At 36.4% G+C, this 259,797-nt stretch overlaps 13 protein-coding genes and 1 non-coding gene across 19 annotated transcripts; 7 read left to right on the forward strand and 7 right to left on the reverse strand.

Annotated features, from left to right (window-relative positions):
* Positions 1-2,473: 2,473 nt before the first annotated feature.
* On the forward strand, positions 2,474-14,889 carry LOC120627077 (carbonic anhydrase 4-like). The gene is made up of 8 exons (XM_039894921.1): positions 2,474-2,540; positions 3,052-3,174; positions 3,256-3,449; positions 8,414-8,528; positions 9,377-9,549; positions 10,801-10,913; positions 13,361-13,463; positions 14,692-14,889. Exons 1-8 carry the CDS (start codon positions 2,474-2,476, stop codon positions 14,887-14,889), a joined length of 1,086 nt encoding a protein of 361 aa, XP_039750855.1.
* A 7,645-nt stretch (positions 14,890-22,534) lies between these two features.
* LOC120627126 (FAST kinase domain-containing protein 4) lies at positions 22,535-35,462 on the reverse strand. Its single transcript, XM_039894981.1, has 11 exons — positions 35,385-35,462; positions 35,005-35,173; positions 33,272-33,459; positions 32,548-32,775; positions 31,505-31,677; positions 30,224-30,449; positions 28,656-28,806; positions 26,429-26,659; positions 25,667-25,733; positions 24,422-24,527; positions 22,535-23,654 (listed from the first exon to the last, which is right to left on the reverse strand). The coding sequence occupies exons 2-11, from the start codon at positions 35,171-35,173 to the stop codon at positions 23,547-23,549; spliced, it is 1,647 nt and encodes a 548-aa protein (XP_039750915.1). The 5' UTR covers positions 35,385-35,462; the 3' UTR covers positions 22,535-23,546.
* A 425-nt stretch (positions 35,463-35,887) lies between these two features.
* LOC120626782 (adenomatous polyposis coli protein) lies at positions 35,888-119,355 on the forward strand. Of its 3 annotated transcripts, XM_039894526.1 has the most exons (15): positions 35,888-35,992; positions 37,136-37,202; positions 38,587-38,672; positions 99,855-101,258; positions 101,346-103,305; positions 103,767-103,962; positions 104,562-104,689; positions 106,010-106,131; positions 107,920-108,020; positions 109,465-109,511; positions 110,290-110,402; positions 111,472-111,537; positions 111,690-111,769; positions 111,842-111,936; positions 112,073-119,355. In XM_039894526.1, exons 4-15 carry the CDS (start codon positions 99,870-99,872, stop codon positions 116,299-116,301), a joined length of 8,526 nt encoding a protein of 2,841 aa, XP_039750460.1. In that variant the 5' UTR covers positions 35,888-35,992; positions 37,136-37,202; positions 38,587-38,672; positions 99,855-99,869; the 3' UTR covers positions 116,302-119,355. The 3 variants fall into 3 exon arrangements, with proteins under 3 accessions (XP_039750460.1, XP_039750458.1, XP_039750459.1); XM_039894524.1 differs by lacking the exons at positions 35,888-35,992; positions 37,136-37,202; positions 38,587-38,672 and adding exons at positions 58,773-58,916; positions 95,547-95,919; XM_039894525.1 differs by lacking the exons at positions 35,888-35,992; positions 37,136-37,202; positions 38,587-38,672 and adding exons at positions 58,773-58,916; positions 95,547-95,919 and having other exon boundaries at positions 111,845-111,936.
* A 4,901-nt stretch (positions 119,356-124,256) lies between these two features.
* Positions 124,257-127,691, forward strand: LOC120626727. 2 transcript variants are annotated; one of them, XM_039894385.1, is made up of 3 exons: positions 124,257-124,823; positions 124,912-124,980; positions 125,219-127,691. In XM_039894385.1, the coding sequence occupies exons 1-3, from the start codon at positions 124,772-124,774 to the stop codon at positions 127,195-127,197; spliced, it is 2,100 nt and encodes a 699-aa protein (XP_039750319.1). In that variant the 5' UTR covers positions 124,257-124,771; the 3' UTR covers positions 127,198-127,691. The 2 variants fall into 2 exon arrangements, with proteins under 2 accessions (XP_039750319.1, XP_039750320.1); XM_039894386.1 differs by lacking the exon at positions 124,912-124,980.
* A 1,260-nt stretch (positions 127,692-128,951) lies between these two features.
* LOC120626726 (oocyte zinc finger protein XlCOF6-like) lies at positions 128,952-143,701 on the reverse strand. Its single transcript, XM_039894384.1, has 7 exons — positions 143,582-143,701; positions 141,857-142,324; positions 141,424-141,519; positions 140,239-140,715; positions 139,512-139,721; positions 137,657-138,501; positions 128,952-136,913 (listed from the first exon to the last, which is right to left on the reverse strand). The coding sequence occupies exons 2-7, from the start codon at positions 142,189-142,191 to the stop codon at positions 136,567-136,569; spliced, it is 2,310 nt and encodes a 769-aa protein (XP_039750318.1). The 5' UTR covers positions 142,192-142,324; positions 143,582-143,701; the 3' UTR covers positions 128,952-136,566.
* On the forward strand, positions 143,415-164,249 carry LOC120626730 (UPF0565 protein C2orf69 homolog). Of its 3 annotated transcripts, XM_039894387.1 has the most exons (11): positions 143,415-143,535; positions 144,091-144,352; positions 148,376-148,541; positions 150,744-150,871; positions 153,591-153,695; positions 155,063-155,171; positions 157,043-157,122; positions 158,564-158,719; positions 159,927-160,033; positions 161,486-161,598; positions 163,707-164,249. In XM_039894387.1, exons 3-11 carry the CDS (start codon positions 148,401-148,403, stop codon positions 163,839-163,841), a joined length of 1,074 nt encoding a protein of 357 aa, XP_039750321.1. In that variant the 5' UTR covers positions 143,415-143,535; positions 144,091-144,352; positions 148,376-148,400; the 3' UTR covers positions 163,842-164,249. The 3 variants fall into 3 exon arrangements, with proteins under 3 accessions (XP_039750321.1, XP_039750322.1, XP_039750323.1); XM_039894388.1 differs by lacking the exon at positions 153,591-153,695; XM_039894389.1 differs by lacking the exons at positions 143,415-143,535; positions 144,091-144,352; positions 148,376-148,541 and adding an exon at positions 150,448-150,471.
* LOC120626731 (TWiK family of potassium channels protein 7) lies at positions 144,583-146,109 on the forward strand. Its single transcript, XM_039894390.1, has one exon. The coding sequence runs from the start codon at positions 144,735-144,737 to the stop codon at positions 145,803-145,805; it is 1,071 nt and encodes a 356-aa protein (XP_039750324.1). The 5' UTR covers positions 144,583-144,734; the 3' UTR covers positions 145,806-146,109.
* A 4,227-nt stretch (positions 164,250-168,476) lies between the features above and the next one.
* LOC120626801 (FK506-binding protein 59) lies at positions 168,477-180,633 on the reverse strand. The gene is made up of 7 exons (XM_039894552.1): positions 180,313-180,633; positions 177,698-177,840; positions 175,473-175,593; positions 174,111-174,503; positions 173,335-173,606; positions 172,541-172,651; positions 168,477-170,378 (listed from the first exon to the last, which is right to left on the reverse strand). Exons 1-7 carry the CDS (start codon positions 180,512-180,514, stop codon positions 170,202-170,204), a joined length of 1,419 nt encoding a protein of 472 aa, XP_039750486.1. The 5' UTR covers positions 180,515-180,633; the 3' UTR covers positions 168,477-170,201.
* Positions 180,634-182,394: 1,761 nt separating this feature from the next.
* LOC120626974 (glucosidase 2 subunit beta) lies at positions 182,395-185,648 on the reverse strand. Its single transcript, XM_039894792.1, has one exon. It carries the CDS (start codon positions 185,621-185,623, stop codon positions 185,054-185,056), a length of 570 nt encoding a protein of 189 aa, XP_039750726.1. The 5' UTR covers positions 185,624-185,648; the 3' UTR covers positions 182,395-185,053.
* Positions 185,649-186,010: 362 nt separating this feature from the next.
* Positions 186,011-203,567, forward strand: LOC120627003 (BTB/POZ domain-containing protein 17). The gene is made up of 13 exons (XM_039894840.1): positions 186,011-186,251; positions 187,324-187,464; positions 188,019-188,198; positions 189,863-189,982; positions 192,289-192,422; positions 193,608-193,724; positions 194,986-195,098; positions 196,125-196,399; positions 196,914-197,030; positions 198,651-198,739; positions 200,101-200,238; positions 202,399-202,477; positions 203,000-203,567. Exons 1-13 carry the CDS (start codon positions 186,171-186,173, stop codon positions 203,063-203,065), a joined length of 1,650 nt encoding a protein of 549 aa, XP_039750774.1. The 5' UTR covers positions 186,011-186,170; the 3' UTR covers positions 203,066-203,567.
* Positions 203,568-214,650: 11,083 nt separating this feature from the next.
* Positions 214,651-229,608, reverse strand: LOC120626712. Its single transcript, XM_039894345.1, has 7 exons — positions 229,534-229,608; positions 228,936-229,109; positions 220,034-220,236; positions 219,360-219,513; positions 216,696-216,964; positions 216,028-216,240; positions 214,651-215,112 (listed from the first exon to the last, which is right to left on the reverse strand). The coding sequence occupies exons 1-7, from the start codon at positions 229,583-229,585 to the stop codon at positions 215,059-215,061; spliced, it is 1,119 nt and encodes a 372-aa protein (XP_039750279.1). The 5' UTR covers positions 229,586-229,608; the 3' UTR covers positions 214,651-215,058.
* Positions 229,609-229,852: 244 nt separating this feature from the next.
* On the reverse strand, positions 229,853-241,394 carry LOC120626834 (organic cation/carnitine transporter 7-like). The gene is made up of 10 exons (XM_039894601.1): positions 241,325-241,394; positions 240,088-240,249; positions 238,237-238,399; positions 237,483-237,604; positions 236,417-236,661; positions 235,203-235,357; positions 234,268-234,385; positions 231,836-232,125; positions 231,139-231,266; positions 229,853-230,132 (listed from the first exon to the last, which is right to left on the reverse strand). The coding sequence occupies exons 1-10, from the start codon at positions 241,392-241,394 to the stop codon at positions 230,053-230,055; spliced, it is 1,533 nt and encodes a 510-aa protein (XP_039750535.1). The 3' UTR covers positions 229,853-230,052.
* A 2,360-nt stretch (positions 241,395-243,754) lies between these two features.
* On the reverse strand, positions 243,755-255,934 carry LOC120626863 (synaptic vesicle 2-related protein-like). The gene is made up of 10 exons (XM_039894645.1): positions 255,817-255,934; positions 252,482-252,643; positions 251,579-251,741; positions 250,788-250,909; positions 249,973-250,217; positions 248,681-248,838; positions 246,462-246,594; positions 245,078-245,376; positions 244,299-244,426; positions 243,755-243,842 (listed from the first exon to the last, which is right to left on the reverse strand). The coding sequence occupies exons 1-10, from the start codon at positions 255,881-255,883 to the stop codon at positions 243,778-243,780; spliced, it is 1,542 nt and encodes a 513-aa protein (XP_039750579.1). The 5' UTR covers positions 255,884-255,934; the 3' UTR covers positions 243,755-243,777.
* A 2,891-nt stretch (positions 255,935-258,825) lies between these two features.
* LOC120627174 lies at positions 258,826-258,944 on the forward strand. Its single transcript, XR_005658898.1, has one exon. It is a non-coding gene; the product is annotated as a 5S ribosomal RNA (ribosomal RNA).
* The last annotated feature ends 853 nt before the right edge of the window (positions 258,945-259,797 follow it).

The raw sequence follows: 259,797 nt of genomic DNA on the forward strand, positions 1-259,797 counted from the left end.
GTTTTGGATTAGAAACATTTAATAATGCCATGATCTGCCGATAAATTCTGTAAGGAGATAAGAGATAACTTAAAACCTTGTTATTTTTTTCTAAATAAAGTTATTTAATTTAATACCACTATGTCTAGGTCAGAGACTAAGGAATAGATAAATGGCGCATTTTATTCTGTACAAGGCTAATAAGAGAGGGACGGTAGTCGGTACTCTACAACGATGGGATGTCGCTGCTAATAACAATTTTTTTTTTTGAAGTTATACTTTTTTTGGGGCGATGGACAAAAATTATGAGAGTAAATTTTTACGATGCGCGCGCGCACACCCACACCTGAATTCTACATCGTAAAGTTAGTTCTAGGTGGCTTGAAAATCGGTAACTATGTTCAAGTTGTATATTCTAGTATTTTTATATTTAGAACACGTGTTTCGTAACAGTACAAACAGTGTGAATAAATAAATATTATTACGTTAATAAAACGTTAATTTTTTATTTAAATTAAATATTTTTGATTAATTTTTAATTTTTATCATCAATCACTACTGCATTTTAGTTATTTTTTTTCCATACGTCAAAGAAGTATAACTTCTAACACAGCATAAGTACACTTACTCTTTTTTTTTTATTCCACACAAGTTAGCCCTTGACTGTAATCTTCACCTGGTGGTAAGTTATGATGCATTCTAAGATGGTAGCGAATCGAACCCCGGCCCTCCTACTGAAATTCACAGCTATCACCGTTGAGTCAGGGCGGTCGTCGAAAACCAACCTATAAAATAAACAATCCTATGATATAAAAAAAATCTCCTGAATGGTATTAGATTTAATTCTTTTGGAAAAAAACTTTTTTATTATTATTATTGCTGTTAAAAGTTTGTTTGTATGTCTGCAACTACCAGTCCGGGTGAAATATGACGTGCCACCTACGGAGTTGGAGTTCCAGTGCGATGCTGCGTGAAAACCGTTTGGGTTTAATCTAACTACCATTCCGCTAACAGGATTAGCCAGTTACCACCCTAGACTGCAAAACTATAAGTTACCACCAGGTGCGGTTGCAATACCTCAAGAGCGATACCTCTGCCTGTTTTCTTCTAAGCCTAGACAACAGAAAACTTATCTATACTTATAATAAAACTGTAATTGGAAGATTTCTGTACATTTAATATATTTTGAAAATTTTAACCGGGGGATGCTTCATAATCGATACTGAGTCCAAAACTGATTTTTATTTAATTTTTGTCAGTCTGTCTGTCTGTCCGGGCATCACGTAAAAACTACTGAAGGGATTAAATTTGGCATAGTGGTAGCTGGTATTCCGGGTCAACATATAGGATACTATTTATCCCGATAAACAATAAGTTTCCTTTGGGAAACGGGATGAAAATTTTTATCAATTTTACTTCATAGCTCCGTTAAATGTGAACCGATTTTAATAATTATTTTTTTATTTGAAAGTGTATACTACCAAGCATGTACTGTCTAATTTTAATGGAGATCTGATGAATATTGTCGGAGATAAAGGACATAACTCTTCACAGATAACAGCAAGTTGCACGGCATATAGGACAGCGATCGCACATGCGTACCATCCTGCTAATATTATAAATGCGAAGGAAATAAAATAATGTAAATATTAAGCTTGAACCTATCGCTTAGAAGTATCGCGGCGACGACGGGTCACGAATAACATAGTTTGGAAATAAAACTAGACTTGGTAGCGCTGCAATTAAGTTTCTAGGTTTCTTTTAATTTATTAAAACGATTTGGTGTAGACGAAGTTGCGCGGGTCAGCTAGTCAATTATAAATTTGGAAATTGGTCCTGTCAGGAATCGAACCCGTCACCATTGTACTGCGCCAGAGAGTTCCATTTTCCGGCTTGATTCACCTGAATTATGAGCTAAAGTAGGTCATGTTTTTCGTTTCTCATAATATGACTAAAAATACTTTAAATACAGCCTTGATACGTTGAAGAACAAAAGAAAATCGCCATTAAGTTAATCTTAGTTACTTTTTAATGATACACTTAGGTATTCAGGTTTAGATAAACAAGCATTCTGTATTTAGGTCATAGTAAGTATACAAGGCCACCATGAACTCGTAACCTGAATAACTTAATAAATATACGTATTAAAAATATATAGTTGAAATGCTTCAAATAGTAAACTGTCCTTACGAAAATGGTATGAGTGTCTACCTACATAATTAATTATTCTTATTTAATGACGTTTTTAATTAGATAATGATTAATTAAAATAAGTAGGTACCTGCTGCCTACAGTGTATTTTCCTTCCATCGTCTTTGAGCTCAGCCCAATCAATTCCCACAGCTGGACACAGGTCTCCCCTATGATATATTCTGATATTATCATAATTGACGGATCAAGCAGATGACCTACCTGACGGTAGGTGGAATAACATCGCCTATGAACACTTCACAGGGCTGTGCTGCCAGCATCATCACCCTCAAAATCGAGGAAGATGTGTGATGGATTCAATATCTTAAAACTAAATGATCCTAACAGTGCCTTCACCCAAACCAAACCAAGTAAATCAAAATCCACAAAAACAGTTATGTATAGCGATGAGAATGTATGTATTTTGGATTTATATATTGGATGTATATTGAATTAATATAGTGTACTATATACTATGCGAATATTGGAGTAAAAATGAAAGCAGTATAGGTGCCATGCTTCGTGCAACAGTGTTACAGGCAGGGGCCACAAATAATTTCTTTTTTCGTGGACGAAGGTAAATAAAAATAAAATGGTAGCTTGTAGATCAGCTGATGACGTTCTGGTTTATCTGACTCACCGGTGGGCGGAGGCAATAGATAGAAAAGGAGAGGCTCTAGCAGTTAGCTTGGCCATCGCAAAAGCCATCGATCGGGTATGACATAAGGCACTTGTGCAGCATTTAAGTCACAGTCGACGGTTTTTGCTCTAACCCTAAGCCCATTAATGCTGGCGTTCCGCAGGGTTTAGTGTTATCGCCCACACTGTTTATTTTGCATATCAATGACATGCTCGACAATAATGGCTTCCATTGTTATGCAGATGATAGCACGGGTGATGCTCTCTATAAAGGGCCTGCACAGCTCTCTCCTTCTCAGCTGGTGGAGTGCAGAAGTAAGCTTGTGTCTGAAATTGAGCGTCTCTTGGACGAGGCGTCCGAATGGGGTGCACAAAACATTGTTCAGTTTAACCCCAACAAGACCCAAGTCTGCGCGTTTACAGCTTAAAAAACCGCGTTCTCCGCAGCACCTCAGTTCCAGAACACTCTCCTCACTATTTCTAATAGCATTGGGATCCTCGGTGTCAACATCTCAAACGAAGTCCAATTCCGCGCTCACTTGGAAGGTAAAGTTAAACTAGCTTTCAAAAAGCTTGGTGTGCTCAACAGAGCAAAACGTTACTTTGCGTCAAAGCATAGACTCCAGCTCTATAAAGCGCAAGTAAGACCTTTTTACCAACTCCTTCCACTTGATCGGATACAAAAGCGGGCTGTTCGACTTGTTGACAATCCCAAATTGACTTGCAGTTTGGAGTCCCTGGGGCACCGAAGAGATGTTAGCTCCCTTTGTGTGTTCTATCGACTCTATAATAGAGAGTGTTCTGTAGAGTTGTTTGCATTGATACCTCCTTCCCTGTTCTAGGACCGCACCTCTCGTCGTAGAAAAAAAATCCACCCTCATCATCTGGATGCCTGGTATTCTTCTACTATTCGAAATATCAGACCATTTCTACAGCGCACTTGCAAATTATTAAACAATCTCCCATCTGGTGTGTAATCTCCCAAAAGAACACATTCTAGGGTTATTCTAGGGGCGGATAAACAAATTCCTTAAAAACCGGCAACGCATCAGTGGCTCCTCTGGTGCTGCAGATGTTTATGGGCGGTGGTGATCACTTAACATCAGGTGACCTACTTGCTCGTTTGCCAGCAATTAATATAAAAAAAAAAAAAATGAGCAGAGAATTTCACAGGTCATGCATTGAACACATCCTGCAAAATGATGCCATGTGTCCATCCACCTGAGGCGTAGGTGTTAAGCCTCCTGTCCCTGTAATTCCGCCGGCAACCACGCCCTTCAGGGCGGAACACAGCATTGCGACAATGCTGCTTAGCGGCAGAAATAAGAACTCTACTACTACTACTACTACTACTACATCACTGTGCGCCATGCAATCGGACTTTAATAGCACCACCTTTTCCCTGTCATGTCAGATTCAATATTTGCTCTGGTCCGGCGTGGACGGACACATCAAGAAGGCTCGTATCATATCATATCATAATCAGGAGATGGTTTGTTTATAGTATAGGATGGGGAACCCTTTACAGCTTTATTAATTATTTTACTACAAGTCTACAAAAGAAATATGTCCAGTAGTGAACTATCGGTTGATATTATGAAGCTTCCGAAGCCAAACTCAGAAATCATGTATTTCAGCTTCAGTGCCTTTGCCACAATGCCTTCTGATCTCCTATTACAAGTAACTTACTGCAAATATAGTAGCACCAATATTTTTTTAAGTTGAGTAACGTTAGAAAATGGATAGGCGACCAACTTCAGAGAATTTGGCATTTGTTGGTCTTAGCTCATATCTCTAACAACCAATAGCAATGGTTCTTAGTTGTCTCGTATGCAGAAAGTTAACCAAGAAAACAATTTTATGCTAGCATTCAAGCTCTCATAAAATATGTGGCATAAGTACATGAGGTGTGCTTCAGATGCCCTGAACAGTTCTGTCCCCGATTTTTAATAATATTCACGATATCATCTTCACCGCAATTTAGAAACAGTTTCCAGCAGTGGCTGCAGTGATGATGCTGGTTCAGCCTTTCTATTAAAAACAAAAAATAGACAGAATCGGTTTAGATCCAAAAAGTTATGACTTATTGAGTAAAACCAACAAAAGTCATCCCCTAAACCAAAGAAACCCTGCTGTTTTTCTTGGATATGAAATAACCTTACCCAGAGTATCAGCAACATAAGTAACTATACTAAATTGTCTTTAAATCCGTTCAGTAGTTTTCACGGATATTTTTTTTTTATTATATTCGGTTTTGGATTATTCACCGGTATTCAAGTAAGATGCAGGAATCTTCCAGCAATAGCTATAGGTAGATTCTGTCTATTTATGTCCATTTCCTATATTCAATCTATCCGTAATCTATAGTTTTATTACTTAGCAACGTTGTTATAGTCCAAAAATATAGATACAATTTCTAAAACAACTTATTAACAGATTACAAACAGATTGTATAAAGGAAATGACCGTAAAAGAACCAAAAGAATTACGTCAAGACACGTACGGTCACCGGGATAACCGGGATAACGTACTTTCATTTTAAATCAAACAAGGTGACGCTACTATTCGATGTTATCAAAATACATACCGGATAACTTAATCTAGGAAACAACGTAGTAGCCTAGCACTCAGAAACAAATCTAGGTTCATCAGCACATCCTCGATCTAGATTCTAATTGCGCAGCGAGTGAGGGCCCGTGATAACCTCCATTATCTTGTTGCATGCCAGGACGTTGGTGTCTTTATCTTCATTTTCACATCTGTATCTATATAACTCGCACAAATTCAAAATTCAAAGTTATTTATTTCAAGTAGGCACTTTTGAAATGTCAAGTTTATAGTGGCTCCCACCGGTTCGGAAGGCAGATTCTACTGAGAAGAGCCGGCAAAAAACAACAACATCATTTTACAGTTTCACAATCTTTAGAATTTTTCTATCTTGATAGAGATGAGAGCGGAGCGTCCAGCTTCCAAGCAGCCTTGTCGTCAAGGATTCCATAAATCGTGTAGTAACCACTATTAATTAAATATATACATATTTATTTTATTTATCGTTTTTACTTAGGTAAAGGTAGATCTAATATTATCTTCGGTATCATGTTATAAAAGGCATATACCCATTCCTACAAAGGATTTCTGTACTTTTCTCAGACGATATGCAGACATCCATAATTTATGTCCGTTTCTATTTCATTATTTATATCGACTTTTAGTTTATAATTACTAATGTTAAACAAAACATAGTAGCAGTAAACATTAAGTTTATATTCATAATATTAACCCATTACCGGCCCACTACAGGGCACGGGGCTCCTCCCACAATAAGAAAGGGGGCCCTAGTCCACCACGCTGGCCCAGTGCGGATTGGTGGACTTCACACACTTTTGAGAACATTATGGAGAACTCTCAGGTATGCAGGTTTTCTCACGATGTTTCCCTTCACCGCTGAAACAAGTGATATTCTAATTGCTAAAAACGCACATAACTTAGAAAACGTAGAGGTGCGTGCTGGGATTCGAACTCCGCCCCCCGAAAGTGAAGTCGAGCTCCTGCGCTATCACCGCTCCTAACAATGAATAATTGTTGACAATTATTCAAAGTCAATTATAAATTACACCAGACAGATTTGTCTGGACGTCTGTTGACGTATTCCTAGTAATCTCCTTAATAACTTATTTTAAAATTATGACGGTGCATAATCAATACATATTTAGAAATTCAATTTATGTACATAAAAATATATCAAATTTTAAAAAGAAAGTGGACTGTAACAATATTTATATTAGAAGTAAAAATAAACTCGTAGTGCAGTTTACTAGGCTGCATAAAATTAGTAACTTATTGAAGGGTAATTGTATATCTTTTTATAACAAATTACCAGATGAAATCCTTGAGATGTCTCTCAATAAGTTCAAAGTTAATATAAAACGTAAGCTTATAGAAAAATCCTATTATAATATTAATTATTACATTTATGATAAAAAAGCTTGGGTATGAATTGCTCTAACTTCATAGCTGAACATTAACTAGACCGTGAGATGGTGATAACAAGAAGAAAAAAATAGCTAAGTTTGTTGTGGGCTCTTCTTAGACCAGGGCGCGTTTGAAACCCTACTAGCTTTAGTTTTGAGGTATCGAATGCAGTTATCACCATCACTAACATGTTAAATGTATGAACGCTTCATAAGTGCCTGTAATAAGGTCTACATGAATAAAATATTTTTGAATTTGAATTATTTAGGCATAGCTTTTTTTCCTCGTTAGTGCAAACAAACATAAACAACTAAAAGATAAATTAAAATTTAAACAAATTTATATTTAACTCAAATTTAAATTTAACGTCGTTTTTTCTTAAAAACTTTTTTAAAAGCAAAAGATTGCACAAAGACGACTTTCATAGTTCTCAAAAACGTCTCAGCAGGCAATCAGTTTAAGTGCATCTCTTGAGAGCTCAGCCAAGCTTTAGCAGAGCCTCTTGATGTCTAGGTCAAGAGCAAGGCCAGGGTCGGAACTTTGCATCGTTAAAAGCTTTCTTTGACTAAATTATTCTCATACGACTGCAAAAGTTTTAACCCGTTAGGGGTATGTCAATTCGTCCGGGAGTTATACAACGGGTTCTCTGGGCGTCTAGCAAAGCCAACAAGAGGAAAATGCCGTGGTGGTTTTTGGTTTGGGTATACCCCCTTAGAGGGAGGGAGGGAGTCGAACGTAAGATTTTGCTGTTTTGTCCATAGAGCTAAAGCATGATAGAAGCGGCAATAGAGATTTAATGTTTTATTTATACAGCAATCTACATTAATTCTATTAAAATATAAATTTCCACGTACAAGCACTTGTTATAATTTCCACATACATCATATTAAATGTTTTGTTGGTTCGCAGATTTTGCAACTTCGGTCCAGTTCTACGGTCCAATTTGGTACTATGACGGTACGTTGGGAAGAATGGTACGGTTAACGGTATGAACCTTCTTGGCGTAGTGGGAGGTCTTGTTAGTGGGAGGTCCCGGATTTAAACGAATTATGCATTTTTATTTTTTTTTTATTTTATGTAATTTAGTATATTGCACTGCATGTTTATACTTATCTACTTGTATTGCAATGTTCAAATTATTGCAGTCACATTTTTTCTCTGATTTAGAAAGAAAACACTTGCTAGACTATTTATTTGTGATTTGTTGCACTTACTTAATATAGTATATCATTATACTTATATAAGGTACCTAATATTGAAGTATTAGTATAAATAGAAACATGCCTTTTTGTTTGTTTGTATTAAGATGAACACACGTGGCCGGAAGGTTGTGCAAGGAAGGGGGTAACAGACAATAAAATAAATAAATAAATATACTACGACAATACACACATCACCATCTAGCCCCAAAGTAAGCGTAGCTTGTGTTATGTGTACTAAGATAGCTGTTAAATATCTTTATGAATATAATACATATAAATACTTATAATATACAGATAAATACCCAGACACTGAAAAACAATCATGTTCATCACACAAACATTTTCCAGTTGTGGGAATCGAACCCACGGCCTTGGACTCAGAAAGCAGGGTCGCTGCCCACTGCTCCAATCGGCCGTCAATTAACATTAACATTCAGACTGCCGAGGTGATCAGGGACTTTGAACGGCAGTTCCTCAAAAATGGCAGCCTTAATTTCGCTGGCTACGATGATGTGCTGATGACCGGGATCAATAATGGACATACTAGTAACCACCCAATTCCATACATTCCATATAACCCATGGAATTTTATTCAATTAGAATAATAATTTATGTTATTTTTTTCCTCAGCCACTTAATTTCATACTGGGGTCTGATTTATGCAAGTTATATTTGCATTGCATAAAAAGCACATAACTTAGATAAGTTAGAGGTGTCCGGGATTTGAACTCGACCCCCCGAAAGTGAAGGGGAAATCCTTATCACTATATGATTAGGCTATGACCTCTCCCAAGCATATTTTTTACTACAAGTTAGCCCTGCAATCTGACCTGGTGCTATGAAGATGCAGTATATGGTACCGTGCTAACCTGTAAGGGAGTATGGTAGTCATACCCCTAATTGGTTTCTATGCGACATCGAACCGGAACACTAAATCGCTTAGTGGCATCGTCTTTATCGGTAGGGTGATAACTAGCCACAGCCAAAGCCTCTAACTTGCTGCTGAAAACCAGTGCTGCGCTTTTTTGTATGCAGCGATACTGAGCCAACACTTTTGTCACATTTTTTTTTATTCTTTAAAATTTATGTAACATTTTACACAAATGTGTGACAATAAAGACGATTTTTCTTTCTTCCTTTCTTTCTAACAATAAGTATATTGCAGGCAACCGTGACAAAAAAAACAATGGTGCATCCTCATTATATCAAATGTAGGATGTTTACTGCTTAAAAGCAGTGATAGCCTAGTGATTGCGGCTCCGGCTTTACTTTCGGGGGTCCGAGTTCGAATCCCAGCAAGCCCCACTTACTTTTCTAAGTTATGTGCGTTTTAAGCAATTAAAATATCACTTGCTTCGACGGTTAACAATGCCGAGAAATACCTGAGGCGACAGTACTTTCCCGGAAGAGCTCTGTCACACAAAGCTCCAATATTAACTACTATATATTTCGATTCAACCGCAGATACCCCATGGAAATTCACTTTGTGCACGTGCGCTCCGACCTTGAAGTGTTTGAAGCCCTACAGCGGAAGGACGGCTTGGCTATTGTCGCAGTATTCTGCAATGTAAGTTTTCTATATAATGTAACCTAGAGGGAGATAAATGGAGGGCTGTAGTGTCTCTTTGGATAAGAACTATGTCTTTAGAAATGATTAATTATAATAAATTGATAGTAAAAATGGAAGATGCAAAAAATTCGTTCGGTACTAACAGCTCATCTTAACAACCTTAGGTGTCAACCTGGGTCTCTTCCCAGAATAAATAAATAATAATAAATATACCACGAAAATAATCGCAATCTAGCCCCAAAGTAAGCATAGCGAGGGTTCCCGATTTCTTTGCCATTCTCAGAACAAGAACGGAAGACTTAGACTCACCATCCTTTGCACTTTAAATGAGGACTTTAAAAATCCGTTTGTCAAGTATTGGTCTTGCGTGCACCGGTGCGAGAATAATAATATTAGGTTTTAAGATAATTCTTTTTTTTTTTTACATCTGTATTAGCTTTATTTATTATTATTGTTATTATTGTACTATAAAACAAATCTATTCTATGGGACTATTGCCTGAAAATAAAGAATTATTATTATTATCATATTATAGCTTGTAATATGGGTACTAACTAGTAACTACTAAGAAACATGATAAATATAAATAAACTAGCTGTACCCTGCCACGCTTCGCTGTGTTATGTTCATTTTTATGGAATGGTTGAGAAATGAGAAACAAAACAAAGAATACATTACATAATATGTCAGCGAGTGTTTCTCTCGCTTTCGGCAGATGGCGCGGTCACTGGTACATCGATCGTTAAAAAAAACTGTAGTTTCGCGGTCGCGGATATGTGGACTGATGCAAAAAATAAATAAAAACAATCCTTGATGCGGATTATATATCAAGCTAAAATTTCAGCTTGTGTTATGGGTACTAAGATGCCTGACGAATATTTTTATGAATAATATACATAAATACACAGAAAAACACATTTATTTTCATCACACAAATATATACCAGTTGGGAACTCTGGGTTCCATAAATGGAACATGTAAAATTGAACATGAACTGGTAAAATTGTGTACAATTTCCTTTTAATGAATTATCTAATTACTTCGTGATAGTTTGGCTTTCTTTTGACGAAGATTAACAACTTTTATTTTGCATCTTTTCTGTACGTTTATGTGGTAAAATAAAAGTGTATTCAATCATTCATTCATACTTATATTATGTAGTCTAGTATATTGCACTGCAATCAGTACTTAATGCATAAATTTGTAATGAATGCAATGCTACATGCAATTTGATTGAACATTTAACAGGTCCAGGCAGAACAGAGCGACCATGAAAGGGGGGCCTTTGAAGAGCTCATACAGTACATCCCCCAGCTGATGAGTAATCGAGACAGAGTCAGTGGGATGCTAATGGACTTAAGGTGAGTTCAAAATTCTATGGAGATGAATGAATGAATTAATGAATTAATGAATATACTTTTATTGTACACCAAAGAAAAAAAGTAGTTACAGAGATATAAATACAGAGCAAGAAAGTACAATTTGGTGGCCTTATCGCTACATTGCGATTTCTTCCAGGCAACCAAAGGCTAAAGAGATATACTCTCTCTCGTTTTTACATCTGTGCTCGTTTGCAATGTCAGCGATAAGTATGGTCTATTTTTATTAACCCCCAACGCGAACAGAGAATGTGTAAGTTTAACGTGTCTGTACTGTGTATTTGTCTGTGGTATCCTAGCTTCTAAAAAGATGAACCGATTTCCGTTTAATTTTTTTGTGTCATAGATAAGAATGTAGTTTCAATTCTCATCCCGAGAGTCATGTTTCATGAAAATCTGTTCAGCCATCTTTTCTAGATGATTAGGGGATCTGACTAACTTCCTTAGAGTTTATTTTTTGTGTCGATTGAACTTGTCGAATGCAAACAAGATTTTTGTTACTTTTTTTAGAGTAGTTTATTTTTAAATTGTTAAGAAAAAAATCCGGAAATTTCTTTTTATTAAGTTTGTTTTTATTTATTTTATTGCACTTGATTTTTTACTTTAAAAAAAAATATCTACGACGTAGCAAAAGAGCAAAGTACCTATTGATACTTAATGATAAAATTATAATCTACCAGTAGTACAAATCCTTTGTTGTGTGAACGCATGGTATAGGTATATTCCATACCTCCATACTAATCTATTCTTAATATGACAAAAAATATAAATTACGCTCTATCGACTTCGTTTTTGGCATAGAATTATTTGAAAGGACTGTGAGACCGAAAACAAACGGTTCCCACGGGACCCTATAAAAACCGTAATTAGTAGGCTGCTTGTAAAATAAAAAATTATATTTGAATGTATTTAGAAAATGGTAGATCGTAACGATTATATTTTTTCCTGATAATATACGTATAGTTACATAGCCCGCCGCCGGATTTTCTATGTCACTACAATTCTACAATCATCTAAGTATTTAATTAGAAACAAAAGAATGAACGCTTTAAATACTTTATTGTACACTAAGATACTCATACAATATTAACAAAATGACAAGTGTATAACCGAACTCCAAACACAAAAAAAAACCGTCAAATCTATTCTGGAAAATGTACTCTTTCTTGCTGGATAAAGCATCTATCTGTGAAAGTCCCTTCCATTGTATGCTAATATTATAAAGAAGAAAGACTTTTTTTTTGTTTGTACCCAATAGGCACCGAAAGTACTGCACTGATTTTAACCGTTTCGTCGCCAAAAGAACGCCAAACTATCACGAAGTAACATTGGTCATTATTCATTTCGTACCGGACATTTAATTTAAATTTTTCGCCAGTTAAAAAATGTATGTACACCTACGAAAAAAGAGTTAATTTACACTAAATTTAAAAAATTCTTTTTAAAAACTACATTCGATTATCTTTAATATGTTAGTGTTTAAACACAAAAACAAACACTGAAGAAGTCGCAGGAAATCGCTAGTTATAGCTATTTAGTATAAGCTATTACAAGCACCGTCAGTGGTTATCTTAATATTGAATAAATATAGGTTTATTTATTATTATGTTTGTTTACTTTGTTATTATTATTAAATTCTTTATTGCACACAGAAGACAAAATACAAAGAGAAACACAATGGATAAAATAAAAAATAAAATAAAAACTAGTTTAGGGGTGGAAAGGCGGTCTTTTTGATAAAGCGATATTTCCCAGACAATCTGTTGCGAAAGTTATACCTAAGGTACGGGTTGGTGCGGGAATCAAAATTTATAGCTTCAAATTCTTCCCAATTCTTCTTCTTTGTCATTACACTCTTGACAGAGTGGTCGTGGTCTCCATGAAGCATCTTTGAGGTCAGATGTCACACGCCCCACGAGCATCCACCACTTTTCTCGGCTGGCCGAAACCAAATTACATATTGCTAATCTAATATTTACTACACATATAATAATTATTATGATATATAATAATAATATAATAATAATTATTATTATATATTTTCTCCCACCACAAAAAACAACCATTAACTTAACCATGCACCTTGGAATTAGACAAATCTTATTTGAAGTTAAACTCTTCGTTTTTAGTTCATTGGCTTATCATTCAATTAATCGCTTCAATTCATAGCAAATAAGTGGAAGTTGAGTAATTCATTAAAAATTACTCAACTTCCAGCTATTATGGCCCACGTATATTAACAACCTAATTTCAGAAGACAATAAAGGCCAATAGAAAAGATTGCCGCACGTCCGAAGCGGTGACATCACAGAATAATGCCCGTTGTCAATAAACCTATTGAACACCTAAATCGGAAGCTTAATGATTCAGATTATTATGTAGATACAGAATCATCCTCAAGTACCTACCCACAGATTATAATTTTGCAGGAAGTTGATGAGTCCGGAAAAGGGCTCACTCACGTCGCCGGAGTGCAACGAGGTGGTCGTGTGGATCATATTCTACAAACCTATTTTCAAATGTTGTGAACGCGTCACCTTGTCGCCGCGAACGAGACAGAGCACTTGAAGTTCAACAAAACATTTGTTACAGTTAACTTTATTGCCGTTGTGAAAAACAGAAATTTATGACTCCCTGAGCGTGCGAATACGACCGCTGGCAGCCGTCGTTTGGCGACAAGTGTTTTTTTTTATTAGGGATAGGCAAGCGCTTGACGATAATCATGCCCGTTAGAAAGCAATGATGAGGTGGAAGTTGGATCACGCTTGCCTGGAAAAAGCCTATTCACTCTAGCCTTGAAGATATTCAAATTATACGTGGCAGGAAACCACAGTTGCCGTGAGGGCGTTCCACATCAAAATTCAAAATTCATTTATTTCAAGTAGGCCTAATACAAGCACTTTTCAATCGTCAAGTCTGTGCGTGTGTAGTGACTCTATTACCGGTTCGGAACGCAGATTCTACCCAGAAGAAGCCGGCAAGAAACTCAGCAGTTGCTCTTTTCCAACATTCCAACATTCCAACAATCATCCTAGCGATACGTATCAGAAACGTGGATAAAAAACGTTATGTGCGTGTTGATGGAATATCAACCACATAAGGATGACATCGCTTACGGTGTCTCCGCTTACTATACGGCAATACTGTTCTGTGGTAGTGTTTGTATACTGAAAGATTAAAAGATTTCTATGCTCTCACCGCTTAAGAAACGGCCATTAACTACTAGCGACTGCATATCGTCTTCGAAAGGTACAGAAGTAATATATGGGGTTTTTATAACTTGATTCCCAAGGTAATATTAGACCCCCGACACAAAAAATAAACTCTAAAAACGAACAGAAACTGATCCCTAAAATATTGTCATATTTAAAGTCATGGTTAAGTACCTAACCAAATACTTTCAATGTCGATCTTCAAACGGCTGAACAGATTTTCAAGATACATGGCTATAACATGGGAACACTCGGTATAAAATTATCTATGACGCAAAAACTAAACGAATATCGGTCCAAGCGTCCAAGCCAACAGAGAGCCACGTAAAACTTATAACACCCCTCTGTTTTTGCGTCGGGGGTTAAAAAGAGACACTGCTGAGTTTCGTACTGGCTTCTTCTCGGTAGAATCTGGCTTCCAAACCGGTGGTAGTCACTACAAACATACAGACTTGACGTTTCAAAAGTGCCTACTTGAAATAAATAACATTTTGAATTTGGAATTGTGCCAATCATTACGCTGTTAATGATGTCATACTGTTTGTCAGTACCGCATGTTCGGCAAGGTGGGCATAGGAAAGCACAACTTCAGACGCCTTCAGCTGCTGAGCCACACCCAGGTATTCCAGTCGCCGGATGCACTTCTCACCACGCCGCGCGCCATTGTCGTCATCGTTGACGCGTTCAGCCTTGTCACGGCGTTCTTAAGGAATATCACCAGGTCAGCATTACAGGGGCATATTTGAATGTATATGATTTGAGTGTTTATGCATGTATACGCAAATACCGTTTCCACCAATTCGCACTGGGCCAGCGTGGTGGGCTACGGCCTTAACCCCTACTCGCACCTGCACCCCATCCCAGCTCGCACCTCTAACTTTTACGCAATTACAATATTACTAGCTTCAAAGCGACAAAGCCGCCAAATTGTATACATTGTTGTTATACTTTTCTTTTTTTTATGTACTTTTTGTGGTTTGTAATAAAGGTATATTCATTAATCATGCATCTGTTTCACGTAGGTTCTCAATGAAGTACGAAAAAACATTTTCTACCAAAGTTAACAAACGGCAACGTTCACTACTGCATGGTGTAGCACTTCGATATAAAATGCCAATTCTCCTGCGGATGTGCGCCGAACGCGGCGTCCTTCGGTACCGCAGCGGCGCCTTTGACAAAATGCAGCACAGGCCAAGACGGCACAGCATAACGGCGACCGTTTCTAAGCGAATGGATTTTAGTTTTTTAAGATTTTCAGTCCTTTGGTTAATAATGGAGGTGATTCGTTAGTCCGTTTTTTCCAAAGGTTTATAAGTAAGGAAGATTGTAAATAAAAAAGTTTTTATTCACTGCCTCTTTTATTAACGTAATTATTTTAACAACCATTACAATACACACACACTTTACATTTACACATAAAGTTAACATAAGTTAAAACATAGGAATTTCGTATTTTACAGGAAAGCAATAGAGACGATTTTCGCAAGAACATAATATAAGACGTGTTTTAAACGTGGTTATAATGTAGCACTGCTGAGCTAATGAATAAGGCGGCTTTTTGACATATTACTAAAACTTATTTTTAGATTTTTTTTATTCCTTTAAAAGTTAGCCTCTGACTTTAATCTCACCTGGTGGTAAGTGATGATGCAGTCTAAGATGGTAGCGGGCTAATCTGTTTGGGGTATGGCTCCCTTATCGATTTCTACGCTTAAACGCTTTGCAACACGTCTTTGCCGATAGTTAGCCACGGCCAAAGACAGAGAAAATTCCGAATTGCTAAAGAGCCCCGCAGCGGATCGAACTCATGACCTCCCTACATAAGACCTCAGCGGTAAGCACTGCGCTAGGTGGGTCGTAAAAGACTTACGTTAAGTCTAGGCATTTGAAAGTATAACTTTTACCTCATAGAAATTACGATTGATTTTCAACAGTTTTAGTTGTAGTATAGTGCTGGTGAAAATAGAAGTATTTATATTCTCGTTGAAAATCGGTTTAATTTCATAGTGTCGGTACACCTGCAGGAGAATTTGTTATTTAATTTGGTTTTTTCTTTTTGTATATTTTTATTTGTTTTTCCTTATTCTTATGGTTATTTTAATAAATACGAATATACATTATTAAAGGAAAATTTAAATGCAAAATATGAGTAGATAAACGAAAGTAAGTATACCTGGCATAACATCTGTTCGACGTTAGTCAAGTATCAAGTACGAAAAAACATTTCCTGACAAAGTCAACAAACAGAACAGTCACTGCCGCACGATATAAAATTCCAAATTCTCCTGTGGGTGAACGTCGGGGTCCTTTGCCAGCGCAGCGGCGCCTTTTACAAAATGCGGAAGGGGACGACACGGCACGAAGCCAACCGTTTATAAACGAATGGACTATACCACCCAACGCTGTCGGTTTTAAACACAGTCAAATAAACGTCTCATTTAAAAATGCTACAAATATATTAAGTTTTTTTACACATTGGGAAAGATATTGGATAAGCTATAGATATCAAATTTTTATAATAACAAAGAAGAAGATGAAAATTAATAGTTTCCGAAAGGAAATACAAAATTGTCCCTAAAACTATAAACATGACAGCCCTTTATCGTGATAATAAATATTTCAAGTTTTCTGAATAATACTACTGTATGACATTCAAAAAAAATTGATATAAATTAACATGGAAGCATAATGTTTTTTCCATTTTTACCAGTTAAACTCTAAAAGCCGAGTTGAGGAATTACGTTTCAGTATTAAAATTAATTAAAACGAATGTTTATGTCTGTATGATTTTGTAATTACAGCGGATCGCTGTGGTCCGACAATCGTTTTGTGGAGCAGTGTCGAACTATCGATTTTGTCGGATGTGAGTTGGTGATAATAAAAACAGCCTAGCCAAACTAGTAGTTTGTTGTGGGCTTCTTCTTAGACCAGGGCGCGTTTGGAACCCTCGTAGCTTAAGTTTTAAGTTGGCGAATTTCGTTATCGCCATCAACTCACTTCTATGTCATATTTTACATGTAATGTAGGCATCAAAAGTGCCATCTATGTGCCTATTTGTATAGAGAAATATTTGACTTTGTCTCTGACACGCTTCTGTAGTGCTTCAGCAATGTTCGCCATGGCGAAAAAAGTTACGCAACAATTGAATTGATTGCAGATAGTATGAATGGTTCTGAACTGTGAAAACTCGTGCAAAGGACGATACTTTTAGTAATAAAATACTAAAGTAGCTTTTTATACTTTTTAATACAATTTATTTAATGGCTCTTTGTTGTCTCATAAATAAATTAATAATAAGTTAAGATAAGAATGACTAAAGTTGATATAGACTAAATCTTGCATGTGATAAAAGCGACAATGGCACCGGCCCAGATAAGAGTGTGGTATTGGAAAGGGTTACCCCCTTAGTCAAAAGGAAACAATAGATTTCATAATAACGAATTACCTTGGCTCGACAACTCGTGATTAATAATTTAAAAAAAAAAGTCAAATTAAAAATTCTATTCTTTTAAGTAGGCCTTATTTCGAATGTCGAATAGGTCAATAGTCAAAGTCGAATTGAGAACAGCTCCTCTTTTTTTAGGTTGGTAGAAAATAACTGTACAAAGTCAAAAAAATACGCAGTGACAACCAGCTGTGTCTACATATAACACCTAATCGTTCATGGATTACTATAGCATGAAAAAACGTATGGTAATGGTACCCCCATTTCCAACATTAAACTCTATAATTATCTTCTAAACATTTAAGTCATACGATGCAAGAGGTAGTACCATTAATTAACTATAGTGAAACAGAATTACATACAGAAGCCGTGTATTCGACTAATATTGAAGGATCCAAAACCACTCCACTTTAGTATTGTTTCTCGAACAGGCGGTTAGTCACTTCATAGCATTTAGCACTTGACAGTAATTATTTTACCCCTAATGTTCTAAACGTTTACCATAAAATGGGAAAATGGGTAAAAGTTTGCGACTTGCAACATTCCGCGTGTGCTAAAGTGGGACGTGTGCGGGGCGTTTTCACTGTTCTTGGACACAACGCACTGCATGCAATAATAGCTGAATGAGGGTTCCGTATGTTCTTATTTCTCTGTCTTATTACATAGTTAACTGAAATTCGAAGTTATTTTCTGTAAACTTCCTTAAGGTAATGAATATATACCCACCATCCAAAATACGTTCCTAATTATCATAAAAAAATATTTATTGATTTTTATAATTATGTACAAAATTACATTGGCATATTTTATCTTCAAACAATATGGTAGATAACTGTCAGTTGTCAAAGTGTCCGTGCATAACTGTCATCCACGGATTGCAAGCTAATTTTCTAAAGTTTGGTAATAAGAAAACCTATGTGTGATGTTTGTTTTTAACGTCCGAAGAAGCACAAAAACTGACAATATTTTATTTAAAGTAATAAGATATTGTTTTTTATTAAATTTTGTACAATACTAGACAACTACGCCAGCGTCTAACCCAGGTGTACATCGCAAACAAATTCAATAAAAATGGTTTTTTAAATACCGTAGCAAACTTTTATATTCCAGGAATATTAAGTAAAAGCGTATTCTAAAGTAATTACCTACCAAAAAAATATTAACTAAAACATGACGATTGGTTCAGTTTATACAAATGGGCAGTCGAAACTACCGACGTAAGTGAAAACTATATACAATGTATTAGTATATAAAGCGGATAGCTTTGGCCTGCTTTCCAGGGGAACCGAGTTCAATCCCCGATACGCACCTCTAACTTTTAAGAGTTACCAAGTGCGATTTTAAATTTAAGTTATTTAAATAACACTTGCTTTAACAGTGGAGAACACATCTTGAGGAAACCTGCACGCCTGAGAGTTTCCATAATATTCCCAAGAGCGTGGGAAGTCTACTAATCCGCACTTAGCAAGGCCCTAGTGTAGACCACGGCCTGAAACCCTTCTCATTCTGAGACCTGTGTGCTATAAGTAGGCCAGTAATTATTACCATTAAAGAATAGATTTATGAAATGTGGATAATGTAGTGCTATCTTACTTGCACAATATTCTCACGACCATACATTGTGCGAAAGTGATAGCTCGACATCGGCCGTTTTTGATAAATCTATTCTGTAATTTAACCATATATATGTAAACATATATAACCATATATATGTAACCACATATGTAAACATATATATGGTTGTTTATTTATTTATTAAGAGCACTAACAAAATGTATATTACACGTTTTTAAATTTAGCACACGCAAAAAAACATGGACTGATATGCACGTCAATTACAAGTCAAGTTACGACGACAGACGCCATTAATGTTTAGGCACGTAACAAAACACAACAACAAAGATCAACGAATTGGATTTATTAATTATTGTATCTTCTTCGATGTTTTAAAGCCTCAATAAAAGATTCTGAAACAGTTAGCTTATTGCCGACATAAAAACACCCAATGTCATAATATAGTATTTTGAATTACAACAAAACTACACAGAGGATCATTTTGTGTGTACTAACCCTTTATACTGTACATGTGTACTCACTATTCGCCCTTTTCCTGCTAAGTTGGTACTCTATACCTGTCTGTCACATGTGAGAGCACCAACTTTATATTGGGTATGTTGGCTGTACTGTCATAGTGTTTTGTGAACTCCTGCGTTAACGGTCGAAAACGTTTTGCTTCTCGGAAAAAGATAGTTTCATAAAAGGTTTTCTGATATCGTTAAAGTTCATAGTGCAAGAAATTCACATAAATAAAGCAACATGAGTGAGTGGCTGTTGTTTGAACGAGATCCTCGCGGAGTGAAATGAAGTCGCTTATCGTCATCTAGTGAGAGCAGCGGGGAGTCAGATTCCGAGTCACAACGAGAAAGATCGTGTCCGCCTAACAAGAGGACAAGAAAAGTCGTAACAACTCGGATCCCTGAATTGACTTGATTGATTGAATGATGTCATTCTCGTGCGTGCCCGGCTGAACGCCCCGCGCCCAATTGAAAAGTACATTATTCAAATCCCCGACATTATTCTCCGATACTTTTATTGTTTTATTAACAAAAAAATTGCAATTCAAGTGTTGATATTTTAAATCTTATTTATATATTTCTTGTGTGCGTGTGTATGACACATGATTTTTTGGTATGCGTTTGGGTAGCACCCTGAATGGTTTAGATTCACAAATCAGCCCGATAGATGGCGCTGGGGTCCACTAGTATATTAATAAATTCTTAATTTTATTTTTCGAATTCTATAGAAAATGAAAATGAAATGGGACCTTCCAACATTTAAGTACATATCCCAGGGAATTTTAATAATTGCACTACAAAAAATGTACAAATACTACTAGAGTAAATAATTCTTTCATTAATAATTAATACTTAGTTTATTTGTACATACTCTGGATGATATTAGGTTACTGGCTATTATAGCAGTATAGTATACAGTAAGTCAACTGTGCCAGAATCTTTTCGAGGTTTCATATTACAGAGGTAGATGAAATCTGGTGTGCAACTGTTGATAATCTTTACTTATTATAAAATAAAGTCCACCACCGCATCTATCTGCCTGTCTGGGCGCGAAAACTGAAAAACTATCAAACGGTTTCTCATACGGTTCAATAATGGACAGGGTGACTCTTCCGGAAGGTTTCAGTGTATAATATACCACGGTTTTCTGTAAATTGGCTGAAACAGAACGATGATCGAAAGATGGCGGGAAAGATCATACCGACTTGGGAGTTTTACTGGCGTGCGCTACGAAAACTATTGATGATACATAAAATTTATGCTAGATGTTTAAAGTAATCATCATTACCTACAAAAAGGGTAAAGTCACTTTTCAGTCAACAGCGTTTTGTTATAATTTGTCAATCAAAACACAGATGCAATCGAAAGATGGCGATATTCCCACATGATATTAATCCTATTTAAGATATTTATTATTAAATAGTTTTACAATTAAGATTGATTATGTACCTGTAAATTCCTTTTTTAATTATTCAAATTCGACCTTTCAGAAGTTACAATGGCTATAAGAATGGTAAAAGAAAGAAAAATGCCGCTTTCCAATAAACCACCGCCCGCCGCTTCAGAATTTGCTATACGAAGTTGTTACTGCAATAGAGTTCTAAGGGAGATTTTTAGCAAACTAACGTATATGTTTAAGTGGGGGTTTCCGGATAGAGTGGCGCTGCAAGGCTTCTAGGTATTTTTTTAAAAATTATTACTCATGCGAAGTTGTGTTTGAGTGGGTACCTATAGTCCGTAGTTTGAAAATAAAATTGGACCCGGTAGACAGTGACATGCCCGAGTTCCTTAACAGGGATCACAAGATAGAAAAATGAATGTTAAAATGTAAATTGTGGATGTTGGAAAAGAGCAACTGCTGAGTTTCTTGCCGGCTTCTTCTCGGTAGAATCTGCCTTCCGAACCGGTGGAGTCACTACACACAGACCGATTTAAAGTTTCAAAAGTGCTTATATTATGCCTACTTGAAATAAATGAATTTTGAATTTTGAATTTTTGAATTAGAGTATGAATTCACCAGGTCAATTGTATAAATAGGGCAAAAATTCTCCTCCTTCTATACGAGTTGTATATACATTTTAGGGTAGGCAGTGCTTTTGTGCGTGTTTGAAGTGCACGCCACTGCCGGTAGAGCCGGTAATAATCGATTTGGTGCAGACGAAATTCGCGGGCCAGCTAATTAGGTATTCAAACACTCATGTGATAACATTATCACACTCGTGTTGTAATACCTCTTATAACACAACAGTTGCATAAACAACTATAAACAACGTTGCTTTAAATATGTAAAAAAATTAATACTGCGCCCGATACGGGATGAAGAGGTAGTGTAGTTAGTTCTGCTATTACGCTCAATGCTATTGGCGTGTTCATTACGCGTAAGCGTTCCCCAAAAGGAGGGGGTGATACGTGAGGAATTCCTAAAACGTGCGGGCGTTACGCAATTTACGGCGGGCGTCTTTGACTTCAAGTTACGGGTAAACCGCAACGCATAAAAGCCCAATTAAAAAAAATAATTTTAGGACAGACCCCTGTTGCGATTTGTTGTTTTTTTTTTTATTAATATAAATAAATATACTACGACAAAAAACACATCGCCATCTAGCCCCGAAGTAAGCGTAGCTTATGTCATGGGTACTAAGGTGACTGATGAATATTTTTATGAATAATATACATAAATACTTATAACTTACATATAAACACACAGACACTGTCGTGGAATCGAACCCACGGCCTTGAAAGCAGGGTCGGTGCGCCAATCCAACCAATAGAAAAAAATTAAATTTGTCGGCCATATTTAATCTCTTTCTCTTTATTATTATATATGTTACAAATATAGTAGACTCAAGTCTCTAGGGCTCTTTTAGAGTCGAAAATTCTGTTATGCTTTTTATTCTGTAAAGTGCGCTTGCTGTATAAGTATAGACGAATCTGAGTTTTAAAACCAGTTGCATAAATTCCGTTTTACTGTGGCGTTATCGAGTCTAAACTGACCTTGGAATAGGAAGGGTACTGTTTGGGGAACGCTTTAACACGATCACTCATATCACAAATGGACCTAATGTAAGTCGTTTTAGAGTTGCAAATTCTGTAATCCCGACTTTTATTTTGTCAAATACGCTTCTTTAAGGAGTGCGGACAAATCTGAGCTTTAAAACAAGTTACTTAGATTCCATTTCGCTCTGACCTAACCAAGTAAACCTACCATCGATTAGGAAAGGTACTGTTTTAAGGCAGCTTTAACATAATCACTCTTATCACAAATGGACCTGATGTAACTCGGTTTATGCCCGTTCTCACTAACGACGAACAAGACAATGCCTAAATAAGTAACGCCTAATCTAAGTAGATTCCTAGGCAACTATCAACCTTTCACCAATAAATATCACATAAGAGTTAATGAAACGGTTTTTTTTTATAGACATCTCTAAATCATAGGCATACGATTTAGGCGATGCCTAGGTTAGTGAAAACGGGCATTAGGGCCGCGATACTGTAATCTTATTTTAATTGTGACAAGTGCGCTTGCTGTGGAAGTGTGGACGAATCTGTGCTTTAAAACAAGGTGCATTAATTCCATTTTACATTGGCATTACCAACCTTAGATAAGGAAGGGTACTGTTCATCGCGGATGTATGCGAAAGCGTTCCCGTGGCCCAGCCACCACGCGACTGGTTGGAATAACGTGGGGTTTTAGTCGGTACGAGTCCGACATAATCAAGGATTACCCCACGAGAAAAATAAACGGTACTGTTCGGGGAAAGCTTCGACATCATATCTCATATCACCAAACGTCCGACTGCATCAAAATCATATCTCGCATCACCAATTGTCTCATTGCACTACTATTTTTACAACTGAACATCTAAACCGCTCCTCTGGTTCACTGCTTCAGCAACTCTTGGAGCCGTTTCTCAATATACTGCACTCGTGTCACTAACTTGTCCTTGGGGTTGAACTCCGTGTAGGGGATCTCTAATACTTTGAAGCCCTGGAAATAAAATTTAGTTCTTTTCAAGGTCATGTTACAATAGTTTTTGTACTAACTATGGGCCTCATAAGAAGGCTCAGAGTCACTCAGCGGGCGATGGAGAGAGCTATGCTAGGAGTATCTGTAGGTGATCAAATCAAAAATGAGGAGATCCATAGAAGTATCGTGTCGTATCGTGACCGTGAAACTCGCTACAAAAGACCTTTGTCCAGCAGTGGACGTCGATTGGTTGACATCATGATGAATAATAATAAATCTTTTGACAACTAAAATTTGATAAGAGTGCCCAATATTTTAGTTATAAGAACCGTCACAGAAACAATGATTCGTGATTTTAATGTGGCATTCAATTTAGTTGTAGTTCTAAAAAAAATTAAAGTATTCAGCATCGCTAAGCCTTTGTCCTCTATCTTCAACCACATTCATCAGATCTACAATCGATCTATTCAAAGTTGGGGCAAAATTAAACACATATTCCAACCTCTATAGTACAAAAATAATTATTTAAATCGGTTATAATTTGTCGGAGTTATGGTGTTAAATCGTCAAACACTCATCCCCTCTCCCAAAGGAACCGAGCTTAATGTCGGGATAAAAAGTATCCTATATTACTTCTAACACTTCCAAGAATATGTGTACAAAGTTTCATGAGGATCGGTTAAGTAGTTTTTGCGTGAAAGCGTAACAAACAAACTTACATTGACATTTATAATATTAGTAGGGTAGATTATTTATTGATCGAAGAATACTAGTAAAAAATTGGTTACCTTAAGTCGTAATAGCCTGCTGTACAGTTTGTTTACACCTAAAGGTAGAGGCACCTTCCTGGCCAGGTCGTGATAGTCCAGGCCTAATACTGCTATCCTGTGTACACTGCAGATACAAACATTGGGTCAGTATCATCATAATCGTCATCACAGGCCGTGTGCGCGGTGACATGCGATATGATGTTGTTAGTGTTATCTTCTCTGAATGAGAAATGCTTAGGACATAGTTTGACGGCCGACTGGCGCAGTGGGCAGCGACCCTGCTTACTGAGTCCAAGGCCGTGGGTTCGATTCCCACAGCTGGAAAATGTTTCTGCGATGATCATGAATGTTTTTCAGTGTCTGGGTGTTTATATGTATATTATAAGTATTTATTCATAAAAAAAAAATATTCATCAGTTATCTTAGTACCCATAACACAAGCTACGCTTACTTTGGGACTAGATGGCGATGTGTGTATTGTCGTAGTAAATTTATTTATTTATTATTTATTTATTTATAGTCCACCACGCTGGCCAAGTGCGGATCGGAAGTTTACACCCCTTCGAGAACGTCATAAACAACTCTCAGGCATGCAGCTTTCCTCACGATGCTTTCCTTCACAGTTAAAGCAAGTGATATTTATTTGCTTAAATTTGAAACGCACATAACTCCGAAAATATAGAGGGGCGTGCCGGGTTCGTACCCGGACCTGCCTTTGAAGACCACAACGCTCGCCACTGCGCCGGGGAGGTTGTCAAAATTATCAAATTCAAATTCAAATTCAAAAATGTTATATTCATTTAGACAGACACTTATTAGGCGTGCATTAATACGTTGCATTAATATAAATATTTTAAATATATCTGATCACCTCCGGTCTAGTCTGGTGGGAGGCTCTTCGGCCGTGTCTAGTTACCACCCCACTGACAAAGAGTGCCGCCAAGCGATTTAGCGTTCCGCTGCCATGTCGCGTAAAAACTGATTAGGGGATGGCTTTTACAACTCCCCCCTAGCAAGTTAGCTACCTTGGCACTAGCTATTAGGTGAGATTGCGGTCAAGGGTTAACTTGTAGTGAAATGAAAAATATGTATATATTCGTGAAGAACTTTACTTTTACAATTTTTTCCCGAGTCAAAAACTTTAAGAAAAATAACGTTAAAAAGTTGCCATAAAAAATTACGCAGTGACAACCAGAAATTCAGGTGTGTTTTCATTTTAGGTCAAAGCAATATTAACTTTTTTGAATTCACAAAAAAACTTACTCTTTTCTGCTGGCCGCTTTTTCTAAAGGCACTGGGTGACATTTTGAATCAACCGCGAATTCAGCATCTGCGACATACAGAAAAAGGAGGGTATCTTAAAACAGATGGATTTTAACCGTTTAGGGTTTAATATAACTGCCAGCTTGACAGGTTATGTCTACTTTATAAAAAGTTCAATATTGCGGACAAACATTGTGTACCCGTTGAACTATATTTAAGAAATGTTGGTTAACCACGAAAATCTTAGTTTAAAATCTTTAATACATTGTGGTTCACTGTCGGAATTCCGGATATCAATCGAAATAATTTTTTTTAGTAAAGTATAACAACTTAATTTATTTTTATTATAAACTTCATATGCATGAAATGTTTTTTATCAGTGTCCTATTTGAACTTTGACTATTTATTTATTTTATGCTTATATTTAATGATATTATTTCGTTCATTTAATTTATTTTTAAATTAGTTGGTTAATGTTAGCTTTTTATAGGAACATAAAATATAACACACACATCTTTCAAATTGTTTTGATGGCCTGAATGAAATCTTATACATTGACTACACTGAATATACTTTTTCCTTGTTTGCGTAGTTGTAAGCTAGTTTAACACTATTTATTTGCATGCGGTGTTTACCTATGAGTAGCTGAACATCTATTTTAATTCTGTCTGTCCCCTAACAGGTTACCCCGTTACCATCTTCGTCCAAGGAACGAGTAGTTAGCACCGCCTAGAAGTCAGGGAAAATTTTATTAGTACTCACCATATATAAATCCCATGCCAGACTGGCAATCTCTTCTCAAAAACGTCTCGGCGGAAACTAAACTCTTAAACGTGTCCATAATACTCTGCACATAGAGTGCTTTTTCCTTTGTATACACGATAGGCACGCCCACTGATATGTCCTCGGCCAACCGTGGCGATGTTGATGGGAATTTGAGTCCAACGTACGCGTCGATTGTCATCAGTTTTCGTCGAGCCGGGATTGGTATTTCTGCAAGTAAATTTGAAATAAGTATTCTTCAATATTCAAAATATACTCCTTTTGAAGAGTTATTAAATTAAAAAATACGTAGGATTAAGAACGCACAGAAACCGTATACACGACTTATATTGAAGCATCAAAAACCACTCCACCTACCATTCAAATACCATTAAATACCATTTAGCAGTTGACAGGAATATAGCTCGACTTAGAACTCGGGTCAGAGCTCGACTTCGCATTTGGGGGCCGAGTCCGAGTTCCAGCACGCACCTCTAACTTTTCCAAGTTCTGTGCGTTTTATGTCACTAAAATATCACTTGCTTCAACGGTGAAGGAAAACATCGTGAGGAAAACTGCACGCCTGAGAGATCCCCATAATGTTATCAAAGGTGTGGACTCCACCAATCCGCACTGAGCCAGCGTGGTGGACTACGGCCTCAACCCCTTCTCATTGTGGGAGGAGACCAGTGCCCTTTAGTGTGGCCGATAATAGGTTGATAATAAAGATGATGATTTTTTCTGAATTAAACTGAAGTTTTGCTTGCAGGATGTTTAGACTACTATTAGAAGTTGCGCACTTTGCGTAGATGTAGATAATTTCGTCGTTTTTTTGCGGGTGGCTAATTTAGGGGAAGTTCATCACTCAACAAATCGCAGGCCTGCAGGGCTAGCACAGCAGGGCTAGCACGGGCAGGTGATAAAAATTATATCCCCCGATTATAGCCCCTGACAAGGTATATAATGAACGTGTCAACTTGCTAAAGCACGGGAACATGGAATAGGAGAAGTTAACTCCCGTTTATTATTACACATATTTTATTTGGATATTATTTCCACTTGTGCACCAATGCTCTGAGAGTTGATAAAGCTGCACGGCTAGCATGGACAGGCAGTGGCGTGCATTTCATACATGCACAAAAGCACTCCATACCCAAATTATTTTATATAGCTCGTATTGGAGGGGAATATTTCTATTTTACGCTATATATCTGCTTTATGCATACCCTGGCCGAAGACCCTGTGCACGCCACTGTGGACAGGGGACTATTATATCCCCGGGGGAAGGATACAAAATTATCTTCTCCCACAGCTTTATCAACTCTCAGAGCACTGGTGCACAAGTGGAAATAATATCCAAATAAAATATGTGTAATAATAAATGGGAGTTAACTTCTCCTATTCCATGTTCCCGTGCTTTAGCAAGTTGACACGTTCATTATAAACCTTGTCAGGGGATATAATCGGGGGATATAATTTTTATCACCTGCCCGTGCTAGCCCCGCTGCGGGAGGAGATACCTTTTTATCCTTTCCCCGAAGGGATAATTGTCCCGCCCATGCTAGCCGTGCTGAGAAGGCAGTTTGCCGTGCCCTATGCAACTTTCTGGAGGATTCGCGATAAGGCTGCCGAAGTTTTTAAGTAGGAACGTCCGGGGAAGTACTAAGACCATGTTTATTTCTGCCGGTCCAGCATTATTGCACTGTTGTGTTCCGGCCTGAAGGGCGTGGCTGCTGGTATAACAAGCAATGAGGCGTAACACCTACGCCTACGTTTGATGGACACAGGGCGACAAGTTTCAAGTCGTGTTACTTGCATGCCCGCCGAAGTGTTGCCCTATTTATAGGCGATGGTTTCACACTTACGATCAGGTGGGCCATTAGCTCTATTAGTTATTAAAAAAAAAAAAGAAAGAAGAAAAAAATTGGGACCAATCCAATTGGGTAATCTAGGGTTATTCAAGGGGCGGATAAACAAATTCCTTAAAAGCCGGCAAAGCATCGGTGGCTCCTCTGGTGCTGCAGATGTTTATGGGCGGCGGTGATCACTTATCATCAGGTGACCCACTTGCTCGTTTGCCCGCTATTAATATAAAAAAAAAAAAAAAAAGATTACGTCAAGGGCTAAAACGACATGAAATCACAATCGTAACAATTCGTTTCGCCATTTTCTGCTATGCGAAATTTCCTGTATAGTCTTTGCGCCCTTAGTTATACGGAACTCTTACCACCAGCAGAGAGCAGTTTGTCAATGAATTCTGGCTTCAGCGTTGAAGTAAGGTGGTGATTCTCCACTTTGTCCAGAATGAGTAAGGCGAACACCAGGTCGAGCCAAGAAGATGCTTTGACCATCTCCTCCTCTTTTAGTGATAGGGCTGTCTGGAACGGAGAGTAAGAGAAACTAAGTTTTTGCTGTGTAGTTTTGGGCATTGTTATTTAAAAGGTGGAACTTACAACTACGAATCACGAAGTCTTGGGATTCCCGGGTCGGAGCTAGAATTGTGAGGTATTGGGCTATTCTTTTGATTATTTTATAATATATGAATGTCTGGGACCCGCGGCTTACTCCTGGAAGCGCATATTAAGCCGGCTCGAAGGTTAACATCGCCACTTTTCTAACCCTGGGCCGGTGCTCACAATTTCCTGATTTTATTCCAATTTTTTGCACGTTCGCACGCGGTCAATGAAATCGTAAAACAACAAACGCCCATGCGTTCTTCCCGTTAAAGGCCGTGTTATAAGCGCTATACCGAACAAGAGCGGTCAATCAACCCAGTCAACGCTCACAATAATTAAACGCTTATGGATTCGTTTCTCTGGTGATACCGCTTGCGCAATTAGACGTTATTAGCGACCTTTTTAAAACAGAACCGCGATAAATAATTACTCAACAACCACACACTTCTTACACATATTGTAAGAAGTGACGGCAATAGAGAATAGATTCTTCTATAATGCTAACTTCTGTTAGCCCCCGTTTTTATAGCAGGTATATTATTTGGATATTATTTCCACCTGTGCGCCGCCAATGGCGAGGCGATGGTCTCAAACTTGGATCATCTAATACTTCCAAGCACTTTATCAGCAGTGGCGTGCATAGAGGGTATGCACAGGGTATGCAGATGATATAAAATGAAGAATATCTCCAGTACGAGTTAAAAATACTTAAGGGTAGTATCCTAAAGTTTTTTACAACTCGTACTGGAGATTTTCTTCAATTTATATCATCTGCATACTGCCTGAGCATACCGTCTATGCACGCCGCTGTTTATCAGCAAATATGGAATGCCTTGCTTAAAGATGCAGTATCACTGAATCAGTTTAAGAATAGACTGGACAAATATCAATGAGACCAAAAGCACAAGAAATGATATAGACGCATCAGCGAAAGCTGCTTAGTCTATTAAAAAATAATTATAAAGCTACTTTTTTTCCTTTCCCCGGGGAGCAAAATGTCTCTGCCCATTCTAGCCGTGCTGAGAGCGAAACCTGCTTTTATCCAACAATAGGTTGTTGGAGTACCTACCTCAAATTCAAATATTTATTTATTCATATAGGCACATATATGGCACTTTTGATGCGCAAGTTACATGTTTAATATGATATAAAAGTGAGTTGATGGCAATAACCATATTCGTGAACTTAAAAGCTACGAGGGTTCAAAACGCAACGGGTATAAAAAGAAGCCCACAACAAACTTAGCCGGTTTTTTTTTTGCTATCACCATCTCACATTGTCATTTAAGAAGCAACTTTATCGTTAACGTGGTCCTTAATACTATAATAGAACTTTGAACCTCGATCAGCGAGTCCGAGTGCACGGGCAGGTAGTCCACCGTGGCGAGCGTGACCACGGCCGAGGCCACGTCCCCCGGGCGGCACGCGTGGCGGCGCGCCTGCGTCCACTCGGCCAGCGCAGACAGCGCCGCCTCGTGCCGGTACTTCAGCAGGCCCAGCGACACCAGCACCGAGCTCACCACCGCGGGCTTGTCAGCGTTCGACGGCAGGCTCTCGATCACATCGCTGACAAGTAGTATTGCTTTTCGGATCACCATCATCATGATATCACCATTTTATTACTTTATATGTACACCACATGATGAAAAAAAATAAAAGCAGAATACAAAAGGCGGCCTTATCGCTTAGTAGCGATCTCTGCCAGGCAACCTTAGAATTAAGAAAAAAAAGTAGGGAACAAATTGCAGGTGGTACCAAATATAAAAAAATACTTACGAATAACTAAATATTAATGTATACGAGTAAGATAATATACACAAATGCATCTAACATAATATAATAAATATTTTAAAAAAATAAACCTAATTATTCACCAAAAAATACTACTACTTGCTAAACACTACGCTAACGGACGGTGTCAAAAAAAAAAAGTCAAAAATATATTTATTCAAGTAGGCCCGTAGGTGGCACTTTTGATGCGTACATAAGAATTACACGGTAGTGAGATGATGGCGATAACCACATTCGTAAACTTAAAACTAAAGCTACGAGGGTTCCAAACGCGTCCTTGTCTAAGAAGAAGCCATTTAGGGGTCCACCATACAAGCCACCTAAGGAGTTCCGTCGAGCGCTTATTGGACGATATTGCACGCTTCATAAGCGAAGCGTTGAGGTGGCTATTACTGTCAGTTTACGCACACTGAATGATTCTCCATATTAAAATGTCACTTTTTTATTTTTTGTTGCTTTTATAAGAGATAAATGTTGAGAAAAAACACTATTTTTAACACTCATCATATTTTTAAATCTCTTTTTATTATTTAAACTAATAAAATATTGTTTAAAAAGTTCTGTCTTTGACGTCCGTGTGTCTGTATGTGCAGTTCCCGTATCTGTGGTCACGATAACGAGCGAAATACTTCATTTATCGAGTTGGTGTTTTTTTATAGGCTTCATTATTTTGAGGAATAGAAGCCTATTACTTTTCACGGTATAATTAGATATAGTTTAATTATTATTTACAAATAATCTCAACTTTATTGTAATGAATGAGATTATGAGGCGTGCACTTTTGGATTTTCCAACTATTTAAAAAAAAATCCTTAAATTATATCACATACCTGCATATCCTATCCAGTAGGACGGGATCGGGAAAGTTCAGAGCGGCCATTGAGAACAACAAATCGGCTGACCTCTTAAGGTCGATAGGTTCTGACTGCTTCGTTATATTGTATGATAGAGCTCGTAGCAAGGGCGTGCTTCGACGGCCTTTCAATTGCAGAGCTTTCATTACCTGATCAATTAAATTAAGCCATAAATCATTACGTGACAATATACAACGTGTTAATGTAAACCGAAATAATAGGATTTAGAGGTACATTATTTACTGTCTCTGAGACTTATCTGTGAAAACAAAACGCTAATAGTTTTTGAGTAAACCATTGCCATAGTTTGTAATTAAAGAAATGAGGTTTTATCATCAATAGGGTTGTCACAAGTAAACACTTAGAATGTTTTGAATTCGTTTATATGTGTTCCGAAACCGGTCTGCGGGGCGGCCCGCGAGCGCAACTTACGTGGCCGGCCCTAGCATTCACGCATCGGCGGTCTCAGTACATTTAGTACTAAATAAATGTCCTAGTTAACCAGCAATCAGTTTAATTTCATTACATAATCTTTAATACAGTACATCATTACATAATCCTTATGCACCATACAGTATTTCGTTATACCGTTACACGTTGTATAAATATATAAGTCATAACAATGAATTTTACGTGATACTACACAGACTACATACATACAGAGTACATGTGGTACTTAGTGAAAACCACAAGCAATTGATTTGTTTTAACCTTTTTGAAAATAATTATTATGATGCCGTATACGAACCGATAAGGGTTACGGGTTTAATTTGATTCCGTATACGAACTGATAAGTTGTACGGGTTTAATTTGATTCCGTATACGAACTGATAAGGGGTACGGGTTTAATTTGATTCCGTATACGAACTTATAAGGGGTACGGGTTTAATTTTAGACTGCATTATCCTTTACCAGCAAATAAGATTGCAGTCAAGTGCTAACTTGAAGTGGAACAAAAAAAGAATTTTCATTACATATGCAAATAGATGCAACTTTTTCTTCAATTGACTTCAATTTACCTTAATCATCTGTGGTAATGACAGATTAGCAATCAGCCTCGCAGCTTCATCATCGCCAGTAATACCGAGTACTGTGCTCAAATCCTCTGCCATAGTTAAAGAGGTCATAGCTTGAGAGGCTGATGACCTGCCCAAGATTCGACAGAGCTTGAGGAAACGAGGGTCCTTCTCAAAGTCTGATAGCTTTACTTTGTTACTGCTAAACCATTCCGATAGTACTGATACCATCTGTGACAAAAAAATATTGTTTAGATTCTTTGCATCATGCTAGTGTCCACTCCACTAGGATGGCCAGCAATGTTTTTTACTGATTTGTTGGTTATTGCATTTAATAGTTTTCGAGAAACATCAAATACCATTTTCCATTGGGGAAATCACATTTTAAACACCTATAATTTTTTTTTATCATCATCTTATGAAACCTATGCTATTTAATATTTATTGCAGAGTTGTTATTAATTGATATGTATTTTATATTTTCTTCATGCTATAAATGGTAAAAAGTTATTTCTATCTCATATTCTTTGAAACCTATGCTAAGTAATATAAATTGCAGAGTGTTATTATTTTATATTTTGACACAGATTTTGGTATTATATCTAGACTACAACTCCGGCGAAAGCGTTTAAACTTGTGTGTAAAAATCAGATTCGATCTCAATGATACCTGATGAAAGCCATGGGATGGGAAATAAACCCATGAATTAAAAAATTCTAAAACATACCTTTAGTGCGTGCCTCCTAGACACAACAGGGTTCTCAGCAACAAGTAACAGACTGTTAACATCAGTTGCATTACCTATTACGCTGTCAAGTTGTTGAGTACGGTTTGGTTTTAATGACTTTACACTTGGTTTTTTCTTGTTTTCGTCTTCTGGAGCATTGAGAGATGCAAATGCTGCTGCAACTAGACCTGTAGACATTTAAATTATGTAGCTTTGTGTAAAAATTATCTATACTAATATTATGAAAAGTTAAATTTTTATGTTTGTTAATTTGTTTATGGTAAATTTGAACACTAGAATCTTAAACCTGAATAGGTAACGTCTAAGACTATTAACATCATCATCACATAACCCTTTACTGACTCACTGCAGAGCACGGGTCTCCTCTTACAATGAGAAAGGGTTAAGGCTGTAGTCCACCACGCTGGCCCAATGCAGATTGGTAGACTCCACACACCTTTGAGAATATTGTGGAACATCTCATCTAATCACAACTCTCAGGCATGCAGGTTTCGGCAGATGTTATCCTTTACCGTTGAAGCAAGTGATTTTATTTATTGAATTACTTAAAAAAGTTAGAGGTGCATGCTGGAAATCAAACTCGACCCCCCCCCCCCCCCCACCCAGTTAACCTGCATCTGCCAAAATATCACCACAATATCAAAATATCAATATCTTTAAAACCGCAATATCACAATTAAAAGACACTAGTTTGACTAAGATAATTATAATTAGCTCATCATTCTCAACCTATTACCAGCCCACTGTGAGCAGTGGTCTCCCTTAAGCAAACACTGACAAAGGAATAGGCAACTCTGCATTTAGAATTTCACTACCAATTTTGATGATGATTAATTATTAGTTATTATTATTAACTACGCAAAAAAGGCTATGTAAGGTATGCAACACAGCATGTTGAGCTTCACTAGAAAGGATAGAAAGATGTGCAAAGACTTAAGAGTAATCACAAGGCTTGAAGATGCTGTCACCCAAGTAACGTGAGAAATGGACCAAAGCTTTGACTGAATAGGAAATTAGGGATGTCTCAAAAAGAAAACAGAGTTGACAAAGAAAGCATTGGAGTGCAAGATATAAGTGATAATAATATAAATTTAAACATTGTACATACTATGTATCAGCAATAAAGGCTTGATTTATTAATTTATTGTTAACATATATGATATGATAAATAATTAAATGTCTAAATTTTATCCTGTTATATTATCAAAACTTCTTTCATGCGATTCTTCTATTAATGGAAAGCAGGAGATCACTTCCAGAGGATAAAACCCCTCTGCAAATTTTTTTTACTAATTTATAGTAATTTTATTTATGCAATATAGACTTTATTTATCTACCATTCTTTAATTTGGGCTAAATAAATAGTGTGATAAGTTTTCCAGAAATTTTTTTTTACTAATTTATAGTATTTTTATTTAAGCAATATAGACTTTATTCTACCATACTTTAATTTGGGCTAAATAAATAGTGTGATAAGTTTTCCAGCATAGTATTAGGAGAAGACAATAATCCCAGCCCAGATCCTAAAAAGAGCAGAAAATATTCTATGTCCAAACAACTGGATATGATTTAGAAAGTTCCTATTTACAATATCATCCTTTATAAAGTATTAATATTACATAACAAATATTTGTCACAACAATAAATATATTTATAATCAATCTATTTGAAGGTTACCTACATTTGATAGCTAATGTATTTAGTAAACTTACTTGAAGTTTCTTTACTGGCCGATGCCGGTGGCTGTACATTTTTATCAGATATATTTGTAGGTGAGTCAGTTTTGTCTGCTTTAAACATTGTTACTCCAGGAGCCGAGTATTTCCTCACAGTATTTCGTGATCCTAACCTCCAAACAACCAACCCACTAAACTTCAACATCTACAATGAAAATAAAAATGTTTATCATTTGCTACACTAGGTTACATATTAAAATTATTAAATACAATGATTTCGTTAAAAATTAAAAACCAAAATATCTTAAAAACATGTAAAGTAAGTCTTCTTACATCACGCATCGATTTATTGTTTATAGAATTAAATAAAAATAAATTACTGGCTTTAAGAAAATTATTGTTAAATCTAAAAATACCTTGTTTGTTAAATATGGGAAATCTTAGTAAATAAATATGTTTTAGAGCATTTACAATTTTTAAAAATTAAAAATTAGACTTGATACACTTGACAACACATGTCAAAATATCTGACAAACGAACGCGATAACAGCTGTCGTATGATAATGTCAAGTTTCAATATAGCATTATTAAAACGAATGAAGAATGCATTTTCAAATTATCTCAAATATTACATTACGATCAAAACTATTATTAGTAACTTAGCGTAGTAAAATATCTTACTACGATACTTTTATATAGATCATATATAAGTATTAAATATATGGAGTAATTGTTATTCACATATATATTTTTATATTGATATATCTAATTGTTCAATATTCGATTTATTAAATAATTTCGTAGTAAATAATTTCTAGTTATTTAGAAATGTCTTTCAATGCGTTTACCAAAGGTGTCGATTTTCTACTGTGGACACCGACGATGTCACAAAACCTATTTTGTATCTGTCTTCTTTAAAGAAATTGCAAGCGGCCGAGAGTGTGATATTTGTTGTGATTTTTCAAATTATTCAAATGAATTGTTAAAGGAAGGGTTTAATCGATATAATTTAATCATTATAATGGTAAGCGCTTAAATATTTTAAGGTAAATATATCTCCCAATGTAACATAGCCGTCGAAATGACGAGTCATAACATCTTGATGCTCCTAAATTTTTAACGAAGTTTTTACGAAATTGCCTTTGTTGTTTAGATAGTTTTTCTATAAATTACGATACGAATAATGTTTAAACATAAAAATAAACGTAGACACAAGCCATATAAATGGTAGTTTAATTCAATTTACATTTCATACTACTTGCCTCTATAATATTATTACTAAACTACCTGCAGCTGATTCACAAATCAATGGTGCATACGGATATTATCAATGAATCCCTTGCCCTATAATAAGATGAATTTTTATACGACCACAAACGTTCAGTCATGTAAGAAAAAATAAGCCAAATATATGGTACTCCCAATTTGTGTATTGTGTGGTCAGTAGTGGTCTCTATCAGACGAAAGCACTGAGATCATCACTTTAATTCCTTGATGATCAATCTGTGGCATGCATATGTTTTTGATCAAGCTAGGCATAAAGCAGGAAGATGCCAAGAAATGGAAAAGTCCTGCCCCTAAATGAGTTATATAAAAAAATTAATCATGTTTTTTAACAATATCAACTTATTGAGAATTCAGTCCAATAGGATTTAAGTATTGACATTAGTTACTATTTTAATTATGCAAACAAGTAAATATCATTTAATTTTAATTCTTCAGAAAGAAAATTGCTGATTACCATCTTAAGGATTGTAATAGCAAAACCGGGGAGTTGGGGTGAGTGTAAAAGCTCTCTATGAGAAAAGCCCCCGGGCTACATGACATGGGGGGAAGGTTGGACATCAACCCAATAATAGCCCACTGCTTGGTACAGGATTTTCATGGAAAATAAGAATCATTAGGTTATTCTATAAGTAAATAGTGTTATCTTTGTTATTTATCAACACACCCAAGGAGTATACAAGCACTATGTCAGACCATGTTGCTGCCTCTCTATGGTATCACCTTTGGTCCCTACTGAAAATCAGCATTGCAGTATTCCTTGTCAGGTACCTACTGCCATGTGCAGTACATGATAACACAGAGCTAAGGTGGTGACCCATTGTCCTGAACCACACAACATACTTTTGAATTGTTGTGTTTAAACTCAATTTATGTTCCACAGGCGGGGGCAAATGGCGTTGGTGCGACTCATTGAGCGCGCCTGCTCCACGCCCCCTCCCAAGGTCAAGGTAAGTGGTTTACAAACTTCCATTGAAATTGTTATCATTATTATCAATTACTGATCCACCACAGGGTATAGGTCTTGAAAAGGGTGTAGGCAGCAGTGAACCAACCTAGCTAAATGCAGATTGTTGTACTTCAAATGCCTTGGAGTACAAGAATTCAGGCCTCCAGGGTTTGTTACAATGTTTTCTTTCACTGATAAAGCAAGTGATGTTTTAAAACGCACTAAGTGAAGAGAAGTGCATGCTGAGGATCGAAGTTGATCAGTCTAGCTGTAACTGGACTGTGTATTATTCTTTTAAATAAAAAATACAAAATTGATGAATGGATGCATTTGTTTTATTCTTTTTTTTTATATATTTATTTAAGGGACTTTTATAGCTTACCTATATGTCGGCCCCATTGTGACACATAATATGAATCCTAAATACACATAGATCTTAAACTACAACAGTCTGAGAGAATCACCAACAAATCTATAAAGTGTCATTGCAGTTTGTAGAGTTAAAAATGCAGATATCCACCACAATTGCAGGCTAACCACACTGAGTTTTGGGAGCAGCTGTTGCTGGATTTGCATATTAATTAATTAAAAACTCCAGTGGAATTGAGTCTCCAGGACGTGGTTACAATTCAACATTCTATTTTAGATAATTGGTGGCCTATAGCATATTAGGAAGCTAAAGTCACGCCCAAATAACTTCCATTTTAAGTATAGCAATGTAACTAGTAATGTCAACCAGTAACTCTAAGGAATTAATGAAAATACATATAAATGGTGTTTTGACAATTTGGAAATTTATAATTTCTGAATTTTCCCTGTTCTGGTCTGGTTTGAGCCTTCGGTAGTGGCTAGTTACCACCCTACCGACAAAGATGAGCTAAGCTATTTAGCGTTCCGGTACGATGTTGCGTAGAAACCGATTCAGGGTATGGGTTTAATATAACTGCTATACCCCCAAACAGGTTAACCCGTTACCATTTTACAATGCATCCTCTCTTACCAGCTGGTGAGATTGCAGTCAAGGGCTAACTTGTAGTTAATAAAAAAAAGTGTGGTTGGTTTGTTTGTTAGTACTTATTACGAAAATTAAGCTTGATTTGCCATACTCTGCAAGAAGCGGGAGAATCTGTATGGGGTAATTTATAATTTCTTCAATCCTTATACTCCACATCAAAACAGATCCTCGGCAATGTACCCTCTACGCACGTTTCGCTCCGAAACCAATGGCAATGAATTAGTTGAAATTTAATAGTGTAACATGCCTATGTACTTTCTTGGTCTTGGATAAACCTAAAATTATCAAAGGTGATTTACAGCAACCTTCGTATTAGGCTTATTTAAATAAACGAAGCTTAAATCCGAATAATCTTGAGTATTCTCTACAGATCGTCATAATCTACCTGTTCCAAGTTCTGCAAACAAATCTACTTGGCGGAGTGCTCATGGATTTCCAACAGGCCTGCACCGAAATGTAAGTAAATATTTTTAGACACCGAACTTGATTTTGCTTTAAGATAGTTTTTGTCTCCAAAGACGTGAATTAAAGATATTAAACTAACATTTTTGTGGTTAATCAACATTTCTTAAATATAGTTCAACGGGTACATACCACGATAATATTTTTGGATTTGTTTGGACTCTCCCGTCTCGCCGTGACCACGATCCATGCAACTGGGTGGAAATATCGACAAATAAATAAATAATAAATATTTATGAAGACGTGAATTATTAAAAAAAGAACATTGGCAACTACACAGTAGGCGTTTAGTGCTTTTGTCAGGAGGCTTCCGCCGTGGTCACCGCCAAAGACGTGCTGCCATTTAATATGGGTTTTATATAATAGCGTTATACCCTAATATGCATTAGTGTGCACAGAAATTTGGACCCGAGTAAGCATATGGCATAAAATGTCAAAATTCTCCTGTGTTGCCAGTTATATGAAAATATTAGGTTAGGCAGCACTTAAGACGTCCGGGATGGTTACAACGGGTTCCCCAGGTGTCTTAACAAAGCCAACAAGAGGCGCATGCAGTGATGGTTAGTTTGGGTATACCCCCTTTAGAAGGGGGAGTCCCCGGGGGAGGTAGCAAAAAAGCTTTTCCACCACGCCGAAAAAAAAAGGGTAGGCAACGCTTTGGTGTTAGCTTACTTCTATCTTAGTCTGCAGCATCGCAACCAGGTGAGATTGCAGTCAAAGGGTAACTAAAAATAGATAAAAAGGTAGTTGAATAAAAAGTACTAGTTTGTGCTACAAGGACACAAAGCAATCCTTGTCTTGAATAAAATAAGAAAAATGGAGCATTTTTTTGGATGGTTTAGTATCAGATTTATTGATGTAGGTATTGACTATGAAGCTTTGCGTCCTTTACTTTAAGCGAGCGAAGCCGTAAATATAAGATTTTTATTTATTTTACTATAAGTTAGCTATAAAATGAATCGTGTATAATATATCGTTACAATGGGATGAATGCATTAACGCTTTGCGTACTATCTGCCAAATGCCGACATTCAAGGTATATAGACATATCACATCAAGAATTTAAAAAATTAAAACTTATTAATTTATTTCAAAAGTAATATAAGCACTTTTGAAACGTCAAGTCTGTCGGTTTGTAGTGACTCCTGACCGACAAAATGCCGGCAAGAAACTCAGCAGTTGCTCTTTTCCAACATCAACAATTTACATTTTTCATTTCAACATTTATTTTTCTATCTTGTGATAGATAAATAACTATGTAGGCTACCTATAGCCATTAGCGTATTTGTTAGGGATCAATATATATCAATATTTATACATGTAATATACGCATAAACACCCAGACACTGAAAAATGAATGTTTTCCGTCACACAAACATTTTTCAGTTGTGCGAATCGAATCCACGGCCTTGGACTCAGAAAGCAGGGGTCGCTTCGAACTGAGCCAATCGGCAGTCAACAAATTTACTTCCTGCGAGTTGCGAACTTATACCCTTTTTCGGGACGAGGGTTCGGTTCGCCATTAGTTCGGGATGAGAATAAAGTGTTATCGGGGTGCATAGCGATTCGAGTGGGATTTGATACACGTTTGATAATTTGCTAAGCGCGTTTTAGATGTGGGTAGGACCGGGAGGGTGGTGCTTATCACTCACTTTGAGTTTTCCCTCTATTTTAAATTTCCGAGGCAAAAAAGTACCTGCTTTGTGGTTTTTTTTTACAAGTAGTTAATAATTGACGGACCAAGGAGATACGTATCTATCGTAAACTAAAACAATTTAATTTTTGCGGTTCACCTTTTTCTCTGAGTTATAGACTTAGAAGTTATCACGGCAATATCTCAGTACAAAGTTGTAAGAATGGAGATTTTTAAAAGAGAGTATACCTACCAATTAGTAAAAAAAAATTACACTATCTTTTTCATATGACATGTTCAAGACCCTAAAACAGTTTTTGTCGGATATTAAAACACTATTTAAGCATTTTGGATGGATACAAAAAAAACATTATTTAGGTTAGTAGGTAGCTCTTCATTATTTATCACCAATTATTGTAATAATTTTCTATAGGGTAGAGACACTTAAAACTAAAAGACTTCACGTTTTTACATGAAGTAGAACTACCTAAAAGAAAAATTCAAAGTACTCAGCAGATGAAATTCCTATTCTCCGTACTTTGGCAGGTGGACACATCCCCTTTCGGCAGATAAAATATACCTAACTTTTTTCCCCGGCCTATGCTAGTCGTGCTGGTGGTAAGTGATGATACAGTCCAAGATGGAAGCAGGCTAACCTGTTAGGGGTATGGCAGTTATCAAATCAGCATCGTGCTGACTGGGTTTTTGGCGGTCTTGCCGCTTGTAACTAGCCACGACCAAAGCAGAAAGACGAAATCGTCCTTGCTGGGCTCGAACCCACTTCTTCTTGTTAGTCTATACCGCTCAAAATTCAGCATTTACGGCAGCGGGTCGTCTAAAAAAGTTGTTAAGGAAAAGCAAAGTCAAAATCTGTTTAGGAAGATGAATCACTATGGCATCCCTTATTCGAGTTAAAATCGGTTAATCTATTGGATAGAAGAAGGCTTTCCTTTGCGGAAATTTGCGGAATAAAATCATAATATATCGGTTAATCTGTTAACGCATAAAAATAAGCCTCCTATTTTAAAGAAATACATAATAGTTCGCTGATACTGATTATTAGTTGTAGAAGGGATTTGACATTGAAATAGTAAACGTTGCAATAATATGCGTATTATGTTATTACAACTCAGTCATTTTTAATGAAAAATTAACACTTCATTTTTAAAAGGTAAGAACCAGTCCGCCGTGGGAGTTTAGGTGCTGATAAGCCGAGATGTTTTTATAAGTGTAGACGCGTTGGTTACGGTTTTAATTTGTGATATGAAAACAAGGCAATTAATTACCTGGGATCAATTTAGCTTAAGCAGCTTTACGTTAAGCAGATAGACGTATTTATCTCGTAGCGATATTATCTTGCTCTAGTTTAAAAACGATTGCTTCCCATGTCTTCGCTCTTATGTATAGCCGATTCGAAAGTTTCGAACGTTAATTCTTTCTTTTAATAAGCACGCTAAAATTTAAATTCTGCAACATATACAATTTATTTTAGGTTGTATAATTGTATATGTAGATAGGCTAGTATTGTTCGTAGGTGGTAAATATAGTTATAGGATAAAAAACTGTTTATCTTTGTGTGTCATCTGTCAAGTAAGTTTAAGTTATCATAGTAATTTGAAATAGTAAATCAATTTCTTCTTCTATTTCGGATTTCTAAATAAGCAACTAAAAGGTTGCAGCCTTTCCGAAATAGTTTTCAATCTCCGTATATATTTTTTTTTAATGACGGAGTGGCGAGTTAAGTGATGGATCCCATGGTTAATGTATCTAACTCGCACATGGCAGGTTTATTTTTCCACTTTATTAAGCGATGGCTTTAGAAGTTAGTGTTTTTTATAACTATTATTTTTTAAAAGGCATTATGTTAATGATGGCATAATGATCCCTCTATTTTTAAAACATCAAAGTCGCAATGAGAAAAACGTTTATAATTATTATTCAGTGTGTATTTGTATCGAATTTGGTAAAGACTGACAAGTGTTTGATCTGATTAGTAAAACATAAATACATTCTCAAAGATTAACATGTTTTTAAGGAAAATATAAGTTTGTGACAAAATAAGTAGCACGTGCGTAAATCCGAAAGTGTTGAGACGCAAGAGAATTCAAACTTCATTGATCTATTTTCATACGCTCGTATACCTGCTGTATACTAACCTCTAGGTCAGGTTACAGTGATTGATTGATACCGTATTAAATCCTGGATAACCCATTGTAATCGATACCAAAAGAAAAGAGTAAATACATTAAAATCGTAATAAATTTTATCCCTATGCCTAATCCCTATCACTATCCCTATCCCTATCCCTATCCCTATCCCTACTAATATTATAAATGTCAATGTAAGTTTGTTTGTTATGCTTTCACCCAAAAAGTACTTAACCGATCCTCATGAAACTTTGTACACATATTCTTGGAAGTGTTAGAAGTAATATAGGATACTTTTTATCCCAACATTAAGCTCGGTTCCTTTGGGAAAGGGGACGAATGTGTTTGAAGATTTTACACCATAACTCCGACCAATTATAACCGATTAAAATAATTATTTTTGTACTATAGAGGTTACATTATGTGTTTAATATTGCCCAAACTTTGTGTAGATCTGAATGTGGTTAGAGATAGAGGACAGAACTCCTAAGCGGACAGCAGCAAACCCCTCATTCACACCACAACTACAACTAAATTGAACACCACATCAAAAACAAAATCAAACGCAGACAAAGTCGCGGGCAACAGCTCGTTCTCTATAAATTATCCCTTATCATTGCCATATGGTGCTGAAACAAAGCTATCTGTAATTTAAGATTTAGTAACAAAGAAATAAAGTTAAATTGCACTCAGGTATTTATCCAGCATTAACTGTATAGTTAGCGCATCGAATAGATTTGACTGCAATCTCCCCTGGTGGTAAGTGATGATGCAGTCTAAGATGGTAGCGGGATAACCTGTTAGGGAGTACGGTAGTCATACCCCTAATCGGCTTCTACGCGTCATCGCACCGGAACACTAAACCGCTTAGCGGCACGTCTTTGCCGGTAGGGTAGTAACCAGCCACGGCCAGTGCCTCCCACCAGACAAAAGCCCCAACAATGGGATGACTTAGCTTTTTTATCTCCATTCTCCACACAACTTTTCAAAGTTTGGAACAAGCCTGTGACGCAGCTGCACAAAAATTATTTTATGAAACTATTTTTGAAATCATTAAAAACCTTCGGAAAAGTGACATGTATTAGCGCATTTATGCGCACATTCGGCACATATCCCGATACGCCTGTACGGGCACGTTGCAGCTCACGTGGCTCGCAATGTGCGATCGATCGCCGACACGCTGCCGTGAGCGTGACGGGCTGACTGAGTGACTCTCTGGATGTATTGGTTGGAAATAAACTCTTCCCCCTTATTCATCATCACCATCATATATATTGATCAGGTGTTCCTATGTCTGTAGAAGGAAAGTAGACAGTGGCGTGCACAGGGTTTCTTACCAGGGTATCAGGAAAATTGCATAAATGGCAAAAATCAACAAGAGTTATATACCAATATACGGGTAAGCAGTGCTTTTGTGCATGTATGAAGTGCACTCCACTGAAAGTAGAAGACCTGTCATAACTACGGACAATACTACTTACAATACTTGTTTTTTTATATGAAGGAAAACATCCTGAGGAAACTTGCAAGCCTGAGAGTTCCCCATAACGTTCTCAAAGGTGTGTGAAGTCTACCAATCCCCTTGGCCAGCGTGGGCTATACCCTCCTCGTTCTGGGGGGCGACAAGTGCCGGTAATTGGTTGATGATGAAAAAAGCGATACAAAAACTGCTTAGCCATAAAAAGTTCTTAGTCGTGCACTCTTGACAGAGTGGTCGTGGCTGCTGAAATGAATTTCATGGCGTTAGGCATCATTGGATTGCACGGCTTCCCGCGCGAGTCTTCTCCACTTTTGGCAGTTGGTAGCGTTTCGAAAGCATTCCACCACGGTTGTCTGGGACAACGATTTCACGATATCTGTCCAACGAGTAAGTGACCGCTCTCTTTCCCCTTTTCCTTCTATCTGTCCTTACACCACCAATCGTTCAATCGACCCCTCATTCCTTGAGATGTGGCCAAAAAACTTGAATACGTAACTGAACCGTCGACGATAGTCGTTCCTTGATATTTAGTTCTTTTAAAATTGAATTGTTGCGGAACGCTGTTAATCAGTAAGACTCAATATTGGACGTGAGCTGAGCGAGTGCATCGTATTGATCAGACATGTCTTCCAACCTACAGGGCGCCTCGCCCCTGCATCGAGAGATCAATATCGGCGTATTACTCATTGTTTTATTCCTTGCTGCTTGTGAAAATAGTTTTGTTTCTAGCAGACTATTAAAAGTATGCTCTCAATAGGTATGATTACAGTAACAAAACATCGCTAAACTATTGTTTTTATCAAATTCAAGATTTATTTTTACAACGTGTTAATGAAAACCGATATTATACTTCAGAGGCCTTAGAGGTACATTATTTACTGTCTCTGAAACTCATCTCACAATTCTAAATGTTTATAGTTTTTGAGTAAACCATTGCCATAGTTTTTTACTGAAAGAAATAAGATAAATCACATGCAAAAGTAAAAGCAAGTGACCCCTGTTACTTCATTAGGTACGCGTCGCGTAGCATTGGTACTATGCGCGTGTCGATCTATGAAATTAAACGATGAACGCACCTATGCACCCTGGAACAGTATTTCGTAATTCCGTTTCTCGTTGTATAAAGTAGGTTCAATATACCTAAGGACTTTTGAATTGTCAAGTATGTCTGTAATGACTACAACCGGTTCAGAAGGCAGATTCTACCGAGAAGAAGCCGGCAAGAAACTCAGCAGTTGCTCTGTTCCAACATCGTTTTACAATTTAACAATCATTGTTCTATCTTGCTGGTTCGAATCCCAGCACGCTTAAGGAAAACATCGTGAGGAAACCTCCGTCCCTGAGAGTTCTCCTCAACGTTCTCAAAGGTATGTGAAGTCCACCAATCCGCACTGTGCCGGCGTGGTGGACTACGGCCTTAACCCCTTCACATTGTGGGAGGAGACCTGTGCCCTGTAGTGGGCCGGGAATGGGTTGATATCATGAAATTATCAATCCACATACAACACAAAATAATGGTACCAATTCTGTTGTATGTAAATCTGTAAACTGAATTGATAAGTCTTTAATTACTTTTTGTCCTTTTAAAAATGTTTACTGTGGAAAAGTAACTATTATTAATCTTGTATTTTTAGGTTAGTTTAGTATTACTGTACCTACAGTACGTATAGTTTAAGTAAACATAGACACCTATTCATTGAGTTTTTTGCTTCGCCCACAAGGCACCTTGCGCATGAGAGATGTGCGCAGGCGTTATACTGATTATGTTTATCATTCACGATCCAAAGATACTTTTACTTCCATTCTGTGCAGTTTGTAGATTCATCCTGATTGCTATTCTGTCTTTTGTTACATTTTGTAGAGTTAAATATTATCGTCATTGGTATTTTTGTGATTCTTTCAGGCGTAGCCATACTGACATATTGTATTTTATAATTTATGAAAATTAAGCTTAATTTGCTACCCAAACCAAATGTCGTCAAGAATAGTCTTGACGTTGACGACACAGTTTAATAGAACTGTTAAGAATGCAATAGGCAGGGCATGTGCAAAGCATGGAAGGCACGAGAGCCCCAAAGAGGTTGATAGAGGGCACTTTGGAGGAGCGTAGCGATCGAGGATGTCCTAGGGGTCGGTGGAGTGATGGAGTCGAGAGGGATATGAGGGTTCTGGGAGTTCGGAGCTGGAAAGAAGTTGCTTCTGACCGCCTTAAATGGAGAAATATGCTTGACCAAGCGAATCATCGACAGCCCAATGGCACGGTTAGCTCATAATAACCACGCTGGGCAGACGGGTTGGTGATCGCAGTAGTTACGCTGTTCTAACTGTACGATATCCACACTAGAATTATTATGTCTGCCACAATGACCTTCGTTTCACTTTCCAACATCCCCTGCCCACACACAAATAAAAATCGTTTACTTCAACTCTTTTTAGGACTTCGTTCAATTAACTATAATTCAATTAACAATTTCAGCTTATTTTGTACATCATTTTAATTGAAAGCACCACAATTGGATTTGCGAGCATTACTTAGAAACCTTGTACCTACACTTTTGCTAACTTGATTTTGAATTTCCAAATAAGTCTAGGCAAGTAGATACTTGTAATTGTTTATTTGTAAAGAAAGAAAATCTGTTGTTCAAATTTTCTCACAATAACTCATTTACGAATGCACATGGTATTCACTAAGCACTTTAGCACATGATATAAAGTGGGAAAATCTCCAGTAGGAGTTTGCTAGGCCATACTTCCATCACAAAAATAATATAACTCTTCTTAATATTAAACAGCTGTATGCGGATTCTAGTATCGATACCCTACAAAGTGGTTTTAACGAAAGCCACCCGGTAATAGACCGCCACACCAAACAACGCCCTCTATCCAGCACTCCCATTCAACTCCGTCCCCTACCCCATCCCTTAATTTTCACGGCAAAATCCATTACGGATAGTAACCTCCCTTAATGTCCTTTGTATAGAGTTCAAACTTAATTGACACAAATGTAGCTTACGGTCTTGTAAAAGCAAACCAAAATCGATTGACAGCACCCATCAAGGAACAAGTCTAGGAAGAGTTAGGTAGCGTTTTCCGACACTATTATCTTGGATAGTGAACATTCCATGATATTAATATCAAAAGCCAAACTATAAGGCCCTGGCATCTCATACTAAATATTGCACACACTTTTAAAAAATGTAATCCGTGGAGGACAACAATGCAACCAATCCAGAAGTTTTGTTGTGTAGCCATGCTTTATAACAGGTAGAATCTAGACGATTCCTACCTTTGTCAAGTTGGTAAACTAAAGTCGCTTAATACTGCTTTGATGACACATTATATTTATCGGACCTAGTGGTCTCATACTTTGGCAGAAGGGAACGCTGAGTATAGCTTTTCCACTTTAAGGGGAGCGGTGGCGTTGTTTTTTTGTAGATTGAGCAATATCTCGATGGAAATAGTACCGTATACTGCAGGTATGGAGTAGAGAATTGCTTGACATGCGCAAATACGCAGCCTCCCCTAAGGTAGCGTTCGATCCTTCCAGTCGCCTCGCCGGCGTGGCCCGGACGCCCGGAAAATCGAAATAGCAAAAAGAAACGAAAACAAATCCACTCTTCCCTTCTCAATGAAGGAAAACTGCTGGAACAAAAGTCAAAAGAAGTAATTTCGCGTTATTAGCTTCAGTGGTTAACTGCGTTGAAACAATTCTTATTTCATAATATACGCTCTGGAAGCATTTTTTTTTGTGCCAGTGATAAGTGCTGTATTTTTATAAGCAAATTTACATATTGTTTTCTATGCAGTGAACTCGACTTGCGCGAGTAAGCTTAGTATAACGGAGCTTAGTTTTACAGGATTTAGGGATTTCTCGAGGAACGGCCCGAGGTATACACTATACGATTGGTTGTTTTGATGTATTGGGTATGGTGGTGTGGCTTGTACTTTTGTAGTTAGGGGCGCAAACTGAAACGCTTCCTGTCTTTGTGAGACAAAAGGCTTTTGAAATCTGCGGTGTGTTTGACGGCCTGCAGAACTGTTTGCGTTTGATGACATAATGGGAAATGCATCCGCTAGACACTTTAGCTTAGTAAATTAGGACACGAAATTATTGTCGCTAGTTTCTTTAGTTTTAGTTTTAGGTGACGTTTGAAGGCAAAAAAATACTTGGCTAAACATTGGTGTAGGAATTTTGGGACCCGAGCGTGCTTGGATCCCGCGCAGTAAGTTTTTTACTTATAAATTTCACCATCAGTTTACCGCAATTGATAAATATATATGAACGTCTGAAATGACAGTGTAGTAATTTGCTTACTTGAACGCTTACTCTAAATCGGAATTTGTTCCCAAAGAGACAATTTATAGAATTCTTTAGATATAGAATAATATACGGAATTTTAAGGAATGTCCAAATATATAAGAGCATTCAGTTAAATTTGCATATGATAAGCGAATATAATCTTATCTAAAATATTCGCTCACAGGCTTTTACTTATATTGTGTCATTCACCAATCACTTCGCACCGTTTATTTCACCAGTTATTGATTCACTGCGTGCTCCGCCACCATGGCATTTAACTTTTAGAATTCACTAAATGTGAAAATATATGGCTAACAGTGCCTGCTTACTAATCAGTTAAAACTGCACTTAATTCTGCTAAACTTATTAAACAAGATACCTTCGTTAAGTTCTTATTTTAAGCCATTATCTAGTTATCGATCAGGGATCATGACTTTACTGTTAACATTTTTAATTAAATTAACTCGGCTACAGAATTATTTTGGTGTTTGGCCTCGGAGAGCTACATCTAAATTGTGTCATAATAATCGTTAAAACCTTCCAACTTTAGCTGCTTTGCTTTAGAACTAAGCTAAGCTTAGCTCTGTCTAAGCTCTTAATCTCTCCTCGGAGAGAAGATACGTGTGCGTGTGTTATACCTGTGTTGCGGGGGGCAGATTTTTTTTTTTACAAAATACTGATATGTTTTACTTTAGCAATTTTAGAATCAGTTCCGTATGGTGTTCTTTTTATAAAAAGTTACATATCAGTTGAACAAGTTCTTTTACATGCAAATGATAGAAATATTCGGATTGATGTTGAATTAACTTTGCTAGATTAGTTCTAAAATGGCGCTTATTTTCTATTAGAGAAAGATTAAAACGGAATCCCAGCGATTCCGTGTCGCATTGTGTCCCTGAAATTATTTCAAATATCGCAATGGCGTCTGTACTTGTAAGTTCATTGCCAAATGTATTAAATCAATAGCATTGTAGGTTGGTAAAAGATAAGTTTGTGGTGTTTTACCAAAAACTCTTCGTTGTACCATATTGGATGGAAGCAGGCGTAACTTTGTGGAAATCCATGATATATTATGAAAATTAAGCTTAATTTACTAAACTCCGCGAAAAGCAGGATTTCTTCATTCATTGTAAAGTCAACATCTACTGAGGATGATCCGGTTTCGGGGCAAAACGTGCATAAAGGGTACATTGCCGAAGATCTGTTTGGTGTGGAGTATAAGGTTTGAAGAAATTATAAATTACACCATACAGATTATCCTGCTTTTCGCGGAGTATAGCAAATTAAGTTCATAATACTTCGTGGTACGTTTTTACAGGGAGTCTACAATAATAACTTCGTTTTAGAATGTTTTTTTTGAGACTCACAGTAAGAAGCCAAATTATTACTTTCGACCCACATAAATTTAATATAGGAACTAGCAAGTTTCATATATTTGATATAAATAAATTTGAAGAACAAACAGATAGAATTAAATTATTTAATTTTTATATAGAATAGAATAGAATTCTATTCTATATATTATTTATATATAGAATAGAATTAATAATAATTGATTTCAAAATAAAAACTTGTACACATAATAACTGTCCTGTTGACTAGCACATCCAACATCTGGACCGATTGGTCATGTCATGTCCGAAGAAGTCCAAATAAGGCTTAGGGAAAAGAAAAATTGGAAAATTTGACCGGGAAATTCGGGAAACCCTGAAAGCGCTTTTTTGTACAAACTCGAAACAACTGCGCAATTCTTTATTTTTTTCCTCTTGTTTGTCTTCAGGGAATAAAAATTTAGGACAAAGGAAAAACGTTCCCGGGATGTTTTAATTGAAAAACTTAAGTAAAATTTTGACAGTAGGTACCGGTCTTTCTTTGGGGTCAGCTTGTATGAAATGTAAAAACAAGAGCTTATTATTAGATTTTAAGTTAAGATAAGATAAGAAGGAAGTATTAATTTTCGTTAATTGAACGATGGGGCTGACATTCTTATTGTTAAGAAAAGTCCCGGATAAGCAAAAAATTAAAAAAAAAATGTTTTACGAGCGTGACATGATCTTATATGTTTATTAAAGTGCTATACCTACAGTTGAAGTATGTATCAATATAAATTTGATTAAAGTTAGTATTTTTTTCTATCATAAATATTGATATATGAATATTAGGGAGATCCAAAAAAAAAAATTTTTTTTTTTTCCAAACAGGCTCAAAAGTTTCGTTTGGGTGTAAAAAAAATCTGTGAAAAGATGAGCCCTTAATATTAATATTAAGATTGTCCTCATCGCATTTATTTAATTCCCATAAGAATAACATTAAAAAAATATTTTTTGCTTCTGTTTTTTGTACCGTTCAAACGACTGATTGACTTATAATCACTGTTTCAATCTTTACAGAGAATTGAACGCTCTACAAAAAAGGTCTCATAACATTTTTTGATTTGTCCACGCGTTCAAAAGTTATTCAAGATCAAACTTTAATTTTTCAATAATTCGATCGAATATTATAAATTACACCAACACTGTTGGTTTCAGTGTCAAAATAAGGATCAAATTTATTATCAAACATAAGTTAGACTTCACTATTAGACTTCCGATACTTATCAGAAGACAAATCTTGAACAATAATTATTTTTTTTTACTCTATTAAAAAATATATGATGCTTTTAAGGATTTTTTTGCGATTAATCAAAAAATAAACAATTTCATTCTATTCAATTAAATTGTGACTTGCTTGCTGGGATTCGAACTCAGCCATCCGAAAGTGCAGTCGAGCTCCTAACCAATATGCTATTATTAATTGTTGTTTATTTAATAATTCATAATTCAAGTAATATTTAGGTACAATATTTAATTTAACTTAACCAAATGTTACTTGCAAGAATAAAATGTAAACTAATAATTAAATCAAAACTTAACTACTTAATATCAGATCGAATTGCTATTCTATACTCGTATTCAAGATGGCGGCAATCAGTCGTAACAACGTACTCGTACATTAATTAACCTTATTTATTAATCAAAAATTTATTTACTTAATTTACAACCTGAATACCAGAGGTTATTTGTTGACTTGTTGCCGAGTCTCACAGGGAAGGGACTGAAGTTTGTATTAAATCGCACCCATATGTCACAGAATTAAGAACAAACAGAAGCCGTGTCCACGACTAATATTGAAGCATTAAAAACCACTCCAATTTAGATTGGTATCTCGAACAAACGGTTGGTCTCTTCATACAATTTAGCAGTTGACAGTTATTATTCATCCTCTAATGTTCTAAGCGTTCACTATAAAATGGGAAAAAGTTTGAGCTAGCAACATTCCGCGGGTGTGAAGTGAGATGTGCGCGGGGTGTTTTCACTGTTTTTGGACACAACGCATTGCATACAATAATGGCAGAATGAGGATTTTGTATGTCCATAATTCAATGCCATATTTATACAAAGTACTCACACATATCACGTGGCATAAAAATCATTGTTATTTTACAATATTTGTATGTCGATGTGAACGACATAATATGCGTGAAACACAAAATGATAACATCTATATATAAGTGTTTAGTACCTACCATATTTTTGCTAAATAAAGAATTTGAATTTGATTTAACTATTCAATAAATTAACTAAGAAGGTAAATAGGAACGAAAATACGAATGAAAATCAATTTTAAAAGCCAACAATACTAACATACGAGTACAAACTAAATACTAACATACATCGCGGTTCGCTAAGTTCATTACTCGCTTAGCGCGGCAATTCATTTCTTTGAAAGCGATGACGCAACTGTATTAGCATCGTAATAAATAACCAAGTCTCATGTGATGCCGGAGCGCTGGTTAATAAAACCCGTCAACAGTATTTGGATCGCTATGATAGTGATTAATTGCCATGACACCTTATCTCAATTAATATTCAGGACACATTGCCCGAGGAGAACCTACAGATCTTCGGTGCAGTGGCTTGCATACAGTGCAGCTATGCACAGGGTATGCAGAGGATATAAAATGAAGAAAATCTCCCGTACGATGTAAAAAATTTCTTAGGTGTAGGTATTTAAAGAGTAACATTATAAAAAGCCTACCGTTAAGTTTTTATAACTCGTACTCGCCACTGCTTCTGTGAAGTATTACTTGATCGAATCTAGTAGTAGAAGAGCTTTATGTGACAGAGCTCGTCCGGGGAAGTATATCCGGCTATCACTATGCGTATTTCTGCCGCCAAGCAGCATAAATCTTCTTGAGCTATGTTTTACGCCATTTTATGCTAAAAATTAGGACGAAGATCTTCCTATTGAGGTAGGCGAGCTCACAAAATCAAGAACATACAGAAACCGTATACACGACTAATATTGAAGCATCAAAAACCACTCCACTTTAGAAGTCTTTCTCCAACAATGGGTAAGTTACTTCACTCAATTTAGCACTTGATAATAATAATTTGTCTTGCAATGTTCTAAACTTTTACCATGAAATGGGGGAAATGGAAATGTTTTTGAGCTAGCAACATTACGGTGAGAAGTGAGACGTGTGTTGAGCGTTGCATGCAATAATGGCTGAATAGGGATTCTGTATGTTAATAATTCTGTGGACCAGCGGATCACCACAGCTCTCGTACAAACTTAATGTTCCTTATATAACATGGAATAAGAAATATAGAATACTTTTTATTCTGACGTTATAATAATTCGATACGATCGAAAGCGACCACTATGCCGAGCGCGCAACATCACGCTAAGGGTACATACTGAGTTAGTGAAGTGGAAACTTCGATCGGGAAAGATAATCGCAGCGTTGAAGGAAATTGCAAACCGAACGATGCGCGATGAAATATGGCGCGTGAAGGTCTCTTTATACTGCAGCGAATACCAAATTACTGAACACAAGTACGGTCGATATAATATAAAAGACTACGTGGGCATCTAACCCGCAACTTGTAACGGTTTCTTGGGTTTCCCATGGAACTAAGATGTTTTTAAATGGTTAAAAAGGAGTTTTCATTCGTCTTCAGTACGCTACTAATGCACAATGATATTGTACCATTAGCGTTGGAGCGTGAAACACCTTTCAACTCATATCTCATTTAAATTTCTACCAAAAATGGGTTTAATAAATAATTGAATCTCAATAAAAAATTTCTTCCCTTCAGATGTGGTTTTCATGACTCTTTTTTTAGTTTTTCATAATATACTATATAATACAAGCTACTAAGCGATAAAGCCGCCTTTTGTATTCTACTTCTGTCTTTGTATTTCTAGTGTATTTTTTTTTCCTAACTTCATAGCGGTGTACAAATAATGAATTTAATAATAAAAATAATAATACAGGTAAATTATTTTATAGAAATATTCCACGATATGCGACATTCAACTATTTAAGTTTTGGCTTGCTAACCCGATAAACAAGAATTAACGCTTAAGTAAACATCCTTTTTATGTTTAAATCAAAATAATATATTTGTTATGTTATGTTCCTAATCAACTGTACTCTATTTTGGTGCTACCGAGGACTTTCACGACCTTTTAATCATCAAACCGTGAACTATTCATATTATATCCATTTTGGATATTAATTTTTTTTTATAACGTCACTAGAAACAGTCCCTAATGGAACTCTGAAGGTCACATAAAAATTTCACACTTGAGAAAAAAAATTGACCAAAAAAACTGACTTTATTAAATCTACTAACGAAAAGCAAGACATAAATACTTTCTGTAACATATTTAAGTCGGTACCAAGTAAAATGTAAAAATAATAAGTTGATAGATAGATATTTACTTGTTATCTTTACCGCGTTGGTACTTGGTCCGTACCGTGGTCTTCATCATCGATTAGTTGACTAAATGTTGCTTTGTAAAATAAAATTCACAAGTTACATAAAATAATAATATATAAGTGTGTGATATTTGAAGAGTTACCTCGATTTCTCCAGGATTCTGCCAATAGATCGTGATCTCATGAAAATTGATTCAAGATCAAAAAAATGATTTTTCTAATCATTTTACATATGACTAGAGTTCTGAGATAAAAAGAATAATTAAAAACTGATTGAAAACCTCCTCATTTTTTTAACTCGGTTAAAAAGGCAGTTAAGTTAGTCTCGAAATCACAAAGTCTGTATATATGAGCAAAGTCACTGATTCGTATCATAGCAGAATTTCGCTGTCTAGTCTAGTTAGTACCTCGTCATCTCATTATCGTTTACACAGCGTGATGCTGCGATGCTTAACTTTCTTTTCTTATGCTAATTGCTGATCACTGTACGCGCAAGTTTATTACGATCTCATTGTACTCGCAGTTATTCATTTAACTGGGTGCCAAGTTTTAGATTTTCCGCCAACATTAACTCATTAGATCGCATGTCAGTTTTTGCAAATTCAAAATTTATTTATTTCAAGTAGGCCTATTATAAGTACTTATGAAACGTCACGTCAACGTTTGACTCTGCCACAGGTTCGGACGGCAGATTCTACCGAGAAGAAGCCGGCAAGAAACCCAGCAGTTGCTCTTTTCCAACATCAACAATTTACATTTTAACATTCATTTTTCCATCTTGTGAGAGATGAAAGCGGAGCCGGATGCTTCCAAGCAACCTTGTCATTAATAAGTTCATCAATTGTATAGTAACCTCGCTGTAATAAATGTGTTTTAACAAAATCTTTGAACTTATGCATTAAATAAGTTACCTTAGGAAGCATATTATAAAAGCGTATACTCTATTATAGTTTATACCAATTACCGGCCCACTACAGAGCACGGGTCTCCTCCCACAATGAGAAGGGGTTAAGGCCGTAGTCCACCACACTGGCCCAGTGCATATTAGTGGACTCCACACACCTTTGAGAACATTATGTAGAACTCTCAGGCATGCAGGTTTTCTCACGATGTATTCCTCCAACGTTAAAGCCAGGGTATCACCGCTTCACTTTTCCGCGTACAATTTCTGTTTTTTTTTTCATACAAACTTTTCTATTATGTCCTGACCCACCGCGACGCATAGCCTTTCCGCTTTCTTACTTCGTTTGCTTGACTTTTAGCGTCGTAGTGATTATTTTCTTTGCGTTCCTCAAGAATGGGCTATTAAATTCAGATTTTTATTCAAGTCAAAATCAAGCCCAAAAGAGTCTGTTACAAACATACTGTTAATAAAAATCGTGTAAAAATGAAATCAATACAGGATTGGAAAAAATATAACTTCTTCTATTCCAACCATATTGCTGTGGTTTAGCAGGTGGACATGGTAATTTCATGCCTTGTGAGGGGATATATTTTTGCCTCCTGCCTTTGCTAACCGTCATACAAACTGTTTCCAAATTTATATTTGGTTCCCAAGTCTACGGAACCGATTTGTTCTATTAATAATAATAATAAAAATATTTATTTACCACAATAAATAAATAAATTACAACATACTACATGAGAACAGAGAAAAAGAAAAAAGAAAAAAAAGAAAGAAATTTAGGCGTATGTTGCTTCGTTGTGGTCGACGCGTCACCTACTCAGCTCTGTGCCGCAGCACCATGGCAGTAAATGCCAAGGAATACTACAACGCTGATTTTCAGTAGGGACCAAAATTAACAGTTATTGAAACAGTTAATTAAATCTTCCATTACTATAAACACAATTACGTATGTGCTTAATAATGACTTACAAGTAGCCGATCGTGATGTATGCAAATGCGTGGAGACTGGTTCCATCGAACCGACTTGTTATGCGCTTTCTTACGCGCTTCTGATTAGACGCTCTGTTTAATGATAGACTATTGGCCTTTGCTAATTCACGTGCGACTCGTACATGCATGATGATTTGATAAATGCTAACGTAATTGCTGATTGGCACGCTTAGACGTTCGATTTGTTTCATCATGGGTTCATTGGCCAGCACGGCTCGCTTGGCCAGGGGACATTTTTCTCCCAGGGGAACGTACAAAATGTTACCTTCTTTAATAGTTTTAAGCGGAGATAGCCTGGTGGTTAGAGCTTTGGCGTCCCTTCCGGGGTAACCGAGTTAGTTTAGTTTAGTTTAGTTAGTTAGTTGGTAGGTTAACAGCACAGTCCAAGATTTCAGATTTTAATCCCTATCTACAGGTAAGATTAGCAAAAGGATATAGCACTACGATAACCCACGTGACGTCTGCAAATTTTGGATTAGACTCATTATTAATTTCGGGCGGCTAGACTGCATCGTAGGGCTAGTAGCAAGCGCGCAACGAGAGAGGTTATGTCGTACCCTTTTTTCATCTGTCTCTACAGCAGGGCTAGCACGGGCGGGAGATAAAAATTATATCCCCCGATTATATCCCCTAAAAATTAATATAATTAACTTGTCCACCTCCTAAAACTGCTGAAAACCAGTGCTGCGCGTTTTAGTATGCAGCTATACTGAGCCAGCTCCTTTGTCACACATTTTTTTTTTAATACTTTAACAATTGTATTACACAAATGTAACATTTTACACAAATGTGTGACAATAAATCCGATTTTTCTTTCTTTCTTTTTTAAAGCCCGGGAACATGGAATAGGAGAAGTTTACCTTTCGCTTACACATATATAATTTGGATATTATTTCGACTTGTGCACCAGTGCTCTAAGATTTGATAAAGCTGTGGGAGAAGATAATTTTTTATCCTTTCCCCGGTGATATAAATGTCTCCTGCCCATGCTACTCGTGCTGGTAGATACAGTTATCTCGTGGTGCGCATGCTAGACCTATAGCGGATATAGAAGTCCAGGGATAACTAATAGTGCAATAAAAAATTATGTTTATGTTTATTATTATGTGCATTATGTTTATTATGAAAATTAAGCTTAATTTGTTATAGTCCGCGAAAAGCAGTAGAATCTGCAGGGTGTAATTGATAATTTCTTCAATCATTATACTCCACACCAAACATATCTTCGGCAATGTACCCTCTACGCACGTTTCTCTCCGAAACCGGAGCATCCTCGGGAGATGTTGACTTTACAATGAATAATTGTTAAGGTTTATATTTGAAAGCATTACGTGAAACGGTGTTGGACGATAAAGTGCACATATTAGATTACCGTATAACTTGATCGGGTAGGTCGCGTCGTGATGCAACGAATCGTAACACAAAGGACACGAACAGGGGAACTATGTGGCCTACAAATAGAAAATGTAATGAATACATTAGCATATACTTTATATATATATACTACGACTATACACACATCGCCATCTAGCCCCAAAGTAAGCGTAGCTTGTGTTATGTGTACTGAGATGACTGATGAATATGTTTATGAATAATATACATAAATATTTATATTATGTACAGATAAACACCCAGTCACTGAAAAACATTCATGCTCATCACACAAACATTTTCCAGTTGTGGGAAATCGAACCCACGGCCTTGGACTCAGAAAACAGGTTCGCTGCAAACTGCGCCAATCGGCCGTCCAATGTTATATTACCTTTGCATTTGCATATTTTAATAGGTGATTAGAATCTATTACGGTATGTATGGCAAGGTAAATTTGGTATGTTTAAAAATAAATGTTCTTATATGACTACTGAAACACAATTTATATTAGTTCAGTAGTCAACCAAGTACCAAGTTTAGAGTAAGTTACACATTGGTATTTGTAAAGCAAAATGTACCTAATAACTATAAGCTATAAATATAATTGATCACAATAATTTATGAAGTTTTTACATATTTGCTATGTATACACCTGACGACATTCCGCTAATCCCTATAAAAAAATAGGAAACTGGGCACTTTCATTTCAAAATGAGACTTCATCTTTGAGTATTGGATAGAAAATATCATATAGTCTTTATTAAAAAATATAATCACTGTGAGGCTAATGACATATTAAACAAGCCACATAAGGAAAAAACGCTGCTGGCACCATTTGACTATCCGCGCAGACTATTGCTTGCCGGTCGAATAGATAAGACAACGTTAGTTCCTTTTAGAGTTACCCTTAGTTGCACTAATGGTTACAAGCACTAATGTATCAAAGCGCTCACTATAAGTTACATATACTTGCAACTGGAGTCGATTTCCAGTAATGTAACACTATAACGTTAAGGCAAAATAGACTTGTTATAATATAATTACTGATAGTATAAAGACTTGCAAATTCTGCAATTCTAATTTTTTATTACGATTTAGGTTGATGGACACAGGGCAGTACTTTATAAAGTTATTATTACAAAGAGTCATTCTGTTTATAGGCGATAGTTTTACAGGCGAATATATGCTTTGTTCAATTCCTGCTATAAAAAAACATCTCCCCCAAACGAGTACGCTGTTATTATGATTTTGTACCTAAATTGAAGAGCGAAACAGGCCCGTCAAAACTAACCACCACGTGAAATAATAATCCCCTGTAAACTTGCACGCACGTTGCGTGCGCTCAGTCAGTCAGACGCGACTCGCGGGCAAGCGCGCGCATCGACCGCGCCTCGCAATAATACGTATTTAAAAAAAAACAATTCGAATGCATTTTCGAATCTAATCGTGTGAATGTGACATTATATTTATATAATTTTTTTTTAATACCTTTGAGTTACAGTGATATAGACAAGTGCTAATTTTATTTTATACACAAGTTGAAACTAAGGGTTAAATCGAATTGTGCCTTATTGGAATGCGTAGAAATCGTCACGCACGAGCGGTCCAGAAGACCATGGAGAAGTAACCCACCAGTTTGCGGGGTACTTTGTTGTTGATAATTTCAGGCGCCACTGCCTTTTTGTCTTTCCAGTTGCATTGATTCGCCTTACCGTTATGATTGCTGTTGCTTTACCTAGCTCAAAACCCGCGCAACTTTGTCTGCACCGAATCGGTTATTAGAGGTTTTAATATCTTAAAAAAACCTAGAAACTAATTTATTTACTAAATTTACAACCTGAATACCAGAGGCTATTTGCTGATTGGTTGCCAATTCCACAGGGAAATTACTGAAGTTTGTATTAAATCGCGCACATATTTCACAGAATTAAGAACATACAGAAACCGTGTACACGACTAATATTGCATCAAAAACCACTCCACTTTAGATCGAATTTTCGAACTTTCAAGAAATGGTCATAAATTAGACTTATTTTGATTAGATTATTTAAATTAGTGACATCTGCATATCGTCTGCGAAAGGTACAGAGGTCATTTGTGGGATTGAGTATACGCTTTTATAATATGATTCCTAAGATAATTTTGGACCTACCAATGCATAAATTTAAAGAATATGTTAAAACACATTTATTACAGCGAGGTTACTATACAATTGATGAATTTCTTAATGGCAACGTTGCTTGGAAGCATCTAGCTCCGCTTTCATCTCTCACAACATAGAAAAATGAATGTTAAAATGTAAATTGTTGATGTTGGAAAAGAGCAACTTCTGAGTTTCTTGCCGGCTTCTCGGTAGAATATGCCTTCCGAACCGGTGGTAGAGTCACTACACACAGACAGACTTGACGTTTCAAAAGTGATTATATTAGGCCTACTTGAAATAAATGAATTTTGAATTTGAAATTTGTCCACTTCATCACATTTAGCAGTTGACAGTTGTGACAAAAAACAGTGTATACTACCAAGCATGTATTGTCTAAGTTTAATGAAGATCTGATGAATATTGTCGGAGATCAAGGACATAATTCTTCACAGATAACAGCAAGTCACAATGCATATGGGACAACGATCGAATGCATGCGTACCATCCTACTAATATTATATATGCGAAAGTTTGTGAGGATAGATGCATGGATGGATGGATGTATGTTTGGATATTTGTTACGCTTTGTCGCCACAACGAATGATCCGATTTGGCTGAAATTTGGCAGTGATACCTACAATATAGTCTGGAATAGCTCATAGGCTTCTTTTTATCCCGGAAAAGCAAACAGCTTCTACAGGATAGCATCACTATTTTGCCGCATTTGTCTTTAAAATTGGCGCAACGGAGTTTTTTGATAGTAATATTATAGACTGAGTAATATTATAAAGCTTTTAAATTTTGTTTGGTTGAACGCGCTAATTCAGAAAATGATGTTTCGATTTTTTTTCTTTCGATCTGTAGTAACAATTATGGCTATATAACATCACGCTACTATCATTAATGAGAAATATTGCAACAACTGCAATAAATATCCTTTTTGAGGTAAAAACGACGGAAGTATGTATTAAGTAATATCGGAATTGTCGGAATTTTTGTTTCTTTAAAGTTCTATAAAACAGTCCGCGACAACATGCGACTATTTTTTGGAGTCGACTCATTCACGGACGAAGTTTCACGCGGGTCCGCTAGTAGTAAATAAAAGCTTATTTGACAGTTCAAAAATAGGAGTGCTCCGATCGTCACCAAACTTAACAGGATTACTCGCCAGGTTAATCCGGAGATTCCCTGAAAGTTTCATTGAAATCGGTCCAGCCGTTTCGGAGCCTATACGGAACATACCCACACACTTTCTCTTTTATATATATAGATAAACCAATGAAGTTTCCACAACTAAGTTATACATAAACGATAACATTAACCACAATTGCTTAGGGATTAATAAAAACAAAAAAAAAATTGTAACAGCTTGTAACACCTATTTTGCCAAAATTATATTCCTAAAAGTGACAATTTTGACGTGAATTAAGGTCCTTCTCACAATATTTGCTGTTGAAAGCATTGCATGCATGAGATAAAGAGTTATTAGAAAGAAAACCGCTAGTAGAAAGCTTGTACCTTAACAGCTAAGTGCATTTTGCAGTCGATTTTTAAATATACTGTTGACCAGAAAAGACACTCTTTTAAATGAAGACTTTGTTCTGTACCGGATGTTTACTAGAGGGTGAAAGGTTTCAAAGAAATTTTTACATTATTTTCTAAGGAGTACAGTTTCAAATCCTTTAATATGTTTGTTGTTTCGTGGTTCTAATTCGGTTACAGGGTTATTCGACTTAGAAGAGATTTCCCTACAGATTAGAGCGGCTAGCTGAAAAAAATAACTGCTCTAGTATTTACTTACTATTTTTTTAAAGCAAATCAACGTATTCTTTATCATTTACAATCGACTTCCAGGTGGTGTGAATTATAATTTTTCATTTAACCGACATAAAAAAATAAGTTGACAGATTCTGGAATTAATTTTATATATGAAAGAGTATAATTAGATGTATAATCACAGTGTCACCAAATTAGGATTTACAGAATGGATGCAATGGAAATAGACAAAATCGTCAAATATAAGCCCTGCATAGTGTGTTTCTTAAAATGTCTGTAATCAAATTAAATCTATTAACAAATCGGGTTTTTGTGACAGAGATAAAAATATCCCGGAATCTGATAGTAGCGCCACGTACCTACCGAGTCCAATGGTGAATCTAAACCTTCTAGTGACCCACACAAACAAACATAATTTCAGTAAAATGGATTTCAGTTTTTACGAGTTCTGAACATGATGGGAAATAAATGTGTTAAGATAATAAAAGGCTTAAGGTGAAAAAACTAACGTGTATCACAATGTATAGTAATAATATGTTTCCGGTGACATGCTCGCGACGGCTTGATTGATGTTAACGGAAAGTTTAATTTTCTCTGTATTTTCACATGTATGTGATCTATCAGAAACAGTGTTATAGAAATAACGAAGGGAAAGAGAATTAATCTTGTTAAATGAGGGTTTTTGCACACGGCTGATTGCCAATGGCGGCGGAAGCATTTATAAAGGTCGCGCGTCGCCTGCCGTCGAGCAGTCGTCAACGCATCGGCAGCAGCCTTCGACCAATAGCGTCGCTTGCTGTTTGTGTTTGTATCGGCACGCGACAGACAAACGACTGCAAGCGTCGCTATAGGTCATCGGCTGCCGCCGATGCGTTGACGACTGCCGCTGACAGTTGTCGATAGCTAGTTACCTTTGTCGTTGGCTATTTGCCGATCGTGTGTATGAGCCCTAATAGTTATTTTCTGCTTTCTCCTTTCTGTCACCTATATGACATTCAAGTATCTGTAATTCGAGCGGATTGTCGGTTTTTCAGTGGAATCTTTTGTAGTTTGTTCAGTTGAATGAAAGCTAAGTTACTAACGATCGTGATGAGGGTGGCATGCGAGGGAATTAATGATGTGCTGATGTTCTAACTACCCCGTCATACGGGATCTGTGACTTAAAACATGTGACTATTGCATTCCTTCTTTAGTTTTATCTACCCTATTATCTAACTTTAATCATTTCAATATACCTCACCGTTCGGTTTCTCTCGGTTTTCCTAATCCTAAGGTTTCCTGGAAGAGATCGCTACTAAGCGATAAGGGCGCCTTTTGTACATATTTTTTAGTTTTCTTCTTTTCCTGTCCATATCTTTTTTCTTTTTGTAGTGTACTAATACAGTGTAAAAATAAAATACTAGGTCAAGTGAAAGGGGTGATTTTAGATTCTGAAGTAGGTTCGTATTCCTTTTAAAGCATGCATGCATTCTATGCAGCTATGTATACAAATAAATAATGTGGAAGTGTTTGTCTGTGCTACTCTTGCTATGCCGGCTGTATTATTTTGGATGGGACTCACATCAGTGCATAGACATAGAGGGTATGCATAGGGTAAGCAGATGATATAATAAAGAATATCTCCAGTTCGAGTTATAATAAACTTAAGGATATACATTGTAAGAGTTATTAAAAGCCTACCCTTAAGTATTTATGAGTCGTACTGGAGATTTTCTTCATTTTTTATCATCTGCATACCTTGTGCATACCCCCTATGCACGCCATTGACTCACAGACAGGTTTGCGAGAAAAGCTCTAGTGTTTTTACCATAGAAACCACTTTCATTAATTTTTCAGCGGGATATAATGGTAAACGTGAGAAACTAAAACCATGCGCCGAAGTAGTCACGGGTAACTGTTAGTAGGCAATAAATTTAATAACTAGGTTTATGACAGTAGTAAACTTGGGCCGCTGTTACGAAACGTAATGTCATTTTTTATGAAAATACTTGCCGGTCCAAATTACAACACTTCGTGGAGCTATGAAGGCTAGGTGATTTAAGAGTATTGAATAACCATAATGACTTCCTTTTTCGCATAAAAAAAATTGTCCGGTGGGAGGCTTCCGCCGTGACTAGTTATCACCCTACCAACGAAGACGTGCCGCTTAGCGATTAGAGGTATGGGTTTTATATAATTGCCATAACCCTAACAGAGACAGTACCAAAAATATTTCAAAATTCATTTATTTAAAGTAGGCCTACTTTATAAGGATTTTTGAATATCAAGTATGTCTCTGCAGATGCAGTAGGTAGTTGTTCTTATCCAACATCAACATTTACAATCATTTTTTCCATCTTGCGGGAGGTGAGAGCGAAGCTGGCTGCTTCCAATCTACCTTGTCATTAAGAAATTCATCAAATGTATAGTAACCTCGCTGTATTAGATGTGTTGTCACATATTTTTTTAATGTACTGTACTTACCATTTTTTTTTTGGCTTGGTGCAAAAGCTTTATTGCTACCTCCGATCTTTGGGCAGGACGGAGGTTATGTGGGACTCCCCCTCTTAACGGGGTATACCCAAACTAAAAACCACCACGGCATGCCCCTCTTGTTGGCTTTGTAAGAAGCCCGGGGAACCCGTTGTATATCTGTCGGACGTACTTTACTTGCAGAGAGTGACTAACTTTTAATTGAATTAAAAAAAATCTATATCTATCAATCAGCGATACATCTATACGTATCAATGTGACAGGCGACTTAACAATCGGGTGACAGTGGCCCGGCGCGAGTGCGAGTGAGTCACGCGCACAAATAGCGGCGCTTGACACTAACCGGGCCACTCCATAACTCAGCTGTGAGAGGACAAGATTATGCAGGTGTGCGCAACATTTCTTTATCGGCCATTTTTTACATTTATTTCCTAGCCATCGGAGGGAAAAGCCGGTGAGTGCACGGGCAGCTTTCAAATTACGTGTGTTAAAGCTCGCTGAATAATGCGTAGAATAGAATAGAATATCTTTATTTGAAAAGTACACGTTAAAAGCTGTTAATTTTTTTTTTAATAAGTTACATTGTATACATACTTAGCGTGCAATAATTCAGCATCTATTCAAACAAGTATTTTTACGGATTTATTTATTAATATAATAGTTATCAAACGGGGTTACAAACATAATTTACGACATAACTTTAACCGTTTACGCATCGCACGCAAAAGGAATATTTTTTTCCCGTTTTCGCAACTTTTTTCAATTATTATCAGCTCCTTTCGGTCGTAGGTGATGTTATATAGCCTATCGAACCTCGATAAGTATAGTATCCAACACCAAAATATTTTTCTAATTCGAACCAGTAGTTCCTGAGATTACCGCGTTCAACCAAGAAAACTCCTCAGCTCCATTAGTATAGAGGCGAGAATGCCGCTTATACCTCTTAACTTATCTGAATGAAATTATGCATAGCAATAGTATGCATCCTGGAGAGGGATGTAGTTTTCCTGGGTCATAGGGTTCCTGCTGGATTTTTAAAACCCATAATTCAACCCAAACTATGCACATTTCAGCTAGTTCATTATACGATTCACGATACTGTAGGTATAATAGGTAAACAGTGCTTTTGCGCAAGTATGGAGTACACGCCACTGCATGACATCATCCTACTTAAAGTAGTTAAATACTGTTTGCTATATTACTAGCCCTATTCGGAGTAGTGACGTATGAAATCTATGAGTATCTGGAGAATTTTACGCGAGGAATTGGGTCACGCATGCTTCGAAGTGTTTTGTTTTATACCAAACTTCTAACGTTACAGGCAAAGGCAGGCAAAATGTACAATATTAATAATGCCCAGTCGGAATCGACTGTGAAACTCTCTGCACATAATGTCTGAGATGTAATGATGTTTTGGCAAACCAAGGAACGATAGTAAAAAAGTAGCTAAAGGCATTCATTTTTTAAGAAGTTATTACGTTTAGTCTCCGATAAATTATTATCGTAATAACTTTAAAATTAGGTACGAAAGATTGGTAGATAAAGCCTGGACGCCACGTAGAAAACACGACCGCTATTTTTGAAATAGGAATTGGGCGTGGGTTTGGGGTAATACCCAAAAGGCATGTTATTCATACATAGTATTTCATGTCGTCTATTGTTTAACCGAGTTCAAATTCATATGAATACTATACTTAGACTACTTATTTATTTATTTACTAATACTAATTCTTTAACTGAAAACAAGCTCTTTTCCTTAATCCCCAAATCAACACCATACACGGTTATTTCTATGTTCTTATGTTAAAATCTGTCACAGTCGTGACCAGATTTACAAAGTATAGCGTTGCTTTCTAGACAATAATCTACTTCTTCTTTTGTGTTATGGTCTGATCGACTTTGAAACTGCAATACAATAAGTGGAACTAGAGTAATGGCGTAAAAGACAATCAGAGACTTGAGAATATAATAATCGAGATTACTATTTTTTTCTATAAACGTGGTTTCTCTTTTTTTCGGGAGGAAAACCCAAAATCTTAAAAACAATGACACTTCTTAAGATAGTTTTGTTTGAGAAAAACTTTTTCCCTCTTTCATTCCCTCAGCACGTCATGTTGAGAGGTTTTTGGGATGGAGTGCATAATTAAGAGGCTCCGGTGTAAACCAACCTAATTCACTAAGGTATTTGGAATACACCGCATAACCTCGCTTAGAAATTATTATAAAATAAAAAACTTACGGAAACCTTTCATAAAATAAAATACAATAAGCTATTTACAGATTAAGGCAGAACGCACTAACGTAGAACAAATCCATACTAATATAATGTATGCGGAAATGTGTTTGTTTGTTTGTTCGTTCTTACTTTTCGCCCTAACTAATCAACCAACCAACTTGATTTTTGGCATAGAGTTAGTTGAAAGGATGGAGCTACTGAACATGGCCTACTTTTTATAACGAACGCGGGAACAGCTATATAAAATTATTCTCAATCTCAAGAAGAGCCTGCGGCTACCTTATAGGAATTAGGGCCTCGCTTTTTTTAACGTCACATCTGTCCGGAACCAGCGGAGTCTAAATCGGCAAGAAACTATTCATAGTCAAAGTTGTACAATTTAACAACATCTTTATTCTATCTTGCGTGCAGATCAAAGCGTAGTCACTTGCTTCCATGAATCATTGTCATTAATAAATTCATCAATTGCATACTAACGTCGAGTTAATTCTTTTTAACACATTATCTTAAGTTATGCAATGACAAGTCTAAAACTGCCTTTGTAATCAGGTTATATAATGGGATTAAAGAAGAAATGAAATCGACTTTAATGTTTCATGCGAGTGACTTGTTGTTGAGATACTCGGTCTTCCGGCCAACTGGACGATAAACCGTTTCAAAAGTTATTGAAATCGGTCAATTAGATCGGTTAAATAGAAATATAATGTCCATATTAATATCGTTCTTATCATCTGTACTCTAACTTAGTGACGATGCAACTAGTTGTTTAATGTTGTCCATTTCTATCATAATAACACTCTACACGACATCATATCGGTAGCTTAACAGATTGTAAGAACACACCTCATTAGGTTTCTTTCCTTGCTACTAGACCAAACTTAACCAGCTTTTCGGAGATGACTTCATGTAAAGGCTAATGAAATTCATGTAAAGGTTCTACTGCTATGCCTCAGGATCCCTCGGGACTACTGAAGATATTACTTTAGCTTAACTAAATAGACAACTCTAAAGAAGTACTAACCTTTCATTATGTGTGCGAAATAGGATACCACTTGAGACTTGTGATTTTAATTGCGAGATTTGTCTCCACAAGAATAGCCATCTTTCTCGATCTTATTGAATACACTTTGATTGTAAACCAAAGAAACAAGTAGTTACAGAGATATAAACATAGAGCAAGATAGTACAATTAGGTGTATAATAGGTGACCTTATCGCTACATAGCGATTTCTTCCAGGCAACCAAAGGCATATTCTTAAAAAGGAACTAAAAACCTCAACTCAAATGGTAATATTGTAAAAAATTCAACGACAATGCTATCGGATAACCGAAAAAATCCGAATCTAACAAATGACAGGATTATTCACATCAACACATTTGTGAACATAAATTCGGTATAAAAGCAAGTCTAAGTTGCGGCGTGCCCTTACATTAACCTAAGGCTGCGGTGGCTTAATTTCCCTTCCACCTTTAAATGGTTGTAATTAAGGTTAATTCACATCATAATCGCTCACGTTATGCTACTCTTGAAAAATCCACTGCTACCTCCTCTTTTCCTCTTCTTTGACCGAATTCAAGCGAGAAGACATAATGTCAATGATTCAATTGATATTTTTAGTAGGCCAAATATAAGCACTTTTGAAACGTCAAGTATGTTTGTTTGTAGTGACTCTACCGCCGGTTCCGGCATCTATTATCTTGATAGCATCACAAATATCGCCTTATAGTTTTTTCTGCACATTGCACAATACCTCATGTATTTGTTTATATGCAATAGAAAATGTCATGAACCTTGAGTTTACTTACCATCTGACATGTCCACAAAATAAATTGACTACAAAAATTGTCAACAAGAAAATAGATTTCGCAATATCACAAAATCACAAATCAAAAACTTTTCTGTGCACTTTATATATAAAACAAGTTGCTTTTCGCGGAGTTTAGCCTCCGTAGTAAGTATTTAAGCTTAATTTTCATAATATATGATGGATTTCCGCATAGATATGTTTTTTAGCAATATTCTCATTAAATGTTTATAAGGTTATCATTGTCACCGCAGGAGGTACAAGACTAAAACAATCGCTCTTTTCTCATACAATATTATAGAGAACTATTATTTTAATAAATTTATCTAATGCAGAGAATTTTCGCTCGAGTAAGATGATATAAAAATAAGATACTTAGAAATCTCAGCTGTGTGCAGACGCACCGACGCCGTTCACTTGTTCGATGACTCATCGAAGACGCTGAGCTTGCGGAGCATTTCGTGAAGGTCAAACCTACATGCGTTTGCTTTCTTTGTACTTTATAATGAAGAGATTTTTTTAAGCGCAGCTACGCTTAAAAAAATACATTAGAATATTTTTCTCTCACCATTTATCAGTTTGATGAAAATGAGGAATTTTGGAACTTTCAATTTGATTTTTAAGTTGATTTGGTCTTCTGGTGAAAGAAGATAACAATGTTAAAAATTATGAGATCAAAACAAGACTACATGGCAAGAAAAGTATTTTGTGAACTCATATTTGACGGCGCCAAATACTCACATAATACCACACGTATCAAGAAAAAAATATCAAGAAAAATAATTTTTCATTATTTTAACAACACATTCGCATAATATTAAAAAGCGATGTATAAAACATGCACTCCATTGTTGTTGCTTATGTTAATAAGATTATTTACAAATTAATGAGTGAGTAGCGAGTGGTTCCATAATGCTTTGTTGATGTATCATGCATGTGTCATATACGACCTATCTGCTTATTGTACTCTAAATGCATAATAGGTATGTCCTGAGAATCTCAATCTAATCATCTATCTTTAAACATTTCAATTGCATTTGTAACTGATGTCGGTTATTTATCCAATCTATCGGTCGGTTATTTATCTAATCTATTTATTCAAAAATCCAATGCAGCAAGATTTAGAGATGTTACCCCGTAATTATTTTATTGACCTTGGGCTAATAGGTTTTTAACAACTTCCATACTAGAATGAGGCAGACGTTTTATTTAAGCGCCTGCGTCGAATAGCATATAATGGTCAGCAAACTTGCTCTGAAAAACTTCTTAACTTCTATTATGCTTATTATGAGATCAGGCAAATGTATGATATTTATTGATTTATATATTGCTTATCCTTATGTGAATACTTTTTAATACTTTGTAAGCGCATTTTAATTTTGAATTAAAAGTTTAATTTTTTAAGAAAAAAACATCTTTAGTGGTTTAATAAAATCAATACAACATGTAGGATGAAGCATGCAGCCTTGCAAGTTACATCATATGGCATACGTCGGTGACTCAGAGACCGTGCCAACCCAACCGGTCCCGTAGCCAACTGGTCTCAGTATGGGATATGCGGGTCAGTTTTGGCAGATAGTTTTAAAAATGACGAGAGTTACTCAGTATCATGACACTTTTAATAAGTTATCTGGAACCGTTGTTTACAATTTATTGAATTAAAACAAATATTTGTGATCAGAAGTGGGATTCTGATTTTTGTATGTATCATAAATTCTTTTCTTTTTGCACGGCATTGCACATTGTGGCATGGCACGTTCTTAAGTATATTGCAAGTTCAATTTATGTTGATTTGTATTCTGTGACTTACTTTTATAATAAGGCAACAGTGACTGACTTCGGCTGCACTTCTCAACCTTTCGAAGTTATGTTCGTTTTAAGCAAGTATATATCATTTGCTTTATAGGTGTAAGTAAATCGTGTCGTGAGGAAACCTACATGCCTGAATGTTTTGTATAATGTCCTCCTGGAATACGCATTCTACCAATCCGCACTAGACCAGCGTTTAGGCCTACGGCCCTTCACATTCTGACAGGAGACCCGTGCCCTGTAGTGGGTCCATAATTGGTTGATTATGACGATGTAGTAAGAAAACTTCGTTAATTTCATATTAATGCATACGGTGCTTGTCGTGTGATTTGGAAAATACAATTGATGCTTGTCTGTCCACTTCGATCATATTTAGTCGAACTTTTATGGTTATTCCGAAATAAGTGCTTTTATGCAAAAGTATGTCGCACCTATACAACAACTACAAAAGATATACACGAAGATAAATCAGTAAATTCAAAAGCAATTTCTGTCCGCTTGCCAAAAATGTTATGGACATTAGTTTGCCCGTCAGGCCGTCAACGATTTTATCTATTTTAAATTCCAACCCGCATTTCTGACATAATAACTTGCCTTTCACTTGATCGCTTTACTTAATTTGACGTCGTTGATTATAATTGAGCGCTCGTTTCTCGTTCATTTTATAGCTGATGCTAGATGATAGCATAAGGATCCTAAATATTACTGTCTTCATCATCATAAAAAGCTAATATTTGCCCTGATGATGCTGCTGCTCGCCCTCCTTTATATTCCCTTAGTTGCCTCGTACGACATCCGCGGGCAGAGCAAGGGTGGTGCCAACCGTATTCTGATCTGCCGCCACCACATGGCTAAATACACTATACATACTACATTACTCTCTTAAAGCTGGCTTAAATCCTTATAGGCTCAGATTTTATTCTGCAGATTTAAATCCACTACCACTACCTTTAAATCATAGCATAATACGTTTAAGTATGATGATTATACAATCATTTATTTTTTGCACTGAAAGTAACAGATAACCATAAGTAGGTCAAAGGTAGACAGACTGTTCAACATTATAACTTCTTGAGTTGCCAAAATTTGATAGCCCCTATCACCTAAATTGCCGATTTCTAGGATCATGGCCTCCACCTCCAAAAGCGCAGTTCATCCGTTTTGCAGCCTTGCCGATCTTAAATTATGCTTCTTACCTAGGACTCCCAACACTTCCTAATGCTCAATCCCTACGAAGGCTTTATTGAGAGCACAATCATATTTCACTGATCATGCATGTCTTTATTCACGATTCAGTCATTTTTATGATTTCAACACGAAATAACTTTGGCATATTTAAAAATGTTGATTACGTGATGGATGGAAATGGTTGTTTTTTTCGAATCGGACGGAAGTACATTTCTTATTTCCTCGAAAAAATTAAAAAGATTTCTGTATGTGCGGGATAAACTGGTTTTACCATCGGTCCAACGGTGCGCCGCTATAACTGCATAGTGGATAGTGCATCATTATGCAGCTTGTCCCTTCCTGTTTTTGTCTTATAATCGCCCACTATTTCACAAATAACCGCCGCATCTGTGAGTGCTACGCCCGGCTCTGCCAACTGCCTGGTCGTCCTACGCTTCTAATTTATATGCACAACACAAACCTTCAACTCTGTATTTGGAGTCTAAATCGCTTTATTGTTATTGCAACAGAATCGAACGTACTGCCACTTGTTCGATTATCATCCGACTTCTAAAAAAAGGAGTTCGACACGTTTTATCATCAAAGTTTTTATTTCATATTTCCTTGAAATTTCGAAATCTTTCACTGTTACATCATTAGATTTCCTCATTTCAATTTGATGGAAATCTAATGATATCTCTGACAATTCACGTATTATTTTATCAACAGATAACTCACTTTGAACCTTTTAAATTATTTGGTAGACAGTACCTTACATTTTTACCTACCAAATACAGACACTAGGATTATATAAGAACTATGCTCATCCTATTAATTCATAATCCATAAACATGTGATGTAATTGCCTAGACATTAGCTTGTTAAAGCACTTGGCACCCCAGAACAAATCGGATTGAATCTTGAGAGTTTTCAATAAAACGTGTTCTATTAATAGTTTTAATTAATCACCATACTTCATATAATGAACACTTTGTTGAATTCACATGTACCCAGAAGAAATTCTTTTATTATTAGATTGACGCTTGAAACACATATCCTACAATTTCCTTAGCGACAGCGCACCTTGAACCAGCAAACGATGTTAAGTAGCTTATACGACAAACATTTACTTCGTTCAGCTTCACCGTTCGAAGCCCTATAACTAATACACTAAGTCATCCGTTGTGCACCCGCAAAACCCCTTTCGCAGTTAGGTGATCCCATGTGTTTAACACGTTGAGTAAGATCACGACAATGTTACTCTTTTATTTTTTTTACAGGGAATCTGTTTCAAGATATTCGATATACTTGAATTGAAAAATAGAATTCATTTTATGGAAGAAAAGGTAACATTTAATTAGGGTTTATTCAAATTTCTGATTCATTTCTGGTTCAGGGATTTCCGGGCACCGGAAACGCTAGATACCCTCGGGAATAATACATATCCGTATTCAGATATCAGCATTCTAGAACTTTGCGGTTTGTATTAGAAACGAGGAAGCAAAGTGCTTCTTACGTGACCTAAGATTAAAAACAACTTAGCAATGCGATGGTTCGGTGTAAGGAATTTGATAGGATCAGAATCGAATAGTTAGAATGCATAGATTCACCTTTCAACGATGATGGAAACAGAGATTTTATATTTCATTGAGAATTTTGTCAGTTTCGTAACAATTAAAATTCGGAGAGCATTGTCAAATACGATTATTAATAATAAATTACCTGTTCAGCTTCCAGGAAACATTAATTTCATAATTAAATACAGATGCCAATGTCAAAACCAACCTGTCTTGAAGTTCGAAGGTTGTGCCGACCCCATATCAATTGGGATACTGAAAAGTAAAAGATTTCATTGAACTTAAGTTATTTACACAGAAACATTTAATTTTCTACCAGAGAGGTCAATCTATGTCATACTATCTTAGTAAACATTATTGTTTGTTCATTTAATTACAATGTCTATAGTTCTATAATTTCACCGCTATCAGAGTTTGCTTTACGGAGGAATTCCTTTTGTCGATGAAGAGATAATCTTATCTTATCTTAATATATATAAATCTCCTGTCACGATGTTTGTCCGCGATGGACTCCTAAACTACTTAACCGATTTTGAATTAAATGGGCACACCGTGAGCAGTCTGGTCCAACTTAAGAGATAGGATAGCTTAGATCTTTAATTATAGTCGCAATTTTATTTTATTGCAAATTATTTGTCTATAATTAATTGACAGTCACATGTTATATATATATATACTACTATAATCATTTAAGGCTTAGCGATACTGAATACTTTAAAAACAAAATCAAACGCAGACGAAGTCGCGGGCAACAGCTAGTGTTTTATATAGACGTTTTGTTTGCACTGCTCGCTGGCTCACTACAAAGCATTGTTATGAACTCTCCTCAGCGTAAAATGACGGATCAGACTTCTAGTATTTTATGTTTTTTTTTTTTTTTTTAATTTAAACCTTTCGTGTAAAGTATGCACTGTCCCTTTTTCATTTAAACAAATATTAGCTTTGTTTCTTATTTGCCGTGGCTGCTTCTGATTCTTTTGTTTTTCCAAAGGCATGAGGCAAAGGTTGTTTTAAGCAAACAACGATAAAACTTTGATGGCCAAGCCCCAGTGGGTAGGATTTCGACTTCTCTTTCGCTCCGGCCCCTAAGCATCCTCAAAAGATGTAGACTTTACAATGACCAACTGCTAAGATAATGTGTCCAGTGTCCATGTTTAGAGGAGTACATTGCGGAAGATCTCATTAATGTGTAAGATAAAACCAATTCTAGATTTCAGCATATTAATTCTTTTGCATTTCGCGGAATATAGCAGTTTATGCGTGATAAAACATACTGCTCTTGTATAATATAGAATCCGGCAAAGTAATGCCTGCTTCTATCCAAATCACTTGTAGTTTTCGAATAGTCTGAAATTCAGGCCGCTACTTCCAAAATACCTTCACGGCGTATTACGATTGATGTTGGCACCATACTTGACCTCGCCGGAAGGAAATTGCAAAGTGCTTCCTACGACGGAACTAAGGTAACATGAATTGAAGACGTAAAATTGACAATGCTTTTAATGAAGGACATAGATAATCAAATTGTATAGTCATTTGATTATCTATGTCCTTCTACTTGATAGCGAAGTTAAAAGTATGTACTCTTTAATGTAGGTTTAGGTTAGGATTTCTGACATCATTTCGGGGACTGAGTTTCATTGCGTTTTAAGATACTTGAGCCGCCTTTTTTCACAGGCTAAATAGAATCCTATTTCAGTACTTCCCCAAGGTAAAATCTAACAATTAGTGACATAGTCAGAATTTAATTGTGCTAACTACTGCGAAGAGTAGGAAAATGGTAGCACTACGAAATTCAATGTGAAATCTGAATAAATTATTTTTTTCGGGTGTAAGATGTGAAAACGAAACATACCTGTTTAATATCAGTGAGAAGTTGAGAACGGTGAACGAACAGTAAATGGTGTTTGTTTTTCTTATGATGGCGGTGCCTGTTGCATGACTTACGCATCGCATGCATTTGTCATTTCTTGTTGGTTATATTATAGCTAACTGCCTGGTTGTTCGCATGTTTAACTGCGAATTAAAGTACTGGGTTTGACCAAGAATTTATAAGTCAAAATTGAATTTGAATTTCTGAACAGTTGCTCTCTTCCAACATCAACGTTTAACATTCAAATGTATCAACTGTTAATTCCTAGTGGATCTATGGTCTAAAACCTATAAAAGAGGAAGCTTTTACTCTGCGGTAGGGCATTAATAGGCTAATAATAACGATGAAATCAAAGTGTTCCTTGTACACAACTTCTATGCCATGGAATTCCGCAAAGTAACGCTTATTCAATCAACCCACTGTCAACATTAAGTTACGCGATACCTATAGTTTATTTATAAACGTTCTCACGATCGTAAAATACTCGTAATTATATGACAAAGCGAAACGTTTTTTGCTTTGTGCCATTATTCATAACACATAACACAATGAGGAACAATTAATTATTTTCAGTATTATCTATTTGACACGTAAAATAAACTGACTTCAAAAATAACGAGGATGTTGTCAGCAAAAAGATCTAATAGCATCGCTTTATAACCGCATGGTCAATCATATTTTAGTCGGAGGTTCTGCGATCAAGGTTCCAGGACCACTCGTGGCATCGTCGACCTTACTTGGGACGATTGATATATGATATTGGGGTGGATAACGCAGCGGTTCCTAATCCTGGTAAAACACCGACCGTTTCGCGAAAGAAAAAGCCAATACTTAACAACATATGTATCAACAGATTCCCAAACTGCCTCGTTGATCTGGTGGCTAGCATGTTCGACAAAACCTTAAGGCTCTTGGTTCGTAACCTGAGTCGTGCTAAAAAAATTAAGTATTGGGTTATTTTTGCAACGAAATTAATGATTAGCGTCTCCATATAGTTTTCTAACATGATTCCAAAGGTTATTCCGGACCTACCAAAATTACAATGCATAATAGTTCAAACAATGTTTACGTTTATTACAGCTAGGCTACTACATACAATTGATGAATTTCTTCATGTTTGGAAGCATCCGGCTCCACTTTCATCTTTCGCAAGATAGGAAAATGCGTATTGATGTTGGAAACAAGCGTCCCAAGACCGTTGATTTTGGAACTGCCTACAAAAGACCTTTGGCCAAAAGTTTACGTCAATGGGTTGCGATGATGATAATAATTATGATGTTGGAAAAGAGCAACTGCTGAGTTTCCTGTCGGCTTCTTCTCCGTAGGTTCTTCCTTCCGAACCGAGTCTCTTCAAACAGACAATCTTAAATTTAAATTAAAACTTTAAAAAGAATTAACCTGTTTCATAACGGTTATTTTTGTACACTTCAAGCACAGTTAACTTGTATAGAATGAACTATAAATTATACTTGACCATAATAAAAAAAGGTGAGGAAGTATGTGCGTACTCTTACTTTCTTTTCACCGTGTTTCCTCATCTACGAAGTATAATTGGCTTGTAGCAATTTAATTTGTTCCATAAGTCATTTTTAAAGCTTTTTTACTGTACTACTTTATATCGATTAATATTTTTGCTGCTGTTATAAGTAAAGCGTTGCCTTGCGGTTCCATCTGCGTTATATTTAATGTTTAATAGCCTGTATAAATCGGCTTTGCTTTTCCTGAGATCAGTGTGTATTAAACCCTTCAGTTTATACTGTACCCTATACCAGTACGATGCGGTTTTATCGTACGTAACGTGTATCTTGCATACATTAATAGTGTGCTTAGTTGCAATTGTAATTATTCCGTAGCAATGCTCCCGCACAAATTTCAAACTCGACACAATTTCCATTTGTGTGCACATTAAAACTATTTTAAAATTTGAACAAGTACTTTATAAAGAAAATATCACTGCCGAACACTGAATTTTCACACCATCCACCTGCATTTTGCGGTATGAGCTACCTACTCCTACTCAATTACTACTGCTTCTCCAGTCACAACTGTACTCATTGTGCTATGACAAAAACATTGGTTTTGGTACAGATTTCTTCGTTTTTCAATTTTATCAAGTAGATACTCAAACTATCATTCTCTACTATAAAGCTCGCACTCTTTACCACTACAAGGCACAGGTCTTATAGAACGGAAGCGTGAAGTCTACGTTACTTTTGTTTATCTCAATATGTATAATTAAATACCAGCAATCTATACAACATGTGAATGAAAACTGAAATTTCACATCACAGGCTTTAGAGGCAGATTACTTATTATCTCTGAGACTTATCTGTGAAACCGATACGCTTGTAGTTTTTGAGTAAACCACTGCCATAGTTTTAACTGAAAAAAATCAAATACAGTCCTAACATCACATGCAAAATTAAAATCAAGTGACTCCTATCACTTATTTAATCTATTAAAAAAGTTTGCATCCATAGCTTAAGCCGTATGCCATATGGCTAAAGCTATGGATTCTTGCCTTGGATAGGTAGACTATAGACGCCTTTGAGAACATTATGAAGAACACTCAGGCGCGCAGTTTCCTTACGATGTTCTCCTTCACCATTAAAGCGAGTGAGGGGTGCGATCCGAGCCTCTAACTCTGTCTCTCCAAATGGAAGGCTGATAATCGTATCAGCGCTGACGATACAATTGCAATCAGTAAAACATTACTCACGTTTTTATTTACCTCTATTACGCGGTTGCATCAATTCATTCATACGCTTCTTATGTTATGGTTGTGTTATAATCTTCCATTTCCATACAGTTTCGTAACTCTCAACTCGGTAATCTTTCATTGTTTCATACCATTTCTTACTTATACATAGTCTTATGTAACTTGATATGGTTATTGTTTCCATGATGATCCCAGCTAAATTGTGTATTAAACTTTCTCCGTTCACAAAATGCTTTAATCTCTTGTAAAAGTATTGTGAAATAATATAAGTATTAATTGTTTACTATGTAAAAATTTTTAGTTTCTTTTGATGAATTCGTTAATAAATTGCTTTCTATTTTTACTTTACACTTTTTTATACTTTAACCAGTTGTTGCAGGCAACCCCGCAGTACATTTTTTGAACCCGGGGAGCTATATGCAAAAGTTTACTTTAGAAAATCTTTCGATCGATCGTTGCAAAATTTATTTTTTTAAGACGCTAATGTAGATAGTAATTTGCGTCAAAATGTCGATTTCTGTCTAAACATCCCATTTGCCGGAATATATTATGTTGCCCAGTGACGCAATTCACTTTTAGTGATACTCGTAAATGTATTACATGATACATCAAAGATATATAACGTAGCCGTTTATAAATAGAAAATTTTGTTTGAACTGCTTACTATTCACCAATGGCAAATGCTATGATATTCAAAAACGATCATCAGTTGATGTAACGATCTTTCTGTTCAGAAACTGAAAGATTTCTGAGAGAAAATTTTAAATTATGAATAAAAAACAAACCAAGATGCTACTCGATTAAGGAAAAAATTAACAGATTTTAGTGAGTTGAAAAATATATTCTTTTAAAAATAAATCCTTTTCAACAGAAACATTGTATATAGCCCTTTTTTGTTTAATTTAGGAATTTTGCGTGCGTATTGACCTTATAAATATTATTTTTAAAGCTTCTTTGCTTTGGTCCTAGATACATGGACTAGTTTTTCTCGAAATCTTTTTCTAATAAAGTCTTTTTCTTTTTGTTTACAATATTTTAGACGATACAGCTCGAACAAAATAATGTTTTATAATAGTAATAATAAGCTTTATCAATTTACAAATATTAAAAAGGTGAAAGAAAAAAAAACACTAATTGTTACTTAATGTCACGGATCAAAATCTGAATATTCTGCAAATTACATTACCTCTCTACCTTTTTCTCTGTTAACTATACAAATTAATGAATCTTACAAATTTTGATTATTTAAACTATTCGTTTTAAAACGGATAGCGAATGGTCGTTTAAACAACAGATTCGGCATATTCACAGACATAAAAGCCCTGTTGTTCCATTCATTATGTATTCTCCAGGCGATACTTAATTACTCGGAATTTGCGCGTCATCTTTTTTCATCGGTCAGGAATGTTGAATTACTTTGCTAAATCTGTTTGCTTTTGTCTATCTCAAGATTTCAAGCATTACTCTACAGGTCAACGAAAAGCCTATTCCGTTTGCTTTTAGTAACCCTACCATCGGTTCAAAATGCATACAAGCCGACAAGTAACTCTGCAGTTCTTTTTTTTTTTTCTAAAACAATTTACAATTTTTTCATCTTGCGTGCGGATGAAAGCGGAGCCGTTCGCTTCCATTCATCTATGTCATTTTAGTTACGCATACCCACGTGTTTATTCATATTTTTCCCTTGTTAGCCGCATTGCAGTGTTTCCGTGTATGCTGACCCGCGTTTCTAAGAGTTTGATCTAGGTTAAACCATAATTACATGTATGTACGAACTTGTGCTCTTTCGGCCACTGTTACGTGACCTCGATACCTAATAGTAAGGATTCATATTTTAAGGATAACTAGTAAAAGTGCAACTAATTCTATTTTTATAGATCGGTGCTTACTTTATATTTGTCTAGAGGCGTCTTGGCTCATGGCTTCATAATGTCTAAACATGTACGAGTCAATCGTGTTTAGGACTTAATGTTAAACATGGTCTCCTATACTTCATAATTGTAGTCTATCCTAACTTCTGACATTATGATCCGGGACGGACAAAAGAAATGCATTAATTACCTCATTCTTAAAAAATTAATAAACATTAAAAGCCTGTATACATCATAATATCCTGATTCCTGAATAGGGGACGTATGCAAAAAAAATACCAGAATTTCCTTGAAACTCTAACCATTGTTTCGCATAAATGATTATCGTAGGCTATCCCGATTCCTGAAATCATAATACGGGACGAAGAAAAGATAAATTGCATAAGTCCATGGAGACCTGATTCCGCCTGGAGAAAAATATTCTTGAATGCATTTTCTTTTAACTGATTCAAAGTTCGAAGCATGTCGTGAGTTTTGAACAAAGCGTGCATCAGTGCTTCACTCAAATAGGTGAACACAAATAACTGATAGAGTTTACGATTCCGATATCCAAAAAGCCCTTACCCTGCCTGATAAATCCGTGTAGAGTAGTAGACCAATGAATATACAAATGCCATAAAGCATTCATCATCATAATCATCACATCAACCCAATACCGGCCCACTACAGGACACGGGTCTCCTCCTACAATGAGAAGGGTTTAGGCCGTAAACTATCACGCTGACCCAATACGGATTGGTGGAGTCCACGTGCCTTTAAGAACATTATGGAGAACTCCTAGCATGCACGTTTCCTCACGGTGTATTGCTGCACCGTTGAAGCAAGCGATATTTTAATGTTAGACGAGCTTGCTGGGATTCGAACTCGGCCCCCCAAAAGTATAGCCGAAGTTCTAACCACTAGGCTAATATATAATATAAAGGCACCAAATACCATAACGGTAACCAAAATTAACTGATTGAGGAAGTGTTTAGAAGATAACATAGATGGATACCTTGTACTCAAGTATAACAGTTAATAGTAACTCGTAGAAGATTACATTAACAACAAACCTGAACTACTGGGTATGTATATAATATAATTGTTTGATAATTAAACAGAGCATCACTCACAGACAACCGGCACACGTAATGACATGAGATATATCGTGTGAAACTAAACTTTTTCCTCGGTGTTTCGTCACTGCTGGTTGTGGTAATAGCGCTAACAACTTTATTGTTGCGGTCTTGATCAAATTGAATCCATTCTTGTCTCGATTTTCTTAATGTAGATTAACTTTCGCTAGCGATTGTCACAAATTTATTATAATACCTATCGGTTATTTTTGACGTAGATATTGCGCTACGGCTGGTAGTTATGCCGTTCGCGTTTTTCTTTTTACCTTGACTTATTGATGTCTGCTGCTGAATATAGGTCTTCTATAGGGATTACCAAAATTCACGATCCTGGGCCGCTTGTTTCCAGCAGCTCTCCGCGATGTTGGTGTTCGACCAATTTGAAATTTAAGACCTTGGAACCTCAACGTCCATCGGTTCTTGGAGCTTTGTGGCCCGCCCGTTTCCATTTTTTGGTCTTTATGTTTCTTTAGTATATCTATAGATTTCTATACTCCAATAAATTTTCTACGTTTGCCGATCCATTTTGGTTCTTTAATATGATAGGGAAAATTTATATTTTATTTTAAGATATCTTTTATGTTCAAATATTACTAACTACTATTATTATGAAGTCAAATTGATAAAAAGTTTCATCCCATTTCCATGGAGGAAACTTTTTGTTTATCGGGATTAAAAGTAGCCTATATGTTGACCCGGAATATTACTACTATACCAAATTGTATTTAAATCCGCTCAGTAGTTTTCACGTGATGCCCGGACAGACAGACAGACGGACAAAAATTAAATAAAAATCTGTTTTGGACTTAGTAAAGATTATTTATATCCCCCGGTCAAAATTTTCAAAATATATTTAATGTACAGAAATCTTCCAGTTACAGTTTTATTATAAGTATAGATAATGTGAATGTGAACAGTAAGCTTTAGCGTGCGCCTATATATTACACACAAGTGGAGACGTTAGCTCCACTTAGGGTATTATTATAGAAGGGTGCATCGCAGCATTGCATGACATCTGCTTTCGTTGCTTCCATGTTTCTAAACTATACTTTGTTATGGGAAAATTCACTTTGTTTATCGTAAAGAGGTACCTATGCTCGTTGCTGTTTTAACCGCATTCGGTATGTAGTGTATGGCTTTATCCCTGAAGACACGATTGTTATATTGCACATTTGTTTAAAAAATATCAGGTTTGTAATATTACGAAAGTTCCTATTTAAAATATTTAAAAGTAACGCAGTGAAAGAACAAAGCAATAAAGCAATTACAATAAATCGTGATCATCATCAAAGCTCTACAGCCCTGGGTGGGCTTGATCAAGCATATTTCTTTATTTGAGGCGGTCAGAAGCTACTTCTTTCCAGCTCCGAACTCCCAGAACCCTAATATCCCTCTCTACTCCATCACTCCACCGACCGCTAGGTCGTCCTCGGCCTCTACGCCCCTCCAAAGTGCCCTCCATCAACCTCTTTCTTTTCTTTAAATTACAATAAATAGCTGTTAGTTTAATTGATTCCAGCAGCATCTTACAATCAATAAAATTAAAGAAGCAAGCGACCCTGCTTTCTGAGTCCAAGGCCGTGGGTTCGATTCCCACAACTGGAAAATGTTTGTGTGATGAGCATGAATGTTTTTCAGTGTCTGGGTGTTTATATGTATATTATAAGTATTTATAGCTGCTATCTTAGTATTTATAGTACTAAGATAGCTGTTGATTATTTTTATGAATATAAAAATATTCAGCTATCTTAGTACCCATAACACAAGCTACGCTTACTTTGGGGCTAGGCGGCGATGTGTGTATTGTCGTAGTATATTTATGATAGTAACGATAATCCTTTACATCACTTTTTTAATTCCTATCAAGAGTTATGTTTCATTTATGTTCTGGAACTATTTTCTGAACCATATGATTTACTATATTATTGGTATTATGCTTTCAGGGTGGTCACATGTTTTGATGTTATAAAGATCTCTAAACATCATTCTTTAAAGATCTCTATAGATCATTCTTTTTAACATCAACACACGTATAGTTTTTCACCAAGCATTTTTGTCCTGTATTTTTTTAACATCCTGATATATATGTTTAGCGATATTCACTAACTCATGTCATATAAGTTTGTTTCATTTCAATTACCATAATATGGGTGCTGCAAATTCCATAACTATGTAACTTTCTCTGTTTTCCGATTTTTTCTTCCATGTTTGAAAACATTCGCTGCCATCGTTGCATAAAGTGATCTATTTACTATTATTTTTTGTAGGTAAATAAATAAATAATAAATAAATAAATATACTACGACAATACACACATCGCCATCTAGCCCCAAAGTAAGCATAGCTTGTGTTATGGGTACTAAGATGAATGATGAATAATTATATGAATAATATACATAAATACTTATAATATATAGATAAACACCCAGACACTGAAAAACATTCATGTTCATCACACAAACATTGTCCAGTTGTGGGAATCGAACCCACGGCCTTTGCTCAGAGAGCAGGGTCGCTGCCCACTGCGCTAATCGGCCGTAGGTACATTATTAGGACTTCTAACTTCGATGGAATTTCCGGTTTCCAGTGCAATTTTTAGATATCTTTATTCGCTGGTAGTAAGCTGTTTTGACGATCTCACTGGCGTAGTGAGCGTTGTTGTCTTATAAATAGGTTTTACTTCAGGTACAATGTCGCATAGAAATCGCCTTTAATTTTACTACATTGCATTGTACTACATGTTGCATAAGTGGTTTATAAGGGCCGCATAAAATCATCTATATCTCTATCACACTCGCTTAGATTCGTTTCACTCTAATTAACATAATAGATAGGTGCATCGCGAAATTCCATAACACTTTCACCGTTTTCTGTGATTGCCGTACTTGTAGCCTTAGTACAAGTTTTGCTAGCTCGCTATCGAGGAGACGATTTTCGCGTATCAAACTCTGTATCTTCAAAGTAAAATGAATGAATGAATGAATACACTTTTATTTTACACCAAAGAAAAAAATTGTTTAGAGATAAAAAACACATTCGAGCAAGAGGGTACAATTTGGTGGCCTTATCCACCACATAATTTGGTTGGCAACCAAAGTCGGTAAAAGAAACAAACATAAAAGGTTGATGAGTTTAATTAACCGAATGTCAAAAGTGTTAGAGTCCTGTACTTTACAAACGATTTTAATCTACAAACGTCATCTAAGGACGTAGACATAATTATTAGTTGACTCCAGTGGGCTATAAAGGGCTTGAGTGACTTTTTTTACATCATGGAAATTAAAACTCAACGAAAGTAAGACTAAAGCTATACTTTTTACGCGAAGCCGGAAGTTGCCTAACAGAAAAATTTCTGTTGCTGGTCATGAGATTCCTTGGGGCAAATAAATTAAATATCTGGGTGTGACTCTTGACAAAAAACTCAATTGGACGGAGCATCTATCTAATTCAAGAATCAAGGGGCTTAAATCACTTTGCGCGGTTCACCTACTTATAAACCGAAAATCAAATCTAAGTCCTAACACCAAACTTAAAATATACACTTCACTAGTAAGACTTTGCATCACTTACGCATGTCGTTTGGACATGCGTAAGTGATGCAAACCTTACGCAATAGGTTTGGAGTAGTACGTGTAATTCGAATAATACGAAACTACAAGTAGTGCAAAATAAAGCATTAAAATCCGCTTATAATACCTCTTTCCGAACCAATCTTTCGTCCTTACATAATCGTATTAAGTTACCTACCTTGAAAGCTTTCATACTGGGGCAATCCAAAAAGTTCTATATAGTTTGTAATAAAAAACATAAAAATTCGCTTGTGTCCGTAATTGGCAAAAGCCGGTATAAAAACTTATCATATATCGATAAGTACAATCGGAACCGACTACCACATCACTACTTTCTCGACGACTGAGTGAATGCTTTGTACGTAACTGTTGCATAGTTCTGAGTGCTACCCTCCTTTAATTTATCAGTTAAATGCATTTAATTTTTATTAATAAACGTACGTCTGTACTAAGTTCTACGTAAAACAAGTTATTATCATCTGTTATGTGGCTTAATAAGTTGTTAAAAATGTTTAGTTTATATGCTGTAAAAGTTTTAAAAAGGTGTTGTAACCTGCTAAACTGTAAGTAATATATTATTGATTTTTTCAACCTAGGGTAGTCACTAGGATATGAACTGTAATACAATTATTTAATTAATAAATATATTTTAAAAACAAACAAACAAACAATCTACAAACGTTTTTCAAAAGCCCGAAATTTGGGATTGTGGGCAAATTTTTAGTTTTAATAGAATGCAAAGTAGATCCATTTCTCCACTTCGATTATCAAGCATTTCCATACTCGAAAACGACTCGTCGATTGAGAGAGAACAAATCTTGTACTAAGGGTACTGTTACTTTCATATGTGTCTCGCTTACGTTGCGACCGAAACGATATGCTTTTGACTTCTGGATTGGGTAATTGAAACTTCGATTCTTTGGGAAAGTGGCATTGATAATCTATATCATTACGTTTTACCTATGGAATCTATATATTAATACGTGAGGCATAAACTTTGTATAACATTTTACGAGAATTGCGCGGACGTAGGACTATGAAATTTCCCTCGATTATATTATAAATGGCGTGTTGCCAGTGTTGACTTACGGATCAGAGTCGTGATCGCTAACTATGGGCCTCATAAGAATGCTCAGAATCACTCAGCGAGCTATGTTAGGAGTATCTTTACGTGATCAAATCAGAAATGAGGAGATCCGCAGAAGAACTAAAGTTACCGACATACGAGTAGCTCAACGAGTCGCGAAGGTGAAGTGGCAATGGGCGGGGCACATAGCCCGATGGACGTTGGGGTTCCAAGGTGTTGGAGTGGCAACTCGGCACATGTAAACGCAGCGTTGGTCGACCCCCAACCAGGTGGACAGACGACATCAAGTGAGTCGCGGGGAGCCGCTGGATACAAACGTATGCCCTACAAATGACGTATGTCCAGCAGTGGACGTCAATCGGTTGATTTGATGATGTTGATGATTTTATAATTTGATTAGAAATTTGAAATGATTACTAATGCGATTGTTTCATACTATTGATACGAAACCCCTAACCATCTAAGAAATTGAGTAGGTAATAATGAATCCTTCGATAAACAGCTGTCCGGCCAAAAGCATTAACCTTAGTCTGAATTAAAATAGGATCCAGTAACAGGCATGCTTTCCTTGTTAACGGCTCCAAGAATACGCATCGCAACGTAACTAAGTTAGCGTGGGTAAAAACAAATCTTCTATATTTAACCCGTGCTTCCTGTTATGTGAACTTTTTGGACTTATTTCACCTCTACATGTGTATTAAGATCCCTCGGATGGATTATTGCATTTTGTAACAATTTATAATACTTTTTTCCATGGCGTTTAGCTATAGTAAAGTATATTTTATATCCTAACTAATACTAATAAATGCAAAAGTGGGCTTGATTATTTTCTTCCATATATAAAAAGAAAACATACTCACATCACACACACTCAGCTCGTCTGTAAATATATATAGAAGCTTGCCTAGAAGATGCCTGTTCATTTGATTTGAAGGTATCATAATGTGACGGTAGATGCCCAATCTACCGTCAAAATCAGAAAGCAGTGACTCTGCTTTCTGAGTGGCTGTGAGAGACTGTTTGTTCGATTGACGCAACTGGAAAATGTTTCTGTGATGAACACGAATGTTTTTCAGTGTATGGGGTGTTTATCTGTATATTAAGAGTTTTCAAATCATCAGTCATCTAGTACCCATAACACAAGCTACGCTTACTTTGGGGCTAGATGTTGGGAGGTCGATACATAGTTATTTATTTATTTACTATTGGTCGTGGGGAAATTGGAAGCTGGAAGGGCATTCCAGAGGGTATTGCTTGGTTGTTGGTCCTTCCCTCACGAATTAACCAATCAATAAACTTGATATTTGACATAGAGTTAGTTGAAAGGACAGAAAGCAACGTAATATAGTAAGCTTTTTATCTCAGGAAAACACAGTGTTCCCACGGGATGTATATAATCGTGATAAACGCATAAAAATTACAGCTAGTATTCAAATAAGAAACTCTACTTTAAAAATTGTAATAGATACTTTTTGTTCATTCCAAGTAAAATGAATTAACGTTATGTTAATTATCAGATGTTAGTTCATTAAAAGGGAAAATAATTTAATAACATTCGGAACGCTAATACTTTTTTTTAACGAGCATGCTCTTAGTGTAATTGAATGTGTTAGCCGGCTACGACCTTTGTTTCGCTCACTGTTATGTAATGGGCCAGGTCATTGACACTTACTATAAATCGTAGTATTTTGTAGTTCCACGTCTATGGAAGATCGTCAGTCGAGCGCAAGTAAAACCAGATCCCAATATGCTTTCTTATTATATACTAGCTGGCCAGCGCAACTTCGTCTGCACCAAATTGTTTTAATATCTTAAAAAAAAACCTAGAAACTAATTGCAGCGCTACCTACCAGGAACACCTGGTACGAAGGTTTTATTTCCAAACTATGTTATTCGCGGCCGTACGTGTTATTCTATACCCGTCGCAACTTCTAAGCGATGGGTTCAATTACAATATTTTAGAAATGAATTTGCAGGTATATAATCAAACTTTATATTTATATTATTTTATTTCTTTCGCATTTATAATATTAGTATTTAGTAGGAAGATACGCATGCATTCGATCGTTGTCCCTTATGCCTCGCGACTTGCTGTTATCTGTGAAGAGATATGTCCCTTTATCTCCAACAATAGTTATCAGATCTTCATTAAAATTGGACAGTAAATGCTTGATAGTATACACTTTCAAATAAAAAAAGAATTATAAAAATCGGTCGAAATTTAACGGAGCTATGAAGTAAAATTGATAAAAAAAATTCATCACATTTCCCGGAGGAAACTTATTGTTTATCGGGATAAAAAGTATCCCGTATATCAGCTACCACTATACCAAATTTTATATAAATCCGTTCAGTAGTTTTCACGTGATGCCCGTACAGACAGACAGACAGACAAAAATTAAATAAAAATTTGTTTTGGACTCATTGTCGATTATAAAGCATCCCCCGGTCAAAATTTTCAAAATATATTAAATGTAAAGAAAGTTACAGTTTTATTATAAGTATAGATTAATTAGCACGGCTGGCATGGGCAAGAGATACTACTAGTAGTAGTTGAGCTTTTTGTACCAGAGCTCGTCCGGGGTAGTACCGCCATGCTTATTGCGGCCGCTAAGCAATAACCGCAATGCTGTGTTCCGGTCTGAAGGGCGTGGTAGCCGTTGTAATTACGGGCGCATTAGGCTTAACACCTACCCCCCAGTGGCGTGCATTTCATACATGCACAAAAGCACTGCATACCCAAATTATTTTATATAAATCGTGTTGGAGGGGAGTTTTTCTATTTTATGCCATGTACCGGCTTTATGCATACCCTGGTCAAAAACCCTATGCACGCCACTGCTACCCCCAGGGTGATGTACACAGGGCAACACTTTGTAGGATGTGTTCCTTGCATGACCCATGTGAGCCACGTGCCTGGACCGCCAATTACTTCTTACTATCATCATATCAACCTATTACCGGCCCACTACAGGGCACGGGTCACCTCCCACAGTGAAAAGGGATTAAGGCCGTAGTCCACCACGCTGGCCCAATGCGAATTGGTGGACTCCACACACCTTTGAGAACTTTATAGAGAACTCTCCGGCATTTAACAGGAATAGATAATTAAATATTATGATGTTAAGATTTTTTTTTTTTTATCTACATTATCTATAGTTATATTTATATATATATTTTATTTATATATTTGTATAATTTTAAATATTATTTATTGCACCACCTACCTCTTTTCTATGTTTTTTCCTTTTACCCATTGGTTGCCTGGAAGAAATCGCTATACATAGCGATAAGGCCACCAAATTGTACTCTCTTGATATGTATTTATATCTCTGTAACTACTTTTTTCTTTGGTGTACAATAAAAGTGTATTCCTTCATTCATTCATTCATTATCGCATTAGTTTTAAGTATTCTGTAATGATAGTGTTAGAATAAGAATATAAATAAATAAATAAAAATAAAAATGTTTAGGGGTATTTTAATTACTTAAAACGCACATCACCTTAAAATATTTGAGATGCGTGCTGGGATTCGAACTCGGCCCTCCGTAAGTGAAGACGAAGTCCAACCCACTGGGCTATCACCGCTTCTGGCATATATATAAAAATATATCTTTTATTTGTCGACCGATTTTGTCACATCGACGTTCAGTATTAACTAATATTAATTGTATTTACATGAACTACGATAAATATGTCATGAACCGTATTGCGTACAGTGTCAATAGGTTGTCAATGCGGCTAGATAAAGTATTGTGCACGGAAGTTTTTGCTTGCTTGCTTTATACCGTTGAACCAGGATTTAGATCTCTCCTTTTTTTGAATACGAGAGTTTCTTAACTTGGGTCCAAATTTTTTTTATTCTACAGATTAGCACTTTACTGCAGTCTTAATTGATGATAAGTTATGATGCAGTGTCTGCTGCGGGTTAAACTGTAAAACTTTATCATCATCATCGTCATATCAACCAATTAACGGCCCACGACAGAGCACGGGTCTTGGTGGGAGGAGACCCCTGTAAGGCCGTAGTCCACCACGCTGGCCCAGTGCGTATTGGTGAATTCAATACACACAGGGCCAGAACTCTCAGGCGTGCAAGCAAGTGATATTTTAATTACAAAGAAAAGTTAGAGGTGCGTGCCGGGATTCAAACTCGACCCCCCCCGAAAGTGAAGTCGAGCTACTACCCAATGCGCTCTCACTGCTTCTTTTATATATTTTAAACGCTTAAATTAAAATGCGACGAATAGTTAAAAAAGTTTACCGGGTATCGAATTCGGTCCTCTTGATAGGGAGGCCGAAGCTCTAAGCACTAGACTATCACCGCTTTACTGGCTTTAATGGTGGAAACTAAAGCGCAATTGTATTTCAAACGGGCTTCCAGCAGACGTTCGTCTTAATCATTCTAGCCTACATTCGTTACTTAGTGTGTAAACAAGATATATCCTGATTAAAATACTGTCCATTGTAGGCATTGTCAGATTTCTATTCGTTAGATTGCCCAGTCCAACCGAAATTGCACGAGCTTGATTTAGTTATAATGTAGAGTCCGTCCTTTGGTCCTTTGTCCTGTAGGCTTAGATACAGGAATAGAAGCAGGAATTCGGAATTCCATGATTTATTACGAAAATTAAGCTTAATTTGCTAATCTCCGCGAAAAGCAGGAGAATCTGTACGGTGTAATTTATAATTTCCTCAATGCTTATACTCCACACCAAACAGATCTTCGGCAATGTACCCTCTACGCACGTTTCGCTCCGAAATCGGACCATCCTCAGGACGTCACTTAACATAGAATAATGATTGGAGTATGAGGATTGAAGAAATTATGAATTTCCATACAGGTTCGCCTGCTTTACGCGGAAATTAGCAAATTCAGCTTAATTTTCGTAATACAAAATTTGCTCCCAATCCCGTAGTCGCGTTCGAGTATTGAAATACTTCAGTATTAGAGTAAAATGGATCTTATTGCAATTTAATTGAAGTTTCAATTTACCTACAATTCTTTAGCTTTCGGCAGAAAGTAAAAAAGTCTACAAACGATCCGTAAGAGTATTTAAGCCCTGCATAATTAATTTCAATAAACCCATTTTACTTACTCCTATCCCTACAATAGCTAAATGAAACCCGTGCAATTTCTAATAGAGCTAGCTTACGCCGTGGATAATAAAGGACCGAAGCCACTCAAAAATCTCAGAAAGTTGAAGGGCCATCGAATTATCGCGAAGAGCGTACGGATTCAGGTCAAGGGATCTTATAACAGCGTAGTTTGCGGAGTTGGGAAAATGTTACTTACCGACCGTGAAATTTTAATTTATGTTCCCAAGTTAGGGTCGATTTCATTTATTCCAGTAACTTCTTAATTAAATAATATTTATCTTGGAACATTTTAATTTTTTAGGAAAGATTTTATCTATAGTCTGTAGCTTTGGACTAGAGAATAAATGCCTTGCAATTTTTTTTCACATATAAATAAATAATAAATAAATATACTACGACAATACACACATCGCTATCTAGCACCAAAGTAAGCGTAGCTTGTGACTGTTGCTGAATATTTTTATTAATAATATACATAATTACTTATAATATACAGATAAACACCCAGACACTGATAAACATCTTCATCACATAAACATTTTCCAGTTGTGGGAATCGAACCCACAGCTTTGGACTCAGAAAGCTGGGTCGCTGCCCACATAATCGGCCGTCATATATGTCGTTACGATCCAACATGTCGGTCGGACACCATATCTGATATCAGCAAATGAAAGATCAGCTTTTTAGTAATTAATTTAAAAAATAAACAACATATCTGAAAAACGGAAAGGGCCAGCCATAAGTGATAAATTCACTTCCGAGGTGAGATAGTGAAATTTGTGAAGCAAAGATTTTAAAATCTGTAACTCTCTAGGGCCAACCTTATTGAAGAATTAATTTAATATAAACATCTATTAGCCCTTCATCATCACGATCATCAATTCAACCAATTGACCTCCCTCGCTGGACATAGGTCTTTTGTAGGAAGCTCCACAATCCATGGTCGTGGGCCGCTTGCCTCCAGCGGCTCCTATATCCTTGTATTAGGCCTTATAACGAAAGAAATTACGGCCTATTTTATTAACGCATCTGCGAGAATTAGCTACGTAGAGCTTAGAAATCCCAGTACTACTACGTCGTGTCGACCGGTGCCGATCTATTATGAAACCATGTTGCTCCATGGTATATTTATAAAGATCGTCAATGCCTCCCTCGCTATAAAAATCGGAACCTTGAATACTGTCCATCGTAAACATCAGATAGTTTCACGTGTTTTACTCCAGTTACATTACTCCCGAATGTATTTCTGTCCAGTTATCCGTCCCTCGTAACACATTTAACCTGTGGCTCGGCCCCTGCTCGCTGGGGGAGAGGCTATACTGTCTGCCCTCCGCTAATCTACCAGACCACTTGGTCGAAAGATGATTAGAATTGTAATCGAAGTGTTCGTATATTATTAATTTCTTAGTAAAAGCTAGTTAGCAACGGTTTTTATTTTTAAGAGCATAGTAGTTTCCGACTATGACGTTTAGACGTATGCGTAAAACTATCGCAATTAGCAAGTTATATTTTTCTCCTACAAAAAAAAACGGTCACTTGTTTCAAAGGAAGGAAGGAAGGTGCCGGCAGTTAGGATGGCTTTACTGACTTTATTTTTTGATCTAAAGATTTTAAAACTTCATTGGAATTTGAAGTTGGCGTTGATCAGTCAATTTATATATATGTTTTGCTGTATTATATTACTAGCTGTAAGCTCACTGTCGGGATAGGTATGTCAAACCATGGCGTTTTCCTTCCCATATTTAATTTGAAAGCACATCCAGTATCGAATAAAAAATGCAATAACTTTTCTTTAAGTTGTAAACTTTTTAGATCTATATAGAACGCTATGTCTTCTCTAACCCATGTCGATTGAGGCTCGCTCGATGTGATAATTATTATGAGTACAGGAGGAGCATTGTTTGAAACAATTGGCGGATGGGCTTCCGTGTATTGAGGTGGTTCTCGTTGTTAGAAAAACAACTGACCATTTCAGGAATCAAGAACATATATTGCATTCTTATTAACTTTTATTCATGCCATTTTGTATCTGAGTTATGTGTCTTTGCTTTAAAAATATTTTCATGAATACATAATACAGAGCTTCCTTGCATCTTCGTTTTTTGCTCTGGTGGGAGGCTTCGAGGCTATCTGAAAAGACATGCTGCGTTCAGTTACGATGTCGCGTAGTACCAAACGAAAAAGAGAAAAGAAAAATTAAATTTAAAAAAATGAGAAAAGTAAAATTGCAGTAAAATAAATAAATAAACGTAAAGTAGACTTATATAATACTTCTTGGTATACTTATTCATGAAAATGTACCTCTAAGTAGTATTATTGAAAGTTTAAATATAAATTGTTAACTGTAAAGGACATCGAAGATTCTTGCCAAAAAAAATTTTGCCCTAGTTTTATTATAGAAACTAGAGAGTGTATCTGCCAAATGCTTCTCATCACTATTATTTTAAGTGAGTACATTAAAAAAAACACTATGAGATAATGGGTGTAGAGAGCTAGTGAGTCATATTCATTCATAATATCATATATACATCATTTTATAATAACATCGTCGCGTCTGGGTTATTTTATAAACATCTTCTTGCTTTTTGCAAGAGTTCGGTCGGTTTCTTAATTTTCTAAATCGTAAATGCAAGCTGTTTTTATTATACATCTCATCAAGATTGATGCACCGGTTTAGGTGAACATAGGTAAAAAATGATCAAACGAACACAATTTCGCATTTATAATAAACTAGCCGTTTCCCGCCCGCTTCGCTGGGCGAATTGAAAAAGGAAATAAATTACATTTTATGTTTCATTTTTATTTATTTTTATTATTCTCCTTTTTTTTATTTTTGTATGAACATAAATAGGCCCCGCGGATAGAACTGTAAGCATCGATATTGTTTAGACTTACTCAAATTCCAAATTCCATCGATTTAGCCTGTATCTTTCATCCAGGTGATTTTTCTCACTAATATTCATTGTAACTTTCAATGTGCAATCTTTAACATTTCCGTGCCTTTCTTCCAAAAATTAATAATAATTGACATGAAGAAAAAAATTTGATTTATAATAAAAGTATGGATTCTTAGGTTCTTATGAGAGCGTTCAATAGACCAACTCGTGTCTATGTCCAGCTTTGTACTATACAAGAGTATCTGATTTCCTCTATCGAATATCTAGCTTTTTAATGTCGATTGGCTCGATAACCATAGACCTATTATATTACTTTTGATTACTATACTTTCAGTTTCTTACGTCTATTTTTCGTTTTGAGCATATCGAAGTTTCTGCACGCCAAAATATTGCTTTCAATTGATCGATTAGATAGAATTTGTTGAATAACTAAACCTTTCTCTTTTTGAGGATCTTTTTTATTATTGTAAATAATGTAGATATATTTAATAGGTATTTCATTTTATTTAGAAATTTGTCTTTCTCTCTCTCTCTTTGGTCTTACCTTTATTTCTGAAGATCTTGGTCCTGATTCGATCTCAGCTTCGAAAAGGGGGAATTACTTCTATTAAAGACCACTTGTCTAAGAGGCTTTTATTTATGTTGTTATTTTCTTTTATTTAAATTTCAAGCGAATCGAATACTTTAAAACGAGGATTTTCTTTATTGTCTCTGTTTATTTTTTTATGTTTGGTTACTGATCCCTCATATCCTTAAAGTGTTTCGCCATGCACATGGTGTGTTGAACCCTCTCAAATACAATAAAATCTATTCATTATTCAAGTGTTTGAGTCTTGATATTCAGTTTATTTTTTTTGATTTCCGCCTTATGCTCAGTGGCGTGCACCAGGTTTTTGACCAGGGTAGGCATTAAGCGGGTGCATGGTATAAAATAAAAGAATTCCCCTCCTATACGAATAACCTACAAATTAACAATGGTAGCCAGTGCTTATGTGCATGTATAAAGTGCACGCACGCCTGCTCGTGTCTACGTACGTATTCTTTTAACCACTTACATTGTTCGACGACGTCAGTTTTTCTATACGTGGCAAAGAAAATAAATATTTGTGACCTATTTCACACTGGGAGTCTAAAATAGTATCGACCAGCGCCTTTTTGTTAGTGCAGGATAAAGAGTATTGATCGCTTTACGGCATTATCTCTTAGGCTCGCTCGAATACTAGATCGTCTACGTAGGTCTGGTATATCTCAGCTATTCCGGGCACACTCTCAACCGAAGTTGCTTGCAGCACAATGCCAATTCAATTTGGACCACTTTTAGAATTTATCGATTGAAATTGCTGCGATATAGGAAAATTGTAAACCAATTAAGCAGACAATTCCATCCATCCATCTATCTAAATTTAGTGCAGTGTAATTTACGGTTTTTAATGTAGTGTTGTATTAAATTGCGAAAATTTGCGAAAATGTTGGCACTTTGTTCATTAATCGTCATTTTAATTAACTATCATAGTTTAGCTAACACTTTAAGATGGTGATAACAAAAAAAAACTTGGCTCAGTTTGTTGTGGGCTCTTATTAGACCAGGGCGCGTTTGAAACTCCTAGTTTTAAGTTAACGAATGCAGTTAGTTAACGAATGCAGTTATCACCATCACCTAACAATTAGTGTTAAATGTATGAAACGCTTTAAAAGTGCCTGTGATAATGTCTACATGAATAAAACATTTTTAAATTTGAAACAATAAAAGATCACCCGGCTAAGTTTGTTGTGGGCTTCTGGCGCACGCCAGGGCGCGTTTGGAACCCTTGTAAGCTACTTTTAAGTTTACGAATGTAGTTATCGCCATCACAACGCACTACTATGTATACCATTTTGTATGTAATCAACGCATCAAAAGTGCCATCTGTGGGCCTATTTGAATAAAGACAACTTGGTCCTGACTTTGATTTTTGACTAACAATAGTTGTGGGCACTAAACATTGTCTGTGTATTTTGACTATTGTAAGGATTCAGTCTTTATGTACTGCATTGAACAACAAGGAGACCTGACGAAATTATTTCCATCCTTGTTCAAAACCTCACCGAACAGATATTCCTAAATATACACTGTACGCTCATTGGGTTCCGCCACCATGTCAGTTGACTTAGACCATGTTGAATTGCTAAATCAGTTGACCTAGCAAAGTGGCAATGTAAAGTCAACATCAAGTATCTCGAGAGCAAGCACATTTTGGTAGATCTGCTTGGTGTTGAGTACAAAGATTGAATAAATTATAAATTCCGTACCGAAATTGCTACTTTTCGCGGATAATAGCAAACTAAGGTTAACATTAATCGTGCATCATGGAATTCCACAAAGTTACTGCTCTATCAAATACTTGGACTAGTTTTAAGAAATAAAACAGTTCGTAAAAATATAATTTTCAATTAATTTCCCTTTGCTTTACTATTTATTGCTAGGAGATGTTAACAGCGTCTAAGATAAGCTTATTCTGATACCGAAATAAATTTTATACCCAGTAGATAACCGTGCCAAGTTTACTACGCCCGTACCCAATACATCATTCATAACCGGCTTTCGACGCAACTGTCTCAGAGGCCTAACTGATTTCCATATTATCTAACCCGATATTGTATTGAATCGACCTGGTATTGTTTTACATTGGAAAACCTATCTCAAGTATACGCTTTTCAGTTATCCAAACTCGCTGAAGTTGGCTTTAATCTGCCAATCAATTAATCTGCATACCAGAACTTTTATAATGGCACTCAGCGCGTTTGCATCATGTTAGAGTATTTTCATACGAACATTTATTAACGCACACTTGATACGCGTTAGAATGAACTAACGTTATAAAGTTCCAGTCTCTTACCTTTCTCTTACAAATCCGGGGGCCATAAAGTTCTGGTGTGCAAAGGCATTATTTATTTTTTATATAATATGTTTGAAGATCTGGAAAGTGCAAATTTAATACATTTTACTTACCTCAATATCGGATTACATAATCAATAACAAATAGCTATCAAAAATAAACTGATAATTGTCAAAATAGTATCCAAAGAGTTTTTGTTAATGACCGCGATGAAAAACAAGCATAACGGAAACCCGATACAAATGTAAATAAGAAAAGTGGAACAATGAATCGTGACTATTACAAAGCGATGTACACCAACAAGAACTGCAATCGGAATGTGACGGACAGTCAGGATATGCTCGACAACGACACGGAGTTTAATGCGAACAGGTTCAAACTCTACGACGATTTCTCGAACGATCTACATTTCAACTTTAGCACTTTGAGGAATTTTCACGATGTTGTGAGAAGCGATGGTTGTAGACGCAGGGGAGACCCCAACGACTCTGGTGTTGACGTAGAGAACGGCAACCCGTTGGATGACGCCACCACCTCTAACGATAGCGATATGGTAAGTTGATACCGTCACATGTACAATCGTTACATCTGATTACGCTACTCTACTACCTGTAACGAGCTAACCTAAGTTATCCATCTGAAACTTATCATGGCCTTCGTTTCAATGAAATGAATGTTTATTTTCCATACTTGGGTATATAGTAAGATAGTTCATACCTCAAATTAGATAAGCAAATTTTACGTGATACAAATCCAAAATAGACACTTTCAAGTTAATCTCTTCCTAATGTGTTCAAGATAAAGAGTTAAGTTATTTTTGTAATTATCTGTCCGATTCGAAAAATATATATTTGCATTAAATAGCCCATTATTGAGGCAGGCTATGTGTAGGCCAGCAGTCATGCGACGACTCATTGTTAATGCAGCAGAGGACAGTTAGTGCCAATTAGAATTAATACAAAATACCTACTTTGTAACATTATTAACATTCTGTACAATTTAAAATCTCATGAGTAACCAAAAGGATAACTACGTACAAGAGACATAAAACTCTGAAGTGATGTTGAACGAATCTTGGCTTATCATTCTCAAACTATTGGAGGCCAACAGAACTGCTCTAAGCGTCGTCATAATATAATTTATTGTATTGTTACTCGGACATCTCTAAATCGACGTAAAAAACGGCAACCCTTAATCCAAATGAATATTTAACCTTGATGTCTTTATTGGTGTTTAAATGGTTTTTTTTTCGTGTAAGGCTAAATGTGAATTATACAATTTTTCAAACGCTAATAGTTCAAAAAAGCAGGAGACCGCAAGCTGACCGGATCGCACGCACCGAAAATATGCGGATAATCTTTGCGAGTCCGATGCAGTCTATTCGCGCTCCTGACGTCATTTACATTTTAAATACTGAAAAATGCGATGCGTGCAGCGACGCACGATTAACTTTAAACTGCGCTAAAGCAAAACGTTTTTTTACCTTCAGTTGTAATATGTAAGTTGTACATTGTTCAGTTTCAGTATCTTTTGCTTCTGCAAAGCATTTCATGATCATAATTTGTTGAAAGCAATCATATTTTATACATTAACCACTCAACCGGATGCCTCATGCCATTCGCCGGCGCCAACTCGTCAAGCCATTGTATTGTATTGTGAGCGGAACATTTGCATTAGCACGGCGCGGTTATTGTCCATTTGTCTGTCTCTATTATTACAAACACTGCCCATGCTTCATCAAACTATCGCCGACTTACATATCTGGGTGCCTAGTGTGAGATTTTCTTGTACGTCTACTTATTGGATCGCGTGAAAGTTAACTGTGATTTGCATGGAATCGAAAGAGCGCAATCTAGTTGTAATACTGGGAAACAGTATCACTAGGTGGCTCTCTTCGTTCTCCTACAAATTTTAATTAAGCTTCACACTATCGAATAAGTAGATGAGGTTGGAAAATTTTACATGAGGCACTCTGATCTCTTGATTAAATGAGATCTTCAAATATTTCACCAACATCAACTTTATTATCAAACAACTATTGATATATAAGTGTATCGTGAGGTAAATGACTACGTCAAATTCATCAAGGCTACATATACGTATTATGCGACTAATTTCATATAATTTATATGCTGATAGTTTTTCACTCTTCACAATGATCGCGAGTAATTTGCTATTGTCGGTCAAGGAATACCAAATTCTCCAAATGTCTTCACGAATTCGTACTACTGAGTAATTTGTAAAAAACATACAAAATGTGTATCAGAAGGTGGAAACGCAGACAATTCAATAACATTAACGATGAATTTATTACTTGCTACTTTAGGAAATATTCAGGTAAGTACCTACTTTGTTGCCAGTTCCGTATCGGAAACAAAAAGAGTGCGATTTTCCAAAGCACCTCAGTAGCATCAAATGGTTTGTTATTATTTATGTTTTAAAATCGGTTCAGAACTAATCGGGTTTTACCGGGAAAGGAAATCTTGTTCAATTCGTCAATCGATTTTATAATTGTTAGGCGTATTGAAACCCTTTGTTCTGTCGACCTTCATTGTATTCTTTGTTGCTTAGGAGATTCAGTTTGTTTTTATTTTTTTTACCTTCAGTTGTAATATAATATAGCTACGCTTAGCGCTTTACTATAGCCATTATCTTTGGGATATAATTAAGGCAGGATTTATATCTATGCAACTCTCTCTTTGTAATACGTTAACTTTATCTTCGCACCCACTTGATCCATCCATAATAGCGTGTAAATGCAATTTTCTGTAGGCTTCAATGTTTTTATTTATTACTATCCGTCTTGCATACATTTTGGATTTTCACAGCTTTTATCAATTGTTAAATTGCAGTCCACTAATTTTTCGCACTTCTTCCAAATTAATACAACCTAAAGTTAGAATAGAGCTCGACATGTCTTCGTGTCTATTGACGAATTGCATTGTAATGATTTCAATTAGAATTAAATGGTTAATCATAAAGTTGCACGTAAAGAAATGGTTGATGGAGATCACTGGACTTTCACCGTCAAAGTCGTCGGCCTTAATGATTATACGGACGTTAACAGCTTCCTTGTCTCTTAACACGTGTTCAATCATCATTACTTCATTTCTCACTTAACACTTAACCGCTTGAGCTAGAGCTGGTTGATTGCATTCTCTTGTTTTTGTTTACATTCCATGGCAAAGTATACAGAAAAAGTACGAACTATTTATAATTTGGCGTTGCTCTTTTTACATTTTAATCAAAATTTAACTTTCAATACGCTTTTCCGATATCTTTTTTTTAATCTTTGAATATTATAAAAAAAATGGTTAATTCAGATCCAGACTTCTTCAGAACAGAAACTTTAACTCTATCCTCAAAATCCTTCGAATAACTATTTATCTCACTTCAGCTTTGTTATTTATAATTGAGATCTGTTACTGTGACATCGATCACGTCATTTCCGATTCCATCTAATCTAGATGCATAACTCTTTACGATTGACTTACGAATATACTTTACATTCCGCTTTAAGTTTTATCACATACCGAGGAAATATAATTTAATTTTTAATAATACATAATTTTTAACAACATTTTAATTTGTATATTAACATTAATATTATAGGAAATAAATATTTAACTTACTCAAAAATATTAATAGCGAAAAACACAAGAATATAATATCTATTGGGTTGTGGTGTCATGCAAAAAAAAATGACTCACTTCCTTTGGATTGTTACTACTTGGAAATGCGATATGTGCGCGAATACCGTTGCAAATATGATGGAGCTTCGTGAGGAGTTTGTTAATTATCATGCCAGTCCCGTTGATGGTGTGTTTTTATGTGCTTGAAATATACTATACAGGTGTCGATTTTCAACACTAGCTCAACCTTCTTCGTTGCATGTTACCTACACGCAACAGAAGCAGAAGCATTGTAAAAGAACTGTGGTAGGTTTAGCGATGAAAATTAAAACAACATGGAAAAGTTATTCTGCAATTGTTACAGTTTTGTTTAGGGCATACAATGATTTTATGCAAATATGTAGTGCACTGTAAACATCGGCATCACAAAAAATATGATACTTCACAAATAATTTGTATAATTAATAACAATTGTTAGATATTTATGGCGTGCCAGATTATTTTGAACGTCTCCAATTTTAGGGTTCGTCCAACATAAACAAAATAGCATAGTCCTAATTCCTTACAATAAATGTCCATTAAAACATTTAACTTAGTGGCAGAAAATTCTTTGCATATTTTGAGAGAAACTTGACGGTGTTTTATGTTGCATGTAGGAATTCAACTACAAATATAGCAGCTAACATTACGTATAACTCGCCCGGCTGGCTGACCTTGACCGGACAGCAGCTATTAACTTTTGGTTGCATTTCGTCTTAACTCGATTGCCTTATGGAGTTATGCATTCAAACCTTAACCTTGACTTCATTTCTTCCTTTGATGATAAAACTAATTACTATTTCTCTGGTTGTTGCAGTTGGAGAACGAAGTTATGGTAGATACTTGGAGCAGTATGGACTCATCTAATTCTCCATTGACTGACTCCGGACCCTCCGCCAGCGATGACTGCCCGCCTTCCACGTCCAGTGAAACCCCCCTTGGATCTTTACAGACTTCTTCCTCTAACACAACGGATACGCGCCGTTTATTGGACCCAAAAGACACCAAATCAAAATATGCTAAACATGTGTTACCCAAAACAGACAAGGCCCGAGATCTCACGCTGGACCTGGATAACTTAGATTCCGACCATATCCCCCGCCGGCCGCACTTCCTAGACGATGATTACCACCTGCCCTCCAAATCGAACATCGAATGTCGCATCCCCAAGCCTCACTTCCTCGATCACTCGCCATCGCCGGACGAGTTCGATGAACGTAGTGACATTACCAACCCAAATTTTCTAGACGACGAAGTAGATGGCGACGATAACCTAGCACAAAAGAAAGCAGGCGCATTTCCGAAACGATCGACGAAAACACCATCTGCCAATTACACACCTCAAGAGGACAGACCGCACAGAACTAGTTATAGAAGTACTTTGCACTATGGTTTGGAAAGTGCAGCTAGATCTAGTGAACGCGATAAACGAGCTTCCCAACTCTATAGGGGGACATGGCCCGGAGAGCGCGATGTGTGGACTGCACATGACTCATCAAGTGTACGAAGCTTCTCCAGCAACGGCTCGGATTGCGCTAGGCCGTCATCTAATTTAGAAAACAAAATGGAATGTGTGTGTTCTCTAATTTCCCTTCTAAGTCTGTCACCAGAAAATAATGCCGATTTAAGTGGACCATTATTAGATATGAGCAGATCTGTTGAAAGCTGCGTAGCAATGAGGCAAGCGGGGTGTATTCCTTTACTGGTTCAACTAATCCATTCGAAAGTAGCAAGAGAGACCAGAGACCGGGCTGCAAAGGCGCTTCGAAACATAATTCACACACAGACAGATGACAAGGCCGGTAGGAGAGAAGCGAGAGTGTGGAGACTGTTAGAACAAGTTAGGGAATATTGTTATATACTGGAAGATGTAGTAGAATCTAGAAAAGAAGGGAAAGAAGCAATAGAGGATGATGTTACCAAGCACCCTAGCCAAAGTGTGGCCGCCTTAATGAAATTGTCTTTTGACGAGGAGCATCGGCACGTGGTATGTCAATTAGGAGGATTGCAAGCTCTAGCGGCATTGGTCAGCGGTGACCAAGCTGCACATGGAAGCAGAACTGACGACAATACGTGTTTGACAATGAGAAAATACGCTGGTATGACTTTAACCAACCTGACATTTGGAGACGGAAACAATAAATCATTATTATGTTCCTTTAAAGACTTCATGATGGCTTTGGTTGAACAACTGGAGTCACCTAACGACGATATGCGACAGGTTAGATATCTCTTGAAATCCCTTACATAATAATTAACAAAAGAATCCTTTTGATAGTTTTCTCACATTTCGTTTTTAATGTTACAGGTCACTGCAGCGGTTCTCAGAAATCTATCGTGGAGAGCCGATACTAACAGCAAACAAGTTTTAAGAGAAGTAGGCGCTGTCAAAGGTCTAACAAAAGCCGCTATGACATGTCAAAAAGAAGCGACCCTGAAGTCTGTTCTATCTGCCCTATGGAATCTTACAGCACATTGCTCCATGAACAAAGTGGCTCTATGTTCGGTTGATGGAGCTCTGGGCTTCCTTGTAGATATGCTCAGTTACAATTCCCCGACGAAGACATTGGCAATTGTGGAAAACGCAGGTGGCATTATGCGAAATGTGTCCAGTCACATCGCAGTTCGCGAAGATTACAGACAAATTCTCCGCGAGAGAAATTGTTTAAGTGTCTTGCTCCAGCACCTTAAATCTCCCAGCCTAACAGTGGTTAGCAACTCGTGCGGTACTCTGTGGAATCTGTCAGCGCGGTGCCCCCAAGATCAGCAGTTTCTGTGGGACCACGGGGCTGTACCGATGCTTCGTAGCTTAATACATTCTAAACATAAAATGATTGCCATGGGATCGAGTGCTGCACTCAAGAATTTACTTAATTCTAAACCTGGAAAGACGCATATAATTTCACTAGATACGACGGCGAGAAGCATGAATTTACCAGCGCTACCGACCCTTGGAGCGAGAAAGCAAAAGGCATTGGAGCAAGAACTAGACCAAAATTTAGCGGAAACGTGTGATAATATCGAACCGGCTACTTCTCCTTCCACCAGTAACAGAGAAGAGAAAAACCTTTTTACAGCAACTGAAAGACAAATTGCTATGAATCTAGAGAGGCATCGAATGACATCTAGCTCACCACTCATGGGCAATCTTTCATCTCAGATATCGTTAAGTCACAGTGCACATTTAGCTAGTTATCTCAGTTGCAGTAATACGCTCCTTAAAGGGGCATTGGTGTCTAGATCCTCGGAAGGAAGCTCTACTAACGTTAACAGATCAGATAGTAAAGATTCAGTTACAAGTACTCACTCTGATTCAGTGTTTGAAAGGGGCATGCGCACAGGAAAAGTTCCTGTCCCTACACCGAGGAGCAAAGACTTGATGAAGATGGACACGGGAAGTGATACCTTCAAAAGCTCAAAGACTTTATCAAAAGACGCTACTTATCTTCGCTACTCCGGTCAACCACCGATCCCGCCTCCGAGAAGCTCAACAGACATGAGAACAAACTACACAGAATCTGGTTATGACGTCGACCAGGATTCTTGCGACCAGCCCATCGATTTCAGTAGAAAATACTCTGAAACCAAAACGGAATCAGAATCTGTTGAGAAACCTAAAGCGGAGACCAAAAAATATTCTAAAAAGGAAACGAACACTTTTGGCGATTACCAAGAGACTGATCTAGATCAACCAACCGATTACTCTTTGCGTTATGCGGAGCACCAATCAGAGACCGGCTCAGATATTTCTGAACCCCCAGCACCTTCAGTTCATGAAGACACTATCAAACATTTTGCAACGGAAGGCACGCCTTATGAAACTCCAATCATATTTTCAACTGCCACGTCCATGTCTGATCTCCGTATAATCGGCAAAGATGGTAAACCCAAAACGTCTAGTGTAAAGGAGAATCCTGAAGTCATGACCCATTCGGACGAGAAAGATACATGTTCTATCGAAGATCCACCTAGACACGATAATGACATTGCAATTTCTACACCACCTACGGCATCAATTTCTGAACCTATCGTTGAAAAACGGAGTGTATTTGACACTAAATTCAGTTCGGGAATGATAAGCCCGGAGAAGCCTGTGAATTACTGTGATGAAGGAACGCCAGGATACTTCTCCCGAGTTAGTTCATTGAGTAGCTTGGGAGAGCCGACCGAGGAGGACAGCTTGGCCAAAAAGAACGCTCGGGCGTCGATCAACGTCGAGCCAAGTCCACAGGAGCAGAGTACTAGCAGCTCCGGAAAAGATAAAGAAGGTGCATATTAGTCAACATCCCGTAGATAAAAATTGTCGTATATCTGTCCGTATAGTCGGTGTATACCCGACGTCTTAGGGCCTGAACTAGCGCGAAAGTCGGGCATACGCCAACAATAACCAAACTTCAGTATCTTTAGTTTATTAATAATTTGACTATTAACCCCTGTCAATAGTAAATTTAGATAGACAAGTAAATTACAGCTAGTCGAAGTTGTAGTCGAATTGCAATGCAATAGCAATTGGGTTTATCTCTTAGGCATGCATGTTTTCTCAAGATGTTTGTCTTAACCGGTTTATTATCCAATACTTACCGGTGTAGCTTCAATGTAAACTGCACATAACACCGAAAAGTTAAAGGTGCGTGCCGGAGTTTGAACTATCTGAAATATACTTAAGTGTTTATCGCCATTTTTAGGTTCTTTAATAGCATTGAATGAAGGTATTTAATAACATTTTCAGGTTCGAAAGCGGTGACGTTCGCCCAGGAGCCGGTCTCCATTGCGCAGGAGGCGTCCGGCGCGGATTCGGCTCGCACGGCGTCGCCGCAGCGGTTCATAGAAGACACTCCGCTGATGTTTTCACGCTCCAGCTCTTTGGGCTCCCTGCCCGAGTGCTCGCAACAGGATGACCAAGGATCTGTCATATCCGAAGTTAGGTAAATATATTAAATGTATATTACGACAATACACACATCGCCATCTAGCCCCAAAGTAAGCGTAGCTTGTGTTATGGGTACTGATTACATATATATGTATAATATACATAAATGAAAATATATATATAAAAAACATTGCTGCAAATCACACAAACATTTTCCAGTTTTTGGAATCAAACCAACGGATTCGGACTCAGAACATGTTCTATCGAAGATCCACCTAGACACGATAATGACATTGCAATTTCGTTGAAAAACGGAGTGTATTTGGCACTAAAATCAGTTGAAAAAAACATTTCTGCTCATCACACAAACATTTTCCAGTTTTTGGAATCAAACCAACGGATTCGGACTCAGAAAGTCAGGTCACTACCCACTACTTTGCCAATCGGCCGACAACAATGCCAGTAGACAGAATAATTGTCAAGCATAGGAAAGTCGGTTTTTATATTTAAAATCCTATTTAAATGCAATATGATACCTGTAAGTGATAACTGTATTCGGACAATAGACTATAATCTAAAATTATTGATAAAATTGATAAAACAGTGTATTGTTGGTATATCTAATGAAATAAATAAATAAATATTTTGTTCTAGTCGCCTGACTTCGGGATGTATATCGCCGAGTGAAATCCCAGACTCTCCCGGACAGAGCGTTCCACTGTCCCCGCGATCAAGGCACGCGCCCGTCGTGGTCCGGACTGCGCCCACCACCCCACCTCTGGGTACGTGAAACTTAGCTGCATACTGTACGCCTAGTAAACGCGTGCACGCAATCGAAAACTCGTTTCCTAGTAAGATAGTTGTAAGGTCAAAACAAAATGGACGCGCGCGCGGTTTCACTAACGAGGAACAAGGTAATGCCTTAATAAATAACGCCTAGTCGAAGTTGGCATACATCAACCGATCACCAATAGTTATCAACTAAGAGTTGGTGAAGCGGTTTATTTCTATAGACATCGCCTAAACCATTAGGCATTCGATTTACGTGATGCCTAGATTAAGTAAAAACGGGCATTTATGTTACTCGATTTATAGTCGCAAATTAGGTAATCCTGTTTTTAATTTGACCACGACTGCTTACTGTACTGTGTGGACAAAGTTAAGCTTTAAAACATAGTCCATAAATTCTATCTTTCTATGACGTTACAGACTTGCTAGGAGGTAAAACCCGAGGTTCGGGTAGGAGCATATAAATGTTATGGCAAGGCTTCTGGTAAGAAAGTTCAAGGTCACACGGTTGGTGATCGAGAGAAACTTCTGTCTGTCTGTCTTTAGCCGAATAGCCGGGCTTGCAATGCAATAAATAAAATTGAGGAAAGCTTTTTATTAAGGAAATGATTCTTTGGTATTTATAAAGCATATCCTACTTGTGGTCTAGAAATTCATAGAATAATCTAGTTTTTGTAATGGTTACGCCCAAACTGGATTTACATAACATAATGTAACATACATTATATAATTAAATTTATTTTAATAAAATTGTATTATAAATGTAATATTATGTACTGTGGTAAATAAATTATATTTATTTATTTCTTCCTTTCAAATTTGTTATATAAATATAACCTAAAATAAACTATGTAAAACTAAATAAAATCTAAAACGTCTTCGAAACCACCGCAGCGAGGCACAGTTCCTAAGATGCTGTTAGTATTGCCCTTTGGATGGCCAAACTAATTCATTAGCCAAGGTAACTGCCCGCTCTAGGATCACCGGTAGACTCGATAACCCTTTTCTATAAATCTTTAAAAAGAGCTCGTGCCTCCGGACCCCACGGTCCCAAAGTCTCTACTCCAAAAGGCACAAAAATGAAACTGCTATCCAGTTTTTCATATTTACGCCTCTTGGCCTGCTCGGCACTGGTAGCAGCCGCACCCACCATTGACTAGGTGGCCTGGATGTGTGATGCAGCTAGGGTATCGACACAAGTCAAAAATAAGAATATCTGCTTCACTGTTTTAGAAGTTCATAAAATAAAATCTTTTTCCCGGCCTTTTAAAGTTTATGTATAGTATCGGAATATATTGGGTGACTTCTTATAGCGGAGGGCCGCAACATATCGGTGTTCGAGGAGCGTACCTCGCAATTTGTGGTGGAACACACGCCGGCGCAGTTCTCCGCAAACACCAGTCTCTCGAGCCTCACCATCAACGACGAGCCCAAGGTGAACTGGTTGAACTATGTTTTATTTATGTAATTTATATTTTTAATTATATTAACATTTATATTATAAAGTCAAATGTCAAAAATACCTTTATTGAAATAGGGGCCTCTAAATAAAACTTTAAGGGGACCCCTCCCACTTAGAGAATGGTTTAGGCCGTAATCCACCACGCTGACCCAGTGCGGGTTTGTGGATTTCACACACCTTTGAGAACATTATGGAGAACTCTCAGGCATGCAGGTTTCCTCGCGATGATTTCCTTTACCCTTGGGTTAAGTGATATTTTATTCGTGTATATTGATAAATCGATATATTTAAATATATATATCGCCCAAAAATATCGACATATTTAACGGAAAATATATTTGTATGGATTTTTTTTTTGCAATATTACCCACAGGCTATAGCGGCAAGAACGCTTTGCCTACTAAGCTACAGTCCAATCAACCGATGCTGGGAATATAAAATATGCCTTTAGCACCATTTGTGACTAAGCGACTGATACCGCCATCTAGTAGGAAACATTGTGTTAGTCAACTACTAAAAACTAAAAATTATAATCATATAACATACTTTTCCATTACTACTTAAATAAAAATGAATTTTCATCTCCTTTCCATTATGAAGTTTGTTACTTACTTACTTTTACTTTCTGTTATATAGTTTATATTTTTGCACGCCTCATAAGCGAAGCGTTGAGGTTGTGCTCTACTCTCGACATTTCAAAAAAAGCAGTTTTCTCGAAACTGAAATTGATTTTTTGTTATTTATATTGCACTTACAGGTTAATTTGAGTACACTAATATCAAGTCAAATAATTTGTCAGGCACATAAAATACATTTCAATAACAATTTTTTTGTTTAACATAGTAAATAATAACATTAAACATAATCTTTTCTGGACGTCCGTCTATGGACGGGTGTATGTGGCATCAAAATTGGTCGAAAAAATGATCGTATCGGAATAATTTTTTTTTAATTATCTAAAGTAACACACGACATAATTTCTTAGTTAATATGAGCGTTCAATTCACTGTCGTTAAATTTCCATGTAATTATTCTAGCTAATATTAATTGTAACTTTCAATGTGCAATCATTATGACATTCCCGTGTCTTGTTTACAAAAAATGAATAATAATTAATATGAAAAAAAAAAATTGTAATGAGCATTGAAAGTTTCAGTTAAAAAAAAAACAATTTTATTGTGAAAAAAATTAGATTATGAGGCGTGCACTTTTGGATTTTCTAAATTTTTTTGTTTTTATTTGTGATTTCATAACTGGACTTCCCTCAACTAAATAGGTACTGACAGATTACCAGCGTTGTGGGTACATTAGTATCCGGAACATTAAGCTGAGTCAGAACCTTTTTATTGACAACACATCATAGACAAGCTATTAATAATTAAGTACAAAATTGTAAGTTTCTCCGTATGTAAGACTGTTTGTGTTGTTCTGGTAAATAAACAAATTCTATTCTATTCTATTCATTGCAATTTCCAAAAAGACCAAATTTTTCATAATGTGCAAATGGCTAAAAAAGTTTTTACAGTATACATTTCAGGCGTGCAATATTTTTAAAGCAAAACAAAATTATATAATTTTAATAATGAACGTCAATTATAATAAATGTCATTGTTAAAATTTATTTTAATTTTAAAATGTTTTACTTAATTATATTTATTCATAGCCAATATTTCATTTACAGAATAATAAAATCTATTCAATAACCACAACCTTTCTTATAAGAAATTTTATTAGACTGGTAAAAGAATTATTTTATTTCAGCTACCATTGCTACTGGAAGATATAAATAAGGAGGCCAACTCGGAACTCAACTCACCACCGCCGGAAGATTTACCCACCAGTTCTCAGGAAGTCGATATTAGGTATAGGATCAATTTCGAATATTTTCTTCAAGAAATTTATCTTTTCCCTTATTCTACGTTTGCAGAAAAAACTACACTATAGTCGTAAAAATGTAATAGGCCCGTTTTGACATTTGTCATCGCGACGTAACTAGTTATGGAACCATAAGACTCGGGACTCGATACTCACGATAAATCAATTCAAGTTTGTATCAGTACTTGATTCATATTATTATGTATTGTAAAGTGTTCGTTCGTTCAAAGTATTCCTTTAACTTCACAACCAATACGCGTGACTGGCTGTTGATTATACGTCCACTTTTCAACATGTTGAAACAGAGTTAGTACTATATAACAACAAACACAAAAATCGAGTCAAATCACTATGTTTAAATTAATGTCCAAATTAGAAGAGCCATAGTTAACGTAATAGTAAACAATATATATCAAACTTAAACGAGCGCACAGTCAACTTTAGAAGATGAGGATCGAAAAATTGCGCAGTGCGCGCGGGGACGCTTCAGTCATGTGCCGCTTGGTCAGATACATCATCTCAGACTGATTATTTAGAACCCATTTTGAGAACCAAGCTTATTCTTTGCAGTAAAGATAATTAAACAATATTTAATTTCGATATTCAGTAAAAAAATGGTTACAGCTCTAGTATAAAAAAAAAAAAAGACTGTGAACGTAACTGTTTTCGAAACGTTTCGCAACAATTATAAATTGCATGCTACTATGAAGTAAGCGCAAAAAGAATTCTCGCGATATATATTTAACGACCCAAAAAAATTTACGTATTTTTTAAAACACTGTATGTAATTGATTTTTATTTTTTTGTTTCTTTCAGTTTCGTTCCAAGTTACATTCTATGGTCTTGCACAAATGTCAAAATGGGCCTATTACATTTTTCCGACTATAACAATAGGTGAAAGGTATTTAATACATTGAAAGCTATTACCTCGATGTATTAAATGTGTTTTTATACATTCTTTTAACGTATGCATATTATAACTCATTATCTAGTTATCTCATTATTGGACAACCAAGTTTCAATCAACATTTAAAATTGTAATTTTTGGACAATTGATCCAATTAAATCACCGGAGTGAGCCCGCAGACTTTGACATTTGGAAGTGTTCACTGTCAAACCTTTTATTGAAAAACAAAAAAGGTTGACTATAACTAACTTCAGGGTGTCGGTTTTTAGTGACGGATGTAAAAATATACTCTCATCATTTTTCCCTAACGCGCCAAAAGAAGTATAATTTCAAAAATTATTAAATTATGTTATTTCTATAAAGTGACATTAAACGAATGAACCCTAATACATGTTCCGAACCGCTGCGAGCGCGCACGATAACTGGCATCAATGCACTATCGAAATCAGATTGGCAAAATTTATTATTAAACATAAAAATTAAGAAATTTTTTATTTTATTTTTCGTGTGTTTTATAATTTCAGTTCACCGCCGGAAATACCATCAACAAATGAAGGCAACGACAGTAAAGGTGAGGCTATTTTCATACATTTCTTTTTCATTAAAATAGAACCGGTATTTCTATTTCAAAAACAAAAAAAAATTTTAAAATATGTTTCTGCTTGATAAGATATATGAAATTTGCACCCATGCAGCTTGCATCCTTCAATCCGGTTAAATGTGAGGGTCCGAGAGAGTAATTAAGAGATAAATTACAAAAATGTTAATATAATAACAGTCTTTAGCCAATACATATTTGAAAATTTCATGTATGTTCACAAAAATATATATAAATTTAAATAAAAATGTGACTGCAATAATTTGAACATTAGAAGCAAAAATAAACATTGCTCACCACTACACCAACGAGGCAGTTATATTACGGACGGCCGATTGGCGCAGAAGGCCGTGGGTTCGATGCCCAAAACTGGAAATGTTTGTGTGATGAATATGAGTTTTTTTTCAGTGTGTGAAACGATTTCGATCGACCAATTTTTCCTCCAACTTACTTTGTAAGTCCGAGAGATTAACCCTTACATCGTCACAAAATTACCTTACCTCTTTATAATACTACTATAGATTATAAATATTTATGTATACTATTCATAGAAAATTTTCATCAGTCAACATAATTCCCATAACACAAGCTACGCTTAATTTGGGGCTAGATTGCGATTTGGGTATTGTCGTAGTTTTTTTTTGTTACATCTTTATATTAAGTAGGATTCGTGATGGATGCGTGATTGATTGATATACAATGTTTAATGTTTATGGGTAAAGCCTGAAATAAATGATTACGATACCCGCAGGAGGGGATTCGTGCGGCGATTGGGAGTCGACCGGCGGCATCCACTCGTCGGACAGCGACGCGGCCAGCGATGCGGAGCTTTTGCAACAGTGCATACAGAAGGGAATCATGCAGGTACGCCACTGTCATACATCTTTACTAATATCATGCAAAAGTGTGTTTGTTTGTATGTCCTTCCTTCACGCCCTAACTGAACGACCACCAACTCGACTTTTGGCATAGAATTAGTAGAAAGGACTGAGTAACGTAGGCTACTTTTTATCCCGGCAAAACAACGGTTCCCACGGGATTTAAAAAAAAAAACGCTATAAACCATAATGTATTTTACGTCAAAGAGAATACGAACACTAGATTAAAGTGATTAAACGTTATATATACACATATATATATTATGCATATATAAAGTTTAACCACTTTCACGGCGGATTGGCGCAGTGGGCAACAACCCGCGTTGTTAGTCCAAGGCCGTAGGTTCGATTCCCATGTTTGTGTGATGAACAAGAATGTTTTTCAGTGTCTTGGTTTAGCTGTATATTATGATTGTTTATCTATATTATTCATAACAATATTCATCTTAGAACATATAACACAAGCTATGCTTTCTTTGGGGCTAGAGGGCGATGTGTGTACTGTCGTATATTTATTTATTTATTATTTATATTTAGTTCTAGAATATGCTACATTATCAGCAAAACTGCTCTTTATGCCCTAACTATGTTAAAAGTGTTTTTTGGGTAAACGTACGGAGAAAAAGTCTGCAATGCTGTCTACATCTTAAGCGCCCCTAATCCCCTCAGTATCTAATACTGGACGTTACGGGCACCATGAGATTTCCAAGCGTAACCCAGGATTTGAGGCATCTAGAATCCTGAGTATAAATAGGGGTTTAGTGGCGCTTAAGATGTAGACAGCATTGCAGATTTTTTCTCCGTACGAAGCGCTTTGCATCTTCGTTTCTGATTCGCACCGCAAGGATCTAGAATGCCCTTCCAGCTTCCATTTTCCCCATTACCTACAATATGAGTACTTTCAAATCAAGAGTGAATAGGCATCTTCTAGGCAATCGAGCTCCACTTTAGGCAGCATCATCACATACCATCAGGTGTGATTGCTGTCAAACGCTCGTCCAAAAACATAAATAAAAGTAACTCTCTTTGGTTAAACCACGTGCATTTTGTTACAGGTAGTAAAAATAAAAGGACCCCCGTCAGACGTATCATCTGTGAATCCGTTTAGAGACGACGTTTATGTGAGTTGCTATTTGTGATACCTAAAACTACAGAATTGTATGAAATTTATTAATAAATTTTACTTTATGTTTACACAACAAAAATATAATATTTTTACACTATTGTGATTATAACAACCGATAATATAAACTTTCTTATCTTTTATTTGCAGAGGTCATTGCCTCCATATTTACGGTCTTCAACGGAGACCGTTATGATGTCTCATGACTTTGCGAGGAATATCCGCGAAAGGTATAATATCCAAGCAATCGCCTGCATAGCCAGTTGCTGGAATATTTGAGTTTTATAATTGTATGTTTTCAGCAGCAGTCCGTTACCCCCACCATTGCCTCCTAAGATACGGAACCCGGAGGCACCGCCTCGTCCTCCTCCGATGGAAGATCATCCGCTTTTGGAAGGTACGTTGAAATTCTGCGCCATTATGAGGTGATCCGAAGAAAATAATTATTATTTTCTCTCAGATGACGTTTATGGAGTTGTCTTTGATTAGAAGCTCAATAATGTGTTTCTTTAAACGATCGATTTTTGTTCCAGGGCGAAGACACGAAAGCCGCCAATTAGAGAAAACACACCGCGAAAGACCGAGGCTGCCAACCGCACAACATCTAGTGAGAAACGATTCACTTAGCTCCCTCAGCCTTGACTCCTTCGGTTCCACTGATCGGGAGATATTCGAGGAGACTGTCAAAGCTGGTCTCTCGAGCGTCAACCCTAGAGCAGAATTCGAACTCGATAGCAAAGGTAAGGCGCATTCAGTAGAGAGGAAGCCTGAATCTATCAGACAAGGCAGACATCACAAATCCCTTGATAGAAGCGACAAAATATCCCACCGCGGACCGAAAATAAGAGATCCAGAGTTTGAGAAAAATCTGGCCTCTGGAGCTTATAACATCAAAACTACTAGCAAAGTTAAGAAGTTGGAAGATTTCGCAAATGTCACTAGATCACCCTATTCGTACCATGGAGAGACCTCCAGCCATCATTCGAGGTTTAAACACCATTCTCGATTTTATGATGATGGTCCGCCAAGTTTACCAGCTAGGATAGATGATCCACGGAGATTAGAAAGGAGTAACTCACTCAGTTCTTTAAGTAATGACTCCTTCGGATCCACCGATAAGGAAGTTTTTGAACGGTGTGTACGTATGGGAATGTCGAAACCTCAACCGAAAAAACGCGATGAAAAATTAAGAGTTAGGAGTGATGACAGGTTGGAAATTCGAGAATCCCATCGCAGACGTCGCAAAGACACCAAACAAGGGGCATTGGATAAAATGGTAGGCGAGGAGTACAGCAAAGATAGGGCGATATTGGAAGAGGTGATCGCGCGGGGAGCGGGGGAAATCAAACCCGGAGAGGCGGGAAATCAGAAAAGTCAGTCAAAAAACGTTCCGGCGCCGTCTGCGGTTCTCGCGGCCGCAGACGCGCGCGCCGACAACGCGCGAGGCAGCACTGGCTCTGACCATGACTCCGCCATCGACACCACCATAGAGATCACCCTGAACGATTCCAACGTTTCGGTGTTCGAACGCTCCAACGAAATGGCTACTGTCGATTCGGGAAATACAACTCTAGAATCCGACAGTAATGAACTAGATCACTCCAATGAATGCTTAGCTCCCAAATCCTGTAATACAACTGTTGAATCTGAGAGAGATGAGCTAAATAGGTCCAACGAATCGTATGCTGATGTTTTAGATGGTTCTTGGAGTGATGAGGAAGAGAAACCTAAGGAATACGACGCAGCTACGTTAACTAGGAAAAGCAAACATAAACTTGAATGGACGGACATTAAATGCACAGATAGTCATATAAACTTTGACGATTTATCCAAGAAAAGCAATGAGAATGATACATGGAATGAAAATACTTGTCCTGATGACGTCACTTTCCCAACTATAAGCGGTTCAGTCCACTTGGTTTCATCTATGAGAAGTGAAATTGTGGACACCGCAATGGCACTCCCAGATTTACTAGAAAAGACTCCAAAAATGTTTTCAAAACTGGATTTGACTGATAAACTCGATGGCAATTTAGTTACAAGCGACGATGGAAAGGTCGACGATAAATTGTTAGAAAATATCCCTGAGCCAAGTTTCACGTCGCTAGTCGACGATGGTGAACCGAAATTCGATTCAATCATGTCTTCCGCTATAGAAAAGGAGGCTGCCCGATTAGCGGCCCAGTTGAAAAACGCGCAATTCACTATGGACAATAGCGTCACTTCTCTCACGTCCATAGATTTAGACAATGTCAAACCACCTTCAAATTTAGGGAGTTTATTGTCACTTAGTGCTTCAGGTCATTGGGATGAGTCACAATCCCAGACATCTAAAAAATCACACAAGAGTCGAAAGAAATCTTTACCGGTAGCGTTAATGGTAAAACGAGCTCTGAGCAATTCAATGCACCAAGGTAGCTCGGAGCATCTTGATAGTCTTTCTCTGAGTTTCCTTGATAATGTAAAGCCGCCTTCCGAAATGGAACACATCGACATGAATGGGAGCATGATTTCAGTGTCGAGCATAGTTTCCGAGGTGGCTGAAACGAGAGATAGTAAGACGCCAATTATATTCGACTTTAAACAACCAGTGCAAGACTTCCCGCTTTGCACCACATTTACAAGTGTCTTCCACGATTTAGACAAAGTTAACCCTCCATCTCTGTTCGACGAAATGGCAGAATCTACTCTAGAAATCGAACCGACAACAGCGCATAACGTTTACGATGATTGCGTTTCGAATACTTTAAACGTTATAACCGATATTCCATCGGGTTCCGAAACCTGCACACCTCTTCCCTCGGATATAAGTAGCGTAGAATCTACTCCGAAGAGACAACGAGATCAAAAATATTTAACACCAAAAGAAAAAAGGATTGCAGCCAAACATAGATATCAAACATATACCATCACTGATACGGTATCAGAGAGCGATGTGGTTTTGAAAGTTGAGAAAGAAGAATTTGTGACGTGGACTAAGTCAGAGAGCGATAAATCGGATGATTACGTTACAGCGACTTCTGAACCGAAAATAAAGAGACGGCTAAGTGCAAAACAAAGAAGAATGGAAGATAGAGCTCGGTATCAAACTCAAACTGTTGACATACAAAATATTCTGAGTTCTCAAGAGTCATCTCAATCTAAAGACCAGCCAAATCCGCATATAGAAAGTTTAAAGCAACGCTTGGCTGCGAAGAAAACGTTAAAACAAAGACGCATGGAAGATGCTGAAAGGTTTAGAACGAGAACGTTAAGTGAGGATATTCCACCGTCTCCGACGTTTGTTACTAAAGATGCAAATTTTGAAAACCTTGAGACAACGACAGGGTACGATAGCTTATCTTCAAACGAACTGAACCACCAGCAAATACTCGACGATAGACAAAGTGACGATGTCTTCAGAGATGTAGATAGTGGACATAATGAAGATGACTTTGAACTAAATTCTGCACAATTGAAAACGTATACGAAGAGTTTTAGAAATTATTTACCTGTTATTGAAAGTCCGGCAGCGGTCGATATGTGCGTTGTTAACAATTTGAAGAATATAGAAATGACAGCTTCATTCAGACGCACGCTACAATCTGATAAGAATCAAAATCCGAGCAGTAGTGACTTCGCAAGTTACGAGGGCGATAGCAATTCAGAGGACAAAGTACACTCGGAGTCCGACTCCGAAACGCCCACTTCTAAGCCGAAACCAAAGATAATTAAACCCGAAAGAAGAGACGAAAGTCTAGATTCAAATGATTCTGGTGAGAAAGAACACGAAGCACCGAAAATTGTAAGAGGTAGAAAGAAAGCTATGTACGTGTCGCCATACAGGAGAACGGTACCAAGTCCAAAAAAGCCACTAACTCCACCGGCGAAAACATCGCCAAAATCTAGCTTAACGTTAATCAAGCCATCTACAAGTTCCTCCAACAAAGCTCACTCTAGTGCCAAACCACCGACCAAAATGCTTCCAGCAACAAAAACTAGCACTAACACTTCGCCTAAGAAAACCGCACCAAACAAATCACCCTCCAAGCTATCTCAAAAACCCATTACGATTCCACCGGTTGCTAGCAAACCAATACCATTAGTTAGACAGGGTACGTTTACGAAGGAAGAAAGTTGCGTGCCAGCAAGAGAACTGCCTATACCTGATAAAAAGGCTAACACACGTGTTGGGACAGCAACCTCGCCCACGAAAGCTGCGCCCAACACTTCTCCATCTAGACTTCCGCAGTTCAATCGCTCTCGCCCTTCGACGAGTAAAAATAACAAGGCGGCCCAGCAAAGTACTTCCAAACGTAATTCAGAGCCTATGATGAAAAACTCTGCTTCTAATCACAGTTTGCAAAGCAATGACAGTGGAAAAACAATCATACTCGCTCGCGGATCTAGACAAGGTAGCACCTCGAGCGTAAATTCCATATCGTCGTCTTCCAAAACGAAAGACGTTGAGAGCAAAATTGCGAATCTATGGAAAAAAGTTGAGTTAACTAAAAAGTTACCAGCGAAAAGCGATAAAAAAGTTTGGATTGAAAGCGACAAGACTGAAACACCGAAGTTAATCAGGAGTTCGACCTTCGAAGGTCAACCGAAACAGCAGGTATCGACGGCGACTAAGCAGAAATCGGCAATCGGTATCAGAGTTTCGCAGATTCCAAGTTTGAGGCCAAAATCGACGCCAAACAAAAGTACGAGCCAAAGTAGCGTCAATAAAAAACCTACTAGAGGCTTCCTAAGAAAAGGGAGCGGTCAAGTCACCTCCTGAACATGATCGAATGATCAACAAAAGTGAGTCCGATTGATTTTGCGACCGTAATTAGGTCAGGCTTAGGGTATGCTGAGGCATATGCGATGCAATTTTCGCAGCGTAGGACTGTACGCATATTATGTGTTGTATTCAGAGTTGCGTACACTGATGCACGCAGATTTTTACTGTATCGATGCAATATATATGTGTTGCGTTGTGTCGTGACCTTTGTATGCATCGACCATGCCTCAGCTTACGTAAAGTCGAAAGTCGGAAGTTGACGAAAATGTATTTCAAGGAATGGATTGAAAATGATTTAAGGTTAAATTCTAGTTAACAGCAAAAAGTAATCAACAGTGATTTCTAAATATTATGATCAGTAATCACCGAACTGATTTTTGATCGAGTATATTTAAGTATTGATTTACTATATTATTTTACTCTGTTAAAACGTATTATATTGCTGCAAATACTTAAATAGTTAATACCAATAGTTGACTTAAAATTGACTAATATTTGATATGAACTTCGTTTTGCGCGATTATTATATCCGATGTAAAAAAAAAGAGTTCTGTGAACAATATCTAATATGTATTTTGTGTTTTTCATTAAGTATATTATTTTTGTGTATCTGTTGCATTTATTTAACTTGGGGGACGAAATTATATTACTGTCTTTATAATAAAATAAATAATCAGTATGTACGTACGTATGTAGTTCTAAGAATAGTTCTTGATGAGAAAGCGTCACAATTTTGTATTACTGAAAAAAACAGGCATAACTGCTCTTAAAAGTAAGAAAGGTATTCGTTAATATAAAAAAAAATTGCTGGTTTCTTTTCCTAAAATTTACTATGGGATTTATGGTATGAAAACATGAGCTTTTCATCCATACAATTCACTTCGGCATTTCTTAATCGCATTCAAAAATTTGTAAATATTAAGCTCCTAGCTGTTAAGGTTAACATATACACATATTTGTATATTTTTCATACAGCATAAAATATTCATAATGTTATTGTAGTATAAATCGTGTCGCATAAAATAAACGCTGACAGTTTATTTGCACATTGGGCAAACTATTCAAATACGTGAATTGTTAATGTTTTATGCCGGTCATCAGTTATTTTTTTTTTAAACTTACGTCGTATTTCAAAAATGCAAAAGGGGAAAACTTTAGCTATAATATATACGTGTAATATATAAATGGATAAATGCACTTACTGATGAAGATGATTATTTTAATAAAAAGGAAAACTTCAACTACATAAAACTGTAAATGTGCGAAATCTGTACATTAAATTATTTTTGTTATCTTTGATGACGATTAATTGTTATTACAAGATGACAAATAAATGATATATTGTACAGAGATACTTGTATTCTATAAACACGGCAATACGTATTTAACTATATATTTAAATTTATCGTCCTCATTCTACTAATCCCACTACTGGACACAGATGGTAGATCATAGACCCATCATGCATGTAATTATATAAATTGCCCAATGCACTGGTCGATGTCAGCTTTCTTTTTACGTGGTGCGACCTATACCTAGTAATTAAATAATGGCAACAACACACCGCTTCGGAGTAAAAATGATGACATCGTGTGGTTATGTCGTAATTTTTTACGTCTAGTCAGTTTTAATGTTAGTGTTAATCCGCGGGTTAGTTATTCGGCTTACTTATGAGTTGTTAGCGCGGAGAGCTTTGCATACAGTATAATTATAATACATAATAATAATGAATGATTACTTTCGTTGCTCCGAATATAAACTGGCTTCTCAATATTGTATTTCTTAGTTTTATTTCTTGAACGGTTATTTAAGTTTAATGCTGTTTCCACGCATTTTGGGTTGGTAAAAATATTTGGTTATCGTGTCTTACTTTTAACAGAAAGCTAATGTATCGTCAATTGAAAGAAACGTTATATGTAACAGACTGATATGAACAGAGTATATTCTGCCTTACTGTATATTTTAAGATTGTTTTCTTATCGAACAAGTGATATTCCATCAAGCTATGCATAATGCAATAACTCTTTGATGATTTTGTGACACATCATTGTGACGTCAAAACTGGCATTACTTTGTACAAGTGCTGTGAAGTTTTAAATTGTTCAAACTTTTTAAATTGGTGTTACTAATGTCATATGATTTCAATGGAAAGGCCCTTGGGCTATAAAATTACGTGTAACTTTGTATGCTATGACTTATTTAAATTCTTAATGTCCCATCCTTCGATTCCTTGCATTTATTACAACCTAAACTAAATCTCAATAAAACAGAAACAATGAATTCGAAAGCTTGTATCCTAAATGCGTTGAGACTTTATGGTTTATTGTTTCCACAATGGATGTATACCTAAGTCGAAAAATATATTTTTAATAGTTTCATATTGTCATTTTATACAAAACTACGCTATCAGTAGCGACTAAAAGTAATGCGTTTTTACTTTACTCGGAAATGAAAACTTATGGTTAAGTTTGTAGTTAAAACAAAATTAATACTAAAACGAAATCACGCTCTCAACATATTTATAAAAAGTATTAAAGTCTCATCTCTCATTCACCCTAGTATACCTACTCTATAGATTTATTTTAGCATTACACTTAATTAGGATAACTTTGCAAAGCAACTTTCTCTGTCACAACCCAGATTGTCAGTTTTATTTATGTGATGTATAATCCGATAGATATTTTTTACGAGCTGTCAAATTGTACTTTAGTAATCTGTTATTTGCATTTTCAAATACTAAATGTTTTCTAAAAGTTTTACTGAGAATCTGTTTTTCTGTTCCATTTTACCGTTAACTGTAAAGGTGAGATAGCCCAAGCAAAGTTAACCCAACATACAACATAAAAAATGTTACAACAGCTTCCAGTAAGCGTTATTCCATTGTTTAGCGTCATTTGTAGCGATTTTAAGTATGAATAGTTTATTTTTGGTTGTATTACCTGTATTAGTGGTAGTTCTGACAAGCCAGTTTTTAGCTAAATGATTAGGTACATACTACATATTAGTGTATAAGGTGCGTAATATGATGGTAATAAATGGAATTTACCCGACCTTTTCGTGTTTTATTCTATTATTCTAAAACCTAATCTTGACCTCGATACCATAGACTAAGGAATGTATCTTAGTTGAATCATTATACTCCAGAATGAGCAGGGTTTAGGCGAGGTGCAATTACGCTGGTTCGTGAACGTCACACTCCTAGAACATTATGGAGAACTTTCAGAGATGGTTTTTCTCAATTCAGCTGTCGTTCGTAGGACAGCCAGTCCAGTGTGGTAAAAATTTTAAGGAGTTTCGATCTTTTTCCTCCGAGCTGCAAAGGCTAGCGACCGACAGGCAGTGAGTTCAGCTGTGGCGTACAGGGCCATATAATATTACATTCGAGGCACGAAAAATCTTTTTTTTTTGTCCAACTACAAAGCTGTTTACATAAGGCGGATTGAATCCTAAAGCATTTAATACCAGGACGACCTCATTCATACCAATATAGACACGAGGAGCAGAGAGAATTATAAAATAATAAATTTCCATATTGCCCTCCGTGCAGTGTGGTACCTGCAGTTTACAGCTGTCATTATAACCCTACTATAACCGGTGGAAGTAACGTAGAAAGGGGCAGCAGCTTCCTTTGTGCTCTAATGCGACCACCAACCCGTCTACATCTTTTGTATTCGATTATATGGAAGAATTGCTCTCAAATAGCCATGGTGATTCCGTAGTAAATAAATTGGTTTTTTATTCAAATTTCAAATTCAAATTCATTTATTTTAAGTAGGCCTACTTTATAAGTACTTTTGAAACGTTAAGTATATATGTTTAAAGTGACTCTACCACCGGTTCGGAAAGCAGATTCTACCGAGAAGAGCCGGCAAGAAACGCAGTAGTTGCTCTTTTCCAACATCAACATTTACAATCATTTTTCTATCTTGTGGGAGATGAGAGCGAGGCTGGCTGCTTCCTATCTACCTTGTCATTGAGGAAGTCATCAAATAAATATCTCTCTTTGTTGAAGTTTAATGTGCCTGAATGTAACGATACTTTTAAGTTCAGACACGTTAGCAGCTCAGACGTTATTAAGGCATCTAAATTATTAAATAATAAGAAAACAAATGACTTGTGGGGCATTTCCGTTAACGTTGTAAAGTCTTTGATTGATATAATTGCACCTGACCTATCATTCATATTTAATAATTGTATAGACTGTGGTGTGTTTCCTGATTTAATGAAACATAGCAAACTAGTTCCGTTGTTCAAATCGGGTAGTACTACCGACCCCTCTAACTTAAGACCAATATCTGTACTACCTACTCTCAGTAAAATCTTTGAAATACTTATATTAAATCAATTACTTCACTTTTTTAATAAGAACGATTTATTGCACGGGCAGCAATTTGGTTTTACACGGGGTCGCAAAACAACCGATGTTGGTGTTGAGTTAGTAAAAAATATATTTGAAGCCTGGGAGAAGTCACGGGACGCACTTGGCGTCTTCTGTGACTTGTCCAAGGCTTTCGATTGTGTACAACATGAAACATTAATCAGGAAACTACACCACTATGGGATTCGGGGCATAGCTCTAGATTTAATGATTTCCTATCTTAATGATAGAATTCAAAAAGTTGACGTGAACGGAAAGCGGTCTAACGGGTCATTTGTGCAAATTGGTGTCCCCAGGGATCTATATAAGAACCCTTCCTATACCTCATTTACATGAATGACCTTCCTTACCTAGCTGAGGACAATCACGGGATAGTATTGTTTGCTGATGATACATCATTGATGTTTAAAATTAAACGTCGTGAAAAAAATCTTGACGATGTAAACATATGTCTCGCTAAAGTAGTACAATGGTTTGAGGCTAATAACTTAGCTCTTAACGGAAAAAAAACGAAGAGTATTAAATTCACAATACCGAATGTTAAACAAGTAAAAACCATTGTACAACTTAATAATGAGGAGTTGGATTTGGTGGATACGACAATCTTTTTAGGAATAACTTTAGATGCTAAGCTTCAATGGGGCCCACATATAAATAATTTAGCGAACAGACTTAGTTCTGCAGCATACGCGGTAAAAAAGATTCGTCATATGACAAACATAGAAACTGCTAGGCTTGTTTATTTTAGTTATTTTCACAGCATTATGTCCTATGGCATTTTATTATGGGGTAATGCTGCTGATATAGATTCTATTTTCGTCCTGCAGAAAAGGGCTGTTCGTGCAATATATAAAATGGGCCCAAGAGAGTCATTAAGGGTTAAATTTAAAGAAGTTAAAATAATGACGGTGCATAGTCAGTACATATATCAAAATTATTTAATTTATGTCCATAAAAATATATCAAAATTTAAAAAGAAAATGCACTGTAACAATATTAATATTAGAAGCAAAAATAAACTCGTTGTGCAGTTTACTAGGCTACACAAAATTGCAAATTCATTCAAGGGCAATTGTATATTATTTTATAACAAATTACCAAATGAAATCTTTGAGTTGTCTCTCAATAAGTTCAAAGTTTATATAAAACGTAAGCTTACAGAAAAGTCATATTATAACATTAAGGATTATTTAAACGATAAAAAAGCTTGGGTGTGAATTTCTCTAGCTTCATAGCTTAATTTAAATTTACTGGAAGATGGTGATAACAAAAAAATAAATTTACCCGGCTAAGTTTGTTGTGGGCTCTTCTTAGACCAGGGCGCGTTTGGAACCCTCGTAGCTTTAGATTTAAGTTGGCGAACGAAGTTATCACCATCCCGTTACAATTATGTAAACAATTATGTATGAACGCTTCATAAGTGCCTGTGATAGGCCTACATGAATAAAGAAATTTTGAATTTGAATTTTGAATTATAGTAAACTCGCTGTACTAAATGCGTTTTTACACATTTTTTAAATGTATGCATTGGTAGGTCAAGAATTTCCTTAGGAATCATGTTGTAAAAGCGTTTACTCAACCCCACAAAGGATTTCTGCACCTTTCGCAGACGATATGCAGATATCACTTATTTATGTCCGTTTCTGGTAAGTCGGTTTATTCGGGTATTCGGTCGGGTAGACTCTACCCCATGTTAAACAGAAGTAGCAAGTGGTCAGTTCGTCATAAAGTGACACTCTATAAAACCTGTGTCCGCCCCATCATGTCATATGCGAGCGTCGCCTTCGCGTTTTGCCCTCCCTCCGCATATAAGAGATTCCAGACTCTCCAAAACCGCTTCATGCGCAACGCTACTGGGTGCCCCTGGTTCGTACGCAACGTCGATCTCCATAGAGATCTCAAACTCCCCACTATTGCTCAATATTTCAAACAACTCGAAAATTTACTTTGAGAAGTCTATCCGACATCCCAACCCTCTCATAGTTGCGGCTTCTTTTTACTCACCCAACCTTAGCGCCACTCTCAACAAGAGGAGGCCTAAACATATCCTTCACGACCCTGACGATCAGATTACTACTGACAATGCTCCCTATCAGAACATCTTCCCATGCACAGCGTCTTCGACGGCGAAGACGAGGTCCACGACTTCTAACGTCAACCGGACGTGGGCTCGCACCACGTTCTCGGAAGCGTGCGGATTAATCACCGTCCGTAACCCTTTCACTCCAATCGTCGCCTAAGCCGATGTTCGGCCTCACATGAGGCGCCCTCAGGCCGACGATCCCTTCGCTTCTTCGAGCCCTAGGGTTCAAACTCTTCCTGGCAGAGCCCCATTCTCAAAAAAAACCTAAAACTATTCTCAGTTTAAAGTCATTAAAATATCACTTATTTCAATGGTGAAGAAAACCATTGTGAGGAAACCTGCATGCCAGAGAGATTAACATATGGGCCAGCGCGGTGGATTACGGCCTTAAACCCTTCTCATTGTGAGAGGAGACCGGCAGGGCGATTACGTATCTCGCGACAGCAATGCGACAGGCGTAAATCTTGCAATCACTGCTGTCAAACGTCACTTTTCAATACAATAAATAAACAAAACTGACGTTTGACACCCTGCCGTGCTCTGTAGTGGGCCGGGAATGGGTTGGTGTGATGATGATGATGATGAAGTATAAAAAAATAAAAGATATCGGTACCATTTCGATTGCTTACAAATCTCTTACAGAGTTGACTAAGCAGCAGAAACGAAGCACCACTTTAAAACCCGTTACTAGAGATTTGTGCCCAACCGAGTAACTACCACTGTCCACTAGTCAGATTGTTTATTATTTCAAATTTGATTCCATACAATTCAGATTGGAGTATTCCATCTACTTAACTGAAAACATGCTTACATTTTTTTTTTATAGTTATCCTTCAAAATAGCATATTAACCACATAAAACCTATTTACCCTATATATCTGTTTTATATAACATTACAAAAATATTAATAACAAAAACTATATGTAATTACATACTGTATTTATGGAGGCATGCATTTGCAGAGGTAGATCGGTACATTATAACAATACTGTAAAGCCGGATCCTGGCAACCTCTAATGGCGTTACAGCGCGAAAACAAACATTTAAATGTTTACAACCATTCATAGTATTTCTATCTCACAAAGACCTTTAGACTCACAGATAAATGCGAAGTGGGTTTGTGCCAGATAGGTACTACGATAGTATTTAAATACACATATCAGACTGTCGGTACATCCGATACTAAAGCTTCGTGAGATAGAATGACTACACCACAAACTTTAATTATAAAAGCGAACATAACTAAAAAGAACAACTTCTTTCAAAAACTTCTTATTTCTATCAAAAGTGATATTATATTTGTAAAAGAAATCCTCAAGAAAAAAAAATGTAAAAATAATAACTTTAAAATAAAAAGAAAAATAAAGCTAAACTGTAACTTCGACCATGCTTTACAGTATCTCAACTTACAAGCAACACGAGCTATATTACAGAAAGAAACCCATTTTATAATATTGATTACGTAGAACAGCAATTCTTATTTACAATTGAGGCCACCAGAACCAGAGCGGCCCAAACCACAATTTGTGATATATTAGTTGACCACGGCAATGCTCCTTTTCAAACCCTTAAGTTCATAGCCAGAGTGGCTCAAAGGTAATTTCAGTAAACAATCATAGATGGCGTTAAAAAAATTGTTCTGGCATTTTGATTCTTAAATGAATATTAATAGAGCATAGTGGCCCAGATCACTTGAGTCACTATAGTATCTGCCGCCATTACGGCTCATGTGACATGGGCCACTCTGGTCTTTGGTACTTACGTGTAAACATTTTTGGTGTTGTGGGTACAAAACTGGTGTTTTTACGCAATAAGTGTGTATAGATTAGTTATTAATCTACGTGAACGTGCGGAAAGGTGTTGGCGGTACAGCAATAAGCTTAAGAGGTAAGAATACCTGTTATTAGTCAGATATTTTCTTGTTTTTTCGATGTCAATAAATTGTAACCTACAAATTAACTTAATTTTTACTATTTTTGTTTCGAACAGATCTAGCAGGAGCTACAATGATTGAAACTGAGAATGAAGCTGCTGAAAACATTGAGGATGACATACTAGGTAATTCTTAGTTTTAAATGTTGAGTTTTCGTTAGGTTATTATTTAATTTGTTACTGTATTTTCATTGACTATTTTTGTTTGGGCCAGACCCAGCAGAAGCTACAATGAGTGCAACTGAGAATGAAGCTACTGACAACATTGAAGGTGACTTACGTGGTAAGCTTACGTTTTTAGAGTTCCGTAATAAAACAATGTGGGATTTTTTTTTCGCGTATTAGACTATTGAAGGAGGCGTTCTTGGATAGATCTTTTGAAAAAAATTGAGGGTGCTTATGAGAAGTTTTAATGTTAAGTTTTCGTCATGTATGTAGGTTGTTACTTACTTTTCTGATTTTTATATATTTTAGCTATTAATTTACGCTATAATAATTAGTTAATAATTTTATTTTTGCAGATATATTTGGATTGAGTCCGGTGGAGCCCTATGAGGATTCGGGTTCTGAGTATGTCCCAGAACAACGTAGCAGGAGCTCATCGAGGAGTTTACAAGACATTCTTGGGGACTCGTCTACTGAAAACAATGAAGAGGGTCAGCCATCTTTTTCAACAAACAAAGATACAAGGAAGCGTATGCGCAAAGAAAGTTTATGGAAAAAGAATGTGAGAAAAAATAAACGAGCTAGAGGTGAGGCATACGTAAATACAAAAGGCGTTCTCATTCCTGCTAAACAAATAGATACAGGTCTTCAATGCACCTGTAATCAAAAATGCCATGACAAAATTGTACATGACAGACAAAAACAACTTTTTTCAAAGTTTTATGCCCTAGCAAATTTTGATTTGCAAAGTGCATACCTATATTCACTCATACATGTCGTGATAAAAGCAAGGTCTTATGTGAGAGTTAGAGATACCACATCGGATCGGGTAGCTGGAAACGTCACATCGAAGCCCAAGGAATTTTCTCGATTGTATCACTTACCAGAGGCGAATGGAAAACATATTCGTGTGTGTAAGTCATTTTTTAAGCAAGTTTTTAAAGTATCGGACGGACGCCTTACAAGGGTTCTGAAAAATAAGCCTCTTGGCGATCCCGCTCCCATTGATAAAAGAGGCCGGCACATTCCGTCGAATAAAACTCCAGAAACAAAAGTAAACGAAGTAAAGGATTTCATCAATACTTTTCCGAAATATGATTCTCACTACACAAGACACAAAAGTGAATCGAGACAGTACTTGCCTCCTCACTTAAATTTGTCAATAATGTACTCTGAATACAAAAGTAAGGTTGCAGGACCAGTTTCAAAATACATATTCGAAAAAATATTTAATGAAAATTTCAACCTCACATTTCATGCTCCAGTAACTGACTCATGTAAGCGATGTGACAATTTCAAAGTAAAAATTGACGCTTGCGATAACAACGAGCTTTCTAAAAAAAATGAGCTTACTATCGCCAAAGAACTTCATTTGCGAAAAGCAGAATCTGCGATGAAAAATTTAAAACTTGACATGCAAAATGCGAAGCAGGATAACGATACTACCGTTATAATCTTTGACTTAATGAAGACTCTCCCAACACCAGTAATTTCAACTGGTATTTGCTACTACAAGCGTCAGTTGTGGACCTACTGTTTAGGCATTCATAATGCTGGTACAGACGAAATGTTTATGTATGTCTGGGATGAATCGACAGCATCCAGGGGACCACAAGAAATAGGTTCATGCCTCCTAAAATTTATCAGAGAACATGTACACACAAAGAGGCTAATCATGTACTCTGACCAGTGTGGCGGGCAAAACCGCAACATAAAAGTTGCAGCGTTATGTATGCATATTGTTTCTAGTCCTCAATTTACAGTGGAAAATATAGACCACAAATTTACGGTCAGCGGACATTCTTTTTCATCTTGCGACCGGGCTTTTGGCTTGGTGGAAAAACAAAAGAAGTATTTCCCAGACATATACGTTCCCGAACATTGGAACAATGTGATATTAGCAGCAAGAAAAAAGAAACCTTTCAAAATTGTGGAAATGAAAGGAGATGACTTTATATCCACCAAAGCCTTGGAAACTAATATCACAAACAGGAAGATCGGCGTTGATCGAAGTAAAGTTGAATGGCTTAAAATACAGTGGCTTTTGTACAATAAAAGCCATCCATTCTCGATGTTCTTCAAATATTCCAACGAGCCAGAAGTTCTTTTCGCAGAGGTTAATTTCAGCAAGAGGTCATCCAAAGATACGTCAAACTTTGAACTCGAGATTTTATTTCCAGAGGGAAGAAAAATCAGCCATGAGAAAAAAAAAGACCTTCTATGCCTTTTGGAATATGTTCCACCTATCTATCACCCTTTCTATGAACAACTCAAAGTCTCCTCCAATGCGGGGAATGAACTAGATGGTGCAATTAGTGATTCTTCGACTGATTAACTGACTGGCTAATTTAATACTTTGTCATGTTATGCCTAAGATAGTCTTAAGTTGAAATAAAAACTATAATAAATTAATAATATATGAGTTTAAGATAAATCTAAAGTTTAATAAAAATTACACAGTAATAAAGGAGCTAGTTCTGAGTTTAATTTGTAGTATTTAAGTTGAAAAATGACAATTTGCATTTAAATTAATAAAAAAGGTGATAAGGTTCATACATATTGGCCTATTATTTATACACTGTTTATAAATATATTGTCAATGCTAAGTGCCATAGTGGCCTATCTGCAAAAAAAATTACAAATAACAAAAATACTGATTATTTTTACAGTTCATCTAAATTTTATCAATAACTAATATCATATTTTACAAATTTTGAATACAGTGTCTATGATTTTTTTTTTAATTACATCTACTTAAAATTTCACCTTAACTATTTTGGCACATATCCACATAATAGTAGCTTGTGTTTGGGTCACTCTGGTTCTGGTGGCCTCAATTACAAGCTTGTCGCACAAAAATACGTGCCTAATTTTTATAATTAGAACATTTTATGCTACCACAGACAGTAGAAGTGTTAAAAGTCCTTACCGCCATTTGGAAAATTAAAAGTAATTCAAAACTTGTGGAATTTCATGACGTAGCGTTTATATGAGAACGACTTTAAATCCAACTACGAAATAATTATTATATATATGAAACTTAAAAAAATCTATTGTAATGGGAATAATTTAAATTGAATATTTATCATATGAATGTTCTAAAAAATATCTCAACTTGATATATTGCATGAAATTTTGTACTATCAGGGCAAAATGGACCGAATGCTGCTCGTTTAGAATCGCTAATTTTGTGATTTGGTTTTTTATTTGCCCAACAGAACTTACTGAAGGAGTGTATAAGGTATATATACTGTTACAGACATTGATTGATTCTTTGGCACGGTTTTTAAATACGTCCAAGAGAAAGAGACAGTTTATAATATTTATGCATACGAATGTAATTTTAGCAATGTCGATCAAAGCTATAGCGGCTTATAAGTCTCCCACATAAAACTATCGATTGATCAATTCGATTAAAGGGTATGGTTGGAAACATACTTTTATAGTGCTTTTTTCAACGATACCAAAAACAAAAAAATAACATAAATATATAACAACGTTATGAACAAAATAATGAAAAATAATTAAAATAAAAGAAAACATCAATAAAACTGAATTGGCGCCATAACGTTTTGTGTATAATAGTTTAAATTGCAAAGTAGAAACGTTTAACATGATTTAAATTCTTGGTTAAAAAAACTAAAAAGCGGCAAGGACTTTTCAAAAATGCCTATTTACGAGTAGATACATCGCCAAAATTATTGACACATCAATAGAAAATAAATAAATGTTATTATGACCTATTATGCAACATTTTTAGAAGCGCTAAAAGAATATTTATTTAAACGATATCTTGCTTACTACATGACACATGTAAGACCGGGTTTAAATTCTAGGTAGGCAATAGTAGCCTTTTTTTTATTTTTTTTACTTTACGACAATAATTTGTTCATAATATAAACCCGGCCTGATTTCTTATATTTTAAGACAGATTTAGATGGAAACTATTTTGTACACATATCGGGTATTGAGGTAGTATTGTTAAACCATCTTATCGGTTGCTGTTGTCGCTTACTTATCGAGATATTATATAACACTTCCGTAAAATAGAACCACAATACCCTGTGCTCCACTCTAACCTAAACACCGTTTATCTCATTATATAAACTAGATTCACAAACTATCATGCCGAATCCTTGATCTTTACCGCTAAATTCGGTCGCTTTTTTCCTATAACTTAGACCAGATGGAGGTTTTTTTTCAAGTAGCTAATAATAACGTTTCTGTAGCAATTTTTCTTTATTCTACTACTCTTTTATTATATTCGGTTATTTTGAAGTTTTGAAAACCTCATGGAAAGTGTAAATGCAGTCAAAGGCGGTAACTGCTCAACTGATAAAAACTCCAACTGGGTATGGAAGTTCAGCACAAGACACCAAACCCATGCTTTTAATCGAATTCATGAATCGTCTAAAGTTTTGTATACGATGAAAACAGGGCAGTTTTATTATTTCTCACTCAGATGAGCACTTGGCAAGTAGTATGTCAATCTAGTTTATATTTTTCATGCGAGACCAACACTAATACCTAAAGCTAGGGACAATAAGATCGCAAAGGTTACAATTACGAAATTTCCTTCATATCAAAAATAAAATAGAGCACAATTTTACTTTTTGTATAATAAAAATAGTAAATAGATTTAATTAACAGTAAAACCTTTTGGAAATGCGATCAACGCACAATAAAAATACATTAAATGCACATTAAATTCTTATGATATACAAAAGCATCAAGGGAAATTTTATATGTAGGTACTTTGAGTTAAGTTGTACAATGTACTAGAGAAGTACTTTTTTGTTTTCCACTGCATGTCAGGCTATCAATCAGTGAATTGAAGTTTGCTTAAAAAAGACATCACTAAAATGAAAACCTTCTTGTGCACTCAAACACAATACAACGTAAGACGGGAGAAAATCTTATAAACGCGAAAATATGACATTATTTTCATCAGCGTGATTTATTTTGTTAGAGATACCCAATCTAGTACGCACTACATTATCACTCAATTCTTAAGTGTTTGCGATTTATAGTTAATTTTAGTTTTTTGATCATTAGATCCACGGAATTCTGACAGATGCCATTTTATGACATTTTGAGCATTTCATCTGATTTCAATCGTGCAAGGCGTTTGGTCTTTTTCTTTTTACTCAAAAGGCAATTGAAAAACAAAAAATATTCCTAAACCAATTCCTTAAAAAAAAAAATCAGAGAATTGAATAAATTAAAAATCATAAAACATTAGAAAATTACTAATCCGTACGATATTAAGAATTTAAACATTTATAGACCAAATAGGTTTGCCATCAAGAAAACTATAGTTTTCTCTTTGGATAGATACGTTTGCAATGCGATTGTATCGATTCAGATAAAATACCATATTATGCTTGGAATTCCGTGGGGGAAAAAAATGAGTTCCAGCATTGAACACTAGAACAATAAAAAGGAAGAAGTATGTAAAAATTGCGACATTATTGCTACCTTTGCGACGAAATTTACAAATATAGAAACTGTTATTTTATTATGAATATAGAAAGTTTTGAATAAGTACTATTACGTTGAGGTTTATTTAAGACTATGCAACACCACCAAATATTATGCTATTCACTGTCGTAACGGAACAAAATGCACTGCGACGACATCTAACTGTATAGTTACAAAGAAAAAGGAATCATTTGAATCATAATTAACGTTGGAAAATGTCGTGTAACTGCAACTCGCATGTATACGGCAGAAAAACATAGGACCATTTAAATAAACGTGACATAACGTCGGAGCTAAGCAGTGTTTTTCTCACGCTCTGACAACAGAAAGGTGTAAGTTGAAGTGTGGTGTGGCAAAATACACTGCATTACTATTACGACGTTATGCTACTTTTATTAATAAAACCCATTATGTGTTTCTGCTTATACATGTGACAAACTAATAAAATATGGTTCCCAGAATAAACATTTTATATTATATAAGATCCGACTGCGCCAATTACAAAAGATGGCGGAAAGTTGAGATTATTTCGTTGATCGAATATATTTTATGTTTGAATGTCCAAACATCGTCCACAGAACAATGAGATCATTTTTTTTTTGCAGTTAGTGAATAATCTTATCGTATTGGGATTTAGAGAAGATATAGTTTAATATATTCCAACGTCAATTAAATTTTGATTTGTATCCTAGAATCAAAGATCAGCGTACGTCTCCACTCAATTTCCTGTAGGGATAGTAGCACGTGTGCCACGAGATAATTATCTTTACCCTATACGCGTAATATTTCTAAACAAAACTCGAGATAATGGGTAGATATGATTTTCTCGTGGTGCGCATGCTAGCTCTACGAGACGATTACGCTGAATGGAAACGTATCCTTAAACGCACTAGTGCCTGGTTAAGTTTTCAAGTTAACAAACGATACTGTTAAACTGTCAATTATGTATAACAAAATATGCCATTTTGACAACCCCTATACATAAATGACAATTTGACCGCTCGTACGTATTAACAGATCTATTTAACTCCAATGATACGCTGAAAACTTATACCAGGAGCTCAGTTCGTAGTGGAGGTATTTCTTAATTCACGGATATGATTTGAGAACATGAACGGAAACACTAAAGTCGCAGTGTATTTTGCAGCAAAGCTAGCGTTGTACTGACAGCTACACTGCGCTGTAGCCAAGAACACCGAACTATGTCAACTAACTCCACGACTCGCCACTTCGCAACTTTATTTACAGGAAATACTTATATCACAAAAACATTCACTCTAAACACGGAGAGACAGTATACTAAAGGCCCCGCAGAGTACAGACTTTTGATCGGCTAATACAATTCATGCAATTCTTTAGATCTTTTTTTAATTATCTGTAACTTCTCTTCTCTGTTTCCTTCTGACCTTTGGATTTAAGAGAAACTTATAAAGAGTATAGAATTAAAAAATAAATGGAAAGTTCTTTGTTAAAAGTATTAAAGCAATATTTTCGCTTTTGCATCTATATTCAGTCATTTTTAACAACTGTACGGCTGTCGGTTAAAAATACCTGAGCTTAGTGACCTTTGTTATCAGTTTACTTAATCGTTACGTGATTTTTAACTCGCAAAGTTGCGTCCAAACTAAGACGAACTAGAGCATTAATAAAAAGACAATAAGGTTCATTACATAGTAACGTTACTCGATATTTTTCGAAGTACCGATCGAGAAAATACTATTGCACTTTTCGACAGCAAAGATTTGTCAGCGCATTTTGAGCGAACTAATCAAACCGACCAAAAGTCCGATGGTCTGTTGAGGGCTTTAAAACTTAATGAGTGACTACAGCGCAGATACACCAAGAGTGAATTAATCGAAAGGGGAGGACCGTCTCAGAGTTCATTTTTTTTATCCAAATTTTTTTAATTATTTTTTTTTGAACTCTGATTTCTACAATGCTTTTACACATACGTAACATGTCTCCCCCTATTACTATATAATTTTGTATTATTCCAATGCATGTCGTCAGTCGACTTTATCATGCTATTTTTCCCTCAGACCAAGGAATATAAGGTAGACAGAGCTTTAATTATGATTCGCATAATAATAACAGCCAAAATAATTTACAAACAGTTAACAGTATCTGTTATGTGTTTATTTTAAATATTTAAATATTTAAGCACACATTAGACTACCCGACTGAACGAGGTCAACGTAGTTGCCTTGCGACTCGTATTTCGATGTACTTTTTCCCACATTGCTGAAAACATTTTCCTTACCTGAAGCTCTGTATACTTATAACCGTTGGTCGGAGATAGTTCCTCTGTACCCGGTACCGAAACCTGATTGTCTGTCTGAACCTCAGCCGGTCTGCAATAACCGACGGCGGCGTTCTCTTGTCTATTTGAGTCGAAGCCAAAACTTTAATCGAAAGCTAATCCGCTATTTCAAATTTTTCTTAGATCATATCTGACTTTTTCCCCGGATTCACCTCCATTACTTTATTAAGTTCATTGAACTTATAAATACGTTACAGTCTTTGGATACGTTCTATCACTAAGACCCCTTCGCCGCGAATTTTGTAAATATTTTTACTCTCTCGAAAATATATTTCGGAGTTTATTTTTTATGAATATTTTTTTCTTTCTTTTTTAAATCTACCATTTTTTTTTTCGTTTTGTCATTCAGTACACCTGCTTTCAGATGTTCTGTCGTTTTTTTACGTGAAAACTTGCACGATTCTTTTAGACCGCATATGGACTTTGAAAGATTATTTGATCCTTTAATAAATCTCTGATAATAACGACAATTATTTGTTTGCCAAGCTAAGCCAACGAGACGAAACATGTTTTCTTTTTAATTTTATCTTACGTTGGCCTCACTTCAGATATGTGAAAACCATTATTTTCGAGCAAACTCACATCAACAAAAAACCTTGGGACAGTTAGGTCCATTAAAATCAACCAAGACCGTTGCGCCTTGATGGAATGCCACAACTGTCACCAATATGGACATATATTATGCAAATGTTTGCCGTCATCCATATGCGTTTAGGTTATGTAGCGGTGTCCTTATTCTGTTTGACATCTTTCTAACAATATGGCAACAATGGTGCTCCTAGCGGCACTCCACTAAACACGCCTTTTACAGAACTACCCACATTGTCCGTGGAACACCATTCTTGAAGATATTTATACATAGCGACTTTTTTACCGCCATACATCAACAGACTCTATGCGATCTACATTATCTCTGTACATTATCATCAAAGTGTTCATAAAACCAAATTTAATAGAGACATTAAGAGATTTAGATGTCGATCACATGATTTCAATAGCAGGCTTCGAAAGTGTAATAGCCTTTGTGCAAAATGTTGATTTAACACAGACTAAGCTGAAATTAAAGCATTGAAATTTTCACTTTGTGTTGTGTGATATAAAATTAAGCAACCGTTTACATTTTTTTGTGTCAGTAATTCGAAGAGTGGACGACAAGACCACGTATTTGTCCACGCTAGAATCTGCCAATACTTGACAATAATGCTTTAATTTTAGTGAAGTTGGTGTAGAGTTGGTGCGTGAATCTTTGTTGGTAGACGGAATAACAAGTTATCATGTATTGTCAGAATAAGGACACCTACTGTTTTTTACCGTAAATAATGTATTTTGTACTCGCTCTTCACACTCCCTACCTACACTTACAATCTAAATATACATAAAAATATCACAGCACTATCGATTCACTTACACTAAAATCGCGTCGCTTTGCGTCACAATTTTTATTAAAAAAAAAAAAAAAGAAAAAAAAAGGAATCGAAATTGAAATGCATATACGCCACCGCTGGGACACAAAAAAACTGTGGAAATAAATCCAATCCAACTTTTACGCACTCAACGCTATTTTTCGAAAAATTATTAAAACGTCAACACAAACATTTCGTAATCGAAAAAATATTCAAAGGTGACATTTTTTGAGCGGTTTCCAAACAAATCAAGCATAATAAAATGCAAATTACAAAAGTGCCGCAAAACGTATCAAACTATTTACAAACATCTATAGTTTTAGTGTTGTGTATTATACTTAAAACATTCTCAACACAGTTCAAAAACTTTGGAAATTTATCTCTTTTTTTGTTTTGATTACCGGAACACATTATATGATAAATATCGCCAACCGATTTAATGAGGAAAAGACAGATTTCAAACTGTATAGTGAAATTAAACAACTTAATCATGACATCAAAAATCAACTGAAAGCGGAAACAAGCGGCTATGTGAAATACTTGAGAAATATTGAATTATTTTTTATTAAAATCTACAAACATGGTACATCAATAATACGAAGAATGGGCAATCTCTTTATGCACTTCTTACGGGGAATATTGGCGATATTCATCTACACAAAAACCAAAAATATGAATCATTAGTTATTTTACAGGTCACTATGAATGTGTCAGAATTATTAGGTAGATGCCAAATTACTCCCATTTGGCATTTACCGATCCAATGCCAATTGATCTCACTCAATTTAACGTCCACACATTCCACTGAAGGCTGACAAACCATCAAATGATTCAAATCTTTGGCGAAGATTTCCAATTCCGGATATCAACATTTTTTTTTTTATAATATAGTGCAATTTTGACTCGCGGGTTTAAAACGCAATCTGCATTCAAAATAACTTCCGATCCTAGACAAAGAGCAAGCGACCGTTCTCACTCTACGCGAGTCCCGAGCACATACAAACAGGGAAACTGCACGCAACACGCACACACGCTCCGAACTCGACATCAATTACAAGCGAAATTAGCCTCGTACGGCCTCTCGTACAACGCAATGTGATATATACAATACGAAACAATACAGAATACAATCTCGACCCTGGCAATTTCAACCAAAATTTCAATGCATATTATATTATAAAAAGAGGTCATAGTGATTATAACTTCGAGTGCACTTTCGAGGGAAAGCACTTTTCGAAGTTACCTTTGCCTTTAGCATAAAAAGCACTGCCTCATTATATTCGTATCTAGTATATCCAAAAAATATCTTATTTTTGCAGAAATTCAATGCTTTGTTTTTATAAACTGCAAATTATATTTTAAAAGTCCTTATACCACAGCTCAAGATTATTGATATTGGTATTGATAACAAAATCCTTAGCAACTGATAGTTTTGAAATCACAAAATACTTGATATACGCAAAGATTTCCGAAGTTCAAGTGGTACAAAATCAAGTTTATATAGACGTGACGTCATAACTTTGAATTCGGTTTTTAACCTGTCATGACGGATCGATAGATTCTGCAGTTTTATTCAATCTCACGTCGAAGTGAACATCGAATGATACGGTATTTTATATGCTTTTTAGATTACGATCAGTGTTGAAAGTAACATTACTTAAAATATGTTCAGGTCGAGAAAGTATAACAATGTACAGTACTATCACTGTTATTACAACGAAAATGTTCTAGCCAATCATAACGCACCAAATTCACGGCTGCCAGCTAGCTATTGGTCGTTGCGCATAGCCCGACTTATTTCGAATGGAAGCAAAACAACCAGACCGGAATTTCAATGGTGTTGATAATTATTCTAGTTGGCTTTCCATTACGTCAATATAACTATTTTGGTAGTATCGTACTAACCAATGTACATTGGGCCAAAACGGACATTATTTTGGGCTGGGCCTTACGAGGCTAAATAGAGAAACTTAACTAAATGAGGTAGCATCACTATGAATTATGATAACATTAACCGTCTAATGTTTGGTGGGATATATGTTAAAAATGTATACTCTATCAACATTAAAATAGATACTATTGTATAACTGAGGTACATCATTGTTTCCGTTCGAGGTAGCTGGTGGGGGGGGCGGAACAGCCTCGCGACACTAATACATTGCGACCAAAAAGTCGCACTACATCGCCTTAACGTGAGTCTACACTACACAATTAATGTTACTACGATTAAAAGAATTCATGAATCAGTTTTGGCTATAACAATGTTACTTTACACATTTATAACATAAATAAATATGTTATTGAATTTATGAATCAATTTTGGCTGTATCTATACATGATCTGAAGATTGAAGTGAATATAAAATGTATTCTTTAAACAACTAAAGTTATGATATAATATAACATGCACAGTACGGACTCACGTAAACACAGAAGCTGTTCCGGCCTTAACGCGTAGATACAAAAATACGATTATCAACTAGATGTAAAGAAAAAATTCTTCAAAATATATCAGTGTTCATCATCGAGAGCCGATTCGCATCGACCATGTCCCCATAATAGGGGTATTCGGGGAATACCTTCGTGAAAACGGGGGGCTCCCATTTAGGGGTCACTTGGTATTTTTGGTACGTGGCAGGGTCCAAATAGGGGGGTAAGAGCGTGTTCTTGTGGGTCATATTAAATTCCTCGGTCTTAATTGTGAGAAGCGGATCAATGTGGGGCAGCATATGATCATCCAAGTCAAGGATGCCACAGCTGTCTCCGATGGTGAACTCCGGCCCATATTCCGGAGGGTAGTTTGACGCTTCAGAAGATGGACCTGCATTAGCAGGAATCGCAGTGCTCACTGAAATAGAAACATCCAACCTTTTTAAATGTTTCTTTAAGCTGAAATTTTCGCAGGGAATGATACGTTATTTTAATTTACAATATTGTTCATCACACAAACATTTTCCAGTTGTGGAAATCGAACCCACAGCCTTTGACTCAGAAAGCAGGGTCGCTGCCAACTGCGCCAATCGGTCATCAAATTTGCTTATTTCGCACTTCTAATATTAAGTATGGATTTCGATAAATTGAATTAAATAAATATACTACGACAATACACACATCGCAATATTATTATGAATAATAGACATAAATACTTAGAATATTCATATAAACACCCAGACACTGAAAAACATTCATGCTCATTACACAAACATTTTCCAGTAGTAGGAATCGAACCCACGGCCTCGGGCTCAGAAAGCAGGGTCGCTGCAAACTGCGCCAATCGGCCGTCAAATGAATTGTATTATTAATAAGAATAATGGAAAAAGGTGCACAGCACCTAAAGTGTTCACTCGTCCACAAGCCCACACTACTAACACAAAAATATTGGAAATTTGCTTTATGGCACATAACGCAAATTTTGCCTACCTAATACAACCTATTTGTGAAGATATTTTCCAGATCTTCGTAAAATTTTCATGAGACCATTATGGTAAAAATTTTCAAATGAAAAACATGCATGTTAATTAAAATTAAAAAAAAAACACATTCAGACTGAATAGTATTTAACTTATAAATAAGGTGGAAAATTGCACTCACCGTTATCAAAAATAGCGTTATTAGTCTCCAGCACGTCAACTAACTCAAAGTTACCATCATGTGGCTTCTCCGGAATATTCTGCATTATCTGTAACTCTTTCTCAATATCAATGCAATGTATAGTCTCTGGTTCCAAAGTACTATTTTGGACTTGGAATTGGTATTTAAGTTTCATATCCGTCACATTTATTTGAGGATTAATTTCTATTAAACTTTCATTATTAGTAATTGTATCCAAATTTGAATTATTAATTTTAATTTTGCCATCATTTTTAGTAAATATAGCTTCGTCACTAGTTTTCGAATCAATTTTAATTTCATTAATTTCTTCAGCTTCATCATCAGAAGTGGGATCGTATTTTTTATAAATTTTACCTTCGAGATTATGCATTCGGCGCTTATGTTTAGCCCAGTTGGGATAGCTGGCGAACGTTCTAGAACAAATCGTACATTTGTATGGCTTCGACCCCGTGTGGACGTTCAAATGTTGCCGCAGTAGATCCAGCTTACTGAAACCCTTATTGCAGTAAGTGCAAGTATGAGTTCGCTTCTCGTTGTGAGTTTTTACATGCTCCAAGAAGCGACGTCTATGGTTGTAAACCTTTCCACATACTTTGCAGATGTGTACAGTGCTTTCAAAGTGTTGTGTTATATGCTTCATCAGGACGTATTTCTCGCGATAGTTTCGGTTGCATATGGGACAGCCATAGAGCTTCTGTCTGTGCACGTCTATGTGACGTTCGCAGGATGTCAGAGAAGTGAACAGCAAACCACACTGCCTGCACCAATTTTGCTGTGAATTGTGAACGTATTGGTGGAATATCAGCTCTTTTGGTGACGCACATCTGTAAAAATATTAATTAAATCCTATTATACTTTGATAGCCAAAATATCTATAATGAATTTGCCTAAGAAATTCCGAATGTCATGTAAATAGAGTAAAGTATGTAGAGAGGACAGACAGATATGTGCATACATAAATATTGGCATCATGAAAAGGCAGAGGACACACATACTGTCGTATATGTGTCCGATGCGACATAGTAGCAAAAAAACGCACAATACACCTTGGCTCCTCAGTACCACTCCCAGAAGCACCCAGAGACCAGCTAAGCTTAGCAGGCTGCCAGGTCCCTGTATGCTGGGCTTACAGACGTGGGTAACTATATAAAACAGACTGTTCCGGTCAACTAACTACAAAGAAGTCTAGTGTGTTCGTGCGATCTATAAAAAGGGTCCGAGAGAGTCATTGAGATAAATTTAAAGAAGTTAAGATAATGACAGTTTTTAGCCAATACATATTTGAAAATTTAATGTATGTTCACAAAAATATATCTAAATTTAAGAGAAAATTTGACTGCAATAATTTGATCATTAGAAACAAAAATAAACTTGCAGGGCAATGTACTAGACTACATAAAATAAGTAGTTCATTTAAAGGAAATTGTATACAATTTTACAATAAAGTACCAGTTGATATCTTGGAGATATCTCTGAAAAAGTTCAAAGTTTGTATTAAACGTAAACTTATAGAAAAGTCCTTGGACTACGTCAACGATAAAAATGCTTGGGTGTAAATTATTGCTCAAACCAGGTTACTCCTTTAATAGTTTTAAAAGACAATGTGAGATGGTGATAACAAAAAAAAAATAACATCCGGCTAAGTTTGTTGTGGGCTTCTTCTTAGACCAGGGCGCGTTTGGAACCCTCGTAGCGTTAGTATTAAGTTGACGAATTTAGTTATCGCCATCAACTCACTTCTATGCCATATTTTACATGTAATGTACGCATCAAAAGTGCCATCTATGTGCCTATTTGAATCAAGAAATATTTGACTTTGACTTTAGTGTCTTACATTTTCTGGCAGTTCTCCACCGGGCAGCGGATGCAGTGGATCCCGTGCTCGTCCTGCAAGTGCTTCCGGAGACGCTGCTCTGTGCCGTAGCGGTGGCCGCACTCGGAGCACGCGAAGGGCTTCCCGCTGGACTCCGAGTCAGCTTGGCAGACTGCCATGTGCGTCGCCAGCATGGACAGGCGGTTGAACGTTTTGAGGCAAATGCTGCAGCTGAAAGTAACAACGTTAAGCTTTATCTATCTATACTAATATCATAAAGAGTGTTACACACAAATGGTATTAGACAAATGTTTTTTTTTTAATCCACTCCAAGTATAGCCCTTGACTGTAATCTCATCTAATGGTAAATGATGATGCAGTCAAAGATGTTACCAGGCTAACCGGTCAGGTGTAAACTCTATGGCAGTTATTTTAAGCCCATACCCTCAAATTCAGAAATTATAAATTCCCAATAATACCCGGGAATCAAGATTGAATCTGGAACCTTCTACTTTAAAGCACAGTGCTCACCGCTGCAATAACACACTTTTTCTAACGCCCCTTGCGGTTTCACGAAAACACGACGCCATACACGTTGATTTAATTGTAAAGATTTATTTATTTGAGCGCGCTAAGAGAACTAAGAATATAGCAAACTTAACACTATTGCATAAAACAATGTTAGAAGATATAATATATCTGAACATATTATGTTACAAGCAAGTGTGATGCAATAAATCATACTCACCAATATCTGTCTTTACTGAAATGGTTGTAGGCGTGCTCACCAAACGCTGAATACTTCTCAAATAGTTTGTCGCAAACAACACAGACATACACTATATCCTTGTCACCGTGTTCATATGAGACATGCGCATCAAACTCCACTCTGTCCTTGCATATGACTGTGCAATAGCCGCAAGCAATACCACCTAAGCGTTCTATGGATGTTTCCTGGTTATCAGAATTTTGTATGACTTCTACAGTTTTTTCTTCCTTTATATCATCAAAATGTTTAAGCAGATGCAGACCTGCATCGTCCCTACTGGGTATGTTTTCATTGCAAATCGGGCATGTGTATATAAACACTGTGTGAACATCTGCATGGTCCTTGCAGCTGTCCAAGGAGGCTAACTTCACTTCGCATACTTGGCAATGATACGGCACTGAGCCTGTGTTATCGTGGATGATCTGATGAAGTTGTAACTCGCTCTTCGATGTGAATCTGAAAACATGAGAGGTAAATTAAAGTACTATTAACTTATAAGAGAGAGGGAAACCAATGGGCTGGCAGGCTTTAATAAATACAATCTGAAAGTAAGAAAGTTCATGATGAAATCATATAATTAGCAATTGAATGTCTGAAAGCCTCAGCAGCCCTACATCAACTGAGAAAAGGGCTGATAATCCTCAAATGGTAGAGCAGATAATCGTTAAGAACAATCATAATGAATCTCTCCAATGCAGCAACTATAACTTTTGGCTTCAATACTAGAGGGTGCAGGATCACAAGAGTTTAATAAGTCCAATAAAAATATTCAAGATTGAGTATGTCCATCTTTTCGAGATATGACAACGACACAAGATGTAGATTGTCAAAACCATTTCAACATGGTTTTTTTTTTTTTAAATATACTACGACAGTACACACATTGCCATCTAGCCCCAAAGTAAGCAAAGCAAGCTATGCTTACTTTGGGGCTAGAAGGCTATTATGGGTACTAAGATAGCTGATGAATATTTTTATGAATATAACACACATAAATACTTATATACATAGAGACCCCGAGACACTGAAAAACCATCATATTCATCACACAAACATTTTCCAGTTGTGGGAATCGAACCCACAGCCTATTACTCAGAAAGCAGGGTTGCTGCCCACTGCGCCCGTCAAAATTTACTTAAATTTGATTAAAATTACTGTACTCACTGCTTGTTGCATGTTGAACATTTGAATGTGTGCATGGCTTTGATATGGTCGTTCAAAGCTGTAATCTTGGAGAAATATTTTAAACAATATTCACACCTGAAAGAGAATCACATATTAAAAACAAGGGTAGTATTTAAACCTACTAATATTAATGTATATAAAAGGTATCATAAATGAGTAAATATGGCCATACTAAAGTTAAAGGTAAAGGGGGTGGTGACAACAGTATTCTAATCTACTGTCACTATGGCACAGTTATACGCTACTCTAAGTAAGTTTTTTAATTATCTCCTAGTCAATAGATTGTTTTCCACTTGTAGCAGATCATTTTGTATTTACTTTATTATTTAGTGTTTACAATTATGGTAGTGTTTAGTTTTAACTTTTTAATAAAATTTTATTTTGCTTGATTCAGTATCCCAAATATACTAACTTGTGTCTACACTTAATGACATGTGTAGTATAACAATGCCCACGAAGACTGGGATAACTAGTATGCTGTTTATGACACACCACACATGTGTACACTATCTTCTCCCCACTGCCATGTTTAGAATAATGGTCTTCATATTCCTTCTTTTTACTGTATGTTAATTCACATAAATGGCAATATATGCCACCAACTAAATCAATAGTTGTTGGTTTGGGTATATGAATTTGAGCATCTTTTGCCAGTTTTCTCAAATTCATCTGTTGTATGTTACGAAAATTTTCTGTTATATTGCTCGGAAGTGTTGCCTCTATGTCTGTGAAGGTGTGTGAAGCCATCTTTTACCACTCTCTATGTGCAATCCATTTATTGAGTATGTATTTCTGTCAAATTGGTGTGTTTACTGCTATTGATGATGGCAACAACATTATATTGTTGTACACCCTACATGTTTATTATTTTGGTATTTGCCTGGAAATAAACCATTATTTATTATTATTATTATTCAATCAAATCAAAAATTATTATTCAAGTTTGCCTATCACAGACACTTATGAAACTATCATGTTTTTAGGTTTTATTAACTTAAAATTAAAGCTTGGCTAATCCAGGAAGGGGCCTCCGGGTGCTGGAATGGCAACTCTGCACCGGCATGTTATATTTTTTTTAATACATTAGGGGTTTTATTAACTTTAAATTAAAGCTAGGCTAATCTAAGAAGGAGCCTGCAAAGAGCATTGCCAACCAATGGACGTTAGGGCTCCGAGGTGCTGGAATGGCAACTCCGCACTTGTAAGAGCAGCATGTTATATAAAACAAATTATTGTTATTATTTGTTTAGCTTGGAAGCTTAAGAAGATTTTTGTTTATGTTGATGATGATGATGTATGTGTTGATTGAGTACATATAAATTAAAAAAAAAAAAAAAAAATTTTATATATTATCTACAGATGAACTTCAAATATACACATACAGACAGTTTTAACCTGGCAGTTTGAGTTCTAGTAGTTCTAAAAAAAAGAAATTATACGCATAATTAGTATAAATAATTATATAAGGCTTTATGTGGCAGTTTAACTCATTCCTCAAGTCTAAATATATGATAAAACTAAGATGAAAATAATGAGTAGAAAATGAATCTCAACATATTACAATCTAGTCAATATTCCATTTAAGGAAATTGTGTTGTTTACACAAACAATATTATCATATCTTATGAGGTCAATGGATTATCATAGTCAAGATTTACTCAGAAGCATTCAACAAGTATAAAACTGTATTGGTTAATTTTATTTAACATAACGAATTTAATTTTTATGGGCATATGGTCAATAAAATTATTTTTATTTTTAATTGCTAATTAAAAGTATGTATAAGTAAATTATGCTAAATTGTGAGTATATTTAAAATTACTTTTAGACATATGTTACTTTAAAAACATAAATTTTAAAGTAAAATTCTGTTTTTAAACTTTCAGACATAATCGACCTTGAGTCCTTGACTAGTGAATAAAAAATGGGAATATTAAAACACATACCTGCTAAGATTAGAATATAATCAAGTTTAGCACAGAATTCAAGTGTCCATGGATGTCATACAAATTAACGAAAAGAATTATATGATGATAAGAACACACTAAAGGATGATTCGAATTCATCATTTAACTTCGTGGGCCGAACAAGGTACATAATCAAGCGCTACAGTAAAACATAAAGGTGCATCACTTACAGAATCGGATATGAACTTATAAATCTGCATCGGACAGTCCAACGTTACATTTTACATTACAACAGCCGAAATAAAATATAAACGATAAAAAATGTAACGCCGGACGACAAACAACGCCAAGAAAACGTGTGAAATTTCTGCATTTGACATCTGTGGAGCTGTTGTAGAAAAAAATCAATAAAGTAATGAATATCCACACTAGCAACATTTCATTTTACATCAGTATGTGCTGTGCTTTCAAATCACTGACCACTGTGTTCTGCCTGCCTTACGTGCTTGAACGTGCTGGGCACGGGACAAATCCCGTCGCACAAATTTTCGCGCTATGTAAATAAATGTATGGATAGTCACTTAGTCGCTGCTACCCATGCCACCGTCATGGAATACTTAATGCTTAGTATATATAATTATCAATTTGCTTGATAAAGAATCGTAGACTGAGTCAGTCTAAGTATGGAATATATTTCCCATATATATAAATAACAGAATATATTTTGTTTCTGTTTCAGCCCCTTCCACAGATTAAGTATGCCGCTCACAACAACGGAACGCGCATCACTATTTTTGTATTGTAAAATAGTACAAAATCAATCTGACTTAAGAAAAAAAAATCATACTGACATTCCTAATGTCTAGCAAAAATCAAAAATGGCGTAAACCTCAACAACCAAACAAATAACAATAATAGTGTTTTCTCAATAATCTTCTTCTTTCAGTTAAATTATATTGGACAAACGTGAAGATAAATTGCCAAAGTTGTAATGTTATTCGGTAAGTAACTACTGCAATTATATTGTGATTTAAATTTTAGTATTATATTCAAAATACATCATTTTTGTAATAAATTAGGGAAGTGCGAGATAAAATAATTAAAACCAATATAAATATTAATAAGTATTATATACGATAGTAGTTATATTGTAATCCTACATGTTAAGTTTTTCTATCATTACAAACAAATCATCAGTAACTTTTAATCCGAACCCCTACGAAAACGAAATCAAAGGCGGGCTTTCAATGTTTTGTAATCAAAACTATATCTGGCATCGAGCCAACCGAATGCCAGAAATAGTATACGTTGAACGTGCGACGCTTAAACGTAAAACCGCAAAATTTTGTTGCACATAAATTTAATTCTACGTCTACGTCCAAAATGGACCGACATCATACCCACTCGAGTATTCATGGGTCCTATAGGAGTAAGGACTCTACTTCGACTACTGAGAGTGATCCTCGAGAGAAAATAAAGGATTGCTTAAGAAAGTTCATTGCGTTTATGTTCACGCAAGTGGGTGTTGGCGCCCTGGTAGTTTGCTATGCGATCCTAGGCGCCGCGAGTTTTATGCACATTGAAAAGGATAGTCCAGACGAACAACTTGAGAATGTTCTTCAATGGCGACAGAACTGTGTAGATGAATTGTGGAATATAACAAATGAATACAACATTTTGAACCATACCGCTTGGATGTTGAATAGCAATAAGGTTTTAAAGGTATTTCAAAATAATATAACAGGAGCTATACATTTGGGATATAATGGTCGTGCTTCAGAAGATATATGGTCATTCCCAGCAGCTTTAATGTACTCATTATCAGTGTTTACAATGATTGGTTATGGAAATGTAGTACCCAAGACAGTATGGGGCAAAATTGGTACAATAGCGTATGCATGCTTTGGTATACCAATTTATGTGCTTTATTTTTGCAATATGGGTAAAGTGTTGGCTAAAACTTTTAAATGGCTGTATATAACTGCCCACGAGTGTAGTCGCAGAGATGACACATTGCTTGAAGATGGTGAAATTCAGGCTATTAAAAGGAAGATCACTGTACCATCAACTGCTTGTCTGTGGGTTATATCATTCTATATATTGACTGGGACTATTATGTTTGGTGCTTGGGAGAAGTGGAACTACTTAGACTCTACATATTTCTGTGTCATAAGTTTGTGCAAGATTGGCTTTGGGGATTTTGTACCTGGTGCAAACATTGCGGACTCTGCGGAAGGTTCCCATTTAAAATTAGTAATAAACTTTATATATGTTTTACTTGGAATGGGTCTTGTCGCAATGTGTTATAATTTAATGTGCGAAGATGTGCGAGTCAAAGTGAGAGAACTGAGGCAGGACTTGAAGAATTGTTTGGATGATATAACATTAAAGATTACAGTTTGTATGAACGATACAAAATATTACCATCAGAAACAAACAAGGAATATAAAATGATGCTTTAGAAATGTGCTTAAGAATTTTGATAATAGCAGCAATATTGGGTTTTGTAGCCATATGCTTTTTTTAAGGGTGCTATAGTACAACAAAGGACCCTTATGATTTTGTTATGTCTGTCTGATCATGTGTCACCTGCATTTTTTGGATTTAGATTGTTACAGAAGGAGGTTAGGAGAACAGGGAATTCCTACAATCAGCATATTTACAAATTTACTTTATTAAATTGATTGTAATTTCATTTTTGAAAGAGGATTTTGTAATTATCATATATTTAATTGTACAATCAATCTTTAAAATAAAGTGACCGGCCGATTGGTGCAGTGGGAAGCAACCCTGCATTCTGAGTTCAAGGCAGTGGGTTCTATTGCTACAACTGGAAAATGTTTGTGTTATGAAAATGAATCTTTTTAGTGTCTTAGTGTTTATCTGTATATTATAAGTATTTATGTCTATTATTCATAAAAAATATCCATCAGCCATCTTAGTACCCATAACATAAGCTATGCTTATTTCGGGGTTAGATGGTAATGCGTGTATTATTAATTTTTACAAAAATAGTAATACCTACTTTTTTTATTTAATAAAATATTACAACATTATATTCAGTAATAAAATCTAAGCTTTGTACAAAAATAAAGTGCGTTTAAGTATATGAACTAATATTTATAACAAAGTTTTCTTGAATGTTTTAATTAATTCAATATCATATAATTTAATCTATTTTTGATGAACATATTAATATTTTTACTCAGGAAGATGCATTTAAGTTTTAATATTTATCAACACAATTTATAAATGAATTTGATGATAGTGTAAAACAATAAACAGTTAAAAAAATTATAACAATAGTTTTTCATGGATTTATTTATTTAATTAAATTACTAAAAACTTATCAAACTGTGCTATGTATTAATTAAAATAGACAATGCACATAGTGAACTTGGTACTGAAAGTGACCTCTTCTGGTATAGTTAAGGAACACAAAAGTGGGTGAGGGTTGAACAAAAAGAATGCAAAATATTTGTGCGACATTAACGCCGTATAATAAATGCAGTATAATGTTGGAATGGACATGCAGTGTTTTGCACGCAGTCATTTAAAACGCTACTTACGTCTACTACTAGAAATGGAGTGATTATGTGGGGCTTTTACCTACCATAAACTCTGTACGTCCCTCTACAAACATATTGGCTAGAGTGTGAGATGCACTAGCTTATTTACCCCACTATCGCCAAAACTGTCATGTACCCGTAACAGGTTAGCCTGGTACCATTAAAGACTGTACTAGTATTAGATTGGGATTGCAGTCAAAGCTTAGCTTGTAGTCGAATATAAAGATAAACTGTAATCTTGAAGATCTCACTGACCCAAGTCTTCTCAGTCAGATTCCTCTTGAGACCATTATTGGTCATTTAGTGATGTGGCACACTTGATTATCTGTCACAACTCTTCTCTGGTAGCTGCCTTCCTTGTACACTCAAGTAAGGGTACGGCAATTGAAGCCTTTATTTATTTGGTCGGCCCATCTCATAGGCGATCATTGGACATAATGGACGTCGACCCTGTCGAAGAAGCGGTGACAACCCAGTGGGTCCTCGACTTCACTTTCGGGGGAGTTCGAATCCCAGCACGCATCCCATCTCTAACTTTTCGAAGTAAATATGCACTTAGTCTTTAGTGCAATTAAAATATGCTATCTATCTATAAATAAGATATGCTTCAACGGTGTACGGAAACATCGTGAGGAAACCTGATAGTTCACCATAATGTTCTCAAAGGTGTGTGGTGTGTCAACAAATCCGCACTGGGCCAGTGGACTACGGCCTTCACCCTTTTTCATTGTGGGAGGAGACCCGTGCCCTGTGGTGGGCTGGTAATGGATTGATATGATGGTCGGCGTCGATACAATTCGGTGGGATTGAAGTCATATGCCAATCTGTGGAAGAATGTAAAAATATTTACTATATAAATAGACTGAATAAAACTTTGATTATGCCCCCTGCTTGGCTATCACGGGCGGGAGATAAGAATTATATCCCCTGACAAGGGATATAATTAACGTTCCCACCAGCTAATTCACTGGAACATAGAATAGGAGAAGTTTACCCCCGTTTATTGATACACATATATTATTTGGATATTATTTCCACTTGTGCTCCAGTGCTCTGAGAGTTGATAAAGCTGTGGGACAAGATTAATTTATAACCTTTCCCCGGGGATATAATTGTCTCCCGCCCATGCTAGCCGTGCCGTTGGTAAAGTTGGTGAAAATTAATTATTTTAAAACAATATTAATTATTTGAATAAATTTATTTAGAATTTTTTTTTTGCGTTTACCGATGCTAGGTCGCTATTCCGGGCACTTGAGACCGCAACGTCCGAACCTATTTCACAGCTACCATTATAGCTTTGATTGCACACGTCGCAAACTCATATTTTAGGTAAAACGCCTAGATGCATGCGGCGGGACCTGTGTGCAACCTGGAGCAAACTCATATTCTTAGGCAAAACGCCTAAAAATGCCTTTTAGCATACGGCGGGAGCTGTAGCGCAGTTTGTCGGTGCAGGTATGCGTCGGTCGTGAGACGGGCGATGCTGCCGCTGCGGTTGCGGCGCGTGGGCGGGCACGACGGGCGCGCCAACGACGTGCTGTTCCACCCGCCCGCGCGCCCGCCGCCCGCAAGCGCGCCGCCGCACCCGCAAGCGGTGGTGTTCTTCGGCGGCGACGTGCAGGTACTCCGCGACAATCACTACTCCATGCATTTACGAGTACTATGAAATATAATATACAACGTGTTAAGGAATTACGAAATACTGGTGAAAGTAAGAATGTTAGGCTCATCGGTGACCTAGCCGATAAAAAACTCGAGAGTTTGGGACATTGTCGCAGGGTTGCCTGCCTTTCGGTATTCTATAGGATATATTTCGGAAAGTGCTCAAGAACTGTTTGATCTAGTTCCTTCGCCTTTTTACCTTTGAAGCGCGTGGCACCGTAAGGATCTGCATCTCTACGTGGTCGATATACCGCGGACGCGTACGAAGCGCTTCGCATCTTCGTTTCTGATACACACCGCTAGGATCTGGAATGCCCTTCCAGCTTCCATTTTACCCAGTACCTAGAATATGAGTACCTACAAATCAAGAGTGAATAGGCATCTTCTAGGCAAGCGCGCTCCACCTTAGGCTGCTTCATCGCTTACCAGGTGTGATTGCATTCCAGCGCTCGTTTATAAACTTAAAAAAAAAAAAAACTACAATAAATTTCCAGATAAAATCCTTGAGATGTCTGTCAATAAGTTTAAAGTTTATACAACACGTAAGCTTATAGAAAAATCCAATTATAATATTAAGGTTTACATGTATGATAAAAAGCTTGGGTATGAATTGCTCTAACTTCATAGCTAGCATTAACTCGACTGTGAGATGGTGAAAACAAAAAAAACTAGTTTGTTGTGGGCTCTTCTTAGACCAAAGCGCATTTGGAACCCTTCTAGCTTTTAAAGTTAACGAATGCAGTTATTACCATCACTAACTTTAGTGTAACATGTTAAATGTATAAACGCTTCAGAAGTGCCTGTGATAAGGTGATGAAGATGAATACTTATAATATTTTTGTAATTTTAAAGAAAGAAAGAAAGAAAAATCGTCTTTATTTTCATACATTTGTGACATAAATTTGTTTTAAGTACAAACGTGTGACTAAGGAGCCCCCTCTTAAAGGTTGCATAAGTAAATTTCATAAGGAATCACCCTGTAAAAATATGAAATCAAAAGAAGCATATTAGTTTTTCCATACAAAATAATTCAAAACATTTTAAGTGCTTACTTATGACAACCCTACTGAAGGTAAATGACCGACACGCGCATAGTAACTACGTTACGCGGCGCGTACCTAATAAAGTGACAGGAGTCACTTGACTTTACTTTCGCGTGTGATGTTAGGGCTGTATCTGATTTCTGTCAGTAATAACTATGGCAATGGTTTACTCAAAAAACTATTAGCGTTTCGGTTTCACAGCTAAGTCTCAGAGACAGTAAATAATGTACGTCTAAAACCTCTGAAGTATTATTTCGGTTTTCAATTACATGTTGTATAAATCAAGAAAAACCGACTTATCGGCGACCAGCTGTTTCACGCGTCTTTGTACCTTTATACTTTCGTCTGCATAGGAAAGGGCTGACGCAAAGTAACACATCACAACATTCCATCTAAGCTAAGACTGCGACGGGAATCATCGTCAGTCCTTCATTGACCACAACAGCGACAGGGTTGTTATTCGGTTGCCAAAAAGTCAAGTGTGTGTGTAACAAGTGAATAAACATTCTACCTAGTGAATATCTTTCTATTATTTTCAGTATAATTAATTATCTTTTTGTTTTTAATAAGATAAAATTCATTCCCGTTATAACAGAACGCGGTTTTTTGGTTTTTCATGAATCCTGCAGGAACAAGCCAGGGCACCGCGGCGTTCCGGGACGCCATAGAAAGCACTGAGGCGCACCTCGAGGCTCCTTTTGTAATTCAAACTAAATCTAGAAAAATAGATATTTCCATAATGCTTTTAAAATAATGTCATCATCGGTATTTCAATCATTTATCTTAGTACCCATTCCACTAGCTACGTTTTACAGTAAATTTATAAAGTGGGTAAATTATAACTAAGTAAGTATTTGTCAGATATTTTATTAAATTGATTAGGATTTTTACAAATTTGATTAAAAACCAATGTTCATGGTATTCAGTGGGTATTATAATATAAATACGACTGCATTTTCGATACACTTCAGTCCTACATGGACTCGAATGATGCAAAGATACCTCCCGGTGTCTTAGTCGTTTATCAACGCTTACTTTCGCGTTGCGTGTATTGTCGTAATATATTTATGTATTTAATATCGCTTTAGTTATTAAAGGTATCTGTATGTTGTTTGTAGGACTATCCGGAAGTGATGCAGGCGCACCGCGACAACAGGCACTATGTCAAATGGAACCTCGAGAGTACGGCGCGCATGCTCGCACACGACTTCCCCACGCAGTTCATACTGGTCGTGAAACCCGCTAGGTAACATTTCAAAATCATCGATATCCCACCATATAGCCTACTTTTACGTAGTGTTAACGTAGGATATACGTAAAGAGTTAAATATTTTTACTGTCATGTATCATTATATTGTCATGGTATTTGCTTCAACGGTGAAGGAAAACACCGAAACGTGACGAAACCTACATTCCTAAGAGTTCTCCATAATGTTTTCAAAGGTGTGTGGAGTCCGACAAATACGCATTGGCACGCGTGGACGGACATCGGCCAGGCGTCCGGTGATGGCTCATAAATTTTTTTGAAGTAAAACTTCTTTAGGCTCGACTACGAGTCAGTCAAGTAACTCAGATTTTTTTCTGACGGAAGTAACGCTTACGTCAGACGTCTTTGTAGTTTCCGCAATTTAGAAATTAAAATTTGGATTGGTCGTAAATATATGTCATTTAATTTACTGCACGCTTCTTGACTTATACGCCAGCTAGTGGCAAATGTCATAATCAATTAGGATTATTTATTTCCAATATTTTCAAACGGATCACTTGTGAATAGCAAAGTGAATAGATATTCAACAGTTCAAAGAAAATATTTTAAATTGCAAAGTTTTTTGAAAATCTCTAAATATACTTGTTTATTTATTACTTCTGTAATAAATTTTCTGACTATTGTGACATTTTATAATGTTCAATGACAAGGTTATATTGACATGTGCTGATCTAACCTTCAATTTTCTACTCTCAATTATTCAATTTAACATGTACTGAAAATATTTATAAAATGTGAGAGTGATATTAATGAATTTTTAATAGAATATAAAATGAACATTTTACTCTTTCATCAATAAATAATAATAAAAGTTTTACTTCAATCGCGCGTAAAGGTTCCATGCACGCACTTTTTTTTTTCTATACTATATCGTGCGCGGTTAGCGGGAGTTAACTCTTTACAATACTCTGCACTATATGCAGCATAGCATTTCGAGCAGCTGTATGTAATGGTATTTCTGTAGATAGATAGATAGATAGATAGATCTTCATTTGTATAATACACACGTTTACATAGATGTCATTTAAATATCAATTACGAAGTCACAGTGTATTGCCATTAGCTGGCGTGCAAATATTACAAACCATTGGTTGCAATTAACACATAAAATCAATTTAAAAACATGCAATTTTAATAAGTACAATAACACAATAGCGGTTATCATAATTAAAGTTGAAAAAAAAAAATCAGACACATTAATTGAAAATACGTGTTCAATGTAAAAATTAAATTCATATGGCACAGTCGTTTTTTTTGTCATATTGGAAAAAATCATCTACTTAGTAGAAATTTTTCTTTGCAACCATTTCTTCAACTTTCGCGTAAAATGTTTTATTGAAAGTGTTTTGAGATTTGATGGATGTTTATGTATATTTGCCGTAGCGTAACAATTTTTGCTAAATAGTGCTAAAAGAGGACACATGGGTAATCATCGTATAAGTATTTACATTTATTATCACCAAACCTTACATTAGACCGATACCTTTACACAGTGGCGTGCACTGGGTTTCTTACCAAGGTACACACAGCAGCAAAATTGCATAAAATGGCAAAAGTTCTTCTCCTATACGAGCTAAATGTCAATTTTAGGGTATGCAGTGCTTTTGTGCATGTATTAAGTGCACGCCACTGCCTTTACATACTTTGGAAAATATCTCCCTTCAATTCAATTCAATTTTATTTATTTGCTGATACAGGTAAATAGGTGTTACAGGAAAAAATATATGCAGATCTTAACTGTACCACGCCAAATTGGCATGCAAATTGTTGTCAGGGTGGTGTTTAAAATTTTAAATTGTTACTACTAGGTACAATTAAGATATTGGCAATTGTAATGTTTATAATAACACAATACAATTAATAAAATAATAAATTACAATTAAGTTTATATGGGCACATGACGAAGAATACAAATAAATTAATAATTACTAACAAATGTCATTTTAAACATTTCATGTCATTTATTAGTGGCCGGCCTTATGACTCGAGTCGCAAATAAAATATGAACTGTCACTCCTTCTAGCCTGACAAGTATAGTTATTGCCTGCCAGACATTTGTTCCGCAAAAAGTATTTAACCTCACGACCCTCCGATCTCGAATCCTTGTTTTTCATGATGGCGCTTCGGTTGCTCTCGTAAAACTTCGCTATAGTTGTCACGTGGCACCACCGTTTCCGCTTGAAATGGTGGCAACCAGAAGTGCGACAAAAGCGCGGTTTGATGCACTCTCCAGTGATGCCAACTTGGGGGTTTTTTCCCCTAAATTTAGAGGGAAGTATTTGAAAAAGGGGATTTTTAGGGAGAAAATAAATAGAAACTGAATGATAAGTATTTTAGTGCCCTCTGTAGTTTGATTGATTAACTCGTTGGTATTACTTGTAAAATGTCAGATTTAAAGTAAATAACTTTTGGATCAGAAGCTTTTTTGCGTACTTATTTATTTATTAATGTTTTTAAATATTAATAATAAATTTTTTATCAATCTTTAAAAAAAATGCCTAAGGAAAATAAGAATTTGAAAAGCTATACACAAAATTTTTCAGAAAAATGGGAGACAGATAAAGAGCTAAAAGGTTTTGTATTCTGTTCATTAGAATTTTATCGAATGTAGGGGATTTTAAAATAGGCTTAGGTGATAAAATTTTGAGCAGTTGGCATCACGGGTACTCTCGTCAAAAACCAGTTCATCTTTGTACAGGATAGAGTACAAAAGCTTCAGCTGCTACGACAACTTCGTACCCAGCAACAACGCGGGCGTGCCCGACCACACGCCGACCCACAGTGCGCTCCACCACCTTGAAAGGTGAAACCAAACATCTTTTTTTCTGTTTTTTATTCCACTACAAGTTAGCCCTCAACTGCAATCTCACCTTGTAAAAAAAATTCAAAAAATTCAAAATTCATTTATTTCAAGTAGGCCTAATTAATAAGCACTTATGAAACGTCAAGTCTGTTTGTAGTGACTCTACCACCGGTTCGGAAGGCAGATTCCACTGAGAGGCGCCGGCAAGAAACTCAGCAGATTGCTCTTTTTACATCATTTTAAAGTTTAACAATCTTTAGAATTTTTCTATTTTGTGAGAGATGAGAGCGGAGTGGCCTGCTTCCAAGCAGCCTTGTCGTTTAGGAATTCATCAATCGTGTAGTAACCACGATTTATTAAATGTGTTTTAATATATTGTTTAAACTTAGGTAAAGGTAGATCTAATATACAGTGGACCCCCGGTAGTCCGGCCCCTGTCTAATCCGGCGCCCCCTGTAATCCGACATGGTCTATTATTTATTATTGAATACGTATTCGCTAAGCATGATTGAACAAGTTACAACTTGTACGCACCATCACTATTGTGGTCGGATTACAAGGTACTCTTTTGTAAAAAAATCCGGACTATAGGGGGTCTTAGGCAGTACTCTATAATCCGACGAATTCGATAGTTCGACACTGCCCTGCAAAATGTTTGTCGGACTACCGGGGGTCCACTATATTACCTTCGGTATCATGTTATAAAAGCATATACCCAGGTATGTGATGATGCAGTCTAAGATGGTAGCGGGCTAAACGGTTAAGGAGTATGGTATCATACCTCTAATAGGTTTCTACGCGACATAAATCGCTAAGCGGCCCGTCTTTGTCGCTAGTGTGGTCACTAGCCACGGCCAAAGCCTCCCACTAGACCAGAACAAAAAAACAGAAATTATAAATTCCCCAATTGCTTCTGCCGGGAAGCGAACCTGGGACTTCCTACTTGAATTCACAGCGCTATCCGTTGCGCCCTTAACTCCGCAAGTTTACATTAATGTCAAATTAAAAAGATAAGACGACTCCCCTGGCGCGTGAGCGCCGTGCTTTTAAGGTTGTCCCGTTTTCGAACTCTGGGAATTTATAATAAATAAAAATAAATAAATATACATTGACAATACACACATCGCCATCTAGCCCCAAAGTAAGCGTAGCTTGTGTTATGGGTGTTATAAATATACATAAATACTTATAATATACATATAAACACTCAGACACTAAAAAAAAATAAGGTTTATCGCACAAACATTTTCCAGTAGTGGGAGTAAAACTCACGGCCTTGGACTCAGAAAGCAGGGTCGCTGCCCACTGCGCCAATCGGCCGTATATACGAAACTATATAGAGAAATAATAGAATTGTTTTTTTCAAGGTTACTACAGAGTGTCAGTAACAGGATAAAGTCGTTGCCCACCGCTGAACTGCTAGAAGCAGTTTCGACTGTCACACTACCGGAGGATATTGACATTGAAGAGTTACATGTAAGTTTGATCCTATCCTATTTCAAATTCAAAATACTCATATGTTGTCGCGGACCGTCTCTTAGAACTTTTAAAGGGGAACAATTTCGTTATACTTACAAGATACTTCCGTTGTTTTGGCGCAACGTTTACCGTTACATGACCTATCGATTATAATTGTTTTTTAATATAAAAAACTACTCTTTGCGACTTAAATATAAAAGTTATACATATGCTGTCGCGGACTTTTTTGTATGCATTATTAACCTCTACAACTTTTCTATAGAACGTTTTTTTTCCGACTTACTTTGCAGATCTGACTACTACGCAGTGGCGTGCACTTCATACAAGCACAAAAGCACTGCCTTCCCTAAAAAATTGTATGTCTCATAAAGGAGAAGATTTTTTCTATTTCATGCCATCTTCCTTCTTTATGCATACCCTGGTCAAAAACCCTGTGCACGCCACTGTTACTACGCAAAGTTTTTTTTTTAAATTTTCCACAGGTATCATGCAGCCACATAATTTTTTGAAATCAAAAATTATGTGGCTTAATATTAGTGAAAGAATTTTCAAAATCGGTTCAGTAGATCCAGAATTTTTATTATTATTTATTTATCTACTCAAACTCATATTTAAGTATTTATGGTATAATAAGATATGTTTTAGTATATTTATTTTTTATATTTATCAATAGTTTTTTTTTATTTGTGTAGTCTGGTTTATGTATTAGTATGTAGATATTCGTATGTATGTACTAAAGGGTGTACCCCACCTATTTGTTTTCTTTTTAGTTTTCGTAATCCTAAGGTTGCCTGGCAGAGATCGCTACTTAGCGATAAGGCCGCCTTTTGTATCCTGCTTCATTCTTCATGTGTTTGTTTTTTTTTGTCTAGTTTTTCTGAGTGGTGTACAAATAAAGAGAATAAATACAAAATAAAAAAAAATTACCCACCGACCGTGTCACAAACACTTTAAAGTAACTTTTACTTTATAATATTAGTATAGATAATATTGCTTGACACAACCGTGGCCCGTGTATGGTCAATGTCCTTTGCACTTTTTTGCGCCCCTTGGTTGCAAAGACGTACCCCCAACGTACCCCCAATGGCCTGTCGCAGTGGCGTGAACTGGATTTCTTACCATGGTACACATACAGCAGGAAAGAAGAAGTCTCTATTGCAAATACTAATAGAAAGCCAGGTTAACAACAAAAAAAAACGATAATACAAAACATGTGCGCAAAGGCGGTCTTATCGCTTGAAGCGACCTCCTCCATACAACCTTTGTTTGAAGAAACATATTACATTTACATAAAACGGGATACTCCAATACCCAAATTGTGTTTTTTTATATACATTACATACTAATACTTCATTTATAAAGTAAAAAGCATATATATTTATAAAAAACTAGTGGACCCCAGCGCCATCTGTCGGCTGATTTGTGAATCTAAACCATCCAGGGTGCCACCCAAACGCATACAAAAAAATCCATTCAAATCAATCCAGCCGTTTAGGAGGAGTTCAGTGACATACACACGCACACAAGAAATATATATATAAGATTGCAAAAATGAAATGGCAAAAAACATCCTCTTAAACGAGCTGTAGATCATTTTTAGGTTAGGCTGTGCTTTTGTGCATTTATGAAGTGCACGCAACTGGCCTGCCGCAAGCCTGTCGTGTAACACGTAACCGCACAATAAAATCAACCGAAATTACACCATATCCTCCCCTACAATCACAAGTTCAGTCGTATTAAGTAATCCCTACCAACAAATCACACTATCACCGTTATCAAACCACCCTATTAAAGCCAGCGTGTGTGATGCGTTCTTTATGGACACGTAACCCCTCGTCACGATGTTAATGTTGTTTGTCCGTTGCAAGAACGCGTCCATCCACCGCTCGGGGGAGTCCAGGTCGAACGGCTCTAGCAGTCAGGCGCACGCGTCCGCCGCTCACAAGCCGTGAGTAGGTTTAGTTCCAATTGATGTTGTAATAGATTACCTGTGTAACCATTTAATCTGTTTGTATGTAGAAATCTCGCGTCTCTGTGTTTGTTTATGGTCGCACTACTGCGACATGGCTCGACCGCAGTGCGCAGATGATACAAAATGCAGAAAATTTCCAAGTTATAAACAGTGTCGTGCATAGAGGGTATGCAAAGGGTATACAGATGATATAAAATGAAGAAAATCTCCAGTACGAGTTATAAAAAACTTAAGGATAGGCATTGTAAGAGTTATAAAAAGCACCCCCTAAGTATATATAACTCGTACTAGATATTTTCTTCATTTTATATCATCTGCATACCCTATATGCACGCCACTGGTTATAAATACTTAAGAATCGCCATTTTATAACTCTTACTAATTATGAAAATTAAGCTCAATTTGCTATAAGTTCGCGAAGGAGAGAGATCTTCGGCAATGTACCCTCTACGCACGTTTCGCTCCGAAACCGGAGCATCCTCAGGAGATGTTAACTTTACAATGGATAATTAAAGATTTTAAACTAAGATTTTCGTGGTTTATCAACATTTCTTAAATATAGTTCAACGGGTACATACTACGATAATATTTTTGGATTTGTTTGGACTCTCCCGTCCCGTCGTGACCACGATCCATGCAACCAGGTCGAAATATCGACAAATCCAAAATATTATCGTGGTATGTACCCGTTGAGCTATATTTTTAAAAATGTTACAATGGACAGATAATTAATTGTTAAGACAGTGGCTTTTCGCGGATTATAGCAAATTAAGCTTAATTTTCATAATATATCATGGATTTCCGCAGAGTAACGCCTGCTTCTAAGCAACTCTTACAACTGTCTTTAGGTTTTTTATAACTCGTACTGGAGAATTGCTTAATGTTATATAATGTGTGTGTGTGTGTGTGTGCATATCTCCTATGCACGCCACTACTCGACCGATTTTTATGATTTCAAAAGTTAAACTTCTTTAGAATCGTTGTGATTTGAAATTCGATGAAATGAAAATGCGTCACGATAATGAAACAAACATATATTTTATTAAGGCCCGTTGACACTGAACCAAGGCAACGCCTGAATCGAATGCCTAATGATATCTTTATCTGGCTAGCAACATTCCGTGGGTGTAAAGTGAGCCGTGCGCGGGGCGTTTTCACTGTTTTTGGACACAATGCAATGCATGCAATAATAGCTGAATGAGGGTTCTGTATCTTTTTAATTCTATGCCTTTTTTTATTTATACAATCTCACTTGGTTATAAATGCTGATTCAGTCTTAAGATGGTAGCGGACTAACCTGTTGGAGTATAGCAGACATATAAAACCATAATCTTTATAGGTAGGGTGGTAACTAGCCGCGGCCGAAGCCTCGCACCAGGCTCCTCACTGATTTGCATGTACCATTTTGTTATTTCAGTGATTCCGACCCACTATGGTGGCGGGATAAACTGGCGTTAGACGAGTGCTCTCTGACCCTTGTGGGGTTCAGCAAGGGCTGCGTGGTGCTAAACCAGCTCATCTACGAGTTTCACTACACCAAGACCCTGACTCCTGGGGACGCGCATATGATGAGGTGGGTCTTGTGATATAACATTCATGTTATTAATAAAATCCTTAATAACGATTGCATCTCTTACTAGGCATAACTATTTATATTATTATCTTAGATACATATAATTTAGGCTTATAGCCGTTTCTGAGCATCAGCTTAATGGTGTGTGGTCAAACCCCCCCTCGTGAGGTAGATTAAGATACTAACATATTTTCTTCATTCTACCGAGAAGAAGCCGGCAGGCAAGAAACTCAGCAGTTGCTCTTTTCCAACATAAACAATTTACATTTTAACATTCATTTTTCTATCTTGTGAGAGATGAAAGCGGAGCCAGATGCTTCCAAGCAACCTTGTCATGAAGAAATTCATCAATTGTATAGTAAACATGCTGTTATAAATGTGTTTTAACATATTCTTTAAATTTATGCATTAGTAGCTCCAAAATTACCTTAGGAATCATATTATAAAAGCGTATACTCAATCCCACAAATGATCCCTGTACCTTACGCAGACGATATGCAGATGACACTAATTTATGACCATTTCTTGTAAGTCGACTGTTTATCTCCACTTTTTGTTTATAAAGACTAATATGTTGTCTTACAAATACTATATTGTTATAAATATATTGTGAAGCTACAGTAAGTATGCCTATTTCTTTAAACTTCTCACGGAGGGATTCGCGAGATTTAAGTTTATATATTGACCGTATAGCTCTTTTTTATTTTTTTGTTAACCTGATTTTATATTTGTATGTGCAATAAAGACTTTTTCTTCTTCTTCTTCTTCTCTTTTCTGCAATATAAATATAGTTTCGATATCAGCTGCTTTACCCCATAACAAGATTCCATAGGACATAAAACTATGAAAGTTCGCAAAATAAACAAGCCTAGCTATTTCAACGTCAGTAATCTGTCTAATTTTTCTGACTGCGTAGGCAGCCGAGCTCAGTTTACCCGTTAGTGAATCTATATGGGCACCCCACTGTAGCTTATTATCCAAGGTCACGCCCAGAAAAACTGTGGAAGTCTCTATTTTCAGTGATTCACCATTTATCATTATATTTTTATCAATTTTCTTTACATATGACTTCTGCACCTTTCGCAGACGATATGCAGATGTCACTAGTTTATGACCATTTCTTGTAAGTCGACTGCAATTAGGCAGTATCAGGTTTATTAGCCAGGATCGTTTTGTCGGTTTGTTATTATCAGAGTCTCCGTCGCAGGTTTATGTCCCGCGTGGCGGACATGTACTGGCTGGACGGCGGCCACGCGGGCGGCAAGAACACCTGGATCACGTCGCGCAGTCTTCTGGAGACGTTGACGAGGCTCGGTGAGTGTCCTGGCGCCAGAACTTCGAGCTGGTGTTCTGTTACGGCACCAAAGCCCGATCATTCATCATCTGAAGTTCGTTGTTGGAGAACGTGGGAACGTAATTATCAGTATCTATATATTATATATATTGTAAGTTTATTATCTTAATATATATAAATCTCCTGTCGCGATGTTTGTCCGCGATGGACTCTTAAACTACTTAACCGATTTTAAATTGAATTGGCACTCCGTGAGCAGTCTGGTCCGACTTAAGAGATAGGGTAGCTTAGATCTTTAATTATAGTCGCAATTTTATTTTATTGCAAATTTTTTGTCTATAATTAATTGACAGTCACATGTTATGTATATATATACTACTACTACTCGTTTAAGGCTTAGCTATACTGAATACTTTAAAAACAAAATAAAACGCAGACGAAGTCGCGGGCAACAGCTAGTATGTATATATAGTAATATATGCAAATATATATGTCTATTTAAATGCACCACCTACTTCTCTGCTTGAGCTGTGTTTAACGCCTTTGGTTGCCTGGAAGAGATCGCTATGTAGCGATAAGGCCACCAAATTGTATAGTTTTTGTTAAATTTTTATTTATAATTTTACTATACGTTTATGTGGTGTACAATAAAAGTGTATTCATTCATTCAACGTGAGGATAGGACTCGGAATGATACTAGTTTTAGCTTGACATATAATCGAGCAGAGTTTCCCCCTACAATTACTTGAAACAGAATGAATGCTGGAGAAGGTAATGCTTCCACTTTTATACGGCTCAGGTACCGTTTATAATGTTGACAACAAAACGTACGAATAATAATATTTTACGTTATTAGTTTCTTTTGAAAAAAACATTAAATATTTAGATAAGTATTATTACGAATAATATAAAGCGAAATGGTACTATAAAAGCAATTCTATATTGATGAATCTTGTAGTGACGTCACAACATGTTTATGACGTAGCGTAGGTATCAGCCATTTTACAGTCTAAGACAGAGCTTACCTGTTAGGGACGTTTTTATGACACTCCTGGCCGCAGCGGTGGGCGCTGTGAATTGAACTAGGAGGTCCCGGTTTCGATTTGCAATTTGGGAATTCATAATCTATGAATGTACTCTGGTCTGGTCTGGTAGAAGGCTACGGCCAAGACAAAGACTCCTCAGCCTCAGTAGAAATGTCGACATTTCAGCTCCACTGAATGTTACGAGCGAATGAATTTTTTGAATAACAGTTGCATAAATAGCTATTCAAATTCAAAATTTCTTTATTCATGTATGCCTATCACAGGCACTTATGAAGCGTTCATACATAAATGTTTACATAATTGTAAGGGGATGGTGATAACTTCATTCGCCAACTTAAACCTAAAGCCACGAGGGTTCCAAACGCGCCCTGGGCTATTGAGCTAGTGCGATGTAAGTGCCGCTACGAGTTGCCCAACTTTGTGCAGAGGTGAACATGTTCGTGCACGTCAGCCCGTACCAGGTGCAAGACGAGGGCCGGCCGTGGATCGGCCGCGAGGAGAAAGCTTTCACCGGCCTGCTCAACAAACTCGGCGCGAAGGTAACTGATGCACTTACACACATCGCATCTAGCTCGCATGTCTCAACTTATGGAAGTTAGTACATGCCAGCTTTGTGGTGCAGGCGAGAAACGGACTAGGTTCTTGGAGCAAGTTTTTAGGTATACTTACATATAGCTCGGAGAACCGCTGGAAGTCGGGGTTCCGACGTGCTGAAATGGCGACCCCGCACAGGTAAACGCAGCGTGAGTCGGCCCCCAACGAGGTGGACAGACGACATCGTACGAGTTTCCGGGAGCCGCCGGACACAAGCGGCCCGTGACCGTGGATTTAAGAACTCCCTGTGATAAAAGGCTTGTCAAACATGGGCAGGAGATATTTTTCTCCCGGGGGAAACGACAAAATTGTATCTCCTCCCACAAATTTATCAACTCTGCCAGCATTGGGTGACGGTTGGAAAGAATATTCAAATGAAATAAGTTTAATAACCTACTCTAACTTTTCAGTTATGTGAGTTTTAATTATTTAAATATCACTTGCTTCAACGGTGAAGGAAAACAACGTGAGGAAACCTGCATGCCTGAGAGTTCTACATAATGTTCTCAAAGGTGTGTGGAGTCCACCAATCCGTGCTGGGCCAGCGTGGTGGACTACCTTACCCCTTCTCATTCTGCAGGGCTAGCACGGGCGGGAGCTAAAAATTATATCCCCCGACAAAGGATATTATAAACGCCCACCTGCTAAATCACTGGAACATGGAATAGGAGAAGTTTACTCACGTTTATCGTGTGCGCCAGTGCTCTGAAAGTCGTTAAAGCTGTGTGAAAAGATAAATTTATAATCTTACTAGCGTACCCAGCCCGCTTCGCTTGGCTAGATTTTGCTTTATTTTACTTAAACAATAAACTTACATCATTAAATTTTTAATTTAAGTCTCATTATATATTAAATCATTCATTTCTCTCCGTATTCATTCTCTTCTCGAGCGGGTGAAGATCATTATCTACACCCATGTACACCCAACAATAGAATATCATCATAGAAAATAAAAGCTGTATTTGACAGTTTGACAGTTCAAAAATAGGAGTGCTCCGATCGTCACCAAAGTTTATAGGATTACTCGCCAGGTCAATCCGGAGATTCCCTGAAAGTTTCATTGAAATCGGTCCAGCCGTTTCGGAGCCTATACGGAACATACTCACACACTTTTTCCTTTATATATATAGTGCTGGCCATGCTAGCCGTGCTGTAGTGGACCGGTAATTGGTCGATGTGTATTATTTATAAATATCCATTAGTTATCTTAGTACCAGTTGCGTGCACTCCATACACGCACAAAAGCTTGCCTACCCTAAAATTATTTTATATTTATGTATAACTCATAAATGCGAAGGATTTTTCCATTTTATGGCATCTTCCTTTCTTTATGCATACCCTGGTCATCATCATCATCATCACATCAACCGATAGACGTCTACTGCTGGACATAGGTCTTTTGTAGGGAGTTCCAAATTCCACGGTTCTGAGCAGCTTGGATCCAGCGGCTACCTGCGACGCGCTTAATGTCGTCTGTCCACCTCGTTGGGGGTCAACCAACGCTGCGCTTACCAGTACGGGGCTGCCATTCCAGCACCTTGGGACCCCAACGTCCATCCTTTCTCCGAACTATGTGCCCGGCCCATTGCCACTTAAGCTTCGCGACTCGTTCAGCTATGTCGGTAACTTTGGTTCTTCTACGAATCTCCACATTTCTGATTCGATCGCGTAGATATACTCCGAGCATAGCTCTCTCCATAGCCCGCTGAGTGACTCTAAGCCTTCTTATGAGGCCCATAGTCAAAATGACCCTGGTCAAAATACCCTTAAATATAGTTCAACGCGTACATACCACGATAATATTTAGGATTTGTCGATATTCCTACCCAGTTGCATGGATCGTGATCACGACGGGACTGGGTCGAAATATCGACAAATCCAAAATATTATCGTGGTGTGTACCAGTTGAACTTTATTTAAGAAATGTTGATTAATCACGAAAATCTTACTTTAAAATCTTTAAAATACCCTTACTACCCATAAGACAAGCTACGCTAACTTTGGGGCTCGATGGCGATGTGTGTATTGTCGTAACATGTTTCTTTACCACCAGGTGCATAGATACCTGCACTCTCAAAGCGACGCGCCTCACTCACTTCACATGCACTTCGACGTGCTCGCCAACTTCAAGAGAGTGCAAGACTCCACGCCGCACTCGATGCCGGACTCGTCGGACGAGGAGCCCTAACTACTCCGCGGGACAAACGCTAATCGCATGCGGAATGTCGACCGAAACTTTGCGTTATCGCCATCGCTGATTTACGTAGACGTATCGCCATTTAGCGTTCCGATATCCCGGAAACAGTGGCGTGCATTGCATATATGCAAATAAGCAGTGCATACCCTACCCTCAGGGTCATACAGAGCCTTCAGATAGGACCGATAAAGTTTTGTAACTAAAATGTGCTAAACACCTTGTGAAGAAAATCTCCAGTACGAGTTATAAATACTTAAGGATAGGTATTGTAAGAGTTATAAAAAGCTTACCCTATAAGTATTTATAATTGGTTATCGTAGATTCATTCATTTGATTTCATCTGCATATCCTGTGCATACTCTATGCACGCCACTGGCCGGAATAAGTATTTTTTTAGTCCTTTTCCAGATTGCCCTTGACTGCAATCTCACCAGGTGGTAAGTGATGATCCAGTCTATAATGATAGCGGGCTAACATGTTAGGGAGTATGGTAGGGTAGGCATATTCGGTCCTTATCGGTTTCTACGCGACATCGCGTCGGAACACTCAATAACTCAGCGGCACGTCTTTGTCGATAGAAACCGATTAGGGGTATGAATCTTATACTAATATATAAAGCTGAAGAGTTTGTTTGTTCGTTTACTTGAACGCGATGATCTCAGAAACTACTAATCCGATTTTAAATATACTTTCAGTGTTGGATATCACATTTATCGAGGAAGGTTATATGATATATATATAATCACGCTAGCTAGCTAGCAAAACTGCTCGCGATACGTCAGTGTGATGTCTACGTCAAATGCACAAAATTGGTCACCATAACTTTAAATTTTTAAGACTCCTACGTTGATAACGTATTGTTTTTTTTTAAATTCTTTACCAGTGTAGGTCACATACGTCGTGCAATTTATTTATTTGCCAAAAAGAAATTGAAGTTGCCAAATAATTAGGAACAGTTATTGAGAATTTATAGATAAAAAAATATCATCATCTTTTGGGGATTTGATAAAAAAGCCGCAAAACTATACCGCAGCGTTCATGTTAAATATTCTTCGAGAAATAATTTAATCTGTTAAAATAACACCTTAATTATAAGTTATTACAGTCTACCGGGGCCTACTACCATCACATAAACATTATTATCTTGAAATGACAGTGTATTTGACATACCTTGATATCCCGAAAATAAGGATTACAATTCTGTAACAAAACTTCATCAATATTAAAACAACACTGCAACAATATTTGAGCGATGGTAGCAAGGCCTAAGTTGTAATTTAGGCTAGATATTATAGCCTATCAGGACGCACCAAATATATGCGTAACTCGCTATTGGTTGTTGCGCACTAATATGATGTTACGAGTGAGATAGCATGAATCTCTTGTTGTTGTTGTATTTCAAATCTTAACATGAAGCTACAAGGTCTATATTTCATTGGTGTTTACAACCGTTTTAGTGGGCATTGAATTACTGTTTTCCGCACTAACCAATTTTGTCGATGTATTATAAATGTGGTAGTAAAATAGGCATTATTAATGTAAATTCATTCCATAGTTTTAGTGTATATTAAAAATACGGCTTGGTGTTTTAATGCAATTTGTTACATTAGAAATTCATTAATTTTCCAAGACAGACATCGAGGCGAAAGATGCATTTTTTTAACTTACGGTGCTAGTTTTGTTTATTATTCTTTAATCTGACAGGGCTCTCTTGGTCTCTATCTCCTTTTATCTCAAAACATCAAAAGACACATGTATCTAATAAAAATATGTGAAGATTTTATTTTTTTGTAAATAATTCTTATCCTATACTATACCTAGCTCACGACATGTCTCTCTCGAAATTATTTCGGAGTTAGTAGTGTTGTGTTTAATATACTTACATGGTTGTAATAAAAACAAATAATTACAAATCACATTTCTTCAAAGATTATCGTCATAAATTTTATGTGATATAAGTCAAACTTCCTCCTTTACCGTCTATCTTAATGAATTTCTAATCATCAATTAGTTTTACGGGCCAAATTACACTTTCAAAATAACATTGTATTACGAATAAGTATTGATTTACATATTTATATATCATTTCTTAAAAAGTATTAAAAAAAGAGAATTTTTAAATTGTACAAAAAAGTACCTTCTATTTATTAATTAGTTCTTCAACTGAAGTGTATATAGAAAGATGTTGTTTTAAGGATGATTCACGCTAAACCCATGCTGGAGGAACTCTCAATACTTTTGTGCTCGCATAAAATATAATATCAGTTAAACCTCACTATGCATTGTGTATCGTGAATCAATCTTATGGTTTATTTCGCAAATAAAATATATTTTCAGTCTACTTGGTATCTTTTATTTTAATCAATTAACAGATCAGAATACCGTTGCCCCGCGGCTGTTGCATGAGGCGCAAGGCTCGGAACCGGTTTTAATTTGCCGGAATATTTTTGTTAAGAACCGGTTAATTTTAATTATCTGTGTTTTACCGGTTAACTGATCGAACGAACCGAAATGCTATAGGTTACCGTTCTAATTGAGCAGACCATTTCGGAACGTTTAATAAACCGTTTAATTTATAACCGGTTTATGCAAGACGCGTTTGTCTTTTTGACACATGCCTAACCTAGTTCGTGGTTATAACGAGTCCTACTTCGCTGCAAAGAACAAAAATGGTATAAATCATACATCTTAGGATATACCTCTGAGTCTGAGTTTAAAATATGGAGGGTAGAGGTAAGGAGAGTCATCTTATATGGGAGAAAAGTTGAAAAAGTGTCCAGTGTATGCGCTAAATAACAGTTCAAAAATCCTCCACAATGGCGCTGGTGGATGCACAGGGTATGGTCTGAATGTAGCGATCGTAGATGAATTGAAGTATGCCGAGTTAAAAAATTTAATGTCATTATCGACTAACGTAGTTAATTATTGAGAATTTCAACAACTTACGTTGTACAAAATATTGTGGTAAATATAAGCTTACTTCCTTGTATCTCCATACTTCCTTGTTTATTTTTCAAGCCTACTCTAACAATATTTATATTTGGCGCTTCTTTTAAGAGTAACCCTGATGCAAATGTGGCGCCATCCTAATTTAATACATTTTGACGACACTTTTTCATATACACAGATGACTCTCCTTATCTCTACCCTCCATAGTTTAAAATTTACCATCCTGCGCTAATAGTGGTTTCTGGGCCATTATTTTTACCACATGTACAATAGCGATAGTTTAGCGTGGGAAACTATATTACGCCTATGGTCAATCAATTAAATCCTACTAATATTATAAATGCGAAAGTTTGTATAGATGGATGAATGTTTGTTACCCGCAAAAACTACTAAATTAATTTGACTGATTTTTGGAATGGATATATTTATTTATTTTAATAGATTAGCTTTTTTATATAGCTGGGCTGCTTTTTATCCCTTTGGCGGCCGATTGGCGCAGTTTGTAGCGACCCTACTTTCTGAGCCCAACGCCGAATGAAAGTTATAGTTTCAGACAGTATTTTATTTACTTATGATGTTACCTAACCTATGATTTAACAATAGGTACATATAAACACCCAGGCACTGAAAAACATTCATGCTCATCACACAAACATTTTCCAGTAGTGGGAATCGAACCCACGGCTTTGGGCTCAGAAAGCAGGGTCGCTGCAAACTGCGCCGATCGGCCGTCAATATCTCCGATTACAATCATTATTTATTCCCACGGAAAGGTAACCGTCCTCCGATTTCTACATTTTTCCCACGGGCATCTGCTCACATCCACTCATGGACTCCCAAATTCTTGTAAATCACCCTCATCCTTAAACACACCCTAGGGTCCGTGTTGTCGTCCCCTTTTTTCTAGATACCAGGATAGTTTTCTTAGCTTTTTCCTTTTTTGTTTCCCCGCTTCTGCTTCTTACCTCTTCCAAGATGTCCTCCTTTTTTCTCTAAAATAAATGTCTATGACCAACTTCGTGTCGTCTTTCTTGGTGTTGCCAGCAATACCTGAGCTTTCTTTATTAAAACTATGTATAAATCTGCTTATATATCACTATACTCTAAGTATTTATGTTCATTATTCATAAAAATATTCATCAGTCATCTTAGTACCCATGACACAAGCTACGCTTACTTTGGGGCTAGATGGCGATGTGTGTAATGTCGTAGTTTATTTATTTATCCTGGGAAAATTTACGGTTCCCGCGGGAGACATGAAAAACCGCGTACGCGCCGCGGGTAACAGCTGGTACATTATTTAAATAGCATATTGAACAGTAGTAGTTCTCTCATTATCTACAGAGTGCCGTTAACTCGATCGCGTAAAGTTAACTTTGATTTATATGGAAACGATAGAGCGCTATCTAGTTAAATGCTGAGAAACAGTGTTGTGTAATGATATATGTAAAATCTCACGCCTCTAACCCGGGGTGGAGTAGGAAAAGTATAGTACTACTCAATTAAGTCTTACATCTGAAGATTTTGGATTAGATTTCTTTTTCCAAGCGAAACCGGAGGATTTATCTCGCGAGGACATCGGACCCAAAACCCTACCAGGGCGTTCAGGCTGCTTAAAAAACCATCATTTTTATACAACCACGTTAACTATTGCGAAAGGATTAAAAAACAACTCAATAGACAGATTTTTTTCTTTATTTATATATAAAACAGTAACCCCAATAGTTCAATACAGACACGAATAAAAAAAAAAGTTTTAAAATGTACAGATTCCATTAAACGACATCGACATACAAATACTAGTATGGAAAGACAAACTTTAAATGTGAAAACCTAGCTATTTCATTAAAATCTAAAACTTTTAACAATCATCTAATAGGTAAATGGAATGAATTAATTTGCATATCCTTTAATTTATAAACTTCTAAAGCCTGACAAGGAAAATAAAAATCCCCGGTCTATGGGCGTCAATATTAGCTTGGCAATACATGTGACAGAGTAAGTGTATGGCAAAAAAAATAGTTCCATTTTTTTCCGCAATATGGCGGTTTTTATTTTCCTGGTCAGACTTTATAAACGTTAAGCTTAAAACGAATATAATCCATTGAAAATTAGGTACACCTAAAATAAGACTGAGAATAATCAAAAATTTACATTCACTGCTAAATATGTAAAGTTCTATTTTTGGTGCTGAGATCTTTATGTATATGCAAGTAATACAGTGGGAATAATATTTGATCAAACCACATTGTAATAAAAACGTGCATATTATTACTTATCAAGCTGAACATTTATCGTGCCATGCGGTCGCCGGTCACTCGTGCAAAAATTTATCTTTTGATTATTATTTGATTTACAAAATGAACCATAGGTCGTTTGTTTTAAAGATTACTTTTGTCTGCACTTGCAGCGGCAACCACTGTCCGGACTGTATTATCCCTAATCATTATTATAACTAATTATTTATTTGTACTATCACGCAAAAACACTCACAGATTGGATCTTCAACTATAAAAGAATTTTCAAAAGCTGTCGACGATTGACAAAGATGTCGGAGAGTATACATAAAAAATATACTGTATAACATGGAATCTTCTCCTTTCATTAAGTCTGTTAAAAAGAGCTCTGACGTACAATTGGCAGGGTGGGCAATTTATAAAAACGTATGCAAAAGCGTGCGTTTATATTAGTTAATTAATTTGATTAAGTGAAATAGACATCAAACTTATATTAAACATATATTTCTCACGTAATTTGTATTAAGCGCCCAACTGCGCTGTGTCAATTCACATTGATGCAATAACAAAACGACACGTCGCGGATTTTTTTTCCCTGGTTATTAATAAAAATAATCTTTATTTCGGATATTCCATTAATTGTTTATTATTAAACTCGTATGTACTAATCGTAGAGCAGTTTTCGAGTAAGTATACAAAAACTGTAATAACAGAGTAAAATGGAACTTATCCGCTTTGTGTTGAATAATTGTTAAGTGAAAAATAATATGAAAAATAGTAAGTTCGCGGAGTATAGCAAATTAAGCATAATTTTCATAATACTAATGAAATTATAAAATAATTAATTCCTGCTTAAACCAATGGCAGTAAGCGAACAAAGCGTCGTTACACAAAGTAAATTGATACGTAACTAGTGGTAACAGAGTTCAGATTAAAATCTTTAGAGATCGATCCCAATGCATCAAAGGTCTCGGGACCGAGCTCTAGACATTGGAATCTGTATCTTATTACCACTAGACATGTGTGAATTTACAATGGGTAAAGAATAACTGGTCTGCCTTACCCGGTGTTTGTTGGATATAAAATCATCGGAGCTCTTTTTACGTGCCGCCCCCTAACTACGCCAATGTACGTTTGAACAAACATTTGGCCAAGCGTGCCCAGCTCACATGTTCTCGAACTGGCCGTCCTTGTCCAATAGCAGGATGTTGGGATTCTCCTTTTCGAACTCGGTGGGTTTGCGGTCCCGTTGCTCGTCGGTCCACTCGCCTTCACCTTTGCCCCACTCGCCGACCTTCTCGCCGATCATGTCGAACATTTGCTTCGCCTTCAACTTCTCCTCCTGAGAAACAAGTCCATAATTCGTCGCGTATACTATAAATGCGACAGTCGCGTAAACGTTATTGATAGCGCATTGGCTAGAAGCTCGACTTCACTTTGAATTTTCTTCCCATTATAAAATTAAATTTTACTTTTTTTTAATAAAACTTCTTTAGAATCGTTGTGATTTCGAACGGGATGCAACGGAAAAAACGTCAGGTAAGAGACACAAATACAAAAATGTGTAGAATGAAGCCGGCAAAGAATGAGACAGAAATATACATACTATTTTATCTGTTATTTTCCTATTTATGTTACAAAGGGAACCGAATAATATCTAGATAAAGAAACAAACACATAAATATACATTTACACACACATGGACAGATTGAGATAGAAAACGTTATACATTTTTTTACCTATTCTAGTTACCATGGAGACTAAATAATAAGCCTTACATTTATCCTAACAGTTCGGTTACTCTACATGCACCTCATTCTCTCGCAGGCTACTTTACAGAAGTTACACTTCCGCCGTGTGTGAATAAATTGCACAGGATTTTTTTTCTAATATATCATTTTCTAACAGGATTTCCCTCAAATCGGCAGATACTGACAGATTAAGGGGGTACATAAGTTAGTATCCGGAACATTAAGCTCAGTCAGAACCTTTTTATTTTATTTTAATTTATTTTTCTTTAATTGGAATACCAACAGTTGTAGAAACAAAATAGTTAACAAATTGGTTCACTTAAAACTAAGAACTGGTTTCCACAGATAAGTCTTATATAAACAAGGGTACCTGATAGAACCCAGCAAAAACGCAGCAAACTATAACTAAGTATTAAGTTTACCTAGCATGCAAAAGTTTATCTACTAAGTTGCGACGTACACTGTTCACATTACCATAAAATAAGTCAATTTCGGGATCATTGTAAACAGAATTAAGAAGGCGAGAGACACGGATTACAAAGTAATTAAGTAAGAGACAAACATTGGCAATGTTTCTACGTGTATGAAGGGGTACAAGGTGTAAATCCGTACATGATATTTCGTAGGGAGTTATAGTTATAGGAAGTTTTATTGGCAGTTTGGCACGACACATAATAGAATTAATTTATTAAATAATAAGTAGTATATAAGTTATTCCGTATAACTTATTATTTAATAAATTAATTCTATTATGTGTCGTGCCAAACTGCCAATAAAACTTCCTATAACTATAACTCCCTACGAAATATCATGTACGGATTTACACCTTGTAAACAACACAAACAGACAGATACGGATCTGTCTGTTTGTGTTGCTCTGCTGGTAAATAAGCATATTCTATCCCATTCTATTTAATTCATTAATTATTATTTTATATTAGTTGTTGTGCGTTATAGCCCAGTTTTTATTCATTTATTTTATTTATTTACATAAAGATTACAAAAAAAAAATACTTGTAGCTAGCATCAGAAAACTATCCAGGTTTGTAATATATGCTAACAGAGTATTAAGTCTAGGTACGTTAACTACCGAGCATTTTTGCCACCAGTTTACCATGTTCTGTATGTGTAAGTGACTTAAAAAGAAGGATTTCAGTTTTTTCTTAATTTTACGAGGGTTAATATCGTTTTGTACATCAGTAGTCAGGGTAATTCATTAATAAGGCGAGGCTAGGTAAACGTTCGTGCGCCCGCCATACCTATTGAACGCGCCCGAAGTGCATAACCGGCCTCGACTGACGGCCCGCGTCCATACAGGATGTTGTACTTTGTTCCAGTATATGTTATTGAAAAAGTTTTCTTTTGAAATTGAATATTTCAACTGTACTGGTATAACTTTACACTGTTTAAAAAGTTCAAGTTGTTAGTAGGACTGCGACTACACTTTCGAGGGTGCGAGTTCGAATCCCAGCACACACCTCTAATGTTTCTTAGTTATGTGAGTTTTGAGTGATAAGAATATCACTTGCTTCAACAGTGAAGGAAAACATCGTGAGGAAACCTACATGCCTAAGAGTTCTCCATAATGTTCTCAAAGGTGTGTGAAGTCCACCAGTCTGCACTGGGCCAGCGTGGTGGACTACGGCCTTAATCCTTTCTCATTGCGGGGTATGTATGGGTCGATATGATGATTTTAAATTAGGAGATCAACACTTATTAAATTTCAATTAAAAGCGTTTAAAGTTACCGCTTACCTGGGCGTCTTTCTTCGCAAACTTGTCGAACATGTTCGCGTACATGGTCTTCTCGAGCTGTTTCTGCTTCTGGAGCGTGGCGCGACACACCAGGATCTGATTGGCCGCCGCCTGCGAGCACACCACAGTAACGCGCGTGATTGGTTGATAATGAAGCAGACAAGCACGCCATTGGTCGAAAATAATTTTAACTAATGTAATAAAATAGAGTTATTATGTGCTTATCAGCATTCGAACAATAGGTATGTAATTTGCGGTTACCAAATTGCCTAATAACCTTTTTGCGTTATTGAGTATGTCCAGAAACTCGGAATTCTACTTAATTTGTAACTTTTCTTTTTTTTTTTTTTTTTTTTCTATTTTTTGTAAGAACTATCGCCATGTTTATTTCTGCCGCTAAGCAGCATCGTTGCAATGCTGTGTTCCAGTCTGAAGGGCGTGGTTGCCGGTGTACACCCTTCGCGTCAAATTCATGGACACACGGCCGCATGTTGGAGGACTCCTTGCATATCTTGTGAAGCGTTGCTCTGTTTATATGGTTTCCTCACACCTGATGGTTGGTCCTTGGTCCTCCAATTAGAGTGATTATGTGCTTTTTATTATCATATTGTTCGAATGCTGATATTTGAACAATAAGATAACAAACATAAAAAAATAATGCTTTTTTTTTTGACGGCTCGCGGTTTATTCTTATCTATTTTAAATGTTTTACCAAATTGCCCAATAACCTTTTGGCAAACAATTAATATAATAGAGCCAAGTTAAATTCTAATTTTCACATAGCGATGTGTTACCTTATTCTGTGGCTCAGCTTCCACGACCTTCTCAAAGTCTTTCAACGCCTGATCCGCCTCGCCCAGCGCTAGCAAGGCCTGGCCTCGCCTGAACAGGCCCTTCACGTTATTAGGGTCAAGGTTCAGTGCTTTCGTGGCATGGTCCTTTGCCTCGTAGTGGTGCGGTGGTGTCACCTTGAGGTACACTAGTGCCAGATTGAGGTGCACCGACACCAGCAGAGCTTTAGCGCGTGTTTTGTGTTCTTCTGTGTCGAAGGTGTTGCTGGGTATGTCTGTGGAAAGATATATATACAACGTGTAGCAGAATAATGAAATAATATTGAAGGATTTACAAGTATATTTCATAAGGAATCGCCCTGTAAAAATGTTAAATCAAAATAAGCATATGTATATATAATACAATACAAACTAATTTAAAACCTGTCGATTCCGAAATTTTTTATATGCATTTTAAATCTAGAAAAATACGATTGATTATGATAGCTTTCGTTTTCAAAGACAACATCTGAAAGCATCGTTCATGCTTTTCTTGTACCAGTCAGATTCGGTTACAGTCACATCAGAAGTCAGAAGTCAGACGACTCAGAAGGTATGAACGTGTAATGTTTTCTTTTTACTGTCAGAAAAACTTTTAAAAGTGCTTTTTCTATTACTCAAGCGGTCCGCTATCAACGGGTTTCTGACAGTAAATACAAAACATTAAACTTTCAAACCTTCTTGTGGCCTATAGCCGTAAACAACCTGCCCGGGTTAATAACATCAGCCTATCAACTTACCATCTAACAAAGACACGACTTTCTTATACTTCTTAATGGCCAGTTGAAACTTGCTCTCTTTAAAATAGTTAGTGCCACTCTCCTTCAACACATTCGACTGCTCCAACTTCTCCTCTGTATCCATCTGCCAGACCTCTTTGCTCTTCTCGAAGCTGACCAACCTCACCACATATTCTACGACAGAATTGGGCGGTACCCCCAACTTCTTATTACCCTCGGATTTGAAGCCGTATTTCGGTTGGATGGTTAACTTGGATTTTTCTCCTTGGTTGAACTTCTCCAGGGCCCTCTCGACTCCCTCGCAAATATCACTGGCCAGCCCGTCGCCGAGCACAAAGGTAACTGTGCGAGCGTCGAACACTTTGCCGTCGGGGAGTTTACCCTCCAGTTCGACTGAAATTAATTACGTAGGGTATTTATCTGAATACACGTTGTCGTTACTTGTTAGTACTTAGTGCCGCTAAATAAGGCTGAGTGAACTCAAACTATTAATAAACATTCTACAACGTGTAACAGAATTACGAAATAATATTGAAGGATGCATAAGTCTAATTCATAAGGAATCACCCTGTAAAAATATTAAATCCATAGAAGCATATTTATTTTTCACTACAAACGAATTCAAGCATTATAAGTGTTTTCTTATGCCAACCCTGTTGAAAATAACAGACCGACAAACGCATAGTACCTACGCTAAGCGACGCGTATCTAATAAAGTGACAGGAGTCACATGATTTTAATTTTGCATGTCATGTTAGGGCTGTATCTGATTCCTTAAAGTAAAAACTATACTATACTGATGTAAAAAAATAGATAAAAACAATCCTTGATGCGGATTATATATCATGCTAAAATTTCAGCCGGTGCAGAACTTTTTGAGTTTTTGAAGCGTACACATACCAACATACCATTTTTTTATTATATATATAGACTAGCTGTTGCCCTCGACTTCGCCTGCGTTTGATTTTGTTTTTAAAGTATTCAGTATCGCTAAGCCTTAAATGAGTATACTAGTATATATATATAACATGTGACTGTCAATTAATTATAGACAAATAATTTGCAATAAAATAAAATTGCGACTATAATTAAAGATCTAAGCTACCCTATCTCTAAGTTGGACCAGACTGCTCACGGCGTGCCAATTTAATTTAAAATCGGTTAAGTAGTTTAGGAGTCCATCGCGGACAAACATCGTGACAGGAGATTTATATATATTAAGATTTATTTATTATTTATGTACCATAAATTGTGTTTGTGAACATAAGATACATGAAGTGTACAAAGGAAAGCTTATCTCTATAAGAGATCTCTTCCAGCTATATATTAAGATTATAAAATTAAAAAAAGAGCTTTGCTTACCGGTAACTTCAGCACCATCGTTGGGACAGGTAGGGTCTGAACCCTCTTCGATCTTATGGCGAAGGATGCCCTTATTTTTGTTTGGACTCAAGTCCTCTTCCGCCCAGTCGATCATTTCGATCTAAAACAATTAGAGGTTTAATTTTTTTTTTTATTTTTTTTTGCCTCTTCGATCTATTGGCTTCTAATAACTAATCAACTATAGATTAACCAACATTTTAGACTTCTAGCTATAGAGTTAACCAATCGACATAAGGCAGTCTAAGTCACTTTGTATTTTTAAGAAAGCTGTCAAAAACCACTAGTTTATTACATTGAAGATGACTTGCAATAGTATTTACAGTTGTTAATGTATGTTATATTATATAATATTAGTTTATTATTTTTTTTTTCTTTAATATTTATTATATTATGTATTATTTTATTTGTGTAATCTAGTTTAAGTATTAGTGTGTAGTTATTAGTATGTATTTTTTTTTTAAATATGCACAACCGGCAGTATGTTATCCTTTTGTTTTCCTTATCCTAAGGTTGCCTGGAAGAGATCGCTACAAAGCGATAAGGCCGCCTTTTTGTATACTTCTTCTGTCTGTGTTTTCTTTTATTCTTCTTCTGTATTTTTATTTGTGTGAAAATAAAGAGTATAAATAAATAAAAAAGGTTTAATTGTATTGCCTCTTTGGTCTATTGGTTAAGTTCTTTGTTTTTTAGCGTGGTGGAGAAGCTTTATCTGGGACTTCCCGGCTGTAAAGTGCGTTATCATTGCAACACATTATCGGCCCACTACAGGGCACGGGTCTCCTCTCAGAATGAGAAGGGTTAAGGCCGTAGTCAAATTCAAAATTTCTTTATTCATGTAGGCCTATCACAGGCACTTATGAAGCGTTTATACATGTATGTTTACATAATTGTAAGGGGATGGTGATAACTTCGTTCGCTAACTTAAACCTAAAGCTACGTATGTCTCTCAATAAGTTGAAAGTTTATAATAATAATAAATATTACTTAAACGATAAAAAAGCTTGGGTGTGAATTGCTCTAGTTTCATAGCTTAATATAAATAAACTGTGAGATGGTGATAACAAAAAAAAATACCCATCTAAGTTTCTTGTGGGCTCTTCTTAGACCAGGGCGCGTTAGGAACCCTCGTAGCTATAGGTTTCAGTTGTCGAACGAAGTTATCACCATTACACAATTAGGTATGTAAACATATAATACGTATGAAAGCTTCATAAGTGACTGTGATAGGGCTAAATGAAAAAAGAATAATTGGATTTAATAATAAATAGAAAAGAATAAAAAATAAATCTCAAAAGCTTTCGCTTGGTTGTTGGATCAAGGGTGGGATACAGAAACCCTGACAGCCGCCAATTGCTTGGGTAAAGCCCCGCAAGCGGAAGAGTGATTTTTTTAAACAATTTAATATCATTAATGAAAATTTTAAATGTAAATAAATAAATAATAGAGATAAAAAATAATAACAATCATTTATTGGGTTAAAAATAATGGATACAACATTAACATGCATGCCATACCCATCCATGCGGACGGAAAATCTGTGTTTTCCAGTCTTTTTATTTTTTTTCAAAAAAAAAAAAAAAAAAAAAGACTCGGTGTCTTTCCCTACAAAGGCGGCTTGTTTATTTTAAACTTAACTTTCGTCATTTATAATTTTTTCAATCTTTAAAAACTCCTGGCTCCATAGCTGGTGCATTCTCAGGTGACGTAGACTTAACAATGAACGAAAATATGTATTGTAAAAGAAACAGGTTCACTTAATAAGAAATCTAAAAATTTTAAATTTGAACTAATAACAACTTTGAACACGTATTTAAAAGGTGGCTCGTTTATGAGAAACTTTAACAACGCTTTTTTAGCTTATCTTTGAACGATTTAAATGATTTCTGGCAAAAAATCTCTTTAGGTAGACTATTCTATAGAAATGCTTACTTAGTTCTGTTCTTGGGTAATTTATGCCATTTTGTGTATTTAGATGTGTTTTTAGTTCTAACAGTTATTTGTGTATGTATACGGCTTCGGTAAATATTTTTCTTACTTGTATGCATGTTTTATATTTATGCAACTGGCTTAGGGAAAGTAGGTATATTGTTTGTTTTATAAAGTTATTTAGCCTACTAGCTATAATCTTGCTGCAACAAGGTTTTGTTTTGAGAAATTTGAACAGTAAAAATAAGCTTGATTAAACAAACAGGTTAAGTGATTACCTCGAACTGCAGAGTGGCGTTGGGCGGGATCTTGGGTGGGCTGCCTTGGGCGCCGTACGCGTACTCGGGCGCGCACGTGAGCACACAAACCTCTCCTTTTTTCATCGTCGCAACGCCGATATCCCATGATTTGATGACTTTGCCTATAGGAATAAAAGAATTGGTATCAACATCATCAACCCCTTACCGGCCAAATACAGGGCACGGGTCTCCTCCCACAATCATAAAGGGTTAAGGCTGTAGCCCACCACTCTGGCACAGTGCGGTTCGGTGGACACCAAACCTTCGAAAGCATTATGGACAACACTCAGGCACGCAGGATTCCTTTTCCTTTCCTTCACCGTTAAAGTAAGTGAAGTGAGTATTTTAATTACAATTTATATGGTCAACACCAGGAGCCTAGTGGTTAAAAAAAGAATGCATTCTAGTTTTTGGTATTCTATGTGATATATCAAACAAACCAAAATAGATTATACAATTTTTCTATTCATATATAACTTTGAATTAGACGATGAATAATAAAAATAAATAAAGTAGTATAAACATGTACACTATTTCTTAATTATGACATTTTTCAGTGTGAGAAACTGTTTTTGATTAGTTTGTCTTCAATCCACCCTACAACCGAATTGTCACTAATTCTGGATAGAAGCAGGCATTACTCTGCGGAATTCCATGATATATTATGAAAAACATGCTCCAAAAAATATAATATAATATATATATATACACATAAAAATATCCTCTCGAAGTGCAGGAGAATATAGTGTAATTTATAATTTCTTCTATGTTTATGCTACACACCAAACAGATCTTTGGCAATGTACCCTCTACGCACGTTTCGCTCCGAAACCTGAGCATCCTCAGCTATATTTATATACATGTGCATAACTTTTTTAAGGGTACATGCTGGGATTCGAACTTGGCCCCCCTAAAGTGTAGTTGTAGTCCTACCCATTGGGCTACCCGGGGTAATGTATATGTTAACGAAACTAACACTATTATTATTAATTTTTATTATTATTCATTAGTAACATTTTGCCTGACAACCTGATACTGTTCAGAAGGAATTGTTACATTGCACAGCCATAGGTTTACAAACTTACACTTTCAAGTTGGGGTTCACGAACAATATGGACAGGTTAGTCATGAAAAACTATTGATTTATATAGCTGTTCAATGTTAGAGGGAAAAAATACTGATACTTAACTGCAGATGAAATAATATTTTATGTGAACAAATTTACATAACAGAAAAAAAAATGGCAATCCACTTAAATTATCTGCTTACTACCCTACTGGCAAAGACGTGCTGCCAAGTGTTCTTGTACAATGTTGCATAGTAAACAACTAGAGGTTTGGGTTTAATATAACTGCCATACCTCTCTAACAGGTTAGCCCACACCATCTCTGTCAAAAGCTTACTTGTAGCAAAATAAAAAATAAATTTAGGTGACCTTTCATCTCATAGAAATTACAAAGCTAGGAGCACAACAATTCATCTTTTCCACAGCTTTATCAACTTGCTGTGGCACGCAAAAGTGGAAATAATATCCAAATAAAATATGTGTAATAATAATAGGGTCTGAACTCCTCCTATTCCATTTTCCTGTGTTTAAGCAGGTGGACATGTTAATTACATCCCCTTCCCTTGTCAGAAGATATAATTTTTGTCTCCTGCCTATGCCCTGCTAATAAGTCCCAAAGGTAGACATTAGTTTCTTAAGTTTTTAGGAATCTATAGTCTTTATTCTAGACACAAAGAGAATACATCTGACCTCTAGGGTCACCCTCATTCACAATGCATCAAGGTTATGACGTACCACATTATACACAAAATATGTTAATAGCTTCAATATTCGTCGTCAAGGCAAGCATTATGTGGCAGTTGTTATTTGCATTTCATAATTTATATCACTGGCTCATTGGTGGTTATCATGTTTGAACTACGGATCAGAAGATTCTGGGCTTGAATCACAGGTTTGGTAATAATTTTTATGCATCAATTTCGGGTTACCAAATTTACAGTATCACCCAAAGTTAGGAAATAGGTAGTGTCCACCTTCCTTCCCTACAGCCACACTCCTGGTGTTACATGCACTACAAAGTAGCTTTCGGTGCCGAGTATTATTACTAAAATGGGATAATAATGTGGAGTATCGAAAATAGATTTTATTATGTTATCATCAATATCCTATAACAGTCCAGTACTCCTTTAGTCGCCTATGACGACCCCTATAGGAAGTGGACAGATGGTAAAAACTGTTTTCTAATCTGCAATGGGGTGATCGCAGATCAGAATACATTTGGGATGGCAAACCACCAACTACAACAGAATTAACAATCTACTAACTTCTATTTGTTAAAAAAAATATTAAAGATAAGAAAAACCTACATTCGTAATTATTCAAATCTCTATAAATTTCATTTGTAATTATTTTGTAAAAAAATAATATATTTATCTTTATTTTCTTTGTTTCTACTTCTAAATAAAGTGTTTACAATAAATAGTAATGAAAAGATTATTTTTGTAAAAACTAAATAGAAAAAACAGACTATAGGTGGATAATTCTGTAGGTACTAACACAAAGATTCTTTCGAGAAAAATCGTCTAACCTTTGCCAAGTTGAAAGTCGAATGGTTCATTCCGGTCTCGGCTAGAATCGAACTTGGTTCCATCTAGGAGGGTTCCAACGTAATGCACGGTAACCTGAGAGCCGGCACTTGGGGTTTCGGTCCCTGCGCCCTCCTTGGTAATACGTTTAAGCACCCCACGGTCACCCGCCTCTGTAATATCAACCCCTTCGTCCACAGTCATGTTCAAAGCCTTCGATTTTTAAACTTGCTGTAAGAACTCTTTAGAAATTGAATTAATATTTTTGCAGTGCCGTGCGGTGCGCCCTCGACCACAGAACAATATTAGTGATTAGTATTACTCCAACCATCGACCACAGAACAATATTACTCCAAGGAGCCTCGCACTCGACACTAGGTTTTCTTACTTTTCTTCAAAGTACTAAAGTAGTGATGTTGTAGCGATATTAATACAAAATTTTCTATCGATAGAATCGTAGCCTTGAAAATGTCACAGTATCGATGATTATATTGTTAAAAAATTGCTATCTTAACAATTATTGCTCAAATTCGATAGTACCTTTGCAAAACCGTCGATAGGTACTGTCAAATTTAACAATTAATTTGAAATCGCGACTACTCAATTACATATAGTACATAAAATATTCTATCATATAGCGTGGCGAAGCATGACGCCACGCCGCCACCAATCAGGTTTACCCTTGCCTATAGATGTTGTTGTTAAAAGAAAAGTGTTAGGTATTTATGTGAAACATCAATAACACTTTTTCTTTCTTTCTCACAGATTAAACTTTTGATCAACATTATTATAACTATAATGAGAAACGTTACATATTTCGTTGATATATTACTATCGATAGTATTTTCACATGCCAAAGATTCACTTCAATTATTGTTATAGAACTATCGATTGTATGCCGAGATTAAAAATAATGATTTATAAGGTCAAGAATTATCGAAAGTTCTACAAAATAGAATTCTTGTAAGTCTTGGCTTGAATCACTGATTTCATCGACTTTGATTCATAAGATAAGACATTGGCTACCTTTTTTTTTTACTTGCATCGGCGCTCGGGTTCTTGTTTTTTAGGGATTTTGTGCTCTAGTGATGTTGGATTCAAACAGTTTCTTTCTGGTTTTGAACCTGGGTAGTGGACAGTGGGTTAAAATGGGGTTTTCGTCCGCTGGGTTCAATGTTTGCTTAGATTGGCGCACAAAAGTAAATGTAGTAACTTATTAGTATTTACAGTAACTTTGATTACCGCTTACAAGCGTTACTGTTAAAATAGGGTTCACGAGGGAAAAAAATCCCCATGCTACTCGGTGCTGTGCTCCGAGGACAGTTGTTATGTGCGAAAGATAGCTATACTAAGCCAGCTCCTTTGTCATACATTTTTATTTTATATAGTCCTGGTATAGATGTATTAATTTAAAACTCATTTTTCTTCTATTATGAAAATTCTTAATTATTAATTTTTCATAATATATCATGAAAGTAACGCCTGCTTCTCTTCATCTTTGATTTTACTTCCTTTTCAGATATACTGCTATAATTTAACATAGGACCGTAAAATTTCAATATAACGTAAAAGTACCATTAATTTATGCAACAACAGTTTCCGAGGTCCTGGGTTCGATTCAAAGTCAAAGTCAAAGTCAAAGGCGGAATTCGCTCTCTCGGTCAATCGCGGCCTAACACTTTGTTAAAAATATAAAAACATGAAAATTTGTTTATTTGCATTTTATTGTTAAGATACACCAATATACAAAATATTCACTTATAATACCACAAGAGCTTCAAAATTATCGGGTATTTCCCGATAGGTTCGTTGCAAACAAATGAAGGATTCAGGAAAAATCACTCGCGCTTCGCGCTCGTGATTTTTTACTTGACTACTACTTGAAAAACTTGACGACTTTATTTGTTTGCAGGGAACCTTGAGGGAAATGCCAGATAATTTTGAAGCTCGTGTGGTATTCGGGGGATTATTTTTCCGTCCCAAATGTCGGCCAATAGAATTGCACCATGAGACGAAATGTACAGTTAACAAATAAGAATTTCATAATGAATAAATATAGCAAAATATATATATAGCAACTACCAGAGAAAATTTTCAAAAAATTATCAGTATGATACCATGTAGGTTGTACCACGTGACGTCGAATGGTGCAATTCTATTGGTCGATATTTGGGTCGGAAAAATAATCAGAAGTATTTACATTTTTCGCATGCTGGTTTAATGAAGTGTTGAAATATCTAAATAAGTACCTATCAGTCTTTTATGTTTCAAAATATGAATCGTAATTGTTCTCCTGTGTTATTCTAGTGTTAGACAAGTTTTAAAAGCGTTTTATTGATTATTTAATGTAAAACAAGTTTAAGTAGGTATCTTTGGGGTGATGAATTATCAGCTATTAAGCATAAAGGTTAGGGATTCATTTGTAAATGAGTAGAGAAACACTTTATTTTTTTCCATAGGAATGGTCTGTAAAATTCAGAAAAGAAGGTATGTTCTGTATTAAAAGGCTTATTAGGATATAGGGAGCCAGTAAGTAGGTATATCTAACCGTCCCTTTTAAATGATCGTAAAAAGCTGCGATATGTACCTAACTGTAGCTTGACAACATTCCATTCACTATAACTTTTCCCCCATCTTATATAGAGCAGGGGTTCCCAACCTTTTTAAGCTCACGACACTGTAACTTAAGAAATTGTCACGGCGCCAACGCCTTAATCTAGCTTGTTGAAATAAATATGTACATCTTACCTGGTTAGTTAGGCAGATATACACAAATAATAAAATATTCTATTTTTTTCTTAAAAAAAACAAAAGCGGCGCGGCGTTGGAATTAAATTATTATTGTTGGATGGTTTTAAATACAGAAGGAACGCCTAGCGCTAACTATCAGGGCTTATATTTAAGGCTTTAAGTGGATAAATGATAGTGAATTGACTGTACAAGTATCATAAAAGTCCATTTTTTAATTACTGGAAAAACATACTGCTTCCAATACCTTCTACAGCACCTATTTAGTGCAAAATTTTGTTATGTTGAGTGTTAAATTTTAGTTAAATTTCATATTCAATCATAAAAAGTCAACTACTTAATACCTACTATGTTCTAAATAGTTTAAGGAATTTAATAAAAATTGTATAGTATCTGTTATTTTTATGCAATGCATAAAACCTATACTGGCATCACTTATACAAAATATATTTTTAACAACCAAAATCTTATGATATATCAGTTTCTCAGAAAAAGGTATCAAGGTTTCACCAGGGCTCTTTAGTAAATTAACTTAAAAGTAAAATTAAAGGTTCAAATTGTATCTAAAAATAGGTAATTGTTTTTTGGTTACTTAAGTCAGATCAACAAGAAATCAATCAATACATTATTTTCAGGAAGATTGTTTTTAACTTTATTTATCTTAAATCCATTATGGTGCCACCAGTAAAAATTTGATAGCTCATATTTCAAATCTATGAAGATTTACAAGAATTTTTTCTATAAGAGAATAATATTTATTACTAAAAACTATTTGTATTATGTCAGCTATTGATTTATACATGTTATTTACGTGGCCACACTTAAGCAAAAAAAGTGAGGGTAAACAGGCCACAGGCAAAGTATGGTTTTATTGGGATAGTTAACCACACACTCTTATAGGCACATGTTAAAGCCAGGCCTTGCAATGGCATTGCTCAATATGTACATCTGACATCATAAAAGTTCACAAACCAAAGTCTGTCATTGTACAATATACATACATGTAAATGAAAGCCAAAATAATACTGAGAGGCTTGAGAGGTACATTATTTACTGTCTCTAAGACTTATCTGTGAAAACGAAACGCTGATAGTTTTTGAGAAAACCATTGCCATAGTTTTTACTAAGTTAGAAAGAAATCAGATACAGTCCAAACATCACATGCAAAAGTAAAATTAAGTTACTCCTGTCACTTTATTAGGTATGCGTTGCGATCCGTAGGTGCAATGCTATGTTGGTCTTTTATCTTCAATAGGGTTTTCATGAGTAAACTGTAAGAATGTTATGAAGAAGTATAGAATATACTGATTTAATATTTTTGACTAAATATACTCATGCACCCTTTAACAGTATTCCTCATCTTGTCTATAGATATAAATTTACTTACAGGATGAACTGTTGTTATATATATAAAGTATTACCTATGGTTGTAAACAAATCAAGTAATGAAATGAAACAGCTGTAAAAGAAGTTCTAACTCCACAGGGTACATTGTGAAATGACAGCACTACTATTAAACCTTTAGTGATTATTGTACAAACATATTGTTACCCACCCCTCCTATTTGTTAACCTACAGTATCCTATTTACATTGTGGTGTTTCAAGGTGCTTAACAAAGGCGGATGTTGAGAGGTAATACAAATAACATGAGTTACAAATTTGTGTTGATCGTAGAAAAATGGCAGCTTGAATTTGATGATTTGTGCTCTACTTAACTATTATAGCCAATTTAAAGATCTGGTTTCATCAAGTAAATAATAAATCAAATTAAAATTCTGGTATATTATCTGAATCATATTAAAAAAACTTTTTCAAAATAATTTGATCCAAACCATAACTTTTCTACAATCTAAACCATGACAATATAGAACAATAAAGCATTCATCAGAGCAACATCAAAATACTTTATAAGTTACTTTATTAAGCTGCATATCTGAGCTTAATGTTATTTTATAAATATTTACAACCATTTTTACAACCTTAATTGAAAGGAATTACTTTTTACAAACATTAAAACACTTTGGGGTATAATATCTATAGAGTCCAGATGAACTCTGACTTAGCAGTTTCCCCTCATTTATCCATTCATCGGAACCGTCGCAGCAATCGCAAATACCATCATTTACTTTACTTGATGGCACTTCGAATATTTCCTTCTTTTTTTTATTTTGGGTATCGCAATAGAAAACACCAGTAGGACATGCACTGGTGCTTGGTTCGTCAGACCCATCTTCACAGTCGCAATAATCATCGTTCAATTGCTCAAAAGGTATACGTTGATCCGACGTTCGACATTTAAATTCATTTTTTGAATCCGGTCTGTAATGCGCGATTTTTGTATATAGCACTCCTCGTAACATACCATTTTCGTTTATGTACTTATCTTCTTCTGATCTAAGGTGCAAGACTTCTTTAATAGTATCATGGTCTAGCACTGGAATCACTCTGTAGCTTTCGTTTACTTCCGATGTGATGGTGAAGAAGAAATAAAGCTGATAGAGAATGTAACATGACACCATGCAAGATGTGATGATGATAACATTTTTCTTCTTCTTAAGCCCCATTTTAAAAGTTATTACTGTTGTAATAAAAAATTAAAAATTCAAACCTGACTTATATTTATTCATTTTATTTTCTTCGCTAAGTTAGAGGTTATTATTTTTAAAATTTTTACAGAAATCAGAATTTTTTATTTTGTAAATAAAAGGTAAATATCAATCATGTTCTATTGACTAGACATAGACAGTTGCTAGCGTGCACAGATAGCGAATAGTAAGGATCACGGACCATAGTGGCATAGACCCCAGATCCCCATAGCCCTGTGCCATAGCCCATAGTTTAGGTTTTATCTGTATACAGAGAGCTGACATTTGTACTTTGAAAGAAGGAAAATATTATACCATTATCTATCAGACAAAAAAAAAGTTACTTTGAATTGTCAATCTGACATTATAATCTTAAGTTTATTTTGGGAATGTTGTTTCCAAATCCAAAAGCCCTATTCTATTGCGAAATGTGAATAATTGTGTGGGTCATTTGTAATTTCTTTTAAGATAATTTCTATATTTCTTTAAATTATGCCATTTTCAGTGTGAAAGTAAACATTGCACGATGAATTACTTAAATGTAGTTTCCTCTCCGTTATCTGCTAGTTCCGATAGTAAAGATGAACCAAATAATGAAGATCTCGAAGTGAGTTAAGTTCCAAATAAAAATATTTAAGTATTGTTGTGCCCTGCGGCTTCGTTCTCGTACCCCTACCTCAATATACCAGATACCGTACGTACGTACTGTACGTACCGATACGTATTTCAATCGTACTGGAAGTGGCATGTATCGTACGCGAAGTGCTACTGATATTTCAACATATTTAAACAAATGACTGAAGTGTGGGCAATGCTCTTGCTCTTGGAGGTCTAATAACGCACTATTTGAAACCTTGAATCACGTAAACAATGCCAATCGCGAATGGCCAACCCGAAGACCTACTCCTGTTTTTTCGTATTTAAAATACTTTAAACAGCAGCACTACTAACATAACAGTTATTAGGGCTGCATAATCAACTTTGACCCAAGTCAGTAAATTAAAGTACAGAAAAGTGCAATTACACCATTAAACAAAATAATTTTCTATTTTGCAAATTTACAAGGCAAAATTTTATTATTGTCTAGCATTATTTTTTATAAACTGATGTTGTAGCTCATTTAAATTAGAATAAAATCTGTTAGGTCATAATAAAAATAACAATATGATAAAAACAGTTAAATTACATTACCAAATATTAGAATTGATCAGTAACTTCTGTAAATAAAAATGTTTAGAAATAGTGGCTCCTTAGTATAATTTGCAATCATACATAATACAACTGCAGATTGGCCCAGTTTGCAGAGACCCTGCTGTCTGAGCCCAAGGCTGTGGGTTCGATTTCCACTGCTGGAAATTATTTGTGTGATGAGCATAACTGTCTCTCAGTGTCTGGGTGTTTATAAGTATATTTATGTATATTATTTATAAACATATTAATCAGTCAGCTTAGTACCCATAAAACAAGCTACACTTCCTTTGGGGCTAGATGGCAATGTGTGAATTGTTGTAGTTATTTATTTATTATAATATTTACTTACATGAAGTTCAATTTCAAATAATGAATAGATCAGTAAATATAATGTATTATCAAATTAAAAATAACAATTGTTAAATAACGCAACCTATGTAAAACATATGATGACATGGAAAACACAGTCTTGTTTGTTTTCATTTCAGGTGGATAACTCGAAGAGTGTGCTCCTCAAGATAGCAACATTATATGCCGAACAATTGATGAGTGACTTGGTACTGGAAGTAGCAGGTGTTGGGTACCCTGCTCACAGGCTCATACTATGTGCCAGCAGCGAAGTGTTTCAGGTAAATCTATTGTGAAGTTTCTTTATATGTTCTGAAAGTGCACGGGGAACATCAAATTGCTTTTTATTTTGGTTATGGATCACTTTGGTAAGGTGTTGCGCGTTGAACACAGTTGTGTGTTATATGTAGAGCATGCACAATGCTTAAGTAGCCCTAAAGTGCCCATGGAGAATCAGCATCTTGATTCCATTGTCTAAGAAAGTCAGTCTAATTTAACCATAGAATATATACAGAAACTATTTTAAAATAATCTAAAAAAAGTTGCCTTCCATCAACTGAAAGATGGATACTGGAGGCTTAGTGCCCCATTTAGGCCTATGTCACAGTGGCACCATACAGATATGGAACACAATTAATTATGTATGCAAATGATTTAGACATAGTCATTTATTATCAACTAATTGTCCAAAGATAAAATAAAAAAAATAATAAATACAAAATAAAATAAATAAAAAATAAATTTAAATCTTTTCATTGTGTTTTTTTGCCAAACTTGAGGATTGACTGTTCAAACCTATTTGCCCTTTCTGTATAACAGAAGGCTATTGTTTCAGGTAATGTTAATGAATAGGGAATGGAGCGAGTGGTGCGAGAGTCGCATAGTCTTGCAAGAGACTCCAATAGCCGCATCTGTGTTCCCACATTTCCTCAAATACTTCTACACGGGACAAATCAAGATATCACACCAAACCGTGCTCCCTGTGCTGTCTTTAGCTGACAAATATAATGTTAAAGTAAGTATCAAAGTTAGTTAGAAAATGTACAGTGTGGATATGATGCCAACTTCAGATACTTCCGATAAAGTTTATAGGAGCAACGTGTAAATGAAAACCGTAATAATACTTCAGAGGCTTTAGAGGTACATTATATATTGTGTCTGAAACCGAAACGCTAATAGTTTTTGAGTAAACTGTTGCCATAGTTTTTCTGAAAGAAAGCAGATACAGTTTAACATCACATGCATAAGTAAAATCAAGTGACGTCTGTCACTAAATAAGGTACGCGTTGTTTAGTTAGAACTATACGCGTGTCGGTCTTTTATCTTCAATAGGGTTGTTATAAGTAAACACTTAGAAAGTTTTGAATTAGTTTGTATGGAAAAATAAATATGCTTTTGTGGATTCAATATTACAGAGTAATTTTACAGGGTGATTCCTTATGAAATATACTTACGCACCCTTCAACAGTATTTCGTAATTCCGTTACACTTTGTATAGTAGTACTAATAAGCAGTACTTACTAAATATTATACACAATTTTCCATTATTTAGTAATGTAGTTTAAAGATTATAAACAGTTTTTGTATTTGGCTAAGTGTTGTAATTTGAATTACAGTCTAAAATAAAAAAAAACTTGTGTGTACTTATGTACACGCGTTAGAAGTTATACTTCTTTGGCCTAATAAGATAGAAATCTTTTCAATATTTTTATCCTTATTCTACGTTTGTAGAGAAAACGACACTAACAATAGAAAAAAGGTATTTAATACATTGAAAGTTTTATTTTGATGCATTATCTAGTTATCCTATTATTGGAACACCAAGTTTCATTAAACATTAAAAATTTGAGATTTTAGTACAAGTGAATTAATTGAATTATTTGAAATTGACAATTGAAAGTGTACACTGTCAGACCTTATAGCTAACTTCAGGGTGCCGGTTTTTTGTGACGGTGTGCGCGCGCATCGTAAAAAGTGAGCTGGCGGACGATGTATTTCCCTCTGACTCGGTTTCGCAACTACCTTCATCCTGTTAAAATCGTGTAAACATGTACGCGCGCATTTCGTTACATCGCATAATTTCACTCCCATGATTTCCTAACGCCGCTAAAGAAGTATAACTTCAAAAATAAAATAGTTTTGTGAAAATTATTGATATCACTTCTATTTTTTGTGACTTAATTAATTACTAGCGGACCTGCGCGACTTCGTCCGCGAATGAGTCGACTTAAACAAAATAGTCCGAGATTCCAATATAAATGAATTCCTCGAAACCCCCTGTATACTAAATTTCATGAAAATCGTTGGAGCAAATTCCGAGATTCTAATTACATATATATATTAACACGAATAAAATGTCATTTTCTAAAAATGAATCCTAGCTAGATCGATTTATCGCCCCCGAAACCCCCTGTATACTAAATTTCATGAAAATCCTTGGAGCCGATTCCTAGATTCCATTTATATATGTAAGAACTCTTTTCTCGAGTTCATTTATTAACATTATTATATATATATAAAATAACTCTTGTATATATATATTCAATTCTTTCAAATGTGTATGTCATATTATAACTTGTGATTTAACAAAGTGATATAAAGTGAAGTTGAACCCACACATGGTTGGGAAGAAAAATAAAATAAATTAATGTAACAACTCAACATTGTATTCCCCAACAGGATCTAGTCACCCTATGCCTGAGCTACATGTCACAGCACATCGCTCAGGCAGCAAAGCGAGGTCACCTCATTGCTTGGATGCAATACACTATGGCATGCGGTCACAATGATGTTGCTAAAGTAAGAGAATTACCATAAACTGTTACTGATAAAGCTTCGACCAACATCTTAAGAAGCTTTCGCTCGGTTGTTGGATCAAGGGTCGGAAACAGAAGGCAGTAGTCCTTGAAACGGCGCGTATTGTTTGGAGGTTCCTCACTCTGGAGCCCTGACCGCCGGTTGCTTGGGCATTCAAAAGCCCAGCAAGCGGAAGGTGGATTTTTTTTCTTATAAATTTTTAATGTTTGTTTATTTGTAGTGTTTTTTTGTTTTTGTACGCATTGTTAGGAATTTAAAACAAAATTATAAACAATAAATGATAGAATATATTTTAATAATAATAATAAAATATAATACGACAATACACACATCACCATCTAGCCCTAAAGTAAGCGTAGCTTGTGTTATGGGTACTAAGATGGCTTATGAATATTTTTATGAATATAATACACATAAATATATTTAATATACAGATAAACACCCAGACACTGAAAACATTCACGTTCGTCACACAAGCATTTTCCAGCTGTTGTGGGAATCGAACCCACGGCCTTCGACTCAGAAAGCAGGATCGCTGCCCACTGCGCCACTCGTATATAATAATATTAAGGACTAGCGTACCCAGCCCGCTTCGCCGGGCTAGATTTTGCTTTATTTTATTTTATACACCATTAAACTTTTAATTTAAATCTCATAATATATTTATTTTATTTATTTATTTCCAACTTACGACTAGTTTACAGGAATTTCCTAATGCACTAGCGTAGATACTGATGCCTACCTACACACTAAACTTTACAAGAGTAGCAAATGCACCACAAAGCAACCTTTGTGAGTTCAGTCAGAGTACAACAAAACAGATCCGTTCTCTCAGCTATGTCGTTTAGGGTGCGAATCGCGCGCGTCAGCGGCGCCTTGTTGAGCAAGTTGGTTCGTCCGCGCGGCTCCGCCAGCAGGGGCGGCCTGCGCCTGCGCACACGAACCGGTCCGGGGCACAGAGATTAATCTGACCTAAAACGTCCGCATTATGCAACTTCCCCCTAATTATTTTAAACATATACAATATAAGTGTTAGTTCCCTCCTAACTTTTAGCTCGTTATACACTACCATACCCAGAACAAATAGTGTTGGGTACATTAAGGGATAGTATGGGTATACCCCATAAAGCCTCATGTACAGGTACCTAACGAATTTATTTTGCACTCGCTCCAACATAAGGCTATATTTAACCTCATGTGGAGCCCAAATGACTGAGTTACTTTCCAATTGGCTCCTAACCAGAGCATTGTACAATGCTATCACCGCTTTTATGTTATTGAATCCCCTAACTGTACGAAGTAGGAATCCTAAATTTTTGAAAGCTTTCTTACAGCATTTTATAATATGATTTCCAAAAGTAAGCTCCGAGTTCAAACATATTAAATCATTTATTACTCTGCGTATTCATTCTCTTCTCGAGCGGGTACTAAACTTTACAGGATTTTTCGCCAGGTCAATCCGGAGATTCCCTGAAAGTTTCATTGAAATCGGTCCCAAATCGGTCGGGCGTTTGCGACCGAGAAGTGGCGGTATAACCACTTCGAATTGGCTAGGCTGAACAAATGGCACAGACCGGTGTCGGGCAGCAGCGACGCCGGGGCGATCAGTCTAGCCCTGCGATGACAACCCGCCTGCCCAGCGTGGTCATTATCAGGCATATCTTTAATGGGAAGGAGAATAAAACCACAGCCTCTAGTTTCCGGCGGTTCTATTCCTAGCTCTGGCAGCGGTTATGGTAACGGCGGGACATGGGGTGTTAAGATAAAATATATTTATTTATTTAAACATCTTTATTGCGTAGTAAAGGAGAAATTACAAATATACTTTAAAAAAAATTAAAAGCAAAAGGCGACCTTATCACTAAAAGTGATCTCTGCCAGGTAATCTTAACGATAGTACGAATAATACATGAGAGACGGGAAATCGCAGTTACAATAAACAATACATAAATTTACACACTTAAATACATACTACTAATAACTAATATAATAAATTATTAAAAGAGATAAATAAAATAAGATATATATATAAATACAATAATAAATAATTATATATATTTACTATAGATATATAAGTATACATATACGAACAACAAAATTATAATGAATCTGACGATGAATCTCACTACCGTGTAATTCTTATGTACGCATCAAAAGTGCCACCAATGGGCCGGGCCTACTTGAATAAAGATATTTTTGACTTTGACTTTGACTTTATGACAAATAGTGATGTCTAACATGGCTTTTGAAAATAAATGTAATGGAATAAAAAAATAAATTGTTTACAGGCTTGCCAGAACTTCGTGAAATGGAACATGGAGTGGGTGGTTGACAGCGAACTGGCCGAGTTGGAAGACGATACGCTATTACTGTTACTGCAGCACAGTGACCTGGTGCTGCACAATGAAATGTCACTTTACCAGTGCGTACACCTTATATGTTTTCAACCCCCCACGAAATAAGGGGTGTTATAACTTTGGCGTGTCAGTGGCATTGTATTTCCCGAACGGATGAACCGTTTTTGAATTAAAATTCAAATTAAAATATGTTTTATTCACGTGGACCTTATTACAGGCACTTATAAAGCGTTCATACATGTAACATGTTTATTTATCTTATAATATATATAAATCTCTTGTCACAATGTTTGTCCGCGATGGACTCCTAAACTACTTAACCGATTTTAAATTAAATTGGCACACTGTGCGCAGTCTGTTCCAACTTAAGAGATAGGATAGTTTAGATTTTTAATTATAGTCGCCATTTTATTTTATTGCAAATAATTTTTCTATAATTAATTGACAGTCACATGTTATATATATATATAATACTACTATACTAATTTAAGGCTTAGCGATACTGAATGCTTTAAAAACAAAATCAAACGCAGACGAAGTCGCGGGCAACAGCTAGTTTATTTATATGATACACTAATGTTAGTGATGGTGATAACTGCATTCGTTACCTTATAACGAAAGGTACGAGGGTTCCAAACGCGCCCTGGTCTAAGAAGAGCCCACAACAAACTTAGCCAGGTTTTTTTTGTTATCACCATCTCACAATATAGTTAATGTTGAGCTACGAAGTAAGAGCAATTCATACCCAAGCTATATCATACATGTAATCCTTAATATTGTAATAGGAATTTCTATAAGCTTACGTTTTCGCCGGCTTCTTCCGGTAGTATCTGCCTTCCGAACCGGTGGTAGAGTCACTAAACACAGACAGACTTGACGTTTCAGACGTGCTTATATTAGACCTACTTGAAATAAATGAATTTTGAATTTTTGACGCTGGCTAGTTGGATATGCGAAAACGATTTGTAATAGAGCTACAGGAGTCAGTAGGCCAGCGTGGTTTACTGCGTAAACCCTTGTCGTTCTGAGAGGTGACCCGTCTCCAGTTATTGGGTCGATGATGCTAGCTTTAGTTTTAAGTTTACGAATGCAGTTATTACCATCACTAACAATTTTGTTTAATATAAAGTCTATGAACGCCATCATAAGTGCCTGTGATAAGGTCTACCTGAACAAAACATTTTTGAATTTAAATTTTGAATTTGAATTTTGAATTTTGAATTTGAATTTTGATGATGATTGTTTGATAGGTTCGTGGTACGCTGGCTAAACAAGCAACGCGAGAGGTTGAACACAAGTGAGCTGAGTGAAAGTGAGTTAAAGCAACACTGGGACACGCTCGTATCCACTGTCTTCTCACATGTCAGGTTTGTATTACTCTACTAGCTGCCCCCCGCGACTTCTGCCGCGTCGTGCAGTTTTAAGTGAGCGGCCCCAAGTTCGATTCCTGGCAGGGGATTTTTGGATTTTAATTATTTTTGAATTTTCTCAGCGGTGATAGCCTAGTGGGTTAGGCAACGGCTTTCCTTTCGTGGAGACCGAGTTCGAGCCCCGACACGCACCACTGACTTTTCGGAGCTATTTGCGTTTTTAATTTAAGCAATTTAAATATCACTTGTATACTGTTACCCGCGAAATCGTCTGCGTTTGATTTTGTTTTTGATGTGACATTAAATTTAGTTGTAGTTCTAAAAAAAATAAAGTATCAGGATCACTAAGCCTTAAATAAGGGGTTCGCTGCTGTCCGCTGAGAAGTTCTGTCCTCTATCTCCAACCACATTCAGATTTACACCAAGTTTGGGCAAAATTAAACACATATTAAAACCTCTATAGTACAAAAATAATTATTTAAATCGGTTATAATTTGCCGGAGTTATGGTGTAAAGTCGTCAAACACTTTCCTCCCCTCTCCCAAAGGAACCGAGCTTAATGTCGGGATAAAAAGTATCCTATATTACTTCTAACACTTCCAAATATATGTGTACAAAGTTTCATGAGGATCGGTTAAGTAGTTTTTGCGTGAAAGCGCAACAAACAAATTGACACTGACAAATTGACAATCACACAGTAATATAGGATACTTTTATCCCGACATTAAGCTCGGTTCCTTTGGGAGAGGGGATGAAAGTGTTTAACGATTTTACACCGTAACTCCGACAAATTATAACCGATTTAAATAAATATTTATGTACTATAGAGGCTATATGTGTTTAATTTTGTCCCAACTGTGGTTGGAGATTGAGAATAAAACTCCTCAGCGGACAGCAGCAAACTTCTCATTTAAGGCTTAGCGATACTGAATAATTTTTTTTTTTTTTAGAACTGCAGCTAAATTTAATGCCACATGAAAAAACAAAATCAAACGCAGACAAAGTCGCGGGCAACAGCTAGTTTGTATATATAAGTATATATGCGTGTTTATTTAAATTCACCACCTACCTCTCTTCTTGAGCTGTGTTTTACGCCATTGGTTGCCTGGAAGAGAACGCTATGTAGCGATAAGGCCGCCAAATTGTATACTTCTTGTAAAATTTTTACTTATAATTTCACTATATGTTTATAGTGAAATTATAAGTAAAAGTGTATTCATTCATTCATTCATTCATTGAGTCACACACTCTGTTACAGGTTTCCAATGATGTGCCCCAATCAGCTGGCCAAGTTATTGCTATGTCCGCTGACGCAGGAACATAAGGAATTCTTCATGGAAAGAATGGCGGTCGCGATGAGCTATCAGTCAGGTATGTACTATGTATATATAAGAAATATAAGAAACTGTGTAAATTAGTTAAAATAAATAAATAAATATACTACGACAATACACACATCGTCATCTAGCCCCAAAGTAAGCGTAGCTTGTGTTATGGGTACTAAGATAAATGATGAATATTTTTATGAATAATATACATAAATACTTATAATATACATATAAACACCCAGACACTGAAAAACATTCATATTCTTCACACAAACATTTTCCAGTTGTGGGAATCGAACCCACGGCCTTGGACTTAGAAAGCAGGGTCGCTGCCCACTGCGTCAATCGGCCGTCAGAAAGATCAAAAAGATTATTGACACCTGTCAATAATCTTACTATTGCTCGAATGTAAGGGGATCATTTGTGTTTTGAATTTTAAAGTGAAACAAACTTTTATTGTGAGCGTCTTTATTCTCTTGTTCTACCGTTTTTTTTTCTAATACATATGATAACAAAATTCTGCTTCACTTTCTCTTCCTGATCTTTAAAGAATCGGACTTTATCAAGATATTTTATTATTGTATATTCGATGGGCTGAGTCACCCGCCGACCCGGCTTAAAGCGGCCTGGTGGGTCTGTAAGGGAGGAGCAGTGGCGAGTATTAAGGGTATGCACAGGGTATGAAGATGATATAAAATGAAGAATATAAATACTGAAGATTTTCTCCATTTTATATCATCTGCATACCCTGTGCATACCCTATATGCACGCCACTGGGGTGGAGGCGGAGTTCGAGTCACATGACGCACCTCTATATTTTATAGGTTATGTGCGTTTTAATTACTAAAATATCACTAGCTTCAACGGTGAAGGAAAACATCGTAGGGAAACATGAATGCCTGAGAGGTCTCCACAATGTTCTCAAAGGCGTATGGAGTCCACCAAACCGCATTGGGCGAGTGCGGTGGACCTCGGCACTCCCAAACTACCCGCCTCCCCCCCCATTGTGGGAGGACAGCCGCCCTGTCTGGTTGGTAATGGGTTGATATGATGGTGACTTAATTAACAGGCCAATACGAAAGGATATCGGAGATCCAGCAAACCGAAGCCGGCCGGATGCTGTTCACTCCCCGCCTGTACACGGAGGACATGTGGGGCTCTGTCCTGGCGGTGGACAACTTCCACTCACTGCCCTGCTACCACACGAGGACCTTCATCTTCTCCACCAGACCCTCGATAGCGGACGTGGCGACGGATAAACTGACAGAGTGGACCGTAGATCTGTACCCCAAGGGCGTATGGTTTAGGAAGAGTATGCTCATCGTATGGGCCGGGACCTATGATGTGAGTTAATCGATTTGGAAGTTTATTTACGAGGTCCCGTGTTCGATTCCCGGCAGGATTTTTCTCTGGTCTGGTGGGAGGCTTTTGCCGTGGCTAGATACCACCCTACCGACAGAGACGTGCCGCTAAGCGATTTAGCGTTCCGGTGCGATGTCGCGTAGAAACCTATTCAAAAAATTCAAAATTCATTTATTTCAAGTAGGCCTAATATAAGCACTTTTGAAATGTCAAATCTGTCTGTGTGTATCGACTCTACCACCGGTAAGGAAGGCAGATTCTACCGATAAGAAGCCGGCAAGAAACTCAGCAATTGCTCTTTTCCAACATCAACAATTTACATTTTACATTTTAACATTAATTTTTCTATCTTGTGAGAGTTGAAAGCGGAGCCGGATGCTTCCACCTTGTCATTAAGAAATTCAGATATTGTATACTTTTCAAAGATCCATATCACATTGAGACACTTTTGAAGCAAGATATGACACATTGCTTTTTTGACATATGAACTCGTCAGGTCCCGGAGGTGGTCTTGCGGACTGTGCGCATCTCCATCACATGTCAGAACTGTCCGGAGCAGAGCGATTGCGACCGCGACTACAACGACTACTACGAGCCGGATGTCCGGGTTAAGGTACAAGCATATCTGCAATCGGCAGTGGCGTGCACTTCATACATGCACAAAAGCGCTGCATACCCAGATTATGTTACATAACTCGTTTTGGAGGGGAATTCTTCCATTTTATGCCAAGCACCTGCTTTATGCATACCCTGGTCAACGCCCTGTGCACGCCACTGGTAACATTTGTGACATTTGTGACATTTCATATATATATATATAAGTATACAAATATTACCGTATATTAAATTTAGTAATTTTTTCAAATTAAGTAAAATTCATTAGAGTTTTAACCTACACTCGGAGGAATTATCAATTTTATATAGTTTCCGAAAATTTTTATATGCATTCTAAATTTATAAAATTAAAGGAGAATGCCGGATGTAGTAAGGGATTTGGTTTCACACAGTACTTATAAGGTGCCTTCTTGGAATTTATCTCATTTTGAAGGGTTTAATAATTACAATACTAATTAAGGTTATTTTTGACACATGCGATTATTGTACCTACGTATTGATGGTACTGTTCACAATATATTAGAACCACTAATCTATTTCATTAAAAGATTTTTAAACCGTCTAAGTTAAGGCTTGGGATTAGAAAGGTTTTTTTAAAAAATTAAAACTTAATTTTTAATACCAATTTGAATGAGGCCCCAAACCAAACCGTGTTCCGGTATTCTCCTTTAGTGTTTCATTCGATATTAATATGATCCAATTATAATTGTAATAATTTAAGCTCTACAATGTTTTCCCGATGTGTTAACATAACCTCAGAGCCGGATATGATCAAACATAGATCATATGCTTGACAAGTAGTTATATAGTTAGTCAACTTGTTGGTATACTCATTGAGAGTATCGGCGCGCAAGAAAACCTTAGTTGGCCTACCGCAAGTGTCGCGGCTGTAGGGGGAACCGGCACTCCTCCACTTTTGCCCGTTTCGTGGCAGAGTGGAATCGTCTATTACACATTATTGAATACCTAAGCCTAACCTAAGATAAACTTAACGAAATTGCGACCATGGCAACGCGGTACAATAGTACATTCTAGTTACATGCTAATTGACAAGATGTCAGAAATAACTAGTTTATATCTAACTAATTTATAATCAAAGTTTAGAAGATATTCTCAGTCAATATTGGAAATTCTTCTACGAGGAGTCAGAAAATTCGCGGTGTCTACCCAATGCCTCGGGGAGTACTTACTACGCAGTACGTAGTTATAGCCCACAAACCCGCATTAGAGCAGCGTGGCGGGTCTATGCTCTAAAACTCCTTTCCTATGTCAGAGGAAGCCACCACTGGGACGTTCCACAGCAGTGTTATCTAGACTTGGTTAGTTTAGGCGTCACAAAAATTATAACCCATTTTTGTCAAAATTCATTTATTTCAAATAGGCCCAGTTTATAAGCACTTTTGAAACGTCCAGTCAGTCTGTTTGGGGTGACTCTTCCACCAGTTCGGAAGGCAGAAACTCAGCAGATTGCTCTTTTCCAACATCATTTTACAGTTTACAATGAAAAAAAAATATATATATATATTTAATGTTCTATCTTGTGAGCCTGCTTCTAAGCAGCCTTGTCGTTAAGAAATTCATCAATCGTATAGTAACCACGATTTATATTTGTCCCCAGATAGGTATCCTAGTATGGGGCGTCCAGAACGGAGTGGAGCACGTGGCTTCCGTCGTTGAGCGAGTGCATCGCTTCTCCGCTCAGAACAGGTGAACCGACTTTTTTTTAAATTCAGTAATGATGAAGATTATAGTCTGGCCGTTAAAAGAATAAATAAACTACGACAATACACACATTGCCATCAAGCCCCAAATTAAGCGTAGCTTGTGTTATGGGTACTTAAATGACTGATGAATATTTTTTATGAATAAATATACATAAATACTTATATTATACATATAAACGCCCAGACACTGAAAACCATTCATGTACGTCACGCAAACATTTTCCAATTGTGGGAATCGAACCCACGGCCTTGGACTCAGAAAGCAGGGTCGCTGCCCACTGCGCCAGTCGGCCGTTCCTGCCATCTCCCAGTTGGTGATATAAACAATAAGAAACAGTCGAGTCGTCATACAACGTGTAACAGAATTACGAAATAATATTGAAGGCTTCATTAGTATATTTCATAAGGAGTCACCCTGAAAAATATTAAATCAAGCATATTTATTTTTCCATACAAATGAATTCAAAACATTTTAAGTGTTTATTTATGACCGACACGCGCATAGTACCGAAGCCACGCGACGCGTACCTAATAAAATGACAGCAGTCAGATAATTTTAATTTCGCATATGATGTTAGGGCTGTATCTGATTTCTTGGCATTGGTTCACTCAAAAACTATTGGGTTCTCGGTTTCACAGATAAGTCTCAAAGACAGTACCTAATGTACCTCTAAAACTTGTCGAGTATTATTTCGGTTTTAATTTATGTACTTTGTATTTAACACTAACTGTGACCGGCGTTAACTTATCCGTCATAACTGTCTCTGTCGATCGTCCCGTCCCGAGTTTTTATTTATTATAGTTGCGACCAAATACATCCTTAGACCTGCCTTTTTTGAATGTCCAAATTAAAAACTTGTTACGTACGTACAAATATGTATACACATACACGTTGTATGTGTTTTAAATATTTGAACGTTCGTCCATCAACGCATTGCGGCCAAGGCTTGTATATTACTATTCTCGAATAATGCGCGCAAACTTAAGCTACTACCTTGGCAGAATTTTTTACTTTTTATACCGTGTTCGTTTGTTTTTTTTATTCTCTCAATAAACAGCTTTCTTTGTAGCTGTTTCGAAATTTAAATGAAAACTTTGTTAAGTTACCTCCTTGGTTGCAATGTTTTAAAGAAAAAGATCGTTCCGTACTTAAAATACACGACCAAGACAGATATGGATTTTGATACAACTTTTGACGGCCGCGTATTTGGTCAGCGCAGGAATTTCTATTTATCTCGAAAAATGTTGACTGTCCAAATTTCCAAGGTGTTTGACAAAATTATTTTTCATTTATGTCTCGAAAGGAATCCACTTTTTACACACGTAGCATTCGGTGTTCCGCAGAGTGCTGAATATAGACGGCGCGTTGGACTTTGACGAGTTGAACACACCGCTGTACACGCCGGCCGCCGCAGATTTGTCGTCCTCGCCTACCTCTACCGCTACCTCTACCTCTGGCTACCCCTCCGCCAAGGGCAACGGGTAAATAGCATTCCCTATAATCATTTATTTCATCGTCAATTCAATGCGCTCACGGTTGCCAAAAACGACCGTCTACGAACGAACAAACGAATCTCAATATTTTATCTAATGTCAGCGGTTGCCCCCCTGGCTGATACCTACGCTATGCCATAAACATGTTGTGACGTCACTACAAGATTCATTATAAATAAATAATAAATAAAATAAATAATAAATAAAATAAAATAAGATAAAATCATTTTATTTCAGCTCGGGGACCCATATACGAAATTGAGAGGTTAACATAAAATAAATATAAAAGACAGATTTTAAAAATAAATTAATAAAGAAAAAATAAAAAATGTAATTAATTAAAATCCAGAATAAAATTCAACTAAACAACAACAATAACGATTGCTTTAATAGTTCTATTTTGTTTTATATAATTCGTAATAATACTTGTCTAAATTTTTTATGTTTTCCAAATAGAATAATAACAATAAATTTCTTGAAATAACTTACCGGAAACTAATAACGTTATTCGTACGTTTTGTTGTCAACATTATAAACGGTACCTGAGCCGTATAAAAGTGGAAGCATTACCTTCTCCAACATTAATTCTGTTTCAAGTTATTGTAGGGGGAAACTCTGCTCGATTATATGCAGTGGCGTGCACTTCATACATGCACAAAAGCAGTGCCTACCCTAAAATTTATATATAACTCGTATAGGAGGAGGATTTTTGCCATTTATACAATTTCCCTGTTTTATGCATACCCTGGCAAGATACCCGGTGCACGCCACTGATTATATGTCAAATGTAATAAGTGAAAACTGGTATTATTCCAAGTCCTATCCCCACGTTCTCTAACACTATTTAATCTTAAAACATCCTATAAGCGGGAAATGGAATATATGTGGCAATTATATCATCCTAATTGATCCGTGACATTGATACCGAAACGATAAATACACATCTACACACGGACAGACTTGACGTTTCAAAAGTGAATTTTGAATTTTGAATTTTTTTTTTCATCACTACCGTTCTCAATTGAATGTATCCTTAGTGCTGTGAAATGAAAAGTGTACCGTAGAGCTCAGTCGATTGTAAAATCGGAAGTGATTTTTATTATAGTCATAGATAGATAGATCACATAGATCTGTGTTTAATGTAAAATTGCAACCAGTTGACCGCTTATTAAGACATTGAATAGAAGCAGGCGTTACTTTGCGGAAATCCATGATATATTATGAAAATTAAGCTTAATTCGCTATATTCCGTGAAAAGCAGGAGAATCTGTATGGTGTAATTTATAAAGTCAAAGTCAAAGTCAAAAATATCTTTATTCAAGTAGGCCCATAGGTGGCACTTTTGATGCGTACATAAGAATTACACGGTTGTGAGATGATGGCGATAACCACATTCGTAAACTTAAAACTAAAGCTACTTGGGTTCCAAACGCGTCCTGGTCTAAGAAGAAGCCCACAACAAACTTAGCCGGGTTTTTTTTTTTGTTTTCACCATCTCACAATGTCATATAAAATTATTAGAAGAGCAAACTGGTTAGAGCAATACTTCATACCCAAGCTTTTTTATCGTTTACGTAGTCCTTTATACTATAATAGGACTTTTCTATAAGCTTACGTTTATTACAAACTTTGAACTTTTTAAGAGACATCTCCAAAATGTCAATTGGTAGTTTATTGTAGAATTGCATGCAATTTCCTTTAAACGATTTATGAATTTTATGTAACCTAGTATATTGCACTGTAAGTTTATTCTTACTTATAATTTCTCCAATCCTTATACTCCACACCAAACAGATCTTCAGCAATGTACCGCACGTTTCGCTCCGAAACCGGTGCATCCTCAGGAGATGTTGACTTTACAGCGCTAGTTAAACCTGATTAAGATATGCTTTTTTTTTAATTTTTATGTGTTTTTAGATTAATTTTCCTATTAATTTTCTATCCAATAACATGAACATTGGTTTTAAATCAAATTTGTAAATTCTTAAACACTTTATAAATTCACTGTAACACTTGACAAATTTGAACACGTGATCTGACGCCATATTTGTTTACCTTGAGTGCACTGGCTTATGGTATGGACTTTAATTAAGAAGCGTTTTTTTGGAATATTTTGATGATTTCCTAATTCGGTACATTTGATTGCAGGTTCTGCCCAAAATGCTCGGATACTTGCGATTCACCCGAGCCGAAGCACCTTTTTGGACCCAACCGTGATCAACTTCGGGTAACTATACTTTCCATCTTATTATAAACAAACAAGGAAAACATCTTTAGAAACAAATATTACTTTAATTATTTAAAACACCTTAGCGTTAGGTACCACCCTTTAACACATTATAATAAAAATAAAAATAATATATTGTAATATATCTTGATAATCAGCAAATATATCTTGTCTACATATAATAAATATACTAATACACACATCGCCATCTAGCCCCAAAGTAAGCGTAGCTTGTGTTATGGGTACTAAGATAGCTGATGAATATTTTTATGAATAGTATACGTAAATACTTATAATATACACATAAACACCCAGACAGTGAAAAACGTTCATGTTCATCACACAAACATTTTCCAGTTGTGGGAATCGAACCCACGGCCTTGGACTCAGAAAGCAGGGTCGCTGCCCACTGCGCCAATCGGCCGTCGATCACACTAAACTATACGTTTAGTGTTTCTGTTATGTAGTAGTGTAGATGGGCCATAGTTACCAAATAAAAATAAATAATATTGTTCTTTTCAGATACAAGTAGTGATAGTGCCACTAACGGACTTCTGCCACGTCGGCGTGCCCGAAGCTCGGGTGTGACCACTCACCGTAACGAGTACTGACTGACTGTAGAGAGGCAAATAAGATGAACTTAGTATTACTTATTGACTTTCGACTTTGAAGTGAAAATCTTTGTTAGTTGTGTGTTATACGTGAAATGTTAAAATACTGTTGTAATTATTGTTGTATGATATTTTATATTAAGCACCCTCAGACTTTTGAAGTGATGGTTGATAGTTTATTTATTCGGATAATCACTATCAAAACGATTTCTGGCCCACTAGAAGTCCACCACACCGGCCAAGTGCGGATTGGTGGACACGCCTTTCAGAACAAAATGTGGCTCGCTGGGTGCACTATGTTTCACTTCCGGATTTGAATTTTTTTTTTTTAAATAACTTTTGCTTTAGCGGTGAAGGAAAACATCGTGAGGAAACCTGCATGCCGGACAGTTCTTCAAAGGTGTCAAATTTGACACAAAATTTTAATGAATCAGTGTCAAGTTAGGTTAGTAATAATAATAATAATTTCTACTCCAGACATCAAGGCTCATATTTTTTGTTATTATAATTACAGTATTTCTATGAAACTAAACGATATTAAAAAAAAAATAAACAAAATTAATACAGCATACACAGGAAAGCCTCAGTAAAGCAGTGATCCCAAATGTGTCCCAAACGTCATAGTCTATCGTGGCACTTCAGAGGTCTCAAATGCTTGACGTCACGTCAGTCAGTCGTTCAAATGAATTTTGTGTCAAATATGACGCAAAATGCATTAGGGAAGAACAGTGGGCGCCAACTAAACTATCAGCCAATCGAATGTGCGATTTCTGTGGGCACTTCAAGTTGAGTTTACAAGCTCTTAATCACAGAGTAAGATCTTTATTTTTTTTCTTTTCTTTTTAATCTACTTTATGTATGATTGATTAACGCCAGTTGGTGCAAAGCAATAGTGGTTAGTTTCGGTGAATGCGTTTGCTTAGAAAATTACTTTATCGTCAAGGCATCGATCAATAATATACTAGATACTACAATATACAAGATATATATAATATACTAGATTTGACGGCAGACTGGCGAACGTTTCGATTACCACAAAATGTTTTTGTGATGAACATGTGTGTTTTTCAGTGTCTGGGTGTTTATCTGTATATTATAAGTATTCATGTATACTATTTATAAAAAAATATTCATCAGTGCCCATAACATAACAAAAGCTACGCTTACTTTTGGGCTAGATGGCGACGTGTATTGTCGTAATATATTTATTTATGCATGCATATAGGCCATGGTCTTATCCACGTATTACTAGTCTTAGCCAAGTATTTTCATTAGTTTGCAAGTGAAAAAGCCAATGTATTCGTACTTAATTACCAAAAAAGCAATAGAAGTGATGGGAATGGTCCTATTTTAAGTACTTAAAGTTAATAAGGTAACATGCAAATAATTATGGTGAAATTTTGACCATAACTATAAATCAAAACCTGACACATTTACTGCAAGATTTCTTTCTGTACTTTATCTAGTATATTATTAATCGAAGGCACTCAAGTTGTACTTGACAGAAAACACAATATGTTGCCGAATAAATATCTGTACTTTGAAGTACTAAGTCAAGAATTTTACGATAATTATAATTTATCAAAACAATATATTGGCAGAGTAAAATGTAACTTGAGGATGCCACATCCGATTGTGAGCGTTAGCGGTCAAGATGATCATTCGTTTTTGAATGAAACATGTTCGGAATGTCTTTGATTCTATTTTTCTTTATAATAGTTGTTTTAAATGTATTAATATACTCTGTGTTTCTTATAAAAATTCTTCTTCTCATTACTTTGTTTGTTTTAAAAAGCACCGGGCTTTAAAAGGAATAAAAATAAGGAGAGATTCTCTTTATGCATTTACGTTTTTATTATTTTTAAAACCTTATACTGAAAAGTTAAAAAAAAATAAGATTATATTTATATGACGTGGTGTGCAATAAAAATCAGATCGACCTCTGACGCCCAAAATCTCTTTCTCCAAAATCTTCAGATCTAAGATTTAATTTAGTAGTAACAAACATTTCCTACTTAACCCTGTTGGTGAGGACAGTTTTTCAGACTTCATTATTAAATCTGCAGATTTTGGACTTTTTTATTTACTTTAGGCTTATATGCAAAGGCTTTGTGAGCCTTCACATAGAATACTGAAAAGCATGTACCCGTTTTTATTGTTGACGCGTTTTAGATGCTTTTCGTCTATGTTTACAAATCTCAAAGAATAGCCACTTAATATTTAAGATGGTCTTAATAATAAGTTGACTTCCAGTAAGTAGCCTTAAAAGATTTGCTTGCTCGCAATCGAAGAGTCGTTTTCGAGTATGGAAATACTCACATCAGAGGAAAATGGATCTTGTTTGCATTGCATTAAAACACAAATTTGTCTACAATTCTTTAGCTCGGATTTTAAGTGTTTGTAAAACTTGCATTGCATTAAAACATAAATTTGTCTACAATTCTTTAGCGCTGATTTTAAACGTTTGTAAAACAACTAAAGTACAAGATTTGCGACTCTAAACCAAGTGATATAAGGTCCATTGTACTTTGACGATACAGAGTTAAGCGAGCGAGAAAAACTTGTACTAAGTGTACAGTATTCGACAGCGAGTCATGAATAGTAAGAGACAAGTACGTTTGTCGTCAATTTGTGCACAACGAGAGCCCATGATGGTCACGGTCCCATTTTTGGGCGCCAAAATTCTATAGTCCAACGCCGTAACTAAGGCACAAATTGTGAAACTATTGGTATAGTCGTATTTTCGCATTAGAAATTGTAAAGGGAGTGACATTATTTCTTGTTGAATAATATTAAAAATGGTTTGAATTCAACAACGAGTTTTATTTTACAACTAGCACCCCGCGGCTGCGTTTGAGTCAACTTTAATAGATGGACATGTGTTTTTTTTTCGACTTTTTAAAGAGGAACAATTCCGTCGTATATTATTGTACTTCGTCGTAACTTTAACCGTTTACGCTACGCTCGCATTAGAACTTTTTTTTAATCATTTTTCATTGATGCCTTCCCCGATAAATGGCCTACAAAAAAAAATCCAATTCGAACTCTTCGGCTTTAGCTTTTTATAGCATACATTTAGTTTTTATTTTTAAATCTAACTTCAAACTGCACGTTGAGGTTGAATGGCGCTCTTCTCAACTATATGGGCCTTATTAATAAACGTGGCATAACGACGGAATAATTTTTCGGTGTTCGTTGTTCTTCAACTGCCATTACCTCTCAAATGTCTTCCTGATGCGGCTGAGCACTTACTGGTGGAAGTTCTCCTATCTCATACTAAAATCCTTCTTGGTGTATTCTATTGCCCTCCATCTATTTCCAATTACTTTCACTCTTTTGAAACCCTGTTAGAAAAAGTAATCCCCTCGTACAGCCATTCAATTATTATGGGAGACTTTAATACATGCTTACTTAAAGATGATTATCGTTCCAGGAATCTTCTGGCTACGATAGAATCCTGTAGTCTTTCGCTACTCCCCCTTGCTGCTACACATTATTCTCCCGGCTGTACTCCCTCTCTTCTTGACTTAATTATAGTTTCTTCTCCAGATTTCGTCAATAAGCATGGTCAATGTCCTGCTGATGCATTTTCCTATCACGATTTGATTTATCTCTCCTATAATATACGTCCTCCTAAATCGAAAGCGAGAATTCTTCTGCGGCGTAACTTTGGAGGGATTGATAAGAGTCTTCTATGTGATGATGCCAGACATTTAGATTGGGCGGCTATCATGAATGTGGATTCCGTTGATCGCAAGGTCGAAATATTCAACACGCTGATTACACAGCTCTATGATAAGCATGCTCCGGTAAGACCAATTAAATTTAAGCACTTGCCAGCTCCGTGGTTATCAGAGGAGATTAAAATTCTAATGCATAAGAAGAACACGGCAAAATTTAATTATAAAATTAATGATTCCGATGCTAACCGTATAAAGTATCATAGGGCACGAAATCGCTGTAATACATTGTGTAGAGATGCCCAACGTCGCCACATCCATAAGTCAGTCGAGAACGGTGATACCGCTAAGACTTGGAAATTTCTTGAGTCACTTGGAGTTGGTAAATCATCCCCTAAGACTTCTATCAACATTGATATTGAACTAAACATAATAAACATAATAAACATATTGATAATAAACATTTCTCTACTTCTGATACAATTGATAGTGTCAATAAGGAGCGTACTCTTAGTATTCTTTCTTCGTCATCAACTCCAGACTTTTTATCTTTTACCTTCAAGACTTTCACTGAATGTGATGTTAAGAAGAGCATATTGTCCATCGCCTCGAATGCAGTCGGTACTGATAGCGTCAGCCGTAATATGATCGTTCCCATTCTTGATGTTGTTTCCCCTTTTCTTACCCATATTCTCAACTATTCCATCTTGACTAGCAAATTTCCTGAAGCTTGGAAGAATGCACAAGTCACCCCTCTGCCTAAAAAGGCCAATCCTGTTTTTTTCTCTGATTTCCGTCCCATTTCTATTTTACCGTTCCTTTCTAAAGTTCTTGAGAAGCTAGTTTACGAACAATTCCATCTTTTCCTTAATAAAAACTTACTTCTCAGTCCCTTGCAATCCGGCTTTCGTGCTGGTCATAGTACAGTTACAGCGCTAGTAAAAGTAACTGATGATATTCGGTGGGCGATGGATAATAAGGAACTCACAGTACTGATACTGCTAGACTTCAGTAATGCCTTTAACTCAGTTGATTATGATATCTTGTTGAGTATCCTGCGCTCCATTAACATATCTCCATCGGTGATAGATTGGTTTCGGAGTTACCTGTTTGGTCGTCGGCAACGCATTCGGATTGAGGAGACCTCTTCATCCTGGTGTGATGTTGCGGCCGGGGTACCTCAGGGCGGCGTGTTATCTCCCTTACTCTTTGCTATTTTTATTAATTCAATTTCCAAACGTATCTCTTCTCTCTATCACATGTATGCAGATGATATCCAAATCTATCGCCATTCAACCCTTGATAACCTTGGTTCTACTGTTGCTGCTATTAACACCGATCTTAATGAAATTTTTGAGTGGAGCAGGCAGTATGGACTTAAGGTTAATCCAGCAAAATCTCAGGCTATTATTATTGGAAGCCCTGGTATGCGGTCAAGGGTTGATTGGGGAAATCTACCTAGTGTTGATTTTAATGGTGTCATAATTCCGTTTTGTGCCTCTGTAAAGGACCTTGGCTTGCATCTTGATAAAGAGTTATCGTGGTCTGTGCAAGTCAGGGATTTGAGTAGAAGGACTTTTGGCACTTTTAGGTCGCTGTGCCGTCTGCGATCCATTCTTCCAATCCCGACTAAAGTTATGTTAGCACATTCTCTTTTTCTCTCTATTCTCGACTATGCGGACGCAAGCTATCTTAATTTGTCCGAGGACTATCTTAACAAACTTGAGCGTCTTCAAAATCTAGCTATTCGGTTCATATTTGGATTACGCAAATATGACCATGTATCTGAATTTCGTCAGAAGCTTAAGTGGCTCCCTATCCGCCGTCGCCGGGATCTTCATGTACTTTCACTTCTGTACTGTGTGTTATTTAATCCTAAGACTCCTTCTTATCTTAAGGAGAAGTTTAAATTTCTTGGATTGCAGTCGGAACTTAGATCGAGTCGTGCGCTGACTTTGAGCATGCCGTTCCACAAAACGAAGTTTTATAAGCATTCGTTCACTGTCAAAGCTTCTGAATTGTGGAATGCACTCCCATTGATCATAAGACAGTCGAAGTCATTGGGCATATTTAAAAATGCTGTTAAGGCTCATTATCTCGCTCAGTAAAGACGACTATTATTATTTATTATTATTTATTTATCTACTCAAACTCATATTTAAGTATTTATGGTATATTAGGATATGTATTAGTATATTTTTTTTTTTTATATTTATCAATAGTATTTTTAATTTTTTTTTTTTATTTGTGTAGTCTGGTTTATGTATTAGTATGTAGATATTTGTATGTATGTACTAAATAGTGTACCCCACCTATTTGTTTTCTTTTTAGTTTTCCTAATCCTAAGGTTGCCTGGCAGAGATCGCTACTTAGCGATAAGGCCGCCTTTTGTATCCTGCTTCATTCTTCATGTGTTTGTTCTTTTTTTGTCTTGTTTCTTTGCTTGAGTGGTGTACAAATAAAGAGTATAAAATAAAATAAATGTCAGAGAGTTAAATAGCAAAGCATTAAATAAATATAATATTTTTTTATTAAGGCCCTTGTGATTAGTTTATAACTGCCTCGTTGGTCTAGTGGTCAGCATGTTAAACTTCGGATCACGACGCCCTGGGTTCGACTCCCGGATTGGGCCTTTAATTGTTAAGGTACGTTGTATTTTCTGTTTAAGAATTTTAGTACCAGGCTGGACCCGCATGCCTCGGAGAGCAAGTTAAGCTGACGGTCCCGCATAGTTGTGATAATAGTCGTTAAAGCCCACTTACCCAGATTAGAGCAGTGCGGTGGGTCCACAAAAATCACCTCGAGAGACGAGGCCTGCGCTCAGCAGTGCAGATGATGATTAGTCAAAACACATGGTTTGATGGTATTGAAGTTAGATATACAAGGGTTCTTCAATTTAACCCTGTGGTAACTCCGGATAAATCTACATTAGATATAAATGTTTGGGATTCAAGCTTTTTAAAAATAGAAGACAAAATATCATTTGTATTCTTTTATTATGCTGAAAATATACATTATGTATCGCAGGTCTACTAATACATTTTTTTAAATTTCATGAAGCGATAAGACCTTCATAATAAGTGAAACTTTGTTTCGAATGCAATATTTCAATAGTTAAGCAAATTACTTACAACATAAGCGGACTTATTTAAAAAAAAAACTTTTAAAATTGAGCGATATTAATACATGCACAGCTGGCAAAAAAAAATGTGGTTTGAATTTCTAAATATAAATTCTCACATAACAATTCATAATGGCTTAATTGCTAAGTAAGTACATTTTACTTCATAAATTTTAATCTGATACATATTAATGAATACAAAACCGATATTATTTAAACTAATGATCAAACAAAAATAATGTTTTAGTATTGTATTTTACTTTCACAGAAATTAAATTGAAATACAAAATTGGTTGTCTTTTTAAATTGGCAGTGTTAATGGTACCAGTTTGGTTTAAAATGACACGCTTTGCTTAGGATTCGACTAAAGGCAGAACGAGCGTTAAACTTGTAAGCAAGTTCAAGTTAAACTTTTAACATTCAAATTCTGACGTGCTTATCACCCCATACCGTTTAATGCGGACACTTTTTTTCCTAAACACACTTTCTGTAAACTATAACCGTAAACTTAGTGAACAAAAATCAATATAATAATCTCAACACAGTTGCCTAAAATAAATTCCGAAACACTAAACGCAACTTAAATATGAATTCAGTAAAGTTAAATTTGATAAAACCAGTTTACACCCAGGTGTATCTAATTTTCTTACACCGTTTTTTAATCTAGTTTCATCAGTTTTCTTTGTAGTAGTAGTAGAAAGCCCACCTGATGGTAATCGGAAAACATCGCTTATAAACAGAGGGACACTACCCAGTAATACTTTCTCGGACGAGCCCTGTCACAGAAAGCTCTCCTACCACTAAAAGAGCCTTTTTTAACTATTTAATCTGTCGTTCTTACGTCACAATCACAGGGGAGAAGGGAGCACTGGTATCAGAAATAAAAATGTACCTACATACTACGATAGATATATACTTTTTATTTTAATAGGTCTACCGGAAAGTTCTGTCCGCTCCGGTTACAATCAGTTTCAACAAGTATGCGCATATTCCTGTGACACATATTTGGCTGTCTCTTTTGATCGCTAACAATGTATACACATTTTCGTCGCAGATGAACTAAAACTAAGATCATTCTAGTTAGTATTTAGTGAGACGCGATCGTGTACCAATGGCTGCCGACAAAGTTCATTTGCGCCACCGTATTTTGTACGAATTCCAACGAGGAAGAAATGCCTACAGAAGCGTATAGAAATTTATTAAAAGTGTTTGGTGAAGGTACAGTTTCTGATAGAACATGCAGAATTTTTGGAACCATCTTGGTTCGAAAAATTCTTGTAGTTGATTTCGACCTTTCTGATAAGCCACGCTCGGGGCGACCATCTTTGATCGACGACGATACTGTCAAGATCATGCTAGAGGAAATTCTGTCGCATCGGCAAGACAAGAAGTCATCAATAATGATGGCAATTATATTATTCAAAAAAGTTTTTCCAAAGTATGAAAAAATGTATTCCTTTGTTTCGTTCTAAAACGGACAGAACTTTCCGGTAGACCTAATATGTAGGGACTCTACGAAAGATCTAGATGAAAAACCGGTTTGGCTTACGTTACTCGTTCAAGACGCTTTACGGGTATTGTGTAGTACAATGATAGTAAATTGCACAGTTTTAACTATTATTACATAAATATATTTGCGTATTTTATTTAGAGGAGTTAATAATAATAATTTTAGGAGGAATTACAATATTTATTTATTTCAATATATTGGTAACGTAATTTTTTTAATTTTAAATAAAGAAGTATGTCGATCAGGTATATTATCGCGGACGTACGAGTATGTTAAAATCTAAATTGGTGCAATTCCGTCTGGACTAAATTGATAGGTCGTAATATGCCTCATAAGGCTCAGAGTCACTGGAGAGCTATATCTGAACGTGATCGAATCAGAAATGAGAGATCCGTAGAAAAACTGAAGTCACCGACATAGTTCAACAAGTCGCAAAGCTGAATTGGCAACGGGCAGGGATATATTATCCGATGGACGGTCCCAAGGTGTTGGAATGGCGACCCCGCACCGGTAAACGTAGCGTTGGTCGGCCCCCAACGAGGTGGATAAATGACATCAAACGGATCGACAGGAGCCGCTGGAAACAAACGTCCCAGGATAGTAGATTTTTGAACGCCCAACAAAATACCAATTTTCACTAGCGGACTTCAATCGTTTTAAGTGATGAATGTATTATGCTTTTGTACTCATTGTGAGGACGAAAATACTATCAGATCAGTCTATATAGTAGAGTTTTGAGAACAGCAGAATTAGCACCAATATACATAGATGATTAAAAAAAACATTATATACTTACATAATAGGAATATTAAAAATAATGGTTGGAATACTCTCGAACACTTAAGTACAGAAAATCACAATCTGATTTCATAGCATTCATATAGCTACTTTATTATTTCTTACTTCGTTGGATGGTGAAGTAGTATCGTAAAAAGTTAAGTAAAAACAGCGAACATGTTTTTTTTGGTATCGCCAGTCTTTTTTATGCTACAGTAGATTCAATTTAATGACGTTTGGCTATCTTCGGATAACATAGTGTAGTGGGCCGGCGATTCATGGGGTCAAACCATGTGCGCACACTTTTTTCTGTGGTGCATTGAAAAAAGTGTGTGCGAACGAGCTTATTTTTAAGGGGGTAATGGGTCAGAAACAAGTCGGGCATACTCCGACGAAGTTACTCGTTAGTCCAGTAGCTTTAGTACATGATTTGCTTACTTGCAATCGAGAATTATTTTTCGTATGTCAAACTCTAATATTTATTATATATTTTACTTTGATGTGCAAGTATTTGATTCTCGAAAACACCTCCACGATTGCGAGTAGGCAAATGCCACCTTAAATGTTATTTTAATCCAATTTGGTGTCATGCCGATAGCAGCGTCATCTACCGGTTACAGTGAGATATAGGTATTTTATGATGCCAATTCAGAATAAATACAAAAAACAAAAAACCTTAATCACCTAGCTGTATGAAATATACTTCACTGGCCGATTTTCATACAAAAAATCATAAAAATTGGTGCAATCAAGCTGTTTTGGAGAATAGCAAAAAGATTTGAATCTTATCTTATATCTTTAAACGAGCAATTCTTGTATATATATCTATATATAATTGGAATCTCGGAATCGGCTCCAACGATTTTCATGAAATTTAGGGGGTTTCGGGGGCGATAAATTAATCTAGCTAGGATTCATTTATATCGGAATCTCGGAATCATTTATATTGGACATAAGACTATTTTTTTAAGTCGACTCATTCGCGGATGAAGTCGCGCGGGTCCGCTAGTTTTAGTGTATATAAGATGTTTTTCATCCACAACAGTTAACTCTAAGATAGCCAACCGGTTACTTGAATCTTGGCCTAAACGTCGAACTCTGTCAAGTTCTTTATTAATTTTATCACAGCACAATCCTTTCGTATTATTATCATTATTTTAACACCCTGGACGATTGTCTATTTATTTTATAATTTCAATTTAGTTTTTCATAACATAAGACGCTATTTTTCGCATTTATAAATGTTAAATAAATTGTACAGGTCATACAAATATTCTAAAGTAAAGCCAACGGTACGTGATGCTGCGTGCCTAGGAACTCTAACGAAGCTCCTACGTAGTACGCACCAGATGGAGGTAAACGTTTACACGCTGTAAGTATACAGCGTGTAACGCAATGACGAAATACTGTTGCAGGGTGCATAAGTATATTTCATAAGGAATCACCCTGTTAAAGTATTAAATCAAAAGAAGCATGTTATTTTTCCATACAACCGAAATCAAAACGTTATTTACGACAGCCCTATTGAAGATAAAAGACTGACACGAGCATAGTACTTACGCTATACGACGCGTACCTAATAAAGTTACAGAAATCACGTGATTTTAGGGCTGTATCTTATTTCGTTCAGTAAAAATTATGGCCGTTTCACAGATAAGTCTCAGACACAGTAAAGAATGTTCTGACGGAACTGAATGTGTCCGAGCTAATATACTGGTTACATTGAAAATAGGAACGTTTTACCATAGATGAAAGAAGAAGACGGCTCGCGTACGCGATTTAGACGGCCGATTGGCGAAGTGGGCAGTGATCCTGCGTTCTGAATTCAAGGCTGTATGTTCGATTCTCACAACTGGAAAAACGTTGTGTGATGAACATGAATGTTTTTAAGTGTCTGGGTGTTTATCTGTACATTATATGTATTTATGTATATTATTCATAAAAAGTATTCATCAGTCATCTTAGCACCCATAACACAAGCGATGCTTAGTTTAGGGCAAGATTGCGATGTGCTTATCGATAACTTGTGATGAAAGACTAAAGGTTTCTTGGTTGTGAGAATGACGTCACAAGAACAATACGACAGCAGTGAAAAATACATAGGAAAGATACACAGAGCATTCATGTTTTCCCGTCAAGGCAACTCTTTGTCCATATTAAGTTTAGTAACGTTTGCCGTTAGCTTTACTTCAGAAGGTAAAAAGATAAGATTAAAATAATTTCGTTAAATTTTTTACGTCATTGTCTTTAATAACAATAAGCTCATTTCACACCACAGTTTAGAAAGAATACAGTTTGGCAACGCTATAATATCACATCTAATATTTCGTTATTAAAATAGCACCAAAGAATGCACTTTTCATAATATACAAAAATTTTAACATGTTAGTGAGATGATTATAATAACTACGTTCGCAAACTTAAATGTTGCAAGACCTCTTTTCGGTAATCAAAAATAAAATCGTAAAAATTTAAATTTCGTCACCAGCACCATTATATAAGTTAAACTTCGTAAATTAACTCTTATAAAATCATTGTCACGTTACAATTCTACGTTTCACGCAAAAAACTAACAGATTGTATTAGATATACACGCTATAGCTATCTTTTTCCTTCTATTTGCTTTTTCTTTTCTCTCTTATATACCTAGTCTAAATGTGACCTTGAACTCGATTCGCATCGAAAAAAATTATTGAATCGCCACCTCGGTAATACACTAGAAATGTTGCAATATGAGATCCATGCGTAGTTAAGACTTGAATTTCATCCAGAATCCGCTCCGTATGATCGCTAAACTGTGGTACACAAGGTGGTGAAAATAGCGCGGTATACATATAAACACTTTTTAAGCGACATTTACTTCTAATTGGTACTTAAAGTGGTCATAGGAGAAGCTCCTTCGGGAAGAGATTCATGGAAGCGTAGTCTTGAAGTACCTGCAATAAAATCAAAATTCATTTATTTACACTTTTGAAACGTCCAGTCAGTCTGTTTGTAGTGACTCTAGCACCGGTTCGGACGGTAGATTCTACTAAGAAAAAGCCGGCAAGAAATTCAGCGGTTTCTATAAAAAAATTAGCTTTTCCAAAATCAGCTATTTACATTTTACATTTTGACATTCATTTTTTTATCTTGTGAGAGATGAAAGCGGAGCCGGATGCTTCCAAGCAACCATGAAATTGAAATTCATCAATTGTGTTACATCACATTTATTACCTCGCTGTAATAAATGTGTTTTAACATATTCTTTAAACTTTGGTAGGTCAGATATTGCATTATGAAAATATAAAGCATAACAAATTCGTTCCACAAATGAAAAAAAAATACAATAAGCGATGAACCCGTGCCACGGAGAGCACGTTTAAATTGTCGGTCCAACACCTGCACTCTTTCCGGTCGCGCTGGAGCTGTCGTCCCATCCGACTATTCATTAGCAATCATATTATAAAAGCATATACTCAATCCCACAGATGACTTCTACACGTATACAAAATTGTAATTTCAGTTATTAAATAAGCGCTCCTAAAACTTATATGCCGACTGGCGCAGATTGACGGCCGATTGGCGCAGTTTGCAGCGATCCTGCTTTCTGAGTCCAAGGCCGTGGGTTCGATTCCCACAACTGGAAAATGTTCGTGTGATGAGCATGAATGTTTTTCAGTGTCTGGGTGTTTATATGTATATTCTAAGTATTTATGTATTTTATTTATAAAAAATATTCAACAGTCATCTTAGTACCCATAACACAAGCTACGCTTACTTTGGGGCTAGATGGCGATGTGTGTAGTGTCGTAATATATTTATTAATTTATTAATATGCTAAGTCTATGAGGTAACACTGTTACACTCACCTCTAGAAGTTTCTCGGTGGTAGGTTTGGGTACGTCCATCTGCATGACCGCCCTGAGCTTGGAGCCGTCGAGGCACAGCTGTTTGTTCAGCAGAAGCTCTGCGCCCGCGCTGGGCTCGAGCGGCGTGTGCTCGAGCGCGTACTTGCGGCAGATGTCCGCCCACGCCGTGAGGTGCTTGTCGTTGGCCTCCTCCGCCACGGACGCTATGTCGTTCTGCAAGTGTCATCATCCCTACTAATATTATAAATGTCAATGTAAGTTTGTTTGTTACGCTATCACGCAAAAACGACTTAACCGATCCTCATGAAACTTTGTACACGTATTATTGGAAGTGTTGGAAGTAATATAGGATACTTTTTATTCCGACATTAAGCTCGGTTCCTTTGGCAGAGGGGATAAAGGTGTTTGACGATTTTACTCCATAGCTCTGACCAATTATAACCGATTTAAATAATTATTTTTGTACTATAGAGGTTTATAATATGTGTTTAATTTTGCCCAAACTGTGGTTAAAGGACAGAACTCCTCAGCTAAAAGCAACAAACCCCTAATTTAAGGCTTAGCGATACTGAGCCCTGTAATTTTTTTTAGAACTACAACTAAATTTTATTCTACATCAAAAAACAAAATCAAACGCAGACGAATAGATAACTATGCTTACGGCTTACCTTGGCCAAAGTGGATATAGTAGTGCCATAATAGTCGTGGTTAATCTTGAATATTTCAGCAACCAGCTCTGCGAGGCTACCCTGGTTACTGCTGGCTTCATCCACCACGTTGTATACCTGGCCCCTCGCGTCCGGCTTCAAGCCCAGGGTCCATATGGCTCGGCAGACGTCCTTAACATGCACAGTGTTCATTTTGAGGTCGGCCGTCCACAGGAGTTTCATAGTTTCCCCCAAATGCTTGTATATGCCACCGTATAGCAGGCGAGGTGCTGGAATAAAATAGTACCAGGCTAGATACACCCGTGTGGAAGATAACGATTCTGGGGCCTTGGGGGTTTAAATTATGTAATAATACTTGCGGTCACTCGCGTCTTCGTCCGCGTATAAGTTAACTGTCGCAGACTTTTTTTAGAACTTTTAAAGGGGAACAACACAATATGTCATACTTGATTATGTCGAAACTTTAACCGCAGCGCACGAAGCGGAAGCTTTGATAACACATAAAAAATCCTGATTTTAATATATTTTAAATTGTGCAATGCTCCTATTGGTCTAAGCTTAATCCCTACTTATCCCTACTAATATTATAAATGTCAATGTAAGTTTGTTTGTTACGCTTTCACGCAAAAACTACTTAACCGATCCTCATGAAACTGTGTAGGTACACATATTCTTGGAAGTGTTAGAAGTAATATAGGATACTTTTAACCCGACATTAAGCTCGGTTCCTTTGGGAGAGGGCATGAGTGTTTGACGATTTTACACCATAACTCCGAAAAATTATAACCGATTTAAATAATTATTTATGTACTATAGAGGTTATAATACGTTTTTATTTTTGCCCAAACTGTGGTTGAGATAGAGGACATAACTCCTCAGCGGATTTATTTTACTCATTTAAGGCTTAGCGATACCGAATACTTTAAAATTTTTAGATCTACAACTAAATTTAATGCCACATCAAAAAACAAAATCAAACGCAGACGAAGTCGCGGGCAACAGCTAGTGATTTATATAATATATATATATATATAACCTTCCTCGATACATGGGCTCGATAAAAGACTGCAAGAATTTTTAAAATCGGACCAGTACTTTATGAGATCATCGCGTTCAAGTAAACAAAAAAACTATTCAGCTTTATATAATAATAATAATAATAATAAGTTTATTTCAATTAACAGTTACACAGCAAATCAAAAATAGTACAAAATAAGGCAAACATAAGGTAATGTGTATCATAAAACCCAAATTCTATAATACTGCTATAGTGCAAGACTGAGTCGCAGTTATTATCGCCCGTCTCTGGAGCGAGAACCATACACTTAAATTAAATCTAGTGAGATTAATAAAAATAAAAACCGAAAAACTTTTTATATAAGATAAATAAATATACTACGACAATACACACTTCCACATTTAGCCTCAAAGTACTGACGAAACTGACTACTGATAAAAAAACTGATGATATACAGATAAACACCCAGACACTGAAAAACATTCATGCTCATCACACAAACATTTTCCAGTTGTGGGAAATCGAACCCACAGCCTTGGACTCAGAAAGCAGAGTCGCTGCTGACTGCGCCAGACAGCCGTTATGTACATAAACGTTTTTAAAATTATAATATTATCATTCGTTTTGCATCAGAAAGTAAAATGCATTTTGCAATGATTTGCTACCCTCCGCTAAAGATATCCATTTTATATCGACAAATGATTATTATTAAAGCTAGGGAGTTTTTTCGCTTTTTTCTATGACCTTCTATATAGTGAGGGGGCGGAATTCTAAAATCATACGCAACATCGCAAGGCCAGGCTGTTTATAGTTCACCGAGGGGAACTATACTCTACCATGCTTCTTTAAGCTAATTTGTGTTTAGTATTAAATTGAATATTTCATAGTACATACACAAAACTGGAAATAATATGCAAACAATATATGTGCTATAATAAACGGGATTAAACTTCTCCTATTCCATGTTCCCGTGCTTTAACAGATGGACACGTTAATTATATTCCTTTTCGGGGAATATAATTTTTGTGCCTTCAAACAAACCGTTCCCATGGGATTCGTGACGGGACTATTATAGTATAAAGGATTACGTAAACGATAAAAAAGCTTGGGTGTAAACAATTGCTCTAACCAGGTTGCTTCTTAAATATTTTCTAATGACAATGTGGTGGTGATAACAAAAAGAACACCCGGCTAAGTTTGTTGTGGGCTTCTTCTTAGACCAGGGCGCGATTGGAACCCTCATAGCTTTAGTTTTAAGTTTACGATTGTAGTTATCGCCATCACTACTCACTGCAATGTACACATTTTGTATATAATAACGCATCAAAAGTGCCATCTATGTGCCTATTTGAATAAAGAAATATTTGACTTTGACTTTGACTTTGGACAAAGAACGCGGGCAACAGCTATGTCTATTCTCTGTAAACATTAATGGTATGGTAGATACCATTAATGTTTACAGAGAAAACGATTTATTTATTTCGTTCCCGGTTAATGCGTTAAAATATTAAAGGTAAAAAACTCTAGGTTTATAATTATACTATTAATCACTTTTTTGATGCAGCCATATCTATACTTATCCCGTAATTTGCTACGTTAACGGGAATTAATTACAGCAACATGTTTATTTTGTAATATACACTTACTTAAACTTCTTCTATCTCCAACACCATAGACAATAGCTGGCCTTATAATGGTGTAGTTTAGTTCTTCCTTCATTATCTTGAATTCCTGTTCCACGCGGCTCTTCATACGACCCTCCACGGTCCACGGCTCTATGGGACAATCTTCTTTCTGGGGCTAAAATCAAAATTTATGTCAGAAATATTATTTTGACTCAACTTGTTTGTATACTCATTGGGAGTACCGGCGCGCTAGCAAAGCCTGTCTACCGTAGACGTCGCGGGCAGGAGAGGAGCATAAGATAATGTTAAGAAGCAGGGGTTTCTTAGCGGAAGTGTATGAAACTATAGACTTACATTTTGGAACATTCCGAAACGAAGCTTGCAGTCTGTGTTAAGCTTGTAGAAATCGTCAAGAATAGAAAAACAGTATATATTTTATGATTGGCATCGGGCAGCACATTTGTGCAACTTTTTATTCATCTATAAGTTTATTGCGCTTGGTTGCAAGATGAGATGGTAGCAGGCTAACCTATATATAACCTAACCCTGCGGTTTCTAAACGGAAACGTACCGGAATGTTAAATTTGTTGGAAGTTTCCCAATTTCTCCTGCCGGGGATCAAATACAGGACCCCCCAATTATAAAACCACACCGCTGACCGCTGTGCCAGAAGATCGACAAAAATGTTGGCATACCTTATCACTGCTATACATATGCCCGCTGGATATTTCAAATAGTCGCACACCGAGCGTCGCGCATTGCTTGGCGACGTTAACGCTCAGTGTGACGATACCCTCCGCGTACACCGCCTCCGTCTGGCCCCCGCGCGTCTCCCCCGCGCAGTTGGCCACCAGGTCCCATGGCTTCCCGTTCGGCTCCAGTGCGGTGGCGCATGATGCTGAAAACAACTCCTGTCAATCTACTATCATTGATTTGCAAGAGAAGACTGAAGAAGTTATCTCTTTGTAGTTAATTAACAGTGTGATATAGGTTCAGATAGATTGATGTTTGAGCTCATATTGTGCCATGTTGTAATTAGATACTTACACGATGAAACGATGTAAGATATGAATATGGGGTTTCTTTTACAAAGGATAAAATTGTCTGTCCCATCTGTCAAAGTACAGATATATCAGTGGCGTGCATAGGGTTTTCGGTCAGGGTATGCATAAAAAAAAATAGGTACTGAACATGCTATTTTGATGTTACTGTATAATTTTATTTGTGAGTAGGTACCTAACCTAACATTGTTTGTGATACCCATGTAGATCTTCTCATCATCTCCTATTTCCAGTAGGTATAGTAAGCTCTGAGACGACCGACTAGCGAGTTTTTAAAATTGTCTGCCATTGCGGCAATTACATTAAATAATGTTTTTTAGTGTAAACAATAAACAAACATAGGTATTATTATAAATAAGTAATGAAACAAAACAGTGATCACTGCTATTCGCCTGTTTCTGTAAGTCAGTCAGAGCTCTTTTTACGTGCCGCTCCTTGTAGGTGCATTCCTTCCTTTACGAATAATCTCAATTAAACGTTAGTTAAGAATTAGCTCTAAACTTACCTGAGCACACTGAACCATCAGATCACACGCCGAATATAAGAACTTTCTTACACTAAGAATATTCCTCACAATCATTTACAAACAGTACACTGTCATGTTAACAATAATAATTGTAACTATTTACAAACAACCGTACAGCAAACGAAAAAAACAGTAATTACCTAATTCTAATTCGGTGAATATAAGTTGTTATGACAGAAGGTAAAAGGTAAACAATAATGGCGCTGAGCGATCGCCAGCGATAATGAGAATATCATAGTCAAAATATGTCCGTAATATTTTCTTAGTACACAAATGCTATTAAAAGTTGTCATTTGAAGAATATTACTTCATCAGTTACCAATGACACCTGGTATACGTTAATAATTTATTTAACATAATTCGGCAACTTTTAATTTGGATATTTTAATATACTTTTTGAACAAATTAGGTACTTATAAATTTCTAAAGATCTTGAATGTAATAAAATTCATTGATAAATTTTTTAACTACAAAAAAGAATTATTGCCGTTTAAAACAATAACAAACAAAGCAAATTACTTGTGCTTATAAAAAAACAAAGCATACATTTGGATTTCAAATTTCCGTAAGCAGTGCTTTTAAGATTTGCACACAAGCGAAACCCCTATACTGGAAACCTGGAAAACTCGCACACATAGAAAGAGCCAAATATTGTGTAAGCACGCACGCGATTATATCACTACACACCAGAACTTCCTTGTGTGCTGGTGCACACAAGTAACGACAGATGCATTCAATAGCCGTGCTTCTATGGAGACCGCGGCGGCGCGGCGCATTAATTCGAACAATTATATTAATAAACGATTTGCCCGGCAATGGATACTTAATCGTGAAAACCCCAGCTAATTTTATGAGATTTAAATTATATTTAAAGCGTTACTTTTTATTTAGGAATACTGTTTACAACTAAAAATTAAAATATAGTCGAAATATTATGCAGTTTGTCTATTTTAGTTCTAAACCATGACACGGGACTTGTCCATTGATTTACATAGAAGTGCGGCCGGTTTTAACTAGATGGCGCTTTTATAGTTTTCTATAAATTGTTTAATTTTTTTTCAATTTTTCAATTTTAAGTCGTCCTTATGGTCTGAGAGGCCCTGAGGTCAGGGTATGCACTGCTTATTTGCATCTATGAGATGCACGCCACTGAGATATATAGATAAAGGAGAAGTTTCCTGTTTCATATTACACGTTTATTTCTTGGTTATTATTCCAACCCGTGCGCATAGCTTGGAGATTGGATAAAACTGTGGGAGAACAAAAACATTTTGTACTTTTGTCCTTTCCCCGTGGAGAAATTGTTTCCCATGCTAGCCGTGGCGTCTATCGGTCTAGGTCTGGCATCATTGATTTAATATGTTACTATAAAGCTGACTGTACGGCACAACACTTCACATTAACATATTTCATGTCTGTGACGCAAAACCATAAGTTTTGCTAGTATCAAGAATCTTACCAAGATGGCTAGTGCCAAGATGGCTAAAGAGGTTTCGACATAAATAAATCAAAACTCGACATAGAGGGATGGAAAAATAAGAATTAAAAACAAATAAGTATTTTAGTCACATAGACGATATGATTATTTGTATTCAGGCGCCGCCTGCGCCGAACAATGGCGCCCGATCGTACCGCCCTGCACAATGCTTGTTGGAATCGTTTATAAACATATATATATATATATAAAGATGAAGAGTTTGTTTTTGAATTTAAATTTGAATATTAGTAAGGATATTATATACTTCACACAGAAAACAGGAAGAGTAACGCAATAACAACATGGAAATGAATCAACTTTGTGATAAACTAACAAAGGCCTAAGTCCACACTGCATTTATAATTTTGGGATAAGAAGTAGCCTATGTTACTTGTCGTCCTTTCAACTAACTGTATGCCAAACACCAAGTTGATTGGTTATTTAGGGCGTAAAGGAATGACAACCTAACAAACCGATTTTCGCATTTATAATATTAGTATGGATAGTATGTACAGAGACCAAACCAAAGTAGCTTTCCCTAACCTGAATAGAAGCAAACTTAGGAAGGTACACATAACAGGGCATAGCTCCTTAAACAGACATCTTTCCATTGTAGGTGTCACCGACAGCCCTCTTTGCAGAGCATGTATGGAGGCAGATGAAACACCTACGCACGTGATGCTGGAGTGCACGGGCGTGACAGAGCAACGCGAGATCTACCTGGGATTACCAGCCACTATCCCAGAAGTCCTCAGCTGGGCGGTATGCTGGGATTCTGGAACGAGCTGGGCTGGAGTAGCGAGCAACAGTGGGAAATTTCTACGTACAACAAACGAAGCGCTTACGTGCGGAAACTGCCCAGAGAGAAGAAGAAGATGTACACAGACAACAGGAAGAGTAGCGCAATAACAACATGGAAATGAATCGTCCTTTGTGATAAAGTATCAAAGGCCTAAGTCCACACTGCATTTATAATTTTGGCCTATGTTAATTTTTTGTTCCATGCCATGCCAAAAACCAAGTTGATTGGTTAATTACGAGTACTTAGGGCGTAAAGGAACGACAACCAAATAAACAAAAGCACTTGCATTTATAATATAAGTAAGAATAGTAAATATATACTTCAGCGATGCACACAGACAACAGGAAGAGTAGCGCAATAACAATATGGAAATGAATCATCCTTTGTGATAAACTATCAGAGGCCAAAGTCAACACTGCATTTATAATTTACTCGCTACGTACTTAAAGATATGAGCTTACTAACCAGGGCTTGAGGCAGTATTTTTATAATATTGTTTACGTTTTGATGCTTCTTATTTCTAGGGCAACAAGGTTTGTCAAATACCATAGTATTTTTTTTAAAGTTTTTATTTATTAGCTTTTCAAGGGAAACAAAAGTAATGAAAATGAATGAAATGAAATAGGGGAGGCCGGGGCTACAATTAACAGAGGTAAGTATTAACAAGCGTTCGTAGATATTTTTAAGCAGGTAGCGATCATTTTATGGTTAACAATTTTTTGATTTGTACTGGAAATATAAAGTGTTATGATTATATTTTTGTTTCTCTAGTAGCATGTTTTATACTAAACAACTCTACGTTTCTTATTTGACATATCTTTATGCAATGTTTTTTTAATCTTTTTTAATACCTAAAAAGTAGCTTTGGGGCTATAATTAACACATCGATGGGGCTTGTATTAACGTGTTAATACCTACCCCAGCTGTGGGGGCTAGAATTAACAGGGTAGATGCAACACTTACAGCCCCTCGATGTAGGGGTTTGGGACCACTTAAAAATTATATGAAGCACAAACTAGTAAAAAACAGGTACTATTCTCTGAAGCATCTATTAATAATGATGTGAATATTGATGATATTTCGCTAAATTTGGAAAACCCTGAAATTTAGGACGATTTGCCAAATTAAGATATACCTAAACGTGTCTGAAGTAATAACGCAAGTGTCTTATAAACCATTAACGTCAGGCATGGATAAAGGTGCAAGACTGTACCACGAGCTTCGTCTAATGGAAAACGCGCTAAAAAGTCTACTATATTCACCAACACTCCGGAAAAAACTGCTCTAGAAGAAGAATATAATATAAGGAGAAATAAAAAAGAGAAAAATCCCTATTAAACACTAAAACAAAGAAAACAGAAAATATAAGGTAAAGGGTAAAGGAAATATAAATAAAGACGAAAACAATGATGATGACGATGATTATTTTTGTATCATGGGCCTCCTATCATAAAGATACATAAGGTTTGGGTCATACATTGGGTCAAATGTATCTCTTGCAAGGACCCATGCAGCATGTATCAAAGGTGATATCGCATCATTCAGTTGTTTGAATTGTAATTCAGATGATGATACGAATAAATTCTCTTTTAATATATAAATAAGTATTTTACACACAGTATTTACATATTTTCTAATCATATCATATCTTCCAAAGTCGATACTAAATTGTTACGTTTGAAGAAGACCATTAAATACTCACTCAAACTAACTAAAATGTTCCATTTTTCACCTCATTCTATGATTATGTTTGAGTTATTTATCTAGTTAAGTTTAAATATTTTATAAAATATGGCGAGTTAAAGACTGATTAATAATTATTTAGAAAGATTTTACATTAAATTGTCGGATTATTTAAACATATTTGAGTTTTGGTTTGTGTTAAGATATTTCGTGATTTTGTTAGTGTAAGTTTATAAGAAAGCGTGTTCCATGCAATTCACTTTCATGAATAAAAAAATAATGTAGTACAATTATTTATTGATCTTAATATCAGTCTATGTTACCATTACCCTATTGTTAATACATGCCCCATGGCTGTTCATTGTAGCCCCAAATGTGAGGTAACAATTAACAACTACCTTTTTTGAGAAAAAGCTCATCAAGGCCATCTTTTCCATTACATTTGTTTTGAGATAATTTCATAATACCTGAATAGTTAAAGTATTACTAACCAAAAAATCAAGTCTAAATGTTAAATAATTTATAAACTACAAATAAAAATATATTTTTTGTTAATTGTGGCCCCTCTCTCCCCTACACTTTATTGCACACTAAATGAAATATTTAAAAACAAGCATTAGAAAAAAAAAGGAGAAAAGGTACAATAGGCGGTCTTATCGCTTAAAAGCGATCTCTACCGGGCAACCAACTACTCATAAAAGTAACAGTAAAGTAAACAGTACTATTACGCATTAAAGTAATGCCGTTTTTTTATATATTATAAACCAATGAAGTTACCACAACTTAGTTATACATAAAGGTTACCATTAACCGCAATCACTATGAAATAAACTATTTAAAACTAAATAAAATCTAAAACGTCCTCGAAACCACCGCAGCGAGGCACAGTTCCTAAGATGCTGGCAGCATTGCCCCTTTGGATGGCCAAACTAATTAGTTGGCCAAGGTAACTGCCCGCTTTAGGATCACCGGTAGACTCGATAGCCCTTTTCGATAATTCTTTGAAAAGAGCTCTTGCCTCCGGACCCCACGGTCCCAAAGTCTCTACTCCAAAAGGCACAAAAATTAAGCTGCTATCCAGGTTTTCATATTTACGCCTCTTGGCCTGCTCGGCACTGGTAGCAGCCGCACCCACCATTGACGAGGTGGCCTGGATGTGTTATGTAGCTAGGGTATCGACACAAGTTGCATCCCACAGAAGTGACCTTCCAACTCCAAGCCTCCAAGGTATGAGCGTACCAATGAATAATGAATTGTAAAACCCTGTCCTACTAATGAAGTATAATGAGTAAAAAATATTCAAATTCAATAAATAAGCTACTTCGTAGAATTAACCGGCCCACTACAGGGCGTGGGTCTTCACTCACAATGAGAAAGGTGTAAGGCCGTAGTCTAGCATGGCCCAGTGCGGTTTGGTGGACTAATTCTTGCCGCACAAGTTAATAAAAATTAGAATACTTCAATTACCTCTTTTCTGTTTTTTCCTTTTACGCCATTGGTTGCCTGGAAGAAATGGCTATGTAGCGATAAGGCCACCAAATTGTACTCTCTTGATATGTATTTATATCTCTGTAACTACTTTTTTTCTTTGGTGTACAATAAAAGTGAATTCATTCATTCATTCAAATAAATAAATAAATATACTAAGACAACACACAAATCGCCATCTAGCCCCAAAGTAAGCGTAGCTTGTGTTATGGGCACTAAGAGGACTGAAGAATATTTTTTTTATGAATAATATACATAAATACTTAGAATATATGTCTAAACAACCAGACACTGAAAAAAATTCATGCTCATCACACAAACATTTTCCAGTAATTGGAATCGAACCCAAGGGCTCAGAAAGCAGGGTCGTTGCAAACTGCGCCAATCAGCCGTCTATGAAAACTTAGCACTTGAATAATGTTTCCAATTCATTAAGCACTCATTGTGCGATGTTAATTAAGTTATATCACATTAATTAGGCTTCGTGCTGTATCCATTAACACTTAACTTTTTTGTGGCTTCTGCCAGTCTTATATGGATTGGTTTAATGCATTGTTTTCTAATAACTTTCACTATACATTGGTAAACATATATTTTTAAGGAAATTTTAGCTACTAGTTCAAAAAAAATGCCACTGTTCGATTGAGATTGTCTAAATGATTTACATTAAGATTAAGTAGTTGAATATTTTTAAAGATATAGACTTGCGAACTTGCCAACCCCACCATAAACGCATAGTTTCTAAGGGGATGGATAATTATGTTGGAAAATATTTGTTACATTTATTTTGAACAATAAAATAAAAAAAAAAAACTTATGTTGCATAAGTAAAATTATGTCTTTGGAGTCAAATGACCCAAATTATACAGTAAAACTATAAGTTTAATACCTAAAAGAAGCAGAAATAGAGACCACAAATATTAGACATGTATATGGTATGCAGATAATAATAATATGAATGCAAAAGAGTATGTTTGATTGTTTGTTACTTATGTTCAGCTCATCATTTGCATCAAGCTAGATTAAATATGCATATATATTTTAACAATGTACAAGATGTACATAGATACACTTAAACTCATGCATGCAGCATGGGCAGGAGACAATTATCTCTCCGGGGAAAGGATATAAATTTATCTTCTCCCACTGCTTTATCAACTCTCAGACCACTGGCGCACAAGTGGAAATAATATCCATAACATATGTGTGTTCAAAGGGTCCAAAACAAAATTCTACGGGTAATCACTGATGCTCCCTGGTTCGCGCGCAACAACGAGATTATTCAGTATTTTGAAATGCCAACGGTATTTGAGGAAATCGGCAGGTTCTGTAAAAAACACAAAGAACGCCTAGCTAAACACCCCAACCGTCTTGCTAGCTCACTATTAGTAGCTCCACGTATGAAACACCTAAAACAAGCTGATGTGCTCGACAATTGACGGACGGTTGAGTTACGCCTCTCTCGTCTGTAAATGCCAATAACTCACCCAGCACATCTGATTATAGTCTCGCGACTGATTGCTGATTTAAAAAAAAAAAAAAATATGTGTGTTAATAAACGGGGGTAAACTTCTCCTATTCCATGTTCAAGTGATTTAGCAGATGGGCACGTTAATTATATCCCTTATCAGGGGATATATTCAGGGATGTAACTTTTATCTTTTTTTTTTATTTTATTTTTTTTATTTTTTTCTTTTTTTTATCTTTTATCTCTTTGCTAGCCCTGCAGGGATCTAAACCTGCAAGCCTTAGAATTTTCTAGTTTTCAAACGCATGTGAAGTCCCAAAGTAAGCTTAAAATAAATAAACACCCAGACATTGAAAAACATTAATCCTCATCACGCAAACATTTTCCAGTTGTGGGAATCGAATCCACTGCCTTGGACTCAGAAAGCAGGGCCACTGCAAAGTGCGCCAATCAGCAGTTGACTTACATCCAATATATTATTATTTCACCTAAAATAGTTTACGCAGCTTAATGTATGTTACAGGAATCAGTGAGAAGTATAAATATGTATATATATGAATAACTCCTTAATTTAGAACTATGTTCAGTAATATTGCAACATTGAAAAACAATTCTGCAGTACTAACTAAAGCAATTATGTTTAACAAAATCAATGATAAAATAATGTTTTTGTTCAATTTATATGAGGAAGAGAAGAAATTGAGAATGAGTGATTATGATTGCTTGGGTGAATGGGTACTTGAAGGCAATCACAATCACTCATTAATATTTTGAGACAATTTTAGATTAGATTTTTTTTTTTATAAGTATCCTAGAGTTTTATACTCACTAAAAGACTTGTGACTTACAGCCCTGGAGATTTAGCACAACAACTGGCTTTAGAATATTGACTCAAGTATCAAATTATAGTCAGTACTCAAAAGTCCTACAGTTACTATATCCTTATGAAAATCATCTACCTAAATATTACTTTTTTATTTTTTAAGACAATCTTGAGTTGAGTAAGTTTTTTTATATCTAAGTATAGAGATTAAAGTTTAGGTTAACTTATATTCTTATTGGAAATTAAACTAAAAATAAAAAAGGACTCACTTGGGTTAATCAGGTTTGCACTCCGATACTCCACACGAGGGTCCTCGAAGCACTTCAAATGTGTTGGGTTTAGGAACGCCAGTTGCGGAGGAGTCTTGTCAACCACTCGCAAGCCACTCACCAGCTCATTGCTTATCAAGTATTCCACTAAGTTGCGACCAATGAAACCGCAACCTGAAGCAAAACATCAATAGTATAAGTATTGTGCAGGGTGCACTTAGGTGGAAGCACCTCGAACATTCTGGATCTTTTGCACTCTACTGATAACCGAGAGTTGCAAGTTTCCTCATCATGTTTTCCTTCACTGATAAGGAAGATACCTAATTAGTATCTTTTAAGTTTGGCTTACTTGTAGTTTCAAGGTTTAAGGATTTACACTTGCGAAATTTGGTAAGGTTCAACAAAGTAAAAGTACTAGGCTATCGTGAGTTATGAAGCCGTAATCGGATAGTAAAAAACTCATAAGTCACCCCGACGATGACTAACACAGAGTCCGTTACACATTTTTGAACCACAAACTTGTTATCCAACGGGAAATCATTTTCACACATTAATAACACTTTTCTAAGGGTTTTGGCCAAATTATAATGATATCTACCTCCTAAAACAATTACTCGGGGTTTTGAATTGTCGCCGGCGGAATCGGACATCTCGCTTGCGGTTTGTTAAAGTTGAATGACAGTTTGACAGCTTGTCACAAGGTTTGAAATGAAGTGACATAAGTTAATGTAGCCATTAGAAATAATAACAGTGGCCTTAAAGCTTAACTTCCATTGGATTAGAACTACAAAATAATTGCATAAGGGGAAGATTTAAGTAAATGTGTTTAATGAATATATTGAATTTGAAGTAAAAGCTAAGATGGCTGTCAAATGCTGGATTGGATTAGTCTGAACTGATTAAATAAAACACACAAAACAATCATTACTTATTTAATTCTTAATTAATTGACTGAATTGATTAAATTATGGTTTTAACTTACAACTACTTAGTAAAGTAATATTTACAAGGTTATAGCAAAAGTTTAATCTAAAATTAGTCTTCACGTCATTCATTAAAGTCACTGACCCATTAGTGGTTAGAGGTGTTTACAAAATGATTATTTATTATTTACATGTTATAATTGTGTGCTCTCAATATTTTCATTACTTAATGTTTGTTTGTCTGGCGGCAAAAAGAACGATACGAATAGTCCAGCTGAAACAGAAAAAAAAAAAATTATAATATAATTGTTAGGTAAAGCAGAAAGGATGAGAAATTGCTATTTATATTTTTTTTGCGAACACTTTGTTTGTCCATAAAATATAAACAGACAGTTTGCATTTCTTTCGCTAAGACAAAAATGCTGTATAATCAATTAAAAATATAAGCATCGGAGCTAATATTCTTTTCCACGCAAACATTGAGAGAACACAGCTGTTAGACCTGCGGTTTTTTTTAAGTTCAGTTACCTGTACTCTAGAGACTTTTGTACGATATGATTAACACAAGGATTATCTGTTTGCTGATAAAATTACGATAGTATGCATAATAATATTAAGTCTATGTCCATTGCCATCGTAAATCGTAGATACATATTTCTATAATCACGTGACAGTTTCTCCTCTTCATACAATTACTGTAAATTATAACGTCACAGATTTTGGGGAGTTCGTTATTAGAATGTAAAAGAGAATCAGGGCTCCTGGATTAGCCAATGGTTTACTCTTTTCGCTACTACGTACGGACAGGACCATTGAACAAAGATAATGGGAGCAACTAATTGGTGCGAAAATGAAGAGCACCACCTTAAATAAACTAATGTAATTAAAATCAATCCGCATTTCTGTTTTGGCCGTATGACATCCACGAAAATGAAGTTATCTTTTAGGTACTGCCGACTGAATGGAACTAGCGATTCGAATTCAGATTATATCTATTAATTTATAAAAATGATTTTGGGCAACATTTTGTTACTACCTGAGCGCTTGAACGCCCTCCCCGCAAATGTGTATCTTAAACCATAAAAAAACTGCTTCTAAATAGACTTCATCATTGCTTTTCTGCAGGCATGATTGTTATCAAGCGTAAATAATGTATCTCATCATCATCAACTCATTAAGGTGGGCCCATGGACCGGTGGGCCGGTGGACTACAGCCTAAGCCGGTAGTGGGTTATGATGATGGAGATGAATGTATAGCTGCAAAAAAAAAAAAAACTTACATGTTATAAGCACGATGTACCCGGCGACCATAGGCGTGCAATGTTCCGCAAGTAGGCTAGCTATTAATTGCACACTAAAGAACCCGAAGCCGCGCGCAACCACCACTGATAAACAGGTAGCCATACCCCTGAAAAGATAAACCATGAAATTATAAATTTATTTATTTCGAGTAGCCCTAACGCAAGCACTTTTGAAACATCGAATCTGTTTGTTGTGACTCTACCACTCGTAGGCAAGGCTGATTCTACCAAAACACATTTAACAAATCGTGGTTACTACACGATTGATGAATTCCTTAACGACAAGGCTGCTTGGAAGCAGGCACCTCCGCTATGATCTCTCACCAAAACAGAAAAATTCTAAAGATGGTTAAACTTTAAAATGATGTTGGAAAAGAGCAATCTGCTGAGTTTCTTGCCGGCTCTTCTCAGTGGAATCTGCCTTCCGTAGAGTCACTATAAACAGACTGACTTTACGTTTCAAAAGTGCTTATTAATTAGGCCTTCTTAAAATAACTGAATTTTGAATTTTTTGAATTTTGTCTGAGCTAATTGACTTTAATTTGACTTGTCTTAATGGAGTGCCACACTGGTCGCAATGTTGGTCACGAAAGCGGATTGCGCTATTTTTAGATCTAGTGTGTAGATTCATTACTAATACAGAAAGATAATAAAGAATTTGTCATAGGCCACTTACCTCAGATACGTAGGATTCAACTCCACCAAATAAGTGTTAACATTTCCCAGAATCAGCGCCACATAGAGAAAGAAATAGAACAGCGCGATGCTCATTACGGGTATCCTGATGAACAGGAGAACGATCCCACAGACTATAGCAATCGCGAAGACTAGTATAGTGGTTCTCCTTTTGCCAAGAGGACCGACTATGAAGGTCAGGAATATGTTCAGGGTGCCAGAAATGCCAGAGTAGCACATCACCGCATACAGAGTCATTGGCTTGATGACGCTGTCGCAATCGGTTGTGGACTGTGGAGACAATAATTATTTATTTATTTCTTTAGACAACTTTATTTCATGAAAATAATGTATGATACAGAAAAGCTATACAGTTCTGTGCAAAGGCAGCCGTACCTATATAGTAATCTTTTACAGACACCCCTTGCTAAATTATTGCTTAAAAAAAAAGTTACGATGTAGGACACCATACGCGAGGCGAGGCTTTTTGCGCATTTGATAAAAAAACTGCCATGTCACAACATGTACAAGAATTTTTTTTGTAAGTTCTATAAAATATGGAAATCTGAGTTTTTTGAATCTCGCAGCAATTTTCGCATTTATATCATTAGTGGGAGGGTAGTAGGGATATCATGTCCAATAAATGGAGTCCACTACCTACTAGCTTTATAACTGTTTGAACTCTGGTTTTATCACAACTCAATTTAAAAATTTAATAAATATTTAAGTATTAGCTATCTAGAGCAATTCATACCGAAGCGTTTTAAACGTTTGTTGTATCTTTATTGAGATAATACGATTGTTATTTAAGTTTGAACTTATTGAGAGACATGAAATATGTTATTCGGTATATTGTTATGAAATAATACAAAATCCCTTTAAACAAATTACAAATTTTGTGTAGCCTCACTCCGAACATACTCGTAGTTCTGTTTAGCAACTAATCTTTTTATCATGCCCGTAAGTGATCACTGGCAACATATGTTTAGAGGCATTCGGACTAACACCATGTTTATACCACTTATTATTATTATAAGTGTTTGTTAATGCTCTGCCCCTTCAACTAGAGTGGCCTATGCTATCTGGCCACCATACGTAGATTATAATTAATTAAAAATTTTGACGGCCGACTGGCGCAGTGGGCAGCGACCCTGCTTTCTGAGTCCAAGGTCGTGGGTTCGATTCCCACAACTGGAAAATGTTTGTGTGATGAGCATTAAGTGTTTTTCAGTGTCTGGGTGTTTATATGTATTTTCTAAGTATTTATGTATATATAATTCATAAAAATATTCATCAGTCATCTTAGTACCCATAACACAAGCTACGCTTACTTTGGGGCTAGGTGGCGATGTGTGTATTGTCGTAGTATATTTATTTATTATTTATTTATAATAATCTCATAGAATTATGTTAGTTATATAATGGCGCCAATTATGTTGTACACAAATCCCTTAATTTAACTACATTGACAGTTTCAAATTTGTGTTGCCCTAAAATGTTTGCAATGAAGAAGGATGCCTTAGAGACTCTTCAAAATGATCTCAATTGTGTGAGAAGTCTACAAATTCGCATTAGGGTCGGCACTAGCGTCGTGAACTACCTCCGACGGTGGTTACGGCTACTATAAATTACAAAACATTATTATTCTGAGAAGACCAGTGCCTTGTAGTTGGTGGATTTGATGATGATCTGTTTAACTATGAATACCATACCAACAATATTGTTTTCATCACACTGTCTCGTAACGTGGACCTTATCATATCAATAGCATTTACATGATTTTTACGATTAACGCGCTCGCTTATAGCTTGCGCGTCTTCTACCACGACTCGATCGACTAAAATAAAAGGCGCCGAACTTGTAACATAACATATTACATACGCATACCCGGATTGGTTTGTAGAACAGTGGTTTTCTTATGATTTTTGATATTAGATTTGGCCTTTATATATTATAAGCAAACAGACAAAAAAAAAAACTAACAAACCATTAGGGGGTATTGCAGTTTCTATTTAACGACCAATCTGAATCAACGCGTCTTTATCGGTAGTGTGGTAACCAGCCACGGCCAAACCCTTCCACCAGACCAGTAGTACCCTTATATTCTCGCTCGCATTCGAGGAGTCGTTTTCGAGTATCGAAATATTTCAATATCAAAGTACAATGCATGTTATTTAGATTATATGATTGTAGATAATCTAAATAACATTCATTTTACTTAGAGCATTTGTAAAATGCTAATCAGAAGTACAGGATTTGGGACTCTAAAAAAAATCCCAAATGCGAAAACGACTCTTCTTGTGATCAAATCTTGTAATAAGACTGCAGACTAGAACATTTTTGAAATTATAGATTCTCAAAAATTTCCCCTGCCGTAGAACCCTGGAAATCTCACTTAAAACCGCTGCGCCAGGGCTAATGATGGTGATATACCGTATCGTTGGACGAAGCAGCAGTGCTGGCCACCTCGCAGAACACCTTGCCTGTTCTGTCCTCACCATCAAAGTAGGCGTTCGTCATAGTGGGCACCCACATCGTGTAGCCCGTGGATCTGTACAAATATATCAAATTGATGTGACTGAATGTCCTTTAAAAAAACAATCTATTGCTAGAGATCTCCACATGCTAGTATGGTGAAGACCGCGTATAACTTTTTACTGCCTCCCTTACCTCGAATGATTATTTTGTAATATATATATCGACCCATTACCGACCTGCGCTACCGACAAAGGTCTCCTCCCAATTGAGAAGGGTTTAGCCCGGCTCCACCACGCTGGCCCAGTGCGGATTGGTGGACTCCACACACCTTTGAGAACATTTTGTAGAACTCTCAGGCACGCAAGTTTCCTCACGATGTTTTCACGTCATACTCAACCGGCACGTCTACGTACGTAGGGTGGCGACTATCTGCGGCCGACGTATTTGACCAGAAGATACCACTTGTTTTTCTGCACACGTACTTCAACATGCCACCTTGTGAAACTAACGCTTTAAGCCTTATGTGCCTGTAATTACACCGGCAACCTTCAGATCGGAACACTGCAATGCTCCTTGGCGGCAGAAATGAGCATGGGGTAGTACTACCTCTTTTTTCATGATGACTTTCATGAAAAAAGAGGCACCAGATCACGCGGAAGATCGTCCATGAGATGGGCTGGCCAAATAAAGGCTGCAGTGGCTGTCACCTTACATGAGTGTGCTAGAAAGGCAGCTGCCAGAGAGGAGTGGCGACGAATAGTCAAGCGTGCCACAACCCTTAAGTGACGACCACGACCGCTCTGACAAGAGCGAACCGACTGAGAAGAGAAGAAGTACTACCTCAGACGAGTTCGGTCACAAAAAGCTCTACTAAGTACTTCTAAACTTACGTCATATAAGCACAGAGCAAGATGTAGTAGAGTTTCAGAGAGTTTTTCAGGAGCGGTGGCTGGAAGAGCGGTGCTGTCTGGTTCCACATCTTACGCAGGAATGTTGCGTTGCCACTGTCTGGCATTGCTGTCTCCTCTAGGAATATTGACTTTACCTGAAAATTTAATTTAACAAATATAACCTAAAATAAACTATTTTAAACTAAATAAAATCTAAAACGTCTTCGAAACCACCGCAGTGAGGCACAGTTCCTAAGATGCTGGCAGCATTGCCCCTTTGGATGGCCCAACTAATTCGTTGGAAAAATTTTAAATTAAAAAAAAAATAAAAAAATAAGATAAGATAAATTAGGCTAAGGCTATTATTTTATTCTTATTTAAAAATTTAAATTTATCTTACAATATTTTGATAGTGTTGGAAGTATGCTTCGTAATAATGAGAAGAGAGAGAGAGAGAAAAGAAAGAGTGACAGTGAGAGAGAGTGTGTTTTTTTATTTGTTATGTTTGGCTCAACCACTGCAATTTTGCATACTAGTATAAAAAACTTACACCCTGGACACCTGGACACGTATCATCATATTAATGGCAAAGTTTATTTGATAGTTTCACTTTCTTTCACTCAGCAACAGCAAAGCACACTGATTTGACTTTTTGCGTGCTTTTTAGATTGTGATAGTTTTGGGTCAGACAGTACCATATACTACTTTTTATCTCGAAATAACACTGCTCGGCTGCTATTGTATAGACTGGATAGCCATACTCCTAATCAGTTTCTGGACATCGTGCCGGACCGTTTAATCACTCGGCTGCTTGTCTAAGACAAGACAATTTGTATTTTTCGGTAGGCTAGTAATTAGTGAGTCCAGTCTAGTCAAATATTTCTTTATTCACATAGGCACATAGATGGCGTTGATTATATACAAAATGTGAACATAGCAGTGAGACGTGATGGCGATAACTACAACTTAAACTAAAGCTACGAGGGTTCGAAACGCGCCCTGGTATAAGAAGAAGCCCACAACAAACTTACTTACTTAATGGCCCAAACTAAACCAGACTTTCTGAAATTATAAATTCCCATCGGGGCAATAAGGCCGGGGGTTGGAACTGACATCCCACATATAAGACCACAGCGCCAGAAAGTTCGAAAAAATCGCAGATCGAGAAAACTGCCAGAGATCGACAGATGAAACATTGATTTATAAACACTCACCGGGTATGTATCCTTATTCAGTCCCCTATTCCACCTATAGATGACTCTCAGAACATCGATAGCCTTCTCTTCCTGTCCCTTACTCAAGAGAAACTTGGGACTCTCTTTTAGGAACAACATGCCGATAACGCCAATAATACCCGGTATGCTGATGACTTGGAGCAGCAGTCGCCAGGGACGGTATGTGAGCGCCAGCCAGGTGACGTCAATGGTGAAAGATGTTCTGGTGATTGGTAAGGCTATCACTGTAAAGAAGTAGTAAATAACAACCACAGTTTTTGCGTAACTTTGAAAGACGTGGTCCTTGCCATCAAGGGCGATGGTTTTCCAAAATATATATCCTCATAAAGAAAGTTGTGATCTTTGGCCTTAAAGCCAGCCAATAGTTTCTTAAAAATTTAGGAAACTTAACTGTATAGATGTTCTAAAATTTATATTCTTCTATATCTAATTTGTTCACATGGATTTAATTCAAGTACATACAGGTCTATAGATGGATATGGATTTGGAAAAAGCTTCATTGGTAAACAAGGAGGGCAACAGGCAAAGGCTTATGGCGTGAAAACCCCTGTCATAAAAGGCGTAAGTCCAGCGGTGAACAATGCTCGGGGCTCCTTTCTTATAAAGTGTTTTCGAGCATAGACCCACATGCGGCGCTTCGGTTTGGTGGGCGGTGATCATTTTATTATTCATATCATCATGTCAACAAATTGCTGTCTACTGCTATTGTCTTGTGTAGGTAGTTCCACATACCACGGTCTTTTGCCATATGGGTCCAGTGGATTCCTGCGACTTGTTTGACTCGTTAGCCTCGTGACTGTGGAGCTATATCGGTTACTCTGGTTCTTCTACGGATATCCTCATTCCTGATTTGATCACGTAGATATTATACACCGAGCATAGCTTGTTTCATGTATCTCAGAGCTTTCTTATGAGGCCGATAGTTAGTGACCATTTTTCGGAACTAGGTTATCACTGGCAACACGCACGCAACTTTGGTCTTCAGGCACTGAGTTTATTGTGAAAATTAGGATTTATAGGTTTCATCAAAAGGGCAGTAACTCACCACAAATAATGAATTGCACGTACATGGTGGCACTTGCCATGAGGAACATGAACCTTCCCCTAAACCTGACCGGCACACTTTCTCCAAGGAGTACGAAACCGGCCGCATTCGCTGATGATGTGCTGAAAAATAAACTTTCAAGTCATCCAATAAAGTCATCCAAGTAAGTCATACCAATTTGATTGCTTTACTATTCTAGTCATTATAATCACTCCCAGCTTAAACATTATGGTATAAAACTTTTCAACAAAATTCAAGTTTGTAGGCAACTTTTAAAACGTTAAGTCAATCTGTTGAGAGTAAGCTTTCGAGATTCTTGAGAAATAACGTCGATTATTCTGACGTCTTGTTAAATGGATATAGACGCACTCTTTGTGCGGTGTGCGATGTGTTTGTGCGATGTATTTGTGCACGTGTGTACGTACACATGCACAAACACACACACTGAAAAACACTATACACTCTAAGACACATTCTTTTTTATCTTGTCTTTTGTTGCTATAGAGTGACGCCTTCCTGTATTTTGATGTTCTACACAACACGTATCATTAACTATGTAAGAAACGAAATAAACGATTTTTCTTTTACTCGTTAATTCGTCCTTCTTTCACGCAGCAATGCTCGCGTTTCATTACGTAAGTAGGGCAGTTAGGATACTGTACGTAAGTACTTGTACTTGATTAGTAGGCCAGAGCTATTTGATACTAATACTGTCAAGTGATATTGTCATTAAGAGATAAGTATGCGTACTCACAAGCCAGCTGAAAAGAACTTCAACACGGCCAATGAGGCGTAATTCGGTGCAATACTGGCTCCTAGATTGAGAAGCATTCCAGCTGGCATAGCGAACAATAGCGTCTTTCGTCTCCCCAAGGTGTCAGCGCACAGACCCCAGGCGTAGGACGATATCATTACACCTAGAAACGAACACATATCTTATTAGTTTGAAGTTGGTGCAGTTATTTTAAGGAATTTTGTGATGCACAATGAAGATACTAGAAGTAGAGCTTTTTGTAACAGAGCTCGTCCGGGGAAGTACTTCTTCTTTGTCGTAACACTCTTGACAGAGTGGTCGTGGTCATCATGAAGCGTCTTTTAGGGCAGATGTCACACGCCCTACGAGCATCCGCCGCTTTTCTCGGCTGGCCGAAAGCCTGGTGCACTCGTGCAAAGGACCGCCCACAGCAGACTTAATCTGATCAGTCCATCGCATGGGTGACCTTCCTCGACCTCTAGTGCCCTCCACCTTGAGACGTGCCCGAAGAATTTTAAGATGCGACTCTGTACTAACGCCGAAAGACGTTTTTTAATTTCGATTTCTTTGAGATGAGGCTTTCCACCTCAGGTTGATGGGCACAGGGCACGTTGCAGTACGAGTCCTTGCAGGTCCTGCGAAGTATTGCTCTGTTTAAAGGCGATGGTTTTCAAATAATCATAGGGTGGTCCATACGCTTGGTACGTCAATTACAACAACAAGAAAAAGATTTAGCTTAATTTGCTATTATTGTGTTTTGTGTTATTTGCTGTATTTGTTTTCAAGTCCTTATTGTCATAAGGACTATTGTATTAAGCTTAATTTGCAATACTCCGCGAAAAGCAGGAGAATCTGTGTGGTGTAATTTTTAATTTCTTCAATCCTTATACGCCACACCAAACATATCTTCGGCAAGGTTTTTTTTTGAGGGTTAACAAATTAAGTTTAATTTTCATAATACATTATGGATTTCCACAAAGTACGCCTTCTTTTATCCAATACAATGTTTTCAAGTCCGCAAAATTGTATACGTTGTTTTGATATACTATTCTTTTTTTTATTTACTTTTTGTAGTGTGCAATTAAAGTATATTCATTATTCTTTGCGACTTAGATGTGACCTTACAATGAATAAGTATAATAATAAGGCAGGGGAGACATCTTGCAGGAAACTTATGAACTCTTTTAAAAAATGTATAGCCAAGAAAAAGGCATACAGACAGACAAAAATAAAAAAAAATCACAGCATTGCAACAATGCTGCTTCGCGGCAGAAATAAGCATGGTGGAAGTACTTCCATGGAATAGTTCTGACACAAATAGCTCTATTACTACTATTGTAGTTTCTTATATATACTATTCGATATTCTTATTTATGCCTGCGATGACCAACCCGCCTGCCCAGCGTGGTCATTATCGGGCATAACTTTAATGGGAAGGAGAAAAAAACCACAGCCCCTAGTTCCCGGCGGCCCCGCTATTCCTGGCTCTGGCAGCGGTTATGGTAACGGCGGGGCAAGGGGTGTTAATAATCTCCGGCTGAGATTCCGCTGCCAAACCCGACGTCTTGACCTGGCAACATACGCACGTTGAGGACCGATGGAAAGGTGATGGACGTTGGGTCCCAAGGTGCTGGAATGGCAGCCCCGAACTGGTAAGCGCAGCGTTGGTGGACCCCCAACGAGGTGGACAGACGACATTAAGCGCGTCGCAGGTAGCCGCTGGATCCAAGCGGCTCAGAACCGTGGAACTTGGAACTCCCTACAAAAGACCTATGTCCAGCAGTGGACGTCTATCGGTTGATGTGATGATGATGATTCTAATTTATACGACAAAACCTTGACCTCACTCACCAATCAGCGGCACAGCAGAGAGTAGGCCCTGTTGGGAGGTATTGAGCTGCATGTCGCAAGCTACGCTGGGCAGCGCTACGGAGAAGCCGAAGATGTCGATGTACATCGCCAGGATCAGCAGGCAGCATACTGCCAGCTGTGTGAAGTTGTATTTGCCAAAACCTGCGCAGAAAAGCAAGCAAGCCCAAGCTAAAATTTATGTAATATATATTTTTGATTGGCCGATTAGCGCAGTGGGCAGCGACGTTGCTTTCTGAGTCCAAGGCCGTGGGTTCGATTCCCACAACTGGAAAATGTTTGTGTGATGAACATGAATGTTTTTCAGTGTCTGGGTGTTTATATGTATATTATTCATAAAAATATCCATCAGTTATCTTAGTACCCATAACACAAGCTACGCTTACTTTGGGACTAGATGGCGATGTGTGTATTGTGGTAGTATATGTATTTATTATTTATTTTATGTATGTTAAAAGTGCTTAGCTTGTAAGGGAATATTTGTAAGCACGGATTGCATGTTCATTTAATTATTATATTAACGTGATTTGTATCAATACATTCGTGATGGAACTTATACACAATCCCAATATGGTTAGTATATAAGATTAATCTAAACCTCTGTACTTTATGTCACTATTGTCACTTCATAATACTACTTGTAACTAACTACTATATTTCAATATATTCAATATATTGTAGTAAATAGAACGTGTCTACATTATTTATTACTTTACCTACTTCCACGCGAGTACGTAAGAGATATTTTTTGTATTTTTATTATTTCTTATTTTATTTATTAAGGACAACAGGCTGTCATCCATAAAAATAAAAAAAATACACTTAGTCCACAAAAATTCTGGGTAAACTTCACCTTTTCCCTCTGGTTATGCTTTGACAAGTTAGTGGATATAATCGGGGGATAATTATTATGACCTTGTGGCGGTCTGCATATTACCAAAACTAGATGGCGCCACAAAGATACTGCATCGCGCAAACGAAGTGTTTACAAAAATTGACCATATGCATAAGGAAGCGTATTTATTTTTCCATACAAACTAATTCATCAAGCGTTCTTCAGGACGTTCTCAAAGATTTGTGAAAGGTACCCTCCTTACTCCGAGGGGAGCCTCGTGCCCCTTAGTGAGTCGGTAATGGATTGATAATGACAATGGGAATTAAATTAACTTTGGCGTTTTTAGCCTTCGTAGCCGGGAATAAAAAAAATCTTGTGACTTACCTGTTATATTTAATGCTTTCTCAAAATCGCATTTCTTTCCCACACTATTTATGTTATCCGGCAAATCCATTATCACACGCACTAATATGTTTTTTTTTATATTCTTAAAATTAAAATGTATATTTTTATATCACATGATACGATTTGATTTGCAAAAATAATAAACAAATAGATCACTGGATTATTACAAAAATTAATATACCCATTCAGTAAAATTATTTAAGTATAGCCATAAGTTTGTTTTATAAATGCTATAAAGGATTATGAAATGGGATGTTTACAGAGGAATCGTCTTCATGGTAATGAAGTACATTCAAATAATTTCTATTACTTATTTTGTTGGATATCATTGTATCGCTGCGAAAATTTGTTACGGGTTTTATCAGGTACTTTCCTAGAACACAGAGTACTGTATTTTTTGAAGAAACCGGAAAATGGGAATACGAAAATCTATTACTACTAGGTGTAATCATCCAGCTAGAAGAAGCGCTCATAGCCAAATGGTTGGGGCTACGGCCTCTATTTCGAGAGGACCGAGTTTGATACCCGACACAAACCTTAAACTTTTTTATTTGTTAGTTTATTTTATAAATATAGATAGTTGAGAGTTATATGTTTATGTGCGTTTATTATTTAAGCTATTAAATTATCACCTTCTCTAACGGCGAAGATAAACATCATTAGTAAAATTTGATATAAACAATTTGAAACAGCAATTTGTTTACACCAAAAGGTGAATAATCATTTCAAATAAATAATAAAATTTACAAATTAATATTAATTTTTACAAAAAATATAAGCTGTCCGTCTAACTGTTTACTTCTGGGCATGTTACCCAAAATGCTGGCGCCATTGCCCCTTTGAATTGCTAGACTTAGCGCCAGCTCTTCGGCCATCAGACGTCAAGACCAATTTTTGGGACACGGTGTAATAAAATTTATCGTGTCTGAACACCATGGGCCAAACAAAAGTGTTATGTAACTTCATTTACTCAATCATTGATGTTTACGCTTGGCGGCACGACTTTGTCGGAAGGGTAGAAACTAATAATAATAATATAATATTTATTTATTTGCCAAATTGTGGGTACATAACAAGTACATATTTCATTAAACAGACCCTTCACAATCGACTGTCACAGACAGTGTGCAAATGTTTATAAATATAAAAAATAGCCAAGGCTGAAGGCTGACCAGACCACATATAATTAAGATATGATCCATACTGCTTGAGATTGAACCCGAGTCCTTCCACATGGCTATATTAAATTACATTAATTTCTTTTTACAGTTATAAACAGAACAATATACTGCGAAGCGCAGGGCATGTAAAAAACACGAGCTGCAAAATGCGTCCCACCAATCACGGAAACCACGTCTATAAAAATTCAAAATGATTTTTATTTCAAGTAAGTAATAAGTATATACACTTTTGAAACGTCAAGTATGTCTGTTTGTAGTGACTACCGCCGGCTCGGAAGGCGGATTCTACAGAGAAGAAGCCGGCAAGAAACTCAGCAGTTTGCTTCCAGGCAACCTTGTCATTAAGACATTCATCAATAACCTTGATGTATCAAATGTGTTTTTATAGATTCTTTAAACTTATCTAATATTACTTTCGGTATCATGTTATATATCATATACTCAGCCCCACAAAGGTTTTTGACCGAAACACAGCTTTGCAACAATGCGGTTTGGCGCATATATATAATAATAAGCATGGCGGTAGAACTTTCCCGGACGACTTTTTAGTTATAAAAAATCACTGCCAAAATATACTTATATAAAGTTATATATTGCTGTTTTACTTAGGTATACACATGAAAAGTACATGTTCATTTAATTGTATGCTAGCTCTGTTTTCAATTAGTCTGTGCGATGTAGAAAAGCATGTTATGGAAAACACTTGTCTCAGATTGAATGCACTTGAATGGCTTCTTGTGAATAGATTGAATAGATTGCATCGTGAGTACCTGTTTTCCCATTGATGAGGAAAATCTGTGATGTAACAGGCTGTTGTACATTCAATCTATCCATAGACAACCACATAATTAACAAATGTCTGCAAGACATACAATAAATAACAAAAATTACATTTTTTTTTTCAACCCATGCCTATTATAAGCACTTTTGAGACGTAAAGTCTGCCTGTTGGTAGTGACTTTACCATCGGTTCGGAAGGCAGATTATAACGAGAAGTAAGCAAGAAATTCAGCAGTGGCTTCTTTTTAATATAATTTTACAGCTTAAAATTCATTGTTCTTTCTTGTGTAAAATGAAAGCAGAGCTGCTTGCATTCCAAATTTATAGCCCGCGGAATACCCACAGAAACAAAAAAAAAGTACTTTCGATAATTTAATCTTATATAATCTACATCATGTACTGTTATACTAAGAGTATTTCTGTTCCTTAAAATCACATTTTCTCGTTTTTGCGCAATGACGACGTATCATGTCATTTAGTGGTGTGTGCGATGTTTTTGACGTCAGGTGGCAAGAAACACGCTGTTATTAGGCCAACTGTGTAAAGAAACAAAAAAATAACATTTTACAATAACGTTTGTTTTCCTGGGATAAGAAGCCTATTTTTCAAGAATTCAAGTTATGAAAATTAAGCTTAATTTGCTATACCTACTCCGCGAAAAGCAGGAGAATTCGCATGGTGGAATTTGGAATTCCTACAATCTTTATACTTTTAACGACCTCCTTGGCGCAACGGTGAGCGCTGTGAATTTAAGTAGAAGGTTTCGGGTTCGATTTCCGGCAGGGGCAATTTTGGAATTTATAACGTCCGACAAAGGCATGCCGCTAAGGTATTTAGTGTTCCGGTGCGATGTCGCGTGGAAAAACATGGCATCATCAAGGGCTAACTTGTATTGAACAAAAAAAAATAACGATCTCATTAAGAAATCTCCTAAACCTAAATCATATATCATTACATTCAAACTGGCATCATGTCGGATATAAATAACTTACGTATGACTATCACGATGTACCCGGCAATCATAGGCTCGCAGTTGGCAACCAGCAGCCTTCCGATCAGTTGTACACTCGCGAAGCCGAAGCCCCGCGCCACCACCACTGACAGACATGTCGCCATGCCTCTAAATAAATAAATATAGGACATTACACACATCGCCATCAAGGCCTAAAGTAAGTTTAGCTTGTGTTATATATGCTTTTTTATATACTACGATAACAATCGCCAAACAGCCCCAAATTAACCGTAGCTTGTGTTATGGGTACTGAGGTGACTGATGAATATTTTTTATAAATAATATACATAAATACTTATAATATACATATGAACACCCAGACACTGAAAAACATTCATGCTCATCACACAAACTTTTTCCAGATGTGGGAATGTATATGTAATTTAAATGGAACCATATCGGATAAACCCATTATAGCTACGGCGTACAAATTGATATTTCACATCATTTTGTCTGGTGCGAGGCTTTGGCCGTGGCCAAGACGTAGACGTCCCGGTAAGCGATTTAGTGTTCCGGTGCGATGTCGCAAAAATATTGGAAATAAATAATCCTGAATTTTTATATTTGCCACTAGTTGGCATGTAAGTCAAAAAGCGTGGAGTATATGACATAAACTTACGACCAATCCAAATAATATTTTTTAAATAGCGGAAACTACACCGACGTCTGACGTAAGCTTTAATTCCGTCAGAAAAAATCTGAGCTACTCCGTAGTCGCGCTTAAAGAAGTTATACTTCAAAATAAAACAGTGCACTCACCTTAAATACGTTGGATTCAACTCAACCAGGTAGCTGTTAATATTACCCAGTATAAGAGCCACATACGGAAACATGTAGAACATCAAGATGCTCAACATTGGTACTCTTATGAACATTAGGACAACTCCGCAAGTAATGCAGACGATGAACACGAGTAGTGTTGTCTTCTTCCTCCCCAGGGGGCCCACCACGAAGGTGAGCAGGAGGTTCAGAGTCCCACAGAGGCCGGAGTACACCATCACAGCGTATAATGTTAGCGGTTGGATGACGTGGTCGCAATCCTTGTTAATACTGCTTGTCTGCAAATTTCAAGATATTCGAATTATCTTCGTGCTACACTTTGTTCTTGGCCAAAAGGACTTCGAGGGTAGGACTTCGACTTCACTATCAGGGTAGCGAGTTCGAATCCCGGAACGCACCTCTAACTTTTCTAATTTATGAGCGTTAAAGCAATAAAAATATCACTTGCTTCGATGGTGAAGGAAAACATCGTGAGGAAACCTACATACCTGAGAGTTCTCCATAATATTAAAGGTGTGTGAAGTCCACCAATTTGCACGGGCCAGCGTGATGGACTACGCCCTAAATCCTTTCGCATTGTGGGAGGTGACCGGAGCCCTGTAGCGGGTCGGTGATGGATTTATATGATGACGATGATGTATGGGGATAGAAGTAGTACAGGGGTTAGAGAACAGCATACACATATAAATTTCCATGCAAATGAAGTAACTGCCAACAAATAATTTTTATGGGGCTGAAACAAAAACCAAACTATTGTCACACATTTTTTTTAAAATTCTCCAACAAATTTATGACACAAATGTAACATTTTACACAAATGTGTGACAACAAAGACGATTTTTCTTTCTTTCTCTCTTATACACGGTTACTTGTGACTTGACATATTCCTTGCAGGACGTTATGAGGTAGCTTAAATGCAATACAAAATTTTATGTGTACTTTGTGTCATAGTATTTTTTGAGTAAAGCAATATCTTTTGGACATAGCGTGTAAATTTTTAAAAATAAATAAATTTGTAATGGCGCATAATTGTACATAATAAAGTATGTGTAAATTAAATCTTCTCATTCTCAGAGGAGGCCTGTTCCCTGTAGTGGGCCTGGGGTGGGTAATGTGATTATAATGAGGATGATGACACTATTAAACTCATTTCGAAAGAATTTCTGTTGTTGGAGTTGAGGAGTTCCGTCCTCTTTATCATAACCATTTTTCATCATCATATCAACACATTTACGGTCCACTACAAGAACGGTTTAGGTCGTTGTCCACCACGCTGGACGATGACCATTTTCACGGTCTTGCAATAAAGATGTACGGGAAGGTTTTAGTTTTTAATAAATTGTTACACGCTAAAAAAACGTACGAAATTGTCGTGTTTTGTTGATGTGACAGCGATGGACGCGGTCAGCACTTCGCAAAACGTCTTGCCAGTTGTATCGCCGCCGTTAAAGTAAGCGTTGGTCATCGATGGCACCCACATAGTGAACCCGGTCGACCTGAAAATATCAATATCATGTCAGGGGGTTAAATATCATTAAATAAGTTCAATGATTCTTTTTTTCAACGCTTTCAATATGGGTATCAAATGAAAGGGCTTGACTAGTAAAATACTATAAAGACAATACTCTTAGACATATTTGTAATCTAAGATGGCTGCCACGACAAAATGGCGAATTACATTTGTTTTTACAAAACTCCCTCAATATGGTTATCATATGTGCTTGACTAGTAGAATAATATACACTACATTGAAATTCCGTGTTTCCCAGTGTCCTGACGTAAACTCGCCTCAAATTTTAGTCGTAGCCAAATTTAATATTACCGAAGCAAAACTTGTCCTTTTCTTTTTTATAAAAAAAAAATACAAAACAAATATGCTGGGATCACCGAATTTAAGTTCTATATCAAAGTACAGATTCAAAAGTAAACTTATTGAATCAGCTACAGTTATCGAAAGTTTTTTATACTGTTTCATATTTGCAGTTAAATAAGTGATATACCTACCTTATAAAACCTTGTTGTTTTTATTATAGTTTTACTGGTTGATCCTTGCACTGTTTTACTTCTAATTCAATATAATTGATTACATATTTACCTATCCTATTACCTCTCATATCTCTTATTTACATCTCGACAGTTTGAAAATAAATAGGTATGTTAGTACCTACGTGAAACTAAAGATTAAAGAAAATGTGCTATTTAAAAGTACAATAACTACTTCGGCTTCCACTCCTTACAATAGTTTTAATACCCGGGGATTATTGTGAAGTGCTTTTCGGTAATCCAACGACAAACTAAACCCACTGAAGTATCACTCACTTCAGTCCTGGTGTTTTAAGCAATTATTTGAAGTATAGTAATATAATACGTTTATTCATTCAAATATAATTCATAGTTCTAATTTTAATTTTAATTTTAATCATAACTTCTTTTATAATAATAATTTAGTTTTTTCCGTTTGTAACTGTTTCGGCTTTTGTTGTTGTTCTTTTTATTAGTTTTTATTAATTCTCTTTGAAAATTGTTAGTACATAAGCGAATTTAGCATGTAGTGTTTACCTTTATATGGTTTTGCATACTCTGAGTAATATTTATATGATAAGTAATATTATTTTTATCTATGTAAAATCGCTGGTAGACCCAATAAATAAATAAATAAATAAATAAATACAAATAGTAGTATGAATACACTATAGTCAAAGTCAAAGTCAAAAATATCTTTATTCAAGTAGGCCCATACGTGACACTTTTGATGCGTACTTACATAAGAATTACACGGTAGTGAGATGATGGCGATAACCACATTCGTAAACTTAAAACTAAAGCAACGAGGGTTCCAAACGCGTCCTGGTCTAAGAAGAAGCCCACAACAAACTTAGCCGGGTGTTTTTTTTTTGTTATCACCATCTCACAATGACATTTAAAATTTTTAGAAGAGAAACCTGGTTAGAGCAATAGTTTACACCCAAGCTTTTTTATCGATTACGTAGTCCTTTATACTATAATAGGACTTTTCTAGAAGCTTACGTTTAATTGTATACCACAGAGAAAATTCACAGATATACAAATGCAACAGAGCATTAAAGTAGAAGGTTTAATTTACTTTAATTTACTTTTTCCTTAGTTTATTTAGTTAATTAATGTTAGCTTTATGGTAAAATAAAAAATCACACAGACATCTTTCAAATTGTTTTGATGGCCTGAATGAAATTTTATTCATTGCCTACAGGCTACACTGGATATACTTTACTTTTTGCTTTAATAAGAGCACGTGGAGCAAATACGCTATATTAATCATCATTTTTCTTATTTAATTAATTGATATTTTAATATCAATTTTCACTTTTCCCGGTAACATGAAAAGTTCCATAATATAACATTTTTCACAAATAGCCTTTACTCGCAAAATCTGTTCTTAATGTGATCTAATTTTAAGTAAAACAAATCAAACTTTAAATAAAAAAAGAACTGTAGTAAGTAGATTTTAAAATAGAACCAATCATTTTTAACTTTGGACCTTATTTTGTGTTCCGCTAAATATGCCGGTGTGTATAGTTGCCTTAAACACTTTGCTGTACTTACGTCATATAAGCGGACAGTAGAATAAAATACAATATAAGGGAGTTCTTCAGGAGTGGGGGCTTGAACAGTGGGGCCGTCTGGTTCCACATGTGACGGAAGAAGGAGCCGGAATTCGTACTGTTCTTTAGTTCCGACTTCTCGAGGTGTAGTGTTTTAACCTGGGGAAACAAACAGTCAGTTTTGTTACCTTAACTTAATATCTGACAGAAGTTTTGCATTTTTCTCTCTAAGTTGGTACTGCGAATAATGACAGTCTATAGCCAATACATACTTATTTGAAAATTTAATGTATGTTTACAAAAATGTACCAAAATTGAAGAGAAAACGTGACTACAATAATTTGAACGTTATAAGAAAAAAATAACTTGCAGTGCAGTACACTAGACTACACAAAATAAGCAATTCATTTAAAGGAAATTTTATACAATTTTACAATAAATTACCGGTTGATATTTTGGGTATGTCTCTAAAATGTTCAAAGTTTGTATTAAGCGAAAGCTAATAGAAAAGTCCTATAATAGTATAGAGGATTACGTAAACGATAAAAAAGCTTGGGTGTGAACAATTGCTCTAACCAAGTTGCTTCTTAATTATTTTCAAATGACAATGTGAGATGGTGATAACAAAAATAACACCCGGCTAAAAAAACACACAGCTCAAGAAGACAAGTAGGTGGTGCATATAAATAAACATATATGTCTGCATATATACCTATATATACATATAATAAACTGAATATATAATAGATACTGATAATTAATATATACCTATAGAATTAATATCAATAATACATATACAATATTGTCAAACCCCAAACAAAACAGAAGGGAATGGCATGTTAAAGATCCGAAGATTCAGACAAAAAATGATCTTTAACAAGTTTGTTAAAAATGGTAATAGACTGTGTGTTGGTTTTTTTTTAAATAAACCTTCACGTTCCTAAAAGAACGTTAAGGTTTGTTGTATAAAACGTTAATTTACAAATAATACAATTTTGAATAATACAATTTAATTAAGACGGCCGATTGGCGCAGTGGGCAGCGGCCCTTTTTTCTGAGTCGAAGGCCGTGGGTTCGATTCCCAGAACTGGAAAGTGTTGCGTCATGAACATTAATGTTTTTCAGTGTCTGGGTGTCTATACGTATATTATACATATTTATATATATTATTCATCAGTTATCTTAGTACCTATAACACAAGCTGTGCTAACTTCGGGACTAGATGGCGATATGTGTATTGTCGTAGTATATTTATTTATTTATTTATTTAATACAAGGTAGAAGCGTACTTACTGGATAGTTGTCATAATGTAATCCCGTATTGGAGTGAAACATTTTCTTCAAAACATCCAAAGCTCTTTGCTCCAGGCCTTTGCTAAGGAGGAATTTGGGGCTCTCCTCCAGAAGTACTATGCCAATGAGTCCCAGGCCTCCAGGAATGCACAGAATCTGCATCAGCAACCTCCAGGGGCGGTATTCGATCGACAGCCATGGTACGTAGATGTGGAATTTCAGGGAAAAGACTGGTAGTGCTGGCACTATACATATTTGAGCATTAGTTAATTACTGCCCTAAGATTTTCGTATATGAATTCGAAATTCGATATCGATCGATTCAATTTATAGTTACGTTTGAAAACGAGAAGCACAAATGTCTCACAATTTAAATATTTACTTTGCTTCTAAAGGCAGAATGCTTCTATATTTTTTTATGCTTCTATAAAATTATTCATCAGTCATCTTAGTACCCATAACACAAGCTACGCTAGTGTTATGGGTACTAAGAATTTGGGGCTAGATAGCGATGTGTGTATAGTCGTAGCATATTTATTTATATTTATATTTATAGTTATTTATACATGTCTCTTATTTTAACAATTAGCAATATCTGAGCAAAGTACGCTCTACAAAACATCAGGCGTCTTGCAAGGAAGGGCGGTGTGCACGGGGCTATTTTTTAGGCAAGGCCAAACGTTGTGTGCAAACCATCAAAAGAAGCCAGCCTCTTATGGTTTCTCACACGCAGGATGCAAACGTGAGCGCTTCGAAGGAAGTAAGGAAGGAGAAAGTTGCCGAGTTAGAGGAGCCTCAAAATACTTGTTTACTTACAAGATATGATAAGTTGGCCGACCATGGTGGCGCTGGCCATGAGGAACATAAACCGACTGCGGCGCTCCCGCGGCACTGTCTCACCGAGTAACACGAAAGCGGAGGCGTTTGCGGCCGAAGAACTGTAAGAAGCCATCTATTCAGTAGTCTACAATCTTTTTGCCGTCCAGAATCACGCACAAGCGAACATCAGAAGCGATTATTTTTACTGACGAGATCTTGACTGCAATAACGACTGATGCTGAGTGATGTTGCAGCCTAAGGTTGAGCGCGACACAAGACGAGCTACAAGCTACAAGATGCCTATTCACTCTTGATTTGAAGGTACTCATATTGTAGGTACTGGGGAAAATGGAAGCTGGAAGGTCATTCCAGATCCTTGCGGTGCGAATCAGCAACGAAGATGCAAAGCGCTTCGTACGCGTCCGTGGTATGTCAACCATGTAGGGATGAAGATGTTTACGATGTCTCGTGGTTCGATGGTAAAAAGGTGAGGAGGGAACTATGTAGATCAAACCGTTGTTGAGCACTCTCTCCGAAATATATCTTATAGAATACCGAAAGGACGGCAACCTTGTGACGATGCTCCAAACTCACCGATGAGTCTCCTAGCACGGCGATTCACTGAATCCAAGGCATCAAGCTGATAATTGGTAAGTATACCTACTATCTATCTCTAAAAATCATGAACACCTATAGTTTTAAACTCTTTTCCTTGTTTTAAACAAATAACAAATATTGGCTTTGATGGTTTATTTAAAAGCATTAATTGTGCAATAAAAAATACTTACAATCCAGCAGACAGGAGTTTTAATAAGCAGAGACTAGTGAAGTTGGGTGCTATGCTGGTCGCCAAAGTCAAGAGCAATCCGATCGGCATAGCTATGATCATGGTTTTCCGTCGACCCAGCGTGTCTGCGCACAGGCCCCAGGCGTAGGATGACACCATGATACCTGGAGGAAACAAATAACGACTTACTTTTTACCTATTTTATATACTCAATCTCTCTGGCGATGTAGGAAGTAATGTTGAGAGGGAAATTTTGGGAATTAATCATTTCTGAATTTTCTCTAGCGAGGCTTGGCCGTGGCTGGTTTAGTAGTAGAGCCATGCCAAGCTTACTTCTGCCTCAGCGCAGTATTACTGTCGCCAAGCAGCATTGCGGTCGCCAAGCAACATTGCTGTGTTCGGCAGGGTGATTACGTATCTCGCGACAGCAATGCGACAGGCGTAAATCTTGCAATCACTGCTGTCAAATGTCACTTTTTTTAATTTATTGTATGGAACAGTGACGTTTGAGAGCAGTGTTTGCAAGCTTTACGCCTGTCGCATTGCTGTCGCGAGATACGTAATCACCCTGCCGGTCTAAAGGGCGTGATTGCCGGTGTAATTACAGGCACATGAGGATAAAAACCTACGTGCGAGATTGATGGACTGAGGGCGGCATTTTTGCAGGACGTGCCCCTCGCATACCATGCGAATCGCTCTGTTTATTGGCGATGGGTTTCCTTTCTGGTGAACCTTCTGATTGGCCGACAATAATATAAAAAAGCATCCATTCGCCAAAGACGTCCCGCCATGTTATTTCGCGAATTTAAGACTTCACGGCAAATGACTGCGAAGGCACTTTTAAATTATTAAGTTATTTATTTATTCAAAATTTGTAAAAGAAGGTTAAAAATGGGATACGAACCGATCAATGGTACAGCACACAGAAGCCCCTGGTCGTTTGTCGTCAGATCCATATCACAGGAAACGCTAGGCAGAAGAACTGACAAGCCGAAGATATCGATGTACATCTGGAGAATGAGTAGACAGCAGACCGAGAGCATACCGTAGTTGTATTTGCCGAAGCCTGAAATGAGTATTGAGACATTTTTCTTTTACGTGTTTTAACCGTTAAAGGATTGAAAACATTATGAGGAAGACTGCATGCCTGAGAATTTACCATAATGTTCTCAATGTCTACTGATTTCCACGGCGCCAGCTTGGTGAACTACAGCCTAAACCTAACCTAATAATAATAAAATCTTTTATTTGGGATAAAAACAACACATAGCAATTAACATATAAGGTACGAGTTACACAAAAAAAAAAAAGTTATCATTAACAAATTAAACTTTTTAAAAATAAAAGAAAGGATGGATATTTCTTTTTAATTCTATGGCACGTTAACTCTTGCTCCTTTTTTACGTGGAGAATCCTCATGGTTATAGTCTAGCTATGGGTAGGGCTATTGTAATAGTATTGCCGAACTCAAATTGACTAAATTCTACGGTGTTTCAAGTCACCACCAGATAGCGGTCCACATACGACCACAAGTTGCCAGCGGAAACCCGCTGAGGTAGACCTTTTTCTGGAAAATTGGCGTGTTTAGCTATCGTTAAAAGAGCACCAGAAACGGAGCGTCTTCTCGCTCCAAGAATTGACGACCTCCCTGGCGCAACGGTGAGCGCTGTGAATTTAAGCAAGTCCCAGTTTCGATTCCCGGCAGGGCAATGAATTTTCTCTCGTCTGGTCTGGTGAGAGGCTTTGGCCGTCGCTAGTTACAACCCTACCTACAAAGATGTGCCGCTAAGCGATTTAGTGTTCAGGTGCGATGTCGCGTAGAAGCTGATAAGGGGTATGACAACGATACTCCCTAATAGGTTCGCCCGCTACCATCTTAGACTGCATTACTTACCACCAGGTGAGATTGCAGTCAAGGGCTAACTTGTAGAGAAATAAAACAAAAACTTGGCCGTTGGGCATTTTGTCAGATCTCTATTTAGTAGAGTCCTTCATCCGGTCCTTTTCAAAGATGTTTACACTGTTAATGCAACAACTATCTATACTCTGTAGCGGCGAATTAGTTAACAGGCCACATCGTTTTTGAAATTCGCTTCTCCGTCTAAACTAATCCCCTGTCCGCGGGGAGCGCGGATTAGAACTATAGATCTCAATATATTGAGGTAATCCAAAACCTCTTCTTCAGAGCATATACGTATATCATCCATCTAACTCGATTATGCCGAAGTAAACCTAGACAAACCTACAATTTTGGATTTATAGAGATAGACTTTGAATTATGGCCTCCTTAGAGATATTTTACGGGGGATCGCATGAATGATACTTCCTCGGTGTCATTCTTCTAAGGCTTCAAATGCCAGATGGTATCTAATGTACTACACAGGTTTATGTAGACAGGCCCTTATGTTATCGTGATATCTGAAAATCTTATTTTTCCCAGCACATCCTACACGTAATAGGTATACCAAACAATCGTCTCTCATTGAGTTCTATTGGACATGAGGCTACTTATTGATATTGATAAGCTGTATGAAGATGCGGTGAACACAAATAGAAATTGTAAATTAAGGTATCATATTTCATTCGGAAACTGTGTAAGTATCGCTGTGTGGAAAGACTTTACGGCACAGGCCTTGTTTTTTAGTAACTCTCAAAGGAAACAAGTTATCAAATGAGTGAGTATCTCTCTATCTTTTACCTTTATCTATTATAGACGTATACTACTACTTGTAATAAAGCTGTAGATTTATGTATAAGGTTATAGACTATTTTACTTTTAGGAGCTGAGCAAAATGTCGAAAATAAAGCTATTGCTTTATTTTCGCTATGCATAGGCGGACGGACTATGCGCCACGGTGGGTCGGGTCGGTATCTAACTTAGATTAGCGAATGAAAGTTCGTACAGCAATAAATTTTTATTAGTTTTAGGGAGACGAAATCGCATAATATGTACCTACCTGATGACGAGTGGCGTGCATAGTAGTGCGTAAAGTAAATCTCCAGTACAAGTTATAAATACTTATGGGTAGAATTTTAATAACTCTTACAATGTCTATCCTTAAGATTTTTATAACTCGTACAGGAGATTTTCTTCATTTTATATCATCTGCATACCCTTTGCATACCCTCTATGAACGCCACTGCTGAAAACCTAAATTAAGTATTTAAAAGTTTGATAAAAAAAAAGAAATACGGGGTAAAATTTAAAGTAAAAAAACTTTGGGTTATATAAGTCGTTACATGGCGTCATCTAAAAATTAACATTCGAGGAAATTAAGTGGCATACCCAGTTTGTCGTTAGATTGAATTATATTTAAGTGTCTGCAATTGTCCTGCGGAGCAGGTTCTGGGTACTTTTTAGGATAGTAAAATAAACCACGTGACAAATTTTATGAAATAGGTACACTCACGGTAGCTTCACAAAATATTAATAATCGTATATCTTTAAACGAGCAATTCTTGTATATAATTGTTAAGTGTGTATATAATTGGAATCTCGGAATCGGCTCCAACGATTTTCATGAAATTTAGTATACAGGGGGTTTCGGGAGCGATAAATCGATCTAGCTAGGATTCATTTTTAGAAAATATAATTTTTTTTTTCCGGTAATAACCGATTTTGTGCAGACGAAGTTGCATGGGTCAGCTAGTATATTATTAATACTTGTGACAAAAAACATTACTCTTTATAAACGAAAAGTGGATATTATTCGAATTATTTATATTATTCGAAATGAACATAAGTCAGGGACAGGGACGTCTGCATATCGTTTGCGTAAAGTACAGAAGTCATTTGTGGAATTGAGTATATGCTTTTATTTAATTATATGATTCCCAAGGTAATTTTGGACCTACCAATACAAAAGTCCAAACCATTCGTTAAAACACATTCAATAAATCTTAGTCGATCGATGAAATTATTAACGACAAGGCTGTTTGGAAGCAGGCTCCGCTCTCATCTCTCACAAGAATAAAAAATTTTGAAGATTGTAAACTGTGAAATGATGTTGTAGAAGAGCAATCTTCTGAGTTTCTTGCCGTCTCTTCTCGGTGGAATCTGCCTTCCGAACCGGTGCTAGAATCACTACAAAAAGACTGACTTGACGTTTCAAAAGTATTTATATTAGGCCTACTTGATCAAGGTTGGAGACTACGGCCTAAAACCCTTTCTCCCGTGGAGGACAAGAAAGGACACCCGTCTGACACACGTCGTAAATCTGTGATCTGATTTAAACTTACCGCTTATATCTAAAGCATCCTCAAAAGAGCACTTCCCTAAAGCTTTGTCGCTGTCCGATGTCTCCATATTTTAGTTAACTAAAATAACGCTTCGTGTTAGTTAAATGTTTCTGCAAGTGGCAAAACGGTCCCGCGTGTATGCTGTATCGCGCACGGCTCTTTTCTACCAACCCATTCCCAATGTGCAACTGAGAATGGATTTCATAGGCTGGCGTAGAGTATGATTATTTAGACCTGATTTAGTTTCGTCTTTGTTATCAACATCTTTGTTGAATTCAGTTTATATTTAAATGAAACTGTAGCTAAATAAATATTATGGCGTAATTTTGTTCCGTTAATTTGGATTATATTTAATTCAATAAGGTGCAAGTGAGACGTAGGTACTGGTGGGAGCAAACGTCACCTTTGAATTGTACAAATTCAGTCGCTGTAAAAAAGTGATCGCATTCTCAAACGTTTAGGCGCAACTGTATATCTTAACGTTTTTTTTATAGTAATAATTGACGGACAAAGCAGATGGCCCACCTGATGTTAAGTGGAAACCTTGCAGGTTATGCGAAAGATGCGTTCCGCAAGGTGACACCCTATGTCCATTTTTTTTTTAAATTTAAAATAACTATTTCCCGCAAAAACGATAATTTGCAACAAAACCTTAAATTTTTGCTAAAATAAGTTATTTTTTTGATATAGTAGATAATTTAGAACAACCTAGGGCAGTTTTTCAAAATTAGTCTTCATTCCTATTGCGATTAGCGTGATTTATCAAATTCTTTGTAAAAGATTACTTTAGTCGAAAGTATCAACCAGTTATAAACAGTTTCAAATTTGAGCGCATTCATTCAATCGCCCCGTAACTTTACAAATGGCGGGAACTTACGCACGAAGTGTAAAGATCAATAGGAGCAAGCGACCGCCTTAGGTGCTATAGCGCCCTGGTACATTCGAATGTTTGGGAACTCTTTCCAAAGAACTTCAGAGGGAATTTTCAATGGCATTTCTTTAGGAATTCGAAAGGAATTTGTACCGTTGTCACAAATTCTGAAACCACGTGGTTTTAGAATCGTATTTTGTTTATACTTGCTACTTCCATGCGCTCAATTTTGAAATATACGAAACATGAAATATATAAACATATACGAATGATTTGAAATATATAAACATATACTACCTACTCTGTATTTTGATTCTCATGGTATTTCTTGTAATTTTAAATGAATAAAATGCTCCAAAATTCAATTGTTTTTGCTATTTTAAAAAGATTTAGATGATAACATTACGAAAGATATATTTTATGACGTTTTCAATTAAACTGCTTAAACTGAGGAGCTCAAATATAATACACAAATATAATATCAAATGCACTCTAGGTTTTTAAAAAGGTTTTCTAAAACCCCTTTTTAAGGAAAACGTTTTGAACATAATCGTGTAGAAGTAAAAATTGTTAAAATGTAATTGTACTCGTAAACTTATTCATAAACGAAAATAACGATTACTTCTAATCTTATCAATCGAAGATAATCAATTGATTTGGGTATTTTCCCTGAAAACCCGCACTGTGATTCCATCCCCTTCTCCATTCATGACCGGGTGAAAGGGAATTTCCGCATTATATCCGGAAAATCCTCGAACAACCCTGACATAGTCGGTTTCACTACATCCGCTTTACCAGGGTACCATACGCCGTAAGAAGCTTCATCGATGACGATACATGATGTATATTTTTTTTGAATCTTGTGGATATGCTCGCTATGTACCGTTGACACGTTTTATCAAAGTGGTGGTGGGCCAGTATTTCATTAGACAACAAATTTTATCATTAGGCGTATTTTTTGACAAAGAGGTGTTAGCTCAGTGGGTAGGACTTTGCTTTCGGGGGACGAGTTCGATTCCCAGCCTCTAATTTTTCTAAGTTTGGCGCGTTTTTCTTAAGCAATTTAAATATCACTTTCTTCAACGGTAAAAGAAAACATTGTGAGAAAACCGGCATGCCTGAGTTTTACATAAAGTTTTCAAAGGTGTGTGGAGTCCAGCTATCCACACTGAGCCAGCGTGGTGGACTACGGCCTTAACTCCTTCTCATTGTAAAAGGAGACCCGTGCCCTTTTGTGGGCCAGTATTGGGTTGATATGATGATTATTTGACGCATCCACAATACTTTACTATGCCAATGTTTTCAACAGGGGTGCGAAAAATCAATATTTTGACGCATGCGCAGAACAGGGCATAACCACTAGTTGCTTAGACAATCTTCCTAAGAACTTTGCACTCCTGGTACCGCCGCCCACAAGTCAGAAATTTTCCTGCCCTCCTCCAGGTTTTCCCGGAAGCTAAGACCTTAAGCTTCCGGTCTCTAGGGCGGGGAAGATTTTCCATTTTCCGCCCAAGTTCAACGATGTGTTGTTATCTTTTTAATTTAGATTTGTATATATATTGGAAAATGAATGCAAGGTTTTGTTGGACTGCGCATATTTCTGCGCAGGCCGGCTCAACATGAGATAGACGAAAGTTTGAAACACGTTTGAGTAGTCCTACAATTTTATGCTCAAAAAGAAAACCTAGGAAAGTATATATACTCTCTAATTAATTTTTTATTTTTATTGTACATGTAGACAACCTAATAATATCTTGACAAAACTTAATGGATAGATGTTAAACATAACATCTTTTGTATGTGTAGGATTGTCAATAAGTGATGAATACTAACAGCGTATTAACGTTTGAGGGGCCTACAAAAATATATCTTTCCTTTTGTTCTTACACTCAACCAACTTCTTGAAACCATTTCATATCTCCGTCTTCGCTCCGAATAATATCCATCTTTTTCAATATGAAGGGTTTAAAACACACAACTCATTGATATTCCGAACCGATCAACTATTTTATCACTATAAAATAGAATACCGTATTTTTTAATGCGACTTTCAACAAGGCTTTAACGCTAACATTTGTGGGTATTTATATTATCTGACAGATTGTCATATTGTGATAAGGTAATTCAACACATTTGTCGCCAACGTCCATACCATGTTGAATACACCGGTTCTCGTCCGATCACCGAAGTTAAGCAACATCGGGCGCGGTCAGTACTTGGATGGGTGACCGCCTGGGAACACCGCGTGATGTTGGCTTTTTTTACCTTGTTTTAAATAAAATAAAAAATAGAGAAAAAGAATAATAACGTGTCATAAAGAAGTTTCACTGACGTGTGTACACTAATACGCACATACTTTTTTGGCAGTCGTTACCGGCATTGCATGGCATTGTCATCCACTTCAGAACATCCTTCTTTCAGAATATCATCAATCTTAATCTTTCGGTATACAAATTAAAAAAATTCCAAATTCAAAAATGTTTTATTCATGTAGACCTTATCACAGGCACTTATGAAGCGTTCATACATTTAACATGTTACACTAATGCTAGGACGGTTCCAAACGCGCCCTGGTCTAAGAAGAGCCCACAAAAAACTTAGCCAGGTTTTTTGTTATCACCATCTCACAGTCGAGTTAATGTTGAGCTATGAATTTAGAGCAATTCATACCCAAGCTTTTTTATCATACATGTAATCCTTAATATTATAATAGGATGTTTCTTTAAGCTTACGTTTTATATCAACTTTGAACTTATTGAGAGACATCACATGATTCAGCATGCTATAGTGTTCGCAAGATCTTTCAGAGCACGCAGTTTGCGGCATGCGGATTTCCTCTCGATGTTTTTATTCTCCGTTAAAGCAAGTAATATTTAATTGCTCAAGTTTAATACTCGTGCCAGGCATCAAACTAGCTTTCCTTGAAAGGGAGCCCGAACTGCTGGCAACTAGGCTTCAAAGGGTTATGGTAGAATATAAAATAAAACGCAGTTTTTGCTTATAGTTTTAATTTTAATATTTATCTCTAGCTTATGACAAACAGTTTAATACATTGTATCTTCAAGTATGTATGTGACAAATAATTTATATTCTTCATTTTTTTTTTCTTC

The sequence above is a fragment of the Pararge aegeria genome, chromosome 10 (assembly GCF_905163445.1).
Source record: "Pararge aegeria chromosome 10, ilParAegt1.1, whole genome shotgun sequence".
NCBI classification, from domain to species: Eukaryota; Metazoa; Arthropoda; class Insecta; order Lepidoptera; family Nymphalidae; genus Pararge; species Pararge aegeria.

Excerpts from the sequence above, each read along its gene's own strand:
- LOC120627077 (XM_039894921.1), top strand. The coding sequence starts at position 2,474 with ATGTGTGATGGATTCAATATCTTAAAACTAAATGATCCTAACAGTGCC. Across the intron at positions 9,550-10,800 it reads TTGTCGCAGTATTCTGCAAT|GTCCAGGCAGAACAGAGCGA; the intron begins GTAAGTTTTCTA and ends AACATTTAACAG. Across the intron at positions 13,464-14,691 it reads TTTTCAAATGTTGTGAACGC|TACCGCATGTTCGGCAAGGT; the intron begins GTCACCTTGTCG and ends ACTGTTTGTCAG.
- LOC120627126 (XM_039894981.1), bottom strand. The coding sequence starts at position 35,173 with ATGTTGAAGTTTAGTGGGTTGGTTGTTTGGAGGTTAGGATCACGAAAT. Across the intron at positions 30,450-31,504 it reads CTACTGGATAGGATATGCAG|CGATGTGATCGAGAGCCTGC; the intron begins GTATGTGATATA and ends ACTACTTGTCAG. Across the intron at positions 24,528-25,666 it reads AAAGCGGCCAGCAGAAAAGA|TGTACACAGGATAGCAGTAT; the intron begins GTAAGTTTTTTT and ends TTGTATCTGCAG.
- LOC120626782 (XM_039894524.1), top strand. The coding sequence starts at position 95,632 with ATGAATCGTGACTATTACAAAGCGATGTACACCAACAAGAACTGCAAT. Across the intron at positions 95,920-99,854 it reads CCTCTAACGATAGCGATATG|TTGGAGAACGAAGTTATGGT; the intron begins GTAAGTTGATAC and ends TGGTTGTTGCAG. Across the intron at positions 110,403-111,471 it reads TACAGAAGGGAATCATGCAG|GTAGTAAAAATAAAAGGACC; the intron begins GTACGCCACTGT and ends ATTTTGTTACAG.
- LOC120626727 (XM_039894385.1), top strand. The coding sequence starts at position 124,772 with ATGATTGAAACTGAGAATGAAGCTGCTGAAAACATTGAGGATGACATA. Across the intron at positions 124,824-124,911 it reads CATTGAGGATGACATACTAG|ACCCAGCAGAAGCTACAATG; the intron begins GTAATTCTTAGT and ends TGTTTGGGCCAG. Across the intron at positions 124,981-125,218 it reads CATTGAAGGTGACTTACGTG|ATATATTTGGATTGAGTCCG; the intron begins GTAAGCTTACGT and ends TTATTTTTGCAG.
- LOC120626726 (XM_039894384.1), bottom strand. The coding sequence starts at position 142,191 with ATGGCTTCACACACCTTCACAGACATAGAGGCAACACTTCCGAGCAAT. Across the intron at positions 139,722-140,238 it reads TTCAGTAAAGACAGATATTG|CTGCAGCATTTGCCTCAAAA; the intron begins GTGAGTATGATT and ends TGTTACTTTCAG. Across the intron at positions 138,502-139,511 it reads GTGGAGAACTGCCAGAAAAT|ATGTGCGTCACCAAAAGAGC; the intron begins GTAAGACACTAA and ends ATATTTTTACAG.
- LOC120626731 (XM_039894390.1), top strand. The coding sequence starts at position 144,735 with ATGGACCGACATCATACCCACTCGAGTATTCATGGGTCCTATAGGAGT.
- LOC120626730 (XM_039894387.1), top strand. The coding sequence starts at position 148,401 with ATGCTGCCGCTGCGGTTGCGGCGCGTGGGCGGGCACGACGGGCGCGCC. Across the intron at positions 153,696-155,062 it reads GCGCTCCACCACCTTGAAAG|GTTACTACAGAGTGTCAGTA; the intron begins GTGAAACCAAAC and ends GTTTTTTTCAAG. Across the intron at positions 160,034-161,485 it reads GGAGACGTTGACGAGGCTCG|AGGTGAACATGTTCGTGCAC; the intron begins GTGAGTGTCCTG and ends AACTTTGTGCAG.
- LOC120626801 (XM_039894552.1), bottom strand. The coding sequence starts at position 180,514 with ATGACTGTGGACGAAGGGGTTGATATTACAGAGGCGGGTGACCGTGGG. Across the intron at positions 175,594-177,697 it reads ACGCCACTCTGCAGTTCGAG|ATCGAAATGATCGACTGGGC; the intron begins GTAATCACTTAA and ends TAATTGTTTTAG. Across the intron at positions 170,379-172,540 it reads TTGCGAAGAAAGACGCCCAG|GAGGAGAAGTTGAAGGCGAA; the intron begins GTAAGCGGTAAC and ends CTTGTTTCTCAG.
- LOC120626974 (XM_039894792.1), bottom strand. The coding sequence starts at position 185,623 with ATGGGGCTTAAGAAGAAGAAAAATGTTATCATCATCACATCTTGCATG.
- LOC120627003 (XM_039894840.1), top strand. The coding sequence starts at position 186,171 with ATGAATTACTTAAATGTAGTTTCCTCTCCGTTATCTGCTAGTTCCGAT. Across the intron at positions 186,252-187,323 it reads CAAATAATGAAGATCTCGAA|GTGGATAACTCGAAGAGTGT; the intron begins GTGAGTTAAGTT and ends TTTTCATTTCAG. Across the intron at positions 197,031-198,650 it reads AGCCGGATGTCCGGGTTAAG|ATAGGTATCCTAGTATGGGG; the intron begins GTACAAGCATAT and ends ATTTGTCCCCAG.
- LOC120626712 (XM_039894345.1), bottom strand. The coding sequence starts at position 229,585 with ATGTCCGATTCCGCCGGCGACAATTCAAAACCCCGAGTAATTGTTTTA. Across the intron at positions 220,237-228,935 it reads TGCAAACCTGATTAACCCAA|CATCATGCGCCACCGCACTG; the intron begins GTGAGTCCTTTT and ends AGTTGTTTTCAG. Across the intron at positions 215,113-216,027 it reads CCACCGAGAAACTTCTAGAG|GTACTTCAAGACTACGCTTC; the intron begins GTGAGTGTAACA and ends ATTTTATTGCAG.
- LOC120626834 (XM_039894601.1), bottom strand. The coding sequence starts at position 241,394 with ATGGATTTGCCGGATAACATAAATAGTGTGGGAAAGAAATGCGATTTT. Across the intron at positions 240,250-241,324 it reads GAAAGCATTAAATATAACAG|GTTTTGGCAAATACAACTTC; the intron begins GTAAGTCACAAG and ends TTTTCTGCGCAG. Across the intron at positions 237,605-238,236 it reads AAGTTCTTTTCAGCTGGCTT|CACATCATCAGCGAATGCGG; the intron begins GTGAGTACGCAT and ends TTTATTTTTCAG.
- LOC120626863 (XM_039894645.1), bottom strand. The coding sequence starts at position 255,883 with ATGGAGACATCGGACAGCGACAAAGCTTTAGGGAAGTGCTCTTTTGAG. Across the intron at positions 251,742-252,481 it reads GTGTGCTGTACCATTGATCG|GTATCATGGTGTCATCCTAC; the intron begins GTTCGTATCCCA and ends TGTTTCCTCCAG. Across the intron at positions 250,910-251,578 it reads AAACTCCTGTCTGCTGGATT|TTCTTCGGCCGCAAACGCCT; the intron begins GTAAGTATTTTT and ends GGCTTCTTACAG.